The 288,358-nt window shown below is 47.9% G+C and overlaps 1 protein-coding gene across 3 annotated transcripts; it reads left to right on the forward strand.

The window, feature by feature from the left end:
- Positions 1-2,055: 2,055 nt before the first annotated feature.
- Positions 2,056-204,351, forward strand: LOC138521782 (E3 ubiquitin-protein ligase TRIM39-like). Of its 3 annotated transcripts, XM_069634858.1 has the most exons (8): positions 2,056-2,647; positions 51,462-51,554; positions 96,210-96,254; positions 110,691-110,713; positions 111,658-112,244; positions 113,276-113,300; positions 175,144-175,247; positions 203,488-204,351. In XM_069634858.1, exons 1-5 carry the CDS (start codon positions 2,240-2,242, stop codon positions 112,187-112,189), a joined length of 1,101 nt encoding a protein of 366 aa, XP_069490959.1. In that variant the 5' UTR covers positions 2,056-2,239; the 3' UTR covers positions 112,190-112,244; positions 113,276-113,300; positions 175,144-175,247; positions 203,488-204,351. The 3 variants fall into 3 exon arrangements, with proteins under 3 accessions (XP_069490959.1, XP_069490960.1, XP_069490958.1); XM_069634859.1 differs by lacking the exons at positions 175,144-175,247; positions 203,488-204,351 and adding an exon at positions 161,841-162,075; XM_069634857.1 differs by lacking the exon at positions 175,144-175,247 and having other exon boundaries at positions 2,057-2,647.
- Positions 204,352-288,358: the final 84,007 nt, after the last annotated feature.

Consider the following 288,358-nt stretch of genomic DNA (forward strand, 5'->3'; position numbering starts at 1 on the left):
TAGTGTATTTTCACGAGTTACATGAAGTTATTTGGGGCGGCCCATTCTTGAATAGTAAGACCTGAACTTTTTTTAACAGCCACCATAAAACCAGAGGTTGGTCGGCCTTTCGAAGCTGCAATCGCCTTGAGAAATCTGATGTCATGGTCATCCCATATTGGTTTATGGCACAACCAGATTTCTTGCAGTGCAATTATGTCGAAGTCAATTATAAAGTTTTGATTAGTATGAGCAAGATGAGTATGCCCCTGGGTGTTCCAACTGGCTAGTTTGAAAAAATGTTTTTGAGAACTTTCCACAGGTTTCTTGATTGAAACCTCTAGGTCCAGTTATGCATCTTGTGTATTTTGACAAGCACACACGCAATTGTTAGAATATTTATCTTTGGTTATTACTTTGTCAATTTTCGGTAAATCTTGTGAAACTGTGAAGGCAATGGCATGTAATTCGGCTTTGGCTGACCATATCGTATTCAGAACAACCCCTGAAGGTATCCATAGTCGCACCGTCGTAGGATCATATAGGTCAGGAAATTCTACCTGGACTATGTTCCCTGTAGTCACATCTTCTAATCTGGGAATGTCATCGAACATACTTAGAATGGTAGTACGACAAAGTACATTGTCGAAAATGGAGCTGCACGACAGCTCATAATCAATGTATGGTGACTCGCATTCCGATGCTTGTTTTTTTTTCCAAGTCCTTTATTTTTATCTGATTGGTAGCAACTACTGTACTATTTTTTAAGTACCTTCGTTGTGGTTCTTTATTTATAGCATTCTTCAAGCAGGTTTTGTTTTCCAGTTGGGCATTGGCAGAGGAATTCTTTTGGCCCAGTGGATGTACTATACCATCAGCTGTTGCTCGCCATCCTCCATTCTGTGAAGTAGCAGCTGTTGTTTCCACGTCTGCTCGATTGTAAAGCTGAGTAGATTGATCCGACACATAGGCATCAACTGCTTCTCCAATTTCTTTCCTTCGATCTGCCAAAGCCAGCTTCACAAAATCTGCCTATTGCCTAGGTCTGTAACTTTTCTTACCATTGTGACCTAACTGCGCCCAGATACCTCAGTGTCAGGTGCGCTATAGAAATAAAATAAACAAAACTGAATATCTTAAAAGAGAAGAGCACAGCAGGAACGCTGGGCATGGTTTGTCATAAACTGCTAAAAATGCGGATGGGATTAACCTCGAGTTGGCCCTGCGATGGGAGCATGGGCCAGCTCACCTAATCCCTCAAAAAAAAAATCTGTTTTTGGTTATGTATTGTGGCTCATGGTTTGTGCAATAAAGCTTATTGCCTAATATTTTCCACCTTTCCTGGTTTCCCGTGGCGATTATTACAATGCATGTGAGGGGAGGGATGGGAAGGAGGGGCCTCCAGTTACACCAACCGGCTCATTATGTCGCTTCCGTGCACTTTTCCACTTCCAGACTTATTAGTTATGTATGCGCTAGCATGAGCGAGGTTTTCTTTTTTTGTGCCATTAGTTCGTCATATATTCCGGAGGCGCTAATTAACACCCCCAGGTGACAGTCGGTGTCAACTCGCTCAATTGGCCAACCCGTATGTTCCTCTTACGAAACCTACACCCACCCCCTCACATGTACTTGGGGGAAATGGTGGAGGCTTGTTTTATGGTTTCGTTTTAAAGATGATATAATAATGTTAAAGATTTTGTGAAACCAATACAAAATTTAAATAAAAAAATAATGGCGGCAACAGAAGGAGACGCGGGTTTGTGGATTAGCCGTATTTGATAGTATTACCGTTACGTGTCACAAAGATTAATGTCCTGGGTGGGTCGCCTGTAAACCAACATTTGAAATACATTCTGCGTCACTATTTCTGTCAATATCCCTCCAGTGTGGTCTCGAAACAGACCTCCAGCGGACCCTCCCATCTCCCGCGAAAACGTGTAAATATTCGGGCAGATTTCTGGCCGCTCGCCCGCCCCTCCCCCACGGGGCACGCTCTAACAGGGGGCTTCCTCTGCTCAGGTTCCTCTATGATCCCCGTGGGTGTCACCTCAGTGGCGCGCGGCCCGATGCTTCCAATTCAGATGTAAAGCTCCCCAGGTCTGCCTCAGAAGCGCCCACCTCAGCTTGATGGACCTTTTCAACAACCAGTGAAAACCTCCGAATCCCGGGGATCGGAAACGGGCCATAGACACGCCCCTTCACGTGTCCTGCACAGAGAAAGGAAAGTTATCATCTCAATTCTTCACATTGCAGCGCAATGGCGACGGCAGCCCTGCTCCAGAGCCTGACGGAGGAGGCCACCTGCTCCATATGCCTGGAGTATTTCAAAGGGCCGGTGTCTGTGGAATGCGGACATGCCTACTGCCTGACTTGCATCACTCAGTGCTGGGAGGGACTGGAGGCAAACTTCCCCTGCCCCCAGTGCAGAGTAACTTCCCAGAGCAAAACCCTCCGACCCTACAGGCAGCTGGGGAACGTGGCAGAACTAGCAAAACGGCTTCATGTATCCAGCGCGACCCCCCAAGCTGAGAACATGTGCAGAGAACATGATGAGAAACTCAAGCTGTTCTGCGAGGATGACCAGAAGCCCATCTGCCTGGTCTGCAGGGAATCCAAGGATCACAAAAATCACACAGTCCGTCCTGTTTCAGAAGCTGCCCACAAGGTATGTGTGCTGTAGGCGGCAGTGAAATGAGTGGGTTCACCGGGGTGCTCATCATTCCAGACATAAATGGGTAAGAACCTGGGTCACGCAGGAACTGGGTCAGTTAAGATTTAACTGGATAGTGTCAAACCAATCTGAAAGAATTTTCAGAGGAGTCTCGTCATTTAGTATCGTGGTGTGTTTATTACACAGTTCAGCCGACAAGTGTTTCGACCCCCCTGGGTCTTTTCAAGGCTGTGGTATTTGTATAGATAGTGTGCATATTATTTAGACAACACCCGAGTACTGTGAAGCCCAAGATAAGTGTTTAGATAGAAGAAACCAACAGTGATGAGTGTCTGTTGGTTTACAAAGTGACACACACACAGTCACTTTGTAAACCAACAGACACTCATCACTGTTGGTTTCTTCTATCTAAACACTTATCTTGGGCTTCACAGTACTCGGGTGTGGTCTAAATAATATGCACACTATCTATACAAATACCACAGCCTTGAAAAGACTATATATATATATATATATATATATATATAGGTACGTCAGTGTGGGTTTTGTGGAATCATTACAGTATTACATTAATATTAATACCGAAGCAATAGCGTGTGTGGTGACTGTTAGGAACACAGTATACATCAGTGTTTGTGGAACAAGTGAATCAGATGTTGTGATGAGTTGCATGGTTGTATGTAAATATATCAAGAAGGCAGTTTTAAATACAATTCATGTGGACCGACGAGTTGCTCCAAGGGGAAAAAGGACAGGAGGCAAGAAAGAGGTAGTGATAGTTGTGTTTGGTATGCCACCGGGCCGTGTTGGGCCATCAAAACTTGTGTGTCTCAACTGTGTTTAGGGAGCTTTTACCGTGTGTTGGGTGAATGTAATCGTCTATGTGGATTGTGAACTCTGGATTAGTAGCTCATGTTGATTAACAACCGTTAGGGTGAGAACATGCATACATGGTTAGGGGGCATAGGTTGCTAGATTTGCACTGACATGTTGCATGCAAGCGTAAATGTATAACATCTTACCAGTATCTGGCAATAAGTGATTGCATGTTGGATGGCGAATGCCTGTGGACAGTTGAATGTGGTCATAAAGGGGGGACCCGGCTTGGTGGGGTGGGTCTGGTAGCACAGGCATAGACTGTGTGACAAGTTCAGTGCTGGCGGTGATTGGCAGCCAGCCAGTCGATTTTAGGCCTATGTTGTAGCATAGGGCAAATGGTGAGTCCCTAGTTGATGTACGTTACCAGCCGAGTCTTAAGAGCTCATTCTGTTGTATTACCTAGGCTGGAGGCATGTATGCACGACAAGGCAGGGTTCGTCATGGAAATGGACGCATGATGGTACGGCCACTGGTGTGCATAAAGTGGGATATGGTCCCCACGTCCCTGTTGTTACAGGGTAGAATTGTGAGCTGAGATGGAGAGGACTCATTTGTGGTGCCGTGGATTGCCACATATGGCTTGGGGGATGGCAATGAGAGCCCAAGTCCCTGTTTAGAATTTCAGTTTAGTGGCCCAAGGCGGAGTGGGCCTGATATTTTGCGGTGGTAACTAATTAAAGGGTGGGCCTGTACGCTAAATGCTAGTGCGCTTGGCTGCTGCTATGGAAGTTGGAGAGGGGGCCAGTGAGCAAATGTAGGTCATGAAGTGAAACGAGGCCGACGTTGCGCTAGAGGTGGACAGTGCCTGTGTCTCGTTTATGCTAACTAACACTACCTCTTTATAGTCTCCTGTGATTTTTCCTTTGGTGCAACTCGTCCGTCCACATGGATTGTATTTAAAATGCCTTCTTGAGACCTAGGCCTTTCTCCCCGGGCTCTCCCCTGACCAGGTCACTTCTGTTGTTTGGATTCCCCCTCGGGCCCTCTAGGCTTCCGGGCTGTTCTCTTTGCTCTGGTGGGGGCCTTGCGGTTTCTGCAGCTCTCTCCTTGGAGGCTCTCCTCCCGTTCTTCTTCTCTGGGGGGATCTCTCTCTCCTCCTGCCTATTAGTCCAAGAATGTTTTCTCCTTGGGGGGTGGGAGAGAGTTCTCCCTGGGTCCTGCTCCTATCCTGGTCGGGGTTCTTAGTGGTGGCTCTCTCCCCTTTGGCTGTAGCTGTCCCCGCCGCTTCCCCTGTTGGGTGTGTGCTCCTCTTCTCCCTGTTCCCTCCCCTCACCGTATTATGTGCTTAAGGCCAAGGGGTAGGTGCGGGTCACGAGCAGCTCCTGCTGGGGTTCCTCTGGCCGTAGGGGTTCCCGCGACTCACTGTTCTGGGATGGTTGCCCTCTTTCAAGTGTCCCGGTGTCCTCTAGATACCTCTGTGGTCGCCTGGGGGGAACCGCTGCTCTCCCTGCACACACCGCTTCGTAGCTCTTGGGATTCCCGTTGTGTTTTTTGCGACATGGATGTCCTGGATGGCCCCCGACTATGCAGGCTCTCCTCCTTCCGTATCTGTTGCGTGGGGAGGGCACTGAAGCTCGAAAATACAAGTGGAGGCTCTGAGGTTCAGGAGAGCATTGATCACGGTACTCCCCTCTCAGTGGCCATTTTGGAATCTGATTGCCTCGTTTTGACAGTGAACATGGGACAGGGCAGCTCTGGAGGACCGTGCTGTGGTGCCAGGGGTTGGGTGGCGGTGCCCTGGATTGTGGTTGGTGATGCCGAGGGCCCGTACCAACCTGTGAGGTTGCTTGGTCTGTGTGAGGCTCTGTGGTACGCCTTGGAAGCCTGGCTGGATCAATCTTACACCGGGTACGGCTGAAGATCTGCTCGGCCCCCCATTGAAGGTTGAGATTATGACTGATTGTCACCCGCGGGCAAGTTATTAGCTGCATGCCCGCTGTCGGAGGCGCAATTGAACATCTGGGTGGTCTCTGGTGAAGTTTAACACCAGCGGCCAAACTTAGTGGAGGAATTGGCACAATGCAGCAGTTTTGGAGGTTGCTGGCTGTGGAGGGGGAGGACAAGGGCAGGTTGCCGCTGTTGGGATGGGAGGTAACACTCAGACGCCATCCACGAAGGAGGACATTAACGATATATTGCAGGAGGTGAAGTACAGGTCTCAGTTTCGGACCTCGGAAGCAGGGATGAGGTCCTAGAGAACAAGTTCGAAGGTATTGAGAATAATCACCTCCGTGCAGACCTCTTTGAACTGAAGTTTGAGGGGATGTTTTGCTTTTCAGACACGTGTAGGGCCCTCAGAACCACTTACCCTATTACACGGATCAAAACGTTCTTGGACTCAGGGTGGCAATAAACCACACATAGACAAATACTTACAGGCCCTTTATTCACAAACAATATAAACACACAAACACCTAAAACATAAAATATAGTTGGTTATGCATAAACACAGAACGTATACGGGGGCGTGGCCAAGCAGCCATGTCAAAGGACGTGGCTCCGCTGACGATCCGGCAAACATCCGTACAAAACTACATGTACAGCTATCAGCCAGAACTGCAACTTGGAGTAGGGGCATGGGACACCCTGAGGCGTGCCTGGGGAAAATGTCGTGCAGCTTCGTGGGTGACCGAGGAGATTTTTGTCTGAGAACGTCCAGAGACAGACACAACAAAGGAAAAGAAGATGGCCGCTGTCCGCTGGCCACAGAGAACAAAGACACTCGGTACAGCCGCAATGGACTGAACGGGTGCTGCACTACAAAGGAGGCGGAGCACAGCGGAGACCGGGAGCACAAAGTGTGTCCCGCATGCTGGGAAGCCTGACTGGAGACTCCGAATTGGCATATGCATGCACGATATTCTGACGGAAAGAGCTGAATCACAGAGCGGCTGCCGGGACCTGCAAGAACACTGGTGCTCGGACGCTGAGCACCGGATTCGAATTCACGCGATCCGTGCTTCGGGAACGCGGATACAAGTATCCAGCCTCTCTCCTTGCGAGAGGCAGGATACATTTATATGATATAAGTGGGCGTGCAACTGCCAGCTGGAAGTGCCAGCGTAACGAACTGGCAGGCACACAGGAGGTATGCGGGCTGGCCTGGACTGCAGGCAACATAAGTTTGTAGCGCTGGCTGAAAGACACATTGTATATCTACTGCGAATGAGCCACGCTGGGCGAGTGCCAACGAAGCCAGCAAGGATCCCCCCTCTTTGTTCTCATAGTCCTTTCCTGACTGCAGAGGTGTGCAGTAGACACCGTTCAGAACGCTGCCCAGCCACTACATTAGGTGGAGGAGGGGGCCCATACAACAAAGTGGCACACCAGGGCTTGCAGGATAATGGTAGCCTGCCTCTCTGTCTGCTAAGTGACATGTGCCCAAGAAACTAACTTGATTGACGCCTCTGAGAGCGCAAAGGGCATACATAACACCACTGGACCCACAATAGCAGGCTGCTGTGCTGACACAATAAGGGTAATAAGTCATCCTACCCTGGACAGCTGCTGATTGGCACAATAAGAAGAAAGGTGACAGGCACTGGGGGGAATACAGCACACCAAACACGATATGAACTCACCAGTCAGGAAAAATACGTGGGAAGACACGACCCATTCAAAACGTAATACAGCGCACGTTATCATAGATTGCGGCCCTATGAGGACTACGCTCCCGGACCCGGACTGATCTGCTGCCGGCAGAGGTATACTGGGTACAGAACCAGCACGATACAGAGAGGCCGAACTCCAAAGCGCAAGCAGGGTTGCACGATGTCGGTGAAAGGGCTTCGGGCCAAGAGTAAGCAATCCACAATGGAGGTCTTTGCCAAAACGCAACGGACCCCGACTGCTCCAACACAGAGTGCAGCGACTGCTTCACTGGACAGTGCTCCGGAAGGAGAGAATCAACTGGTTCTAGCAGCCATAACAGAACTGAGAACCTCATGGGGAATGACAATGGCGGATCTACGGACAGCCTTGGAGAATAAAATAGACGCAGTGGGAATCAAAGTCACACTACTGCGAGAAGATGTCAGAGCGATGGCTCAAGTGGTCTTGAGAGCGCGGTTAAAACCAATGCAGAAACCAGCACAAATAACGTGAAGGAAATCCACATATTAAAGCAGCAGATGGCCAGTCTGGAGATCCGAGCAGAGGAGGCGGAAGGCAGGGCAAGACGCAACAACATCTGTGTGGTCGGCTTGCCGGAGGGAGAAGAAGGCCAGGACCCCACGGATTATGTGGAGAACATGATCTTGCAAGAGATAAGGGTAGACAAGCTCTCACAAGGGTTTACTGTGGAACGAGCACACCGTGCCCTGATGAGGAAACCACGGCCCGGGGCCCCTCCTTGAACGATATTTGCAAAGATCCGGAACTATAAAGATAGAGAGAAGATCTTGGAGTACTTTCGTAAAGGGGGAACGATAGAAAGAGCATCCACCAACATTACGGCATATCCGGATTACACCATGTTGATGCAGATGCAGCGATACAGCTATGTGGCGGTCAAGAGGAGACTGCGCACGGCTGGGATCAAGTATATGCTTTTGTACCCGGCAAAGCTGAAGGTTTTACACAAAAGCAGAGCGCTCTTTTTCAACACTCCAGAGGAAGCAATGTCTTGGCTGGATTTGCAAGGCTGCCCGGAGCGAGATGGGGAACAGAATCATGAGGAGCGTGACAAGTGAGGGGGAAATATTATGAATGCTGAAGGGATATATGGGGGGGAGCCCCAGTAAGAGACCGTGGAACATTCGAATAGTATTGCTGCACTTTTGGACTCGCTTATGTTGTTGGACTGGAATATAGTGAATGAAGAGCATAAGCATACTGTATAGCGGTAGGCGTAGTTGACTTAAAGAAATCAGGAGCGGAAGAATGGACACAACCTACCCCTAGGAATTAGTAGTAAGACAGCCACTAGGGTGACTTTACCCTGCTGAGCCGCGAGTATGGCTATTGTCAGAAAGGGCTAGATGCGGGGGTGCCTGAGATCCAGGGATGGAGCTGGCCAACAGTTGGGGAGGGGGTTGTTGGGACAGGGAAGGGAGGTGGGTGGGAGGGGGGGGCGTGGGGTTTGGTGTGTTTTTAGTTGGGGGAAGTTTGAGTTGGGGGACAAGCCTATATAGATGGGGGAATACAATTGAGAATGAACCTAGATATGCACTGCACTGGTGGGGGAAGGGGCGGGACTCCAAACGGCCATGGGGGACCTTAGAATAATTACCTGGAATGTCAGGGGGCTCAATAGTTATCTAAAAAGGAACAAGGTTATGTTGCAGGAGACTCATCTGACGCGAGATAGGATGGAGATGATCGGGAAGAAATGGAAGGGGGTTGTGGCGGTTTCTTCATATTCAGCCTATGCTAGGGGAGTACTTATTTGGGTTGCGCCGCATGTCCCCTTTCAGCTGTTACCCACGATTGTTGAGACGGATGGAAGGATGGTCATAATGAGGGGACTGGTGGAAAACGGGGAGCTAAGCATTGTAAATACGTATGCCCCGAATCAGAATACGGCGGCATACTTTAGGACATTGTGCACCAACCTTAGCATGTGTGTGGGAAGTGCAGTGATTTTGGGGGGGAGACTTCAATTGTGTACTAAACCCTAGAGTGGATAGATCGAATGGGAAGATAGATAGACCCACCCCAGCTGCTAAAGCGTTGCAGATATTGCTGACTGACTTTGGGTTCAGAGACGTGTGGAGGACATGACACCCTGTTGTGATCTTGATGGTCGTGTAGATGAAGATACCTTCGTCCCCAAGTACCACACTGGTAAGAATAATATCACTACCAATGCAATTCTTGAGGCCACAGGTGTGGAGTGCCGTCAAGCTGGAACCAGGAACACCGGAAGGACCCCGTGACCACTGTAAGGCAATAAATGATTAGGGCAGGCAGTCACAATGATCACAATACAATATGATGGAAGAAGCTAAAAGGCTTACCCAAATGTGCTGGTCAGGATGCCTCAAAGGGTAGGGGAAAACAGAAGGGTCCTTGTGGGCACTCTTGATGGAGAACACCTGTAGGTCAGGTAGCCAGTGGATGATCTGTAAACAATCCGTTAACAGTCCAGGGTCGAAAGCCAAGAAAACAATTGCCAAGGTCCAATATCCAAAGTTCAAAAAGTTTGTGCAAAGCCAAAGGTCGTGATGCCTGGAGATCAAAGTTCGCCTGAGCCTGAGGAAGAAACCAAAAACAATCCGTGCAACGTTCCGTGGTCAAAGAAATCCGAATCCTAAGCGAGATCCAAAAACGCTGTGCAGCACTCCGAAAAGCAGCTGTGAAGTGTTTGTTCCGCGTTTCCCCTGTTCTTTTGACTGTGTTGAATTGAGCACGTGATAGTCACGAGGGAAACGCGGATCCGTGTCACGTGACCCTCGACGCTGCACGGGGAGTCTGCTGGCGATTGGCCGCCTGTTGCTGGCGTTTGGTCACCTGATCGGAAGCACTCCGTGCGCTGGATCGTAGTCTCCGGGCGCCCGTGGACGGGCGCCGTCCCGAAGAGAAGCGCCATGGCAGGTTCCAATGCAGGAAAGGTCGTAGCCGTCCTTGGTAATTCAGTTGCTGAGTGCGGTGAGTGTTATGGGGAACACGCCAGATGAAGCGTGCATGGTTAGGGGTGGCGGATGTGAATTTGGAAGGCTGTCTGGCAATGGTGTGGCAGGGAGGAGGCGTGACACACCCCCAAGAGAGTTAATACGCAACAATTACACACGAGGCTGGACTATGTCTTTGCCACGCAAGAGGTAGTAACAGAGATCACACAAGCAGAATATAAAGCAAGGGTCCTGTCGGACCACTCGCCCTTGATCCTCACATGGCAATACCGACCCCCGAGAGCGAGGATTCCGCATTGGCGCCTCAGGGCAGAGGCGCTGAGAGACCCCTTTTTTAGGGAAGATATGAGGGAGGAGATCATAAACTATTTTGAGACAAATACTGGCAGTGTGGGCTCGGCGGGCGTGTTGTGGGAAGCCTTTAAGGTTGTGATGAGAGGGGTAGCCATAGCAAAATCTAAATGATTGCAAGGAGGGATCCTGGCTGACCTAAGGGAAACAGAGGGAGAACTGGAAGAGGCACTGAGGGGAGTAAATGACACCAAGGAAGATATGGAACTAATACTCAGGCTACAGCAGAAATGTGCTGAGCACTGGGACCGATTGTGCAACCTCAACTATAAGAAATGTATAGAGAGAAAGCATGTGGGAGGGGACAAGCCAGGAAGGATCTTGGCATGGTTATATAAAAGTGAAACCCCTAGACCCATGATTAGAACAATAACAAGGGAGGATGGTAGTACAGTTGATACCCAAGAGGAAGTTAACCAAGAATTTGCAGACTATTACAGGCTATTATATGGAGATGATGGGGAGAGTGATAGTACGATGATTTAGAAACACTGGAAGATATAGGATTGCCGCAGATCAGTGCTGAAGAAAAGGAGGATCTGGATGCCCCAATTACCTTAGAAGAGCTAGAGGAGGTGGTGAGACAGCTGCCCACCAGTAAGACTCCGGGGGCTGATGGACTCCCAAGTGAATTTTGTAAAGTATTTAAAGGAGAGGTGCTCCCCCCACTGTTAGAAATGCTGAATGAAGCGTACGAGTTGGGTAGACTGCCAGAGTCCCTTACAGAAGCAATTATAATACCGCTCCCTAAGCCTGGGCATAGCTGTGGTTCATATAGACCCCTGTCAATGCTGAATCAAGACAGCAAAATACTGACGTCTGTCTTGGCAAACAGACTGAGAAGGGTTATTGGGAAACTAATACACCCTGATCAGACAGGCTATGTCCCGCATAGGAACATATCTAACAATCATAGGCGACTCCACCGAGTTATCGAGCATGGGATTGAAGACCAGGGCGAAATAGCAATTGTCATTGGATGCAATAAAGGCCTTTGATTCGGTCAAATGGCCATGGCTGCTGGCGGCCTTGGCTGGCTATGGGATGGGGCCTGGATATCTGCGGTTGGCGGAAATACTATATAGCGAACCGCTGGCTAAAGTTAAAACGGGAGCAGTTGCATCGGGAAGATGGCAGCTCCGTAAAGGTACCAGGCAAGGATGTCCGTGGTCCCCAATGCTCTATATACTGGCCCTAGAACCCCTAGTGATATACTTAAGGCAACAATATGATACGATAGGCATCTCTGTGGGAGGGGAACGACATCTGATCTCCCTATATGTGGATGACATGCTGCTGTATCTGCGACACCCGGAGGAAAACCTCCAATACATTCTAGAAGTGATGGACAGATATGCAGGGTTGTCTAGCATAGCGGTGAACCCTCAGAAATCTAGCATGTTACCACTGGGAAGATATAAAGGGCTCCCATTGAAACAGCTACCACTGTTACAGATACCATGGGCGGTTAGCACATTTCGTTATTTGGGGTTAGATTTATACCACACAGTGGAAGATGAACATAGGTGCAACACGGAAGTGGCCATTAAGAAAATTGAAAATTGCATGAGGTTCTGGGTGAAGCTGCCGTTAGCAATGATGGGACGGGGGCAATGCTGAAGATGGTGGTCCTGCGTAGGCTGCTGCACTTTTTTGGGAATATACCGTACTTGATACCCAAGAAGTTCTTCACTCTCCCCCCCCCCCCAGCCCCCCCCGAGCTCGTAATAGTAACATTTCTTCCATTAAACCTGAAAGGATTGCCATGTATCAATGAGGCCTCCGCCCTGGTACCAATCAAGGCGCGGACCTCTTGTAGATTTCCCGATTGCCAAAATAACTTCACATTCACATGAGGCCGTCTGACTAACTTAATTCGGGTAGCTGTTCCCAGAGTTTGACCACAATCCTATTCATACTTTGAATGCGAATATTTGGATTCTGTCTCCAACATCGCACTCACCATTTTCCTCAAATCAGCATAAGTCATCTGGCATTGTGAAGATGTCCGCAGGGACTCTTAATCCGCCTCCTCAGGCGGCGCAGAAGGGACATTGTCCCTACTTGGCTTATGTACATCGTGTCGCTTCACTTGCTTGTACTGCTCTTTACCTTCAAGTCCTCGCTTTTTATACAATTGATTAATTTCTCGTGTCTCAATCGCATCAATGTTTTCCTGTGGCACTGCATCTTTTAGTAGCGCCAAAAACATATCCTTCCTGGATACGTAAGAGTCTCGGCTGTCAAACCTCTTCCCAGGGGTTCGTCTTTCACTTTGTCCCTCTCTTTCTCTCTCTCTCGCGGTTGTTCCTCTGCCTTTTCCCATTCCCCCAGGTCTGCCAACTGTCTGATGGCATCCACTGCTTCATCCGCCATTCTACCAGTCATTCCCACCAACAAAGTCATGATGACCAGCGCTCCTCTTTGCAGCTCTGCTGCGAGCGCATCTGCAAGGTGAGGCCATAACAGCTGATCTCCTTTCTTTCGGATCAGCTGCTACAGAATCGTTGCTTCCCGTGAGCCACGCGGCTCCTAAGATGGCCACCGCCATCCCCATGACGACCGGAGCGTCCCTGCAGCCTGTCAACATCACCGCCGGATCTTGATTTGCTCCCCCGACCTGCCTGCCCCTCCCCTCCTGCTTTAAATGGAGGTGGAGGGTGCCGTGAGGCAAAGCCGGGAGAAGAAGGCCGCCGAAAAAGGCCAGCGCTCCTCTTTGCAGCTCTTCGCTGCTCGCAGCCTGCCGTCTGCCGTGGAACTCTGCTTGAACTACAAGGTAAGGAGTCCCGCACTCCTGAGCAGCACAACACACTCGCCACTAGACTACAGCGTCTACGCGCCTGTACTCTCACAAGCGCTCTGCTCACAACACCCATCCCCACGACCGTACGCAATACGCGCCTGCAATCCAGAACACTGAAATCAGCCACTAACCTAACCATTCCATCCTCATCAGTCTATAAACCCCATAGACTACGCAACACAATTGACCTAAACCCCCACAGTATGCACGGCTCTGACCACAATGCAACTGCAACAAAGGCTAAGACTCCCGAAATTGTGCCCCCCACAGCTTTGAACGTGAATACTGCAATGTGCAATTCTTCTACCACAGCCATGCTGTCCACTGATGCAAATTCTACTCTGCCTATGTCTACGACCCTAGAAAATGTGCCCCCCACAGGTCTGAATGTGAATACTGCAATGTGCAATTCTTCTACCACACCCATGCTGTCCACTGATGCAAATGCTACTCTGCCTATGACTAGGACCTCAGAAAATGTGCCCCCCCCCCTAGGCTCGATTATGCCATCCACTGCCATCAATGTCACCCCTGAACCCCACCTCAAATGTGCCCTCATCAACGCCCGATCCATCAATGGCCATGCCCTAGACATCCACAACCTCATCATCACACTAGATCTAGATCTGCTAATGGTCACTGAGACCTGGCTACACGAAGCCTCAGGCCCCGCTTTGTCCCTTGCACTCCCACCAGGCTATGCCATCACTAGACAAGATCGCCTGACCACAGGGGGCGGTGTTGCTCTCGTAGCCAAAGATTCGATCACCATCAGAAAGGTTGACAAAACCATCAACACCAACAGTGACTACCTTCAATTGAAACTCACTATCACACCACTGCACCATCACCCTACACCTCATCTATCGGCCACCAGGCCCCCTAGGAGACTTCCAGGCCTCCCTCACCCACCTCCTGGCTGACAACCTAAAAAAGTCATCCAAAGCCATTCTCCTTCGGGACATCAACCTTGGCCTGAATGACACCAAAGACCCTGCTGCCAAAACACTTGACACAGCCTTAGCCACTCTAGGATTCACCAACACCATCACAGACCCCACGCACGCCCTAGGCAGATCACTAGACTGGATCGCCCACCACAATTGCCCCCTCACAGTCACAGGCAATACCCCCACCCCATGGTCCGACCACCACACCATTACCTTTAACATCCCCACCACCACAACCGCATCCCGCCCCACCCAGCCCTTACCACCAGCCCTCACAAGAAGTGCCCGCCAACTCACCAAAGAAAGACTCCTACCCTTCCTACAGGGACCTGCCTTCAGACACCCCTTCTCCGATAACCCAGAAACCCTGGCCAAAAACTACGATACTGCCATCACGGCTGCAGTCAATGCTATCGCCCCACTTAAACCACGCAAAACCAAACCCACTAGCCACACCAATGCGTGATACACCCAAGACCTTTTCAAACTGCGCACAAACGAGCAGCACTAGCGCAATGGCAAAAATCTCAAAATGTTAAAGACAAACTTATCTTCAAATCCCTCGCAAATTAATATAAGAAAGTCATCATCAAAGCCAAATCATTTGAAGATAGAATCGCTGAGGCCAAATCGAACACCAAAGACATGTTTGCCATATTTAGAGAACTCGAGACCCCTACATCCACCCACAAAACTTCACCAAAGATAAAGCATGGTGTGATGGCATCCAAACAGCCATGCGTAACAAGATTAGCTCTCTCCAAGCCAAAATTTTGAACACCAAACTAACTCTGCCCGCCCCCCCCCCCCACCTACCTTCTCATTCAAAACCATCCAGGAAAAAGACATGATCAACATCATGAAAAACATAAAACCCTCCAACTGCAAAGGGGACCCCTGTCCCGCCTCCATCATCAAAGACTGCGCAGACACCCTGGCTCCCTTCCTAACAGCCTTCGTCAACGCCTCCTTCACCACAGGGAGAGTCCCCTCATGCCTCAAGGAAGCATGGGTCCGACCTCTCATAAAAAAAAAAAACACAATTGACCCCACCTCCCCCAATAACTACCGCCCCATCACCACAGTCTCATTCCTCCTCAAGATTCTAGACAAAGCAGCCTACCTGCAGATCCAGCACTTCCTCGAAGAACACAACCTCCTAGGACTGAGACAAACCGGCTTTCGCCCTAGACACGGGACAGAGACCGCCCTACTCGACCTCAAAAACCAAATGGATGACGCAAGGGACCAAGGGAAACCTGTCCTGCTCCTTCTCCTCGATCTCTCTGCTGCTTTTGATCTTGTAATTCACGACATCCTCTGCCATCACCTCACCTCCACAGCCAACTTCTCCCAAGAAGCCACCACCTGGATCACCTCCTTCCTCCAAGGCAGGACCATGCAGGTCTTCTCTGACCTAGCCACTGCATCACCCACCATCATGCTATGTGGTGTGCCCCAAGGCTCCTGCCTCTCCCCCACCCTCTACAACTTTACCCGCCCCCCTCTTCCTCATCCTTGACGTCATGGGCATCTCTTACACCAACTACACCGACGACACTCGGATCCTTCTCACATTAACAGGCGACTATGACACTGACTGTGTGACACTCAACAACATATAACACAATCCAAATGTGGATGGCTATCAACGACCTCTGTCTTAACTCTGATAAAACTGAGCTCCTACTCGTAGGATCCCCTGACACCCTCAAGAAACTTGACGCCCAGTTTAGCCACTTTACTATTGACTCAATCAGAATTCCAGTACTAGACACGGTAAAAACACTAGGCGTCTATCTAGACCCCAACCTATCCATGACCAGGCAAGTAAACGCAATCGCCTCCTCTGCTGCTTACCATGCTAAACTCCTCAACGCAATCAGACCTTATCTGTCAAAAGACACATGCACCAACATAGCCAGAGCCATAACTGGCTCGCGGCTAGACTACTGCAATGTTCTTTTCCTAGGGACCTCCAACAAAAACCTTGAGGTTGCAAGTAATCCAGAACAGCGCCCTGCGTGCTGCACAAGGCATTGCCAAGAGAGAGCACATCACTGCCGCCAGAAAAACATCCCATTGGCTCCCCATAAAGGAAAGGATCATATTCAAAGCGCTAAGTATCACCCACAAATGCATCCACCTCTCGGCCCCAGTGTACCTATCCCAGAGAGTCCATCCGGTCTCCTCTATGAGACCCACTAGGACACCATATGCCAATATGCTTTCTGTACCTAGGGTAAAAAGAGCTAGAGCAGGGGGCGCCAGCTTTCCTTACCTTGCTGCCTTACACTGGAACGCCCTTCCCACCTCTCTGCGAGCTGAACCTTCACTGACTGCTTTCCGCACAGCCATGAAAACTTCCTTGTTCACCTAACCAACACCATATCTTCAAGCTCTCATCACTAACATGTATGATGTATTTTGCTGTATGATACCTCCTATCGCTGAACACAGGATCCTGCCTCACTGTAACCCAAGGCACAACCTGTACCCATTGTAACTAAGTGCCTCTACAAGTAACAGCGCCACAATGCCCCTGGGCTGCCTGCGCGCTATATAAATGTAATAAATAAATAAATGACATTCTTACATGCCGCAGGAGCATTTCGAAAGATGGTATTTGTAGCTGAGACTGATAATGCTACTACTCCCATATGTTCAGGGGTCTCAACATGGATAGCCTCTTTCATGGCATGCTCCCTCAGTCTTTGCATACCATTTCTTCTCCTCACTAGGCCAGTCTGATTTGATCATATACTTGCGGTTACACCCTTGGGGCGCTCGCTGTAGTAACAACACTTGCGGTTCTCTCCCGTTAGCATCATGAGGAGGCCCTACACGCAACGCCTCCTGAATGTGTTTCCTGCGACAAAGGCAGAAACCTGGCAGCATCCGTTGCGTCTACCGACAAACAACCTGACCATGCAAGTTAACAGAGACTCACCAGCCCTCTGTTTCAATCGATTTCATTATTTCCCCAACCACCTGCTGGGAATAATCCTTTAACGTTGTCAAGTCCACTAACCCACGTCTGAGATTATTTTGATTTGGATCAGCTCGCCTGCGCATCACTGGTTTAGCTGTCGCCTCCTTTCAACCAGCCAACGTTCCCTGTAAGGAGCGTGCCTGTGCGGCTGCGCACCTTTGATTGGGAATCCGTGCATATTGTTTACTTTGTGCTGCCCTCCAATCATCATTTTTTTTTTTTTTTTGTCGAACAAAATTATTTTTTTTTAAATTCCTGTTGACGGGCTGCATGGCTCAGCCACTCACAAGTTGCTGCAGTCACATCATCGCATGCCTTTAATTTGATTGGCTGTAGCAGCGCTTGGATGCACGTGCTGCACTGCAACAGCCAATCAAACACAGTTGCTTGCACGGTTGCTCCCGACCACTCACTCCAACATTCAAGACCTCGTGCGTGAGGCGTGGCAGCAGGCACCTTGGTAGGAGCGGAGGCGCTCGGTGCAGTCAAATGACTCCAGCATTTCAGGCCTATACGCTGGGCAGTGGGCACTGGTGTGACAGTGGTGAGTAAAACAGACACTGGCAGCTGCTTATTTATGGCAGGGGTCCCTCCGGGGGCAATTCACTAAATAATTATAGCTGCAGCGTTGGTGTGAAATGGCACCTGCCCCTCTGCATGTGACTGGGAGAGGGGCACATCCCATTTCACACCGTTTTCTCTTCTAAGGTCCTGCGCTCATTTGGCTCCTGTATAATGTGGTGCCACGTGTTTCACTGAGTGTCGGTGGGCACCACGGATCTGGCGGCGCATCACTCAGTTGCGCACATGACTGAAAAACAGCCCGCACACAACTATTCTTTGGCGCACACAGTCCAAAAAATTTGAGGGAACATTGGTCTGGACGGTACTTCTGTCTCCGAACCACTTTCGATACTAGTACTATCGAATACATCTCTGTCCCATTGGTCAGTGTCCCAAATCAACCCCTGCGGAGGCAATTACTATTGCTACCTTACGGGTATTCACCCTCCCTCTTCTCTTTCGATATTTGTATCGAGCGACCCTAACAGCAGCTCTCTCGATATTTATCCACTTTACCATGATACAATTTCATTTGGAGCTGCTGCATTAACGCAATCTGTTTCTCGGCAGCCAGCTCCTTTTCCAATCTTAGAACACTCTCCTGCAATTCTACATTCTGTTGATGCACCCTTCTGAATGCATGTAACAGAATCCAACCTCACCTACCTAAAGATGAACACTCTTTTCCTTTTTCTGACGGCACCTGTTGTAGACAGCCCGCCACTTCGGCTGGACTCGCCTCTCTTATACATGTCTCACTCAAACCTGCGCCACACGTCCTGGTCTGCGCCACTTTGTCATATGGACCCTTTATCCACCCTGGGATAGCCACTTCAGGACAGTCTCCGCCTGCGGAGCTTCCTTTTTTCCTGAATAGGGAACTCATGGTGTTAATGAATATTTCACGTCCCTATCAACAATACCTTAAAAGACACCCACTCTCTTCAAATGTATTCACAAAAAATTGCCTTTCTGAGTACAAAGACCCTGCTCACAGCGCCAAATGTTTTGCTCTTCGTACACGTGTAGGGCCCTCAGAACCACTAACCCTATTACACGGATCAAAAAGTTCTTGGACTCAGGGAGGCAATAAACCACACATAGACTAGCATAGTCGCAGAGGAAAGCTTCATCTCAGCCACCACGACACTGCACAGTCCCAAAGCAGGTAGGCAGAGAGATCACACGTGCTAACGGTACAAAGTCCTTTTATCGCGGGATGTTTTTTTGCAGGGTTTTTTTACAGCGAATATTTTAATGATAAAACCCATCGCATTTTTTAGGTGGGGTTAGAAAATTATATATATGGGGTGTGGTTTTCCGTTAAAAAAAATTGCTGTAAAAAACCCTGTGAAAAAACATCCCACAATGAAATGACATGGAACCGTGTTAACGGGGGTCTGGAGCGGAGCGTCCTCCCTCTCAGCGAGACTTCATCACCTAGGGTTCCAATTCTCTCTAACTTTCCATGAGGAATACCTCTACTCTTTCTGGGGAAATCCCCGCCCCTTCATGGTTACCAGACTGCCCCCGGCCGAAGGACAGACAGCAGGCATTAGAAGCAACGTGGAGAAACCCAGCTTCTCTCCCTCACACTCGTTCCCAGCACCCCTTATTACTGCACCTGCACAGCTCTGACTCCCTTCTTGGCTCGTCCTTCAGCAGAAAATGCAACAACTATCCTCCACAGTTGGATAATCTGACATCATTATGTGACCTTGCAACCGTTGCAGAATTCACGTTTGCTTATTGAACCCACAGAAACATAGGCTTTCATTGCAGTAATGGAAGTGAATGTCCAAAATGGCTGCGCACCGGCACCATGTTTTAGCTCATTTTCGCACACGCACTACTGGGGAGGCTGTCGGATCTGGAGACCAGAGATGAGGATTAGCAGCTGAAAATGGACTACTTCGAAAATGGAGAACGCAGGAACAATCTTCAAGGTTTTGGTCTGCAGGAATGGAAGGGAGAGTCAGCAAGTGATGTATTAAAGACGATTAAAGTGAACGCCTTGTTCACGGACAAAGGCGGAATGGAGGTGGATATTGAACTAGCTCACCGTGGAGGCATGGCTATGGATACAGGTCAGAGATCAATGGTTGTGAAGTTCTTGTGGTATACAGAGAAGGCTGCTGTGTTGGGAAAGGCTAAACGTCTACGCAACATACACTATGAGGGGGACAATGTACACATTTATCAAGATCTTTTGAATTTCATGTGGCTAGGCGCAGGGACTGCTGACCTCTCACAACTTGACTTTTCAGAGGAATACGCTACAGGTAGACATTTCCATTCGCCCTGGTGCTCGCAATCAAGGTGGTTGACTATTTCATTACTAAAGGTTCTGAAGTGGTTATGGTCGTACAGCAACTCTCAGAGAGAGAAAACAATGGAGAGGGAGACCTGGTTGATGCAGCGGGACCCGTCCTGAATCAAGATGCACTGGGGGGACTAATACAATGTAAAAGGGTTCCTAGAGGCTGAACATTTCAGAGGCTTGATACTCACTCGCCAGTCAAGTGAAGCGATGGGGTCAAACCTTCAGATGCAATGTTTTTATGGACGCTCAAGCTGTCTAATGTGATGGTGTTCATTCTGGTTACTTGTTAAAATGTGGGGATATGTCATTCCTTGGTAACCCTGCTTTGGATGGGCATCTCATTGGCTGGGAATTTGAGTGGGCAGTGCGGGAAGTGTTGTGGGGTTTTGGGAGGAGGGGAGAGGTAATGCAGCGTAGGGAACTACGGAGGCACAAGATCTGGTGGTTGTATTCACTACAGGCAGAGTAAACTGAGATGCTGGCTACGGTGGCAACGATGGGAAGAAGTAAGGGGGGATGGGCGGATCGCCTGTTTGTTGGGACCCTGAACGTGAAAGGCTTAGACTTTCCAACAAAGCTATTGTTAGCTGCAAGGGAATTTCTACGATCTGGGTTGGATGTGATGATGTTGCAGGTAATGAGGATGAGGAAGGTAAGAAGAGACTTATTCCTTTTGGGATGATTGGGGGGTACATTTTGGGCATCTCGAAGTGAAGAAGGGTGGGGTAGGCATTCTGCTGCATAAGAGGTTAAAGCTGGATAACTTACAGGTATGGAGGCAGCAGAGTGGGAGAATTCTGATGGTATCGGGTATGAGAGTTGGTGCCTGGTTGTCTTTTGTAATGATTTATTTCCCTAACCAAGAGCAGAAATCTTTCCTTGAGACCCTGGCCCAACTAATTACGGAAGTTAAGGAACCCGTCATACTGGGCGGGGATTTTAACATGTGAGCCGACCCTAAGTTGGACCGGAGGGCCCTGGGGGGGTTGATGGAGATCTGATGCAGGGAGACGAGTACTACAAGAATGCTTGGACGTGTATGGATTGCAGGATGTTTGGAGACTGCTCCATCCATGTGATCAGGGGTTTGTGTTGTTTTACTCCACCCCCCCCCCCCTTCTCATGGCACCTGCACACGTATAGACTACATTTGTTTGGGTAGGGAAATGATGGGTAGAGTTGGAACCTGTGACCGTGTGCCCATTAGTTGGTCTGGCCATGATATAGTCTATATGGAATTTTCACTCATGAGGTTGCAATGCCGGAACTCGCTATGGAGGTGCAATGATTAACTGCAGAAGTACGTGAAGTTTCAGGACATGTTGAGGGCGGCTATTAAGGAATACATCAATATAAATGATAGGAGAAGTGGGTATTGTACCATTTGGGAAGCGGCCATGGTGACCTGGCATGGATTACTGATTATGGAAGGTGCAAACAAGAAAAGGGAAAGGAATCTTCTTGAGATTAACCTAACGGGGGAGAGTGGTTCTCTGGAGCAGAGAATACAGGTCGGTGAGGAAGGATTAATAAGGAAGAAAGGGGTAAAGGGGAGGAATTTAAATCCCTTGAGCTGGGTAAGGTGGTGCGACAACTAATTCCTGAGAGACCAGTTTTACGAAAAGGGGGACAAGGCAGATGGGTTCCTAGCGGCACGTATGTTTGCGGGGGCAGTGGGCGGAAAGATGGGATTGAAGGGGTGGATGGGTAGGACGATGCATCCTCTGAGGGGATAGTGGAGTACTTCGCAATATTTTATGACTGGCTTTATGGCTTTGAGAAGCAGGTTGATGACGCACAGATAGACTCATGTTTGCAGAGGCAAAACGCTCTCTGTGTTAAGTGAGGATGAGGTATCGGTTGAAGATGCAACTTTTAGTGGAGAGGAAGTCCTCGGGATTCGAAGGATGCAGGCGGACAAGGCTCCTGGGGACAACTGTTTCCCAACCAGGTTTTCTAAGTCTTTTGCAGGACTTCTGTCCCCGTACCTAGTTAAATTGTTTAACCACATTCTAGATACCTAGAGGGCTCCAGAGTCCTTTTGTCAGGCCCTGATTTCGGTGATTCCTAAGGGTGGGCGGAGGTGGAGGGCCTCAGTTATGTGGATCCTTTCGACCCATATCCCAGCTTTATGTGGACACAAAAACCTTTACTAGGGTGCTGGCCTCTAGACCAGACAATCTGATGTCTTGTCTGGACCACATCGTCAAAGTGGATTTTATCAAGGGGTAGACACCCTGTGGAAGACCTTACATCTGATGGACATGGCCCGTGGGAAGGGGGGGCAATCCAATGATCCTGGCCTTGGATGCAGAGAAGGCCTTTGACTGGGCCTTCCTGTATGCGGTTCTGGGGATATGTGTTCAGGAGGAATATCCTTGACTTTATACGAGCACTGTACTCTGGCCCGTCGGCCAGGGTGGTGGTTAATGGAAGGTATTCCAGGGTGTTTGTTGCATAGAGGGACCAGACCGGGGTGTCCGCTTTCGCCCCTACTTTTTGGTTTATCGATTGAGCCATTGGCCGACAGGCTCAGGAATACCCCTTGGGTGGCAGACAATCAGGCGGTGGATTCCGTGTTCAAACCTGAGATGTATACTGACGATGACTTGTTACATGTACAGAATCTGCGTCCCAGCAACAATGCCAGTGATGAGTCGTTATGGAGATTTGTCCGGGTTCATAATTAACAGGGCCAAGTCCATTCTGTTCCCCATTGGCGATGATGGAGCTATGGACATTGGGATACTCTAACAGCTAGGGTTGGAGGTGAAGTTAGAAACGTTCCGCTATCTCAGGGTCGTCATCATCCATAGGCTGAGTGAACTATGTGAGGCCAACTACCCACCTTTTGCTTTGTACATTGTATGGTGATGTGTTAAATTGGGAAAAGCGTACTATTTTTCTTGGATGGGCTGCCTCAACGCATTGAAAATGAACCTCCTCCCTAGCGTCTTGTATCATTTCTAGATGGTCCAGATAATGGTTCCAGATGCACTATTCAAGGTAGCTAAGGGGCGTATGCTGCGCTTTTTGTGGCAGGAGAAGAAACCGCATGTAGCCCATGACACTCTTGTGCAGTCCAAATATAGGGTGGGTGTGGGGTTCCCAGACCTTCACAAATACTTTAAGGCCTCAAAGCTGAGGGTGCTGGTCCTTCATTTGAGGGACGACAAGGGTAGGCAGTGTGTTTTTCTGGAAAATCTCCCATCTGAGACTTGCTACAGTGGGGGAAGTGGTTGTGGGTCCCTAGAGATAAAATACTGTGTAGGATTCAGGAACATCCGATTTAAGGTGTTATATGGAATATATGGCGTAAAGGACCCAGGATGCAGGGATCACCTCATGGTTATCACCTATGAGTCACCTGTGGGCATCGGGTATAAGGGAGGAGATTCCGTATCTAGACAGATACCAGACTTGGTTTGAGGGAGGGTTAGCCGGAGTGGGACAACTATGGAGGGGATGGAAAATTAATCTCGATTCAGGAATTGGAGGAGGCTTTGCATATAGGGAAACCGTTGATATCTCCTACTTAAAGATCAAAGGGGTCCTCACTGCAGAAAAATGGAAACGGCTTGGTCTGTTCCCTCCCCCTGGTTGATCTCACTGGAATCAAGGGCTACCTTGCCTAAGGAGATGGCCTGTAGCCACATGAACACTTTCTGCACTTTTCCATGCCTGGTCCCAATTGAGTGTTGTTAACAGGGCTGCCGTGGGGAGGGTGGAGGAGGTGGGCGAAATGAAGGAAAATGCAGTGGTTTGCGATATTGCTGATTTGATGTATTTTCTTGTCTTTCCTTGTATGTTCAAAATCAATAACATTTGAATAAAAAAAAAAATCCTGCCTCCTTATGCCCACCCCAAGACCCTAAAATATTTTTTTTTTAAAAAAGATGCACAATCTATTTCTGTGGTAAACCGTCAGGCAGACACTGCAACCATGGAAGGTTTATGGAAGCAGACCTTACTGATCAGATGTGGGAGTATCAGAAACTGTAGAGGAGAATGCCCAGGAAGAGGGCTAGTCGGCTGAGAGATCTTCACTGACTAATATGTCAGACGGGATGCCTTTGAAGCAGTCTTCAACCTTTATATGTCAGGATTTGTAATTCCTGTCTACCGAATGTTGAACAATACAATTTGAAGCCCTACCCTCGATAAGCTTACCTTTTCATGAGGTAATGGGGAAACTTCCTCATTAAGCAATGGAAGGATAGTGGGAAACCATCCTTTCTAGGAGATCTTTCCAAAGTTGTCCCTTGACACAAAATACTAGGAAATATCAAAGTGGATGGCCAATTTAGTGATCTCATTGGTCACAGCAATCACGCACTGTGTGAGGCAACGTCAGCTGATCTGCTTGGTAATAAAGTATATGCAACCCTAAAAAGGACCTATTCAACTTCATTATCCGGTCAGGGGCGCATTCAGGGTTTGCGGCACAGTCCCTCGTGCTGAATTTTCACACTCTGCAGTTGTACCTCCTATCTGGAAGTGATGAGCATCTGGACACTCCTGGAAGTCACAGAGCAAGTCCAGCATCTTTTCAATATAAATTATGATATCCTGAGTGTTGTAGCATCTGTCATTCGTGGCAGTTCCGCAGTATGTTTTGCTCTGCCACTGAACCAGGCGTGAGGAAAGCTTTTGAAACTTTTACGGAAATCTTTGAAGGACAGGAAACGTGCCTGGTTTTACGGAGGTAGAGGCTATTCTCCAGCATGGGGTCTGGCATGGATTCACATGCTCATGAATATTCCCCGTCAGGCTGGGAATCCTCGGTAAAGATAAAACCAGTTTCAGTTTCGTTTCTGAACGGTCTTTCTCCTAATAACCAATCACCGGTCTCTTGGTCATACTGCCCCCAGCCCATGACTGCCCTCTACCTAAGCCCCTTCTCTGGCAGCCATCTTCCGATTTTTACCACACATTCAAGTGTTGGGAGTCCTCGTGCTATAGTTCTCGAGCTTCTACGGCGTGTTGCGTTTTTTAGAGTTTTCTCTATTTTTTTCGGTCAATTGAGCCTCAAGCTCCACCGATTAATCATCCGATTAACGGGGGCCCATTTTCGGAAGCTTCTATGCCCCTCAAGGGCAAATTGTCGTCGAACTTCACTTCTTGGAGGATTCCAGAAGTTTCTTGAGGCCTACCCCGCGTGGACATGACCGAAGACAAAGGAGACTCGACGCCTCTGTTCAGGATCTGCCCAGGATGTGGACTACGGACTGTTTTCCTGGAAGATGGGCTCTCCTTGTGCCTTTACTGCCTACACTCCGACAAATCGCACGTGGAGGAGGCCTGTGCGTTCTGCAGGGACATGTCCGACAGGCACGATGAAGGACCGTCGCAAGCGGCTCGCTTAGTGGCTGGAGACAAAGAACCCGGCAGCAGGTGAGCCCCGGCAACATACTTCTCCCAAGAGAAAATCTGAGCGGTCTTCCAAGACCTTTGAGGGCGCTCCAGCGAAGGGGGCCTAACAGAAAGCAAAGCACAGCAAGTCCACAGGCACCGGGAGTGCCGTTGGTACGGGCTCCTCGGCAGCCAGGCTGCTTCGCCGACGCCGTCAAACACGAGCCAACGCTCCTGCTCAGCGAAGAGAAGGAAGTCGGAGCAACCGGGCAAGCTTCGGGAGAAGGCCTGATCATCTCCGACGGAGAAAGACAAGGGGAAGCGAGTTGCTCACCCCCCACACCCCCCACGGTGAAGGCCTCGGACACGCCTAAGGTCGTGAAGGCCCAGGTTCACCAGGCCAAAGCATCTATTGAGGAGTGGTGGAATCCTTGGTGAAGGCCGCGGATGCGGGTTCCCAGGAGACATCCAAAAAACCGAGTTTCCCTGCCCGCCCGGAGGGAATCAACATTCGTGCCCATTGAGAAGACTCCCGTGAAGATGCTGCTCATCTCCCCGAGACAAATCGCCCTTGGCCGAGAAGAAGGTGGGGGGGGTGCAGTGGTCCAGCTAGACTCTGAGATCTCTTCTGAGGAGGACCTTTCAGGCCTGACAGTGCCTGAGAAGAAAGGCGTCGATGCCGGGCCCTCCGGCAAGGACCCCGACGAGGCAGATGGGGGGGGGGGGGGGAAGAGCGACGAGGGAACTGACGAGGAACAGCAGGGCGGGGAGGAACCGGACCCCACGTCGCAACCGCCTCCACCACCGACGGACAGGTAGGAGGACATCCTACAAGCTCTGCACATCCTGTGCACGGACATGAGGACAAGGCTTCCCACACGGACGGGCGATCCGGCGTCTGGACCGTCGGAGGATCCACCAGCTAAGAGGAGTCCATCCTCCTCCACCATACCACCCCTTCCCTACATCCCCTTTGCAGAGGGACGAGACGGAGTCGGATACTGCGACGACAGGTACGGACGACGACGACGGAACAGATCTCCCGTTGCCGGTACCCAGGCCTTCTCCCCCACACCCCCCCCAATGAAATCGGATCCTTCCACGCCATGATCTCTAGGGCTTCAGAGCTGTTTCAGCTCAACCCCGAGGAAAAGGAAGGCTATGCTCTCGGTCCCGCTGTTGGACGACATCTGGGACGAAGGGCTGTCCCTCCTGAAGAACCCATCCTCGACCCCCGGCATAGAGAGACCAGTACCAGAATAAATACAGGGTTCCAGACTCCGCACCAATGTGCCTCAGAGCACAGCCGTCCCCAGACTCGGTGGTCTCCGCGGCGGCCAGGAAGAAATCTGCAGGGTTGGCGGCATCGACTTCCACTTCCCCACCGGACGGCGAGGGGAAGAAGCTGGACGCCATGGGACGATGGGTCATCTCGTCGCCGGCGACGACCATTAAGGCAGCCAACTCTCTTGCTATCATGGCCCGCTACAATAGGGAGCTCGGGTTTAAAATCGCCCCTCTCCTGGACTTCCTCCCAGACGACAAGAGGGCGGAGGCCCTTGAAATCCTACAAGAAGGCAAGGTGGCTTTGGACCATGCCATCGCGGTGGGCGCGGACATCGCCGACACCGGGTTCCGCCAGATGGGCAACAGCGTTTGCCTTCGCCGGTGTGGTTGGCTCAGGGCCACCAATTTACGTCAGGACGTCCAGGTCGAGGGTACTGGACATGCCCTTCGACGGGGACAACTTGTTCGGCAAGGCGGTGGATGAGTCACTGCAGGCCATCAAGGCAGACACTGAGACGGCCCGTGCCTTGGGCACACTCCAGCAATGACGCCCTTCAGTCACAGGGTGCCTCCAAAGGATTCAGTGGCAGCTCTTCTTCGTACCGTCAAGCGGCCCGTTCTTCGTCCCAGGAGGCCTACAGATGCTGCAGCAAGGCCGTAGGAAATCGTCATCGCCAAGGGGCCCAAGGTGGTACGGCCTCAGCGAAGCAGGACTGAACCGGCCGCGACGTCGTTCCCCCCACCTGAGCACCCCGGTGGGAGGCCGGCTGGTGAACTTCGGCGTGTGGAAGTCCATCTCCACCGTCCGTTGGGTGCTGGATGCCCTGGCCCATGGACACACCCTGGAGTCCCAAAGGAAGTGTCCGTGTTTCGAAAGTTTCTGCGCTTAAAAGCTATCCTGGGCAAGGTACGATGGCTGTTGACCATGGAAGTTGCCAGGGTGAGGTCCATCAAGTCCCTGCTCGCATGATGTCGTCATGCATCTACCTCGTTCGGCTGTGCAGGCTGCGGATGATGCTGCTGTAGGAGTTTCTCGCCGCCCATTGGATGCAAGTGGTGGGAAGCTTCGAGGACAAGATCGCCCTCAACGAGACATTCCGTCGAGCGATTCGGTGGTGGGGTGTCCGCGTGCATCTTGCCGCGGACACAGACTTTCAAACCCTAGCGCATCAGGAGACAGCGACGACGGGCGGCTCCCTGGAGGGATGGGGCGCACATACCGGAAATCTCCATGCAAGAGGCCTGTGGCTCCCAAGGATAAGTCGTTGCTCATCAACGTCCTGGAGCTCCGAGCCGTGTTTTGGGCCCTCAAGTCATTCCTTCTGTCCCTCAAGGGCAAGGTGGTGCGTGTCTTCACCGACAACACCACCACGATGTTCTACATTCGGAAGCAGGGGGGCACCATATCCCCAGCTCTCTCCAAGGAAGCGCAGGACCGATGGCACTGGGCCATCACCCATAGGATGTTCCAGGTACCCTTTCATCTGGCAGGAGTGAAGAACACTGTCGCTGACTCACTCAGCAGGGAGCTGCGCTCTTGCCACGAGTGGGAGCTTCGGCAGGATCAGGTGGACCTACTGTTCGACGATGGGGCAATCCCCAGATCGATCTGTTTGCGTGCTACGGACATAAATGGAAGAGGTTCACAGTCTGGTGCCGTGCACATAAGATAAACCCTCTACGGATTATGGCCCCTCAAGTGCTGCCGTACTTGCTGCCGCTGGCCAAGGCGGGGCTGGCACATGCTTCTATCGAGATCCATCTGGCGGCTATCTACCGCTACACCAGAACTCCGGGGCGGTCGTCGCTGTGGTCGCATCGCCTGGTTAAGGAGTTCATGAAAGGACTTTTCCGCTCGTTCCTGCCGGTATAGGCTCCAGCCCTGGCGTGGGAGCTCAATGTGGTGCTGACTAGGCTCATGTGTCCTCCGTTCGAGCCTCTGCATTCGGCGCCTCAGAAATTCCTATCGTGGAAGACAGCGTTTCTGCTGGACATCACCTCCGCACGATGAGTGGGAGAGATCCAGGACCTCTCCTGTAAGCCTCTGTACTTGACATTCCATGGAACGAGGGTCGTGCTGAGGACGCACCCCTCCTTCATGCCCAAGGTGCCGTCGGACTTCTATCTCAAAGAGCCCTTGGTGTTACCTGTTTTCTTCACGTCGCCGGCTGAGAGGACTTTGCACTCGCTGGATGTGGCTAAAGCGCTGAAGTTCTACGTGGACTGCACAAAGAGATTTCGGAAGCCATCACAGCTGTTTGTGAACTTTGGCCCTGTGAACCAAGGGAAGGCCCTCTCCAAGGCTTCCATTTCCATGTGGCTCTCCGGCTGCATCACACATTGTCATCGATTGGCAAACCGACCGTTGGTAGCCGTCCGAGAGCCCATTCGACCAGATCGTTCCTGTCTGGTGTGCCCCTGCTGGACATTTGCAAGGCTGCTACGTGGAGGTCGATGCACACCTTCAGGAAATTCTACTGCGTAGACCGGGATTCCAGGGAGAAGTCCAGAGTCAGCCAAGCAGTGCTGCGCAACCTGTTCGCTTGAAGGTGAGCCTGGTGAGGAGGTAAAAGGTGCTTAACGTTGAGCCTTGCCACCTCCCGTGGTTGTGCATGTGTGTACTGCTATGTTTTCTTTTATTCAAGAGCAGTGAATCCATGCCAGACCCGATGCTGGAGAAGGAACAAGTTACTTACCTGTAACGGTTGTTCTCCATCATGGGTCTGGCATGGATTCATATGCGAACCCTCCCACCTACCCCTCTGCGGCTCTTCTCTTGGTCCTACTGCCACTTTACGTGCTACCAAATCTGAAGATGGCTGCCAGAGGAGGGGCTTAGGTAGAGGGCAGTCATTGGATGGGGGCAGTATGACCCAGAGACCAGTGATTGGTTATTAGGAGAAAGACATTTCAGAAACGAAACAGAAACTGATTTTTTTTTTTCTTTACCAAGGATTCCCAGCCTGACGACGGGTAATATATATATGTGAATCCATGCCAGATCCATGCTGGAGAACAACAGGTACAGGTAAGTAACTTGTTCCTTTTCAATGATTTGTCTACTAGAAGCTGTTCAGTTCTAGATTCAAGGGTTATATCTACTCCTTTTTCAAGATCCAAAGACGAGAGTGTCGCCCTTTTTCAAGGAGGGCAGACACTGCTCCAAAATAATGGCATCAGAAAATGTATTAAATCAGTCGTCCAAAGGGGTGTACTCTATCGTATTGGCAAGGAAACCATCGGCGGCATTCTGTCCGTTTCTAGACCTAAAGAAATGGATGAAATGCCCCCCTTTCTTGGGCCTCATCACGAGTTTGGCCTGAGCCCTTAAATGCGCCGGTAACGGTATTACCGCTGCATTTAAGGGCTGGCCAAATCACGAGTTGAGCACAAAATGGCATTTTTACCTCCAGCTTTTTGCTGGAGGTAAAAATGACAATTTTCAGCGTTCTTGCTGCCGGCTCAATTACCGGCGGCGGTAATAGCAGTCGTCAAACCCATTGGACCCAATGGGGATTTACTGCCCCCTGCAACTCCTGACCTGGCGCAAAATTGCAAGGGTCCGAATTGCGGATAGCGCTATTAGCATTGGGCGATAATTCTGGGATACCCACAGTAACTCAACAATGGGTAATAACCACTACTTAGCCTGGAGACTGGTTATCGTCAAGTGATCTAGAGCACAGCTACCTGCACATCGCCAACCTAGTGAGCTCTTCACAGGTTCTTGAGATTCATAGTGGAGGAGGGCATTTTTCAGTCTGAAGTCTTCATTTACATTAGCATCAACTCCCCAGATTATCTACAAAGATCCCTGCACTGCTTGTGGGAACATTCCAGTCCGATTCCAGCTATGGAGGTAGCAAGCTTTAATATTGCTAGCGCTTACAGTAGCCTCAAATCTACTAAATTTAACATCAACTTCAAGGAATATTCACAAGGCTTACATTTTGTCCATTTCGCCTTTGGTCCCTTGGATTTACAGAAACCCCAACCAGAGCATGCTATACATGCAGGGGGATATCTTACCTTGCACAGCAACAGTATCCTGAGCCAAAAGAGCCTTATGAACAGTCTTCTGATCCCCCGGGACTCTCCCAATGCTCCACTTTGCCGGTTGGAGTGAGGGAGGGGTGTAGGTTTTGAAATCTATCTGCAGTGGTATGTCTCAGGCATTGTAATGTACTTGTCATTTGTATAGCGCCAATTTTACCATTATTCTAGTCTCAATGCACAGTTACTGGAAACCCCCTTGGTGGACCGAAGTCCAGAGCTTTGGTGGGCATAGAGCACAATTAGGATTTGTGTGTGCATTTGGCCAAAAGAAGACAGCAGGGCTGGCCTGGCGCCAGTAGAAAAGTAACCCATGCGGTCAGGCATGTGCTGAGAGGAGTAGGGGTGGCGTCGGTGCTAGAGACTCGCTATGTCTGCGCTGCATTCTGTTGTCGGAGGTGGCGAGTGGTAGTGTAAGTATGCAGAGAGTTTATGTGAACAGCATGACAGAATTCTGTCGTAGTCCTTGTTATGTGTGGATAGTCATGCCTGTCGCCAGTGCTTGTGGTGTATTGTGACGTTACTGTGCTGCGTAGGCAAACGCGCCCAGTCGTCTTCTACGCGACTCCACACAGAACCCGGAAACCAACACAGACCATCTCACAACACAGCGCGCCACAATTCGGAATATGAAACTGTACTTTAAAATCAAACAGCAACACGGTACATTTGGTAAAGTACATTTATTTGACATTAAATGTTTAGAGAATATCTAGCAATTGCCATATGAACTCCGAAAGCCATTTATTTTCTTTTATCTGTATCCGCAAATCCGTAAAAGTTTATATTGAGTCACGCGCTGTTCCTTTATGGTACACAGGGTGTTGGTTTTCGTTAAAAGAAGCACTTTGGAAGCACAGTGAACCGCAAGGCTGTTCCATCAACTAGGCACTAGTCCATCGTAAAAGGTTGATTATGTTGCTTCTAGCCACTAGTACAGCGTAAGGGCATGTGGGCCCTTGGCGAGCGTCCCATAAAATTGTCAGTGTGCTCCAGTTGTTCACACGAAGCTGCAGGTGTCTGTTGAAAAAACCATCTGCCGGTGTCTCAAACCGATGACAGTAGCAGAATGGGATCAAATACCTGTTATGAAAACAAATTATTTTATTTATTACGGCCGATCAGAAACTATTTGCTTGCAAGGATAGTTCAATGGAGTATGTTCGGCTCTAAAATCAATGCGAAAAGTAACGAAATAAATCGAGGCCAACACACAATGAGAAATGACAGTTTGTCTACATGCGTGTGGAATTATATGATATGGCATTTGTAACGCGCCTATACACAAGTGTTTCAAGGCGCGACGAGGCAGGGGGGGAACAAGGGCAGACAGACAACGATCCTACTAGGTCAGGTGTCTTTCAGATCGCGCAAGGGGACGGGGAGAGGGGGGTAAAAGTGCTGTACATGGTTAGTAGAATACAAGATAAATAATAGGGCCAGCTGGTGGCAAGTGCAAGGTAAATGCCGGGAGAAGGGGCTGAAGGATACAGAGACAGTCCCGTAGTGCAGGTAGGCAGTGCAAGGAAAAGTGGCTGGGCCAAGGACCGAGATCGGTGAGACCTGTGGACCTGCATGCCCATGTGCCCACTACGAACACGTTTTCCTTGCTTTTCCTAGCTCTTCATTCATTTATTCATGCATCCATTCATTAATTCTTCATTCCGGTATAAAAGAGTCTAAAGGTTTACTCACATTATATTTGAAATTTCCATTGTGTCTCTGCGTAATACAGTCTGTAGATCCAACCGTGCTCTTGACAACGATTTTTTGTATACTGAACTAAAATGAAACTCGGTCTAGTTTCTGAATTTTCTGCCTTATCGTCTCTTACGTTATTGCGCACCCCCTTCAAATGAAGTTCTTTCGGCATGGTCCCTGTCTCAAGTTCAAAAAACAATAGAACCTTATACTTCCAGTGCGACTTGTGGGCCTCTTCTGGGCGCGAGCTGAAAATCAAAGCCGCTGTCCAATGGATCACTGCTCTGCACAGAAACGTCCAAAATTCCATATCTGTGCTTCTCTAACACAGCAACAATAAGGCCTTTCACAAAGTCGAACTGCATTTCATCATAGATTGGTTTGATCACCCATTGCTTACTTCGTTTTGAAAACACCTTAGTGTAGCGAGGCATCCTTACTTTACCCCTAGTCCTAGATTGTTCACGTCCGACATTGCTGTTATGGGCCAAGACCGCTAGTATGTTTCATGCTGTCACGATGCCTGCCCCCGGAAAGCCAGACCAGGCCCAGCAACCCCGGAAGCAGGCATCATGCCACTTGAAGCATGCCCAAAAACCCCAGTTAGGGGCTCTTTGGCTACAGTCCTGGCGCCTATGGCGCCAGGCTCATAAGAATAAAGTCAGTCCTGGCGCCATGGGCGCCAGGCTCATTACAGAAATCTTACCTGTTGCAGACCATGCTGCATACCTACCTGATGCAGACCATGCTGCACGAAGCCACAAGCCGAATGAGGCTTAAAGGGACTACTTTACCTCAGGGACTCCTTTCCTCTCGGGTGGGGCTGTGGAAGAATACGTACCTGGGACTTCTTCCAAGGCTATTTAAGCCACACCCAGACAGCCACACGTGCTTCGCGTTATTCTGCTTGCTGCAGCGTAACGCTCACCGTGTCTTCAGCAGCTCCAGTCTTCAGCCAAGCCCGCTTCAGCCCTGGAACAAGAAAAGGAGAAGGAGAAGAGGTCCAGAACAAAACCCTTACCTGAATCCTTGATCCAGCACATCGTCGATCTGGAAGAGAGAAGCCTTCTCAGGTGTATTGCCACGCACCTCGCATAGCCGCGCCGAACTCACCAACCGGGGCTGCATTCCTTTACTCCATCGCGAATCCAGCATCTCCAGGCCATTCTTCAACACCTGGGGGAGACAAGAACAGATAGGTGAGCAAGGGCAATACAAACCACCCCCAAAGACTTACCTGATTACCATAGGGGGGTACTCACCTCATCTCGGGTCGGCGCAGTCAATTCCGCATCACCGCCGCCCCCCGGCCCCTAAGGGGAAAAAACAAGGACAATACATACCCCCAAAGACTTAGGATTTACCACAGGGGGTACTCGCCTCATTTCGGGTCGGTGCAGTTAATTCTGCATCATTGCTGTACCCCGGCCCCAAAGGGGAGAACCACAATAGACTTACCAGGATCTTACCAATTGCCACGTGGAACTCTTCTGGTGGTTTAAATCCGCAACCTGCAAGGAATCTGGCAGAGTGAAGATCAGACTTTTGAACTCTTACGAACAATTGGACTTAGAGTCAATACTGGAACTCACCAATTCCTCCACGCCAGTGAAGTAACTGGTCGTCTACGCGCCCCTGCGCTCGACGCAGGATGGAGAGCTCATCTTTCCAAATCTTCAGGTGAGATTTAGAGGGAACTTCAGGAGTGTTCTGTGGGCAGACAAGGGGAGTGGGAAGGCGGGTTAACGCTCAGATTACGGGAGGTTAATTCCCTTTCTCCATTGCAGAAAGATATTCGTACGAATCCAACAAACGAAGCTAAGTGGGTCTGTCCAGTCTGTCATCTCGACTCTACGTGTTACTCTGGTGGAAGCAACAGCGGGCCGGTCCAGATCGACGCCCCCATGGGAATCAGGTGAGCGTAACACATGCCCCGAAAGCTAAAATGCAAGCGCTTTAGCCTGTACTTTAGGCACATATTGTGGAACACCTCCAAACCTCCTGTGTGACAGAATTCTGTCAGTCCTCTCAAATCTCTTGATAGAGTTTTGTCGAAAACCATCTTCTCAATGGCTTTGTGTGTCGGTGAAGATGGAATCAACCGCTTCTTCTTCCTTGCCTCCTCTGGGGACAAAGGGTCATGTTCACATTGGTTGAAATGTAGGTTTTCTGACCAGCGGTGAACGTTGGTACAGTGGTGCATCAGTGACCGCCATTTTTCAAGTAGTATTTCCACTGACCCTTCACAAGTTTTTGAGCTCCACCAAAGATGGTTGGTGATAGACTGGGACCACTGCAAAATACTTTCAAAACCTTTTTTTTTTCCTGCAGCCGGGATTTTCTCACTGATTGATTTAGCAAGATGCCATGCGTCAAATTGATGATTAATAAGCGGGAACTGCTCTCTCATTGTCTTGGCAATTGAAACGTGTCTGCCCGTGGCTATGAGGTCGATGTGCATTCCCCTTGATTGTAGATATTCCACTGATTTTATAAATCCTAGTTTCTCCATGGCCACTGAGGATTTACATTGTGTTACCTGCACGACCACCGAACTCAGAATTTTCTTACTATCCATGTCCTGAAAGTGGTAGGTGCAGTACTTGGCAGAAAATCCAGGGCTGTCGCACTGTCCATCGCCGGCTAGCCTGAAACGTTTCCCTTCGAATGTACTTGCTAGAGACAATTGTTCAATTTTCCAAGCATCACTAATGGCCGGAAACAGATAATCACGTTGGTATATGTAGTACAGCGATTTAGAAATGAAATGGAGTCCCACAAACTGAAAGAAAGCCTCTAACTTTCTAAAACTGGAGCCACTAAAAAGTGATGCAGCTGCACACAGTAGATTGGCTGCTGGCATTTTCCCCAGCATCGTTTGTGCAGACCATGAGAAACTATGATTTAATCTACGGGTGGCATTTATTTTGACGTTAGTGCCTTTTATTTGACGAGTCCCATTAATCAATGGCTTCCCACATACTTTCCCTCTAACGGAATGCACACATTTCAGCATACTTATAATATCCATCAAACAACTGTCGAATACAATGTATTTGCTCTCTTTCATTAGACTGTCATCCTGCGTCAACGTTGTTTCGGCCTGTGACGTTGCAGAGATTTCAACACATTGGAAAGTAATATCGCTGATATCAAGTTCTGATGCGTCTGGATGCTGCGGCTGGTTCATTCTCTGTCATTTCGACATCTGTTACTTCAACATTGATGGGAGAACACAACAATGTCGACAGGTTTTTGGGTGGCAATTTTTTGGCAGGTGTAGATTGTGTGAATTGATCTGCAACTACTTCAGCGCTATCTTCAATACATTCAATATCATCTTCTTGTGGTGGTGCGGTCGCACTGTAGCAATGGTCCAATGCAACTTTGCTGTATTCTCCAAACACAGTTAATTCATGTTCTGGCCATTGGACATGAGCATCCCGAGCGTGAACACGCCTCGCCTCAATTAATAGTTCCTCCATAGTGTACATGGTCTGGCAAGCAACATCTCTCATTCGCTTCACTGTCTGTGTATGTATAGTTCTGACACCCACGGGTAACTAGAGGAGAGATTGGAAAAGGGATGTTCAGTTTAAACACAAGATAAAGGTAAGTCCAATTGACTGGAAAAAAACATAAAATAGTCCCCAGCACACACATTTTTTTAAAGTTATGAACTGTTTGTAACCTTTTTTTGTTTTTTTTTCTTTGCAACTTTTTTGACTCGTCCTTCAACATCTGCATGCTGTAGCTCCGATTCGTTTCCGCATGTCCTCCCTTCCTCTTGCACTGCAACGACTATATTTTCTGTATCCGCATAGACAGCACGGAATGAGGCTCCATCGTCTCCCTGAAACATAGTACTTTCATTACATTGTATCAAAATATTGTTAGCATAAAACACACGTGAGGACGAACACACAGGTACATCTCAATAGCCAAACACGATTTAAACATTGTGTGCAACAATCAAACGACAAGTATTCGACCTGTGGTGATCTATTTCGATGGAACTGTCAGTATCCATACCTCTGGCTCTGCATGGACTGCCATGAATGGTTGTATTGGAGAGGAGGCATCAGCATCTCCCTGAAACACAGTACTTGCATTAGTATGCTTTTCAATATTGGAAACATAACACACACTTGGGGTCGACGGCACAGGTACATATAAAGTGATAACCACAAATGATGCATTGTCTAAAAGAATCAAGGAAAATCTAAATATGATCACATTTCATCGACTTATTTCTCCGATTTATTTACATCTGCATCATCTAAATGGGATGTTGTGATTGTAGTGGAAGCTCCGTCGTCTCCCTGAAACACAGCACTTGCGTTAATAAGGAAGAAAGTATAGCAAATGGAATCACGTTATATGATCACGCATGATGGAGCTGTCAGTATCCATACCTTGTGCTGCTGAAGAATATCTATGGATGTTGCAAATGTAGTGCGCACTTCCGAAAGCTGTTGCGCCGATTCGTATACGCATGGTCCCGCTTCCACTTCCCCTGGAATTACTTGAATGTCAGACTCCGCATCAAGTGCAGGGGTTGATGCTCCATCAACTGCCTGAAACATAGTACTTGCATTAGTGAGGATTACAATAGTGAAAACATAATACACACCTGGGGTCGACAGCACAGGTACATATCAACGGCTAACCACGAATGAAACATTGTGTAGAATAATCAAACAACAAGAATTCCAGCTCTGATGATGACGCTCGATGGAACTGTCAGTATCCATACCTCCTGCTGGTGAAGAACATCTAGAAATGTTGTAGATGTGGCGGACGCTTCAGCATCTCCCTGAAAGACAGTGCTTGCATTAGTATGGATAACACTAATTATAACTGAAAACAAACACCAGTGGACGATAACTAAGGTGTATATCAATTGGAAAGCACTAACCAAACATTCGGTAAAATAATTACACGATAGAATAAAACTATTACTTGACATGCATAAAACAAGTCTGTAGCGGATTAGCCTAGTAAGATTACCTGATACGCGCTAGAAGTGGTTGATAACTGCGACCACGTCAAGGATGTAGAATGTTCTTGCTTCAGATTCAAGGGATAGTCAAGAAGTTGTAAAGGTAAATTAATGATTGATAATGAAATGGCAATATTAAAAATAGCCATGTAAGGCGACAGAATACTTGAAAAATGCTCAATACAGCACAGTTCCCTGTTCCCATATATATACATTTAGTTTGTGGGTTATGAAATCGAAAAAGAATATATTGATAAATGTCATTATTCAAAAAGCTATACACTCATATCAATATCGAAATTATTACAAGGGATAGAACACCTACAATATCAATTAATCCATTCGGCTACCTACACACTACCGCAAGGCCTAAAGCTAAATCCGGACACTTGACTCACCGGTGGCGGAATGTGGACGAATAGAGTGGGAATAGCATTTTCGAGCAATTTCCGTGTCGTTCGCCGTTTATTCTTCTTTGTTACCCAAGATGTTGTGTACATGTCCAAGGAAAAGTGCCGGCTGCAGATGCGGTATCGATCACCCCTCTTGTCCTGTAAGACTTGTTGGACTCTACTTTCCAGCTCATCCAGTGGATATCCGCAATGTCTGACCCATTCTCTTATTCGATCAACAGTTTTCGGAAATACATGCATTGTAGTGCCTTCAGATTTCGAATTGAGTCTTCGAAGGGCAACCGCTAATCGAACAGGCAGGCATTGTTGATAAATCTAAAAAGTAAAAATCGACATTATTATACAATCTTCATGAATAAAGATTTGATACTAAAGTAAATGAATCATACAATGATCAATGCAGGGTTTGTTTTGGTCGCAGGAACTATTACCAGTTCATTATGTGCGGCTTAGTATTTGCATAAGTTACAGAAATGTATAAATGATGTGACTAAAATCTGAACATGTGACTCGTCCCTTGGATGTTCTGTCTTGCACGAGAAGGGAACATGCTTACATTATAGACTGGACCCCCGAAGGATGCAATTCGATGACAATAGACGCAGATGAAAATAAATAGATCTATTGATAGCATAGCAATGGAAACTCAAGTCAATAGCAATGAGACCAATGAACATAGCACTATTGTGTACTCTAATCGCAAATAGATAGAAATTTAAGAATCTGCAAAATATGACTAGGATACATGGCCTTACCTTGACCAACAAACAGTTGGATTCAGCAAGCAGAGCAGTATGTTGCAGGAGAATAGGTGGGTGGCCACAGGTAGCACATTGATGGGTTTGCTCTAAGCGGTCACAGAAGTTCACGGATAGCACGATGACGAGCAGATTAGCGTAGATCTCAGTGGTTGCCAGGTAGCACGTTCAGGAGTTTACTTGCAAAGCACAAAGATGTTCTCATGAGACATATCAAGTGGCTTATTAAGTATTAGAAACAGGGGTGTGTTTGTGAATGAATGACGTATGTATGTCGTGGTATTACGGGGGCGGCCTGCTTGAAGGGGAGGCCTGGCTTGAGACACGGGGTCTGAGGAGGCCATGTGACTGATGGCCCCTTGGCCTGGGATACCTTTTGAAGTGTACATGTAGTTTGGCACCTTGGCCTTTCGCGCCCCTGACAGCGCCTATCCACTGGCGCGAACCGCCTTTGATAGAGGGTGGGTGGGATGGAGGGGCCTGGGGCGTGCAGATGAGGCACAGGAAGACTGCTGAATGGAGACACACTTATGTGGATTGCAGGGGGGCGGCCTGCTTCAAGGGGAGGCCTGGCTGGAGACACGGGGTCTGAGGAGGCCATGTGACCGATAGCCCCTTGGCGTGGGATACCTTTTGAAATGTACATGTTGTTTGGCACCTTGGCCATTCGCGCCCCAGACAGCCCCACATGCCAGTGCTCATCCACGGGTGCGAACTGCCTTTGATAGTATATCGTTGCTTATCAATAACAAATGCCACATACCGGAGATTCTTGTGAGCACAGACCCACACTTCAACCGGTGTATTATAGTGGTCAAGACCCTTAACCTAAGGCCTGTATAATCCAATGGTAATTGTTATTATAGGTATGTGTCTCTTTTATAGAGACATAACCTACTGAAAGACTTTGAACAAGTGTTATTTAGTGCATGCATTATCGAGAATATTTTATGTTAGCTTGGATAGATAGTGACCACCCTGCTTCACAGCGACCAGACCTTCACCCATTCGGAGCACAGATGTCTGACGTCCATCCTTGAATGGAGACACACTTGATTCATTTAAAAAATCGAAACAACCGTTGTTAAAATATATGTGGTGTTTTATTTTGTATCTTATTTTCATGACACAAAAATACAAGACTTTAAAGATTATACAGGTCAGGTTGCAGCACAGCGAGAGAAAATCCCCTGTACTGACCGCTGTCACTCGGGAACGTTTCTCTTATGGCACGAACGGCACAGGCGGGTATCACTCTTCGAACGCGGTGTCCAAGCCTGCCGTGGAGCCACCATGTAAAGGAAAGATAGGCCACCAGCCTGTACCACCTGTGAAAAGGAATGAAACAAACTGTTTTTAAATGACCAAGATAAGTTTAATAAACGTTTGTTGTCAATGACCATTCTTGTAACTAATGGCATTCTGCACGGACAAATGCTATCTAGACAATGCACACTATTGAACGACTTTCATGCGTTACTATGATATGAATATATAATTTTGGATATAGTAGAAGAACATGAAATAGGAGTGGCATGACAAGCAGAGTATACTTACTCGTTACTCAAATTACGAGGACGAACAGTTGCGCGAAGTTCGTGCATAAGCACCATCATTATTCTCAACACGGCCCGTGTGAGGCAGGCTGCCCTGAAGTCTGGCAGCTCGATGATGCATTGCGGTCGTGGCTCGCCTTCCGAAATGTAGGCCAGGCATCCCGAGTTTTCTCGGCAGCAGCAGTTCTCGTCCTCGGTTGGCATTAGCTTGCACCGATTGCATGTGCTCCAGGTGGAGACGCCGTCCATGCGACTAGGCCCAGGCTCTTCATCTGTTGAATCGTCCTCCCAACTGCCGTCCGAATCCCCATCGTTTTCGCGTGCTTGCCTTTCCAGTAGTTCCTCCTTGGTATACTCGGGCTCGTACATGTAGGGCATTATTGTAGCCATTGGGTGGTAAACAAAGTAAAATAATTTACAGAGATGGTACAGGTGTTCACACGGGCTACAAGCGGCGAAGGTAGCTGACCAGAGCACAGAAACGAGTCACAGAATACTCAAAGTAACACAGAGAGAGGAATGGAATCGAAAATCTGCTGCTGTGTGTTGGGAAACGGTCTGTTTATACTTATTGAGGAAAGAGGCGTCCTGCCATTTCCATGGCGACACGTCATTAGCTGAGGCGCAGCGATTGTTGACACGAGACGTGCTTTGGCGTTGGGAAATGGGCGGTACGAGTCTGCTGATGTCAGGCTCAGGGGCGGGGGATTTGATTTAGTGCCGCAGAAGTAGGTCAGCCAGGGCGATGCGGCAAGTGATAGGATTATCACAAAATGGCATCTCCCTGGTGCCTGTTTTCGCGTGCGTTTAATGGACGAAAACTCGGGTAAGGTCCATAGGAAAGTTTTCTAAAATCGAGCCACTTAGGCTTAAAAAAACATGGCCGACCCGTAGGGACAATAAAAATTTTTACTAGACCATGCCTTTAACTAATCATAACCAGCTACTATTTGTGTGCCAAAGGAATCTGGGAACAGCTATGGAGATTAGGTCTTCACAGTTTTAGTCCCACTGAGGAAGCACCACCTCTCCTCTCCGAAGGTTCAATTGCAGAGGAGATATCTCCACCTACATGGCCTCACTCGTGGTGGATAAGAACATCCTGCGTATTGAAGTATTTCCCACATTCATGACGCTGAATTGGAGCCTCACGTATATGGTTAGTCTGGTGCCTAATAAGGTTACTGCTCAGACTGGAGCTTTTTCCACATTCTGTGCACACACAAGGTTTCTCGCCTGCATGTGTTCTCTGGTGTACAATAAGCCCACGCATCGGATCCTTTAAGAACCAGGGACCTCTGCGGCAAAGCCCACGCAGGCCAAGAGCGCTGTAAAGACTGGAGGGGGGTATCTGTACTTCTGTTCTCTATATGGTTGGGAAAAAGGCACAGAGCAACCCCAGCAAAGGTTCTCTATATGGTTGCTGTGGATGAGCAGCCAAGGCTTAAGCACTCGGGAGGTGATGAAGGCAGGTTCTTAAGTACAGTGAATCCCCAAGCCCCACATAGGAATGTCCACACACTATGTTGGGTGATAACACAGCTTCTTTATATAAAATAAGGTTACTACCAAAATATATACACATAAATAATACTTTGTACTTGGAAATATTATTCAAAAAATGGCAAAATATATACACTCGACGTGGTACCATACAATACTTCAATTCAGTAATAAATGCACCAACTGCAGACAGGTTTAAATATACATGTGAATTAGGAATAAAGGCAGGTTAGTTATGAACAGTGGCAGAATGCTTTCTTTAGACTAGATAGATAATTCTGTGTGAGGATCTCCCCCACCTGGGCAAACTGTAATGGAAAAGTCAGGGAGTAACTTACCTTGTCTTTTACAGCCCAGTCCAATAATGTTCAATAACTGTCTACTTTCTCCTTAAAGGTTCTACCACCCCACAGTAACTGAGGCCACATGAGAGCAGGATCCAAGATGAATCTGGGACCCCTGAGGCTAGAAAATGCTCTTCCTCATCACTATACCTTTGGTACCTTGGCAGGCGAAGTCGCAGAGTTTCTCGATTTCATTTGATGATTCCCTCTAAGGATGGACTTCCTTTGGAAGAAGGAGCCACTTGGATGTTAAGTCTGTGAGAAGAATGGAACCAAAGTCTTTCTGAAGTACAACAGTTTGGCTCTTCGCGGTGCTCTCAGTTGATTGGTGATTTCTCCGACTGTAGAAGTCCTTTGAAGGTGAAACTTGCTGTGGGCTCCTTTTAAAGGCTTGGCAGAAACACTTGTGTACAGGCGCGTAATTGCCATATCAGATGAGGTTAAGACCCCTGGGAACCCTCTCTGACTTCTGGCGGCGACGGGTGCATAGGTCACTTTCGGTGTCAGGTTTTGGATTTACGCGGTTGTCCGACTTTTGGTTCTTCGGTGTTGCAGCCACAGCACGGACCTCTGGACAGCTTCTGGCGACCTGGACTCAACCACTGCAGTGGACCACGGACCCTCACCAAGTCTGGACCCTGAGGACGTCTTTGTTAGCTTCTGGTAGTGGTAAACCCACCAACGGACCTTCCTTCGCACCCAGCAACTTTGGTCAGTGATGATGGCAAGGATGTCCTTTGAAATGTTGTTAAACCTTCGCAGCTCCGGGTGTCCAGCCCTTTGCCAGGGTACTCCCTCTTCTGGGCGGTAGACAGCAACAGCTTCCAGCAGTCACGAAACACACCTCAGACCCCTGGGTGACACCAATGGACTTCTTCGACTCTAGATGTCCGGGTATTCCTCTTCAGGACTCACGAAGACCCTTCTCTGGACGGCAGGACTAGCTTCCAGGGTACTTTGGATGAAGCGCAGCAGCTTTGCACGATGGTTTGCACGATGGTCCCTCGTAGCTAGGAGAGAAGTCTCCTTCGCAGGTCCTCTCTGGATCAGTCCTTGGAAGAACACAGCAGCTTTCGGAATACACTGAAGAAATTGCAGCAGCAGACTTCTTCTTGCTTCATCTTTGACTTCAGCTTCTGAAGAAATTGGTAAATGAGTGGTCCCCAGATATACACATCTGTTCCTCATTCACTCTGGCTGAGCAAGGCTCAGTCAGCTAATCACGCAGAAGGGCATTCATGCAGGCAGGCAGCCAGTCAGGCTCACAGGCATTCATGCTTTTCACTCCACCCAGACACTCGCAACAAGGAATGTGGATTGGGGCAAGCACTCAGCCTTTCAGCAAACTACACTGCATTAATGTGGATTGTGAATGTTAGCAATGTGCCACACTTAGATAGAATTGTGAACATTAGCCTAAGTCACATCTAGATAGAATTGTGAATGTTAGTGAGTATCACATTTAGATAGAAGAGCAAATATTATCATTAACATCAACCTAGAAATTGATCTTGCTGCATTGGTTCATAAATCCATGCAAACACTCTCATCCCATATCATTATGCTTGCACTCTTCTCTACACCATCACACAATTAGAATGCAGCTATACCCTCGATCAATTTGGCCTAGCTGTTCACATACGAACATTACCCCATGAACACCTCATCATTCTAATAAAACGCAGCTATACCCCACGACAAACCGGTCTAGCTGCACCCTACGACAAACCGGCCTAGCTGCACCCATAAGCGTCCTACAGGCCCAACGCAGCCAGAACCTAGTCCTGGTGTCCACCCACCAGACTGCACACATTCAACCGACATCAATACCATCACACCTAATGCTAGGATGCAGCTACCATCAGGCAAATACAACAGCAGCACGCAACCGGTGCACCCTTCGACACCCTACTCTCTCAACTGACCATGACTACGGTCCCCGAGGGCGTTCAACCTACCAGCGCTTTGAGGTCATACCAATGATATATAGAGCGCTATATAAATGCCAAGTACCATAACATGTCAGTTTCGGGCAGGGCTTTCTCAGTCATTGTGTCACACACAGAAACCAGACACCCACCACACAGAATGTGAGTTGGCTCCCAACTCCATTCACAAAGTCCCACCCTAAGGGTGTGCCCACAACACACAGCCCCTGCGAAGGCTCCAGTCAGTGTGACAGGAGGCAGCCCCTGAGCCATATATGATATTTCCAAACGGCTACTCGGGGTGGCGGGGGTCTGGGGGGGAAAGGGAACAGAGGCAGGGCTTCCCAGGAATTTGGGAAACAAATTGTCTGAGATATATTCCATTGCAATATTCCAGGGAGCCTGTAATGGATTCAGTGTTGAACGTTGCAACACCCTATAACTAGCCATTGTAAGGCGATATGGGCGGGAAGCACAACCATTACTGTGCTCCAGAAACCCAGCCACTCTTGCACTTCTACTACTACTACTACTACTACTACTACTACTACTACTACTATTACTATGTAAATAGTGCTAACATAATTAGCCTCTGAATTGAATTGTGCTACCCTCCAAAATCGGCCATTGTGATATGCTTCATAGTTAGCCATTGTACTGAATTGTGGAAGGAAATGTGTTGCACCTACATGTATACTAGGGGGAAGACGTCATGCAGGATTTAGATGTATTTTGCGGGAAATTAAATATGTTGTGCCCAAATCTATTTTGGGAGAAGGAAATGTTTCAATAGACATATTGGGAAGATTAGCAATGCGTCCCAATTGAATAGATTTGTGAAGATTAGCCATGCGTCGCATTTAGATAGAATTGTGAATATTAGCCACCTAGAAGAACTTTGAGAGTACCCAATGTACTAAACACCCGCTCCTGCTCCCCTCCTGCGCACTTCCCTTGTACTATACATGCCCAAGGGCTAGCCAAACTACACACACAAACACACACCCAACATAAATAAGACTTGCATACAACAATCCAAGGCACTGGACCTTACCCCAACGGACACAGCAAGCCAGCGTGGACAACCATAACCTTAAGTACCAGCCTATTTACACATAAAACTCACAAATACACACCCAACATAACAGACATTCATATACAGCAAACAACCCAAGCATTGGGCCTCACCCTTACGGATACAACAAACCAGTGACGCAATCAACCTATCTGCAGCCAAGTCACACAGACGCCATTTTCTCCTGGTTCTGGACCTATCCTATCCCTCTACCCTCACTAACCAACCCTGTCCTCTTTCTTGCAGAGCCACGCAAGCACCTGGAGACTGTGCTAGCGGCACACGGTATAAATCAACATAACATGGTGGACTAGCAGTCGAATGTAGCTGGCCAGATTATTCTAGGCTACAATCAGTTGCTGAAAAGCTCACAGCTGCACCATTTTCAAACCTTGTATCCCACTACCTCCTATTGTACTCACTTGGTCTCTTAGAAAGGCGGGGCCCCTGAGCAGGCCCAGATAGAAGTGACATGTAAGTTCTTTCAACTGGATGTTCCTCCCACGTATTCCACATCTTTGACACTTGTTGTCCAGCTTCAGCTGCTTCAGAAAATAAATTCGGCAGAGGGCGCTGTGCGTCGATGGCGTCGAGTCGATGTCCCTCGAAGGCCTCCGCCGAGGATGATGTCATCGAAGGCATATATAGCACACGCAGCGCCCGTTGGCCTCAGTTCTGTTTTTCCCGCTTTAACATCAGAGATACCCGCAAAACACCGGAGTGACTGTACTCAGCCTTGATGGAACGGAAGCTGTAATAGCACAGGAAATTCTACTGAGGGGTAGGATGGGAGGGCGATGAGGAAAACGTGGGAGGAACATCCAGTCGAAAGAACGTTACCAGGGGTAAGTAACTTGTTCTTCAAATGGATTGTGTCCTCTCACGTATTCCTCATCTTTCACAGACTCCCTCAGCAGTATTTGGTTTGGAGGAGGGAGTAGACTTTGAATTCATATATTTTCATGGACGGAGTGCAGGACTGCCTTTCCAAAAGTACCATCCTGACAGAGTGAAGATTCAAGGCAATAATTATTTGTGAATGTGTGGATGGAAGACCACGTTGCCGCTTCACAAATGTTTTTAATTGGTATGCCCCTTTGCAGGGCTGTAGAGGTAGCCATGCCTCTGGTGCAATGGGCCCTTAAACCTTCATGAGGGTTTCTCCCTGCCAGCCTGTAACATTCTGAGATTGCCAGAATTATCCATCTGGATAAGGTCTGTTTAATAACAGCCTGACCCAGTTTTGTCCTGTATATCCAATGAAAAGTCGGTCATCAATGCGTAGCTTAGACATTCTAGATGTGTAAAAGCTTAACGCTCTCAGAGGGTCTAACCTATGTAGTCTTTCCTCCTCTTTGCCAGGATCAGGTGGGGGATAGAAAGAGGGTAGAGCAATTTTCTGACCTATATGAAATCAGAAATGATTTTGGGCAAAAAAGAAGGTTTGACCCTCAAAACAACTCTATCCTTGTGGAAGATAGTAGAGGGAGGCTTGGATGAAAGTGCCTGCAACTCGCTCACTCTACGGGCTGAACTTATGGTTTTAAAGGTTAACAACCTTTAAGGACATGAGTGTAAGGGTTCAAAGGGTGCACACATTAGGCATTTTAGAACCAGATTAAGGTCCCAAACTGGAACCTGGAAAGGAGATGGATGGGGGGGGGGGAGGGTAGGGGGACACATTGGTGAGCACCTTTATAAATCGTGTCACCAGTGGAATTCTGAAGTAGGAACATTCCTCGCAGCGCTTAAAGATGGACTGTGCCGCCAAGTAGCCTTTAATAGTACCAATCTGGAGCCCCAGATTAGCTAAAGATAGAAGAAAGGAGAAAACATCCAGTGTTTTACATAGACGATCTACATTCTTTTCCCTGCACCAGTTGCAGAATTTATTCCAACAGCAATGGTACAAAGACTTTGTTGCTGGCCTTCTGGCCGAAAGCAAAACCTCCATTACGTCATACGCAAGCTCCCAATCCTTCTCTCAGCCTTTCAGAAATCAAGCGTGAAGGTTGAGTGTTTTGACCTCTGGATGGAGAACCCGGCCCTCCTCTCGCGTGAGAAGGCCCTTTCTTTGCAGAAGACGCATCGGAGGACAGATGGACATGTCCAGAAGGTCCGGGTACCACGTCCTCCTTGCCCAATCTGGGGCAATTCGGATCATGTGTTTCCTGAACCTCCTGATCACATGAGGAATGACGGGGACTGGAGGAAACACATACAGGAGTGGAAACTCTCAGTCCACTACAAACGTGTCTCCTAGAGCTCCTCTTGGAAGAAATTCCCTGGAGCAATACCGTTCGCACTTCCGGTTGACCTCGGTCGCGAACAGATCTACTTGAGGGGTTTCCCAAAGGGTGAAGATCTCTTGGACCTCCTGAGCTAGTTACCACTCGTGGGAGACTGAGCGTCCGCCGCTGTGTTCTACTCTCCGGCTAGGTGAACTGCTGATAGGGAGATTCCTTCTTGAATTGCCCAGTACCAGAGCTGCATTGTCTCTCTGCACAGTGGTAGTGACCATACAGCTCCTCTCTTGTTGAGGTAGTACATGGCCACTGTGTTGTCTGTCATTATCTGGACATTCTTTACCCGTACAGAGGGCATTAAGGCCTTCAGCACCAGTCTGATTGCCCTCAGCTCCAAAAGATTGATATGTAGTTTGGACTCCGATAGACTGCTGACTGTCAGATCATTGGCATGGGCTCCCCACCCCATGAGTGAGGCGTCCGTCACTACTGTTACCTCTGGCCATGGTTGCCAAAAAGGCCCTCCCTTCAGAATATTGTCCTCGCAGGCCCACCACAGAAGATCCTGTGAGACCCTGGTTGGAATCTGAAGTAGATATGACATCTTTCCTGAGAACTGGGACCATTGAGTTCATAGAGCCCATTGAAGGGATCTCATTCTCAGGCGGGCTTCTGGCAGCAGAAAAATGCAAGATGCTATGAGGCCGAGCAACCTCAAAAAATCAAAGGCCGGTAGACTGTGGGCATTCTGAAACTTGGTAACCATCTGAAGAATGTCTTGAGCCCTCACCTCGAGTGGTGAGCTCTTTCACAAGGATGTATCTAGTACAGCTCCGATGTACTGGAGCTTTTGACTTCTTGTAATTCAGGGAGAAGACCAGTTTGTGAAGAGAGTGGCAGGTGACGTTGAGATGATCCCGGGCTTGTTCGGGAGAATGTGCCCTGATCACCCAATCGTCCAGGTAGGGGTAGACGTGAATCCCCCCCTCTCTTGAGACTTGCTGCCACCACCGCCATCAGTTTTGTGAATACCCTCAGGCGGAGGTTAGCCCGAATGGCAGAACTCGAAATTGATAATGAGAACCGCAAACCTCGGGTATTTTCTGTGCTTGAGATGGATTGGCACATGAAAAAAAGCACCCTGAAGGTCCAATGACACCAACCAATCCTGGAGTTGAAGGGCCTGAAGGATCTGAGAAAGTGTGACCATCTTGAACTTGTCCTTCCTGAGGAACTTGTTCAAGTATCTTAAGCCCAAGATGGGTCTCAGTCCTCTGTCCTTCTTGGGTATTAAGGGAAGTACCATCCCTTGTTCCTCTCCGCTACAGGCACTGGTTCTATAGCATCTTTCTCTAGCAGGGTTAACATTTCCTGCACAAGGAGCAGATCCGGAATCCTCAAAGAGTGGCTCCCCGTTGTATTGCTCTGAGTTCTCCTTATGAAAGGAAGGCAGTAACCGTGGGCTACAGTTTCTAGAGCCCAAGCAGCCGAAGTAATGCCTCGCCATTCTTCTAGATGCTGAGACAGTCTGCCCCCCACTGGTGAACTGTGACTCAAGACCTCGGAGAGGTTTTGAGGCTGCTGATTTAGTGGCCGATGGTAAGAAGGCTGCTGCTTGAGCTGGCTTTGCACCTCTACCTCGTCCACCACAAGGACATCTTCTCTAGCCCCTTTGACTGGCCATTCCTTTTGCCCTTCCAGCTCAGGAGTAGTAGCAAAAAGAACTACCCCTCAAAGGTTGTCCACTAGGACGAAAAGGCTGAGGTTGCTTAATAGCGGCGTCTAAAGATTTGGCTGACGCCTTTGAGGTCTGCAACATCTCAAGGCTCTCGTCAGCCTTGTTGCCAAAAAGGTGAGACCCGTCAAATGGTATGTTGAGAAGTCTAGATTGCACATCCGGTGCAAAACCGACTTTCACAACCACGCAAACCTATGCATAATGGTACTGGTAGCCATGGTTCTGCTGATGCTATCAGACGAATCCAAACCTGACTGAAGACACTCGCACATGGCCTCTTTGCCATCTCTAACAATGGCTAAAAATCCGTCTCTTTCATCCCCTTCGGCAATGTGCTCTGCCACCATGGAAATGCAGTCCCATAGAGTGAACGTAAACTTTGCTAGGGCACAAGTGGAGTTGGCAGATTTTGGTGCCATGCTCCCTGCAGGGAATACCTTCCTTGCCCATTAATCTACCCGTTTGGCGTCCCTATCAGGAGGGATGGTAGGGTATGCCACTTGTTTTGATGTTACAGTACCTGTGCGCACCACCAGGCTCTCCGAAGTGGGGGTGTTTTGACAAGTAGTCGGGGGTCACTACTGGAGGAGCGGTACTTGTTAAGTTTTTATCAACTGCCGGATTGGTCTCTGGAGTCTCCCAGTTCCTGGCCACCCCTTTCTGCAAGGCTATATGGAAAGGTAAGATGGGATCTGACTGTGGACCGTTGTCAAGAATGTCAGTAAGGTTGTCCTGTTCATATGGTAATGGAGGCTTACTCCAACCCATGTAATCCACCACCTTTGACATAAGCTGCCTGTAGGATGCATTTGCATGCTCTCCAGCCTCTGGTTTCCCAAACTCTAGTTCAGGTGAGGTATGTAACCCACTTGGAGTCTGCACATTTTCATAAAGGTCCTTCATCCTGGACTCTTGCGCAATTAAACTATCTGGTACATTAGGCGTACCATATTGTAGGCCAAATGGGGTCCCTTCCTCAGACTGCTCCTCTTCTTCACAAATTGAAGTAAGAGTCTTAAAAAAATATTTCTTGGGCAGTGGAACATATGTTTTGTCAGGAATTTTTGGCAGAATTGGCTTTGACGCCGTAGTAGTTGCTACTTTTTTTTATCGGCGCCATTGATTTAGGAGGGGCGCTCAGCGTCGACGGCACAGTTGGTAAAGATGGCGCAGCTGGCGTCTAAGTCTTCGGCGTCTATGTCGAGGGTTTGGCAGGCGTTGGAGGTGTCGATGGCGTGGACGACCTCGACTTGTTCTTATGTCTCGAGTGATCCTTCAATGAAACATCGGATCGAGGCCTTGAAGGCTGACAATGTGGATCAGGCCTTTTTCCCGGGCTCGTAGGAGTGCAAGACTTGGGACGAGACCTTTCCTTTCCGGCTTCTTTCGAAGGCTCGTTGGGAGCATGGCTTTTAGGTTACTTGTTGGGCAAGCAACTCTTTCGGGGTAAGCGTCCGACGATGAAGGTGAACTACGGTGCTTTCTCTTCGACTTCTTAGAGGACGAAGAAGAGTGGTGAGAGCCACTCCTCTACCTGGGATGCTTGGCCTTCTTCCTCCCAGGAGAGACTCCTATCGACTCGTCATTCGAAGGTTTCACGGATCAGGTAGGGGATTTTTTAAGCATTTCAGCCCTTAAGGGTTCCCTCTCGGCCAGAGTGGATTTTTAACAAACACTTCACCAGATGTGTGGCGCACCAAATTTCGTTGAAGCTGCCGTGGTAAAACAGAACTGAGGCCAACGGGCGCTGCGCATGCTATATATTCCTTCGATGACATCATCCTCAAGGGAGACCTTCGAGGGACATTGACTCAACGCCATTGACGCACCGCTCCCTCTTTTTCTGAAGCTGGACAACAAGTGTCAAAGATGAGGAATACGTGGGAGGACACAATCCATTCGAAAGGGAAGCCTCTCTGCACCTACACTATGTATGGCTGAAGCCCCTCTAAAGTAACCTGCCCCACTAAGTAGACTGAATGGCATGTAGAGCCATCCTGACGGCATTATGAACCCTGCAAGAGAATATTCCTATTGTCTGAATTATTATTTTACGAAATGTGTCATCAATGGCTGTCTCAGGGAATGCTGTATGAGTTACTTCCCCAAAGAAGGCGGTGCTGGTCTTGCATCCTAGATAACCCAGTGACCAGCCACTGCATTTACAGCAGGCACAGTGAACGGGCCTGTTTAGGCATTATCCATCCTGTCTACACACTCACAAGGTGGGTCCCAGACAGAACTGGATGTCATTTATGTTTTGGGGTTCTCTGTGAACCTTTATTGAACCAACAATGTTATCATAAAGGTATGAATACAGGGTATATGGCTACATGAATCAATTTATTGGTGGTTACCCAATCTACTGTTATTCTAAACTATTCTGCAACACGTAAAAAAAACTTTTTTTCCCTCCAGGATAAGTTTAAAAAATGTCTACGCACAATGAAGAGGGCGTTGGAGGTTGTTGTTGGGCTGCGGAACAAAAAGGAGGACGTTACAGAGCTGAAGGTAAGGGAGCAGTACTTAGCAGTTCATTAATTAAAAGAATGGATCCTAATGGCAGTCTTTAGTTTTGTGTTTCTAACGGACCATGGAATACGTGTCAGAGGAATCTTGGAGGCTCTGGTTGTGATTTGCACCCATCACCTGCACGTTATGACATGTATTTGTTCAGACTGGTCTTCTGGTAACCTCTCCACACACAGCATGACGTGGAGTGTTTTCTATTTATTTAAAGAATTGGCAGATAACATTGGTGTACAGAAATGCATTTTACAAATGAAATTCAAAATTATACAATTTTATTTTGTAAACTCTATCCAAAATCTCATATGACAATGAAATTGAGCAGTTGTGATTTAATTTGTACTGAAATAAATATTTTCGAACTTCCTATTCCCACTACACCCTACTTACTGCCCCCCCCCCATTTATTCTCTCACCCTCCTTTCAGATCCGCCAGAACGCCTGGGGAACACTCCAGTGGTGACAGTGCGCAATACAAATACCTTTTAACATTAACATTAACACTGCAGACAGTACAAACGTGAGCCATCCGTGATGTCATCTTTGAGGTCATGGGTGTTGGTCCTTGCAGTGCACACTGGTAGCTCGAGTTATGGTTGCGTACCTTACCATAATGTGCACATTTCTGGGGGTTTTCGGTTTTACCTGTAACCAGAACGTCCCTGTCGGAACATTTTTGCAATGAATTTCATAGGTTTTTTAGTAGTGCAACTTAACCATAACGTCCCTTTTAACGTTTTTTGTTAGTGAATTTCATGGGTTTTTAGCAGGGCACTGTAAGGGAAACGTTGCTTAAGCATAGTGTTGGCAGTAAAAGTGATATGTTTGTAGTACCCCACCTTCACCATAATGTCCATTTAGCAATAGTTTTTGTTACTTGTTAGGTTGTAAAGCCCTTTTAAGTACTTGTGGGAGCGCACGTCTATCCGTTTTAGAACTATGTCCATGTTTAGGGCATCTTCTGAGTGCTGGTAAGAGCTCCTATGTCGGCAGCCCTATGGATTGAGATGGTAGGCTACCGAATTTCAACTACTGGCCACGACTAAGTGGGTTGCTCTGCAAACCTACCAATTTGTCGCTGCACCACACCTGCCTGTATGAGGCCCACTGGAAAACTAGGTTCAGCAAACTTGAGTGTACAGTGGGCGTGCTAAATGTCACAATAGTTTGATGAAAATGTTGCTGGCCTTTTCATGACCGGTAAAACATTGTCTCTGCACTGAGCACTATGCCAGAAAACGTGAAGGGTTCCCCTGCGGGTCGTAGAGTTGGAGATAACATTTAACTGCAGGTGTGACATTTTGTAGTGAGTCTGTGAAATGCCAAAGCTGGTGCGGCTTCGTCACTAACATAGTAGTGCATGCTAAGGAAAGTAAGCAAACAGAATCGTCGGAGAGTAAATAATAGCACTGGTGGTTAGAACAGTACTATAGCCGCAGGGTCGCGCTTAATAAATATCTTCCTCCTGCACATACTGAAGCTGCGTTTCTGCTTGCTGTAATCATTGTTGTATTTCACAATTCATTAATCTCCGTGCATGCTAGTCCTACAGCTAATGGCGTACCATGAACCGTCCAGACCACATGTGACGAGAACAGCAATGCAAGCATAAGGGACCAGTTGGCAGGGTACTACCAGTGTGGTAATTTCATGTACAGCATTCTCCACTTAGACTGCGACCGACAACAGGGGCACTAATGTACGGCAGCAGAGCGTTAAAAGACCCTTGTACACCATATGCTGCGCTAATGATCCTTGCCTGCCAAAGGGCATTGTAGTGCGCATGTACTGCAACCCGGTACTCTACAGAGGGAAGCTACTTTAAAGTGCTTGGGAAGAGTCCGTCTGGGAGCATGACAATGAGTGGCGGCTATTTAAGTGAGGGCCACCCAACATTACCCTCTGTGTCACAGGTTTCGTGTTTTCTCACCTGTTTATGTTGCCTTGCAGGATCCTTCGCCGGGGTTTTCTTCCGTGCTGTTCGGGTCTTGTATAAACCCGCTCGGCCATCGTCGGATTCCAGGATTCGTTCAGGTTCTTCGTCCGGGATCAAGGAAACTCCAGGAAGACCAGAAAGGAAGAGTGCACACGGGGGAGGTGTGCGTGGAACGTGGAAAGAACAGGTACAAGGAAAGGGAAGGAGAAGGAGAGGGTCCGGGAATTAGAGCAGCAACTCAGTTCCAGGAGCACAACGCGACGCACGTCTAGCCTCCGCTAACGATGGCGTTGAGACGCGCAGAGCCGCAGGGGCATGGTTAATTTATGGAATGTGCTGCATGGACGTAAAGGTCGATAGACCGCGTTCTGCAAATACGGCCATGTTGGGTGTACTACAGCGAGTAACCCCCGACGTGCCAGGGACCAGGAGGACCAAAAGGGGCGTGATCGATGGATCATGACAGCATGCCCCCTTCTAAAACTCGTTCCACCGGGTTTGCCTCAATGTATTAGATGGAATTTTCTGAGCAATCTGGGGGAGTTTAGGTTTGAGACTGGTTCCCAGGTACGTTCACTGGGTGGATAGCCCTTCCATTCCACCAGGTATTGAAGTTGTCCTCGTCTATATCTGGAGTCACATATTCGAGACACTTCATATTCTAGCTGGTCATTGACAACCACAGAACTGGGTCTAAGATTGGTCCACGTGGTTTGGATGTAAGGCTTCAATAGAGATTTGTGAAAAACTGGATGGATTTTCTTCCAGGAGTCTGGTAGTTTAAGTCGAAAGGCCACAGGGTTAATGACTTCTTTTATAGGAAAGGGCCCATAAGATCGAGGAGCCAACTTATTCGGTCGGAGATGTTGGGGCAGTAGCTTCGAGGATAGCCATACTTTATCCCCAATGGTGTAAGAAGGCCCTGGCCTTCTCCTCGAATCTGCATAGTGCTTAGTTTGGATCTGTGCTCTTTCTAGATGTTCCTTGGCTTCTCTCTGTACATTGATGAGTATTTTCAATCCAGGAATCGACTGTTGGAACTGGTGTAGGATGCGGAAGGACTGAAGGTAGTACCGCAGGGTGGAATCCAAGGCTGCAAAAAAAGGGCTGGTTTTAACAGCCGAATGGTCCGAGTTGTTGTAGGCGAATTCTGCCACTGGTATCAGGAGCGACCAATCGTCCTGGACCTTAGTAGAAAAACAATGAAGGTATTGTTCAAGGGTTTGATTCACTCGTTCTGTGACTCCATTGGTTTGGGGATGATATCCTGAGGAGAGGGCTCATTGGATTCCTAGTATCCTGCAGAGGTGTTTCCAAAATGGAGAGATATACTGTGGTCCTCTGTCCGATATAATCTTGGAAGGAAGTCCATGCAGTCGGAAGATGTGTTCCAGGAAGATTCCAGCAAGTTCTGACGAGGATGGTAACTTATACAGAGGTGTAAAATGGGCCATATGAGTGAACAAGTCAATGGTGACCATGATAGTGGTGTACCCTCTGGAATGGCGGTAATTCTACAACAAAATCTGTAGCGATAACTTCAAAAGGTCTTGTTGGTGGAGTAGGCTGTAATAAGAGTCCTGCTGGTTTCTGTTTGTCATGTTTGTTTTGATTAAAGACGGAACAAGATTGCACGTACAGTTGAACGTCAGCCTTCATTCTGGGCCACCAGAATTGTCTTTGTATTAGACGGAGGGGGTTGGAAATGCCGCGATGACCGGAGTGAGGGGTATCATGGCAGAGGTTTATTATCTTTTGTTGTAGTTTCTGTGTGGGAATGAACAGGTTGTTATTTTTAAACAGGTATCCGTCCTGGGTTCTCAGATCCCATTGAGTCCTTTTTGAAGGGTCCTTCCAGAGTTCCAAAGTCTGAGTTTGCATACAAATGTCTTCCAGGAGATTGTTTGCTTGAGCTACAAATATTGTATGGGGAAACATCTTGGGATATGCCCGATCTCCCGGAGGTTCGTAGTCTGGATGTCGAGAGAGGGCGTCCGCTATTAGATCTTGTGTCCCGGGAACGTGGTGAATCTGGAACTGGTACTGGGCAAAGAAGAAGGCCCAGCGAGCTTGACGGCTGTTCCTACATTCCAAGGCCTGCAGTACTTGTAGGTTTTGATGGTCCATGCGGACCTGGACAGGATGCTTCGCTCTGAGGAGTAGATGGGGAGGGGTTGCCATAATCTATAAAGATGGGGAGGGGTTGCCATAATCTATAAAGACATCCACCATATCAGGCCCACACCCCACACATGGGAAGGGAATGCAGACATACTATCGGTCAAGCTATCCCTCTCTCACAACAACACCATTAACATTCACGTCATCTACCGGCCTCCAGGACTCCCAACCGATTTTCAAGGGCAAATCACGCATATTCTCAGCGAAAACCTAAAAAAATCCACCAAAACCTTACTCCTAGGTGACCTTAACCTAGGCTATAATGACCCAAAGGACAAAACAGCAACCTCCTTCCTCAAGGACCTCTCCAACCTAGACTTCACACAAAAAATCCTGTCACCCACCCACTCCAAAGGCAGAACTCTTGACTGGCTGGCCGACCATAACTGTAACTCCTCTATCACATCCAACACATTCCTCCCTTGGACAGATCACAGCTGCATACAATTCTCTATCCCTACGTTACCTACCAGAAAAACACCAGTACATAAATCCGCCACCCTAGCCAGAAGCTCCAAAAAGTTAACTGCAGACAATCTACTCCCCCTTCTCAACACCCCATGCCTCGCCCCTCCTTTCCCTCAAGATCCTAACATCCTAGCAGACATACTCAAGGATACGCTCACCAATGCTATAAACTCCATCGCTCCTCTAGAAGAGAAAAAAGAAAAAAAATCCTTCCACTCAAACGCATGGTTCACAGAGGACCTCCAAGCTCTGCGTGACAAAAAGCGCCAAGCACTTAAAAACTGGCAGGCCAACCCATGCGACATCACCAAAGACTTATTCAAAGTCACTGCAAAAAAATACAAAACCGCCATCTTCAATGCCAAATCTGAATCATACAACCGTCGAATACTAGACTCAAAGTGCCACTCAAGAGAACTCTTCTCTATATTTAAAGAGCTCACAGTGCCTCCCACTTCCTCTGACGAGATCATCAAGGATGAAGGCTGGTGCAACAGTATCCAAGCCGCCATGCTCAACAAAATAGACCTCTTACAAAACAAAATCCGCGACCACTACAATACCTTGCCAAAACAGAGTCGACACTTAGATTCCCAATCCCATAGCAAAACCACTAACATTCCCAAATTTGCCTTTAAAGAAGTTTCAGAACTAGAAGTCCTGGACATACTGAAACATCTGAAACCATCGACTTGCAAAGCCGATACATGCCCCCCTAAATTAATCAAGGACTGCGCTGAACCACTTGCCCCAATCATTACCGCATTCATTAATGCCTCATTCAAGTCCTGCTCTGTCCCAGACAGTCTTAAAGAAGCCTGGGTGCGCCCACTTCTAAAAAAGCCCACTCTCGACCCCACGATGCCTAACAATTACAGACCTATAACAACTGTCCCCTTCCTTCTCAAGATTCTAGATAAAGTGGCACACAGCCAAATCCAACTATACCTCGAATCTAACTCCATCCTAGGCACCAGACAGTCAGGCTTCCGCAAAGGTCATGGAACAGAGACTGCTTTGCTGGACCTAAAAAACCAAATAACCAAGATATTGGACAAAGGTAAACCCGCCCTTTTACTTCTCCTCGACCTCTCTGCGGCATTCGACCTAGTGGACCACAAGACCCTCACCTCACACCTCTCCCACTCCGCACATTTCTCTGACCAAGCCACCTCCTGGATAACCTCATTTCTTGAAGGGAGGGCCATGAAAGTCTTTTCAAACATTTCGAGCGCAACACCATCCATAATACACTGCGGTGTCCCTCAAGGCTCCTGTACAGCACCTACGCTTTACAATCTATTCACTAAGCCCCTATTCGAGAAACTTGATGCACTTGGGATTGCCTACACCAACTACGCCGACGACACCCAAGTGCTCCTCCCTCTATCAGGCTCATACCACAAAGACGCCCTAGCTCTAAAACTCATATATGCCACCATTCAAGCCTGGATGGCCACTAACGGCCTATGTCTTAACGGGGATAAGACTGAAATCCTTATCCTCGGCCAAAAATCCACACTGGCCAGGCTAGACAGCTGCTATGCCAATTTCAACATCGACAACTGCACTATCCCAGTCCTATCCTCTGTGAAAACGCTAGGGGTCTACATTGATGCAACCCTGTCCATGGACAAACAAGTTAGTGCCATTGTCTCCGCATCTGCACTAAGCACTAAACTCATCAACGCCATTAAACCATTCCTTTCCAAAGAAAACTGCCTTTCAATAGCAAGAGCTACCATAGGCGCTAAACTTGACTATTGCAATGCACTTCTAGCCGGCACCTCTGAAAAAAACCTAAACAAACTCCAGGTCACCCAAAATAACGCTCTAAGAGCAGCATTAAACATCTCCAAAAGGGACCACATCTCACTGGCAAGGCAATCAGTTCACTGGCTCCCTGTCAAAGAACGCATCACCTTCAAGGTACTGACTACTACCCACAAATGTATCCACCACACTGCACCATCATATCTCTCAGACACCATTCTCAGACAGACCTCATCCAGACCTACCAGACTCTGCTACACTAACCAACTCACTGTACCACGCATCCACAAGATTACAGCCGGGGGGCTGGGTTTCCCCTACATAGCACCAAAACTTTGGAATAATCTCCCCCACGCTCTAAGAGCAGAAGGCTCCCTCACAGCGTTTAGAAAAAAACTCAAAACCTCTCTCTTTAACTAAAATTCCTCTACCTACTGCCATTCAGGCACACACTGCTAACTATTGCTACTGCCCAAACTGTATGCATGTATGCCTCTGTATGCTGTAACTAAGACGCGCTTTCCCTGTAACCAGCGCTATTCTGTAACCAGCGCCACGATGCCTCAGGGCTGATTCTGTGCGCTTAACAAATGCGAATAAATAAATAAATAATAAATAAATAAATGATGCCACTCGGTGAAGGCTTGACGGATGGCCAGCAGTTCCTTTTCCAAGACTGAGTAATGGGTTTCACTGGGAGTTAACGTCCGGGAAAGATAAGCAATGGGGTGCTCCATCCTGTCCCCGAATACCTGTTTGAGGACGGCTCCAATAGCGTAACTGGAAGCATCTGTCTCCACTATGAATGGTCGGTTGACATCAGGTTGAGCCAGGATGGGAGCTTGTGTAAACTCAGTCTTCAACCGTTGAAAGGCTTCCTCTTGAGTTGTGGTCCAAACGAAGGGTACATCTTTCTTTAATAGGACAATGATTGGTTGGACTATCTCGGAAAAGGAAGGTATGAATTTCCTGTAGAAATTAGCTAAGCCCAGGAAAGACTGGATTTGTTTCACAGAGGTGGGGCTTGGCCAAGATAATATAGCCTTAACTTTGGATTGATCCATTCCAATGCCTTCTGGACTAAGGACAAATCCTAGGTAGTGTACAGTAGAAACATGGAAGATGCATTTCTCGGGCTTTGCCAGGAGCTTGTTTTCGCATAGTCGTTGTAACACTGCCTGTTCTTCGTGCTTGGAAATGTCCTTCGAAAATATTAGGATATCGTCCAGATAGACAATCACAAAAAGGAATAGCATGTCTGAGAACACCCTATCCATGAAGCGTTGGAAGACCGCCGGGTCATTAGCAAGTCCAAAAGGCATGCCAAGTATTCATAATAACCAAAGGGTGTTCTAAAGGCTGTTTTCCACTCGTCTCCTGCCCTAATGCGAATCAGATGGTAGGCACCCCTGAGATCCAACTTGGTGAAAACAACTGCGCCCCTTACTGCCACCAGAATGTCCGAGATCAAGGGTAACGGATAGCGATCCTTAAGGGTGCATTGATTTAAACCTCAATAGTCCAGACACGGTCTGAGTTCCTTGGTGTCTTTCTTGGGAACAAAAAACAGTGAGGCCCCTGCTGGGGATTTAGAGGGTCGTAGGGTGCCATTTGCAAGATTAGTATCCAGGTATTCTCGAAGGACTTTCTTTTCAGGTTCGGATAAGATGAACATCCTCCCAAAGGGAATTACAGCGCAAGGGTCCGTTTCTATAGCACAGTCTTCTGGTCTATGGGGAGGTAACGCCTGGACAATGGCAGTGGAGAAGACATCAGAGTATTCCTGGTATATCTCCGGATAATGTTTGAGACAGAGATTGTACCTTGGTGATTCGTAGGAGGTCCTTCTGATGGTGTCGGAGTAAGGTCTGACAATAAACAGTGGGACATACAAAATTCTGAGCCCAGGAACAAGGAACCCGCTGCCCAATTGATGTACAGATTGTGTTTTTGAAGCCAGGGCATTCCCAAAACCATTGGGTAGTGGGCCGACTTGATGATGTCAAATTTTATCCTTTCTCGATGGTGGTTTATGGCAAGTTCGACATCCTTGGTCTGAAGGGCTATGGGACCTGAAGAAAGGGGTCTTCCATCAATAGCTTCTACAGGTTGCATGATAGTCCGGGATTCGCAAGGAATATGGTGTTTAAGAACCCATTCTTGGTCTATGAAACTTCCCATAGCTCCACAGTCCACCAGTGCCAGGATGGGATGCGTTTCCTTCTTGGATGGCGATAAGAAGGCCTGTAAAATCACCAAGGAATTTTGTCCAGGAGAGTTCAAGGATGGAATTGATGTGGAGCAGGCATCTCTCTCCCGAACCTGTGCTCCATTTAGGATCGGGAGCTGGCGTTTCCCGAGTACCGTGGGGGGGCTATTGGGCACTCTCTTACTAAATGTTTGCCTGATGCACAATACATACACAACCCGGTATGGATCCTACGCATTCTTTCTTGGGAGGATATGGGTCCACGGAATGCCCCTAGCTGCATAGGTTCAGGCTCGTTACTTGAAGTGGAAATACCTTCGGGGTTCGAGGGTATCCCAATGGGGCTCTTCTGGAGTGGCGACTTGCTTTTCTTTTTCTCTGCCTTTCTCTCCTGAATGCGAAAGTCAATCTGCAGGGCAAGATCCATTAGGGCCTGATAAGAACTTGGGCGCGCCAATCTGGCTAGTTCATCATTGATGTCTTCGTTTAGCCCTCTTCGAAATAGGGTAAAACAAGCTTCAGGGGACCAATCCGCCTCATTAGCCAGCTGTTTGAAGCGGGTGACATACGAAAGCATATCCTGGGTTCCTTGTTGAAAGTCAAGTAGGCGTTCCTGGGCACTATAGACCTGCTCTGGGCGGTCAAACATGGTTTTAAGGGCCTGTATGAAGCCATCATAATCATCCAGGAGAGAATCCCCAGAGTTAGCCAGTGGGGTAGCCCAGGTCAATGCAGTGCCGGAAAGATGCGAAATAATAAAGCCCACCTTAGCCCTGGGCGTAGAAAAATAATAAGGCTTGAAAGTAAAGTGGACCAAACATGAGTCAAGGAATCCACGAAGACTCTTTGCGGAACCATCATATTTATCAACAACGCCGCCCAGTATTACACTCTTTCGTAGCGGATTCACGGGACAACACCAATTGCTTTAAGGCAGCGTTCTCTGCCTTTAAATTTTGCACTTCGGTCGTCAGCTCTTGCATGCCACGCATTAGGTCCTGGATGGCCGCTTCCATGTCTGTGTTGAATTCAGTCAGGTGGCGTCTCAATCTGCCACAGGTTTCGTGTTTTCTCACCTGTTTATGTTGCTTTGCGGGATCCTTTGCCAGGGTTTTTCTTCGTGCTGTTCGGGTCTTGTATAAGCCCGCTCGGCCGTCGTCGGATTCCAGGATTCGTTCAGCTTCTTCGTCCGGGATCAAGGAAACACCAGTAAGGAAGAGTGCACACGGGAGAGGTGTGCATGGAACGCGGAAAGAACAGGTACAAGGAAAGGGAAGGAGAAGGAGAGGGTCCGGGAATTAGAGCAGCAACTCAGTTCCAGGAGCACAACGCGACGCACGTCTAGCCTCAGCTAACGATGGCGTTGAGACGCGCGGAGCCGCAGGGGCGTGGTTAATTTATGGAATGTGCTGCATGGACGTAAACGTCGATAGACCGCGTTCTGCGAATACGGCCATGTTGGGTGTACTACAGCGAGTAACCCCCGACGTGCCAGGGACCAGGAGGACCAAAAGGGGCGTGATCGATGGATCATGACACTATGTGCATGTCCCCTACGATATCCCTGTAGGTGGTGGCCCTTCCGTACCGGCCCTTGCCTTTCGGTCCTTCGGTGGCATGTGTTACAAGACCAAAAGAAATACTAAAAGGAGAAAAGGTAAGTAAAAAAAACTCCTTTCAGAGAGCAACATTGTAAGTGCCAATGAAGGGAGGCAGGGTGCCACGCATCATATACCCTCCACAGATTATTGTCACGCTCACCTGATTCCCACGGAGGTGCAGGTCTGGCTTCGAGTGCTGATGCTTCTTCAATGGTGAAGCGCAGGACTCTGATGATGGACAGGAAGGGCCCCTCTACTCTGGCTTTTCTGGCTCGCAGGAATATTCCCCTGTGCGTGAAAAGGGAGTATTACCTACTGACGGAATAATGCTCAAGCCTCCCACTCCCTTCCAACCCTCCTCGATACCCTTCCACGATTCCCCGTGAAGTCTCACCTTAGGGTCTGGAAGGATGAGTTCTCCATCCTGCTTCTGATGCAGGGGCGCGTTGAAACCCAGTTACTTCACTGGATTGAGGTTTGATGGGAGTTCAAAATAAGCTTGACTATTCAGGTGAGGCGCTGTAAGAGTTCTGTTGCAAGTTCAAAAGTTCAAGCTTAATAATAATGTTCATTGTCTTATTGCAGCAAGCGCTAATGCTTATGTCTTTTTCCCCTTAGGGGCCGGGGTTCGGAATGCCGGAGATATGGCGCCGACCCGAAGTGTAAGTTCTGGATGAGCGTTCAGGTAATGTCTTTGCATTCGCTCATTCAATGTCTTTGTCTTTTTTCCCCATTGGGGCCGGGGTCCGGAATGCCAGGAAGCGGCAGGACCCGAAATGAAATGGGAATGACCCAACAGGTAAGTCTTAGAAGGAAACTGAGCTTTTCCTATTTCCCTTCCTTCTCTCACCTTGTTTTCTTGTCTTTTCTCTCTAGGCTCTGGGAAGTGGGTGCGGATCCGGATGATCGCTGCTGAAGATGGAGGCGCCCAGCAAAGGTGAGTGAAATGCAGCGCTGCAGCGATCGAAGCGAAATGCTTTTAAAATGATGTCTTCCCTTTCAGGATCGTCGGTGTGATGTCCCCGTGATGCAGCTTTAGCAGGTAAGGTCTTCTTTCTCCCCAATTCTCTCTTATCTCCCTTTGCAGGCAACCCAGGATGCTGACAGGCGTGGCTGAAGTTCAGATGCAGGAGCTGACACGGTGAGCGTCCAGCTGCGAGGAGCAGAACAACGCGAAGCCTGAGTTGCTGATCGGGCGTGGTTTAAATAGCTTTGGAAGAAGTTCCAGGCATGTATCCTTCCACCGATCAGGTATGTATCCTTCCCCGACCACACCCAGGTGGAAAGTAGTCCCACAGGTAAAGTAGTTCCATTCAGGCCTCAAGAGGGCCTGGATGTAGCAGCATGGTCTGCATCAGGTAAGTGCACATTAAAACACTTGAACACATGTCTAGCTTTATGAGCCTGGCGCCTAAGGCGCCAGGACAGGGGTCCAACATGAGCCTGGCGCCTAAGGCGCCAGGACTGTGTCCAAAGGGCCCCAGGGGGGGGGGAGAGGAGAAATGATGCCTGCCTCTGGGGTTGCTGGGTCGGACCTGGCTCCTTGGAGGTAGGCATCATGACAATTATGTGCTAAATAGAAGGAACCGTGGTACTGTGGAAAGCACTGCAGTCTAAACGGGAAGAAATTGGTGGCTGTTGAAAGAGATGGTTTTACGTGTTGCAATGCGTTTTCAAGAGCGCAAGTGTGCAATACCTACCACAAACATTATTCTTATACTCCCAAAAAGGGCAGCAAGGCAATTTCTGTAGGCCGTGCAGAAAACGGAAATGCATAAATGTTAAGAGGAACGCTATTTGTGGGGAAAAAATCTTTGTGCTCTGAACCGTCAGATTCCCATTTGTAAAGTACGACATTGGCACAAGTTGTAAAAAGGCACAAATACACTTCATCACAACGTGTCGGGCTTTCTCCATTTCAGGACCAAATGAAAAATAAGGCGCAGACATGGGTATCTGCGTACTGGGATAAAAAATTATGCAGGCGATAGGAAACAGACGCATGCCCTGCCCAAGTGCCTCCTTTATCGCAAACAGCACTGAAAATCATGTTACATGTTGTACAAATTTCACTCCACATTGAACAACAACAATAATATTGTTATGATCGCGCATCACCAAAGTCTCACACAGACAAACCAAAATCAATCACTTAATTGTAGGTACTTCATACACGTACACATCCACATCATACAGTCCACAATTAGCTCCCACTGGACTCTGTTTTCCATTGACTGTGAAGTAATGTATGTAGAACTCCCCCACAGAGCATACGCTGTGGCTCGTGCAACATACAGACATAAGCGCACTCTCTGCATTCTGATTCTGCTCCACAAATATACCGTGTACACAGTCTGTGCTTGCACGCCACACCCAGAAGCCTTATTGACCAATCCTGTGTCCTCCACAGGCCCAAATGTATGGCGGCCATGTGCAAAAGGGGCGTATGTCACACGTGCAACCCTGCAACTGTCACGCTGTCCGCTGACTTTTCCAAGTGTGCGCGCGTGGGAGTCTGGGAGTAAATGTCAACCAGAGTAGGGGATGTCGTTTGTAGTGGTGCCTCTAAAAAGAGCAGTTTTGTATTTTTAATTTTTTTTTTTAAAGGTGCTTCCATAGAAATATTTTATTTTCGGGTTTTTATAAGTGTTTTTGTTTGTTGTACTTCGCCTCACATTCTTACAATAGCGTCTTCAGTGCAGCCTGTAGATTGGAAAACAAAATGTCATTGCCACTGGGCGACAATGAAATGCTACTTCCATTGAGAAGGTGCACATATCAATAACCAATGTTGTAATTCTCACAGGAGTGCATCCGAGCAGCACGCAAGAAGTTACACATGCTTCTGTTGATAAGACGCCTTCTGACCTCTGGCTGCTGACCACATTCATTGGAATAGTTGTATACTGGACTTGGTGGTATACATGAGAAAAGCACCTTCGCAGTGGGAAAAATGCGCTTCACTGCTTTCATCTTTTTGAGTTGACAGTATACACTTGAACATGCTATGGAACCCAAAAGCAGCACTCCATAGTGCAGAACCACAACGTGTACAGTAGCGAAAGTGGCTACTCGTCGACATTCTGGCCCAAAGTACGGACAGCAAAACTGCACCACAAAGTGTCCACTTCATCAAAATTGAAATTGCCATTAAAGCCTCTTTCCACAGCATACTGGAGCAGATCTACCACAAAGGGATCCCCCACTATGAAAAGTGTCTCGCCATCTATGCCAGCCTCACTACAGAGTAATGAAACAAAATATGGCCGCCCTTTCCTGTGACGCACACTCTGACCACCTCGTTGGACAATTTGCACAGTCGCATTGCCATTGGCCAGCATGCAGAGAAACGCAGATTGTGGCACGTGCGCTCTCCATGTAACACTAGCACGTCTGTACAACAGTCCCCTACTTACACACCACACCCAGAAACGGTGCGCAATCCCTCAGCCTGCACTGTCCCATTTCCATGGCCACCGGCCTTGAAAATCCCTGGATGAGGCTTTCGTGCTGCGTGCATGTGTTGGGGAAGAAATGTCAACCAGTGTAAGGGCTTTTGTTTGTAGGGGTGGCTCTGAAAGGAGCCGTTGTGGGGTTTTCTTTTTCTTTTTGTTTTAGTTTTTTATTTTATTTTATTATATTCTCTGCTTCCACACAAAGAACGCGTTTTCGGTTTCATACAGTTGTGTTTTCTTTTTGTCCTCAGAATCTGACAGGAACTTTTTGAGTGCATCTTGGAGATGAGCGAACAAAACAGCATTACCAATGGACGACAACGAAATGCCATTTCATTGGACAAACTCTGCATTTGCAGAACTAATGATGTCATTGTTACAAAAAATGCCACGAGCGGACAAAAAAATCAGACATACTTTTGTTAATCAGACACCGTCCAACTTCTAGCTGGGTACAACAGCCAATATGAGTGGTTCTTACTGTTGTTGTTGGTATGGCGGCCAAAACCACCTGGGCAGCTGGAAAAAGCCTCTTCACTGCATTCGTCAGCCTCTTCAGTCGATGGAGCAAATGTGAACAAGACACGTAACCCAATTGCAACCTGCCACAGTGCATGACGACAACATGAACAGTAGCCAGTTGTCCCCAAAGTGCATGCATATCGGCTAAACGGAGGTCATCGACAGCGCACCATAATGCGTCCACTGCTTCCAAAAGGAAGTTTCTTTCCTGGGCATACTTGTGCACATCTATCACAAAGGCATCACCCAAAGTCAACACAATGCATTTCTCCATGTCAGCCAGCCTCACTACGCAGAGTAATGAATACCAGCATTACCGCCCCTTCCTGTGACCCACATCCTCAGTACCTGATTGGATAATCCCCACAGTGCCATTTCCATTGGCCAGAGATTGTGGCATGTGCCCTTCCCAAGTATCGCGACGCCGTGCCCCAGTGAAGCACGAACACTCCTTCTTCCCTTTCCACTTTCCACCACACCCTTATGTAGTCACACACGCATCCACCAATGCCATCCAAGATGTCGGCATCTAACACTGTCAGTTCTCCACAAGAACTCATATGTACCGTTACAAAATCAGCCTGAAATTGTGCTGTTATTGGAAAGCACGTCCAGTGGAAAATTCACTCAAACATTGCACAATTTGTGCATGCACATTCATCCACATGAGCACCCATCACACAAAAGAAAGGTATGAACATTGTTTTGGCACTATGTTTACAACTCTGTTACAAGTGCCTCTGCGCACAATATCTGCCTCTAGGCGTCCATTACGTGTTTGAAAAGCATACTGGTTTTCCTCCCATCTCTTACCATGAAGTGGCAATTTAATGGTATTTGCATGCAATGTTTTCATTTACCCATATAATAGTATATTCGTGAAACAGGAACTCTCTTCTTTCCTTCCAACAATGCTACAAAATGTGTTCCCCACTAATCCACCTACTACATAAATTGTAAAAACCTGGCACCAAAGCCACCACTGAATGTATCTTACCAACCGAAAGTCAGTTCCCAAAAGGTCCGTGTGTGCACGGCTGTGGTATTTTGTAAGCTGCACTATTGCCACAGCCTCTTTTTAAATCTGCCAGCTTCCACTCTCTGCCCTCAGCAACTCATCCATAAGAGGACTGCACAACTTGTCCTTGGCCTGAACTCCAGGGATCATATCTATGCTGGACTAAAATGTCTGCAATAGCTCCCAGTGACTGCGAAGAATAAAATAAAAGCCCTGCGCATTATGCAGAAGGCCTTCTGCTCCCTGGGACCTAAATACCTTGCACTCTCACTTCCTAAATATCTGCTTGCTCCAGCTCTTTCCTCATCTGCCTCCAACTCCCTCAGAGTCAGTTGCGCTTGCACGCAACCAGTTGGTGGTAGATGTCTTTCTTCTGCTGGGGCCTCCCTCTGGAACAGGCTCTCTGCCTCCCTGGAGCTTGAGGAGAACCATTTTAGGGTCTGAAAGCACCTCAAAACATTTCCATGTGCTTCTTCTTTTCCCCCTCCTCTCCCCTGCTCACTTCCTGCCTAAACATGATTGTGCACTGGTTTCCTACCCAGCCTATAACCTGTGCCTCAGGCCACCTCCCTCCCAACAGTTCCACCCCTGCACTGGCTTTCTGCCAACCCCCGCATTTGGGGACTGTTTTCTGCAACCTTAACAGTTCACCCACCAATTGATGTCTACACTTATCCTTCCAGTTGCCAGCACCGGCCGTAGTTGCATGTATTGCTATTTTTTGTTGTTCCCATGTACTCCACTTTGCCCTCCCCCTTCCCATTCACTTGCACATTCTGTGTCACCTGGCCTTGTGGGATCAATGTCTCTGTGTGACCTCTGTTCCGCCTCCCTTTCCTCGTCGCGCCTTCACATACTTGTTGTAGGCGCTGTACAAATGCCACAGAATACCATATCACAAATATCATATGATAAACACACTGCATTCATAACAGGATGCCTGCCACGTACCTTGTAGTCTGCACAAAATGGTCTTTACACTGTAATGCATGTACTACTAACGTCGGAAATGTGATCCCACAAAAGCAGCACGGAATGTATGTTAGCAACGTTAACCAAGTGCGTGCAGTGCATGCATACAAACAGGATGCCTGCACCCTTACCTTGCACACTTTCACCATAGCCTCCTACATTTCTCTGTAGAAACATACCTTCTGCCACAGTGCTTGATACATGCCACAACCAGCAACCACATTGCGCAATGTCTTAGCCTCCACTGTGTTAATGCCATAGCTGCCATCCTAAAAAGAGCCGGATGTGGCACGTCTAATCCACAAGTACAGCGGAATACGCAGAGTTACCGTGCTAGGAGGGGAAGGGGGGGGGGGAATGTAAAACAGGGTAGGGGATTGTGTCTTTAGTACTGTCTCTAAAAACACGTATTTTTTGGGGGGTTTTTTGTCGTGTTTTTGGTATGTATGTGCGGGCATACATTTTTTTTTGTGTTCTCTCGTTTGCTGTCTCTTTGCTTCTCCTCCTGACATTTCTCTCGACTAAAGATGAACGCTTCTCTTACATTTCTACAGGATTCTCTGCAGAGTGGCAAACAAAACACCATTGACAATGGAGGTAAAAGAAATACCATTTCCTTCGAACCACTGGAAATGTTGCTGGTTATTAATGCTTTCATAGTCGGTGCAGAACATCCCAGCACGGCACATAGTCACGCATGCTTCTGTTTATCCAACATCTCCCGACGTCTGGCTGTGGACAAATTACACCGGCATGGTGCCATGCTTCTCTTGGTGTTATCGATGAGAAAATCACCTTGGCAGTGGGAAACATCTGCATCACCACTGCTATCATCAACTTCTTTAGGTGCGTGCGAGTAAACGTGAGCATGACATGTACCCCAAATGTAGTGCTCCAAAATGTACGACCACCACATCAACAGTACTGACAGAGGCCACACATGTGCAAAGGAAATCCATGCACCCGAAACCCCACTCATATAGTGTGCCCCAAAAAGCCTGCACTCCTTCCAACTGAAAGTCAGTATCCAAGCCTCTTTTTACGGCATACTTGTTCAGATCACGCACAAAGGTATCACCCACTATCAGAACTCAGCGTCTATCCATCTCTGCCAACCTCACTTCATCGAAGTTTGGGTAAATATGTCACCGCCCCTTCCTGCTAACCACACCGTCCACACCTCATTGGAGAATCCCCACAGTTCCATTTGCAAAGGTTCCATGCTCAGAAGGGCAGGATGTGGCACGTGCCCTTTTCCACCTACCGCGCGGGCCACGCCCCAGTAAAGCAGACACAATACTTCTTCCCTTTGCACTGGCAGTTTTCCAACACTCCCTCATTGGCTGCTGTGAAATTTTCAAACACGCATGCACCAATCACATACTGGACCTCTACATTGCACACTATCATTTCTGTACAGCACTCCATATTTACAGTTAAACACTCTCAGTGCATGGTGCCTTTGCTTCCAAAGCCCCTCCACCAGAAACTTCTGCTAAAGGCTGCACTATTTCAGCATCCACAAAGATCCTGATGCGCAACCAGCACACCTTTGGCAGGCACACAACAGTCCACCCTTGCCCACACCCAGCACAACACTATGGATCTGTGCATGCGCCCATGTGGGCAGCTTCCATTATGCACAAACGTAACATACGTAGGTAGCGGCACTTCACCCCAACTCCCCCACACCATTAAACACCCATTCACAAAAACAGATCGAAATTAGCAGAATCCACAAACGTACCACCTCTGCTACCACCCCTACCCACAGCCATTCACAAAGTAGTGTGGCACTGCCAACCTAACCACAACATTTTCAGAACATTTTGCCTATTTCAACAAATCTGCACACAGCATAGTAACCAAGCATATATAAGCTGCACTTCAACCGTACCCTCTTCCATACTGGCAGTATGCAAACACTGCACCCAGTGCCCACACAGCATGAATTTTCACTGCACCATCTCCAACCACACATCAAAAAATGTACCATCTTCTAACAGTGACCTCACCTGCGAAACCAAACGTCCATGCATGGCACCTCACTTCTGTTGCTCAATGGCATCTGAAATGTGCTCCACAACCATTCCTTACAGGTCACCACCCTCTAACTGATGCGAAGTCAAAAATGCATTACTGCCGTGGGTGTCCCCAAGTCCTAGGCTCTTGAGTGCATGGCCTACGGCCTACAACCTTCGGCCATGCACCCAATAGTCTAGACCTTGAACACACCCACTGCAACGTAATGCCACCCTGCATTTCACCATGTAACCAACTACGACAATCCACATGCACACCACTGCTACCAGCACTCCTACCCAACCTGCGCACTGCCATGGAGCTATGCAGCAACAAATTGCAACAGTTAGCATAATGTAGACAGAAAATACTCTCTCCTGCACCCCTGTGCACTTTCATTCACATACTATGGGCGTACCCACTTCCATTCACAAAGTATTGTCATTGCCAACCTACCCACTTCTGTTCGCAACACTGGCCCTACTCCAACCAATCTGCACACAATCCTTCCACAGACCCGCCGCTACTTCATTCGCCCATACATGCCACCATGTGCCCAATTACTGCATTCCATCCGCAGAGCACAGCCGTACCCAACCTATGTCATGTGCAATTAACTCCCCTTCTGAAATTCACCTGCCACCACTCACCACGAAAAGAGGTTGCCGCAAACAGGTTGCGGCAGAAGCTATCGGGCTGTTACGACAGCTGCCTCCAATCACCACACAAAGTACTCGCCTGTCTAGCTACCCGCGAATTGACGCAATACGCACGAATACTGCAGGCACTCCTCCGTCTTCTTCCACATATGTACATATGTCGCATGAACCACTTCTCACTCCCCCACCCGTTCCCTCCCTTCTTGCCGCTAACACATGACGTACGGTACATTTTCCAGACCCTTCTGCTGCCGCACTGCCCTCCGATAACCAGGGCAGCGTTTACCAAAAAAATGTTGACGCACAGCACGCTTCCCTCGAGCCAACCACCGGGCTCGTCCAAAGTTCTCCGACAGCACGTCGTACCGCAAGCCAATGACACTTCTGTCCGCGGAGCGAACAGGGAAATAGGTCAGCGGAGCGGACCCAGATATCACACATTTTTTGGGGCGTGCATTTCAGTCCTTTCCAACAAAAGTACTGGTCCGATTTCCACCAAACGCACAAAAGCACACTTTCCGACCCAAGCCCGCTCCTGCCGCAAATTTGATGAAAATCCGCCCAGCCATTCGACCCGTAGCCATGCGCAAAGTTTTTCCCCATTTAGTCTATGGAAAAAGAAATTGTTTTGGGACCCCCCCTATAACTTTGCCCCCCCCTGCACGAAACATCTCCAAAGTTGGCGAGAAAATTCAAAGTTTGGTAAGGGTTCGTCCAGGGGGAGCGAAGTTATAAGCCGCCGAAAAAGTGCTCTTCCTTTTGAGTTTTGCAATTTAACCATAACTACACGCCCGCTACCACGGGCCGTGTTATATATATATATATATATATATATATATATATATATATATATATATATATAAAATGTTTTGCTTCTTATTCTTTACCGCACACCAGCATCTTGCCTGTGCTTAGACTCTGTTGATAAATAACCTGCTTACCTCTGAAACGTTGATGCTTGGAAGAACACAAATCTCTTCCCAATTCCAGATTGGAGTTCAGGTGGAATTTCAGCTGCTTTTGTAGAAGGTTCACTTCAGGTCGTAGTGCATACTCATTTGCAGTTTGTGCTGGCACTCTCATTGTTGGTCCACACATATCTGGGGCTACTGATGCACTGTTGTAGTAGGAAGGGGCTGTGTAACAAGGTCAGTACCACTTCATGCTTCTGTTTGACTTGAATCTCTTTTTATTGCTTTGTAGTCCTCCTGCATACAACTACCCCATTGCAACTACAAGGTTTTTCCTGTTTTCTTTAGCTTGTGGGGAAGAGGACCAAAAGTGATAAGCACCATGGCCTCACCAAAAAATAAACAAGTCCTGATGGGGGGTGATCGGGGAGATGGAACCTATCTCTCTGTGTTAACATAGGAATAACAAGCTGTCAATATCTAGGCAACCCGATCATTAAAATTGAACTTCAGCATCTCAAGGTTCCAGCAAAGCTTGTACCAAACTCATAAGGTACAGAAATGGATGCTAAATTTACTGAACTAATGAATCCTATGCTGAAGTAGAGCACCAGGTCTCCAGGATTGAAGAGCAAGGAACGCACCTTTCAAAAGATCGTAAAATGGTATTTAAGAGGAACATTAATGATCTCGAGAACCACTAATGGCAAGTGAATGTGAAGATATTTGGACTCGGAGCAAAAGGATGAAACCCTGCTGTACATGATACTACAACTGACATCTTAAAGAAGGCACCAGCTCAACCTCAAGACCTTTTTCTTTACCTCTTCCTTCTTCTCCCTGCTAATGATACAGTAGCGTGACTGATGTGCAGGGCCCTTAAGTATCCTCGGGGCCCCAGCCCCCCGCCTACATTTATCATCCCAGCTGCTGTCTTGTTTACTGCACTTACTCAGGCTCCCACGGGAGGTTGCACTTACGTTCTTCTCTTCTTAAGCATTTCACCCCGACCACTTCTTCATGGACACCACCGCACCTACTCCTTAACCCCATACCCTCTGCACTTGCACGTTCTGAACACTCACAAGGCATAGTAGGTTTGTCTCTCTCCCTGTTATTCTCATTATTTTGTTTGTACTATTAATTCAATTTATCTTTGTTGCAATTCATTGTCTACCTTCCCCTGCCTGCACCCATTGCCCTCTGGGTGCTTTGAAACAGTTTTTGCTAGTTGTATAAGCGCCTAAAAAATGACCAATAAATAACTTGCCATAGGACTCGTCTGCCATAAACCAAAGGGCACATCAAATCTTGCAAAGAAAACATCCAAACTGATGTGGCGGTTGCCTACACTTCTCATGTCTTGGTAACATCTTAGCAACTGGAAGATGTGGGAGCCAATAAACTAATCTGTCATGATCCTTTTTTATCATAACCTATTTTCCAAATCCTAACCTCCACCCCAAGGCTGTTCAAATGCCCACCTAGGGCTGTGGCAGAGAGTAGTGCTATAATCAACCCAAAGCTCTGGAGAGAATTGGATTTCTGTGCTTAGTGCAGGAGAAACCACTATGTCTGGGCCCCTGAAAGGTTTACTATTGGACAGCAATATTGTTGTGCGCCTACCCTGAGAACATCTAGGAACCGATTCTTATTACCGTTGTTTAAGTGATCAAGATTAGACTAACTTCCCAACAGTTTTGCACAAGTATCTCCACATGCTTCATTGAACTGATAAATCGAAGCGCACAAAGAATTTGCTTATGCCTATTTAGAATTTTATGTATATTTAATCTCTTGTAGAGCTAACGTATGAGCGTTAAAAAAAAAAAGTACCCTCCTTGTCGGAAGCGCCTGGTGCTCCCAATGCGGCTAAACGATTGTTTGTGACATGAACAGAGCCTTTGAAAAGTCCTTTCCTTAAGTGCCTAGCTCACGCCGAGCAAGCTGTTCTGCGTGCCTTGCGCTCGTAGCCACAGAGACGAGAGCTGAGCAGGGGAGAGACCTCCCGAGCTACCCTAATTGAGGATTACCGGACCTATGCAAGTTTGTGCGCAGGGGGCACGCATTTGTGACGCTTCGCAATTAAGGGATAAACATTGCCTTTTTGACAGAGAATCATCCCTAACGAGCGCATAGGGAGTGGTTGCCCCTCTAAGAACTCAGACGCCCTTCTGGGCGGAGATATAAGAGGGGCTGCCAGTGTTTATATTATATCAATGCTTACATGGGCTAGTATATTGTGACTGCTGTTGAGCTGTCTGATGGCGGCGGTTGGTGAAACGGGCCTTCTTTGAGTCAACTGCTGCCTTGCGCCCGGTATTTCACAGTAGCCCGAAAAGGCATTGAGGCTCCGGACAATCCTATTGTATCGTGTGGAGCGGTTCATCTTACTGGCGTGTGCAGTAAGAAGCGCCTGTGTTGGATAGCAGCCTAAATCAAAGGCTGTTTGCACTGGTAAGAGTACACGGAGGGAGTGCTGTCTTGCTGACGATCCTGAGGCTTTGATTCTTGGCTCTGTGGAGAAACCTCCAATTTGATTGACAGTAGGAACAAAAGGCCGCCCCTTCATTAGGAAGTGTATTTAAACTTCCTTGCGCGCGCTCTGGCAGAGAGTGTTGTCCTTTTGGCTTGCGAGGATAAGCGGTGACTTACCCGAAGACTCTTCTCGTAATGTACTGTGATCACAAGATTCCCGCCTTGTATAGCTGCTTTGAGTAAGATCGCTATGCCTGTAGAGACCTGCGTCTACCATCTGCGGAGAAAGCCGAATGGCTCCAATAAAAGAAATCGTAGCCAGATTTCAAATGGCTGTCACTTTAACCTCGATGGCGTAACAACCTAAAAAAGATAAAGGGGCTCAAAAGTGGTGCTGGTAACAACCTGTCACGAAGCTCGCTAGTTTGATTCCAAACAGAATTCTGTGTTTAATTATGCCCGTGGGTGTTGGAGTCAATGAATGCAGTTGGAATGTTCACTAAAGGAGACCAATTAAAAAGAAGGCTCATTAGACTTGAGCATGTAAAAAACTCACTTAATTTGTGTGAGTATAAAATCTAACTAATCCATCTAATATCTCTCAATTCTTGTGGGAGATATCATCAAGGTTATGAGGTCCCTCATGACCCGAAAGGTCGACCGGTTTCAATGGCAGTGAAAAGATAAGCCATCTTCATCAGGACCATCATTTTTTAAGAGAAATAGATTTACTTATCCAGCGCGTCTTTACTGGAGATGCCAAAGGCGGGTACAATCGACCATTTTATTTGGCTGTCTTTTTAATTAAAAAGTTGTTTTCACTCAATACATAGTATCTTCCCGGGATATAAAATGCAGCAGCTGACTGAAATTCAAGGCATTGGAGATTCCAGAAACTGGAGATTGGACAGGAATCTCTTCCTGAGCCTATGGAGGCCATGCACAGTAGATCGTTTTGCCTCTATGCTGAACAGCCAACAGGAAAGGCACTTCAGCTGAATGCTGGAGATTTACTTCTGTCCACCATTTCTTTAAGACCACTCGTACGCTGGCCCAAATTGGGAGTCAAAAGGTGTGGCTGGTGTCCATCACTCCATTATGAATGGCACATGTGGTTTCCGGGTCTCCTGGAGCTCCTATTGTGTCCACGTAGCCTCCTGCCTCAGTTTCCCCACCTAATGCGTTATCAGTCATGGAATGTCCACCCAACTGTACTCGATGGTTCTCTGGTACCGGTAGCATGGATGATTTCTTAGTATCTGGCAAAAGCCATGACTTTCAGAACAGGCTGGGTGTTTCATACAGAGTTCCTGGGATCCAGGCACAACAAAATAATACAGTGTATCTTGAATCAGCTGGTGTTTGGATAAGAACCTCTGTCTCAGTGGCAGATATTGTTGAGGTAGAGGTTTTCCTTTTCACTTTTGCCTTGGACTCGTACAATTTGGCTAATTCAGCTGGTCACAGAAGGATTGGGAGTTTACTGGTAGGCAGAAACAATCTGCAGAGAAGATACTTATGTAGGATTTTCTGCTGGTAAAGCCGCCAAGACACTGGAATTTGACTGGTATTTGACTAATGGGGCGTCAACAAAGCCCTTTGTTTTTAATCAGTACTGGACAGATAAACATGATCTGACCAAAAGGCTTTATCGGCATAGCTGGCTTTGTTGTTGTTTTGTTGTTTTCATTTATTTCTTTTTGCTTTTCCGGACACCAAGAAGAGAGGTGAGCGTCCAACCTGTGGACCCTTGAAGCGGGCCCAGGAACCTTTGGTTTGGAATGTTTTTTGCTTCCTTTGCTCTCCCTCCCCAAGAGTGCACAAGGTCCCTGTTAAATGAGTGGAAAAGATAGACACGGTTTATCAAAGCTGAAAGAACAGCTAAGAGTATCAAGGAAGCACAGATTCAGATCTTTGATTGAAACAGAGTGAAGCGAACTGAATACTCTGTAACATTGGCAGCAAAGTGCATGAAATCATGGGAGGCTGTTTTCCCACATCTGGGCAGAAGCCCCAAGTTAACTTTGTACTGAGAAATAAGACATTTAACAACAGAACTTGGGAAGCCCCAACTCTACTAGGGTGGGAAAGGAAGAAGTGTACATTTAAAGCAATCCTGGAGGGCTTTCAACACGTAAAAATCAAAAACTGTTTCCTTATTTATTTTTTACTTTATTGTGATTATGGTTTTAAAAAAAGAAAAAAAACTTTACACAATGTCAAACAATCATATACAACAATTAAAATCAAAGCAATCACTGAAATGAAAAGAATATAAGATCGAACATTATATATACATAGTAAAAGGAATTATATCTAATCGGCAAGTTCGTGTTAGTTGATCAGTGCATATACTAAAAAGTTATTCAAAGCTGACATTGATACATTTTCTCCCCACATTAGTCTACACCAAAACAGAATCACTGAAGCCTTTATCCTTAAAACTAAGCCTACTTTTGGTTAAAAAAAACTTGCAATCCATGACCCAGTGCTCCAGACTTTCCTTCATGTCCATATCCTTACAAAATCTACAGTGTACTAAAGTGCTAGGTGCCTGAGAATTTTTCCAGCATTTTACCCTTTACCTTGAATTGGAATTGGTTTACCGGAAATGTAAATATGTAGCCCAGACTTTACTACACAGGAAACATTGGAGGTACATAGGAATGGTATCTTTTTTATGAATACATTGTGCATATTCCGTATATGAAGAATACTTGCCAATACTGTCCACCGTCACCACCCAGTCAAACTCAAACAATCTTCTTTTAGCAACACCTGGTCTGTATATTCACTCGTCTTCCGAGCTCCCAATAAAAATGTGTGCCTCATGCATCCGGCCCTTGAACGAGTTAATAGACCTGGTAGACTCTTCCATCATAATACTATTCAGGTCCCCATATAATGTGTTTGCCTCTGGATGCTGAACTTTCCTGTATGTCGACATATGTCTACACATTAAACGTGCCTTCAGGGAAATCAAGACATTCATGCCTGAAAACCGAGTTGGGAACTGCCAAAGACAAATTCAATACTTCGTTCCATACCTTCCCTTGGATAGTATTTAACATATTGCCTACATCTAGTAGACATATATCCAGACCATACAATAGAATCGGTTCAATCTTAGCCAGATAGAAGCGTACAGCAGGCATAATAGAATATTCAATGGGGGACTTAATAGCCTCATCTTTCCAGTAAGCGTATCCTTCCACATAGCCATAGCGCTATTATTGCTCAAGAGTATAACCCAAATATTTCATACATGTTACAAGGTCCAGTCTTTCCAGGCCCATTACCCAATGCATAGTCTTGGGTTTGCGGCCCCTAGCAAACGCCACCACTTTCGACTTCGTACCATTTGGCAGCATATTGTTGTCAAGGGCATACTTATAAAAGATATTTAACTTACGTTGTAAGCCCATAGCCATTCGGTCGAAAAGAATAAAGTCCTCTGCAAAAGCTGGCCAATCCAACCTAAGGCTTCCAAGCCTTGCCGACGAGATAGCTGTCCCCTGCAACACCATATCCAGATCACAGACGTACAGATTAAATAGGGTCGGAGCTAATGAACACCCTAGCTTCAATCTTACGTAAGATCTAATGATCGAAGAGAGAGAGCCATCTCTTTTCAGATGTATCCGCAAAGTGATATCTGTGTGCAGAAGAGAGAGCAACTGGACCAATTATTTGGGGATATTCATCCGAAGCACTGCCCACAGCACTGACCTAACCACACAGTCAAACGCGTTCGACATGTCAAGGCAGGCAAAGTAGACCGCCCGACATGGCTATGTTGAACATTGTGGTGTAAATGAGCGAGAATGGTAACACTGAGGGAAGTCCCCAATTGCTTCCTAAACCCCACCTGAAAAAGGGACAGAGTTTGAGACTGATTTATGCTGTAATTAAGGTCCTTAAGGAGCAGTGTATGAAAGACTTTACTGATCACATCGGTTAATGCGATTGGCCTGTAGTTTCTTGGATCCAGGGGATCACCCTTTTTAAAGATTGGTATAATGATGGATTGTAGCCAAGACAAGGGAATTACATGTGTCCTGAATATTTGGTCGAACAACGGTTTAAGGAGAGCTGCACAAACGGGAGGAGAATCTTTCAAAACCGAACGGCGGAATGCCATCGTGGCCAGAAGCCTGTGAAGGTTTAAGATGGTCTATAGCCCAGATTATATTATCTACTTCCCATGAGAAAATACCCCAGCTCATCGGGCCCAGCGAGGGATCTTTGTAGTCCGTTAATGCTTCAGGTAGAAGGTATTATTTCTCCTAGAATTCAACCCAGATTTGCTCTGTAATCTGGGAATCCATAGTAATCCCCTTTGGGCCCAGAGTACTATTAATAGTAGCCTAGAATTTTCCTTCACTACCATTACACAGTTGTTGGAGAATGGACTAATTGTCCTTAATATAAAGGTCCCTCTTAAATGGAATAACTAGATTATTGTGCTTTTGGCACACCCTTTTTCTTTCCTTAGTGTATTCTACAGTCGACCACTTCCGCATTTTTAGCAGAGCCAAATGTTTTCGTTTGAGTCTCTTCGACTCCATAATTATATCATCGCAAATGTGCCTAATCTCACCTCTACACCTTTTGGTTTTCCTGTATGTTAATTTTCTCAGACAATCCATAATAATCTTATAGGGATCAATGTCCCCACCTCCAGAGCACTCGATATCATAGGTTCATAAGAATAATAGTCAGGTGTGCAGTAAACCTAACCATCCCACGATTCCACTTAAGAACACACACCCCTGGCAGGCGAAAGGCAGGCAAGGTCTGGTCTCAAATCATAGTTGCTGAGAACATGTTTAAGGGGGAATGACAATAATGGATGATCCCATAGGCCTCGATTGATATGAGCTAACGGGCCACATTTTGCTCGGAGGCCTTATGATATAAAGAAATAATCTATCCTCGAGGATGTAGCCCTCTACGTCAGTTGTATACCGGGAATTCAGTAGACGACTCAATTTCCAAATACGTCATGGCCCAGTCTCCCAGAAAGTGATCCCAACTAATCCCTCTTAATACCTCACCATGTATACCAGATGGAATAGCCCTACCGTTACTGTAGGTCGATCTCTCTGTACAGTTGGCTTTTAAGTCCCCTCCTATGATAATAAAATTGCCATTTCACCCAATGAACCAATCCTCGAACAGTGTAGCCAAGTTAGCCCGAATAGACTCCAAAGGTACACCACTCGGGTTCCAGTACATATTAAGTAGCAAAATAGAGGGGTGAGAAGGGTAGGGGGTTAGCATCACCGCCAATAGCCATTGTGAGTGGAATATTAGTTCGCATTTCATCCTTAAATTCTGATCAATGGCCACCGCCAGACCCCCCTAGGTCGGCCCAGTTCTCCTTTGACAGCTGGGCTCGTAAAAGTGCCATAACCCTCTAACTCAAAATGGGAAACAGCCATAGCCTTCCGAAACATATAGATTTTATGAACTCCCACCCAGGAGGGGTTCTCCCAGAATCTAGACAGATTCACCCTACCAAAGACATTCCATGTAATAAGCTCCGCTCTAGTGTTGCTAGGATTGCCCCAAACCCTGGCTAATAACCTCAAAGGTTTTGAGTGCAGAACCCACCCAAGACCAGTCCTGTCAGTTGTGGAGAAGACTCGTAATAAGTGTGGTGTGATCGCACACCTTTTGTACAATTAATCACACCCTCACCCAAAACCTTGACACAGGGAGTATGGTGCTTGAAAGGCAGGAATGCCTTAGCATCAGAGACTGTTTTGAGGCCAGACAAATCATACCCCAACAATTTCAAATTCTCCCGCTGATCCCACACCATATTAGATACAATTTCAGAGTGGAAATAGCTCATCATCTGTTAATTATTGACTAGAGGGAGAGAAATCCTGTCTATATAATCAGATGTAATTGACCTCAACTGAGGAATCTGTTTAAAGGTGGCCAGAACTCTGGTCCTATTTAGCCTAGATGAGTCATTACATTGGTTTTTTGACTCGCACCCAAATATCTTTGAAGGGCACTGTACTAGCCCATCCATACACTTATTATTGGTGGCAGTTCGCGTAATCTCCATGCTTTCCTCACAGCCTGTTTTGTCAATAGCCTTAAGAGGACTAGTTAAAGGAACCCCTAAACCCGCCCCTGGAGGATTCAAGCTAGGTCCTATAGGTCCAGTTGCACCCACAACCAATTCTGTGGTCTGGCTTGCCACAGTAACCTGTGCATATGTTCTATTTGTGATCTTCCCAAATTAGGTGATCTTGGTTTGTTTAGTGTGAGGCTGATCCATAGATCTATCAATGGGCCTCCGAGAATCGCACTCCATATCTGCTAAGGGAATTTCATGAGCCCCTGTGCTAGTTTTAGTGTACAAGGACTCTTGATCCTTATCCATGGCCCCATCACCTCTTCCACCAGAACTGCTCGAAGGCTGTTCTCCCGGCCTATCCAAACTAGCTGGATGGCAGATCTTTGCAGAGTGTGCACCATTCCTCTTGAGAGTAGCGTACCCACCCACCCCCACCCCAGAAGGTTCACACTTCACACTTCTGTTTTCTAGGACTCATCACAGGGCCCTGATCGCTCAGCTCTTTCACCTTGGACAATTGGTATATTCCTTTGAGAGGCATTCTGCCCCTTTACCTTAACAGCCGGCATAGGCATATTTTTTGTTTTCTTTTGGTGTTTTTTTAAATTTATTTATTTTGCATTTATTTGCAGCACACATAACACATAGGTATCTAGGCGCTAGTTTCATTGTGGAAGGGCTGGTTATTTATAACACGCTCATGTTTTTTTTTTTTTCTCCAAGCGCGGGTCTGGGATTCGAACCTCTGATTGCTCAGCGTGGTCTTGCCACAGAGCTATCCTCCCTCCCTTCTTTTTCTGTGTGCATTTTTTACCTTTGGCAATGAGGAGGTCACTATTTAATACAGTGGTTGCCTCATGTTCCATATTATCAATCATATCATCAGTCAACACACATATATCCAGGGTCCCCCCTTCCTGATTTTCCAAATGGGCACCTGTCTCTAATAGAGCAGTGGGACTATTGGATGAGTCTGAGAGCACAGAAGTGTTGGGAACGCACAAACCCACATCCTCCACTAGGTTGGTCCAAAGCATATCTACATTGGCCCCCAACACAGCCCTCCCACCTTCCACCGCTACAATTTGCACCATATCCCCTGTAGATAACATGTCATGCAGAGAACATACCCTTTCCTCCAACTTCATCAATTTTTGCATATTCCCCAACACCAAGTCTTTTATGCACCATATATCCTCCTTTGATGACCCAAAGTTGTCCCATTAAGACCCCTCCTATATTTTCTTGGGTATCTGCCAAGATCTTTATCGCAAGGCTCAAACTAATGTGGAGATTAGCTAGCAAAGAAGAAACCAAGTCTTGTGATTGAAAGCCCAAAGGCCCTTTCACATTCACCCGGTCTTCTTTAGCTGGTGTGGAACGATTAGTGCTAGTATAGGCATTATTGAATGCAGTGGCCCTGAGCCTTTCATTTAAACCAGTAGAGGCACCTATATTACTAGGAGCCAAACCTGTCCCTGATTCAATGTTACCAAGTTGTTGACTTCCATTGATGTCAGGATGCTTCTCCAGGCCGGGCATAGTTAGCACAGAAGGGCCTTGTGGCTTATCACTGTTAAAAGCAGTACAGAGGCCCGGAATACATTTCCTTACCTCAGTCTGTACAGCTTTAATTCTAGATCCCTCGAAAGATATGATAAGATGTGATAGTTTATTTATATAGCGCCTATGCACAATGTGTTTCAAAGCGATTCAAGGCAAGGGAGGGAACAAGGGAAAATACAGTGACATTATTACAGGCCATGAACAGAAAGGATGTGAAAATAACTGTCGTACTCGGCCTGACGACATTTCAGATAGTGCAAGAGCGAAGACCTAGCTAAGGAAGGGAGGGGGAGAGTGGGAAGGAAATGGAAACAGACAGGAGACTACCGTACTAGGCCTGACGACATTTCTGGTAGAGCTGGAGAAAACAAAGGGTGGGGGAGAGGGATGTAGAAAGGGGGGGGAGGAACGAAACAAGCAACAATCGTACTAGGCCTGACGACATTTCAGATCGTACTGGATGGGGGAGTGGGGGGCGACAAGTAAGGGGAAGGAGACAGACAAGGTTGCTATCATACTAGGTCCAGGGACAATTCTGAAAGTGCATAGAAGAAAGGGGAGGAGATAGGAAAAGGGGAAAAAGGGAGAGGAGGAGAGAACAGAGAGTAAGCAGTCAAGAGTGGAGAAGCAAGAGGGGAGAGCGAATACAATTGCAGAAGTCAGTAGTAACACATAATGTTTCAAGCCTGGATACAAGATGAAGGGTGTCCCCCGCAGGTTGCATGTCTCAATATCACCACAAAAATATGGCGATTATTTTTGTATTGCAATATTTTTGCGGGGATATTAACACATGGAACCAGATGAAGATGGGAACAGCATGCTTCAGGGCCACCATGAGAAAGGGTGACGCACCGTGAATCAATTAAGTCCATAAAAGTCAAATCCAGCATTGGCCACAAGACGGTGATGGTGAAACCAGAATGGATCCGGACAGAAGTAGGCTGGAGGGGGGAGGGGTAGCAGGGTGGAAGAATCAAGCAAAACAGGCAACACCTGTGTGTGCGAGAAGGGGGGGCACAAGGGAACATCACAGGGGGACCAGAGGGGTGGGGATGGCCTGTGGGGACGGAGGGAGTAAACACATGTTGGTGCATGCTTATCTTCTGTCTGAGCAGGGGTTCGGGCCCTGGATCCTCCTGGTCCGAACAGGAATTGCCCTTTTCTTTGTCTGCCCTACGCTTGGGACACCCGGGCGTGGGATGCAGTTTATCAAGAGTAGGAAGGAAGAGGCAGGGCTAGGAAGGTGGGTGGTGCTTGAGTCAGGTGACCTAGATCCACTTGCACCTGCTCCCCATCTTGTGGGGGTACATTTATCAGCCCAGCAGAATTCCCCTACATCACCAAACTGCATTTCAGCAGTTACCAGCAGAATGGCTGCGCCGGCTCTGTTGAGCACTATTGCCTTGCATCAAAACTGTGATTTGCAGTCACCAAAATAATGGCTGCGATGTCTTTACCAGGCACATATGGGGCGAGATGAAACATAGAACACCCCGAGAATTGCTGCAAGTTATTTTCTTCATTTGCATCAAAAAACAGGAATTCAAAAACAGCCTAGTACAGCGCTGCTATGCTGCCAGCTTAAAAACTTCAAACTAAAGAAAAGGAAATGTTCTGCATTTAAAATGGCTTTGCACTGATGCCATTTCCATTTTTTCCAACATTACACAGTTGGTTCCAATAAGACACATTCATGCCCATTTACCTTCAGGCTATACACGAGCAAAGGAGGGCAGTCCTCCCTGAAAGGCATTATATGTTAAGGAAAATCTTGAAATAGCAGAGAAAGTCACTCCAGGCCACATGGCAAACATCGTAACGCAGGTCAAACTCTTCAGAAAAAGCTCTCTCTCTCCTTTTGCTTAATGTCAGTTTCAGAGAATCCTTGTGTTGGACAGATTTCTGTGTATTAGAAATTGACTAGGGCTATAAATAATCTTCAGAATATACATGCGAGAAAAATCTGCATTCGTAAAGGGACATCCAAGGAATATTACCCCACGTGTAAAATGGTGCTTTTGCTAAGCAAGAAAAGGCCTTTGTGAAAGTGAAATGTTAAAATGATGCCCTGTGCTTGCACAGAAATGTGATGAAAGATGGGAGTTTGATATAAATATATACATGATATTTATTCCCAAAAAGACTTTATTTCTGTTTAAAGAAAGAAAGAAAAATAAATAAATGAAATTACTGTGAAGCCAGCAGAACAGGTTTGGCAGGCCCTGGCTTCAAAGGGCCCTGCCTCCCCTGGGAACAGAATCGCCTTCCCAAGTGGACCAGCCCCCTGGACACATGAAAGGGGCCAAGGTGGAGAATCTAGCAACCTCATCAGACGGAGCAGCAGTGCTCCAGCATGAGACAATTGACTGCCATGGCACACAGGTGTGAATTCCTGGTGACACCTCCCCTCAACTCAAACTGAAGGACTTCAAAGGCGAATCCATGGCACCCTTGGGCTAAGCTGACCAGATCCTGATATTTGGCTGGGGGTTGGAAAGATTGCCCATATTTGGAAAAAAAGCCAGCCCTTTTGATTTCAGAGACTGTTCAGATCATGTAATTTATTTCAGTAATCAAAATACATATTAATGTGAAATGATGACTGTTTAAATGTCACGTTTGCGCCATTAAAATAAGACGTAGGTTTTCCTAGCATGTTGGGGACGGAATCACCAGGAAAATATCATTTCTGCAGAAAGCATACGTGGTACCGCTTTGAAAATTAATGAAAACATGCCCTGTGATAATATGTATATATATCTACAATTGTAGAATTTTAGGTGAAATGTTTTCCATGGAAATGACGAAAGATTGCCAGAATGACTAAACAGCAACGCACAGTTTTGGGATTTGAATGGTATATTCTTTGTAAAATAGGGGATCTGTTTGTCTAATTTTTATAAGGGTGACGTGTATAAAAAGAAGTGTTTTGCTCCATAACTTATTTTGGCAAAAATAACTTTGGTGAAACAAAGGTACATTATAAAACACCCACCCTAAAAATGAGTCGCCTCCTTCAGTCCAATCTGCTTACAGGGAGGAGGCGACTTCCATAGGCTGACCTATCCGATTTAGAGGTATGTCTAGCTTAGTACTGCCCACATAGTAAAAATACTCTGATGTCATCCGGTCTATAAAGGGGGAAGACATTCAAAATTCAGGACACACGGAGAACTTCCAGAAAATCCGACAGACAGACATTCAAGAAAATCCAGCATTAATAAATCAACTTCCAGAGATCCAGATATTCCCCTTCACCCTGCAAGATTCCATATTGCAGAAGCCAAGCCAGAGCTAGCTGACCCTATCCAGGCAGAACCACTGATCCAGAATTAAAACCCTACTAAAATCCCAATAATTCAGGCAGAAAGGGGGAAAAGCTGTGGTACCCTTTTTGGGAGTATCCTGTGACCAGACCAGCTTTTGCCCCGCTACCTGCTTGCCCAGCTGATGCCCCTCGCTATCTCCAGTAACCAGACTAGGCCCAGCTATCCCTTCTAGGAGAGCACGCCGCTGCACAGTGACCAGATCTTGCCTCGCTGCTCAGAAACCCGGTTTGCTGTCCAAGCTACCCCATTCAAGTGATTGTTTTGAGTATTTCCCTTCCCCAGTAACCACAAACTGCATCCCTTGCTTTGTTACCTTGTATTATGTCCAATCCCATAGAGATCCTATAACTGCCCTAGCAAAATCCTCTGTGTACCCTGTTCTTGGGAAAATCTGTAGTGGTCTCCATGTGTTGGCGCTGTTCCTTCCCAATTATTTCAGTCTGTTGTATATGTCCTTAGCACTATTTGGAATAAATTAATTAAATTCCCATCTAAAGAGACACACAGCGTGAAGGGGTTGCAGTTGCAAAGCAACCTGTTTCGCGAGCAGCATTCCTCTTTTCTAGCCACTAAAATATAGTCAACCGATTTTTCCCTGTGCAACTGCTTGCATTTTTAAAAAACGATTTTTCCTTCCCCTTTAAGAATCCCATACTGTCATTCATTCAGAGTTACCCTTTCACTTTCATATCCTACTTGTGAGGCGTCTTTGTACTTTAGCATCAAAACCAAATTCCGATTTGCCTGTTTAGCCCAAATTCCAAACCGTTTTGCTATTTTAAACCTGTGAAATGAGAAATGAATCAATTGCAATTTCTCCACGTATGATTTTGCTGCACTGTGTTTTTCCTTCCAAAGTAGATTTTCTGAACTGTATGCCCGTTGTTAGTACATTGCCTTGTAGCTTGCTAGTTTTCTGACTTCTTTGATACTGCCATACTCATTTTTGCCTTATTCATTCAACCGCACATATAAAACAAATATTTAGTAATTCAGAGTAATATTTTGCTCAATTTCAAGGGTTTTCAATTTGAGCTTTGCCTCCCATTCAGAGGTGGAAGGACGGATTTTCATTCTGTTTGTTGCCTAGTCTACCTGACTCTTTGCTACTCCTTTCTACCAACACACAATTCGGTTAACAGAGGTTTGAGGGGGTGTTGCAGGGGGAAACATTAACTGTGGTGCTATCGGAAAATACCATCCGAAAAGTAATCTTGCCTTTATTCAATTGCTCACTGTATATCTGATGTAACAAGATCACACTAAGTGTATTCTATCAATTTACAGTGTAATTATCACCACACTGGTGATTGCTGCCCTATATTAAATTTGTGTGATTTTCATTGGAATTTAAAAATAAATAAATATTGTATTATTACACACCGTCCTGGTTCATGGTCCATTGCGACCCGGGGTATTTGTAAAGGGGGGTGTGAGACAGGTTGGGTGCCTTCTCAAACTGAATTCGTAATAAATCAAAGTATTTTAATTGTGCGCTGCATCCCCGGCCAGTAGGAGTCCTGGTCTGGAGTGTACTGTGCCTTTAAAATCCTTAACAATCTGCAAAGGAAAAGAGGCTGGAGGGCTCCTTTGACTGCACCCCAAGATAACTTTGTCTGTACCCCAAAGTCCAGCATGGAATGAATTACGGCATCCCTACATAAGACATCATCTCCAGAATGTTTCCCCTTTCCTTTGAGCGATGCCATGTCCTCCTGGATAGAGACCATTTCAAGATCAGTAATGTCTCTAAGTAGGCCTCAATTTGCTGATGAAAGAATATGGAATGAGTCCTCTAATACCTCACTTTCATAACGAGCTTAATTCAGCTCAAGAACTCCACCCACTCCCGAATTATGCATAACCGCAGATAGTATGTGTGGCGCTTGAGTAGTAGGCCCTACAGACTTTGGGTGCACCTTAGTCAAATCGCCAAATACAAAAACAGGCAGGTTAGCGGGGGACATAGTAGGGGTGGAGCATGGCCGATTCGTCAGGTTAATAGTATCCATCCGGATGGTCTGGGGTTTATAAAGTGTCAAAGGGAGAGGGAAACCCAGACAGACGATAATTGTTAATTTTCCCAAAAGGATTGAATATTAAAGTTGTGAAGACATTCTGCAAGAACTGAAAGGCTGAGGACAAGTTGAATACAAGGGGGCCAGACAGAAGTCCATACCGAGGCTATTCTACAAGCATCCCTTTTCTTTTTAGTTAGGCATTTTTCTAAAGTGGTAAGGCCAGTTAGATAATTAGGATTTGGACAGAACACTTTTTGTTGGGACTTGGCGTGCACCCTTAGCAAAAAAAAAAAAACAGGTAGGGAACTTCCCGATATGGCAAGTAGGGGTTTTCTTTGAATTTAAATGAAATTGTTTTTCAACATGTCACCAAGTTGGCCGACTCCTTCTTCTGGTTCACCACACTGCATACACCAGACCGATTCTAGCAACAACAAAAAACACAAGACTGACCTGACTGACCCAGCTTTCTACTGTTGAATTGCTGATGCCCCCTTTCATTGGGAAACGTCTGAAAAACTTCATATAAGGATAACTCTGGGATTTGTGAGGAATCTTCCCCATCAGAGATCTCCTCCCACATGGCCAGAGGACGACAGTCGCTACCTGATCTTGACCTTGGGGTGGTATTATGAGGGATGATCATGTGGTAGGAGGCGGCTATTGGGGGAAGGTGGTGACCCCATCAGGTGAGACGCAGTATTCTTCCCTTCCCAGAGAGGAAGACTCCATAATCCCTACATTCTTGATGACTTGTCACTATAAAATGTTCCCCCTGTTATAAAACCTCTTCCTGCAAAACTCTAGGCAGAGTATCAGTAATACCTCATATGCACATAATATAGACCGAACATCTCCTGTTGCGTGATGTTTTTGTTGCAAACAATCTTACTGATACGCGGAAGAGGAAGGAGGAGTTAATATGGATTGAAGGAAACACCAAGCTGAACATGCAGAGTAGTTGTTGCAATGAAGTCAGAGTACGCGTGACATTTAAAAATGGTTTCTGCAATGCGAGAGAAGGAGAAGGAAACCTAACTGATGGATTAGGCAGCAGCACAGGAATGGACTGCGCTGGAGAAGGCAGGCACTTCCAGACTGCCGCTCGCAGTCATTACCTACCGGCGTGGCGTGAGGTCAAAGGAGACACAGCAGGCATTGTGGGAGAACCGCTGGGGTGCCAGCAGCAAAGATACCGGGATTGCAGAGCTGGCAGGAGAGCTGGGAGAAGGTCTGCCGAGCGGGAAACGCCATCCCAGAGTGAAAGCTTCACCGCAGTAACGTGCCACAGGTTGGGGACGATACCGGACACCTGTGAGTCTGCCCAGACATATTGGGGATACCGGGACGTACCGAGAGGCATGTGAGTGATTTAGGAACTTGTTTTGTATACCGATCAAGTAGAAAACAAAGACCAAGACTACATTTGTTGAATCCTCATGTATGAGATGTCAGAATGGGGAAAGCTGGAGCAAATATCAAATGCAAATGAATACTAATGAAGAAGTTGAAAGACGGAACTTGTCTCCATATGAGATGTCAGTATGAGGAAAATTGGAACAAGTCATACCTCAAGCCAATGAAGTATAGACTCAGTGAAGGAATAAAACTGTGCTATACTAGGAGACAGTACACCAAGAGAAGAAGTCCTGGTGAAAGAAGCACACAGGCAATCCATTCGAAATATGCATAGGAATAAGACGTGGGAAGATACCTGGCAGGAGAGCTGAACCCTTTGTGTCTGCCTTTATCCAACAACTTTGTGTCTGCCTCTCAGTTCTGACCCCTCACAGATTGCATAGAAACGGAAAACCACAGATGAGGCACACCATGGATTCAGACCATCCCAGAGCACAATCACCTTTTGTTTAAACTGGATCGCACCCAAAAACAATGCAACTGAAAACTCATTGCGTTCGCATCCTGTTGGACATATCGGCCACATTTGATACCATCAGTGACAAGATCCCCCTAAAACGTTTGTAAGACATTGGTATTAAAGAAACAGCTCTACACTGCATCACCTCCTTCATCACGGGCCAGTATCATCGGCCCGTACAAACCCCAGGCTTGTCTACTCACATGTGAAGTACCCCCAATCATCCACACTTTCACCTCCTTTTATTCAACATGTAAATAAAATCAGTACTAGATCCTATCAATGGCATAGTTGTAGCGGTTGATGCCATATCCAACGACCCAAATCATCTACAACTTGAACAACCCATCAGCCAATGCATCAAATGCTAAAACTTGCATTGCACATGTGGTCGCTTAAGACCAAAAACAGACTCATCCCCATCAAAACAGAATTTATGCTCTGCTATTGCATGCAACCTTTAACTCCGCCACCATCCATTGGCCCAACCAGTACCATGCGCCACAGTTAGAAATCTTGGAACCACACTGGATATCACCCTCGAACCACAGGTCAAAGCCATCATTAGGAGCTGTTTTTAAAACCTCTGCACTATGCCACATCCTGCCTTACTTCACATTTACCAACAAAACCATGGCTGCATTTTAATTTTTAATGTCCAGACTAGACTGTGCCAACAGCCTGTATCTCAAGACTCCCGTACTACTTGATGAGGAACCATCAAGGAGTCCAAAATGCAGCAGCGAGATTACTCCTCCGAACCAAGATATTTGCACATATCATGGCAGTATTCTGTATGCGCCATTGGCTGCCCATCAAGAAAAGGATTCGTTTTAGAACCCTGTGCATCGCCCATCACTCCTATCATGGAAAGGGCCTGGTAGGAGTGGCCGCACTGGACTCCCGAGAAGCACATGTGGAGCAAGCTACCCCTCCCTCCTACGCCATGTTCAAGGACATGAGGACTTAGGCAAACAAATGTATAACTGCATCACACCTAAGCCTAATTATCTAAGAACAACTTTATTCCAGCTTTTAGCAATAAAAAAAAACAACACATTTTTGCATATACATATACATCAAAAATGTGTGCAAAAATAGCAAAGGTACAACAAGGCATAAAATAAGCAGTGTCATATAGCAATTCGAAATTCTGTAGGTTTGCTAATTAAATTGACACTAAGTGTAGCAAAAATAGTTATTTAAGTTAATTAGCAGACTGTTGACATTTCTCGCAAAGCGCTATTAAAAGCGCGATAAAGGCAAGGAAGGGCGCACAAACAAAATAGGCTGTGGGAATTGTCCAAATCATGAACGTATTTAAGGAAGATCGCTCGTCAAATTGGACATTAGTCCATCCATAATGGTCAAGCATAAGGAGAAAGAGAGGTGATTTTTTGGCCCTGAGGAAGACCTGTAAAAGAGGTCGAAAACACGTGTTGGCAGGAATAAGCTAATCACTGTTAGAAAATAAAAAAGTAAAGAAAAAGATTCCTGATATATATTGTGTGCAATACCCTAGTAGGAATTTGAACGCTGAATATTAGCTCCTGAAGCTAAATTGATGGACTATGTGCAGTGGATAAACCAATACGTTGTTTATTGTATAGCTATTTAAGTTACCCTGCTCAATGAAAGCACAGCTCACCCTGCATTCCTCTCTTGCCATCAGGCCGCTCTCCACCCTTTTTTCCTCTGTTCACGGCAGTAATCATCTCCTCCACTCTAAGTGCCAAAGGCGTGTGTAGGAGTGCTAGTCAAGTTATTTATTTATGTTTTTCTTCTTCAAATAATTGCAAGCCAGAAGTAATCGGATGCCACTTTTATTAAGCCAATTATATCCTGTCTGGCAAAGACAAGTATGTGTTAACTTTATATTTTTTTAAAAGACAGTCATGCAATTCCATTCCTTACATAATGCATAATTGCAGTATTGCCACTGTAAAACATTGCAGTGTTTCCGTGCTTTACAGTAAAGTTTAGGTTAGTATATCTAAATCTCAGTGTCAACTAGATTTCATTTTATTGGGGAAGATGCAACATATATGCGTGTGAACACTTGTGAAAATGTACATGATTACACAGCCAACTACCTTTGTTGGCAAACGTAGTTCTGTGACCTACTGGTTGCATACATCTGCAACTGGTGCTCAACCCAAGAGCTGAGCCCATACTCCTGTACATTCTATCTTATCATACTGCTGCTTTATACCAGCTAACCTGAAAGGGAGATGGCCACAAACTACAATTCGCCATCTAGTTTGTCAATTTCTCTGCCTGCTACGCCATCCACTCTGCTTAGTCTCTTACTTTCTTCCTCTTACACAATGAATACACAAAACTAACTATATATGTACGCAAAGTAGTGATCAATAGTTCCATCCTGTCTGTACATATACAAATCTGCTGCAGTACCATCCACTGCATTTAGCCTTCAGAGCTCACTTTGCTCTATGGTTATGATTGCCTTGTATAGTAGCACAAACATGAGAGATGGCCAAACTGTTTTCAGAGCCTTTTTATCGTATCTATTTGTGTCCAGTCGTGTCCATTCGTGGAGCTAACCTTTTACAGACACTCATCCAGGGCACCACGCAAAGTCTACTCGCCCACTCGAGTAGATTTTATGAAGGGTGATTACCATTTGCAGGGGTGTTTGAAACTTGTTTAATGTTTTCTTTGTTTGCAGTAAATGTCAAATAAAAGTTTCACTGTGCATGGCTGACCTCTGGGTGGCAGCAGCGTGCCAAACATAAAGTTGGTTCTTGGTGACAAGCACCATTTTACAGAAAGCGCTTTTACATTTTCTGTCATCTGTTGCCACGGGTCGAGTGCATTTGTATTAGATCGAGTAGGTAAACTAAGTGACTAGACCTGCAGGTCTAGCGGAATTTTAAAGAATTTGCGCGGTATACAAAAATGCTGTATTTCTGCTTGTTTTATGTCTTGGGTACAAACAACTTCTGGTGACATTAAAAATATTAGTATACCATTGCTAGTCAAATGGGTTTGCTTGCTAATCAAGAAAACTTTAATTAGCAAACTCTGCTAATCAATTTTTTAAAACAAATTTATGCCTTGTTACAAAAGTGTGCGAATGGGGTTAGTATAAAGCGCCAACAACTATAATTCCATAAATGTCACTAATACTTAGTTTACAATAAAGGAGATACGACAAGGCCCCGATTTGATCTAAAGCCTAGCATACAGTACTAATAATGGATTTATGGGTTTTCACAATTGCGGCAAGTCAACAGATCAAATTCACAAACAGGATGTAAACCAGACAATGCAGGTCCATACAGGTAAGTCGACACAATGGGCCTCATCACGAGTTGGGCTGTAGCCCTTAAACTGCGGTGGTAACGGTATTACAGCCGCAGTTAAGGGCTGGCCCTATCACGAGTTGGGTGCTAAATGGACTGTTTTACCTACAGCCTTTCTCTGGAGGTGAAGATCCCGTTTTCGGCTGTATTGCCGCCGGCTGTATTAGCCCGCATAATTAGCGTTGAAAATACCCCATTGAATCCAATGGACCCAATTGGGAATGGGGATTTACCGTTAACACCCAACTCGTGATCCGGCGGTAATACAGCTGGACCGGTCGGTGCTAGGGCTATTACAGTCAGCGGTATTACAGCCGGGAATACAGCCCAACTCGTGAAGAGGCCCAATGTGTTTCAGCCCTTCACAAGGATACAGCTATCCGGCAACGTTCCTCTGAGAATTGTTTGGATAGGCCTTCATCAGGATGAGAGAGATTCATAAACAGGGCTTTATTTGCTATTTTTGCACGCATTTTTTTTACGTATTTTTAAAAATGTGTTGATTTTATTTATTGTTAAAAGCTGGAATAAAGTTGTTTTTAGATAATTAGGGTTAGGTGTGATGCAGTTATAAATTTATCAAAATTACAAGAGTGTGGGAGCCCCTCTACTGAGAAATAACATGGGTCAATACCCTGTTCTATGGAATTTCCTCCACTCAGGAGGGTCTACAACCACGTGTAAGCTCACTGCAACCATCACAGAGGAGAAATATTCATTTGCATGACACATTTGCATATCCGTCTTTGTCCCACCCACAAGGGCAGTCCAGCACCGAAATGCTAGGCAATTCTCCTCTGAACAAGAGTACCATCAGGAACCCCAGACATGGGTTTTGGCCTTTTTGGGCCTCCTCAGTGAGGTGACTCTGAGCCTCTCTAAGGCACAGTGAGCAAGGGGTCCACGTCAGTTATACATTTGTCTGCATAAGTCCTCATGTCCTTGAACATATAGAGGGAGGGGTAGCTTGCTCCACATGTGCATCGGATGTATGCTCTCCCCATTGAAGTGTAGCAGGCCCCCTCCCCGTAAACAAAAATGTGGGGAGGATCCGTTCTGTGAGAAAGCACTGGACTCCCTCCAGACTAATGAGGTCTCTACACCACTGCCCCCCAGCTCCTCTCCACCCACTACAATTTCATCCTTCAACTAACTGTTCATTTTTTTAAAATCCTGCACGCTTACCCTTCACTTACTCCCTTACGATGACCCACCAGTCTACTTGGCACACTTCTACCTACCCATCTATCAACAACCATTTTCAAATTCAATCTACACTTTACAACTCAGTACCTGCCTTTATGGTAAGCCTGCACCCGTTTTAATCCACCACAAAGAACAGAGTTTAGATCTCAGCACACAGGTAACTGTTACTTCTGACCTGCCCTCCTCAACACCATAGGTTTGCCGTATCTGTCTTCCCTCTGTCCGACTTAATCTGTCATGTATCTGGTTTTCCTGTGGTAGTACAAGCCATTTAAGACCCCAAAACACCCCCTTTGAAGTACAGAAGATGCACATAACACCTGTGTAGTGTTTGGGTGTACATGAAACAAATCTGTTTTTTTACATTCATAACTTAAACACCACCTTTGAACATCTGGAACTGTATATGATGCCAGAGGGGAGTTCTAAAAGTGAGAGAACACGTGTAAACTTGTATGCAAGCTATAGATGGGGCGCAATGCTCATTTGACCGAGATTAGTACACCAGTGCTTACAACCATCTAGAGACGTGCTTAGAAGCACATGGAACATCATTGTTCACTGTGTGTAAAGGTAGGGATAGCGCTGAGGCAGGCAGGGACTGTATAAGGTAACGGCAAGCATGTAGAGCTTGAAGTTGGGATTAGACGTATATTGAATGTATGACATGTGGGTACATATTGGTTTACAGTTGCACAATGAAAGGCCTATTTTGAAAAATGCAGTAAAGCACATGTTTGTGTTCATTTGGAAATGCTCTCTGCTCTCCAACTAGCTGGGGCTCTTTTCCTAAACATCCGGGGCGTGAGCTTGGCCTTGAATAGCAAGGCCACACGTGCGGTTAGAAATGTTGCATTGCGTACTTTATAAAAGACCCATGCAAGCCTCTAAAGTGCAGCATGCCAGAACTAACCTATGCAACATCAAATGATGTCCACTTTGGAGCCAAGTATGATTCAACTTGCTTTTATTTTTCAAAGCCTACTGAAACAATAGCAGATTGTCCAGGAAAAGGTAATAATAAACTGTCTAGGGAGCACACAGAAATTTAGATGAGTAAAATGAAGTTTATAACATTTGAGGGAGACTCTGAGAAAAGAACATGACACTAAATCTTTTGACGCATGGCAAAGGGGGATGGTCAGCCTAACTGGTTGTGCAGGAGAATTACAGCCTTGACAAATGATCAAAGCCAAACAGCAGAAAAGGTCTAGACCGGAGCAAGCCCATGTTATCATTATGCAAGATCCTTTCTATTGCAAAAGACTAGAGGCCTAGCACTTGATTCTGGGTATCCTGAATCTGAATTAAGGGCATTGGACTGACGTGTTTGCCTGTGTCCAATGTAGGACAGGTAGCAGCTTTTGAAGGAGTACAGGAAAGATTGTATCTATACATTGTGTTAAAACAGCTTGTTTAATGGGAAGGTCTAGGCCAGAGGTTATCAGAATTAAGAACTAGGCACTGTCACAGATTGAAGATCACACAGACTAGTATGTACTATTAATGAGTTTATGCACAGTGATTTCGAAATACACCTCTCTTGGCAGCAATTACACAGCTGTGCCTCTTTATTATTTTTTATTGACAAGTGAGAATAGAACTTTGCTTTTAAAAATGCCAGTTGGTATGATTTTATTGAGCCTAGAAGCAACAATCAGATCTGTTTAAGTACATTGAAATAATTGGAATTATAAACGGTTAGATTATTGCTTGGTACTTTTGAAACAAATGCATGTTGATTTTAGTGAGAAGTGATGAAAGGTTGAGATCATTGTTTAAAATAACAAAGCTCTGATAAATGTTTAAATGAATTGTGATGATTAAGAACATCTGTGCAAATGCATGGTTAAAACCCTAATGTTTTAATAAACACTTTAAAAATAGAAACCAAGTTGTTGGTCTTGGGACCGTCTGAGTCCAAATAGCGACTTGATAGGACAACAACAACAAATTATTTCGGATTTCTCCATTTACATACAAAACCAATGTTAACAATTGCAGAATTAATGCTTGTTTAAAACCTTTAAAATGTATTAATTATCAGGAAGACATGGTGAGGGTAGTAGGCTAGCTTTGAAAGTCACTCTTTAAAAAGGTCTCATTCAAGCTGTTTGGCTGGCTACATTAGTAGTAAATACTTTAAATAAGCATAGTACACACCTCTGGTCTTGCTGCAGAATACACATTTTCCATATATTTAGGAAATACCTAATTCTGTGAAAGACACAGGCGAAATATTATTTCACCCCTGCAGTCTTGAATGGCAAGTCAGGTCAATAGGAATTTTATCTATAGCAATTGTCTTTGTATGTGCAGTTTGCACTAATCATGTAATGTCCTTGCACTGTGTGGTGTTTTTTCTTTTTTAAACAGAACTCACTATTGTCATATGATAAGGATTCAAGTAATGCAGACAAGATGGACCACTAGAGGAATTACATGTGTTTTGTTGATTTCTTCTGAGAACTAATGACAAGCCAAGGCAGTTAGAAGGTTCTGTTTCAAGAATTGAGCGAGTTTAAGAGCTCTTTGGGTTTTGCATCTGGGTTTTGCATTCAAGAGGTGTACAGTTCACAACGAACAAAGCAGACAAACGCACAATAGGGACCTCATATGGAGTGGTGGTACTTTATAAGTTGTGTCGTGATGTTTTTTCAGTGCTTCAAAATTCCCTGAAGATGACCAGAAATGTAGATTACAGAACATTTTTGATTTTAATTGATGATGCTGGTGTACTCTTTAAAGAGATAGAAGCATAATACTTATGTCTTCGATAGAATAATGACTTTTCTAAATGTTAATATGGAAAATCTGCATTCTACAGAACATTACTTTACCTTTCAGAAAGGGTTTTCCTGTACGTAAAGCTGCCCAATCAACAGTGAGATGAAATGAGCACTTGCATCCTAAGGGGCGTGTCCCAGACTCTTTGGATATTTTCATCACACAAAACTAAGGTCCTTGTTATGTGAACGCTGTTGACGTAAAATGTTTTGTTGCAGGACAACTTCAAGAGGCGGAGAACACGGATTGAACAGGAATTTAAGGTAGGTGCAGCAGTTTTTGCAGACCGAGAAATCCTGTCACCTCCTCAACCTGGAAGAGGAAGAGAAGCAGAGTCTGGAGCACATCTGAGAGGAAGTAATTAAATTAGAAGAGCAGTAAATGTCTCTCTGTGAGACTGAACTGCACTTTAAGAAGGTGGACATGAAGTTACTGAAGGTTAGATGAGTTGAGAGAGCTGTAGACTTAAAAGAGCAGAAATCCACCCTCAGAGACTTGGTTGGAGAGTACAGGAGGAAGTGTCAGCAGCAGGACTTGGCACTCCTGAAGGGGTTAGGGGGGATTACAGTAAGTCTGCAAATGCCAGCAGTTTGATTTAGAAATGATCCAAACTTAGAGAAAGCATGTCTCTGAAATACATATTTCATGTAACATCGATACAAAATGACTGAGGGGGTAGATTAGATGCACTAGAACTCTGCAGCCAGAATCTTTACCAGCAATGAACGAAAGTTTATCCAACCACTGAAGTGGGGCTCAGAGTGTCCAGTATATAGCACACGCATGCACACACACTCTTCCTTGCTCAGAGCCTTGCACAAACCTATTTGGTGGAGTATTTCACCTGCAGATTTGGAAGGGAGCTTCAGCTCCCCACCTTGTCGTCATGGAAGTCTATGGTTTGAAGGGACCTGCACTAACAGAAGAAGGAATTATTCTGCCATTTTAAAACGCAGAAAGTTGGAGACCCTGCTGTCTACATAATAATACAAATGATCCTCTGTGCATGGCTTGCCTCAAGATGTATATGTATGGTAAGGGTTACAATGAAAAGCAAACTGGTGCACTGATCATGTCTATGCAAGCATTTGCTATGGTGAACACAAATCCCCTTCCATTTGAGTTGTTCCAGCTACAAACCCCAAGCAAAAGACTGACAATGCATAGAATAAGAACTGCCACCAGACACTTGGAGAGTTAATGAAGATGTGCCAAGATCTGTTCAGACTTTTATTCATGAATGTCATTTCTGGGGCAAAGACAGAACATTCCCCTTAATGGATCCAGACACTCGGGCAGACCAAGAAACAGGTGACGGTTAATCTACATTTCCAAGAATTTTTCCTAGACTTTATTCTTTATTCTTAGGAAAGGTAAGGGATAAATGCTTAGGTCCAACGTTTTCTTTTCTCATAAAGGTAACGGAATGCTTAAACAGGTGAATGAAAGGGATACACCATACAGTTTCAGTGTCCTCCTATCTAGTAAGTGTTAGGCAAGATTGTATGTAGTAACCCTGTGGGAGACTACACCAGCCTTGTCCTCTTGGCAATAGGTAACCCAACCTTTGGTATAGGCCTGTACTACACATACACAAGTTGGTGGAGTGACCGGGAAGCCAGGCTTATCTGGCACAATGGTAGGAAAAATAAACCACTGCAACCAGCCATTAATTGAAGTGAGAGTAACATAAAAATGTTACATGAGAAGGTAGACAAAAGGGAATACTATGTATCCCCCCAGCACTCCACATAAAATGGTGTCTGCTGGGTTTACAAAGAGAAAAAGGTAAGTAAAGTCAATTTCACTTCACTGCTCTTGGAAACAGTAGTTTATCCAAGAGAAGGTATTTAAACTTTTAGAGAAATCCAAAGGACTTCTCTGTGACACTGCACTGAGGGTGCTGTGTGTCACAATACAAAAAGATGATGCCTTTGGAGTTTGCCAGACTCCAACACCAAAAGAAACCCAAAGTTCAAATCAAAGACAAATACATGAGTGAGAAAAAGGTCTCACTCACTCCAGGATATAAATTAAAGTCCAGCAAAAGAGCTGGGGATCTCTAAGGTAGAAGATAATTAACACAGAAATTAGAATTCTCCCTAATAGCAAGGCTAATGGTATACCTCCTGGTTTTCAGTCTGCCCTTGGTCTTCATGACCTAGTTTTAGGTTTATGGTGCTCAGCACTATTCTCGACACCTAACGCAATCTCAGGTTTATAGCACTCTTGTGCCCTGCTCAGCATACTTGGGTGTCTCACAGATATAGTGCCCAGCTCACTATAGGGATGTAGCTCCCTGCTCACGCTGTCTAGCCAGTGCTAGATATTCTCACCCTCCAGTTAGCAGGGGTAGAGTCTAATTAAAGCCATAGAAATCAAATTTACCTCCAGTTTCTCTCTAATTCGCCAACTTTAGGGGCATTTTGCCTCCTGCTAAAAGTTTAATTTGATTTCATTTTTAAAATGTGTTTTTGCAGCACTGAAAAAAAAACAAGTGTAGTTAAAATACACGATTTTGGTGGGGAAACTCTCCACCATCTCACTCTCCACCTGTGGTGTCCCTCAGGGCTCTATCCTCTCACCTTGTCTTATCAATATCTACCTGGCCCCTCTAGCCCATTTGATCTTTACCTTCTCTCCTAACTTCCAGTGTTATGCGGATGAAACGCAGCTCTCCTTCAAGATTCCCTCTTCTGCCTATTCCCCTTCCTCTCTCATTCCTGACTGCCTGTCTGCTATTCAGGCATAGTGCACTGCTAACGATCTCTGCCTTAATGCCATTAATACAGAGATCCTTCTCATTGGGATTCCCTGCTCCCTTTTTCCCCTCCCACACTCTGGCCGCCCTCCATGGGCCACCTCCCCCCACCTTCTTGTGAGGCCAAATAAATTGGTGTAATCTTCGACTCCTCTTTCTTCTTTCCTCACATCACAGACCTTGCTAAGAAGACCCACTTTCAGCTTCACCTCCGGAGGCATCCTCCCTTTCCTCACCTTCCCCCAGAAACTTAATGTCTCCGGAGCTCTGGTCCTCTCCAGGCTGGACTACTGCAACAGCCTCTTCCTCAATCTGCCTAACTCCTCGCTTTGCCCCCGTCAACTAATCAAGAACAGGACTGCAAGTCTTATCCTTTTCTTCAAGCCCAGGGACCGCATCTCTCCAGCCCTAAAATCTCTCCCCTGGCTCCCGGTTGCTGCGAGGATCAAGTTCAAGACGCTTTGCATCATCCAAAAGGCTTTCTGTGACCTCACCACATCCAACTCTCTCTCACAAAATACCTCCATGCTGAGCCCTTCGGTCGTCTAGCTCTAACTCTCTGCAGATAAGATGTTTTTCCAATTAGTGAAGGGGGTGTAGATCTCTCTCCTCCGCAGGTGCCCCCCTCTGGAATAGCCTCCCTGCCCTTCTGACTTGAGCTGGATCTCCTTAAATTCCGGAAGCTTCTCAAGACCTTCCTTTTTCTCTTCTTCCTTCCCTCTCCCCTCCCCTTCTAATGTCCCCGTCTGCCTCTTGACTGGCTGCCTGGTTCCTTCAGAGATTTACAGGGCACCAGGTCCCCCTAATCCAGTCTACCCTTGCACTTGGTCTCCCCTGAGACCCCCTCGTCCCCCCTCAACCTGCACTTGATCTTACAGGCCCCTTCCACCGCATTAGCCTGGATGGGCCTGTACCCTTGTAGCCCTTCCAACACCTTACCTCACACTTAGCTCGTGGACACTCTGCTTTCCCCTGGCTCTGTCCACCTGGCCTCCCCTGGCACTTGCTTTTTCTCGTGAGCCCTTTTGCCCTGACCAGCACTTCCCCCTCACTCCCCTCCCCTGCACTTCTTTTACTGCACTTGCACGATCCGAATGTGACAAACTTAGTAGGTTCATTTTTGTTTTCCCCATCCTGTCTTGTTGCGCCTCAAAACACTTTGTGTATAGGTCCATTTTAAATACCCAATAAATAAAAATAAAATGTTTCTCTGGGTTTTCAGTGTTCCCAGGCTGAACTCCCTCTTCTTTCAGCTCCTCCCACTTCTGTTCTCTGAGGCATTCCAGCTGTATCTTGTTTTTGGGTTTTGCATGCCCTTGGCTGCTCTTGGGCCATGCCACTCAAGGCTATTTAGCTTCATTTATTTATTTTAATTTATATAGCGCCCAACAAGCCCACAGGCATGACAGCGCTTACAACAGGCCTAACCTAGGAACATAGAGCAAAACAGGCGGTGTAAAGGCAGCGGGACGAGAACTGGACTGTGTTCAGTCCTTGTTTAAAGGTGGAAAGCGCCGCACAAGCTCTTAGGTCCAGAGGCAGAGCATTCCAAATTTTTGAGGCGGCATGCAGGAACGAGCCACGGGCTACACTCAGACCGTGGGGTTTCCAGGAGGCAGGTATTATTGGACCTCAAGTTTCTTCGAATAGGTAGTAAGGAGACACAGTTATAGAGGTATCTCAGGTCCTTGCCATGCTAACACCTGTGTGTGATACACTGTACTCAGAAAATGATTCTGCTACAGACAGGAGGCCAGTGTAGAGCTCTCCTTGCCACAGTCACATGATCAGATCTGCGAAGCCCCTCTACTGCACGGACGGCATTGGTTTGTATTACCTGAATACAGCTAATGTCCCCTTTAGCAATACCTAATAGGAGACTCGGGCAATAGTCCAGTTTGGCCCCTATAATGGCACGTGCAATGGTTGCACGGCTGGTAACATTCAAAAAGAAATGGAGCTGGGTAAGTAGTTTAAAATGGTACGCAGTACTGGAGGGTTACCAGACATTTGGTCGAAAAAAATTGGTCGACCAGACAAATGGTCGTACCAATTTGGTCGAAAACCAAATGGTCGAATTTTTTTATTTTTTTATTTTCACCCCTTTTTTGTTTTTTTTGGGGGGTTCCCCCCAACCCCCTTTTTTTTTCTAAAAACCCCTTTTTTTAAAAAACGAAAACCCGAAAAATATATATAAATAAAAAAAAAATTCGACCATTTGGTTTTTGACCAAATTGCGTCGACCAAATGTCTTTCGACCAGTTTTCAGTCGACCAAATGTCTGGACACCGTACTGGAGACCAGACTGTTTACTTGGGCCTTTATAGGGTATCACTACATATCATCCCCACCAAAAATATCGCTGTATGTATGGTAGTCTGGAACGCCATGGGCAATATTTTTGGGGGGGGATCATTTTTGGGAGCGGGGGCTGTGGCGGTGTCCCCCACAGGTTCCATGCCTTAATATTGCCGCAAAAATATGGCGATATTTATGTATGAAGATATATTTGCGGGGATATTAACCCATGGAACCCTCTATAGTGAGCTCTTTATCAAAGTAGACCCCAAGAGTCTTGACCTTGTACTGAGTGACAATGGTACAATTATTTGTGAAAATGACTAAAAACTTGGCTATTGCGATAAACTATACAACAACTTCCCCTTTGAGCGGACCACTCCAACCTCTTACAATGGCCGCTTCTGCAAACTGTAAACTCATAACAATGGAAAAACAGGATGGATATCCGCAGAAAGAAACAATAATATAGATACACAGTACTGTAAGGAAGGCAAGGTATCAAAGTAAGATAGACAGAAGTGATCACAGTTCAAGGGTGTGTATTGAACTTTTATCGAGGGTGTGAAAAACGCCTATGTAACCCTAAATCTACGATGGGAGCCCGCTACGGCCATCAAATAATAATACAGTCCTAGTGGAGTCCAGTCAAATAAAAAGGGCCTATACTAAAATAAACTATTACCAATCCTTACCGCTACGCTACAAAATAGTGTGGGATAATGTTCACAAAAAGAAAGAAATGCTCACAAAATGATAAGTCAGAATGTTTTAAGCCGATGGCCTCACATCCCCATGTTTTTAGCACAGGACAAGGTGGGTCACTCAAGCACAGTACACTCCTGGGCTTCTTTGGCACAAGGTCACATTTCTTTTCATCAACATCAGGGCCTTCAGTGCCCAAGTCTCTTTTATGCAAAGTCTCGGGAGGATAGCTCAGGGGCAACGTGCTCGCCTTGGAAGCAAGATGACACGGAGCAACACAGGTTTGATCCCCGGGTCCACGCTTAGAAAATTCTGGCTATTAAGCGTGTTATAAATAACCTATCATATCATATGTTTCCTCAAAGGGCCTGATGTACCAAAGTAATAGAGAAAAGTTCCTTTCTCAATATTCACGTCAGGTGATTTTTTTTTTTTTTTTTTTTTTTTATTGAAACGTCAGCCTAAAGTACCATATTGCAAGCAATGTGGCATCAGACTTTTGTTACAAAATAACATCATTCATCGAAATCCGTCCAGCCAGAAGCCAATTCACGTTACTGCATCAGATATTCTGAGTGGGAAGAAAGATTCAATTTCAGAGAATCATTTGCAGATCTTCAAGATTTAAGGCGTCTATGTAGTCTATTACCGCACAGCTTAATTTTATGCTGTGACCGGCTGCTACGTAGGACCACCAGTCTCGGGTGATACAGTCTACTGGGATATATTCTCCTAGATGTTGCATCCTCTTTGAGGTGGTCTTCGTGCATTTGGTGATAAGATGTTCTAAGGATTCTATTTCGCTATGACAGAAGCGAGATAGATTATCCTTTGCTTCTTTAAGGTGACGACCCCACATCATTTCCTTTGTTTTGATTGCGTTTAGTCGAAATCTTAGAAACTGCTCGCGATGGTGACGAGATGGACAGTTCGTTAAGTATCTACTTGTAACATTTAGTTTGTGTTCTCCGATTCCAGAGTCTAGGGTGGTCTTCAACTGCAAACGTCGCTCGTTGTTCTTAATCCAGCACCATTGCTCAAATTTTGTTTTTATGGATTGTGGTCTCGTCAGCAGGTCTTGCAAGGTCAGATCGGCATTAGATAAGGTTGATATCATTATTTGTTTCCACTCGTCTAGCAGTTTCGAGTTTCCTGTAGTTTTTTCCCCAGCAAAGATTTCAAATGCTGGCGCTATGGGGATCAAATTCATTTTGCGTAGTACCGTTAGTGATTTCCACATTACGTGAGTGTGTAGGGAATTTAAGGAAAGTTCATGTCTTATGTGGATCATCGAGATGTATGAAGGAAGCTTCAGGACACGCCGCCAGTAGATCCCTTCTAGCTTTTGCCAAAACAAGGCATCGATGTTCCAACCAGACTCTGAGCCGAAGGTAATTGCAGGAATCACCTTTTGGATGTAGAAGGTCAGGACTGGTGCTAGAGTGAACTTTCCAAAGTTTCTATTCAGCAGCTGTCCTTGAATGCTGTATTGAGTCATTCTGTTGACCATATCGACCTTCCAATGATGTTCATGCACTGAGTTGTTGAATGTTATTCCCAAGTATCTGATCGAATTAACTACATCAAGTCGATTGTCGTCAATTTTCCACACAAAAGCTTTCTGTTTGTCAGTGCGGTGTTGACAGATAATGACAATCTTGGATTTTTCGATGTTCAGCTCCAAGTCATTTTTTTTTTAGATAATCATGAAGATTTGTTAACTGGCGTTGCAGACCTATCTGTGTTTGGTCCAACAAAACCACGTCGTCAGCATAAATTATGCATCCTATTTCATTATTGTTCAATTTCGGTGGAAAACAACGCACGTCTTTACGATATGCTGGGAGGTCAGAAATGAACAAATTGAAAAGTTAAGCTGCTAGTGGGCATCCCTGTTTCACACCTGAGTTTGTTGAAATCGGCTTAGATAGTGAGCCTTGATTGTTTAATCTTATTTTGATGGTAGTCTCTGTGTATAGAGCTCTTATTGGTGCAACCAGGTCGCTCGGACACTTCCAATTTATTAATTTTTGCCATAGTTTACTGCGGTTTACGCTATCAAAAGCACCCCTCAGATCGATGAATGCCAGATATAATCTCGACTTTGCTTTTAGGCTTTCAAGTTTTAATATATTTATTAGCAGCAGGTTTACCTCCACACCTACGCCTTTTGTGAAGCCTGTTTGCCGGATGTCAAAGATTTTGTCTTCTATGGACCATGCTGTTAGCCTTTGTCGTAAAAAAGAGGCGAAGATTTTTCCAATGGTGTCCACCAGGGCAATCGGACGATAGTTGGTTGTATCAGCCCGGTTGCCCTTTTTATAGATTGGCACTATGATCGCCACACGCCAAGAATCTGGTATCGTCATTGATGTGGACAGGCGTGCAAATAATTGTACAATAAAGATAGCCCATTGTTGTTCGTTCTTCTTCAGCATCATGTTGGATACTAGATCTGGGCCTGCTGCATGCAAGCTTTTGAGGGCCCGTATTGCAGCTCTGAAATCTTCCACAGTTATTTGAAGATTCCAAGATGTTAGATCATTTATGGGTATTCTTATGTCTTCATTAGATGGTTTATTGAAGATGTTAGTAAAGTGTTGTTCCCATGTAGCGGCATCAATCGTATTGGATGGTATTTGATGATGTCTCGAATTGCCTGTATTCAGGATTATCCAGATTTCCCGTAAATTCTTCTGAATTAGATGTTTCATCAGATGCTCGGCTTTGTCTTGCTCAATTATTAGTTTCTGAGATTTCAACCAGTTACGGTATGTTTGGCGGCGCACACGTATTGCGGCTTTGATTGTAGTTGTCGCGCTGGCTGAATTACAAGACTTCTTTAGGGCTCTAATGTCACGTCGCATAACCTGTTTAGCTTGAGTCAGGATTGTGGACGAAAGATGTTTGTGAGTTGCACCCATTATACGATTTGCGGCTTTAGTTGTGATAAAGTCCAAAAACAAGGGAGCATAATTCACAGACAGATCGCTGTCCTGACATAATTGCTGGCGTAGTTTTTCGATCTTGAGACTGTCAATTCTAAGACGATTACCGCCGGTATTTACGGAGATTGTAGATTCGTAGGATCTTTATTCGAATGACCATTCTATCATGCAGGCCAGTCTGAGAAGCTTATGATCACTACTTGGCATAGTTCTTATTGACAGTGTCAGAACGCTTTCAAATAGATGTTGAGATACCCAGAAGTAGTCAATTATTGACTGCACATTCTGAGATGACCATGTTGACTGAGGGGGTTGATCCCCTATAGCTTGGCCATTTACCATGAAGCAGTTTCGATTCCGTAGTGCCTGGCTCCACTTAAACTCTCGACTTTTTTCTTCGTCTCGAGTTAATCGTTTAAACGTCTTCGTGACAAGATCGTGTTTAAACCATGAGCAATTTAGATCACCTGCACAAATTATGGATAAGTTCTTATTGACTGTTAGTGATTTGTCAATACAAGATGTTATTGCGTTTATAAAATTTTTGGTGCTGATTTTGTTCGGATTCCAATATCCGTTTAAGACAAGCAAATGTTTCCTTGTGTCTAGATTTTCATCTGTTGTCTGGAGCAGTGCACTTTGCACAAAAGGATTGGGATTAGAGGAATCAACAAGGCGCCACCTGGTGTTTATTTTAATCATCATTAGTAAACCAGAAGAAGGTCGCCCCTTTAAATTTTTGATTGCTGGGTTTAATAATGTCAAGAAGCCATCTCGTGACGGAGGGTCGCATAACCAAGTCTCCTGCAGACAGATGACGAAGACTTTTTCTAAATCAGCGTCAAATTTGTTGAATAGGTGAACAAATCCTCGAGTATTCCAGGAGATGAATTCACGAGTACACTTGTTTCCGGTCCCTGGTGGCTAGCATCGTTCAACATCCTTATTATGGTTAGTGATTTTCGCAGAGTGGTTGTTATTTGATCTTGGGTTCTCCTTAGTGATCGTAGCTCTGCGTAGCTCAGCACATCTTTGCTTTTGCGTTTCTTGAGAAGTTTTTTGTCCGCTTGTCTTCGACCTATCGAATCTTGTGCTCGTAGGTTCCACAGAGATATCGAACCCAAGCGCTAACAATTCATCTAAGGCTTTCACAATTGTGTTTCGAACTGAGACCGAGGTAATATGTAATAGAACCTGGTTGCAGCGTTTTTCTGTTACATACTCAACAATTCGTATGTCTTCAGACAAGATCGTTCGTAGAGATGGAATGCAGGCAAATAATTTCAGTACATTATTGCGATTCAGGTTTAGATCACGATCTTCTCGATTTAGATTTTGTAGTCTCAATTTACAGTTCGTAGGACTTGAGCCGTTTCTTAGGGATGAGGAGGCATGAGAGATGTAGTGAGCTTGCTTCTTTTCTTGGAAGCGTGTGTATTTGGGATTCAGCCGCGACAGCCGATTGGGGGATGGCCGCAAATTCGTCGACCTATTTTTGTGGTTCATGTCTTCGTCCACATCAAGGTTTATTCTGTGTGGCAATTCGTGATGAGCGTCATCAGGCACCACAATAGGGACAATAATGGGGTTTCCAGATACAGCGTCGTCGCAGTAGGTTGAAAGATTGCAGAGATCGATTTCTGCGTCCGATGACTTACTCATATGGCTTTCGCAGTCTGATTCCACTCTTTGTCGTTTGCTCACTGGAGCAGTGAGACGCCCATGACCTCCAGAATCGTTGTCCGCATAAGCAATGTTTTCTTTGCTGGACTTTGGCAATTCTGTTCTGCTAGATGGAGCAGACCTGTTATCTGGCATTGCATTTCTGATGAATTTCTGTGACTTTGCGTTACTAGCGCGTTTTTTGGTAGCATGTATTCCCTTCCCAAAAGCTGATTGTCGACCATGTGTTAGCAAGGCTTTTTGGTCAGAAATCGTGGAGGCCTTTATGGCTTTTGCCACGCCTTCCAAAGATTCCAAAAGAAGTCAAAGGCAATTCAGGTTGCGCACTTATAGCTGAACTGGATACTTGTTCGCTCAGCGTCGGCACGAGAGCAAGCGCAGGCAAGGGCGCAGTCAGATTTCTTTCTCCATTGTTGACAGCCGCAACAATGGAGGTTGTTTCTACAGCTATTGACTTCAAAGATTGAACAGAATCGTTTGTGTTTTGTGGTCGTTTTTGCGGTGGTATTGAAGCCTTGGTTGATCGTGTGGATGCTTGAGGGTTTGTTGAAACGATGTTTGAACTCATCATGGTTGATGAATGTCTCATCCATTTCACAGCTTCAAGTAACCCATCAGATAAGGTGTCGTTTTGGCAATGATGCCGTGCTGCGAGGTCACTCAAACGTTCTTGCCATCGCATCGTATGTTCAGCTTCCTGAGACAATTGTGATTGTAAAAAGTTTGTCACATTGTCAAATTTGTCCATCTTTTCTTTAAGGGATAAGATAAGTGATGTCTGGTCTTTGTAGGCCTCCTGCAGTGACTCGTACATCTTCAGAAACGGAAGCAGGGCTGCAGAAGAAGCTGCTAAAACGTTGTTATAGATCTGCATCGCTGCAGCTGAGGAAAGACTTGGTTTTGAGTCGGTAGTGGTTTTATCCGCCGAAGATGAATGTGAGCAATTTGTGTTTTCTATTTGAGGCTCACTAGAAGACGACGTATTCACTGCTGCAGTGACAGAGATGTTCTGTGGAAGTTGTGAAGGTTTTGGCCGTGGATGCACATTTCTTGGAGTACTAGAGGAGGCCGTGTTGGAGGTGTGAAATCTCATCTTGATATAAGTTATGTTAGTGGTGCTATCGTCTGCACCACCAGTATTTCTTTTGTCGCATGATGTTGTACACATTTGGTTTCTTTTCCCCATCAAACCACGATCAGAAATTTCGCGTGATCTGTGCAAGTAATCACTTGCAGTGTCAAGGTTGCGACTGAGTTGATGAGTTACTTGACCTTGATTAGCATGAAAATTCATAGGCCCGTGTGGGGGCTGAGTGATGCCTGGCATCACCAGTTCCTTTGCTTGTTCTGTCGAAGAGCAATCCGGAAAACTGTGTGACGGCGTTACATTCGTCGTCCTAGAATTGACAGTTAAGAGTTTGAGTTCCAATGAGGCACTCGATTGAGTTTTATGTATATGACGAGATTCAGCTTCAGCGAGCAAGGGATCATTATCCGCAACCACAAGATCTTTAATCAAAGGTATCACAGTTTGCGTTAGCCCATCCAGTGCAGTCGAGTTGTCAATTCCTTCCTCATCTTGCGAGGCTTCCATAATTTCTGCATCTGTAATTTCGAAAGGCGTGAAAAATTCCTCAGTGTTTCCTATTGAGTTTAACGTTGGTTGGAATGTATAATTAGGCTGAAAAGATCGTGAGGAATCTAAAGAAATAGGAGGTAGGTTGGTTGAAGTTAGTAGTGGTCGTTGTAAGGAAACGTCTGAGTGCCTGACAACATTCACAATGGGAGCACTCGCTTTAGATTTATCGGACTCAGACTCAAGCGTAGCCTCCTCTGCATTGGGTTTGGGCGTAATTTGATCCGCCACGGGAACTGTTTGGTTAGTTACACAATCGAACAAAAATACAGATTGCCCACCGACGTTGGAGTTTTTATGAGCAGAAATAGATTGTATGTCAATGCTCGCAAACTCTACAGAAGTCGCGGCGCAATCTTTCTTTGTCCGTTCCGCACTTTTCGCTCTAGCGTTTGTGCACGACGTATTTGCGATCAAAGCTTCAGGGTCAGCGAGGGGAGAGGTGGACACTACGGTCGCAGCGATCTCAAGCGGGGTCACGATAGTAGACATAGGAAACACAAGTGGCTCCGGTGCTGCTAGTTGGTGCTTATCAATCGTTAAGTCTACAGTTTCAGGTGATCCTTTAGCCGCGTGTCTCTTTAAAACAGAGCTTACCTTTGAAGACACGGGAGCAGAGTCCGCCTTCAAGGGTGTCCACGGATTCTGCATCCGACGCTTTTGTATTGTTTTGTGCCTTGTTTGGGGGCCCCCATGGCCAGTTTGAGCGGTCATTTCATAACTTTGTGCACAGTGCTGCCAGACGCGGACTGACGCAGACTGACTCTGCGCACGACTCCGCGCGCGCTCCGCGCTTGATGTGGAGTTATATAGTCGCCGCCCACAGCCAGCAGGTTTAAAGCAGCAGTGCTTGATTTAGAACTTAGGCGAAAAACACATAGCAAAACACTCGGCAAACACTTGGCCGGACACGTAGATGCAGCTCCTCACAACCCAATAAAGTCAAGTGGACTGACGCAGACTGACTCTGCACACGTCAGGTGATTTACTCTTCACACTGGTTCCCCCTCAGCCGAGCTCCGATCCTTCCTTCACCGTTGGCCTCCCTCAGTCGGGTACGGACCAACTTCAATTTGTAAGCATCCCTCAGTCGGGTTCACATTTCCTACAACAATCTTCTTGGGTGCGTTACTGTTCACCCAGGATCCCCCTCTTCCGGGCTCAGACCCCTTTTCTACAATTAGTCCCCCCTCAGCCAGGCTCAGACCAATTTCAGTTTGTCTACAAACAATCAAAGACTTTCGAATGTGCACAGGATTCAACGTAACCTGCTACAGGACCACGTCGATTTCACAGGGAGTTGGGGGGGCACCAAACAGAGACCTTCGACTGAGCACCCACATGGCACCGGACCGCTCTGTATCTGGTGCCTATATTGGTTTCACAGAGTTCAATTGTATAACAGTTCTCTTTCTTCATACAATGTTGCCGCTCGCAACCTTGAACACAACACAGTCCGGCCTGCTATCAGATTCTCTAACTCACTGGCTGTGTTGAACTCGATGGTGTTACTTCACTGTTGGAGTCAACGACGGTACCACAGCAGCAATTGCTTCTCCCCGCCCTGGCTATTAGTGCGAGAGGGCCCTGTGTACCTTTGACACACGCCACAACGTTCACCAGCTGCAACTCCCAGTCTTATGTTTCTTTTCCTTGAGGTTTCTTGACCGTAGCGGTTTTAGGTAATTCCCACTTTGTTGTCCTCTCGGATCTCGCTGCCTTTCTCCTCAGTGTAAACGGCCTTCTAGGAATTGCTGTTTCCTCGTGCATTTTGCCTCTCAGAGTATGCTTTCGTGCTCTGCCTTTTATCCGTGTGGGGAAGTGTGATGGAAGTGAGCTGTGTGTAATTAGCAGTAATTGCCTGACTCTGCCTGACCCTTGTGTTGGGACGTGTCAGGTATAGAGCTTTGGTGTTAGGTCTGTTGTTGCTCACGATGAACTGCCCGTAAGAAAGTGTGTCAGAAAAGGGGCGGGGTTGAGTTTCTAGGTATCCTACCTGGTAGGATAAGGAAAGAGTGTTAAAAGGAAGGGGAGGCCGCGTCTCGCTCTTTGGTGTCCCACTTCCACTCCCTGAAGACCCCTCCTCCAGCTGATCCTCCTGCACTGGTCCACCCCCAGGAACTGGTTCCAATAGCGATGGCCGTGTCCTGGATGACAGATCCCCAGGGACTACCGGGTGAGACACCTTGAGGATTCTCACAGTACCCAGAGACCAATCAAACCAACAAAACACTCAAACACCCATCATTCTCTAGCCAAACTACAAAACCAACAGCATCTGACACCAAACAACTCAAACACTGGACGCCACCCTTCCCGATACAGCAACCCCCAGTGCACAAAACAAAGCACACCCAGAAAGCTCACACGCAGACGCCAGTTTCTCCTGGTTCTGCATGCATCAACACATGAGCCCATCTACCCTATCCCTCTCTCCCTACCAACCAACCCACTTTACCTTACAGAGCCACGTGAGCACCTGGAGACCATGAAAATTACATTGAAGCCCTATAGAAATAAACTTGCCAGGATCTATTTGTGAAAGGTTTACTTGTTAAACTGTGCCACAATAAAAAAAAATGTAATTGTTGTTCACTTGAATGAAACTGTTTTACAACACGTGTATACTGTTAGCTGTATAATGATCGTTTTCCCTTTCTTGTTCCAGGATGTGAAGAGCGCATTAAGCAGGTATGATGGCCCACTTTCACCTGTCAGTATAGACGTCCGGCCACACCTATTCCCATAGGCGGTCTAAATATTCACAGTTCTCTCTCTGCTGACCCTTCTTGTCTCATCCTGATCCCTGTGGGGTGGGAGGGAGTCACTTCATTGCACACCTGGAGATGGGGCTAGGCACTGCTTTGAGGCCACCTGAAATGAAGTGCCCACTCCTCATTATAATTGTCTCAGCAGTTTTTCAAAGTCTTTTTTATAGTTTGCTTTGATAAGCATTTCAGAAGGGGCATAACGTTGAATTATGGTCCTCTTTGGACAGGTATGCCCCATGAGTTTGGCAGGCTACGCCAACATTAGATGCTTCCTGACTAACTCTTGCCCTCTGGTGGTGGGGTCTTTTATTACCCCCACATTAGATGCTTCCTGCTCCCAACATTTAGCCTAGATATTTTCTAATTCTTCTTACAGTGGATACTGCCTGTCCCACCCTTAACCTGGGTGGTTGTGCTTTCTTCTCACAGTAAATGATTCCTGTCCCACACTAATCCTGAACAGTCCCTTATTGCCACCACATTAAATGCTCCCTGCCCCACCATTACCCTGGGATGTCTTGCTTTGTCCTCACGGTACAGGTGTCCTATACCAACCTGAGCAATCCCTTATTACTCCCACATAAAATGCCCTGTGCACCACCCTTTCCCTGGGAGATTTATTTCTTCTCACAGTAGAGGCTGCTGAGTCAACCATTTTGTTTGGATGTCTTGTACTAATCACAAAAGATACATTTTGTCCCACTCATACCTTTGTGGGCAGGGGTCGCTCCTTTTTCACAGCATGTGCCCCCTTGCCCATTCTTACAGATTGCCTCATTTAACTTCCTCGGTATTTGCCCCCTCCCCCACCTGTATTGATTGAGCAGATATGAATGTGATGCATTACTCTGCTCTCCTTTTTAGGTGTGAAAACCTGGGTTTTCAGTCCTCTGATTCAGATGAGGATGGTGATGAGGATGAGGGTGAGGATGCTGATGAGGGCGAGTATGCTGATGAGGAGGAGGCTGATGAGGATGCAGATGGTGAGGAGGATGCAGATGGTGATGAGTATGCTGATGGGGGTGAGTATGCTGATGAGGGTGAGGACGCTGATGTTTCTGATGAGGATTCTGATGAGGGAGAGGATTCTGACGGCAGCGTGCATGCTGATGAGGGCGAGTATGCTGATGAGGATGCTGATGACGGTGAGGATGCTGATGAGGGTGAGTATGTTGACGAGGGTGAGTATGCTGATGAGGATGCGGATCGTGATGAGGATGTAGTTGGTGAGGATGCTGATGACGGTGAGGATGCTGATGAGGGTGAGTATGCTGATGAGGGTGCTGATGAGGGCGAGGATGAGGGTGAGTATGCTGATGAGGAGGAGGAAGAGGAGGAGGATGCTGCTGAAGATGATGAGGATGCTGAAGATGACGAGGAAGAGGTGGAAATGTAGTTGGTGGAGGCAGAGAAAGACGAAGACCTTAAGATGAAGATGATACATACATTGAGTAAGAGTACAATCCTTATATTTGTATTAATGAACATTGTGTACATTGCCATGCTGGTTGGAGCACGACGAAATTCAGTTCACATTTGTGCCGCCTATCGGTAAAGAAAAAGTGATGGAAGCCCTTGACTGTCTCAAACACAATGCAGTAATTAAATGGCGATTACTGCTCAATGGCTAAAAAGCATGTAATTTGCCAACTTAGTAGGTACTCCTTTTATCTATCTCAGAAGGATACCTTCAGTGCACCAGCCATAAACATGTAGTGTTATATTACTGGTAAAACCATCCATTGACTTGGATCAGTAATTAAGAGATCAGTGAGATATCTATCAAAACTATCTAACCAAATTGGCAGAGCTAGCCATTCCAGTCCTGCCAACGCTGGGTGTGCTTGGGGAAAGGGCAAGCATTTGGAGAGAGCTGCTGTTGCTTCTCCATGCGAAGGGTGATATAATTCCCTGCAGCTCCCAGTTGGTCAGATTGTGGCCCACTCTCTAGCAAGAATCCCCATCCACTCCTCCCTGTGCCCAAGCCCTCTGCCCACACTTATCTCCAACTCGCTGCCATGCCACCTACCACAAGAGGCTCTCTCCTAAGCTGCAGCTGTGTCCGTGGTGGCCATATTTAGACTGCACAACCTTCCCTTTCATAGGACGCACATCCCTGCATGCCCTTTCATCAAAGGGATCATGGCAGGGTGTTAATAGCCTTAATACCCACTGGTACGTTTGGGCTTGGGAGTTAATGGCTCAATGCGCTTGCGTTGGTCCTTGCTTTGCTCAGCCCTACCATGACAAGGGCTTGAAGTTTATGGCAAAATCCTCTCGCAAACGCAGGTATTCATGCAAAAGTCCATTTCTGCTTTTCGATAATATGATTATAGACTGTCCAAATGTAGTGAATGCATTCTATTACAGATCATTTCTTATTGATTATAATTATCATATTTGATCTACAACCTTGTTTGCAAATGCTTGTAAAGTGTGGTTGTTAACATTTTGTGTGCTTCTTTCTTTTTGTGTTTTGTAGAGTGTAGATGGGCCAGAGACTGCAGGTAACTAACCACATTCTTTTCTTCCCAATTATTGGATTAGAAATGTTCTTGATCTTCTTGTGTTATGGAATTGTAACCATATTCTAAACGGTTGCAGTCATGGCCATTCAAGTGATTGTGACTTCTCTGGCCCCCTTGCAGCTAGGGCCCACTTGGAATCCATCTGTAGCGCCCACTTGGAATCCATCTGTAGGGCCCACGTGGAATCCATCTGTAGGGCCCACTTGGAATCCCCCTGCTTTGCTGACCATGCTGCTTGTGCTTTACCACTTATCCCTGCTCCTGTGTTGCCTTGCTTTCGCTTCCTCAGCCCTGCTTTGCTGGCTCAGTCTCCCCCCCCACCCACTGCCTGCTACCAGTGTGTTTCATTGAGGCAGAGTTGAGGGTAATTGTGCAGAGTTCCTCCACCTATCTGAGTGGGCAGATAAGAACCCTCATAGACTTGCATAGAGTTGAGTGCAACATACATCCACTAGCGTGAACATGCTGGTCTTTTATTTACACGTTTCTCCACATTGTCTGGCATGGTATAATCTATGTAGTCGGCACTATATTCACAACCGCTATCTGCAACAGGCTGAAAAGGTACATCACATCTATTTATGCTTTTCTTCTCATTACACCATACTATTTTCCAAATTTCTCATATTCTAAGCTAAAGGGAGCACTTTTTGCTCTGGGCACAGCGTGAATGAAGGGTGTAAAAGCCTTGCAAGGCTTTTATACCTTTCATTCACACCATGCCACACCACATTTTCATTCATTTGTATGGCAGAGAGGTGGGGGTGGAACACAACTTGCATTTCCGCCGCCTCCCTAACTCTCCACCATACAAATTCCCAAGCATTTGCGCTGGCATGCATTCGCATTGCAGGCAGTGTTTACAATTTGCTGTGTACGCTGCCTTTTGCCCTGCACATTTGCACTCTGCCATGCAAATGACCAAACTTTGGCGGTAGAGAGCCACCTACGTGTATGTCAACATATAATGGCTCCTCCGTGCGAAATTAGGGTTAATTTAAAATGAGTTCCAAAGTAGGAAAGGTCTGCACTTGTAGACTATGTCCTTGACGCCCATGGGCCCTTCTGCCCTTAGTTGACCATCCAATCCAAACACAGGCGTTTTCTTGAACCACCTTTTGAATGATCTAATTTTACAAGGTGCACAGTCAAGGAAGGGCTGAACGGAAGCATGATTCTAAAAGATTTTGTAGACATGTTTTGGTGATTATCCTATAACCAGGTACATAGTTGTACTGCTTAACAGCTAGAGATGATATTTAGCACTTCTTGTTTATGTGCCCTTGGTGTTCTACCATCGGACAGTTCTGGTTATTTCCCCTTTTGAAAGTGCAGGACATCAAATCGCTTAAACACACCCTACTCCTGTAATGTAACATGAAATGAGGCAACACTGTATGCAGAATCATGTTTCAGAGCATGGATTCACAGAGCAAATATTCTAAAAATGGTCCAGTAGTGTTATCATAACAAACTTTTGCTGTCCTGTTTAAATTGCATATTTAACCAATGTTGGCCCATGGCATGTTAAGGGATTTTTACACATTTGTAATTGGGTGCTTCGACTGCCCGTTTAAAAAAATAAAAATGTATATTGCAATTTGAATTAACACAAAAAGGTGGGGTTCGGATCTCAAGAGCGCTTTCAGGAATGCCAGGCGGGATGCACACAAGACCAGATCCAAAAGGTATAGTTCAAGGCCTTTATTTGCAGCCACAAACCTTTGTTTGAGGATAAACAGAAGGAACAAGTCTCTTCACACTGAGAACATTGGGTGGTCAGGCTTTTGGGTTCCTGCACCCTTCTTCTCCTGGCTAACAAAATCTAGGATGTCTGGGGTCCCAGTCCCCAAGACATATCTACATTAGGGTTGTCTAACTCCAGGGCTTGAGGGCCAGAATCCGGACAGGTTTTTCAGGATATGCCTTATTAATATTCCTGAGAAGAAATGTGCAAACATTTAGAATCCTGGTATGCACATTTTCTCATGAATATTAAGGAGGGGTACCTAGAAAATCCAACATGTTTCCGGATCTCGAGGCCTGGAATGGAAAACCCTGATTTACATGCACAACAGTGCACTAGTCAGCCGCCCATTGTCCTTCACCAGGTTGTGCTACATTAGCAGATTTGTGGTCAGCGTGAGTTGTAGCCACATGTCCTCTGTGGCGTCTACTTCTTATTTTCCTTCCTAGCAACTCTGTAGTTGTATTTTGTATTTATTTGGCATTTATAGAGCGCTTTGTTCCAAAGCGCTGTACTAAACTGTTACAGTACAATACAAATGAAGTTTGATTCAATTTACAAACATTTTGAAGGAGATCATTAGGACTGGAGAAGAGTTATTTAGAGAAGTACAGAAGGAAGAGTAGGAAGTAGTAGAGCAGAGAGGGGAAGGGAGAGAGTTCCAGTGGTAAGCGGCAAGAAGAGGAAATGAACGGAATCGGGAGTGGGCACATGGAGAGCAAGGGACAGATAATAGACAATGAGATTGAGAGCCAAGGGAGCTTGTGACGGCATAGAAAGAGACCAAGGATGACAAATAACTGGGAGCAAGACCATAGAGGGATTTGAAGACAATACAAAGAACATTTTATTTGAGCTCAGAGGAGAAAGACAGCCAGCCAAGCGAAGACAGAGATTGTGAAATGGAGTCACGGGGAGATAGCTGGTAGAGAAGGCGAATGGAAGCATTGAAGATGGAATTAAGAGGGGCCAAGCGAGAAAGAGGAAGACCAAAAAGAATAGTAGAACAGTAGAAAATGCGAGGAAAAAATAACAGATGAGATTAGGAGTTTGGTTGCACCAAACGTCAGAAAAAAACGAGCTTTGCCAATATTAAAGAGATGGAAGCAACAAAGACAGGAGCTAGTAGAAATGTGAAGGGAAAAGGATAAGTCTGTGTCAAGGTAGAGGCCAAAATTATGAGCAGTGTTGGAAAGAGATAAAGAAGGAGGAAAAAGGACAGGAGGGAGGGCAAGGGGGCATAGTGGTGACAGGGAAGAAGAGAGCTTCAGTTTAAGATGAGTTCAAGGTGAAGAAGTGGTCTGACATCCAGGACTTGATTGCAAGCAAGAAGGAAGTTAAATTATTGTGGATAGCCGGTGTAAACGAGGAGAAGGAGAAAAAAGTTGTCATCAGCATAAAGGTGGTGAGAAATCACAAAGTACGAGATCATTTCAGAGGAGAAGTATAAAGAGAGAAAAGAAAGGGGCCAAGAACAGAGCCTTGCGGGACATCATGAAGAAGAACAAGTTACTTACCAACTGTAACGTTCTTTCGACTGGATGTTCCTCCCACGTATTCCTCATCTTGTGATAATTCGTTATCTCCAGCTTCGCTGCTTCGGAAAAAAAAATTCTCGCCAGAGGGCGCTGTGCTCGAGGCCGTGGTGTCGATTGTCCCTCGATGGACTCCGTACTCTGTCGACGTCACCGATGGTATAAATAGCTCAAGCCGTGCCCGTTGCTTCAGTTCTGTTTTTTCAATGAAATATATATATAGGAGGAACACCCAGGCGTGCCCCCTGACCGATACATTCTTCGTGAGAGGAAAGTGTAAGAAAACGTAAAACTGTACTGTGGGGTAGGATGGGAGGGTCGATGGTGAATACGTGGGAGGAACATCCAGTCGAAAGAACGTTACAGTTGGTAAGTAACTTGTTCTTCGAATGGATTGCGTCCTCCCACGTATTCCTCATCTTGTGATAGGCTCCCATAGCAGTATCAATTTTGGAGGCGGTAGTACTAATTTCAGTTTTCGTGGACAGAATGCAGAACTGCCTTGGCAAATAAACCCTCATTAGAGGAGGCAGTATACAAACAATAATGTTTAACAAAAGTATGCATTGTTTTCCAGGTTGCAGCTGCACAAATGTCTGCTGCCGGGACTCCCCTCTTTAGAGCCGCAGAAGTAGCCATTCCCCTTGTAGAATGGGCACGAAGCCCATCTGGTGGTTCTTTTCCTGCTAATCTGTAGCATTCAACTATAGCTAATATGATCCAGCGGGAAATGGTCTGTTGTGTTACAGATACGCCTAATTTATGACCAGTATAACCCACAAGTTGGTCATCTTGTCTCAATTTAGCCATCCTTGAGATGTACAAACTAAGAGCCCTCTTGGGATCTAGTCTGTCTAATCTCTCCTCTTCCTTGCCCAGATAAGGAGGAGGATAAAAAGTTGGTAGTACTATTTTTTGTGACAAATGGAATTCCGAGACTACTTTTGGCAAGAACGAAGGTTTAACTCTTTAAGGACTACCTTATCCTTATGAAAAATAGTATATGGTGGTTTGCATGAGAGAGCCTGAAGTTCGCTAACCCTGCGGGCTGATGATAGGGCCACAAGAAGGACAGTTTTTAAAGTTAAAAGCCTCAATGGACATGAATGCAGAGGGTAAATGGGTATGCAAGTCAAGAATTTTAGTACTAAATTTATATCCCAATTTGGTACATGAAAAGGTACTGGAGGGTATACATTAGTAAGCCCTTTTAAGAATTGAATTATTAACGGTATTTTGAAATATGAAACCTCTTCCGAGGAGCGCTTGAAAATGGACAGCGCAGCAAGGTATCCTTTGATTGTTCCTATCTGGAACCCCAGATTAGCTAGATGTAGCAGAAAAGAAAGCACCATTGAGGTGCCACACTGAAAAGGGTCCACATCCTTGTCTTTGCACCAGTTACTAAACCTGTTCCAGCGACATCAGTACAAAGATTTTGTTGCTGGTCTTCTGGCCGAAAGCAAGATTTCCATTACGTCATCCGGAAGATCCCAAACCTTGTATCTCAACCTCTCAGAAACCATGCGTGAAGGTTGAGTGTCTTGTCCTCTGGATGGAGAACCCGACCTTCATCTTGCGAGAGAAGATCCTCTCTTTGCGGAAGACCTATTAGAGGGCAGATGGACATGTCTAGAACGTCTGGGTACCACGTTCTCCTGGCCCAATCCGGGGCAATTAGGATCATGGTTTTCATGAACTTTCTCAACCTCCTGATTACTTGAGGAATCACGGGGACTGAGGGAAATGCGTACAGCAGTGGAAACTTCCACTCCACTACGAATGCGTCTCCCAGAGCTCCTCTTTGAGGAAATTCCATTGAGCAGTACTGATCGCACTTCCGGTTGATCGCGGTGGCGAACAGATCCACTTGAGGGGTTCCCCAAAGGGCAAAGATCTCCAGTAGGACTTCCTGAGCTAACTCCCACTAGTGAGAGACCGTGCTCTGCCTGCTCAGAGCATCCGCCGCCGTGTTCCTCTCTCTGGCTAGGTGAATTGCTGATAGAGAGATTCCTTCTTGTATTGCCCAGAACCATAGCTGCATTGCCTCTCTGCACAGTGGTAGTGACCCTACTCCTCCTCTTTTGTTGAGGTAGTACATGGCCACCGTGTTGTCCGTCATTATCAGGACATTCTTTCCCTGTACAGAGGGCAGAAAGGCCTTCAGAGCTAGTCTGATTGCCCTCAGCTCCAAAAGGTTGGTGTGTAGTTTGGACTCCGATGGAGACCAACAACCGCTGATTGTCAGATCGTTGGTGTGTGCTCCCCACCCCGTGAGTGAGGCGTCCGTCACTACTGTTATCTCTGGAAGACTCTCCCTTGAGAATGTTGTCGTTGCAAGCCCACCATAGAAGATCAGAGCAAATGCGCTCAGGACTTGCAGAAGATCCGACATATTCCGGGACCACTGTGCCCATTGAAGTGATCTCATTCTCAACCTGGCCTCTGGTACTAGGAAAATGCAGGATGCCATGAGGCCGAGCAACCTGAGAAAATCGAAGGCCGGTAGACGTTGGGCATTCTGGAACTTCGTTACCATCTGCTGGATGTGGAGAGCTCTCACTTCGGGAGGCAAGGCTTTTCCCAAGGAAGTGTCCAAGACTGCTCTGATAAACTGGAGCTTCTGGGATGGTATCATGTGGGACTTCTTGAAATTGAGGGAGAAGCCCAATTTGTGGAGGAAATGGCAGGTGATCGAAAGATGTTCCTGAGCTTGTTCTGGAGAACTTGCTCTGATCAACCAGTCGTCCAGGTAGGGATATATGTGAATACCCCCTCTCCTGAGACTTGCTGCCACAACCGCCAACAGTTTGGTGAAAACCCTCGGGGCGGAGGTCAACCCGAATGGCAGAACTCGAAACTGATAATGACAATTGCCAATCGCGAACCTCAGGTACTTTCTGTGCTTTGGATGGATTGGCACATGAAAGTAAGCATCCTGAAGGTCCAATGATACCAACCAATCTTGGGAGTTGGAGAGCCTGAAGGATCTGAGAAAGAGTCACCATCTTGAACTTGTCCTTCCTGAGGAACTTGTTCAAGTTTCTCAAGTCCAAGATGGGTCTCAGTCCTCTGTCCTTTTTTGGGATGAGAAAATATGGGGAGTACCAACCAATGTTCCTCTACGCTACAGGTACCAGTTCTATGGCACCTTTCTCTAGCAGGGTTAAAATTTCCTGCAACAGGAGCGGATCCGGAATTTTGGCAGAGTTGGCTCCCGGTGGATGATTCTGAGGCCTTTTTAGAAAGGGGGGACAGTAACCTTGGGCTACTGTTTCCAGTGCCCAAGCATCTGAGGTAATGCCCCACCATTCCTTCAGATGTTGAGAGATCCTGCCTCCCACTGGTGTTTTGTGCAACAAGGTCTCAGAGTGATTTGGAGGCGGCTGCAGGAGTGGCTGAGGGTAAAGATGCCGCTCCTGAGGCTGATTTTGCACCTCTTCCACGTGCTCCACGAGGGAAGTTTCTTTTGCCCCTTTGAGAAGCCTGTCCTCTTCCTCTACCAAAAGAGGAGTAGTATCGAAAAGAACGACCCCTCCAGGAAGATGAGCCAGAATAGGGTTTTAGAGGCTGGCGCAAAGAGGCGCTAAGTGCTTTAGCTGCCGCTTTCGAGGTCTGAAGTTTTTCTAGGCTTTCATCAGCCTTTCTGCCAAAGCGCCTCGAGCCATCAAAGGGCATGTTGAGGGGTCTAGCTTGCACGTCTGGTGCAAACCCCGACTTCCTCAACCACGCAAATCTGCATAGCACAACGCTTGCAGCCAACGATCTACTGATGCTATCAGCAGTATCCAGTCCAGACTCGCCTTCCGGAATATGATCAGCCGCCGCCGAAATACAGTCCCACAGGGTATGGGTAAACCTGGCTAGGGTACAGGTGACATTTGCCGACTTAAGTGCCATACTGCCTGACGTGAAAACTTTACGTGCCCAGGCATCCATTTTTTTATCCTCTCTATCTGGAGGGGATAGTTGGATAAGCAGTTTGTTTTGAAGTAGATGCTGCCTGAATGACTAAACTCTCTGGAGTCGGATGTTTATTCAAATATTCAGGATCCGTTCCAGCTGGTCTATATTTTCTTGGAAAAGTGCTATTTGCAGCAGCAATAGTTTCTGGTTTCTCCCAGTTTTTCTCCACAGTCCTTTGAAGGGCCCTGTGAAAAGGGATAACAGGATCTTTCTGAGGTCCCTTGACGATTATATCCGTCATGTCATCTTGTTCAAAAATGGGTGAAGTATTACCCCAACCCATATATTCAACTACCCTGGTCATAAGACCCCTGTTCCCAGCATCTGCATGCTCTGCAGGATCAGGTTTGGCGAACTCTAATTCTGGGGATGTGTCAACTCCACTGGCAGAATGTAGAGTATCACTCAGGTCTCTCATTCTAGATTCCTGGTCAATAAATTCCTCAGGAACTTGTCTTGTACCATAAGTAACTCCCAAAGGAGTAACCTCGTCTTCTTCTGAAGCATACTCTTCATAAATTGCTGACAAAGATTTGAAAAAGTCTGACCTGGACAAAGGAGTGCATCGCCTTTCTTCCTCTTCCATCTGCTTCGAAGGAATTGGCAAATCCTCCGAAGTTGTCGAAGGGGTCTTCGAAGTCTTCGAAGATGACTTCGATAATGCCGTTGAGGATCTTTTCGGCTTTGGAGTCAAAATTATCGACGCCAAAGGCGTCGACGAAGTCGTCGAAGTCTTCTACGATTTGTGTTTCTTGTATGGCACTGGAGAAGTGCTCGACTCTCGAAGAGTCTTTGACGGTTTTACGTTGACTCGAGTTTTTTTTTATTCCTTGACGCTACCGGTCTTTGCCATAGTAGCCTTGGACTTCCCTTTGTCGTCCATTGGAGCGACTTTAGGGGATTGTTTTTTTGAGGGTCTTTCGAGGGGGTCGTGCCGCATTCTCGAAAACCTCCATCTTTTTGCGGAATTCTTCCCACTTACTGGGAGAATCTGATTTAGTCGGACAACGAATTTCTTCGGTCGACTCTGAAGAAGAAGATGATGATGAGGGAGATCTATGTCTCATTTTTTTCGATGATGACGAAGAGTATCTCGATCTACTCCTAGATCGAGATCTCTTTGAGTGCCTATGGTGATCCCATTCCTTAGATTGAGTTGCGTTCTTGTGTCTTTTTGACGTAGCCTTCTTTGAGGCCTCCCTCCCCACCGACAGTTTACCTCTCCTCTCACGAAGAGCTTTCTCGGTCATAGACTGGCAGGACCCGCAGTCGTCGGTTCGGTGACTGGAACCGAGACACCAGAGACAAATCCGGTGGGGACGGTGTTCGACATCTTAGACCCACAATCTGCACACTTCTTGAACCCAGTCCTGGGTGTCGAAGGCGTTGAAGATGACGACATTTTCTTCACAGAAAATAGAAGCGCGCCGTTCTCGATAGCGAAGCGATCGGAAAAACGGAACTGAAGCAACAGGCGCGGCTCGAGCTATTTATACCATCGGTGACGTCGACAGAGTACAGAGTCCATCGAGGAACAATCGACGCCACAGCCTCGAGCACAGCGCCCTCTGCCGAGTATTTTTTTTTTCCAAAGCAGCGAAGCTGGAGATATCGAATTATCACAAGATGAGGAATACGTGGGAGGACACAATCCATTCGAAGAGGAAACATTTCGGATGAGGAACCAGACCAGGAAACGTAAGTATGGTTAGAGAGATAAGAATGAAACCAGGCAAGGACAGAGTTGACCAGCTCAAAAGAAAGGACAGAGAAGATAAGAGCAAAGTGTGGTCAACAGTGTCGGATGCAGCAGACAAATCTAAATATATAAGAAGAGAGAAGAGTGCTGTAAACAGCAGTTTCCGTTGAGTAACAGGGACGGAAGGCAGACTGTAGAGAAGGGAAGATAGCATAGACTAAACGTTTTCGAGGGTATTACCCAAAACACTCTCGGAAAAAAAAGTATGGTAGATTTGATCGAATTTGGGCTGTGCGAAAATTCCATACAGCTGGAAAATGTGATCAAATTCACTGTACGGTACCATTGTTTTGAACAAGGGCACCAGGGGTTGTGGGGGTGTCACCCGGTTCCCTTTTTCGCTACAATGGTACCGAGCGTTGCGGGGGGGGTCCCCTACTTCATGTACAATAGAGTTGTACAAAAAAAGTGGACCCTGTGGTGCTGGTTTGTTTATTTATTTGCATTTGTAAAGCGCCAAACTGCCCTCTGGCATTGTGGCGCTGTTTAGAAGGCTTACTTTGTTACATAAGTGCATTGGAGGCATACATACATACATGTTGCTTAACAGTTCGAATAAGTGCTTAACAAAGGGTGCATAGTTTGGTAGGCAAGTATATGGTGCCAGCCACATCTTACACAGCGGCAGCTAGAGACAGTTGCGAGGTCAAGATTAGTATGCATATACAGGTGCCAACCAGAAATTGCAAGGCGGCAACAACACATATAAACATGGTCATGGTCAATGGGTAAATGCGTAGTGCCTGGCACAGATTACAGAAGAGGTAGGCTTCACAAGAATGCATGGTTGATGTCAACATAGAAAAGGCATGGGGCCAGTACCATATTGTATGGTGGCAAGTGCATGCTAGTACATAAGTTTCAGATCAACGGGCAATAACATGGAGCCAGTCTTAAGGTAAGGCGGGCGGCTACAGACACTGGGGAGGGAGGAGAGGGTGGGTGGTGCAGGTGACCAACAGGGGGTGAGGGGGGGTACATACGCACAGGAAGCAGCGGAGGGGTGGGGGAGATAGACGCACAGGGGCACAACGGGCGACCAACAGGGGGTGGGGGTACACTAAGGCACAACGTGCGACCAACAGGGGGGTGGGGGTACAATGGGGGACAACGGGCGACCAAGAGGGGGGTGGGGGTACAGTGGGGCACAACAGGCGACCAACATGGGGGTGGGGGTACACTAAGGCACAACAGGCGACCTACAGGGGGGTGGGGGTACACTAAGGCACAACGGGCGACCAACAGGGGGGTGGGGGACAACGGCGACCAAGAGGTGGGTGGGGGTACAGTGGGGCACAACGGGCGACCAACATGGGGGTGGGGATACACTAAGGCACAGGCGACCAACAGGGGGGTGGGGGTACACTAAGGCACAACGGGTGACCAACAGGGGTGTGGGGGAAAACAGGCGACCAAGAGGGGAGTGGGGGCACAGTGGTTCCCATCCACGTAAGCGAAGGGAAAAGGCGTTTCAGGGAAATGGGAGAGTCGGCGGCACACAACGAGGTGTGCCGCCAACAGGTAAGTAGGGGGGCAGGGTAACAAAATGCGCCTGAAATCATGTTTGATTTCACCACAGCGCACATTTGAAATTCAGCATTTTCTAATTCGAAATTTTGCGATGCAGTGAAATGATGTAGATCCGTTCTGAGAGGTGGAGAAGAAGAGAGATTGGATGGAAATTAGAAGGAAAAGAGGGGTCAGGAAATGGTTTCTTAAGAATAGGAAGAATAGAAGCATGCTTAAAGCAAGAAGGAAAGATCGGTGTCAGAAGAGAGGTATTAAGGAGAGTGGTAAGATAGGAGAAAAGAGAAGGATAAACTTTGGGTATTAGAGAAGAGGGAATAGGATCAGAAGGTGAACCAGTGGGATGGAAGCAAGTCAGAAGAGAAGAGGTCTCCAAGTTAGTAATGGGGAAAAGGAAGAGAAAACTGTGGTGGAGAAGAAAGAGGAAAAGGGAGAGGGAACAATAGCAGCACCAAGAGAAGCACTTTTAGTATAAAAATACGCTGCAAAGTGAGAAGCAGTGGGAGTAGAATGGAGGAAGTGATCAGGAGTAGGAGGTGTAAATGGATGAGAAAGAGATTGAAAAAGACACCTATGGTGAGCAGACTGGGCATGCAGGAGGCCACAGTAATAATTATACTTGGCTGCAAGAAGAGCCTCATCGTAGAGAGAATGATAGGATGAGAAAGAGAGGGAATCGGACTCTGAGTAGGACTTACACCAGCGATGCTCCAGACGACAAAGAACTTGCCGCATTGAGCAGAGATGGGAAGAGAGCCAGGGTTGAGGAGGTTTGCGAGAGGGAGAGAAAGAGGCCGCAGAGATGATATCAAGGGAGGAGGAAAGAGGAGAGAGATGTTGCAGCATCGTCCGCAGAGGCGCTCATAAATTCAGAATGAGACGGAAGAGCAGAAATGCAGGATGAAACAAATAAGGGAGTATTGAAAGCACAGAGAGAGGTGTTAAGGGAGTTTTCCTAAAATCCACTTGAGGTAAGACTTCATAAAACAATCCTTTGGCATACAGATCCCCAACTCTTAGTGCAAATCTGTAATACCCAAAGGATCTTGGTAGAATGGCAGAACAGCCAGGCTTGTCAAAAAGAAAAAAGCTGGGTAAGCAACCCAGCTAACACCGATGCTCTCACTATTGCTCAAGAACCTGAGCTTTCATTCTTTCCAATGTTAGTTGTTGTTCATCTTCTTGTGTTTAAATAATCATTCTACAGACCTCTTGTAGATTAATTAGTTAATTCACAATTTATTAAATTTAGGTGTATATTCGGTATTCTTCCGTGCGTTTACTCGTGTGCATTGCTAGTAAACCCATACATTCTTAGAACCATCTAATTAGACTGCGTGAGGTAGTGCCTATGCATTTCGTAGTCTAGCTCCTTCCTCAGGGCCTAAACCACTCTATAATTGGAAACCTATTAAAATCAGACAACAGTTGTAATATATGTTCATAGTAGTTTATTAATATGTAATATTCAATCAAAGCTAGAAGTCAACAAATACATACAATGTGTATCATTAGGCACAATGAAAGTATAGATAACAATGCGGAGAAAGGGAACAAAAAGACAAACGTCTCATGCCTATTTACACCTGAACATTCCTGTATTTACCCAGTGTATTGCGTGAATTATAAGAGATAAAGAAAGTACCTGATTGTCCACAGTCTAATGTCTGAAGGAAAGAAAAGAGTTCACAAGAAAAACACATTGCAGGCTTATCATAGGAGGAAGATGTGAGCTGTAGGTAAATACAGGAGTAAGATTTGAGCTTTAGATAAGTACACTGAACCCAGTAAGTACAAAAGTCCAAAGAAACACTTATACATAAAATGTTATATTAAAATATACATTTATTATATTTACACAAGGAAGGTAGATAAACACTGAATTCACTTACCCAACACACATAGGAATTCTTAATACTTTTCAAAGGGCATTTCTTCAATAGTAATTGCTCACGGTACAATTGTACAGAGTTTGACATTAATGACAGTGCTACCGTATTATCAGTAATACTGCACACTCACGTTACTTCACAGATATACGGTAATTGTGTTTAGTTAGCAAAACCACATAAGATAAAGGGCCTTATCACGAGTTGCGTCAAACCCCCCGGCGCTATTAGCGCCGGATCACGGGTTTGGCAGAACGGTAATTCCCCATTCCCCATTGGGCCCAATGGGGACTTTTCGGCGCTACTACAGTCAGCGGTATTACCGCGCAGTAATAGCCCCGAAAATCAGCAAAATCGCGGCAGATTTACCCCCAGCTCATTGCTGTAGCCTCACTCCTACTCCCTCTGGATCCTCTTCTCAGGTGGCCGGCCAGGGAAAGGCCATCGCTTTTGGATCCTGATCCTGGGGGTGGAGAAGCAAGGGAGGATCAACTGGGTGGAGGATCCCTGGGGATTTGCAGTGGCGTGCCCACAGGCCAGACATGGTATCCCCCTCTCCCTATTGAAGACCAACCTAACTCCCCCACCGGCTTTTTGTAGGCTACTGTAAAACCTCTCCCCTCGTTTACCCACATTTGACCTCTGACAGTACTTTAGCGAGGAAGCGGCGACTGAGAGAAATTAACACTCTATCACAGGGACAAGGAAGATGCTTGCAGAGTACTTTGAAGGTCAGGCATGTCCCTTTAATTATGGTCCGGCAAGCCCAATTAAAGGTCCACACCTGCAACCTGTCAAGTTGTTGCAGGTGTATAAAGGGAGACCAAAGGAGCAGTAAAGGGAGCAACAGGGAGGCCTGTGTGGGAGAGACCAGCAGAGGACCCGTATCGTGAGGAGGCAGCCGTGGTGGAACCTTGGAGGAAGCCCAGATGCTGGCTGATTTCCCAGAAGACCTGTGGAGCCCAGGGCAAGTCAGGCTGTTAGGCTGCCACAGGTGTGGGGGCCTTTGTTGTCTGGAGAAAGCAGCTTGAGCTGCTAGCAAGGGAGAAAGAAGAGAGGACGCTGTCTGCGTCCGTGGAGGAGAGCAGAGCTGCCGGCGTGTCCCAGGAAGCACCCGGAGTGCGAGCAAGGTTTGCTGAGACTGGCCCGCTCACCTGTAAAGCAGAATAGAGGCAGCGTAGCCTCCAGACGAGGAACGCAGAGTGGAAGGAAATGTCATTCAAAGCCGGGGACGCTCCTAGGGGCTACGCATGAGTACTGAAGTGCTGTATGACACATACTGAATTCTGAACTGAATGAAAACTTGAAGTAAAGTGAAATTACACATATTAAATAATGAATCGAATGAAGCTTTATGGGCAAAGCTAATAGATGAAAGCTAAAAGGGAAAGTGCCCATTTGAAAGAAACCTGCAAGTGTGAAAGAGTTCGACAGAAAGGTGGAGAATACATAAGGCCACCTCAAAGGGAACTTTATGAATGGATACAGTTTGGCAAGGCCAAAGACTGGCATAAGATGTGTGACACGTAATGGGAAAGCCAATAGGCTAACCAGGAGAAGCCAGGAGAGTGTGTAACTGCACATAAAGCCAAGAGACCCACAAAGAAGCTGAGTGAATGTGAATTTGGACACAGGGGAACATACAGAAGAACCTGTGTGGGCTGAAGTGCCTGGGGTTTCTGGTTGCGTGACCTGTGATGGGTGGACCGTGTGATCTGACAACTGTGCCTAGACCAGGGAGCCCTGAATTGTGAAAGCCAAAGACATTGTGAAATAAACCAAGAAGGAGCACTGCACGTGAGCTGGTGATGCAAGCCAGGAGGACGCTCAGGTTGGCCTGGAGTGAAGTCTTGGGGAAGGGAGCCCAGAGACTTGATGAACTGCAAATGCTGTCTAGAGTAAGGAGCCACAAGACCCCTTTTCTTTTTGAACTGTTATCTTAAACGTGGGGAAGGGAACCCCAGGGATTGTGTGTAACTGTATTGCCTTGTACTTGGGAAAGGTGATCTTGAGACTTTGTGGAACTTTCTTAAACTTGAGGAAGGGGAGCTGAAGAGGAAGCTAAGAGAAGGACGAAGCTCAAAACTTTGTTGATCTCCATTTCTTTTATTATTGACATCCCTTTGTGAGGGCAAGGATAGGCTTTGGACAAAGACAGACTTTTAACTCTTTGACTCAGACTTTCCTTAGTTTAGTTCAGGTAGGGAAATCCCACCTTAGTATACGCCAAGTTAGGCATTCTACCGTCTTAACATTTGATTTAATAAACTATTTTATTTTGAACTTTGAATCTGTTGTCTGTGTCTTGTTTCATGATGCCTTCACCATAGTAAAGGTAAAACACAGAGAACAGAGTTCCAAATGTCAGAGCAAATAAGAATGAATGAGGGGGGAAAAAGGCTCCCCGCAATCAGGATAAAAAAAAAGAAAAAGGTCCAGAAGTCCAGCAAAATGTGCTGGGGGTCTCACTAGTAGAGAGGATGAAGCATAACACCAGCTAAATCTCCCTAACATAAGGTAGAATAGGAGGAGGAACAGTAGAGAAAGAAAGAAGAGTTCATGTATCGGAAGCAACCTCTTTCCCGACCTTTGAGAGAGCACAGAGCAGCGAGGTGTGGATGATATGTGTTTTCCTACGTGGCTTTTGCGTGCAGAGGTGCTTTTCTCTGATCTTAGGCAGCAGGTGAACAGGGTTGCCATGTGGAGGAGAGACGCTGCCGCTGCTGTAGCTGGGAGGCGAGCTAGCGTACCGTGCTGATGATGCCGGCCTTGCCCACGACACCCTCAGATGATATGATGTGGTGATGTACGCACGGAGCTCGCAATCAGTCTTAAGGTGATAGGTCTATTGGATAATAGCCTGCCTGCCTGTGGGGAGTACTTGCTCCCATTCCCACTCATTCCCGCTCCCACTTTGTCTCATAGCTGCTTGTGATAATTAGGCTAGGGCTCGGGCTTGAGTAATGTGGCTTGAGCAAAGTGGGCAAAGTAGAGTGCAAAAACTCCCGCAACCCGTTCTGGTTCTGGTTCAAGTCTGGTGTGCCTGGCCAGGGAGAAGGGAAGTTAAGTTGAGTTAAGTAGAGTCCGCCGTGCTAGTTCAAACAGTTGAGAAATGCTCACTGTGACTAGCCCTCACAGAGCGAGAACACGCCTGCAGGTTAGGCATGAAGTGAGTGTGGCATGCCTTTTATAAAATGCAAAGAGAACAGAACCAATTCTAAATTAAATTCACAGGAAAAGAACATACTGTTATCCCCTCAAAACACAACGGTCTCAAAGATACAAAAAATACATATTTTATTAGAAATACACATCAATTATTATTGTTAAAACAAATAGTGTGTTCATAGAACAACCCTAAAACCAGGTTTATACATGGATGACAATAACGTAAAACATAAAATTGTAAACATAAGACATAGAACATTAACCTAGTATTGCACAACCAACATGAAACATAAAAGAATCCAAAAATGGAAGTAGTTAGTTGTGATATTTAAACACAACCCAACATGTTTCTTGTCCAGTGACCCATTTGGTGTCTGACATTCATATGGGGCAATCTATTCTTCCAAGTTTGAATGTAAAGTCATTCCTGGTCGGGATAAATCTTCATGGGAATCTATGGAAAAACATTCACACTTGAGTATCATAGACATACCGGGGACAAACTTTCCCTTACAGACATTCCAACATTCAAGAAGATCGTCTATATATAACAACTGACACTGTTCCTATAATATCAAACAGCTCTATGTAAAGTCTCAAAACATTGTGATGTGGAGCGATTGGATATACCGATTGGATATACCAGAAGGGAAAGGTAGTGCAGAGGTTTCGAATTTGAACATCCAGCTTGAAGCCCCAAATACTGCAGAGCGGCCAAGGGAGAAGGAGGTGGTGGGGGAGAGGGTGCTCGATTGTGAGCTTCCCTCACATGAGTTTGGGGTGGTGAGGGGGTCCAACGCTATAGGCAGGCTGGTGCCACAAGAGGTGGAAATATGCACACCAGATCAACCTCTAAACGTCAAGTCAGCCGATAATTGAATTGGCTGGAAGTAGGCCGGAAGGCGTACTATTCTTGAACATCACTTCAAGGTCCCATCTGGACCTCGGACCTGAAGAGTGCCACGAGCAACTGCGTAAAAGGCTCTAAAATGGTGGATCAATGCCTGATGTTAAAAAAGCTTCAACTAAAGTAAATGAGACAAGCTGATTCCTGTGAATCAAGACTAAAGATAAAAGATCTTGATGCTTGTGGGAGCGAGGCAATAGGATGCTCGGGAAGCAGTCAGAATGCTGACCTAGCAGCATATTTGGCTAAAGAACTTTCCGATTTATCCATTAAAAATTGCCTGTCAAAAACAGCTTAGTCTGTCTTGCGTTAAAGAGCTGCTGCTTATCCTTAGATCAATCGTTGAAACAAGTGGATCTTACAGTGGAGTCACAAGTAACAGACTTAACGTCCATAGCTCCGCTCACAGGTGAAGCAAGGCAGCCTGTGGAGATGAATTCTGTCTATCAACAAACGGATGTATGGATGGAAGAGGAGGGGAGGAAGGTGGATGGAGCAGGGGAACGGTCTAACCAGGAATTGCCGGGTACGGATCATGAAGTCCACTATGAGAAAGAAAGAGCCACAAGCTGGGCCTCGGCCGGTGCAACCGAAGAATGCCAAGTTTTCGAAGATGGGGAAAATACGGCCTCTACCCCCTCATCAATATCCTCCCATAAATGTTCGAAACCGGGAATGAACAACTGGAATAGAGAAGGCTGCCCACGAACTGAGGATAGGGCTTATCTTCAGCAAGTCATGATGGCTTCACTATCAACATCTTTATTGCCCTTTACTAAGCTCTATTAAGTGCTATCTACTAATCTACAGGATCAAGTGGCTCTGTTTACAGGAATATCTAATAAGTTAGTGGGGCTGGAACTCTTGGTTAATAAGGTGGCTATACGGCTGGATCAAGAAGCGGAAGCTTCTGCTAAGTGACAAAGCCGCCTGTGTGATCTCGCTGAAATAGAAACTTTGGACAAAACCCTGATGATGGAGGTTTTGTTAGCTGACTGTAAGTGGTTGAGGTCCCAGTTTAAACAGCCTCAAATGGTGGAAAGAGGGGTTCTACAGGATGTAGGGTTGGTTAATGAAAAAACAACACCCATAAAGTCTATCTCATTTATTTATTTATTTGAATTTATAAAGCGCCCAGCAGCCCGTAGGCATCATGGCGCTGTTACAGCCTATTCACTTAGTACAGGTACCATAGCAGTTGTAGAGATTTTGGGGAAAAAAAATCTTTACGTAGGCAGTCGTACAGGTTAGGCATTGTAGGGACAGTTAGTTGAATAGATTCGTTTTTAGCACCTTTCTGAAGACTGTGAGAGATTTTTCATGGCGTAGGTTGGGCTGGAGTGCGTTCCAAGCTTTGGGGGCTAGTACGTCAAAGATCGTACCGCCCGCTTTGGCTCTATTGAAAACTGGAACTGATAATAGCTGGGAGTATTGGTCCCGCCTTGGTCTGTGGGCTGGAGCAAGGTGTATTCTTTCAGAGAGGTAGGCAGGGGGTGTCTGGGCAATGCATTTGTGAATGATCATGAGGGCTTTAAATGTTATGCGTTCTTTGATGGGTAGTCAGTGGGCATCTTTTCTTGCCTGTGAGATGTGTTCTCTCCTAGGTATGCTGAGGGCCGCTCTGAGAGCGTTGTTTTGTGCCATTTGCAGTTTGTTAATGTTTTTGGTGGAGGTGCCTAGGAACAGGATGTTGCAGTAGTCAAGTTTTGCGCCAATGGTGGCTCTGGCGATGTTGAGGCAGTTGGTTGGTGATAGGTGTGGTTTTACTGCGTTTATGATTTTTGTAGTGAGTGCAGCTGAGGATGACATGGCGCTGACTTGCCTGTCCATTGATAGGGTGGTGTCAAGGTATACCCCAAGAGTTTTCACTGCAGTGGAAGCTGTGATAACCATATTCTCAATGTTGAAGGAATTATACTTGTCATTCAGTATTTTTAGGGACTCTTTGGGGCCTATCAGTAGGATTTCGGTTTTTTCCCCGTTTAGGCAGAGACCATTGGCTGCCATCCAGTCCTGGATGCGTGCGTAAGTCTTTTGGAGTGTGTTAAGGTCTTGTTCATAGTTCCCAGTAAGGGAAAGGCTATGCCGAATTCTTCTAGGTTGCTGAACAGTGGGAGGGTGAAGAGATTGTATAGAGTGGGGGAGGTACAGGATCCTTGTGGCACTCCACACTCAATGGGGGAAGGGGTGGCTGAGGCATGATCGGAGAAGATCCTCATCGCTCGCCCTTCCAGGAAGGTTATCCAGGCGGTGGCTTCATGGGAGAAGTGGGCGGTGTCCTTGAGATGTTTGCACAGGATCTTATGGTCAACCAAATCAAAGGCCGTCGAGAGATCCAAGAGTAAGAGGAGTGAGGATTTGCCTTTGTCCATGGCTTCAAGTAATTGATTCTTGAGGTCCAAGAGGGCTGATTCTGTGCCATGACGAGGGCGAAAACCGGATTGTCTTTTTCCTGGGATATTGTGGGTTTCTAGGTAAGACTGAATCTGTAGGTATGCAGCCTTATCCAGGATTTTCAACAGGAAGGGCACTGTAGTAATTGGACGGTAGTTGGTGGGGGAGTCTGGGTCAAGGGAGGGTTTCTTTAGTAGTGGGCGCACCCACGCTTCCTTAAGGGTTAGCGGGACGGTACTGTTGGTGAAGGAGGCATTGATAAAGGTAGTGATGAATGGGGCTAAGGCTGTGGCGCAGTCTTTGACGATGTTGGCTGGGCATGTGTCCCCTTTACATAGCGACGGTTTGATGCGCTTCATGATTAGTAGGACTTCTGGGATGGTTACTTCCCTGAATGAAAATGGTGTGGGTTTGTTAGTGCCCTGTTGACGGTCTGTAGCTGGTGGGGTGGGGGATGGCTTATGGGTGGGTAGAGTAACTTTGGGCAGGTTGTCAAATTGGGTCTTAATTTTGTTCTGGAGTGTTTTAATTTTGTTTAGCATGGCGTGGTGGATATTGTTACACCAGGTTTGCTTTTCTCAGTGGGTTGTACGGCAGTGGGGAGGATGGTCAGCTCGTTATAGATTGCAAATAATACTTTGGATTGGGAATTTGATGTGTCGAGTTGTACGTGTCTGCTTTGGCTTTGGAGATGGCATGCTTGTAGAGTCTGGCGGCTGTGTGGTAAGAGTCACTGGTAGTGGTGGAAGGGTTATACTGCCAGGAGGTTAGAGCTACTCTTTTGGCGGTTCGGGCGTCAAGAAGTTCTTGAGTGAACCATGAGTTAGCATGGAGAGTGTGCTTGGCTTTTTTCTTTTCCAATGGATTGATGGTGTCTAGTAGCTCTTTGAGCGTGGTGTCATAAATTTTGACAAGTTCCATGGGATCACTGGAAGTAGGGTGGGCGAGCACAGAGTTTTCAATGAGGGGGAGGATTCTTTCTGTGGTGATTTCTTGGATCTGGCCAGTGTGGCTGGTGCGGGTGGGTTTGGGTTTACTTCTGGCTTAGATGGTATGAAGAAGTGTAATAGGTGGTGGTCCGTCCATGGGAGAGGGGTGTTGGAGCTGAGGTCGACGGCACAATTGTGGTCCGCGATCCAATCAAGTGTGCAACCTTTGGTGTGGGTCGGGTTGTTGATTAGTTGAGTGAAGCCTAGGTCTTGGAGAGCTTTAGCGAGGGCTTTGTCTTTGGGGTCTTGGAAGCCTAGGTTAAGGTCACCTAAGAGAATAGCTCTTGTATTTGTCTTAAGGTTGTCTCCTAGGATGTGGGTGATTTTGGGTTGGAGGTCGTCGGTTTGGTCCGGTTAGTGCTACCCCTCCACCTTTGCTGGAGATTCTGTCTTGGCGCAAGATGAGGTATCCTGGTGGTAGGGTTTGGCAGATGGCTGGACCAGAGGCCTCGTGTAGCCAGGTCTCAGTGATGGCTAGGATGTCTAGATCTAAGTCGGTAATGAGGTTGTGGATCTCTGTGGCATGTGCTGGTAGGGAACGTGCGTTGATAAGAGCACATTGGAATAGGGTGGCCTTATTTGTTTGTGGTTTAGTTTTAGTGGGGATGCTAGTGAGAGTGCACGTTTTGGCGGTGCTGGGTATGGGGGCGGCTGTCGGTAGTGGTGGCTGGTGGGGCTGTTTTATTGGGTATGTTTTGGAGGTGGTTGAGCAATGGGTCGATCTAGAGCCTAGTCTTTGATTTCTCATGTGAAGCTCCATGGGATGCGAGTTAACTAGTGAGCAGTAATGAGGCCTAGGTGCTGTGATATTGTGGGTCTGCTTGGGGGTACGGTGTGCAGGAGTATGTTTTAGTGTAGGAGTGGCTATGTGTAGTGCTGGTAGGAAGGGTGTGGGAGGGTACGTTGTTGGAGAGTGGGAGTGTGAGTGTGGAAGGCATGGTAGGCGCTGGTGCTACTACGTGGATTGGGGTGGTTGGTAGCTAGGACTGTCCCGGGGGGAGCGTGTGGTAGGCCGTGTCACAGTGTTGAGGGGGTGGTCAATGTGTAACCTTATAATGTCTTGTTGTATATGGACGTTATATATTGCGAGGCGACCCCCAGTGCAGTACTCTTTCCGGTAGTGTGCCAAACACTGCCTGAGGGCTACAGTGTTATAGTTAGAAATGTGGTGGGGCTCAGGCTTCAGGCGGTTCAAGAATGGTTCCACGGCATGATTGGGGTGGGTACCCGGGCAGTTGCATTTGATTCTCGCCCACAAGTCCTGCGACAAGCCCAGAAACCCTGCTGGAGGGTGCGCACAATGTAATCACTGGAGTTCAGCAGCCACTGGCGGTATTCAGGGAGATGTTAGACGGTCAGGAGGGCCGAGAATACGAGTCTGCTCCAGAGACCAGGAAGGTAGCGTCGCTGTGACTGAATCCAGCAACTGGTGTGGGATACCAGCTGCATACTGTCGCACGCTTACAGGAGGATCTCTGAATGCATGCAGGGTCGCCAGGTTCCCTCTTCAGGCACTGGGACGGCACTAGGCATGTAAGCTTGCTCAGGCCGTGCCGGCAGAAGTCGCGGGTAGAGCGCACAGGGAGGTGCAGCGCAATGACCCCTCAGTATCACAGCGTTGATTTGCCGCGTTTTTGTGCATATGCTGGGGCAGTGTCCAGACCCCTCCTATAGTTCTCAATTGGGTGGGGGTGGGCAGCGTTCACTCACCTAATGCGTAGTATGTTCCTAGTCGGGGCCTCCCCTCCGGGACAGTTGGCTCTGTGGGCAGCTCTCGTTGTGCGCACAGCTGCACTGTGAATTTGTGCCGAGGGGGGGGGGGGGGTCTGCTTTGCTGCGATAGGGTCCGCGAGGTGCAGAGAGGTCTGAGCTCCAGAGAACTTCTCGTCTGTGTCTGAGGTGGGCCTCAGAGCAGCTGTGGCGGAGCCTGTCTCCGGGGCTCCGTTATTCCTCTCGTTTGTAGGCGAACAGTTTCGCTTTGCCGGTCAGTGCTGGTAGGCGCTTGCTGACGACGGGTCTCCTGCTTCGTTCACCGGGGTGTTCTGTGCAGAGGTCGGGCCGTGGGTGTGCTCCGCCTTCCGTGGCCGGTTCTAACTTGGGCTTTGTGCCCGCGTGGGCTCCACCTGGAGGCCACCACTGTCACACGGCGGTTTGGAGGTTTCCTTCGTCCGATTTCCTCTGGGATTTTTCGTGGGTGGGGGGGAGGGACCTTTAGGGATCGCTGGGTCGCTTTTCACGTGTCGGGGGGGGCCAAAAAGTGGGGGCTCAGGCCACTTTCTGGACCTTAAGGCTGGAGCTCACACGGAGTTCATCGTCCGTGCGCCCATCCACCTCGGACAAGCAGGTCTGACAGAATCCGACTATATCTTCTCAATGTTTAAGCCGCTCAAACCTCCCGATGCGATTAAAGCTCCTACTACTGACCCTTAGAAAAGTATACAGGTGAAGAAAAAATCAAAAAATATGCCAGAGATCACCAATAGGAAATCTAATGGGTCTAGAGCTTTTCTAAGAAATGTTCGCTCGCCACTGCCGATAGATAACAGGCCTACTCCTAAGCGAGCAAGGATAGAATTCATTCTTCCGGTAGCGGAATCTGGTGAAGAGTTGGCAAATGCATTGGAGATTGAGGAAGAGGTGGAAATAGTGGACCTCTCAGAGACTGGCCTAAGTGACCTCATTGAGGAAATGGAGAGAGTACAAGAAGAAGAATTTTGTAAGGATATGAGTAGCTCTTAATGGGCCAAAATTGAGAGCCAATGGATATAGCAACAAAGCCTCAAAATAGGGCAGAACAAAGGCCTAACGCCAAGCAAAAGCAATCGCCAACTAAAAAGAACCCAACAGGGTTTAGAACATTAGAAGAAAAGAGATTTTGGAGCCAGCAAACAAGTAACCTTAAAATATCCCACGGGGAAGAAGTGAGGAAACCGAAAGAGACAGTGGAAGTGCGAGAACAACCGCGAAGGCGGGACAAAAGTAATAAAAGGCCCAGCACTAAGTCTAGCCCACGTGCTAGTGCCAAGGTCTACCTAGAAAGAATTGTTACAGGTCAGATCGAGCCAGTATTAAACAGAAGGACTGTTCTAAGATTGCTTCATTGTATCCTCCCAGCTTGCCACATATCCTCGGGGGACATCCAAATTGTTGAATTTGTGCTTGAAAAAAGGACCAATTGGGTTATATTGCACTTGAATTCACAGACCAAGAAGGATATCCTACTTGCATCCACAGAAACATTTTTGCCTTTGGGTTATGAAGTAAGTGGCTATCAGGTGAGGATTCGAGAACATTGGAGAGGGGCAACGATTCCTAACTAGGGCTGCCCAAAAGCAAGGAGAAAAAGAAGCCAAGAAGACCTTGATGAGGCCAGATGCTAAACTCTCCTCATTCACAAAAAAAGACTTTGTCCCACTGAAGGTTACAGTGTCGAATCAGGGACAGAAACATAGCTGTGGAGGGCAAGAGAGGGTAGACGCCTTTAGAGTGGAGGATAGATCATGGAACTGGCTAGCAGGGGCACTTGGAACCGCAAAGGGGCGAATAGAATCAATGTTCTGTCGAACCACAGCCCTTCAGGATTGCGTCTTGGAACACTAGGGGCTTTCAGGCTCTTTTTATGGAAAGCTCCCACTGTCTAGAAAAATTTGATGTACTTTGTTTCCAAGAGACGTGGCTAAGAGTGATGTCGCTTTGTGAAGGATATATCGCCTACTTGAACCCTTCTCCAAAAGGTCTAACTGGACATCCGTTCTCAGGGCTACTAACCCTCATTAAAATAGAGTCGGGTTGGAATGTAACTAGAGTAGAATTTCCAAACCCCTATGTTCAGATTCTGTCTCTGTCAAAGATGGGGGATGACCAACATAGCCCATTACTAGTAATTAACATATATTGGAGAGTAAATATGTCGAAAGAAACTAAGTTTATAGAGTCAATAGTGAGGGCTGTGGATGTAGCAATGTGAGAATTGGATGATGTTCGGATTGTTATATGTGGAGACCTTAATGAGACTGCTTGACAAAGCGGGTTATCTGCTGAAAGGGGGAGAATGGAGTAAAAGAGTGTGTTAGTGGATGCATAAGATGAGATCAAGAGATATGCATATGCTCAATGCGAAAACTCAGGGTGATATTCCAGGGAGTTCCCCGTGGAAATCTGGGGAACTAAAGTCATGTATCAACTATTGCTTTGTGTCCGCGAATCTAAGGGCAAAGGTAGAGATTTGAGATAATGCAACAGGATTCTAGTGATCATGACCTGATGGCAATCTCGATATCTGAGCTGGAATTGGGAAAGTGTTTGGAGAAAATGGGAGCGGTGGAATTAGAATGGGGAAAGAATCGCTTAAGTTTAAGACCGGTTGATGTGACACAATTAGCTGGTCGATACAGGGCTTTGGTTCAGGAGGATCCTAGTGGAGTATCTTGGAATTTTTAAGCATTATGTGCAGAAAGGCGGGTCCAGAAGCATGTGTACGGTCAGGAATTGGTAAAAAGCAGAAGGCTGGTGAGAATGTCCATTAAAAAGATTTGGAGAGACAAAGAGAATTGTAAGAGTGAAAGAATCTGCAAAGCCAGACAAAAATACCAAAATTGGCGAACTGCCTCCAAAATAATGAGAGCACAGAATGATGCTGAGCACATGCTCAAAGTAGTCTGTGCAAAAAACTCCCGGAATCAATTAATAATGGAGGAACCTTCCAACCAGCTAACTGCATTAGCATGGTGCCGTAAAAGGCTTGGGACTCCCATTATACCTCTCTATTTGCAGTACGGGGGTAAGCAATAAAGGGGGATTTGTCACCCCACATTGGAATTTTGCATTCGATGAGACTGATGCTGTGATTATGATAGGAAATCTAAGTTCATCTCGGGCGGTGGGACCTGACGGCCTCTCCAGTCAAGAACTCAAAAGAAATAAAGGACAGTCGGGAAAGCTTTTGGTGGTTATGTTTGCTCAGATCATGCAGAACAGGGACATTCCATCAACCTGGAGGGAGGCAAACATCGTCCTGATTTTTAAGACAGAGGATAGGGCGGAACCTAAATATTACCGCCTTATTGCGCTCCTGGACTCTGTGGGAAAGCTTTTCGCTACAGTCCTATTGAGGGACCTTAAAGAATGGGCAGAGAGGAGGGCTATCCTACACCCTAGACAAACAGGATTTGTCAGGGGGGTAGGGACTGCCCTTAACCTCTTTATTATCAACATATTTAAAGAGAAGGTATTAGAATAGAAATCCTGCCTTTATTTAGCATTTATGGACCTCGAACAGGCGTTTGACTGGGTAATTAGGGAAAAACCTTGGGCTAAGCTTAGAGCTTGACAATGCCCAGCCGACCTGGTAGAGGCGATGGAGGCCCTTTATACTGATACTTCAGTTAGGATTCGACTATCAACTAAAGGTCATCTGTGGAAAAAAATTCCCACTTATCGAGGCTTAAAACAGGGGTGTGCTTTGGGCACCCTTATTATTCTGCCTCTATATCGTTGATCTGGCTGAGTCTCAAAAAGATGTGATCGATTTTCATCCAAAAATAAATCGTACGGATGTGCCATGGATACTATTTGTGGGCAATTTAGTCTTTCTGTATCTGATGCCCATTGGCCTCCAGAGGAGGATCGACACATTTACCAACTATTTGACTGAAATGGTATGAAGATCAACGTAGCCAAATCCAAAATATTGACCATGAAGTCAGCATATAAAAAAAAGACTAGAGGATGTACATGGAGAGTGGGGGTAAGTCTATTGGAAATAGTAGAATCCATGGTATATCTGGCAGTAGTTATAAATAGGAGCATGAACGAAAAAGGGCAATATATCCATCTAAGGTCCAGGCTAGTGTCCTTAACCAATCAGGGAATTGCCTTCCATCAAAGATTTGGAAAGTTCTCGATGGTTCCTGTTATGTTATGTTATGTTAGTGAGTTTTCTAAAGCGCAAACGTTCGCCCAAGGGCATCTTGGCGCTGAGAGGGAGAAGATGCCATGAAGACAACAGAGAGAAGAGAGGGAGCCCTTCAATAGAAAAGATACGTTTTCATCGCTTTCCTGAAGGCAAGATGGTTGGATAATTTTTGTATAAATGTTAGCAATTCATTCCATGCAATGGCTGCGGCTACAAAGAAAGCCCTGCTTCCTATCCGTGCTCGGCAGTAGGATGGTATGATAAGGAGATCTGAAGTAGCAGAGCGCAGCTGGCGAGTAGGAACGTATCGTGCTAATTTTACTTGCAGAAACTCGGCTCCCAGATTATGCACAGCCCGGTCGACAATGCACATGGCTTCAGACCTAATATGTTGGATCACAGGCAGCCAATGGAGGGACCGTAGGACAGGAGAGAGATATGGGCTCCATAGGGGGTGCCTGAGGCCATCCTCGCAGCCAAATTTTGTAGACGCTGCAGTCTTTGAATAAGCCCCTTCGGTTGAGCCAGATATAAAGAATTACAATAGTCCAAACGTGATAGTATGAGGGCTGCTACCACCGGAGGACGGAAGGACTCAGGAATCAGTTAGAGTACTTTCTTCAGGACTCTGAACTGGAAATTGCCAGCTTGGCAGACCTCCGCGATCTGACTTTCCATAGAAAGAGAAGCCGATAGTTCTCCAGCATGGGGTCTGGCATGGATTCACATGCTCATGAATATTCCCCGTCGTCAGGCTGGGAACCTTCGGTAAAGAAAAATCAGTATCAGTTTCGTTTCTGATCTGTCTTTCGTAGTAGTAACCAATCACTGATCTTTGCGTCATACTGACCACAGCCAATGACTGTCCGCTCCCTAAGCCCCGCCTCTGGCAGCCATCTTCAGATTTTTACTGCACGTTCAAGTGTTGGGATCCTCGTGCTATTGCTCTCAAGCGTTAGTGCTTTTTTCGCGCTTTTTCTTAGGAAAATGTTCTCTTTTTCGGTCAAAAGAGCCTCAAGCTCCACTGTTTCTTTATCCGATCAACGGGGACCCGTGTCGGATTCTTCTACGCCCCTCAAGGGTGAAGATTTCGTCGAGCCACGCTTTTGGAGGACTCCAGAAGTTTCTCAGGCCCTTCTCGAGCATGGCCCAGGAGAAGGGAAGCTCGACGCCCGGAAAGCTGTTCAGGGTCTGCCCTGGATGCCAGCTTCAGAATGTCTTTAAGGAGGACGAACACTCCCTTTGCCTTTACTGCCTGCATGAAGACAAGACGCACGTGGAGAAGGACTGTGCGTTTTGCGGCAATATGTCGGAGCGGACCATGAAGGACCGCCATCAGCGTCTCGCCAACTGGCTGGAAGGAAAGAGCCCGTCAGGCGAGAAGAAGAAGAAGAAGTCCGAGCGGTCTTCTAAGACCTTTGAGGGCGCCCCGGCGACGGGGGTCCAACAGAAGGCCAAGCACCGCGAGTCCGCTGGCACCGGGAGCGCCGAACGGTCGAGCTCTACGGGCGCCAGGCAGGGCGCATCCTCCCCGGCGCCATCAACCACGAGCCAACACTCTGGCTCGGGTAAGAGGAAGGCCGAGCACCCGGCGAAGCTCCTGAAGAGACCCCGGTCGTGCTCTCAGGCCCCATCGGAGGGGGAGCGGGGTGGTGACCCTCCCCCCAAGGAGAAGGCGGTGAGCGCACCTAAGGTGGTGAAAGCCTTGATCCATCCGGCCAAGGCCTCTATCGAGACAGTCGCGCCGGCCCTGGCTCAGCCTGTGGAGGCTACACCAGTGGTGGTGACCTCGGGGCCCAGAATCTCCCTGCCACCGCCGAGGGAGTCCTCTTTCTCCAGCATGGGGTCTGGCATGGATTCACATGCTCATGAATATTCCCCGTCGTCAGGCTGGGAATCCTCGGTAAAGAAAAAACCAGTATCAGTTTCGTTTCTGATCTGTCTTTCGTAGTAATAACCAATCACTGGTCTCTGCGTCATACTGACCACAGCCAATGACTGCCCTCTACCTAAGCACCGCCTCTGGCAGCCATCTTCAGATTTTTACCGCACGTTCATGTGTTGGGATCCTCGTGCTATTGCTCTCGAGCGTTAGTGCTATTTTTTCACGTTTTTTCTCAAAAACTTCGTTTTTTTCGGTCAAAAGAGCCTCAAGCTCCACCGACTCTCCATCCGATCAACGGGGACCCATGTCGGATTCGTCTGCGCCCCTCAAGGGTGAAGATTTCGTCGAGCTACGCTTTTGGAGGACTCCAGAAGCTTCTCAGGCCCGGACATGGCCCAGGAGAAGGGAAGCTCGACGCCCGGAAAGCTGTTCAGGGTCTGCCCTGGATGCCAGCTGCAGAACGTCTTTAAGGAGGACGAACACTCCTTTTGTCTCTACTGCTTACATGAGGACAAGACGCACGTGGAGAAGGACTGTGCGTTTTGCGGCAATATGTCGGAGCGGACCATGAAGGACCGCCATCAACGTCTCGCCAACTGGCTGGAAGGGAAGAGCCCGTCAGGCGAGAAGAAGAGGAAGAAATCCGAGCGGTCTTCTAAGACCTTTGAGGACGCCCCGGCGACGGGGGTCCAACACAAGGCCAAGCACCGCGAGTCCGCTGGCACCGGGAGCGCCGAACGGTCGGGCTCTACGGGCGCCAGGCAGGGCGCACCCTCCCCGGCACCTTCAGCCACTAGCCAACGCTCTGGGTCGGGTAAGAGGAAGGGCGAGCACCCGGCGAAGCTCCTGGAGAGGCCCCGGTCGAGCTCGAAGGCCCCATCGGAGGGGGAGCGAGGCAGTGTCCCCCCCTCAAGGATAAGGCGGTGAGCGCACCTAAGGTGGTGAAGGCCTTAATCCATCCGGCCAAGCCCTCTATCGAAACTGTCGCGGCGGCCCTGGCTCAGCCTGTGGAGGCTACACCAGTGGTGGCGACCTCGGGGCTCTGAGTCTCCCTGCCACCTCGGAGGGAGTCCTCTTTTGTGCCCATCGATAGGACCCCCGTGAAATCCCCGGCGGGGAAGAAAAAGGGGGGGCAGGGCGTCGTCGTAGATTCGGCTTCAACCTCGGAGGAAGAGCTGATCGAGGTCTTAAGCCTTATGGATCCCGACGCAGGTGACGACGACATCGTCGAGGGTGCCGACGGGGCCCCTGATCGCCCGTCGGATTCCCCTCTGCCAGCGCCGCAAGACAACTCGGCGGCCATTTTGTTGGCTATACAGTCCTTATGCTCAGAGATAAGGACCAGACTACCGTTGCCGACGGAGGAACCTCTCCCGTCGGGGGATCCTGAACCGGGACCTTCTGGTGTTCCCCCGCCCAAGAAAAGAAGGATTCACCCTCCACCTCCTTTTCAGCCGTCGCACCCCGTCCAGCCCTCCTCCCCGTCCACCCGAGGGGATGATACGGGGACTGACACGGCAGCGACGGGTACGGACGACGAGGTATACGACGAGGATCTACCGTCGTCACCTCCCACAGGGCTTCTCCGCCCGATGAGATTGGATCGTTCCACTCCATGATCGCCAGGGCATCCGAGCTTTTCCAACTCTGCCCTGAGGAGAAGAAAAAGGAAGGATTCCTTTACCAACGGCGCGAGGCCAAGAGGAAGACGGTCCTCGCGGTGCCTCTACTGGACGACATTTGGGATGAGGGCCTCGCCCTCCTCAAGAACCCTTCCACGACGCCAGCTAGAAGAGACCGGTACGAGAAGAAGTACCGGGTCCCGGACGCGGCCCCCCTGTGCCTCCGGGCGCAGCCTACCCCGGACTCCGTCGTCTCCGCGGCGGCCAGGAAGAAAGCGGGGGGGGGGGTGCGGCCTCCACATCGACTTCCCCACCGGACGGCGAGGGAAAGAAATTGGACGCTATGGGACGCAGGGTCATCTCGTCTGCAGCGACGACGATTAAAGCGGCCAACGCCTTGGCTATCGTGGCCCGCTACGACAGGGAGCTATGGTACAAACTGGCTCCCCTGCTGGACTTCCTACCGGACGACAAGAGGGCGGATGCCCTGGAGATCCTACAGGAAGGTGAGGTGGCGTCGGACCACGCCATCACTATTGCGACGGACATCGCCGACACTGGGTTTCGCCAGTTGGGCAACGGCGTGTGCCTTAGGCGGCGTGGATGGCTCAAGGCTACGGACTTCCGTCAAGACGTACAGACCAGAGTCCTGGACATGCCGTTCGATGGGAACAACCTGTTTGGGAAAACAGTGGACGATTCCCTTCAGGCCATTAAAGCGGACACTGAGACGGCCCGGGCCCTTGGGGTTCTGCAGCAACGACGGACGCCCTTTCGGAGCAGCGGAGGCAAGGGCGCCTCCAAAGGTTCCGGCGGCGGTTTCTCCACCTACCGTCAAGCGGCCCGCTCGTCGTCTCAGGAGGCCTACAGAGGACGAGGCAAGTCTGGCGGACCCCGCCGTCGTCGCCAAGGAGGTCAAGGCGGCAAAGCCTTGTCGAAACAGGATTGAACCGGCCGTGGGGTCGGGCCCCCACCGAAGCACCCCGGTGGGAGGCCGGCTGGCGAGCTTTGTCAGCGTGTGGGAGTCCATCTCCACCGACCATTGGGTGCTGGACGCCTTAGCCCGGGGCCACGCGCTCGAGTTTCAAAGAAGGTGCCCGCGCGTCCCCCCCGTGGCCAGGAAAGAGCATCACGTCCCTCAGCTTCTCCTGGAGGTAAAGGCGATGCTCAGGAAGGGCGCCATCGAACTCGTCCCAAAGAGGCTTCGGGGCTCCGGAGTTTACTCGAGATACTTCCTCGTGAAGAAGAAGACGGGAGGATGGCGCCCCATCCTAGACCTGCGACGTCTGAACAAGTTCATCAAGGCGCAGAAGTTCCGGATGGTCACCCTCCAGCACGTCCTGGGTCAGCTGGAGGAAGGAGACTTCCTGTCGTCGTTGGATTTGGAGGATGCCTACTTCCATATTCCCATCCTGAAGGGGCACCGAAAATTCCTCAGGTTTGTGGTCCAAGGGCGTCACTACCAGTTCAAAGCCCTCCCCTTCGGACTACGGTCGGCACCCAGGGTATTCACCAAGTGCCTTGCACCGGTGGCGGCGCAGCTGCGCCGCGAGGGGATCCACGTCTACCCCTACCTGGACGACTGGCTCATCCGAGCCAAGACGAGGGAGCTCGCCGTGGAGCACACGGCAAGGACCGTCCAACTTCTCACGGACCTGGGATTCTCCGTGAACTACGCCAAGTCCCACCTGGTACCCGCGCAAAACGCACTGTTTCTGGGAGCGAAGCTCGACACAATGTCCCTTCTGGCCTCCCCGTCGGAGGAAAGGACCAGGTCCATCCTGGGCAAGGTACAGCGGATGTTGGTTTCCGACGCGGCCAAGGTGAGGTCCATCAAGTCCCTCCTCCTCGGAATGATGTCTTCTTGCATCTACCTCATTCCCATGTGCAGGCTCCGGATGCGCCCGTTGCAGGAGTTCCTGGACGCGCGCTGGATCCAAACGACGGGCGGCTTCGAGGAGAGGATCACACTCGACGAGAGTTTCCGCCGAGCGGTCCGGTGGTGGGGCACCCGCGCGCATCTGACGGCGGGCATGGACTTCCCGACCCCAGACCACCAGGAGACAGTGACAACGGATGCCTCCCTGGAAGGGTGGGGAGCGCACACCGAAAATCTGCACGCGAGAGGCCTTTGGCTCCCGACGGAGAAGTCCCTCCATATCAACGTCCTGGAGCTCCGTGCAGTGTTCTGGGCCCTCAGGTCCTTCCTTCCTCAAGGGCAAGGTGGTGAGGATCTTCACCGACAACACCACCACCATGTTTTACATCAGGAAACAGGGCGGAACCAGGTCCCCAGCACTGTCCAAGGAGGCGCAGGACCTGTGGCATTGGGCCGTCACCCAAAGGATGTTTCTGGTGCCGTTTCATCTGGCAGGGATAAAAAACACCATCGCCGACTCACTCAGCAAGGAGCTGCGCTCGTGCCACGAGTGGGAACTACGGCAGGATCTAGTGGATCGCCTCTTCCGACGGTGGGGCACACCCCAGATCAACCTGTTCGCGACGGCGACGAACTCCAAGTGCCGGAGGTTCGCCAGCAGGTTTCCCCAGGCGAGGAGCATGGGCGATGCTTTCTCGTTCCCCTGGGAGGGCCTGTTCCTCTACGCGTTCCCTCCTTTGCCACTGCTAATCCGGCTCGTCAACCAGCTCAAGAGGTCACGGTGCAGGATGATCCTCGTCGCACCTGCGTGGCCGAGGCAGATATGGTTCCCGGACCTTCTGGACTTGTCAGCGTCCCCGCCAATCAAGCTGCCGGTGGACGCGGATCTACTCTCCAGGGAAGGAGGCGCCATCCTCCACCACGACCCGAAATCGCTGAACTTGCAGGCCTGGCTCCTGCAGCGCTAGAGTTTGGAGGATACGACATACCGGCCGACTGCAGAGAGGTTCTTGCAAAGGCCAGGGCGTCCTCGACTCTTAAATGCTACGGACACAAATGGAAGAGGTTCTCTGTCTGGTGCCACGCACAGAAGATTAACCCTCTACGGATTACGGCTCCCAAGGTACTGCCGTACCTGCTGACGCTGGCCAAAGCTGGACTGGCACACGCGTCCATCAAGATTCATCTTGCTGCGATCTCCCGATACACCAGAACCACGGGGCGGACGTCCTTGTGGTCTCATCGTCTGGTGAAAGAGTTCATGAAGGGACTGTTCAGATCGTTCCCGCCGGTGAAGGCTCCGTCCCCGGCGTGGGAGCTCAACGTGGTGCTGACCAAGCTCATGGGACCTCCGTTCGAGCCTCTGCACTCGGCCCCGTTGAAGTTTCTGTCGTGGAAAACAGCGTTTCTTGTGGCCATCACCTCCGCACGACGGGTGGGAGAGATCCAGGCCCTTTCCTGCAAGGCCCCGTACTTGACTTTTCACGACACGAGGGTAGTGCTCAGGACGCACCCCTCCTTCATGCCCAAGGTACCGTCAGACTTCCATCTCAACGAACCCTTGGTGCTGCCTGTGTTCTTCCCGTCGCCTTTGTCGCCGGCTGAGAGGACTTTGCACTCGCTGGATGTGGCTAGAGCGCTGAAGTTCTACGTGGACCGCACAAAGTGTTTTCGGAAGACGTCACAACTCTTTGTGAACTTTGGACCTGTCAATCAGGGGAAGGCTCTCTCGAAGGCTTCCATTTCCAGATGGCTCTCCGGCTGTATCATGTACTGTCATCGGTTGGCAAACCGACCGCTGCCTGGCCGTCCGAGAGCCCATTCCACCAGAGCGATCGCAGCTACCACGGCGTTCCTTTCTGGTGTGCCCCTGCTGGACATATGTAGGGCTGCTACGTGGAGGTCGACACACACCTTCACGAAATTCTACTGCGTCGATCGGGATTCCAGGGAGGAGTCCAGGGTCGGCCAAGCAGTGCTGCGCAACCTGTTCGCCTGAGGTGAGCCTGGTGAGGAGGTAAAATGCTTAATGTTGAGTTTGATGTAATGCTTAATGTTGAGCCTTTGCCACCTCCCGTGGTTGTGCATGTGTGTACTGCTATGTATTCTTTATTCATGAGCATGTGAATCCATGCCAGACCCCATGCTGGAGAAGGAACAAGTTACTTACCTGTAACTGTTGTTCTCCAGCATGGGTCTGGCATGGATTCACATGCGAACCCTCCCGCCTACCCCTCTGCGGCTCTTCACTTGGTCATACTGCCACTTCACGTGCTTCCAAATCTGAAGATGGCTGCCAGAGGCGGTGCTTAGGTAGAGGGCAGTCATTGGCTGTGGTCAGTATGACGCAGAGACCAGTGATTGGTTATTACTACGAAAGACAGATCAGAAACGAAACTGATACTGGTTTTTTTTTTTCTTTACAGAGGATTCCCAGCCTGACGACGGGGAATATTCATGAGCATGTGAATCCATGCCAGACCCATGCTGGAAAACAACAGTTACAGGTAAGTAACTTGTTCCTTCATGCCCATCGACAGGACCCCCGTGAAACCTCTGACGGAGAAGAAAAGGGGGGGGGGGGCAGGAGGTTGTCGTGGATTTGGTCTCAACCTCTGAGGAGGAGCTGATCGAAGTCTTAGGCCACGGCGCTGGCGTGGAAGAAGACCATCCTGTCGGGAGGGACCCCGACGTGGGAGACGACGAGAACGTCGAGGGTGCCAACGGGGCTCCTGATCGCCCGTCGGAACCCCCTCAACCAGTGCCGCAAGACAACTCGGCGGCCATTTTGTTGGCTATACAGTCCTTATGCTCGGAGATAAGGACGAGACTGCCGTTGCCACCAACGGAGGAACCGCTCCCGACGGGGGACCCGGAGCCAGGCCCTTCTCGGAGCCCTCCTCTTAAGAGAAGAAGGATTCATCCTCCACCTCCTTTTCAACCTTCGCGCCCTGCTCAGCCCTCCTCCCCGTCCACGACACGTGGGGATGATACGGGGACTGACACGGCCGCGACGGGTACTGACGACGAGGTTTACGACGAGGATCTCCCGTCGTCACCACCCACCCGGGCTTCCTCGCCCGACGAGATTGGATCGTTTCACGCCATGATCGCCAGGGCATCCGAGCTTTTCCAGCTCTGCCCGGAAGAGAAGAAGAAGGAAGGTTTCCTTTATCAACGGCGCGAGACCAAGAGGAAGACGGTCCTCGCTGTACCTCTACTGGACGATATCTGGGATGAGGGTCTCGCCTTCCTCAAGAACCCATCCACAACGCCGGCTAGAAGGGATCGGTACGAGAAGAAGTACCGGGTCCCGGACGCGGCACCCTTGTGCCTTCGGGCACAGCCGACCCCGGACTCGGTCGTCTCCGCGGCAGCCAGGAAGAAAGTGGGGGGGCGCGCGGCCTCTACGTCAACCTCCCCGCCGGACGGCGAGGGAAAGAAATTGGACACGATGGGACTCAGAGTCATCTCATCGGCAGCGACGACGATCAAGGCTACCAACGCCTTGGCTATCATAGCCCGCTACGACAGGGAGTTGTGGTACAAACTCGCCCCCCTGCTGGACTTCCTACCAGACGACCAGACGCCTAAGGCGTGTGCCTTAGGCGGCTGGATGGCTCAAGGCTACTGACTTCCGTCAGGACATGCAGACCAGAGTCTTGGACATGCCGTTCGACGGGAGCAACCTGTTTGGGAAAACAGTGGACGATTCCCTACAAGCCATCAAGGCGGACACGGAGACGGCCCGGGCTCTTGGTGTTCTCCAGCAACGACGGCCGCCCTTTCGGAGCGGCGGAGGCCAACAGGGTGCCTCCAAAGGTGCCAGTGGCGGATTTTCCACCTATCGTCAAGCGGCCCGTTCTTCGTCACAGGAAGCCTACAGGGGACGAGGCAAGTCGGGCGTACCCCGCCGTCGTCGCCAAGGAGGACAAGGCGGCAAAGCCTCGTCGAAGCAGGACTGAACCGGCCGTGGGGTCGGGCCCCCACCGAAGCACCCCGGTGGGAGGCCGGCTGGCGAGCTTTGTCATCGTGTGGGAGTCCATCTCCACCGACCGTTGGGTGCTGGACGCCCGGGCTCAGGGTCACGCTAGAGTTTCTAAAGAGGTGCCCGCGTGTCCCCCCTGTGGCCAGGAAGGAACATCACGTCCCTCAACTTCTCTTGGAAGTAAGGGCGATGCTCAGGAAGGGCGCCATCGAGCTCGTCCCAAAGAGGCTTTGGGGCTCCGGAGTTTACTCAAGATACTTCCTCGTGAAGAAGAAGACGGGAGGATGGCGTCCCATCCTGGACCTACGACGACTGAACAAATTCATCAAGGCACAGAAGTTCAGGATGGTCACCCTCCAACACGTCCTGGGTCAACTGGAGGAGGGCGATTTCCTGTCGTCGTTGGATTTGGAGGATGCCTACTTCCATATCCCCATCCTAAAGGGACACCGAAAGTTTCTCAGATTCGTGGTCCAAGGGCGTCACTACCAGTTCAGAGCCCTTCCCTTCGGATTGAGGTCGGCACCCAGGGTGTTCACCAAGTGCCTCGCACCGGTGGCGGCGCGGCTGCGCCTAGAGGGGATCCACGTCTACCCCTACCTGGACGACTGGCTCATCCGAGCGAAGACGAAGGAGCTCGCCGTGGAGCACACGGCAAGGACCGACCAACTACTCACAGACCTGGGATTCTCCATAAACTATGCCAAGTCCCACCTGGTGCCCGCGCAAGACGCACTGTTTCTGGGAGCGAAGCTCGACACAGTGTCGCTTCTGGCCTCTCCGTCGGAGGAAAGGACGAGGGCCATCTTGGGCAAGGTACAGCGGATGCTGGTTGCGGACGCGGCCAGGGTGAGGTCTATCAAGTCCCTCCTCGGAATGATGTCTTCTTGCATTTATCTCATCCGCCTGTGCAGGCTCCGGATGCGCCCGTTGCAGGAGTTCCTGGACGCGCGCTGGATCCAGACGACAGGCAGCTTTGAGGAGAGGATCACACTCGACGAGAGTTTCCGACGAGCGATCCGGTGGTGGGGCACCCGCGCGCATCTGACGGCGGGCATGGACTTCCAGACCCCTAGCCACCAGAAGACAGTGACCACGGATGCCTCCCTGGAAGGGTGGGGAGCGCACACCGAAAATCTGCACGCGAGAGGCCTTTGGCTTCCGACGGAGAAGTCCCTCCATATCAACGTCCTGGAGCTCCGTGCAGTGTTTTGGGCCCTCAGGTCCTTTCTTCCGTCCCTCAAGGGCAAGGTGGTGAGGATCTTCACCGACAACACCACCACCATGTTCTACATCAGGAAGCAGGGCGGTACCAGATCCCCAGCCCTGTCCAAGGAGGCGCAGGATCTGTGGCATTGGGCCGTCGCCCAAGGGATGTTTCTGGTGCCGTTTCATCTTGCAGGAATAAAAAACACCATCGCCGACTCGCTCAGCAGAGAGCTGCGCTTGTGCCATGAGTGGGAAATACGACAGGATCTAGTGGACCGCCTCTTCCGACGGTAGGGCACACCCCAGATTGATCTGTTCGCGACGGCGACGAACTCCAAGTGCCGGAGGTTCGACAGCAGGTTTCCCCAGCCGAGGAGCATGGGCGATGCTTTCTCGTTCTCCTGGGAGGGCCTGTTTCTATACGCGTTCCCTCCATTGCCGTTGCTGATCCGGCTCATCAACCAGCTCAAGAGGCCACGGTGCAGGATGATCCTCGTCGCACCTGCGTGGCCGAGGCAGATATGGTTCCCGGACCTTCTGGACTTGTCAGCGTCCCCGTCAATCAAGCCGCCAGTGGACGCGGATCTTCTCTCCAGGGAAGGAGGCGCCATCCTCCATCACGACCCGAAGTCGCTGAACTTGCAGGCCTGGCTCCTGCAGCGTTAGAGTTTGGAGGCTACAACATACCGGCCGACTGCAGAGAGGTTCTTGCAAAGGCCAGGGCGTCCTCAACTCTTAAATGCTAAGGACACAAATGGAAGAGGTTCTCTGTCTGGTGCCACGCACAGAAGATTAACCCTCTACGGATTACGGCTCCCCAAGTACTGCCGTACCTACTGACGCTGGCCAAGGCTGGACTGGCGCATGCGTCCATCAAGATTCATCTTGCTGCGATCTCCCGATACACCAGAACCACGGGACGGACGTCTTTGTGGTCTCATCGTCTGGTGAAAGAATTCATGAAGGGACTGTTCAGATCGTTCCCGCCGGTGAAGGCTCCGGCCCCGGCGTGGGAGCTCAACGTGGTGCTGACCAAGCTCATGGGACCTCCGTTCGAGCCTCTGCACTCGGCTCCGTTGAAGTTCTTGTCGTGGAAAACAGCGTTTCTTGTGGCCATCACCTCCGCACGACGGGTGGGAGAGATCCAGGCCCTTTCCTGCAAGCCCCCGTACTTGACTTTTCACGACATGAGGGTAGTGCTCAGGGCGCACCCCTCCTTCATGCCCAAGGTGCCGTCGGACTTCCACCTCAACGAACCCTTGGTGTTGCCTGTTTTCTTCCCGTCGCCTTCGTCGCCGGCTGAAAGGACTTTGCACTTGCTGGATGTGGCTAGAGCGCTGAAGTTCTACGTGGACCGCACAAAGTGTTTTCGGAAGACGTCAACTTTTTATGAACTTTGGACTTGTCAATCAGGGGAAGGCTCTCTCGAAGGCCTCCATTTCCAGATGGCTCTCCGGCTGTATCATGTACTGTCATCGGTTGGCAAACCGACCGCTGCCTGGCCGTCCGAGAGCCCATTCCACCAGAGTGATCGCAGCTACCACGGCGTTCCTATCTGGTGTGCCCTTGCTGGACATCTGCAGGGCTGCTACGTGGGGGTCGACGCACAGCTTCACGAAATTCTACTGCGTCGATCGTGATTCCAGGGAGGAGTCCAGGGTTGGCCAAGCAGTGCTGCGCAACCTGTTCGCCTAAGGTGAGCCTGGTGAGGAGGTAAGAATTGCTTAATGTTGAGTTTTGAATATAATGCTTAATGTTGAGCCTTTGCCACCTCCCGTGGTTGTGCATGTGTGTACTGCTATGTATTCTTTTATTCATGAGCATGTGAATCCATGCCAGACCCCATGCTGGAGAAGGAACAAGTTACTTACCTGTAACTGTTGTTCTCCAGCATGGGTCTGGCATGGATTCACATGCGAACCCTCCCGCCTACCCCTCTGCGGCTCTTCACTTGGTCATACTGCCACTTCACATGCTACCAAATCTGAAGATGGCTGCCAGAGGCGGGGCTTAGGGAGAGGGCAGTCATTGGCTGTGGTCAGTATGACGCAAAGATCAGTGATTGGTTACTACTACGAAAGACAGATCAGAAACGAAACTGATACTGATTTTTCTTTACCGAGGATTCCCAGCCTGACGACGGGGAATATTCATGAGCATGTGAATCCATGCCAGACCCATGCTGGAGAACAACAGTTACAGGTAAGTAACTTGTTCCTTACACTTAGATTTTTTACAGTCCCAGTAGGAATTATTTCCTTCTACAAACAGAAGGTAGCATAGCATCTTATGTATAGGGCAGAGGCTATCCTGCAATTATCATGGAAAATCTGGGAAAAGCTGGAAGGCTGGTTCAGGTGGAGCGTACTGTGTCTTCCAAATGCGCTGCCAATGAGCTTTAATTAGACCAGAATTGAAATTGCAATCTCTCGAATCCATGGTCTTGTGGAAAACACTTGCCTTATATAGAAAATATGTTTGTGAACCATCAGTGATCCCATTCGAAATTCTAGACTTCCAGAAAGAAGGGCAGGATAGGCAACTGACACTGGAGGAGGAAGGTGGAGAGGATCCTGGAACAGATGGCGATAGAAATAGGTGAACTGGTTGCCAATCCGACTAAAGTCAATAAGAAACTACTAGTTATGGATTGAATGAACACTGTAGAGCAATGGGGATTTACCAAATTGAGACGGCCTTCGAATGCAGAAAAAAAGGCTTGAACTCTCTCCCATTGTAGCTACAAAAATTCCCTTCACCGATCTATCGGGATCTTCTTCTTAGATGCCGGTTGAATATTCTAAGTATGGGCAAGGAAAATGCCAGGGATCACAAATGCCCAATGTCGATTTTGTAAGGTGAATGGCTCCATAGAAACACTACTCCATTTGATAACTGCTTGCAATCAATTGGGAGATATGAGAGATACATTTCTGGAGGGGCATGTGGTTGCTGTTGGATCTCTGAGACCTTCTGAATGGTGGAATGGGTTCTTTTGGTGGAAAAGATCCGTTTGGTGATTGCGGTGATGAAGATGGTTGAATCTGTGTTAAACAAAGGGAAGGAATTAGAGGAGGAGGGTGTAAACATGCCTGTTTAGGATTATTTTGAGTTTATTCCCACCTTCTGTATCTGTTTTTTGTCTCGGATGTCCTGATTATTCATTGGGGAGATTCAAAGTGTTATGTGAAAGTTAACTTGATTTTGAAAGGATATTGTATGTTAAAGGTTTTACCGTGTTCTGTTCTAAACCAATAAAACATTTTAATAAAAGATGATGATCAGAAGAATAGATAGGCAAAGCAGTTACAGGAGAGCTCAATAATGAGGAGACTAATAGAAGATCCAGAATGGAGCCGGAAACATGGGACGGAGGAGTGGGAAGAGCAGAGAGGTTGGAAAAATCAAGGGTAGCAAGAAATGGAAGTGAAGAATGAATTGAAGAAAGAAGGAGATTAAAGTCACCCAAGAGTATAAGTGGGGTAGAGGAAGGTAGAACAACAGAGATTAAAGCATCAATATCCTCACAGAAGGTAGCATCCGAACCAGGAGGGTGATAAACAAGTTGAACAGTAAGCAAATACGGTTTCAGAAAGATAGTTAAGTAATATTCAAAAGACGGAAAACTAGTAAGAGAGGGAGAGGTAACAAAAGATGAGGAATAGAGAATGCCTGTACCACCTCCTTGTGATGCAGGACGAGGAGTGTGCACGAAAGCAGCGGCAGAAGTAGAAAGAATCGAGGTATTGGAAGGTGAGAGCCAAGTATCAGTGATACACATGACATGAAGATTTAGACAGAGAAAAATATCAAGCGTGAGGCATCCAACCATCTGTAACCTTGACTGAGCCTTCACTGGCCTTGTTAAATGAATCTTATTCCTCTTTCCACCTCCTTGGCTGGCATTGAGCAGCTCCTCCTCCTCTCCAGAGGCTATCACCTCCTTTGCCATTCTATGACCTCCTCTGTATGTTATCACCTATTCCACTTCCAAGCTACTGCCCTTTCCTGCTGTTGTCAACTCCTCCAAACTACTTCCCCCTCCTGATGTTACCTCCTCCACTAAACTACCGCCTACTTGTGACTCCTCCCCCTTACTTGCAGCACAACCTAATCTGCTCTTCTAATGCCTTCCAACAGTCTCCAACCTCCTGCCACAACTGCCTTTTCCAACAACCTGCACCAACTGACACTGACCTGGCTTTTATAGTTCTTTTCCTCCCTCCTCCGGGATGAGGTTCTGTACCGGAAGTGTATGGGTGGGCCAGAGCAGCAGTTGGCTGCTGGTTCACTGTGCACCTGGGCTACTTTGACCTCAGAGGATGGACCAGGCTGACAACTGGCCAGTGCACAATCTTGGAATTCACTTTCTTCCTTGGGGCTACCTATTTAGAGCCAAGGTCTCCTGTGCTTCCAGTGTGCAAATTAAAGTCAGGAAACACACTGGGTAGGTAAGGTATGAACGTTTGTTTCAGTAAACGCTGTTTATTCGTGAGGAAACGGGAACGTTGTATCCTTAGCAAGGCAATGCTTTCTTGGGAGCTCATTGTTAAAATGGTACTTTGTTGTACAGATGAGGCTGCAGTCACGGGTAGGTTGATAACTTCTTTACTGCAAGTTCTGGTTACAGGTATGTGCATTAGGTTATAAATGCACAGAGACCTCCACCGGCAATGACATTCACAGAACTATTAAAGGAAAACACTATCAGCTTTCTGCATCCAAACATTTCACAGGCCTTCCACAGCTCACAAGCTCACAGCACAGACACGAATGGAGAAGCACAAAGCAACATATCTCCCTTCTTTTAAACCAAAAGCAAATCAAAGCGAAAGCAACAAAGACCAAAGCCTCTGAAACAGACCACTCCATCCCATCACCACAACAAGGAGCGAAGGTCCTACTCAACACAACCCCTCCCCAGCCTTACGCGTGGTACACAACAAAACAAACCCACACTCAAACCACTCTACAGTCCTCGCATGCTGGCCAAACAGCAGAGCAACACACACAGGGAACCAGCCCTAAACACTGCACAGCTTGACTACCCACTTCCAACCAACTCAGCCATCTTCCTTCAACCATTCGCCAGACAACACAGTGGTGCACTAAATAGCGCTCCAGATGACCAACACCACTACCCAACTGCTCAACAGAAACCAACACAACTTGATAGCGCACAACCACACACTGGGTGTTAACAGCCCAAGTTCGCAAAAAATGAGCACTAAAAATGTTTTTTTAAATGTGGGTTAAAACCCCAAGACAACCATGGTGCCGTAGAACTACCCCCCACGGAGCGTACCGGGTGTCTCCCCTTCCCACAGATAGCACGTCACGCAGGCACAGATGGAAATGTTTTGGGTTTCCAACTCCCCCTAACACAACCAAAGCACAACTCTGTGGGCCAATGAAACACTGACCTGGGTGTCCCACACCCCTAAACCAAACAACAAGAACTACATTATGCTAAATCACTGGGGTGTCTAACCGCACTAAAGCTCGAAAACCAAAACACCTTTGGGTTTCCAACACCTCTACCAAATGAGTGTCCACACTCGAGGACGGCCCGTAGCTAGCTCTGAGCCCAATGCAGCGGACGCAACGCTACCACATACACACTAACCTCTGGCCGCCTCAACTTAACCAGTGGTTTGCTAGGCTACCAGCCAAGTTTACAAGACAAACGTGCACCCTCACACAAACAGCATGCAGTAAATAAGATAAATAAAGGTACACAGTAATTGAAGAACCATGTCCTTAAAAAGTGCATGCCCAAATCTTAAGTCTGCAAACATGCTGTTGGTTCCTGCTGAGGCAAAAGTTAACACAAAACACATAATTTGCAATTGCTGCTCTTACTGACAAAACTAAATAGAGGACATGACATGCACAAAACACACTAGCCCAGTACTCCTCACACGACAGTCCTTAAGAAATCTCACACAGGCCTTGCGTCGCGTCCCTAGCATTGCAATGCTACCTACCCCTCCTTGTCTCAAAACATGTGCAGCACCCCATAACAAGCACCACATGTCTGCACTTCCAAATGCATGTAGTAGATGTCATCAGCAGGGGAGACCGCACAGGTCTCTAGGGGAGAGCACACACGTCTCTAATGGCAATGGCAAAGATGCTTCACGTGACAGCCTGCGTCCCAGTTGGCTGACAGTACCTTAAAACAGACTGCATTGCGACTCTAATGGCCCAGATTCTTCACTGCCCCTCTCTCACCACCGCCAGACACCACTTCGGCATGTGCCACTTCACAATTCCTTCTCTTGTTAGCTTTCTTGCTGTGTCATCTCCTGCGCGGAATAATCTTTCTGCTAAGAAGCCAGAACACCAGCGCCTGCCCTGCCAGAACGCGATGCTACACGTCACATCCCTGAGGTCCTTTGTTCTAACCTGTTGCAACGTCATCATGTAGTCTTCGCCACCAGAAGTGGAAGCGCTTCGCTGTTTGCTCACAAGTGCTGCACCGTCCATCGTCCCTCAACAGTGAAGCCTTCATTTCACTGTAAAAGTCAGGAACGGGTGAAAAACAAAAGCAAAACATGTGGGGGTCCATAGAATATAGTGGGGAAAGTTGCTAAAAGAAAAAACGTTCCTAACCGGGCCAATAAAGAACACACTATTGATGAACTGGTCTGGCATATTTGCATACGCTCAATCCCCTCCTCCAGACTGCTCGATCTGCAAAGTAGTACATAAATATCTTCCCATAGTACTAATGGCCCCACTGTGGGCATGACAAACCTGGTTACCCCATCTTGGGAGGATGGCATTCAACCACGCATTACTACTTAGGTAGTACACAACTTACTGTTGGGGAGAATTCTCATTTCTGTGCTAATTCCCTTCAACCTTAGAGACCCCCAGCTGTTTTGCTGGACTTAAGGACTTTGTAATGTGAACCCTGGAGTGAGTGAGCCCCTTTTCTCACTTTCTCATGTATTTTGATCTGATTTAGATTGTGTTTCCTTTGTTTTTGGAGTCTGACAAACTCCAGCTGCATCTACTATTTGTATGGTGACACACAGCACCTTCAGTGCGCAGTGTCACAGAGAAATCCTTTAGATTTCTCTTAAAGTTTAAATACCTTTTCTTGTGAGAACTACTGCTCCCAAGAATAGTAAAGTGAAATTGACTTTACTTACCTTTTCTCTTTGTATGTCCAGCACACACCACCTTATGAGGAGGTTTGGTGGGGGGGGGGGGGGTTAATTAGCCCCTTTTCCTACTTACTTGTGTAACTTTGTTTGTTACCCTCACTACATTAAATCGCTGGTGGCAGAGGTTTAATTTTCCTACCATTCTGTTTTTCTACCACAGGCTGAATCCTCAGCTGCAGTATAGCACCCATGGGTGACCATTTTGTCAAAAGGCCCAGTCTTCTTTTTTTGCCATTTTCTGTGTGCGAGGTCTTTCTTGGGTTTTACTCTGCATGCCAAGACAGGTTTGAGCCCTTTGTTCTTTTTGACTTTGGCAGGCTTCAGTACTGAAACCCGCCTCTGGCTCCAGTGTGTCTGGAAGCACAAGAAGTGAGGGAGATACCGGAAACTCCTCTGTCCTTCGTCTCTAGGGAAACCTGAATGCACCCAGTCCTGTTTGAGTGACAGCTAGGCTGTGTATGAATGGGAGAAACCTGCATAAAAGGCAATGGTTTTGGGACTAGAGGCAGAGTCGTCGACCACTGGGGAAGAACAACCTGACAAACCATGAATGAAGCTTGCTGCATCCTCCTGGACCGTTGATCTGCCCAGTGAAGCCCTGCTGCTGTGCTGAAACTCCTTTTTCTGATCGACAAGAGAAGCTCCGGAAGGGACCACTTCTTCCCTTGGGTTAGTGGGACCAACTAACCCTGAGACGAACTCCACTGGAAGACCTTACCCGACTGGCTGTACTTCTTTGCTGCTGCAGGAACCGAGTACCAGGGGCCGAGAAATCCTTAGTCGAGTGCAACGTCTGTGATCCGGCCAAAAATTCCAGGAGTCTCCCCAGGACCCTCCAGAAGCAGGACAACCAGTGCTTAGTCACCGCACTAGAGTGCAGGACTCAAGGAGTGAAGGAAGCCTAACCTTTGTCCAAGATCTGCGGTGGTGCTATTTACAGAGCGCTGAAACCGTGAAGTGCTGCTGATCCAAAAAGAGCCTGTCGCTGCCGCTGACCTCCGAATTGTTGCTAAAGGAGTCCCCAGACGTCCCCCCCATCTTGTCCCCACGACTGAGGCCCAGGAAAACAGGATCTGCATCACTGTAACGAGACAGAAGCCAGCTGGACCCTCTTCTTCTAACCAAAGGTACTGTTCTGACTTGTGGGTACTTACCTCAGTGTCTGTACCTCGCTCTTCTCAGTTGAGACTTAGAGTAAATGCTTTTTTAAAGTTGATTTCAGCTGCAACCTTCACAAGTGTAACAGCGTGTGACCCTACAGTGATTTTTCTTGAACAAACTCTCTAACTTTGTGCGAGACTTTTTACTATCTAAGAAGTGCCTCCTCTCCATAGACTTTGCTCCAATTGACTTTGGCTGTCCTGGCTCCCTGCAGACTCTTCTATTTCCATTGACTTTGATTCTTACTATCCCTCATAGGTGATACATTGGTTTTTAACTAATATTGCTGGGAAAGGTTTTTATCTAGACTTCATTGGAAGATATGAAGTGCTCACGTGCTTTGAGAACCTGTTTAACCTTTTTCTTTCCTTGAACCTTTCCTTTCTACCAACCTCAGAATTTACAAAGTGTACTAGTGATACAGTAAATGCAATTACTGTCCTAGTTAGTGAAGTCACCTCCAGGGTATAGGAAGTATGTAAGAAGCATCTCTAAAGAGTATCTACTATCTTTGTGTTAATTCTGTGAAAGTATTTAAAGTATATTTGATTGTTGCATACATTGCCCTTTTTAAAGAATGCTTATTTTAAAACGTATGTTAAATAATTATTTTAACTACAAACCTTGAGTGTGAGTGTTATTTGGATACTTGTATTGGTTGATTTCATTGCTACAGCTCACATTTACCCCTCTTGAGATACGTTTGGCTGCTCAGTCACACTACGAACTTGTGTAGTACAGACTAAGACTAATAGGTGCGTAACCTAATAACAAGAGGACAAGTGTTGTGTAGTCTCCCACAGGGTTACTACATCAATTCTTGCCTAACACAGCAACTCGGACAGTTAACACATCCATGCCCACAAACCGAAAACTTGGCAGCATAGCCTAGAATTCGGTCATTTAAAACTTTCAACATGATGCATGGAATTTCTGAGGGGTGTGAAAAACCCAAGGGATTTTTCCCCATCAACCCTCTTGGTATCCTCTCTTGGGGTGGCTAGGGAGGGGTTATTGCTGTTGGGTCCGGACCCAGGGAGTGGACCAGAGAGAGAGGAGTCGTCCTCTTCCCCTAACAGCATTTTTTATAATTTTCCTACCACCCCTCGGAAACACTACAACTCCCATAATTCTGCCTCACTGTTTGTTCCCAACACCACTGAGACGAAGAAGAGGCAAACGGGTGCAGTGAAGATTACCCATAGAAACCAATGTACCATGTATTCCTATGGGCAGTCTTCATCTTGTCCCGTTAGCCAGGTCAGGTAGGGCTGGACAACCACTGACACCTGACTTGTTAATTCTCCCAGCCAGTATAAAAGGTGGAGCACAAAGGCACACTTTGAGCAAGCTGGGAATGCTGGAGGAGGCACAGAGGCCAAAAGGAAGAAACCTGAGCTGGATCTCTCCCTGCAAGGCCTGGAGCAAAGAGTACTACGAAATTACTGGGCCTGAGTGCAGGGGAGGCTGCATTATGGCGAGGGAGCTCTCACTAGCAAAATAAGAACATGGCATTATGGGACTTGCCGTCCAGAGACATTTTCGTGTGGTTAAACTCAGAGCAAAGTGATGCACAAGAAGATCTTCCAGGGCAACATCGAACCAGGTGGAGCAGGGCGACAGGCCGAGGGACGGAACCGAGGTACGGAGAAACCTTTGACACCCTGCGACAGACCATTGCCTCCGAAGGGCCTTGAAGGTTGCGCAAGGAAGCCCAGCCAGAGAGAAGAGATAAACCTCTTTTGTGTTTCAAAGATACTAGCCATCCTCCCGGATGAATGGCAGAGTTGGGGAGGTGCAGCAGCAGTTGTGGTATCAGCCTTGATTTAAGGATCAAAGCCGCGAAAGACAAAAATGAATTAGCACAGCCGGTGAGTTAATGAAAGCAATGAAAGTCTGGCCTGTGTTAATTGAAACTTGACGGCAACAGTATCGGACTAATGAAGGTTGTGCGCGTGCCGATAAGACACGAGAGAAAGCAAAGCATTGTACAGAACTGTAAATTAAAGATACAAAGTAAGAGCGGTCCGGCGAAAGAAGATTGCCCCTTCGAAAATCTCTGTGAAATGTCCGATGCCGTATAAGCGGCGGGAAGAGAAAGAAACCGAGATGCAAGATTTGAACTGTTAGGTTTGATCCCAGCAGAGGGAGACCTGATTGTGAGAGATATCTTTCAACTTTGAAATAAGTACTTTGCTCGAAACTACATTTATCAAGAGGCCTTGCTGTAGGAGAGGAAAAGTGGCGTTTTTGGAAAGAATGTCGAAATGGTCATGCTGAGGTAAGAGCAAAAGCCTCGCAGTTTCGAAAGTCTTCGACAGGGGAAGAAAAGTGAAAGAAGGTTTGAGCCCAACAGGGGAAGTCTACGACGGTGTGATTGAAGCTTGGCCAAGGGAACCCCGACAAATTGTGATTGAAAGGTTTGAGCCCGGCGGAGGGAAACCTGTACTCAATTGTGGTAACCAGAAGGAAACAAACTTTTGTTGAACTGTATTACATGCTAAACGTGACCTGGGCTGGAGTGAGAGGTCCAGCGGGTAATCTAGTGACTTTTCTTGGAAGGCCAAGTGGGCCCTTGTCCACGAAACAAACTGCATCCTTGAATCCGAAGCCAGAGTGTCACAAGGTCCGAGTGTGCCACCTTACCCCGTGCTACAAAATGTGGGGGAGGGAGTTTACTCAGCCATATTGACATTTCTTTTCAACACTGATTTTCCTTTTTTTTTTTTTTGCATTACACATTCCCTTTACACATTTATTGCATTAGAAAGATGGCAGGCATTAGGTTTATTAGTGTAGGCCATTTTATTTTGACTAAGGACTGACTAGGACTGTATTATTTTTGTTTGATGGTTGGGAATACTCCCATCTTAGTTATAGGGCAAGATAGTTTCCAACCCCTTTTAAACCATCAATAAAGATTTTGAAACTTGCAGCTCTTGTGTCAGTGTCTACTTGTGATACCAAGTCTCCCTTACAGAGGCCATAAAACCCAATGGTAGACACTGGTCCTCATTATGACTCTGGTGGTAGCCGTGCCGGAAAAAACAGCACGGCTGCTGCCAGAGTCCTGTTTTTTTTTCAGCGCCTGGCAATGGGGAATCACCGGGGCATTACAGCCCTAGTGGTCCGTCTGACCAGAGAAAGTAACTCCCCATTCCCATTTGAGTCCCATGGGAATGGGGAGGATGGAAGCACCGGCACCGTTAATAACGGTGCCGGTGCTTCCTTCAAAGTCGGCGAGCGGGTGCCGTTCTGGCCACCAGGTCAGACCTGGCGGCCGGGACGGCACCCGCCTTCAGAACTCTTAGTGTGCCGGTCCGGTAACAACGGTGCCGGTAGCTTACCGGCACTGTTGTTACTGAGACCGGCACACTCATAATGAGGCCCACTGTTATTTCAACAAGTGGGAGCATTTTTTGGTACATTGTTTCCAAAAAGCAGTTCATTTTATGGGCTGTACATATGCAGATATTGTAATATACCTATTACACTTATTGGACTTGTGTCTAGTTTTTGACTCACTTAAAGTTAATCTGGCAGCGCTGGCACCCTATACCACATCTCAAAAAATACCCTGGTGGAAAGTCCCAGTAGTCAAAGCTTTCATGGAAGGAGCTAAACATATCCTCCTCCCCCAGTTGCACACCCACCCCCTGGGTAGGACCTCAACATGGTTCTACAAAGGCTCCTTCAAACCTATGCATAAAGCAACGTTAAGAGACTTCACATATAAAGTTGTTGTTTTTTAAATAGCAATCACTTTTATTAAAAGTGTGAGTGAATTAAAGGCTTTCTGTTACAGAACCCATTGTATCCATTCAGAAGCAGAAGGTGGCGGAGTGCAGTCGCAGAGTGGAAGCAGACACTGGCAGACCATACTCTTGGAGAGTCTGTCTTTCTGCTCTATCAAAGAGGCGGTTCCAGCTACCTCTGAAAACCTCTAGGTGGCCGCAGAGCGGGCCGCGGAGTGCAGTCGCAGAGTGGAAGCAGACATTGGCAGACTGGCAGGCCAGGTGGGCCTAGTCTAGACATTAGTCTTGAATCCAACCCGACACCAACCCGGCGAAGTCTACTTGACCTACCAGTCCAAGGTAACACTGGCGACTAGTAAGGGTAGGGGGGACCCTCTCAATTTTGAGCAGGAGGAACTGGCCCTGAAACGAGATTCAAAGTTATCATCATCCATAACCCTACCTCTAGCCAAACTAGGTTTATCAAGAGCCCGATGCGCAGTAGATGAAGAAGTTGCTTTTACCACCACCTAGCGACCCTTCACCATTACCACCAACAATCCTAGACAATTTACCAACATCATCTCCCTCAAGGCGGCTTGGGAACTTTGTAAACGCGGACACAATGGCTATATCGGCTTTATCTACATCTTTGCTGATGTTGAAAGTCAGTGTAGACCAAGAACAGGAGTCCCTAGAGGAGCGAAGGGGGCCTGTACAGCTCGAAGATAAGGACAAAAGTTCCTCTTCCTCTTCCTCCCTCCACCCTTTCACCCAGACACCATATGAACTCATTGCAAATTAGCCCCGCAGCGAACAGCATCTTAGTGCCAAAACCACCTCCACCACCCTGCGCCATCCAAAAGAAAGGCCAAATCCAAAACAAAGCTTCACCCACCTGAAGACGCGGGCTGCTAAACTCTTGGCTGCCAGGGCCGTGGCTGTCGAGAAGGCGGTCTTGGAGGAGGCCATCGGGCCCGGCGGCTTGCCAATGGCGGCTCCTAGTGGTCCGCCGTGCCCGCGGAGAACGAATTTGGATGTGCGGGTGCAGGTCCATCGAGAGTAGCCGGCGCTTGTGGTCGAGGACGCGCTCCGGGCTCCCCAGGCCGCTGTGGCAGCAGGTGGGGTGGTTGGGAGGGGGGCTCAGGAGCAGACAGAGGTGGGCATCGGACCGTGGCTGGACTCGGCTTCGGGGGGGCGGTGATCTCAGGCAGGCATCGCGATGCAGACCCGTCTCCTGTGCTGGAGGCTGACGCTGGCTCAGCTGGCGTCGATGCGAAGGGAGGCGTCTCTGCTTCTCCTCTGGCCACGCCCACTATCAGCGTTGTAGTGTTGCCGTCGGAGCCGAGCGGGAGAGCTTGGGATCTGCTCTCTCCTTGCCCACACCGGCGCAGGCACTGGACCCTGTGAGCTTGCAGCTGCAATCGAGGGATGCTCACACTGAAAGCCTTTCAGAGGAAACAAAAGAACTACATTTTCCTCTGCATATTGAACTTGAAAAAATCCCCTTTGCAAAGTCACAGGAAAGTAACTCACAGCAAATAAAGAAATGACTGAGACGCAAGTGCTTCCCATCTCACAATCTGTAACATCATCTCAGGAATACACCTCAGCTCAGTGCGCACCTAAAGAAGGACCGCAACCATTGAAGAAGAGACCGATAATTTTCGCCAAAGGGAGTCAATACACGGTGAGCAGGCTAACCAGACCTGCCGCAGGTAGAAGCAAACCTCCAAATGCCAATTAAAAAAAATGGGCCCTAAACCTTGGTTGCAACACTCAGTTAAGGCTGATTTAGTAGAACATTTTTTCAAGAAATGTGGCAATCAACAAGACGTTACCTTGGTGGAAATATCAGACGGGGAGCTGTTGGAGAACGCTATTTTGACGGAGAATAACATTCAAACCCTCGATGATGCAAATAAGAAAACTCCGGTCTCTAAAACCATCAATGTTCATGCCGAGCCATCCAACTCCCCTCTCAGGTGGCATTTCAGGAATCCGCCAGCCATAGTTGGAAAAACAGCTCCAAACCCCAGCACAATGCTTCAGAACACATCACCTAAGACCTTGCCACAGAAAAAGGATGAACTACTCAAGGTGACTTCTGGATCGGCTCAATCTCGAGCTGAGGGGTCCCGTGAAACCAGCCATGACTGGACCAGGCCTCATATAACCACGAGGATGGTAATAGAGCCCAAAAATGCAACGAACTTGAAAGCGCCCAAGAAAATGATATGTCTATAGATATAAGAAACATATCTGTGGCCACCCAAGCAGACAGCTTAAGATCACCAGAGACATCCTCAAAATCTAGAAGTAGGACAGAGTCGACTCCAATTCATTCGCAAAACCTCCCTTGTACCACATCTATTCCAACAAGACGTCTAAGCGAACTTCATTACTCAGTCCCTAAGGATTCCCCACAGAAAAAGCCTGACCTTTTGTCCCTAATGGCAACAATAACCATTGCCCTTACGCCATTTTGTAAACTATATGAGTTGCTGAATGACACACTGAGAGACCAAATGTCTATGATGGCATCCATGAACTTGAAAATGACCAACTTGGAAGGTTTCATAATGGCGGGGGAAGGGAACAGGCTGACAGCAAATAACTCTCTGAGACAGTCTATACCACTGGCCTTGGCCCAGGCAAACACAAAAATGATGGAACAGATGGAAATGCTGAGGTCCTCTATTCCTATGTGTTTGAAAGGAGCTCTAGGCAACGAAAAGGACTTGTCCGAGAAGGCTGCACAAGCCTGCATTCCTAGTGGTACTTTGCCACAAGCAGACGAGGACACAACGAGGGAGACGGCAGCACAAGTCTGCGTTCCAACAGATACCTCGTCACAAGATGACGCGGACCCAATGGGGGAGATTATCGCCATAATTGAGGCGGACGAGGAAAAACAGTCCCTCGAGATGAAAGATCTGGACACAGATCCAAAGAACCCGACTCCAACAAACCCTTTTTCGTGCCCAGCTAAGGAACGGAAGGAAAAACAAAAAGAACAACAAAAAGAAAAGGAGAGGAAGCCCTTTCGAACTTCACTTTTGGCATTTTCAATCAGGCAAAAGTGTACTCCGACAAAGCCTCTACTGTCGGTCCGCAGAAAGAGACATGTTCCTCAGAGATCTCGACTAAAGCAGGAAGGTATCCCGGGAGACCGGAAAAAAACAAAGTCTATGAGAAAAAAAACCTACTAATTCAAAAGGAGAAAGAGTCCGTCAAACACGTCTTCCTAAAAATTAAGGAAGGGGGAACCATTAAACCCACAGCGTCTTCGACTGCAAGACAACGATCTATGAGCGAAAACCTAGACTGGAGCACTTATACCATTGAAGAGTCAGACCTGGAATCTAATACAGGTTCGTCCTTAAAAAGGAAATCAGAACTTTTAGATTCGATAAAAAACCAGCAAGAGCCTCCGAAAAAGATTCGAATTTATGACTCAAGCGATGACTCAAGCGATGACTTAAGGAGTGCTAACACTCTACCAACAACGACAGACGCCCGATCCCGACGGGAACAGTTGAGGGCGAAAGGGAGAAGGCGTCTTGGGAGTAGTGACTCCCTAAGGACGGCAAAGAATACCCACGAAAGTACGCTGGGAAATCGTCACGTTCGAGATGATAAAGAAAAACTCAACATTCATCGGCCATCGCCCTCAAAAAAGACATCCCGGACCAAGGGACCTATCAACAATTCCACTAGTGGACGGGATAAAAGGTCTAATTCTGGGGGTGAGGTCTGTATTTCTCGCACACATAGTGACGCTGAAAGATCTGGCCCCTTAAACAAACAAATCACCAGTGGATGTATATTTGAATTAAAAAGAAGGAGGGAAACAGACGACAATCTCATCATGAACAGGACTTCAATTCTCAAGATCTTCAGCAAAATCCCAGGGTTAAGACAAATCCTAAATGCGGACCTGTGGATGGTGGAACCCTGTGGTTCCGGGAGGAAGGACTGCTCGCTGCTACACATCTCATCCAAAGTAATCAGACTTCTATTAGTACACGAGGAAAAGAGTCTATGGGTTCCGGGTTATGCTCTGACAGAACTAAAACCAACTCAAGGGAAATCCAGGTATGAAACAAGCATGGGATCACAAAAATTAAAAGACCAATTCATCCCTATCAAAGAAAAGAAGGAAGTTCATGAAGGTGCAAAAGGGAAAAAAAGAAATGATAGACACTATGAGATCAGAGATTCGAGCGACAGTGAATTAGAAACACCTAGGCTACCAGGAGGAAAAACATTTACCAACTGTCGACATGACAAGATGAACACACGACGGGCAGATCATGAGTCCGTCACTTCATTTCAAGATACAAAAAAAGATGAAACTTGGAGACATAAAGGACCTCGCCCAGAGAACGAAAGAAAACTCCCAACAGTTCCCAGACACACCAGGGACCCGGAAACGAGGTCTACAAGATCCCCAAAAAATTGGACATGGGCAAAAAAAGGTTCCCCGGATTGTAGAAACTAGCCATTATTTGAGAGAACAGACACATTGGACCAGCATGAAGTACGGGGTCTCTCGTCTACGCATGCAAGATGCAGAACAGTTCTCAAAATGGGATGTTGGAATACTAGAGGGTTCTACCATCTTCTAGCGCAAAGCGATGTGAACCTGGGATCATTCGACCTCTTATCCTTGCAGGAAACCTGGATGACCGAGAAACCGGAACTAGACGGATACGAAGTGGTTTTTACTGAAGCAAAAAAAGGCATAAGGGGTCGGCCGTCAGCGGGCCTTCTAATGGCTATACGTTCAGGAGGCAGCCTTGAGGTCCACAAGGTTATACATTCATCGCATTTGAAACAAGCAGTCATCTTGAACTGGTCCCGCCCCCAAGGACATCCGAGGAGGAACGCCATTGAGAAACTCCTCGTAATCAACGCATATTGGAATCCGGCCCTGGTCACAAATGAAGACTTCCTGAACGAGATTGCGGAAATATGGGATACATCGGCGTCAATCCACTAGTGGAAACATGCCATCCTAAACGGTGATTTTAACGCTATCTGCGCAGGAGTGGGAATCTGTAGCAACATAGGACAGTCGGACGGCCCCGGCATAACTAGAGGTATTCTACTAGAATCCTTAATGGCAGACAGAGATATGCACAATTTGCACTGGCTGAGAGGGAAAAACAACATAGAAGTTCCCACATGGCAAAGAGACAGACAGCAGAAGACCATAGATTATATCTATGTATCGAAAGATCTCCTGATGCTCATGAAAACCTCGGTAGTAACGGTAACAGAGCACAGTGACCATAATATGCTGTCTGCCACCTGGCGGGCGCCGCAGGACCCGCAACTATACGCACATTTGGAACTGGAAGTAGGTTGCGGTGGGTCACGACTAAAACTCTCGGAGGGCGCGATCCGGGAAATAGCAACGAAATACAGGAGCATCGAGGTGAGAAGCTCCAGGAAACATACCATGGAAAGGCTGAACTATGCTCCCCTCCTCACAAGATACTTAAAACCTAATAAGGTCAGACGCCAACCCTTCAATCCTATTCACCAACATGATCAAGAAGTGGTAAAAAGGCATAGTATAATCTGACAACTGGAAAGAGTTTCCAAAAAAGCACCTTCGGAAGAAAAAGTAAAGAAATGGAAATATGCAAACAAAGAGTACAGAAATTGGCTGCTCCAACATCGCCACACCCTGTAGCAAAAGGACGCAGAAAAAATGCTAGGCGTTCTACAAGGAAAAAAATCTAAAGACTTCTGGAACCTAATCAAAGGAACTGTAAAGAGCTCAGACAACAAAATTCAAAAGCACATAGCGGAAAATCAATGGTCTATGCACTTTTCCAACCTATACTCCCATCCAACATCAGGAAGAGACTTATTGCCCATTCAATCACCAAAAATGAACAAAGATACGAGCGACTGGAACATCTGCTCCGACGAAGCAACCATCCTGAACATGATCAAGAAGCTCAACAACTCACGGGCACCCGGACCGGGTGGGCTGAGCAATTTAGAGCTAAAAAAACACCCTGAACTATGGGCCAAGATGATAAAAAAAAATCTTTGAAAACTACAACATCAATCGCGCGATACCGCATTCATGGACTAAAGCCATAGTAGTGCCGATCTTTAAGCGGGGGGCACCGGACGATCCCAATCATTATCGGCCCATCGTTCTCCTCAATGTAATCGGCAAGGTCTTCGCTTCTCTAGTGCTAGAGAGCTTTCGAGATTGGCTGGGAAAAGTACAGTACATAGACCAATTCCAAACAGGTTTCACCAAGAACGCAGGAACAGCAGTGAACATCCTGACAATTAACACTTTTAAGTCAAAGGCGTTCCAAAGCGGCACAACTGTCTACATGGCCTTCATCGACCTGGTCCAAGCTTTTGACCAGGCTGATAGGGAACGTCTATGGAATAAACTTCAGACCAGACATTGTCCTGCATCTGTCTTGGAAACAATTCGAGCATTGCATGAAGAGACCTCCATGAGGATTCGTCTAAGCTGTGATGGCGTGTTATCTGATGAAATAAGGACATAAAGAGGCGTCAAACAGGGATGCCCGCTGGCCCCTTCCCTCTACAATGCTTACATAGCTGACTATGAGGAATCTGAAGGAGAAGTCAGATGTTTCCCACCAACATTGGGGGGGGGAAAAACCTCGAGACTCTTAAATGCGGATGATATTATACTCCTGGACCTTACACCAATAGGGCTGCAACGCCAACTGGAGCACCTGGTCGCTTACCTTGAGAACAATAATCTGCGACTAAAAGCAAAGACTAAAATCATGGTGATGGGGAAAGTAAGTCAGGAAAAACACAAAAAAATTAATCTGGAAGCTAGACGACCAAGTGTTGGAGGAGGTTACAGCATTTAAATATCTGGGAGTAATGCTGTCTAACCATCAAAGAGAAGCAGCGATGCAACAATTCCTCTGGGAAAAGCTGAGGTCCCTGACAGCACAAGCAACAGCAATGGACCGAAAGTATGGATGTTTTTCGCATGTTCCAGTTTTGAATTTTTCCAAGGTGAAGGTGGTGCCATCCCTAATGTATGGCGTAGATGCAATGCCGTGTTTGCCGGACGGAATCTGGTTGTCGTTGGAGAGCCATTTCTGGAGATCAATTCTAGGCCTGTCAAAGTCAACACCAATGGCTTTAATCAGGCGTGAACTTTGTCTACCATCGCTTGCAAGTACAAAAGCAAGATCTTCGCTACTCCTTTTCAGAAAACTGCTGTGTACTTCGAAGCCTAAAGCTCTGGAGCTGATAAAGAAGGACCTCGATTCAGATTCCTATAAAATGCTAAATAAATGGAAGGAGGAAAACCTTCGACTTCTCCAAGACCTGGACTGTTCGGAAGACCTCTTGGTACACAATCCTAACAAAGTCACAAAGAAGCTCTATGAAAACGACTGGATTTCCACGTTGGAAACGGCTAGCAGATACCGCCTGACCTCTGCCATTGCGACTCCAGAAATGAAAATTGAAGAGGTAAGAGGCTACTTAAAGAAATGTCCAGATAAACAAGTAAGCAGACAGTTCCTAAGATTCCGACTCAACCAGGTGAGAACAAAGGAAATACAGGCCTTGAGAAATCAATCTGATTCTGCAACCTGCTTAAAAAAAGACACTGTGGAAACCAGCCGCCATCTCCTGTTGGAATGTAGCTCAATAAAAGAGGTCAGGTCAAAACATCTTGCAAGAGCTCTAACAAACTATTCTACCTTAGATGATAACGAACTTTGGGCATTGCTTTCAAGTGGGGAGAACGCCAGCTGTGTGATTGGGGTCACTCAGTTTTTCGGACATTTAGATTTTAACAATGAAGATACATCAAGAGTGATGGACAATTCTTAATTCGATTCAACGGGCTATACCTGATGAAATGGAGGAATACTTTGTCTTGAGCATAGACTTTAAATATGCTCTTTCTAAAAATTGTCATACAATTAAATCAAATTTTTTAAAAAAAGAAGAAGAAGATGGCTTGAAGGACTTAACCTCGCATATCTCCCAAATATATGAAAACATTCTATGTCGACCAATCTATTGAACTACCTTTTTTATTCCCAAATTCTCAACGTAGCAGAGAAAGAGCTTTACACACACTTGATGTCTGTACGGTGATAATGCTCTATGTTAACAGAACTAAAGAGATGAGGAACTCCAGACCATTCTTTGTTTGCTTTGCACAGGGCTGAGAGTGTGGGTGTCCCATACCCCAGGCCACTATTTCTAGGTGGATTGTCAAATGCATTCACTATGTAATTCATTGGCTCAAAAACCTTTACGATTTACACAAGACATCAATCCACAAGTGGCACTGGAGCAACATTACACAAAACAAAAAAAACGAGTGGAATCCACCCTGTTAAACCTGGTGCTCTCTTGTTGCTCCTCTTAGGAGCTAAATTCATTCCTTTAATATACTTTAAGTTCTTATTGGGTTTATTTGCTTTTGCTTAAGCAAGTACTCGATATTGTTAAAAAAACTGATTGCATGGACTCAATGTGAGTTTATTTGTAAAAACAACTGTTTGTTTTAATCACACAATAATGATTTAGGCATTCACAAGATTCTGTTAGTACATATAACGGCTATTGCCAATGCATTTTGGTGCCTTGCACCATCTTCACGGCTACATTGTTCCATTTTACAACCCATAAGTAATTCATCATTAATCAATTATAATCCACGTTTTATACATTCCATAGCATTTCAAAAATTGGGCATATACAATCATTCGACTCACATATATGGTAGAAAAGAAAAGAAAAAAAATAGCGCACTCATGTCAGTTCAATTGTGTGTGTGGGTGTATCCCACGGTAATCCCACATGTTGAAACACTAAAATGCAACAGGTTCTTATATTTGTACCTTAGCCTTTATCTTGATCATCATCCTCGCCTCTAACGTATCACGTACGATGTCAATAGCTGCCTGAAACAGTGTTAAATGGCACGTGTTACTAACCGTGTGCATGCGCAGGGCTCTGTATCTGCAAAAGCTTGACACAGCACAATCCTTACCTGGAGTATCGGTCCGTTTCGATCCTCTGTCAGGCCCCTGCGACAGGAGTGCACGCGACCTGCTCCTTTTGAAGATTGTCATGGTGATCATGGCGACGCCCTCTGGCCAGAAACGGCCGTTGAGGGCGCGCCTCGCGTCCCGCCTCTCCATGGAACCGGGGAGACGGGACGTGCGATCACCATGGTGATTGTAAACTCACTGTGTGTACCTCTAACGCGCTCGTAAAGGCTGGTTGTGTAAAGTATGGGTGGCAGGTCAATATAATGCTCAAGCGTCTAACCGATCCTTACTGTGCAAATAGAGTATAGGATGTTAACAGCTCACACAATTTACCATTCAGGTGCCTATATGTATAGTAGGTTGGCCCGCCCTCGCAGGAGCGGGTTTGAGATGCCTAAGCCACACCATCAGAGACGTGACCATTCTACAGTGAGAATCAGCCCGCAGAGAGCGTGCCAACATTCACGGTCCCCTGTCGAGATAACAGGGATTGATTAACGTACGGTGGTGCCAGTAGGCACCTCCTCCTCAATTCTCATAAATCATAAGATTTATAGTATAAACTCAACGTGAAATTCAACATGAAAGTACAAACCTGTATAATTGCGCTTAGATATAAGCTACTGTAGTGATGCAGCTCACAAATTAAATCTTACAACAAAAGGTTACATCATCAATTGAAGACTCATCGCAAAACACCAACAAAAATAGTCATCATAAATAGCAGGCAAAATTAATCTCCTCATTCAGCCCTTTTGGAAACAAAGTTCCTAATTTGTCAATCCAGAAGGATTCCCTCTGGTCCAATCTGCGTTGGATGTTCATGTGTGGTTCTCTCTTCTTAACCACTTCTAGTATCAGAAATTTAATCTGTGCCAAATTGTGTTTCTTAGCGTCCCAATGGCGTGCCACTGCAGAATTCTTGTTGTGGTTTCGTATGCAGGAACGATGTTCATTCCATCTCAATTTTGCTGGGCATGTGGATTGCCCTACGTAGTACAACCCACAAGGACATTTGATGGAGTAGATTATATTTTTTGTTGCACATGTTCCGAAGCATCAGAGTTTTATTTTTTCTCTGCTGTGTGGGTGACTAACCGTATTTCCTTTCTGCACATATCCACAATTACTGCAACTTAGACATGGAAATGTTCCACTTTGTGTAGTCTCACTGCCCTTCTTTACATTCCTTGTTTTTACTAATGTATCCTTAAGATTTTGACTTCTCTTATAAGCGAAGGTCGGTAATTCCTTGAACAGTGGTTCCACTCATTCATCTAAAGCTAGCATGTTCCAGTTCTTTTGAGTATGCTCTTAATGCGTTTACTTTGTTTTGAATATTTAGATACGAATACCATTGGTGGCTCCTTCTCCGCTTTCTGTTTGGGATGCAGTAAGTGTTCACGTGTTTGATTCTCCAACCTTGCTTTAGCTTCATCGATCTCAGTTTGCGTGTATCCACGATTCAAGAATTTGTCTCCCATGGATAATATGGCATCTTCATAATCTTTGGGGTCACTCACTATTCTTTTTACTCTCAGCATCTGGCTGTACGGTGAATTCCTTATCAGGCTCGGTTGGTGAAAGCTGAGTTTGTGTAGAATGTTGTTTCTATCTGTAGGTTTTTGGTATATGTTAGTCTGGTAGCCGGTAGTGCTGCTCTTGATGTCAACGTCTGCGCGGTGGTTTGATCAAGTCCTTGTGTACCTTAGGTAAGGTGTAAAAATGCAGAATTTTGGGCTGATTTTTTGTTAAGAATTTCCTGGTATGATGGTTTATCAAGCTTAGTTCTTCAGCTTTTGTTAATAATTCATCAAGGTTATGTTTGATTTCATTAGTGGGATCGGCCTCCAATTTAACATATGTCTCGAGATCACTGAGTTGTCTCTTGCACTCGGCATCGTAATCAGTTGTATTCAGTATCACCAAAGCCCCTCCTTTGTCTGCTGACCTTATCGTGAGTTGTTCATCTCCGTATAGCTTCTTTATGAGATGAAGCTCATGTGGTTTCATATTGCCATATCCTCTGGATTTGAAATTTATCTTTTCTAGATCACTGATAGTCTTTTTCTGGAAAATTTCGATGGATGGCACATTTATAGGTGGAATAAAATTTGTTTTTGCTTCTGAATTCTTTGAATCCCTCTTCTGGCATTACTGTTGTCTCAGATTCCTCTAATTCATTAAAGAATACTTTCAACTTCATTTTATCCACTAGCTTGAAAAGTTCTATCCGAGTGCTATTATATGTTGGCACATAGCTTAATCCCTTGTGCAATGTTGTGATTTCCTGTTGCATTAATGTTCTTGAGGATAAGTTCAAAACTAAACTCTTTTCTGCTTGAGTCTCGTCTGGGGTCCTTCTTTTTGTTTTCCTCTTCCCCCTCCTCGTTCTTTTCTTCCTCTTTCTAAAAAAGATGATGTGCTGGGTGAGGAGCTTGATCCTGTATCTGTTTCTGCAGTATCGTTTTCGTGTTCTTCTTCCTGTGGTATATTAGACGTTGGGTTGCTTTCTGAGCCTGAGCTCGATGCTTCGCTGGTATTACTGGATTTAGGTTTGGGTTTGCCTACTGGAGGTCCATATCTGTCCATCCAGGTGTACACCTCTCCATTCAAATAGTCGTACGTGTCCCTACGGAATTTCCTTACTTTCTTTGCCTCCAGTTCAGACTTATACCCTTCCAATTTCTTATTTATGTCATCTAGAATTGTCTGTACTTCTTTATTTAAGGCCTTCTCCAATTCTATAACAACTTCGTATATTAAAGGAAGGAATTTAGCTCCTAAGAGGAGCAACAAGAGAGCACCATGTTTAATAGGGTGGATTCCACTCGTTTTTTTCGTTTTGTGCGTTTTTAAACATAGCCCCAGTGTCAAAGGGCTATATTTGATCCTGTGAGCTCCCGAAATATACCCAAACATAGTGAATTGTAGACATGACTAAAAACTTTTTTTGAATAACAAACAAGTGGTGCCGGCCTTTACTCCAAATCGTATGTTCACTGGAGCAACATTAGCCGTTATTGCTAATATACCACTAGAGGAAATCTGCAAGGCTGCAAATTGGTGCTCAGTCCATACATTTACGCACCACTTTTGTGTCGGCACACAAACAAGAGCACATTCACCGGTAGGCCAAGCAGTTCTTGAACATGTATACTTTACTGTTCTCGCTGCTTGCCCACCACAATTCTCAGGCACTGCTTGCTAATCAATGCATAGCATGTGAGTCTAAGCAGATTCACAACCCCAGAAGACCAATATTACTTACCCAGTAATTCTTTCGTTTGATTGTATCTGCTTAGAATCGAATGCACCCGACCTGCATCCCCGTAAAAAATATCTGCTGCACTCTCAGCTACATGCTTGACACGTGAAGGATTGTAGGTCCTTGTACACATAGGATAGGGCTAGTATAAACTCCCTGTTTTCGAATTTGGAAAACTATGTAATCCTCCGAGCCAACCACTAGATGCAGACTTTGCATGGCATGAGAGTTTAAGCCGATACAATCCACCGAAAGACGATTATTAGGCAAGTCCTATCTGTCTTCCTGCGCAATATAACCATAATGAGGGAAAGCAGGATAAGGAAGCATGTAATAAATGCCTCCCTGAGCCTGTGGATGATGGGCCAGGGGGCACTATGAGGAGTATCCCCTTGTCACCCTTCCCATGGCGATTGATCCTTGCCAATTTGACAGGGAACAATTACACACAACCACTACAGGACAGTCTTTGACAGTAGAACCTTCCCCAGGGGTGCATTGTACGCGGCCTGTACAGGAACACAGGCCTACCCCAAGTGTGAGGGCCTGAAGGTCCATCTAGCCTGAAACTCCATCTAGCCTGTCTAAAAATCCCAGCATGGGGAAAAAGACAACTGACCCTTTTAACAAGAGTCCACCTTTTTTTGATCTGCATGCCCTTTCCCCAGTTCCATTTTTGCAGTGGTCACTGCCCATGGCCTGTGAACCATACGCATAGCTTAGAAACACGCTGATAACATTGTATATGACATCAGTTGATATCAAAAGAAAAGACTTTGGTAAGAGGCATTTTAGTGACGTTAGGTTGCTGGTTAAACAGAACATAACTCCTGAAATTTGGCAGGTGTTTGTACCTACTCAACGTTACCTTTGAGGCCCACTGCATAGTCCACGAGTACACTTCTGAAGGGCCTTCCACCACGCAGCGCTTCAAGTGCATAACCATGGCAGTGGGCACTATACAGATATCAAATAATGTAACTAATAACCTCGCTGATGACTCTGACAGTATTGAATGAGTATTTACAATGAAAAAAAATATTCTACTCCCTGTGACAGGGTCCCATTCGTGACCTTATCCAGAGGCAACATGGACTGCTCCTGACCTGGACTAGATGGCCTACCAGGGTGTCTGCCAGAGGCGAGCCTACCACAGAGGCAGGGTAAGAGTTTGGGAGGAGGAGGTCAGCGGTGGTCAGCGGGGGAGGAGTTCCTGACTAACCCTGATTGTCCCTTGTTGTTTCACTTGTTTACCACTGTCAATCCCACAATATCTACCAACCTCTTTTCTGTCCAGAATGTTTTTTTTCCATTTGCAGGACCGTGAGAACCAGAATCCAATGCAGCGGCAAACAACCTAAACAAACCAATAAAAAGAGATACTGACCAAGAAGCTCTCGTTCACAGTAACTCCCAAATTACCGGCACAAAATGTAGCCTAAAGTGAGACGACCAGCGAATGCCAGCCTGACAGATCGCTCAGGCCGCAAAAACACTGACGAACGAAAAGGGTGTGGCCTAACAGGGTAAACCTGTGTTCTTTTATAGCTCATCCCTGGGGGATACCTTAGGTTTGGAGTGGCAACTAAGAATTGAAACTAGCAGGTAGTATTATCACTCAAAACAATATGTCACAAACATATACATTCACCAGAGGTTTCACTTACAATGCATCAATCAAAAAATTAACCAGGTAAGTAGTTGGATGCAGACAAAATGTATAGAACCAGTACATTCAAAATTCCCTTTTACTTAAGAAATCCAGCCCTGAGATGTATGGCTTCTAGTGCCCTCAAGTCACTGGTTCCATTACAGGTTTCTCCATGCAAGGTATTCTCAACAAGGATTCAGTGGGCTTGTGGTGGTGATTTAAAACAGTGCAAAACTATTTCAAAGTGAAATAAGTATTTGTCCAAAGACCGGTTACTACCCAGTGGTAGGATACTTGGACCAGGTTTGAATACCAAAGATAAGCAGGGGCAATCAGCATGGTCAGATAGGATAGCACAGTGAGTAGAGCGCTCGTTTTTACATACATGCAGAACCTACCGATGCAGGTTCTAATCCCGGCAGGGCCAAACTCAGCCTTTCATCCTTCTGAGGTTGATAAAAGAGCACCACACACTGTGGGTAATAAGCAGCGCTCAGATATCTCAGGGTTCATAGTGCTATATAAATGCTAAATTATTAAGAGGCTTTGCACCCAGTGTTACCCGAAGGTGGACAGTGGGCAGACAGAACAGTTAGCTTTACTTACACCCTCTGACTCCAATTTGTTTCCCAGATGACACTGCATCATACACTAATTGGTGGGGACACAATCTTCCATCCTTTGTTCGAGTGCCGGGTGCCCTGGGGTTGCAGGTTTGAGTGCTTCATCTGGTAGGGCTAACTTTCGGGATGCAATACCAGAACAATGAAGAATGCAGACTCTCGCAGTGCAGACCCTTTCAGGAGGCTTCACGGGATGAAGCCAGTTCCAGCCATTGTCACAGATGCAGCTCCAGTACTCCTTTGATGCTGAGATGCTGAAATTTCAGGAAAAGGTGGCTTATGAAATAAGCTGGCGACCACCAAAGTTCTGAGGCTTAACATGGAACGACGATGGCTGCAGCAAGGTAGCCCACGAGAGAGCTGGTCTGTCCAGGGACACTTTGAAGGGTCTGGGGCATGCAACCTTGAATAGTGGTCGAGACTAGTTGGTCCCGATGAGGCTCTTCGGAGATCAGGCAGAGGAGCAGGGCTTTACTATATTCTCTAACACCTAGGGATGTGGGCTGGGGCCATACAGTCCCAGCCCCCTCCACTTGGCTCAAACACACACACACTCACATGCACACTAGCCCGCAAAAGCAGCAGCTTTCACTGGCCAGTGCAGGGCCTTATATGGGATTTCCAGACTTGAAAGGGCAGGAAGAAGGCCAAACTATAATATGGCAAAAGAACGAGTGAAAAACCGGGTGGCAGGCCATCTTTGGTTGCTAGCCACCTTTAGTAGCAGGTCACGGTAAACGCAAAAGTGCATGAGTAAAAGTATTCAAATATGGTAAAAATGTTACTGATGCCACCAGCTTGTCTTAGGCACCGATAAACAGTAACCAAAAACCCATAAGATGAAAAATTCAATACAGGAATTCCTAAAGAGAAATAAAGTTTCTCATTATTGACAATCTTAGGGAATAGTCAGTTTCCCCATAACAATGAGCCAAAGGTAATGGAAGTGAAGCTGGTGGCTTTACTTCCCTTCAAAAAGTCAGGACAGGTTAAAAAATGAGCAAAAAAAGGATGTTGCATTTCAAATCCATGGAGGGAAGGGTGCACAAGAGAAATTCTTCTTTCCTAACATCAAGAGACCTAGAGGAAGGCTGAAGGTTAAACTGAGTGCTAAGACGTTTGTGGAGCTGTTGGATGTTAGTGGAAGTGAGGTATTGGTTGTGAGAGAGGGCTACCAGGTGTGAAAGATTGAAGCAGTGAGTGGTAGTAGAGAGAGGGTGTAGGGACAGGAAAGAGTGAGAATAGTTAATGGAAGGTGAGACTGGCAGAGAGAGAGGGAGTAAAATGAAGGGAGTAAGAGTGAGTGAAGGAAAGAAGAGATGGGTGTAGATGGGGAAGATGGAAGTGAGCAAGAATTGAAGGGGGGCTGGATGGACTCAGGAGGAGAGAAGTTGGAGACAGTAGAGAGTAGTAGTAGGAAGCGAGGGGAGGAGCGCAACAAGACCGGACAGAGAACGAAGTGGGTGTATAAGAGGGGGAGTGGAGAGGCAGAGGGGGGAGAGCGACAGGAGGGTGGAGGAGAGAAGGGAGTGATGAAAGAGGGGGAAGAACTAAGAAGATCTGAGGTGGGGAAAGAGGAGAGAATAGGAGAACGGAGGAGAAACCTAAGGAGGGCGAAAGCAGGGACAGGAGTGAGGGAGACCCTGCAAGGGTGCAGACACCCTCTTAAAAATCATTGATCTCATTGTTTGGTCATCAGAAGATTAGGACATCCTTAGAGACGTTTTGGAGGGAGTAAGGTAGATAAGGCTTCACCATTAGGATAAGCTATATTTGACAGTAGGGGGTTTCTTATCACCCCATGACAACTCCCCCCTTAGACTGGTGGGTCCAAACAGTTTCAAGGTGACCTGCATTTCAAGCCATCCCAGGATGAGCCGCGACCCTCGCCGGCTGCAAACCGCCAATACAATGGGACCTGTAGCCATTGTGCAGCGCATCCCCTTCCGACGATTGAATGCTCCTGAAACCTTGGTGGACTTCTTCCGGACCTCAAGAGGCAAGATTCCACTCCTTTAAGTCCCCTCACCAGAGTGCTGGAACAAAAAAGCGAGGTGAATCGACCGAGCGGTTGCCGTTCTTCACTGCTGTCTGGCAAAGGGTACCAAAATCACAGAACCGCAAAGGATCCTTTGCTTGGAGTTCCTCCACTCGACTGCTGCTTTGAGATCCATCCCAGGGTCCCTTCTTTCATCTCCACGGCCAAGAATCCAGTGACCGGGTCTTCTGCTGCTCCACCGTGAGGGCTCTCTGTGCTGCTTCATCTTCTTCCCGTTTAAGGTACTGTGAGACACTCAGTAGAACTTATCTAGAGTTGCTTTGCTGCTCTGGCGTTGCTGGAGTGCTGATTCAGGTGTTTGCGAGTTCACCCATACACATTCGCCCAGGTCCAATGCCTGTGTAAGCTCAAGAAGCCTTCTCTGAAGTCCCTGTATCCTTTTTCCAACAGCGTTTGCTACTTGCTACTGAAGATTTCCTCTGGAACTGTTGACTTTCACAGTCTGTGCCTGAATAATTTGCCCTCCAATCTGACCCTGAAAGACTTCATAACTAGATAGGGATGGAGTGCTAAAGCCTGCGACCTCTGTACAAGAATTGCTAAGTAATTACTTACCTTGTGTTGGTGTTTCAGATCTTCTTTCCTGAAACAAAGTATTACAAGTCTATTAAAAAAGTGGTTTTACTTTCCTGTGAACTGCTGAAAGCCATTCTGAAAATGTTTACTACAAAAGTAATTTACTTACTGCATTATCCATTGGTTTGTCATTGTTACTGAACGTATAGTACTTGCCTTACTGAAGAAATATCTGCCTTGGTGTGCATATATAGAACAAACCATTATTTGTGTTCTATAACTTTTAGTGTGTCAGTGTTTCTTGGGACTATGTGCATGCTGCAAGGCCTTTGTACCTTCCTGCAGCCCTTTCTCCCTCCTACAATAGGCATGGCTGCTCGACCATTGCTACCAACATACTTGTGTGGTTCAGGCCTGTACTAAGAGTTGGAGCCCTGTGCCCCAATTGTGAGTCTTCTACAGTCATGCCGCAGGTAGACTAGTAAAACTTCCTAAAACATATATATGCCATATGGGTACTTCCTAAGGGCTTTATTGAAGCACCAGGTCCCATGGAATGGCATTTTGAGACTGACGGTTGTGCTTAATATCTGTGTACAGTATGCATGTAGTGTGCCTCAAAGTACTCTTAACATACTTACTTTTTCATTTTACTTCTACAGAAGCAAATGTGTATTTTGTTATACCTCCGTTCACTACACGTATGTGAAGTTCTTGCACTTTTAATGATGTCAAGTAACATTGACTGACTAGAAACAACAAACTTAACTGGCCTTAAAGTGTTTGCATAGTGTGTACCTATCAATGATATCCTGAATGATGTCAGTTGTGATGTAATTTGTGAATTTATATTTTTCATGAGCAGTTCAGCACAGAGGCTGGGCTTAATTTATTTCCCTTGCGACTATAATGTCCCCCTTAACTCTTTTTCACTGTTATTTCAATGAGTGTGTTTTATGGCAATTTTACCTTTTAATGAATTAATTTCACTATCTCTGTGTATATGTATACATGTCCTATTTCTCTTTGGGTGTCATCTTTCCTTGTTTTTCTCTGTTCAAGCTCTTTCTCATATCTCATCTGCCCCCTGGCCGGTCCCCCATGGAATCCCTCAGGGAGCTTCCCTCTCCCCTCTCCTTTTCGACCTTTACCTATCCCCACTGCCCGGACGCATCTGCTCCCACAACCTCACCTGCTACAACTAAGCCGATGACACACAGATCATTCTCAAGATGCCCAAACCCCATCCTCACCCCAGTCAAATCTTGCATCCTGTCTGACAGACATAGACCTCTGGATGACAAACAACAACCTCCTCCTCAACCCTGGCAAAACAGAAATCCAAATCTGTGGCAAACCACCCTCCTTCCCTAACCCACACCTTGGCTGCCCTGCTTAGGACCCCCACCCACTAACTAATCCTCAGTGAAAAAACCTGTGTTGCAGACCTAATCCTATCTCGCCACATTAATGCTGTCGGTTTATAGTCAAAAAGTCGAAATACAAAAAGTCGAAAGTCATAATGTAGAAAACAAAGTCGAAAAAAAAATCGAATGTCTATTTTTATGTTTTATTTTTTTTACCCCTTTTTTTATTAATGAAACCCAAAAACAACATATAAATAAAAAAATAAAACATTCAACTTATTTTTCGACATTTTGTTTTCTACATTTTTGTTATTCGACTTTATTTTTTCGCCTTTTTGACTGGCCACCATTGCTGTCTCCTGATCTTTCCACTTCCACCTCTGTATGCTCATGCAGATCTTTCCTAATCTCTCCTACCCTCATAGAATAGAATCTCAGCAATCATGGGCATCCTCCTATCCCGCCTAGACTACGCCAATTCCCTCTTTCTAGGCGCCCCTGCTTTTTAACTCCGAAAGCTCCAACGGATCCAAAGCTCTCCAGCAAGGCTCCTCCTTGCTCTCTCCCCTGCTCTCAGGGTGCTATACTGGCTGCCCATCAGCTGCCGGGCCTCTTTCAAAGCTATGTGTATTACCCATCATGCCCTACAGAAGAGGGGCCCTGAATTCCTCCAAAACTAACTTATACGCTACCGCTCCAACCAAATCTTAAGATCAGGTTCTGCACACCTCCTGGTGGTCCCACCGTTCAATTTCTCCAGACTAGGAGTCTCCTCCATCAACGTCCTAGCTCCCACCCTCTGGAACTCCCTTCCCCTCACCTTCTGTCTCATAGAGGACCACCACTTTTTCAGGAAGGCCCTAAAAACTGGCTCCCCTGTGATCTGAATCTCTCTCTCTCTTTCTTTCTCTCTCTCTCTTTCTCTCTCTCTCTTTCTCTCTCTCTCTCTCTCTCTCTCTCACGCACGCACGCATGCACACACACACACACACACACACACACACACACACACCCACCCTCTCCTCCCTCTATTTTATGCCGGGGCCATGTGCCATGCATCCCACACCCTATTCTGTCACTTTGTTTCACTCCACCTTCCTTCCTCTGGACCCTGCCCAATCCTCTCACTTTCTATCCCCGGTACTACTCTTACCCTACCCCCCCCCACCCTACCAGAAGAGACCAGGTATGCCACCTGGTGGAGTCTTGGAGTCGTTCTGCTTCCTATATTGGGAAGACCTTCAAAAGCGGGCTTGGTATTGCACCTGCATGGATTTGAGGGTGGGCAATGTGTCGCACCTGAACAATTCCCTGAGAGCATGCAATGTGCTGCATTCTGTTGGGATTTGGCGTTGGACTAGGTGATGCATACGGACTGTTTAAGTGTGGACAATGTATTACTCTTTAATACTTTCTGTAGAGGGCATTTTCTCTGCACTTGAACTGCCTTGATGGGGGTATTGTGTTGAATGTGGATGGATTGAGAGCGGGCAGCGAAACGCACTTAGAAGATCACTGAGGGGGCCAAAATAATGCACTTTGACCGATTCGTGAAGGTGAGAAATGTGTTGCACCTGGATGGACTCGGGGTGGACTATGTGCTGCTTTGACTGTTTAAGGGTGGGCAATTGACTACTCGTCAGTGCATCGTGAGGGTGGGCCTGGCGATGCGCCCAAACTGCCTAATGGGGGCAATATATGTCAGAGTGGGCAGCGTATCCGCACTTAGATGAGCACTGAGGATGGCCAATATATTGCGCATAGATTGATACCGAGAGTGAGCAGCCTTTCAACTTAGACAGGGTCGCCGGTGATAGCTTTTGTATAGCACTTGGAAGAGCAGCGCAGGTGACCAGGGTGCTGCAATTAGTCAAGTCTATGTGGGTGACCAAGCTATGGTTTCACAGTTGACCAGGGTGCTGCACCTTGTCCATTAGGGCGACCGAGTTACGGGTGGCTAGGCAATTGTAGAATGTACTACACTACATGGAATGCAGGTGGTGGCAGAATGGTGGCTCTATGGTTAAGTGGGGTCTTGAAGGTAACCGCCTAATGATACCCGGAGGCATGCAGAATACAACCACCATACGTTATCAACCCAGATGTATCAGAATTATGTTGAATTGACCAATTCTAGGCTTTCACTTTAACTATAACCAATGTTTTTTACACTTGCACCCCGCACCGTTGGAATTAGCCAAAGATGCAGCCTCACTCTACACCCATCTGCTTTCACATAGAACTTGAATGACACTCTGCACGACACTAAGAACGTAGCTACCTTTCACAACAGAAATGTAAACCATAGCTGCACACATAACTGTCTATCCCCTTACACATACCCCCTGCATATTCCCCTAGTGTACCTCTCTCCATCCATACACATACCAATTTCAACATAGGAGGCTAGCAGGGACTCAGTCGAGCCCTCATAGCCTTAAATGGCCTTTATGCACACAGGTATACTAGCACCGCCTAACTTTCCCAGACTTTGGACTTCGGTCTCTGCAAGGGTGTTCAACCTACAGCGTGTTGGGACCATACCCATGGTGAAAGGCGCTATACAAATGATGAAATTAAATATCTGTCCCTCTCTTTATTGCCATCTCTCTCTAGTTTGCCTCTTTTATGCCATTTCCCTCTCTTCTGCACTCTCCTGCCGGTCTCTGCGCATCTCACTCAATTTGTCTCTCCCCTCCCTCTATCCCACTCCATTCAAGAGTTTGTGGCTGTATTGTGGAGTTGCCTGCGTGGAAGGCATACAAAGGATGCTTTCTCTTACATTTCTGTCTCTCTCCTGGTCTTTCTGAATCTTCTCTCTGCCTCTCTCTCTCTACTGCCTGTTTATTTACATCTCTCACTTTCTTGATTGATTTGATGGATTTATTTATTTATAAAGCGCTTTACACCAAGGCGCTGTACAATGGAACAACAAAATACAGAGTAATAACAAATAACAGTGTGAGCATAGTGGCAACTTTAATCATTCAACAACAAAACAGTGCAAAGAGCAATTTACTGAGAGGGGGAGAAGTGGAGTGCGAACAGGGGAGTGAAGGGAGGGGCGGGGAAGGATTGAGTGAGTAGAAGGAAGGGAGAGAGAGTAAAATAGAAAAGGGGAAGGTGGAAAGGGAGGGGAGGGACTAGAAGAGGGGAAAGATGGGGGAGTAGAGAGGGCAGGGGGGACTTCAAGGTGGGGAATAGAGGAGGAAGGATTTAAGGGAAGTGCGAAATGAGATGAGGGTAGTGGAAGAGCGGATTGAGAGGGGGAGAGAGTTCCAATGCAGAGGAGCAAGAAGTTGGAAAGAGGGGAACCGGGAGGAAGCGCAAGGGGAAGGAGGTACAGAGAGCAGGAAGTGGTCAGCAGACCGAAGGGAGCGAGATGGGGAGTAGAAGGAGAGAAGGGAGGAGAGATAAGGGGGGGCAAGACCGTGAAGGGATTTGAAAACGAGGCAGAGAAAGTGGAATTTTAGTTGTAGGTGGAAAGGTAGCCAGCCTAGTTGAGAGAGCCAAGAGGATATGGAGTCGCGAGAGGTAGGAGACAGAGGGTTCGAATGGCAGAGTGGTATATAGATTTAAGAGGGGCAAGCTGAGATGAGGGAAGACCGAAAATTATAGAGGAGCAGTAGAAGAGGCGGGAAAAGATGAGTGAGGAGATTAGGAGCTTGGTAGCATGGAATGTGAGGGAGGGACGGATTTTGCGAAAATTGTAAAGGTGGTATCTGCAGGAGCGGGAGGTGAGCGAAATGTGTTGAGAGAAGAGTCAAAAAGAACATGAGTGGAGCTAGGGAGATTGGAAGGAGGAAAGTGGATGAACGGGGGAGGAGAGGGGGGAAGAGAGTTAGCGGGGAAGAAAAGGACTTAAGTTTTCTCCGTGTTAAGTGAGAGAAAGCGTGAGGACATCCAGTTCTTGATGGCTGTGAGACAAGAGGAGAGTTTAAGGTGGAGGTCAGGTGTGAAGGAGGAGAAAGAGAGAAAGAGTTGGGTGTCATCCGCATAGAAATGATGGGAGATACCAAAGGAGGAGATGACAGGGGCAATGAGGGAGGTATAGAGAGAGAAGAGGAAAGGGCCAAGTACAGAGCCTTGAGGAACACCGTAAATCAGAGGGAAGGAAGGGGAGGTCTGGCCTCCCCATGAAACAGCAAAGGAACGAGAGGAAAGGTAAGAGGAGAGCCATTTTGGAACAGGGCCTTTGAACCTGAAGGAGGAGAGAGTGTGGAGTAGGAGAGGATGATCGACAGTGTCAAAAGCGGCAGAGAGATCAAGGAGAATAAGTATGGAGGATTGCTTCGCATGGCGAGCAGAGAGGAGTGAGTTGAAAATCGAGGTGAGAGCAGTTTCAGTGGAATGTTTGGGACGGAAGCCAGATTGGAAAGGAGGAAGGAGAGAGGAAGACGAGACAAAGGAAGAGAGCTGAGAGTAGGCAAGGCGTTCCAGGAGTTTAGAAAGGAAAGGCAGAAGAGAGATAGGTCTGTAGCTGGCAGTGAGCAGTGGATCAGCAGAGGGTTTCTTAAGAATAGGAATGATCATTGCATGTTTGAAAGCAGAGGGAAAGATAGATGAGGAGAGGCAGGAGTTGAAAAAAGTGGTATGGTAAGGGATAAGAAGAGGGTACATTTTTGGGATGAGAACGGAAGGGAGAGGGTCAGAGGGGGCGGCTGTGGGGTGGGCTTTGGATAGAAGGGAGGATACTTCGGAAGGGGAAACAGATGAGAAAACAGACACGCTGGAAGAAGGAGGAGAGGGGGAGAAGGGAGGGAGTCAGAGAGGGAGTTAATTTTTTGCCTGACTGTGATGATTTTAGAGGAAAAGTAGTTGGCGAAGTCAGAGGGAGAAAGTGTGGAATTAGATGAGGGGTCAGGAGAGGGAGGAGAGAAGAGGCGGGAAAGAGTTTGAAAAATCCAACGAGGTTGTGAGGCTTGAGACTGTAGAAGGTTAGAGTAGTAGGTGGATTTGGCCGTAGCAAGGCAAGAGTTGTAAAGTGCATGGTAGGAGAAGTAGGAGGTTTGATTAATTAGAGAGGGAGGGAGTTTTGAGCCAAAGTCTTTCAAGGTGCCTGAGAAGGCGCCGCATAGAACGAAGATGGGAGGTAAGCCAGGGTTGAGGAGGTTTCTGAGTGGGGCGGAAGAGAGAAAGGGGATAGAGATGGTCAAGGGCAGTGGAGATGGAAGATGAGAGGGAAGAGAGAGCATCATCAGGAGAGAGTAGTGCAAAGTCATGGTGAGATGGAAGAGATGAAGAGCAGGTGTCAGAGAAGAGGGTAGTGTCGAAATCACGCAGGTCACGATGTGAGTAGATTGGGACTGAGGGATTATTAATAGTGGAAGAAGAGCGAGGAGAAAGGGAGAACGAGAGTAATGCGTGGTCAGAGAGACAGGGAGAGAGGAGACGGGGATGGAGGGATAGGAGGAGTTGAAGATGAGGTCAAGAGTGGAACCAGAGGAGTGAGTAGGGGAAGAAGGAAGGGGGAGAGGAGATAGGAATCAAGGATAGAGAGGAGGGGAGAAGATTGAGGGGGAGAAGGAAGATGGATGTTAAAGTCGCCAAGCACAGTTAGAGGGGAGGGGGAGGGAGAAATAAGTGAGAGGAGATGATCTAGGTCTTCGAAGAAGGAGGAGAGACGGCCAGGGGGACGATAGATGATCAGGAAGGAAATAGGGTGGGGAGAAGAGAATGATTTGTAGAGGAATTCAAAGGAAGGGAAGAGATGGGGATGAGGAGCAGGAGGTGTATTTGGGGTTATACAGGAGAGCGACACCTCCACCGCGGCCAGAGGGGCGTGGAGTATGGAGGAAAGAGGAGGAAGAAGTCGTTAGGGAAGCTGGGACAGAGGTATTGTGAGGGGGAATCCAGGTTTCAGTTAGGCAGAGGAAATGAAGGTTAAGACGAAAGAATAGATCAAGTGTCGCTGCGGTTTTATTACAGATGGATCTGGCGTTCCAGAGAGCAGTATTGATGTGGGCAGCATGGTTGGAAGTGGGAGGATAGAAAAGGTGAGGGCGGTGAGAAAGAGAATGAGGGTGGCTAGGAGAGCGGGGGAGAGGATAGTGGAGGAGGCTAAGCATCAGGAGGAGCGAGGAGAGGAGAAGGGAGAGGTGTAGAGGGCAAGGGGAGAAGGGGGAGAGGCGGAAGGAAGAAATGACGGATCGCATAGGGTCAGGGGTAGTAGGTAATTGGTAAACAAGTTGGGGAGTCCAAATGAAGATGGCACAATGGTGGACTCAAGTCAGTGGTGTGAGACGGCCGGGAAGGGCTAAAGGAATCAGAAGGTGCAAGATCGCTTGACTGAGATTGGAGGAGACCAGGTGTTTGAGGCAGGAAGATGGGGAGGAAGATCTGACTTGTAGCAGGAGGTCACGGGTCTAGTGCTGAGAGTTTACCAGCAGGACCCAATTTGGTCAAAAGGAGTAAGCACTCAAGGGCGTGGTTGTAGAAGAACTCTGTCTGCGGCGAGAAGGAAAGTAGCAGTTTAGGGCCGCTGTACCAGAGTATGAGCCAACATGTTATAAGATGGGAAAAAGGCCGATGCAGAGAGAAGTCCAGCCAACGGCCAGAGATATATAGGAGTAGGTATGCGAGGTGATGATAGGGGAAGACCGGCAGACTGTGGTGGGTGGTATGAGAGCAGAATGAAGGAGGTTACCACAACGCTGGGCCGCAGTTCATACCACCACTCAGGAGGACCTGTAGCTGGATCCAGGTGTAGTTGGAGTTTCGCCAGAGCTCAGTGCAGTGGAAAAGGGACCGTTAAGGAGGCGCCTCAGAATCACAGTGGGGTTGGAAGGTGGAGGACCCAGGAGGAGATGCAGGGGGAGGTCCCAGGGGATCCGAAGACTGATCCACGGAGAATTTCAGAGCTGCAGAAGGGATGCACAGTGCTGCCTTGTCTCAGCCCAAGAATAGGGGCGTCTACAGATGGAGATACCAGGCAGATCCAACTCTGGCACAGTGGGCGAGAGGGGCTGGTGAATGGACGGAATGCACCGAAGCTGCAGAATGGACACACAGATTTGCCTCGAAGATATCCGGACTCTGGAGCCAGCACAGCTGATGGATACAGGTTTGGCCAGATCCTGTGTGGTGCAGAAGAGGCTCACAAAGCGGCGATGTTTGTTAATCACCAGGACTCCTTGTATGGAAGAGGGGGGTCGGGACCCCGTGTGCTGAAGAGGAGCTCGGTGGTCGGGAGAGATCCCAAGTTGGATTATGTGCTGGCTAGGTAGATGGCTGTGACTCAGAGAGGTGCTCCGATGGCTGCAGAGGGCGGAAGGAGGGACAAGGGGATAGTCCCTTGCGTCAGGTGTGCAGTGGTGGCGCTCCGGTGGTTGCAGGGAGAGATGGAGGGTCAATGGCAATGTCCCTGGTGTCAGGTGTGCAGTGGTGAGCGGGGATGACTGCCGCCTTAGAAGAAAGCGAGGCGGGAGGGGTCCTGCAGGGCCAGCCTGACGAAGGGGGAGAAAGCTGAACCGGCGCTCAGGCTGAAGCCGAAGACCCTCGTCGTCTGCTGGGGCTCTGAGTGAGGAAGCAGTGGGCCCAGACCAGAACTGCAGCCGCGCCAAAATTCGTGGCAGCTGCTCTTGGACCTCCAATCAGGGAGAGGAGCTCCGGGGGCAGCACAGGGCGCGTGGAGAACCCGGGAGTTGCCGCCGGTACCTGGTGCGCAGTGGTGGGCGGGGGCGACCGCAGCCTCGGACCCTGCAGAGCCGGTCTGAAGAAGGAGCGGAAGAAGGCCGACGAGGGGCTCAAGTTAGTGCTGATCCAGACGGACCCAGCCCACGTCGTCCACCAGGGCTCCGTGCGTAGAAGAGGAGGGACCGGGCTGCGTGGAGGTTGGTGGAGGGAGAGACCCCGAAGGACGGTCCGATGCTGGCTCCGTGGACGGCCGGTTGCCCAGGTGCTTGCAGGATCCAGGGGTTACCGCTGGCACCGGAGCGCGAGGCTGGAGGGAATGACTGCTGCCCAAAAAGCACAAGAAGTCTTCAAGGCGTGAAGGGTCCCTCAGGGCCGGCCTGGTGGAGGAGCAGGAGGAGGTCGTCCCGAGGATCAAGCCGATTTCAGAGAAAGCGGATCCGATTTTCGCTGGGAATGCAGCCAGAGGATCCCCAGAAGGTAAGAAACAGGAACGGAAGGGGGAAGAATGCAGAAATTGCAATTTAAACTGCTTTATCTGTAAAATAATTCAGCCTGATTGAGGAGACGCAGGCTCAGGCAGCCTTGCTCACGCGCCCCCTGGTGGATCTTTCCTTGCATCTCATCATGGTCATGTCCCTCTCAGTTTTTTATTTATTTTTTAATTTTTTTTCTTATTTGATTTAGTTGAAAAAATCAACTTTTCAAATACAGATTATTTGTATTTCATGAACAAATTAACATTAAAACATAATAAAATCAACAAAATAACAGTAAAAGGAAAAAGAGTAATTACATTTTTGACAATTAATCAAGTTTAAAATCGATTAAACATTTCTTATTAAAAGGGATCTGATACTGCCTACTTGGGCAAGCTCGATGCATTTCATAATTTCCAGTATTTAGCCAAATAACACAAAATCTTCTTCATGAAATATTTTCTGATGATAGAACAGAATCCAAAAATTGAACTATGGCTTTCATTACTACAAATCTCTCAGTCGAAAACAACAGACGCCAAATATTGTCATCACCTGCATCATTATATAAACATAAAAGGTTTTTGAATTATAGTATTCTTTGATCATTCAATTTGGGACATACTAATAGGCGCTGTAGTGTCTCCTTTTCAGTGTTCACGTTACAATAACGACAGAAATTCAAAGAGAGTGATAGAACTTTCCGTCGGGCCAGGATTTCCCTTGTGGGCCAAAGATTTAATCGAAATCGTAAAAATGTGTTCCTTAGAACTGATGATGGGCATTTTGTTAGATAATGCGACATTTGACGCAATCTTTTATAGCCAAATTGATCGGTGTCAAAGTCCTTATATCTCATACAGTTTGACCTATTCTTTATCTAATCCCATTGGTATAGTTTCACCTTAGCACGTGATGGATTTTCTAGCAGTAAAGTTATGGTAACGTCTGCTTCAGCCATGGCATCTACTACACACTTACGCCATTCCATTGGGAAACGATTAGGAGATGAAATAAACTGTTGGGCTATCACACTCAAAAGGTTGTTGGCATCTAAACCCAGTAAACATTTACGAAATAGACTATACATTCTCCAGAGTATGCGTCCTACTAATGATACCAGACCCAGTTCATAGCGAAGAATCGGCATTGGGGTGCAGTTTGGTAATTTTAGAATTGTTTTCCAGAATCGGCCTTCCAAGATATTCCACATTTTTGTTTGTATATTTGACATAGTTTCTGCTCCGTACAACATGACAGGAATAACTTTTTGTTCATAGAACAGTAACACATGTTTGTATGTAAACTTGCCATATTGGAAATTTAGAATCTTTGCCTGTTAAATCAAAACATTCATTTTTGTTTCAAGATTTGATAGATACATCGTATTGGGTATTTTGTTATGGACAGTTAGACCGAGATATTTGTATTAAGAAACAATTTTTAGAGGTTCATTTTGTAAAGTCCATATATAATTACTTCGCTTCAGTTTTCTTGAGTTTCTACAAACTAAAACCTGTGACTTTTCAAGATTGACTATTAGGTTATTTAATTGAACGTAATTATTCAATGCATTCAACAGATTCTGAAGACCTTTTGGAGTTTGTGATATAAGTATCAAGTCATCAGCGTAAAGCATCCAGGCTATACGCTGCCTAATTTAGGAGCATCTGATATGAGATTAAGGAAAAAAGCCCCATGTCTAGTATAAACAGGTTAAATAATATCGAGGCCATTATGCACCCTTGTTTGAGGCCGCGTAAGGTGTAGAATACTGACAATAGTAGTCCTTCGTAGGACAAACTTACTTGCATGGTGGTGCCAGTGTGAAGTTGTTTGATCAAGACCAATAATGATGTGGGACAACCATATGCGTCCAATTTTGCAAATAGCAGATTCCTGTCCACTGAGTCAAAGGCCATACGAAAATCGATAAATGCGAGATATAAGGGTTGATTCCGGTTGGCACTTTGTGATTGAATCATATTAAGGGCAATCATATTAGGAGCTGTTCCCATCCCGCTGACAAAGCCCGATTGAAGGGGATCTCTCTTAAAGTTATTTGCTGACCACTTATTTAACTCTTTTAAAATGATGCGACCAAATATTTTTCCTGGTGCATCCAATAATGATATTTTTTTTTTTATTAAGCATTTAGCGTAAGTAAATACAAACATTTGCTTTAAAAGAAAGAACTTTTTTTACATCTCGATTACAAGGCCAAACCAGCTCCATTGATTTTTCCTTTTATTCTCATGGTATATCAGTCCCTGGATTTCAGTTCTTTCACTGTTTCTCTCTTGTTGGTTTTCTTTTTCCCTCCTTGGTTTGGCCTCGACTTGGACACATTCATTGGGTTATGTTTCTTCCACCATCATGGCATCATTTCTGTTTGTTGACGAGTCACTTATTTATTTTGTAGTTTAATCAACATCATTTGTGGGAATATGCCGAGTCTCTTTTGATTCAGGTTATCATACAAAGCCGACCACCACAAGTCTGAGTCCAGCTCACAAGTCGGAGTTAGTACTGGATGTAGCAGTTGGTCTCTTGTCAATCCTAACTCAGGACAGAACATTACCAAATGTTGTAAGGATTCTTCCTCCTGCTCGCAGAGCCTATATGTGGTGTCACTTACGGTGCCATATTTCTTCAGATTTATTTTTGTTCTTATAATGTTCATTCGAGGGGATTGGGTCCTCCGACGTATTCCATATCTATGACATGTAATCACCACAGCTGTGCTGCTTCGGAAACTTTTTCGGCGTCTGCGTCCTGCGTCGATGACGTCGATGCGCCGTCGTCGAGGACCTCCTCCGACTCCGACTCCTCCGACGCCCGACGTCATCCGATGTGATAAGTAGGATGCACGACGCCCATAGCCTCAGTTCCGTTTTTTCCGCGAACGTGTTGCTTCGTGTTTCTCGGTTCTAAGCCTCGACTCTTTGGAGTTCTGTTCTTTCTGGTTCTTCGACTGCCAGTCGCTCACGTCCAAAGCCTTACGCGAACGTAAGAAGAAGTTGTCGGTAGGTCGGGTGTCCAAGCCCCGGAAGTCGAAGTCGGCGGGGCTTTCGACGGATGATTCAGGGGTGACTCTCCGCGTCATCGTCGGAAGTCTCGTCGGTCTTCTTCTAGGAGTGGGTCTCGCCACTCCTCAGCCTCTTCGAGGCATTCTCGGAAGCGCCGTCACCGGTCGCCTTCCAGATCCTCTTCCGAGGATTCTGCACGGCTCGTCGGTTACCCCACCAGCCGTGCGACGCCGGAGGAATAGGCTTCCTTCGGGAAGAAAATGTTGGCGATTCTTGAGTCGCAGGGTACTCAGCCGTCCGCGCCCCCGAGTGGGGTCGGCCGTGTGAGGTCGAGAGACGCCGCTCGCAAGAGTGGTCGGCACGAGTCACGGGAGCGGTCCCGTTCGGACAAGGAGGCTCGTTCTCGCCGTACCCGTTCCAGGTCCCGGTCCTCGACGCGTTCGAGACCGTGTGCTCCTGTGAAGTCTTCGAGGAAGACATCGACGTCTGAGGCGTCGAGGGCGTCGACAGGCTTTCTCGAGGCTCCGGCTTCGAGGACCTCGTCGAAGCCGTTGACGATCAGGTCGTCGAGGGACACGCTCGGGGCTCCGGCTTCGAGGGCTGTGTCGACGCCGCCGATACTGGAGGCGCTGCATCTGACGTCGACGCCGATTTCCTCGACGTCGACGCCGATCCTCTCGGCGCCGTTGACGGTTTTCTCGGCGTCGGCGCCGATTCGCTCGACGCCATCGACGCCTTTCGTGTCGGAGGTGCCCCGTGTCACGGGTGTACCCCCTAGGAAGGCTCTGGTTAAGAGCAAGCACTCTCGGGTGCCTTTTCGCCACCTGGAATATATTTCGGAGGCGGATGAGGATTCTGATGGCCTGGTTCCTAGTCAGGTGCCAGATGAAATTGTCTCGGGCCATAGTCAGTTTGACGATTTGAGGCAGTCACTGCATGATGCCAGTGGACTGGACACCTCTCCGGAGGTGGAATTTTGTAGGCCTGAGCCTGGCTCCCATGCCGATTCCTCGTACCGGCGCCTTATGGCTAGGGTGTCTGAGTATCTGGGATGGTCTGCTCCCCCAGGGGAGTTTGTGCAGGATGATCTGACGGACATCCTTGATGTTGGTCCCCCAACTGACCCGGTACTGCTGTTCCATATGGCTTTACAGAGAAGGGTGGCGGCGGCTTGGACTGCTCCGGAGAGTCTCCCGGCGGTGGGCAGATCCTTGTCGCGTAAATACCGTCCAGCCAGTAGCGACCCCTGCTACTTGACCAGGCACCCCACTCCGGAAAGTTTGGTGGTGCAGGCGGCCACGGCCCCGGCAAAACAGGCGTCGTACCCTACCATCCCTCCTGATAGGGACGACAAACGTTTTGATGGCTGGGCGAAGAAAGTGTTTTCTTCTGGTGGTATGGCGCTTCAGGCGGCCAACTCCATTTGTGCCTTGTCACGTTTCACGCACACTCTGTGGAACTGTGTTGCGTTAGCGGCTGAACATATTCCCGAAGGGGATGAACGGGATGGTTTCCTTGCTATGGTCCAGGATGGTAGGGATGCCATGTGTGAGTCCGTTCAGTCGGGTCTGGACTTGGCTGAATGCGTCAGTAGGTCCATGGCGGCGAGCACCGTGATACGCAGGTTTGCGTGGTTGCGGAAGTCGGGGTTTGCTCCTGATGTGCAGTCCCGGCTCCTCAACATGCCCTTTGATGGTGAACACCTTTTTGGCAGCAAGGCTGACGAGAGCCTTGAGAGGTTGCAGACCTCAAAAGCTGCAGCGAAGTCGTTGGGCGCTGCAGTTCGCCAACCTCCGCCTTTTCGTCCTAGGGGACAGCAGTGGAGGGGTGGTTCCTTTCGCTATTACTCATCCTTCAGTAAGGCGAGAGGAGCTGGCAGTCAAAGAGGCCAACGCAGGGGTACCAGAGGTGGACGACAGGGTACCCGTGGTGCCAAGGCCGCTCGGGCAGTTGCCTCTTTGCCCTCAGGTAACGCCGCAGCCGCTCCCACTCAGTCGTGAGGCCATGTCCCATGGTTCGCCGGTTGGGGGAAGGCTGGCGCAGCATCTTGTAGAGTGGCAAGCCATTACTTCAGATGTGTGGGTTCTGGAGATCATAACCCACGGCTACTGTCTTCCTTTTCGGCACAGGCCTCGCGACAATCCACCGGGGAACCTCTCTTTGCAGAGTCCGGATCCGCTCCTTGCGCAGGAAATTCAAGCCCTGCTGGAGAAAGGCGCCATAGAACTGGTGCCTGTAGCGGAGAGGAACAAGGGATGGTATTCCCCTTATTTTTTGGTTTCGAAGAAAGACGGGGGATTGAGACCCATCATGGACTTGCGCGATTTGAACAAACTCCTCAGGAAGGACAGTTCAAGATGGTTACTCTCTCTCAAGTCCTCCAGGCCCTTCAGCTTCAGGACTGGTTGGTGTCACTCGACCTCAAGGATGCTTACTTCCATGTGCCGATCCATCCCAAGCACAAGAAGTACCTGAGGTTCGCGGTTGGCGACTCGCACTTTCAGTTTCGGGTCCTGCCGTTCGGATTGACCTCCGCCCCGAGGGTTTTCACCAAGCTCATGGTGGTGGTGGCAGCGCATCTCAGGCAAGGGGGGATTCACGTCTACCCCTACCTGGACGATTGGTTGATCAGGGGGTGCTCTCCCGAGCAAGTCCTGGATCATCTATCGATCGCCTGTCGCTCCCTTCACAGGCTGGGCTTCTCCCTCAATTTAAAGAAGTCCCATTTGACGCCAACACAGCGGCTCCAGTACATCGGAGCAGTGCTCGACACTTCCCTGGGGCAGTGTTTTCCTCCCCAGGTGAGGGCTCTTCACATTCAGCAGATGGTGCACAAGTTTCAGCATGCCCAGACGCTCCCAGCGTTCGAGTTCTTGAGGTTGCTCGGCCTCATGGCATCCTGCATTCTTCTGGTGCCAGAGGCTCGCCTGGGGATCAGATCTTTGCAGTGGGCACTCAAGACGCAATGGTCGCAGTCCTCCGGCAGGATGTCGGACTCGATTCAGGTGCCGTCCTCGGTCGCCCGGGACCTTCTGTGGTGGGCCGTCGAAGGCAACTTGATGAAGGGGGCTCCATTTTGGCTTCCCTGGCCGAAGGTGACGATCGTGACGGATGCATCCCTCACGGGATGGGGAGCTCATGCCAACGGGCTGACAGTCAGCGGTCGTTAGTCTCCGTCGGAGTCCAGACTCCATATCAATCTGTTGGAGCTGAGGGCCGTCAGGCTAGCCCTGAAGGCTTTTCTGCCGTCTGTGCGAGGGAAGAATGTCCTGATCCTGACGGACAACACAGTGGCCATGCACTACCTCAACAAAAAGGGGGGGGCAGGGTCACTTCCTCTGTGCAGAGAGGCGATGCAGCTCGAGTTCTGGGCCATCCAGCAGGAGGTTTCGATCTCGGCAGTTCATCTGGCCGGAGCCGAAAACGTGACGGCGGACGCTCTGAGCAGGCAGAGCGCGATCTCTCACGAGTGGGAGTTGGCTCAGGAGATTCTCCTGGAGATCTTCGCCCTTTGGGGGACCCCTCAAGTGGATCTCTTCGCCTCCAGTGTCAACCGGAAGTGCGAAAGGTTTTGCTCGCGGGAATTTCCTCCAGAAGGAGCCTTAGGAGACGCGTTCGTGGTGGAGTGGTCATTCCCGCTGCTGTACGCGTTTCCTCCAGTCCCCGTCATCCCGCAAGTGCTGCGGAGGTTACGGAAGTTCGGTTCCCGGATGATCCTCATTGCCCCGGCGTGGGCTCGGAGGACGTGGTACCCGGACCTTCTCGACTTATCCATCTGCCCTCCACGTCGTCTTCCCTACCGAGACGATCTGCTCTCACGGGAGGGGGGTAAGGTTCTCCATCCAGAGGTCAGATCCCTCAACCTTCACGCTTGGCTTCTGAAAGGTTGAGGTATAAGGATTGGGACCTCCCTGAGGACGTGATGGAGGTGTTGCTTTCGGCCCGAAGGCCGGCAACAAAGTCTCTGTACCGTTGCCGTTGGCGTAAGTTCTGTGACTGGTGCAGAGTTCAGAATGTGGATCCTTTTGCATGTGACATCCCCATGGTTCTGTCCTTTTTGCTTTCTTTGGCCCACAGGGGCTTGCAAGTAGGTACCGTTAAGGGTTACCTGGCGGCGCTGTCCATCTTTAAGCGCTCGTCTGAAGAGTGTTCTTACTTTAAAATCCCTTTGATTTCACAGTTCCTGAAAGGGCTCACTAATGTGTTCCCTCCATCACCTTTCCTGGTGCCCGGTTGGGATTTAAACCTGGTTCTTAAGTTTCTTATGGGTGCTCCGTTTGAGCCTTTACATTCTTGCCCTTTGAGGCTGTTAACTCTGAAAACTGTGTTTTTAGTTGCGGTTACTTCCGCTCGCAGAGTGAGTGAGTTACAGGCACTTTCAGTTAAGCCTCCCTTCACTGTATTTCACAAGGACAGGGTTGTCCTTAGAGTTCGTCCTTCTTTTCTTCCGAAAGTAGTGACGGAATTTCATTTGGCCCAGAAGGTTGTTCTTCCGGCATTCTATCCTCCTCCGCATCCTGGTAAGGAAGAGGAGAGGCTCCATAGGCTTGATCCTAGGAGAGCTTTAAGCTTTTATGTTTCACGCATGTCCCGGGTCAGAGTGGATGATCAACTCTTTATTGGTTACGCTGGAAAGCGTTTGGGGCAAGCTGTGACGAAACAGACTTTGTCTCGCTGGATTATTTTGGCCATCTCGGAGTGCTACCGTTTGGCGGGTAAGGACCCGCCGGCTGGCTTGCGGGCCCATTCTACCAGGGGTATGGCTGTGTCTACTGCCCTGCAGAGGGGTGTTCCTATTCGCAACATCTGTGATGCAGCCACCTGGGCTTCAGTACATACATTTGTACGTCACTATTCCCTTGATTCCATCCGAGCACAGGATCTGGCCTTTGGCAAGGCGGTCCTTTGCTCTGCTATTTGATTGGCTATTCTACATTTTGATTCTAAATTCTTTCCCTCCTCCTTGCTTTGGTACTGCTTTGGGAGTCTGTCATAGATATGGAATACGTCGGAGGACCCAATCCCCTCGAAGAACAAGTTACTTTCTTACCTGGTAACGTTCTTTCAATGGGATGGTCCGACGACGTATTCCATATCGCTCCCGCCCGGCCTTCCCCGCTGCAGAATTTCTTTTGCGATTGCAGCTTACGTTCCGCAAGGCTTTGTGTCTGACTGGCAGTTGACTTATGTCACACGTTCTGGGGGAAAAAACTACAACTGAGGCTATGGGCGTCGTGCGTCCTACTTATCACATCGGATGACGTCGGACGTCGGAGGAGGTCCTCGACGACGGCGCATCGACGTCATCGACGCAGACGCCGAAAAAGTTTCCGAAGCAGCACAGCTGTGGTGATTACATGTCATAGATATGGAATACGTCGTCGGACCATCCCATCGAAAGAACGTTACCAGGTAAGAAAGTAACTTGTTCATCTGAATCGTAAGATTAGATCTCTGTGAGTAGGATTCACACTCTTTTTCAGGTAGCCGGGCAAGATTTTTGGTACTGAACTGAGACTTTTTGAAAGGGTGTGAAATCTGGAACTACCACGTGCGTTTTCTGTTTGCGCCCAGTCGACTGACAGTAACAGAGTCTTCACCCTCCTGGGGTTGTTACATAGGGTGTCTTCTGTTATATGCAGGTTCTGTAGTAGCTCCTAACATTTTTCTTTCCACACGGTCAGAGGCCAGAATGGAGCTTTTTCGTTTTCTTCCTTTAGGATTGCGTATTGTGGTGGACAGTCTTTTACTAACGTCTTCCTAAAGGTTGACAGTGCCTTCCATGTCATTGAGGCCTGTATGGAATGGAGTCCCAGTTTGTGGCGAATTATGTTCATTGGAACACATTGCGGTAGCCTCAACAATTTTCTCCAAAATCTGGCTTCGACCTTTTCCCAGGTTTCCCACGATATTCTGAGAACAGTGTCACCAGCGTAAGCTATTGATGGAATTACTTTTGCATTATAGAAATCTACTGTTGGTTGAATTGAAAACTTGCCATATCTTCGTTTCAAGATTAGTGCTTGGGCCGTTAACTGGCCCATTTTATGTTGTAGATGTTCTATCCATGGTTGGTCATACCAATCGGCGCTTATTATGGCTCCCAGATATTTTGAGCTTGTTGTTATCGGAATAGGTTGATTGTCAACACACTATTTAAAAGGCTTTTTCACTCTCGATCTCGCTGTTTTTATTATTAGAATTTCTGATTTGTCAGGGTTAATTTTTTGTTTGTTTTCTTTAACAAAGGCATCCAGGGCTTCGAGTTTTTTCTGCAGACCAATAGGGGTCTTATCCAAGATGATCAGATCGTCTGCATACAGTAAGTGGCCTATTGTTGTGGTACCTATTTTAGGAGAACATGCTCTCAATGGTTCAAGCCGGTCCTTTATTTCCAAGATATAGAAATTATAAAAGATGGCTGCCAAGGGGCACCCTTGTTTTAGGTCTCTTTTTGCTGGAATTGCCTTAGTTAGGGTCCCTTTTTGGTTTAACCGAACTTGTATGGAGGTGTCGGTATGCAGGGCTTTAATTGCGGCAACTAGATCTTTCGGGCATCCTTTCTGTTCCATCTTGGCCCACAGAGTTTTTCTATCTACTCTATCGAAGGCGGATGCCATGTCTATACACGCAAGATAGAGCTTCTGGTTTTCACAAATGGTTTTCGCCTTCAGTAAGTTAAGTATGAGTAGATTTAGGCCACAATCAATTTTCTCCACAAACCCTGCTTGCCGGGGATCGTAATTTCCTGACTGTTCAATCCATTCTTTTAGTCTCTTTAGGAGGATGCCGGCCAAGATTTTACCTATTACATCCAATAAGGATATTGGGCGATAGTTCTCAGGCCTAGCTCTATAGCCCTTTTTGTGTGTGGGAATGATTATGGCTTTTGTCCATGTTTCTGGTACTTGTTTGTGGTTAATGATTCTTGTGAACAGAGTGTAGCACATGTCGGCCCATACTTCTGGGGCTTGTTTTAGTATGGCATTTGACAAACCGTCCAGCCCAAGTGCCCGGGAATAATGATATTGGTCAATAACTGGCCGGGTTTGCTCGATCACCCTTTTTGTAAATAGGAATAGTGATTGAGCTTTTCCAGGATTTTGGAATTTTTTGAGAGACTAGTATGGTATCGAACATGGTCATTAGAATGTCAGCCCACATTTCTGGAAACTGTTTCATTATTGAGTTAGACAAACCGTCTGGACCCGGAGCTCTGGAATGACTAATTTTATGTATGTAATACAGTATATCGTCACGATCATAATTTAGAGTGAAGACTGTTTGCTCTGTTTGAGGTTCATGTGTTATTGCTAACTCCGGTAGACTATATAGGTTTTGGTAATACTCAATCCAATCTTGCTCCTTTACTGGATTTGATTGTACTGCAACCTGATTTCCAGCTGTAGCTTGATTTATTAAGCTCCAGATTTGTGAGTAAACTTTACTAGATAGTTTCCTAAGCATATTACTGCCATCTTCCTGATACAGTCTAGACTTCAAACCTTTAATCCAATTCTTATATTTTGTTTTAATTTGGATGAGGGCTTTGGCTCTGCTATCCACCGGTAACTTTAAATCTTCACGCTTTTCATATCTCACAATCGTTTTCATTTTTTTGACTTCATGATTTTAAACATGCAAATGGGGTGTTTGCTTTGACTTTGTCTGTTCTGAATTGGGTTGAAATAACTGCATTAACTCTGGATACACCACACTAGATTTGTGTTCATCATTTTTTGCTTGAAGAACCTCTATAATATACTGATTCTTGAAGGCTTTCAATGTAGGCTCTGACCAGATTAGTCTGTTTTGAGCAGTGTTCACAGTAAAATTTCCTAGATGTGATTTGCGTGCAGCTGTTACCAACAAACTTTTGGGTACCCAAGATAGATTTAACATGTTGTGATCACTTAAATCAGAATTTAAGACTTGAAAAGACGATATTTGTGAAAACAAAACCACATCTACATATATGAAGTCAATAATACCTGTGCAAGACCCTCTATGTCAGGTTGCTTTAGGTGGGATGTCTGACGACAGGGATCCATTAAGCATGAAAAGATTTCTGGATTTAATAAGTTTGTTCCATTTTTGTAATCGCGTTCGTTCAAGATATCTATCTGAATCAAGACAATGTAGATTGAGATCTCCTGCTAATATTATATGACAAAAATTGGTTTCTTGAGCTACTATATCCAGTGCTTCAGTCATGGATTCCAGAAAACTGTCGTCTCTCAACCCATCCGGATTCCAGTACACATTGATTAATGCATATACAGTTTGATTTTTCTGCAATTTAATCATCTGAAAAAATGGATTGGGAGAAAACCATTTTTCAGGATTTACATGTAAAGTCTGTTTGATAGCAATAAGGAGTCCAGAGGTTGGTCTACCATATTTAGCCGATTTGGCTGGAACCAAAACATATCATAGTTGTTCCAGAAGGGTGTTGTCATAAGCCAAGTTTCCTGTTATAATATGATGTCGAATATTATCAATGTGGATTCCTTATTGTTAAATAAATGCTTAAAACCTCTCGAGTTCCAGCTAACTAGAGACACAGAGGCAGAATTTTCCGCTGGTAGCTAATTCTGGGTTACTATTGAACCGCAATGGCCATTAGATGATGTTTGGTGTTTCCCAGCATCATTCAACAGAGTAGTCACTTGAGAGGGCTGAGCAGATACTCCAGTCTCCGAGTTTGCCGGTTTTGGTAATATAACAAAGCCCAATTCAAAGAGTTGGGATCTGACAGCCCAGATGCTATTAAGTACCACTCTAGAGTTCAACCATAAGGTGACCGAAGTTCTTTTCGGTCATTCCGCAAACTCGACTCATTCGATGTCAATTGTACCAATATCATCAAGAGCTGGAATTTCGCTAAAGATTGATAGTACCGAGGTACGGTTTAAATTGTACTGGGTACATGGCAAAGGACGACACATCAAGGTGAGTGAGTGAATTGCTGGTCTTTTAGTTGACTGAGTCTTAGATTTGGGATTTTTCATCACTATGCCTGGATCCTGTCTGACCTGATCATTAAAAGAACCTTTTTCTTGTATAATTTGAGACAGGGTAGTTTTAATTAGTTGTTTTAGATCATGGTCTGTTAAAGGGTGTCCCGTAGGAGCTTTAGAATTTAAGGCACCCACTTCTTTGCCTGGAGCTTGGGTGTAATCTTTCCCGATTGCAGTGGGATTTTGTGAAATGGGAGTGGGTTCTTGATTTGTTTGAACCCTTCGGTGCCCTTGATCATTTATAATGATGTTCGGGTTCAAAATATCTTTGCTATTTGGACAGAATCTAAGAGCTTTTGGTTTGGAAGGGCAGCCATATAAGCATCCACTGCTTGTCTTATTTCACTGCGGCGGGCTGCTACTGTGTCAATATCATTGCTTATTCTTATAGGTCCAATGCCTGAGGGAGTATTGTTATCAGGTGTAGCCGTAGCGGCAGCCACCAGCTCATCCAATGGTCCATATGCTTCAACCTTGTCCTCATTATTTGATGGAAAAAGTTGCTTCTTTAAGAAGGCTTGCAGCATGTATTTTTTTGCTATTGCTTTAGAGGCTGTAGCAGCAGCAGATCAAGGTTGTGACAAATTTTTGATGAATTGTTTCGATTGAGAGGAAGTAATTCTTTTAACATTTTTGATGTTCTGCGTCTTTTTGTCCTGAACTGCTTTCTTTTTGTTTGATTTCAGTTTCGGCCCTAAGAGCTGTGCACTAGGCCCTGAGAATAAGGCATAATTTGTTTTTGTTTTTGTCAGAGGGTGTTTTCTTTAGGGACTTGTGTAATGGGTTGGACCTTTTCACACTGAAGATCAATAATGAGAATTGGTATGAAGGGTATTTTTAGAACATTTGTTTTAGTTTTTTTATTGTTGATTATGTCTTCTTGCATAGTTGGTTGGCTACTTTCTACTGTTTGTGCCTGAGATGAAATTGACATTCCTTCTGAAGGTTTAAATCTTGTTGGGCATGATTGTTGCCAGGCCAATATTTTTTCTAGTTGTTCAGCTTGCAGAGTTATCTTTGCATTTAGGTTCTCAAACAGACTTACCAAAGATTGGATGGCAAGGTTCATTGAAGTAAGCGCTATTTCAATTAGGCCAGTTGATGGATTTATTTGTTCAGTCTCGTTGGAGGATGGAAGAGGAGACTTAGAGGATGGAACGGGGGATTTGGGGAATGGAAGAGGAGGCTTCATTCTCCGGGGAGTTGGGACAGCAAAGGATAATTCCTTAACAGATTGGGAGACACTGGAGTTCGAGAACATGTCTGGTGATTTAGACAAGTTTTCAAGCAGAGTATGAGATGAAAAACATGAGGCATCAAGGTCTAAATCTATAACGACCGGGTCGACTGGAGGTGTCGATCCGGATATGTTTGCAATTCCTACACCAGCACCGGTTAGAACACTACGAAGTAGTTCACTATCGGTGAGCAATACATTTTCTTTAGCAAATATAACAGAGGCAGAATCATTGTCAGTTATTTTCTTGTGTACCTTAACAGAATTCTCCGCAAGCTCATCATTGTTCTGTGCTCCATTTAAGTCCAGTGATTTAGCCATGATGTTGTCTGGCAATGGTACACCAGCAGTCCGCACTGCGGGAGATGCAAAGTCTTTGTCCATTCGATTCGTGCCATGGGTGTTAGGTTCCTGACAAAAGGAACAAATGGCTGTGTTTCTTATTTTCTTTTTCCGTAGGACAGCCTTAGTTTGGGCATTAGTTAGTAAAGGGGTGGAGGAGGAGCGGACTCGTTTTAATGGGTGCTCCGGGGAGGAAAAGACACCAGCAGTAGTATTCTTTTGGATAGCCGTCTGCGCCGGCATACCTGTTTTCAAAGAGGCAACGCTTCGCTTCATTTAAGCGTTTGACTTTGGACACCCCCCACACGTTCAAAGATAGCGGACAGGCACCGGAAAGCACCGCTCGAGGCAAAGGCGCAACAACCGTGGCAAAGCGGGCAAGCGGTACTTTCTCGGTACTTGCTCCGGTGCACGCGCTTCCTGAATTATATAGCCCCACCCACAGAGTTTAGGCAGCAGAGCCTTATGTGCTTGGTAGTCCAGGAAATTAAGAATTGCAGCAAACAAAGCAGCAAGGAAGAAGCGTGTGATGCAAAGTAACGCGGCCAAACGTACTTTCTGGGTACTTGCTCCGGTGTCCCTCTCAGTAGCCCTCTTCATTTGTTTTTCTCTTTTGTCTTTCTCCTCTGTGGAGTCAATGCTTTGACATGACTCCTGCAGATGCCAGTATTGCCAATGTTTTCAGATAAGCTCTTATGTGGGATTGATATCTCGAGTCTCTGAGGGTGTCTTCCACTCCCTCTCTCCCTTGTGCATGCTTCCTTTCTCTGTCTCATACATTTGTCTTTCACTCTGATTTTCTTTCTCTCTTGTAAGCCTCTCATCCGCTCACTTTTTCTCTTTCTCTCCCTGCATCTGTTTATGTTGACATTGCGCCCTTGTTCGACCTCCAGATCTGTTTTTCTTTCTTGCTCTGTCTTTTCTGCCTCTAATGTGCACCCGTCATTTATATCTACCTGCTTTTTTCCTGTCTTTTTATTTCCTTTTCTGTCTTTTTCTCTCTGCATTTATCTCCCCTCGCCCCCACTCTCCTTCCTCTTGTCTTCACTTTATTTTCCTACTCCTCTCCCCATGGCTGGTAGAGCTGGGAGAACCTCTCTGCCTGGGATGAAGTGCACAGATGGATGTGGATAACAGAAGGGGTGTGTGAAAAATTAAGGGCAATTTCCTCAGAGTTCTCCCCTTTAACTCTTGGATTTGGGTCACTTCTGAGCTCAGTTTTATAATCTGGAAACACACGTTCCCCCACAGCTTGGGCAGTGCTCCATTTCTTCAGCCTCTGAGTTTCTTTTCTGCACTCTGTGGTTGACGAGCTGTCAGTGCACTGTTGTTGGTCGAGGTGTTGCTCTTTGCATGATTGCCTTGCTATCAGTTCTCTGTGATTAGGATAGTTGTTATCACTGCTGTGATTGCCTGTTCTCAGACCTGTGCTTCTCTCTGTTTTGCAGGCAAGCCGACTCAGGCCACTGGGTCATTCTGTCTAAGGATGGGGGGAGCAGAAGATCCTTGGAGGCAGTGACTGACAGCACAAAGAGATTCACTGACTTCATATTCATCGCTCTCCTGGGACGAGCGAGGATGAACTCAGGCAGACATTACTGGGAGGATAAGGTGGCGGGAGGCGAGACGGAGATGGGGATGTGTGAGAGTCTTTGAATGTGAAGTTGGATATCACTGCATCCTCCAAGGGTGGATTCTGGATTGTGCGGCAAAGTGGTGGTAAATACTGGGCTCTCACCTCCTCTTCCTCCTGAACCATGTTCACTCCCTCCTCGCCCCCCCAAATCCTTCGGTTTCTTCCTGGACTGGGAAGCAGGCAGGCTCTTGGTGAACAATGTGAAGGACCAGTCTCTGCTCTTCACCTTCTCTGGGACCTCCTTTGCCCATACCCTGAGATCTTTCACGTTTACTACGGAGTGGTGGCGGGGCTATGTGGGTATGAGACAAGACAGAGAGGGTGGAGCCGGGCAACAGGTATGAGGGTTTGGAGTGTGCCCTACATATGTTTGTTGGGGGCCACTGGTAAGGGACCCGCCTGTGTGCAGGCAGAAAACACTGTTTTGTGCTTGGGAAGGTAACAAGGTGTTTTCATTTTTGGCAGGTGGCGGTAAAGGCGCTCACTGCTATTCAATTAGAAGTGAAGTTGGATCAATAATTGTGTATGTCGTTTTTAAGGTTTACTATATTTGTATGATCTTTTAATAACTTTGTGACATGTGTTTGTTTTAACTCTGGACTATTTTTGATGGTCATATTCTGTCTGTCAAAGGTTATGTTTTAACCATATGACAATAAAATAAGTGCAGGTGAAATGTCTTCTTTTTGTGGGGTGGAGGTGCGATTATGATCTTTTTATGTTGGGATGTTTGAATCCAGAGAAGCAGCATGGGTGGGGAGGTTATATACTATTCTGCATTTGAAAAGGAGAGGCACTGTTATTTTGGTTGGGGTATTCTTTTCGGGAGAGGGAGGGGTAAATGGCGTGTATTAGAAAATACCTCATGAAACACTCTTCTGTGTTATTCAGGTGTGGGGGACTGTATACTTTGTTGTAATACCCATTATGTTTTAAAGTGTGGGCACTCCTGTTTTTGGTGGGGTGGCTGGCATCAAGTACTGTGCTGCGTTTCTGTAGGAGGGGGGCACTGTGATGTGTTGTCATGTGTTTTAGGTTGAGGGGTGGTCTGTGTTTTGCAGTTTTCTCTGAATGGAGTGTTGCATATATATCCATTGAGTTTTTCTGAGGCTAGTTTTTTTTTTTTTATTCTCTACATTATCACCACGATGTTATGTAGTCAGGAGGAAACATGCCATGTTTGATATTCCAGGGTACTTTCTTTGTGGTATCATCATGTGTACATATGAGACAGGATTTAGCTATATACAATCACTGGGTGTTAATTCTAATATTACATGCCGCACCTTTTGAATTTAGGCTAGGACCTATTAACGTTAGATACCAGCTATGTAACTGTTGACCTATGATGTTCTTGATATGATATGATATATTTTATTTGTATCGCGCTCATACACAAGTGTTTCAGAGCGCAACAAGGCAAGGAAGGGGAACAAGGGGGGGCAAAACGATGGTCTTTCTTGGCCCAGTGACATTGGTAATGTACAAGAACAGGGGAGAGTGAAGGGGGAAAGTGCAAGGGGGGAGGAGTGGAAAGTGCTGAACACAGGAAAAAAACAACAGGTAGTGCAGCCAGCATGTGACCAGTGCAAGGTTAAAGCGCAGACAAGGGATGTCTAATAAGTGCAGGTAAGGGGACTGTAGGGTTGCAGATACAGACCCAAGTGCAAGGGTTACCAGGAGGCAGTGCTGGTGTGTGGCTGGGTGTGCAGGGACCTGGGCTCGACGGGTGCCCAGTAATGAAGCAGACATATCAGCAGGGGGGAGGAAGAGCGAAGGCAGAAGTAGAGAGGAAGGTCTTGAGATGCTTCCGAAACCGAAGATGGTTCTACTTGAGTTTCAGAGAGGCAGGGAGGCTGTTTCAGAGGGAGGCCCCAGCCGAGTAAAGAGATCAACCCCCAACTCTTTGCTTGGAGAAGCGACTGACCCTGAGGGAGTTGGAGGTGGGGGAGCGAAGAGCTTGAGTAGGAAGGTATTTAAGGAGGGAGAGTTGAAGGTATCGTGGACCCAGGCCCCAGAAAGCCTTGTGGACAGTGCAAAGGGTCTTGAATTTAATCCTTGCAGCCACTGGGATCCATTGAAGAGATTTCAGGGCTGGAGAGATACGATCCCAGGGCTTGAGGCCAAGGACACGTCTTCTAGTCCTGTTCTGGGTGAGTTGCAGATCGCGGAGAGTAGAAGCAGGAAGATTAAGAAGGAGGCAGTTGCAGTAGTCCAGCCTAGAGAGAACCAGAGCTCTAGAAACAGTGAACATTTGGGGGAAGGAGAGGAAAGGAAGAATACCTCAGAGGAGGTGCAGTTGGTAGTTTGACTTCTTAGAGACGTCAGAGATGTGAGGAGAAAAGGAGAGTGTGGAGTCGAAGATGACCCCAAGGTTCTTAGCCTCACAGGTGGGAGCAGGAAGAGGACCAAGGGAGGCCGGCCAGAGAGTGACAGGAAAGGAGGGTGCAGGTGTGCCGATGAGGCGAATCTCTGTCCTACTCGCATTAAGGCAGAGATCATTGGCGTCACACCACTCCTGTATAGCAAACAGACCGCCTGAGATGAGAGAAGAGGAGGTGGCAGAGGGAAACCTGAAAATGAGCTGGGTCTCATCCGCATAGCATTGAAAGTTGGAACAGAGAGCGGCAATGCGTTGGGCGAGAGGTGCCAGGTAGTGGTTGAAGAGCCAGGGAGAGAGGTTAGACCCTTGGGGAAAACCACAAGTAGAGAGTGAGATAGAGGAAAGGAAGGACCCAAGTTGGACCTGGAGGGTCGATCAGAGAGGAAAGAGGTCAGCCAGACCAGGGTCTGATCGGTGATGCCCAGGTTATCACGGAGATGGCTGAGCAGGATGGCCTGGTTGACGGTGTCAAAGGCAGAAGAGAGATTGAGTAGGATGAGGACAGATGGGATGTTAGAGTCAAGGTTGGAGAGCAGGTCTTCACTGATGTTCAGGAGAGCAGTTTCTGTGCTGATGGTCATGGAGACAGCCAACAGAATCAGTGTGAAGATTATGCTCGGAGATGGACAGCTTTTCCAGGAGTTTGCCCAGGAAAGAAGTGATGGAGATCGGGCGATAGCTAGGCATGAGGGGTCGGCTGTGTGTTTCTTGAGAAGAGGGTGCACAAGAGAGTGCTTCAGAGGGGAGGGGAAGGCTCCATAGGCAAAGGAGATTGCAGAAGTCGGCCAGAGCAGGAGCAAGGGTGTCAATATGGTCCTTGATGGTTTTGGACGAGCAGGGAAGAACCTGTTTTGACGAGACTTTCATAGATCAGACTTGTCTGGAAATCTCGTTGGGGGAGAACAGAGGAAAGGAAGAGAAAGAGGGAGAAGGGGCGGCTGCAGGAGGGCCAGAGGTAGCGGAGAGAGAAGGGAGAAGAGGATGAGAGGACGGACAGGATGTCCTGGGTTTTGGAGATGAAATGAGAGGGAAGGGCTGTGCAAAGGGGCTGGGAGGCAACAGCAGAGGTAGAGACTGCAGCAGGGTTGGCCAGCTCCTTGCAGATTTTAAAGAGTTCGGCCGAGTTGTTAGATGCTACAGAAACGCGGGCTTGGATGTGGGCTCTCTTAGTTAGGACAAGGAGCCGGTTTTGCCTTTGGAGCAGGCGGCAGGCCAGTTTGTCAGAGGATGTACAAGAGGCACGCCATTTCCTCTCAGCCACCCTACACTCTCATTTTAGGGTAGCAAGGTTGGAGTCGTACCAAGAGTTGCACTTGGCTTTGGGCTTCAAGCAGATCCTCATGACAGGGGCAAGAACATCAAGCGTATCAGAGGTAGACGAGTAGAGCAAGGAAAGGGCTGCATCGGGATGTGTGTCAGCCAGAGGAGGAGGAGGAGGGGGAGAGAAAGTGGCGGCGAAAGCCTCAACTCACACACGCTTTATGTGTCGGATGACCGAGAAGGTAGGTGGCAGTGTTGGAGTTGGTATGGCCTGAGGGGTAGAGAGGAAGAGATGGGAGGAAAGAAGGAAGTGATCACTCCAGGAGAGAGGGGTGGTCAGAGGGATGGAGAGGGGGAGGTCAGGGGAGATCAAAACATCCAGCGTGTGCCCTGCAGAGTGAGTCGGGCTAGAGGGGAGAATAGAAAGAGAGAGGGAATCTCAGAGGTCACGAACGAGTCCAGAGTAGGAACTGGGAGCATCCAGATGGATGTTTAGGTCCCAGAGAAGGAGGAGTTGAGTGGTTGAGGCCAGGAGGGAGGAGGAGAGGTCAGCCCACTCAGAGAGGAAGGAGGTGTTCTGACCAGGTGGCCGATAGATAGTAGCCACGGTAAAAGAGTGGCCAGGAGAGAGGGAAAGCCTGCAGACAAGGCATTTGAAAGAGGAGTATGCCTGCATAGGAATGACAAAGGCAGGAATCCACTATGGGAAGATCAGGGCTACACCTCCTCCGAAACGCTTTGATCTATGCACGGAAAGTATCTTGTAGCCATCAGGGAGGAGAGTGTCAAAGCTCACTTGATTTTGTAAGATAAATACTCCAGTACTACTTCAGCAGAAATAAATGACCATGATGACCACCGGGGCGGATGGGTGTTAACATGGCATGACTATTTTGCCACAGGACTATAACATTTATTGGTCAACCATTATGGGATGAGAATATGGCATAGGACAAATCTTTTTGCCATAATTACCTCGTTGTGTCTTAGGTTCACTAATCCAGTACATTATCACTTCCTTAACAGGGTGGGAACGTTTTCTCCATGATGTCATTACGCTGATGTTTTATGTACATTATTTTATGCATATATAGAAACGAACGGGTATTCTATGTAGCAGCTACGCTTACCTACATGATTTTGGCACGTTATAAAATACAGAGCATCTTAGCATAGGATACGTTCTTGTGACGACTCGCGTATTTATGAGGGCTTGTAAGCATATGAGATAAAGCTACCAGTGAGATAACTTGCACGTGGTGGCTTTGTAAGTATTAACATTCACAAATGTGTTGCTTTATTCAACGGAAGAGTTTCTGGCTTAGCTGGTTATGTTTTCTATATAGGGGTTGACAGGGAGGTAACCGTGAATCGTGCAGTAGCCGACTGGATGGTGGTAGCTATGTGTGACTAGGTTCACTCTGTGACAGCGCTAAAGATGTTCATGAATCGGTGATAACCTTTTCAAAACGCAGTTGCGGTACATGTGCTGCTATTGGCTACGTTATACAACAAGCAGGTGCGGTACGTTTGCTGCTATTGGCTACGTTATAGAAACACAAGAGATGGCATTTTGTGGGTTGCATGCTGTATTTCAAAGTTTTTTTCTGTTTGTTTTAAACGCTTATATCACTGTAACAAGACTATACTAATCGCAGTGTTCTGTTTATTTATCTTAGGAATGGAAGCTGTCCCTTCCTACTATTTCGCATTCATTTAAGAGACAACCAGGTTGTTAAGCTACATAGACTATATCAGATTTCAAAAAGCATATGCCAGGAATGATGTAATTCTATGGTCTAATGATGATTATTTTCCTTTCTTTTTGAATGTTTGTTTGTCTTAGTTATCGCGTGGCCATATGTGCCACTTTGAAATATTGATTGATGCTTAAAACAATGTGTAAAGGTCTGTGATGAAGGACTTAAGTCCCAAATGCATTGGACATAAACCCATGTTAGTCTCTTCATTCAATACATCTTCATGATCTTATACATGGAATGACTGAAGTTTTTATCATCACTTTTCTCGGAAGAATACCATAACGTAAATTGTTGGCGGGTTCACCTGCGAGGGACAAGTAGGCACCACACGGAACGTGGGTGGTTCAAGCAAGTGGCTTTATTAAGATATGTTTTAAGAAAGGGGTTGGAACAAATGCCTATAGGAGCTAGAGGAACATCTAAAGTAGTAAAGACCACCTTGATCCACACCCTTTACTTAACAGGTCCTTAGTTGCCAGGCTAGTCTCTATGTTAAAATCTAAATGTTCTCTTGTTTGGCAAACCAACAAGTTCAGAATCCTATTCTACAAAGTCCATTGCTAGTCTTAAACACAAAAGAAAGAAGCTTCTCCTCAGATGGATCTTTCAGAGTGTACCCTCCTTGGTCTTTCTGCTTTCACTTTTGCGCTTCAGATCTCTCTTGGGTGCCCAGCTTCTCGAACTTCTCTTCAGGCTTGCCTTTGCCTCTATAACTTCAAACTTTAACGGTCAGTGTCTCTTGCTGTATCATTGGATTTTTCTCCAACCTCTGGTGTTTCCCGCCACCATTTAGGTCCCCTCTGGACCTTTGCATTAATACATGTGTTCCCTTCAGACCTCAGGATGTCAGCATTTACAGTTTCAAGTCTCTTCACAACCTTGCTTCCCAAGACTCTCAATGACATAGGGTTTCCAGCATTCGCTTCAAGAGGTCTCTCACTACAACCTAGTTTCACATAATTCCCTCCTTGGCAAGTCTTTGGACATTGTCTTTCAATAATTCAATTTTGAAGGGATTGTGTCCTCCGATGTATTCCACATCTATGACAGGTAATCACCACAGCTGTGCTGCTTTGGAAAAATTTTCGGAGTCCTATGTCGATACGCTGTCCCTCGAGGGCCTCCGTCGCGAGCCGACGTCACCGGATGTTATAAATTGGATGCACGATGCCCGTAGCCTCAGTTCCGGTTTTTCCACGAACGTGTTCGCTTAGGGAATCTCTGCGCGCCTCGGTTCTTCTCCTGTTGAATCGGTTCTTCGTACTTGGTTTCTTGTGAAATAATGTCTTCGTCTTCTTCTACCCCGAGGTCGGGCTTCAAGAAGTGCCGCGGCTGTGGTTCCAAGATGTCGCTTACGGACCCGCACAACGTCTGCCTGTGGTGCCTCGGCGAGGACCACGCCACCGATGACTGCGATGAATGCCAGTCTTTGACGTCGAAGGCCTTGTGTAACACTCACCTGACTCCCACGGAGGCGCTGGCCTGGTTCGCGCTGCTGTGACCTCTTCTAAGGTGATGCGCAGGGTTCGGAAGACGGACTGGACCGGGCCCCCAAATCTGGCTTGTCTGGCTTGCAGAAGTATCCTTCTGTAGGCGAAAATAGGGGATTAACTGTCTGCGGGGTAATGCAATCAGCCCCCCACTTTCCCCTCTCACCCTCCTCAAAACCCTTCTGTGATTCCTCGTAGCGTCTCACCTTAGGGTCTGTAAGGACGAGCTCTCCATCCTGCTTCTGATGCAGGGGCGCGTTGGTATCCAGTTACTTCACTGGATTTTCGGATTGGTGAGAACCAAACTTGCTTGGCTTCCAGGTAAGTTTTTTTTTTATAAGAGGTTCCCCTTGTGTCTATGCATTAATGTACTAATGCTAGTGTCTTTTTTCCCCATAAGGGCCGGGGTACGGAATGCCGGGGAACAGGCACCGACCCGAGATGAGAGGTGAAATCGTTGTAGAAATCAAGTAAGTCTTTAATGAGCGTTTTTTGGTAATGTCTTTTCATTCGCTCATTAACGCTGATGTCTCTTTTTCCCCTTAGGGGCCGGGGGCCGGAAATGCCAGGATGCGGCGCGGACCCAAAATGAAGAGGGAATGAATCAACGGGTAAGTCTTAACATGGAGATTTAGCTTTCCTTATTCCCTTCTCTCTCTCTCACCTTTTGTTCTGGTCTTTTTCTCCCTTGGCGCTGGGGCGTGACTGCGAATCCGGATGATCGCTGCTGAACATGGAGGCGCCCTGTAAAGGTGAGTGGAATGCGGCGCTGCAGCGATCGACGCGATGAGCTTTTAAATAAAAGTCTTCCTTTTCAGGATTGTCAGTGAGATGTCTCCGGTATGCGGTTTAGCAGGTAAGGACTTTTCCTTCTTCTGTTCTCTTCTTCTCTTCCTTTGCAGGTGATCCAGGATGCTGGCAGGCGTGGCAGAAGTCAGGATGCAGGAGCAGACACAGTGAGCGTCCAGCTGCTAGATGCAGAACAACGCGAAGCACATGTGGCTGTTCGGGTGGGGTTTAAATAGCCTTGGAAGAAGTTCCAGGTATGTATCCTTTCTCCAATCAGGTATGTATCCTTCCCCGACCACGCCCACATGGTAAATTAGTCCCACAGGTAAAGTAGTTCCTTTCAGGCCTCAAGGAGGCCGGGATCCTGCAGCATGGTTTGCATCATGTAAGTGCACCCAAGCACTTCCATAATGATCCTGGCGCCTATGGCGCCAGGACTGATGTCTTTTATGAGCCTGGCGCCATAGGCGCCAGGACACTGTCCAAAGGGCCCCTAAATGGGGTTGCTGGGTCCTTCCTTGGGGACTGGATGTCCGCTTTCGGGGACGCAGGGCTTGAACCGGCTCCCCGGGAGCGGGCATCATGACAGCACCCCCCCCCCCCCCCAAGGCCCCTCCCAAGGTTGTTATCTCTGAGGGTTTTGGTTTGTCTGGGAAGAGTCGGTGGAATTTCCTGACTAATCGAGGTGCATGCACATGGTCGCTGGGTTCCCACGACCTCTCCTGAGGTGTACCCCTTCCAATCAATTAGGTAGAACAGTTTTGACCTAAACATTTTTGAGTCTAAAATGTTCTTCACTTCGAATTCGGGCTCCCCATCTATTAGAATAGGTTCTGAAGGTTTGAGTAGTCGGGTTCTGGGTACCACTGGTTTCAGAAGTGACACATGAAAAACAGGGTGAATTCGCATACTAGCTGGTAAATCAAGTTTAACAGCCACTGGGTTAATTATTGCCGTAATAGAATAAGGTCCCAGATATTTTGGGTTAAAAGTTCGAGGCCCTTTGAGTGGTAAATGTCTGGTAGCTAACCACACTTGATCCCCAATCTGATACGGAGGTGCTTCACTCCGATGTAGATCAGCATTCTCCTTGTATTTTCTCTTGGCTTGTTGTAAATGCGTAGTTGCCTCTTTGAAGGCTTGGGTAATTGTAGAATGCAGATGTTCTGCTGCAGGCATTCCGAGGTTCTGAGGTGAGTCAAGGTTTGAGGGTGATGCCCAAACAAAGTATAAAAAGGACTGTGGCCAGTTCCAGAGTGTACCGAATTATTATATGCGTATTCGGCTATCCAAAGAATGTCTTTCCAGTTGCTTTCAGATTGCTGTAACATACACCGTAAGTATTGCTCAAGGGTCTGATTTGTCCTCTCGGTTTGACCATCGGTCTGAGGGTGGTGACTGGTCGATAATCTTACGTCGATCTGCGCCATTTGACCACATTTGCGCCAGAAGTGGGAAATGAATTGGCTTCCCCGGTCAGAGATTAGTATAGATGGGAATCCATGTAGCCAAACAATATTTTCGAGGAATTCTTTGGCTAGGACAGAAGCTGAAGGTAAACCTTTCAAAGGAATAAAGTGGGCCATTTTGGAAAACAAATCCACAATTACCAGAATAGTATTGTACCCCGAACAAGGAGGCAGGTCCGTAATAAAATCCATTGATAGGGTGTGCCAGGGTGCTGGCGGTATGTCTAGAGGTTGAAGGAGACCGGCTGGTCTTTTCTTTTGACTTTTATTTTGGGCGCAAACACCACAGGACATCACAAAAGATTTAACATCTTTTCGCCAAGAGGGCCACCAAAATTGTCGTTTCACATTTTCCTCTGTCTTGGCAATACCGGGGTGTCCCTCTATTAATGCATCATGATAACCGGAAATAACTAGTTCGTGTAATTCCTTATGTGGCAGGAATAAGCGTCCTTGGAAATAAGGTAAACCATTATCTATGGTAAAGTCTGATCCCTTTTGTATCCAATCCTGTAAGGTTGTAGGGTCCATGAGTTGTTTCACTCTGGCTTGAATGTCTTCAAGCGTCTGTAACGAAGTCATGCCTAGAATCCTCTGTTCGGGAATTATTGGTACTGGTTCTGAGTTTGTATCAGATTCTCCCATTCCAATTCAGGATAAGGCGTCTGCTTTGCCATTCTTGCAGCCAGGTCGATAGGTAATCATGAAATCAAATTCAGCGAAAAACAAAGCCCATCGGAGCTGCTGTGATGACTGAGCCTTGGCGGTTTTCAAATACTGTAAATTCCGGTGATCAGTGATCACTGTGTTGGTATGTCGAGCGCCAAGCAGATAATGCCGCCAGGCTTTAAAAGCGGACTTAATGGCTAACAGTTCTTTGTCCGTGATGGCATAATTAACCTCGGGTGCCGAGAATTTTCTGGACCAAAATGCTACGGGATGCAGTTGGTTGGTTTCGGGATCTCTTTGGGACAGGACAGCTCCCATGGCTAGGCTGGATGCGTCGGTCTCAACGACATAAGGGAGATCTGGTCGCGGGTGTTTCAATATAGGTGCGGAGGTAAACTTAGCTTTTAAATCCTGAAAGGCCTGCTCGGCTTCTTCAGACCATTCAAAACGTTTATTTTTCCTCAAGAGTGCAGTAATGGGTTGTACCACGCGTGAAAATTCCGGGATAAACCTTTGATAGAAATTGGCAAAGCCGAGCATGCTTTGAACCCCTTTTACAGAGCTAGGTGATGGCCATTTGAGGATGGCATCCACTTTTCTTGAGTCCATTCGGACTCCTTTGGGTGTCAGGATGAAACCTAGAAACTCGACTTCTGTGGTATGGAAAACACATTTCTCCAATTTAGCAAATAGTTTGTGTTGGCGCAGTTTTTCAAGTACTGCCCTGACGTGTTTTCTGTGATCAGATTCCGAAGAGGAGTACACCAGAATGTCATCGATATATACGACAACACAAACATCGATGAGTTCCCGAAGGACATCATTCATGAAGTATTGGAAGGCAGCCGGCGCGTTACACAATCCGAAAGGCATCACCTGGTACTCGAATAATCCGTATTTAGTACGGAAGGCAGTTTTCCATTCGTCGCCTTCTTTAACTCGTACCAGATGATAAGCCCTCCGGAGATCTAACCTGGTGTATACGCAAGCGTCCTTCACCTGGTCAAGGAGTTCAGGGATCAGAGGCAGAGGATAACGGTTTTTAACCGTTATCTGGTTCAATGCGCGGTAATCGATACAAGTTCTAAGGTCGCCTTCTTTTTTGGGCACAAGAACAAAGCCGAGGATGCCGGGGACTTTGACGGGCGAATAAAACCATTAGCTAGGTATTGATCCAAATATTGTCTCAAATGCAGATTCTCAGGTTCGGTAAGGGCATGAATCCTGCTACAAGGGGGTTGTGCACCGGGCACCAGATCGATTTGGCAATCGTACGATCTGTGAGGAGGTAACGTGTTGGCCTGTTCCTTTTGGAAGACGTCCTGAAAGTCTTGGTATTCCGGAGGTAGTTGCATGGAGGCAGAGGTTACAGATGCTAGATTAATCTTCAGGTTTTCTGGGTAGCAGGTTTGTGTACAATCCAGGAAGGTTATTCTCTTAGCTCGCCAATCAATTCGAGGATTATGTGTCTCTAACCAAGGGATTCCAAGAATAGCCTGAAACTGTGGAGCCTTTATTACATCAAACACAACACCCTCCCGATGGCCGTCGGGACCAATAAGAGTCACCTCGGTAGTGGAATGTGTTACCAGTCCAGAGGCAATTTCAGTTCCATCGACTGTGGTGATGACATCTTTGCTGGTTTTAGGACGGAGAGGGAGGTTAATCCAAGAGACCAATTCACGATCCACATAGTTTCCAATAGCCCCACTATCGATGTATGCCTTTATTGCATGCAACCGCTTAGGCTGTTCTGGATCTACGAGAACCATTGGCACAATGAAATGCGAGGTCTGAGAGTTAGTTTTCAAGCTCGGCAAGCGGACCCCTACACTTGTCGGGCGGAGTCGTTTCCCGAAACAGAGTCTTCATGGTTTTTATCAGCGGCTCCTACCGTCTTTCGGGGTGGTTTTGCCGGGCAATCTCGTAGAAAGTGTCCAGAATTCCCACAATAAAGACATAATTTTAACTGCTGCCTCCTTTCACGTTCCTGTTGAGTTAAGGGTCCTTTAACCCCTCCAATTTGCATAGGCTCTGAGACATCAACTCCCTTGGGATTAGCATGGGTCTTGACCAACACCCGGGTCTCAAACCTGGACCGATCTGCTTTTCTGTTTTGAAGTCTGTGATCCAATTGGACCACTAAGTCTATATAATCTGTGCATTCTTGGGGCGGATTTACAACTTGGGCCAAGACATCTTTAAGTTCTCCGCGTAGGCCTCGATAAAACAACGTGACTCTTTTATCCTCTGGCCATCCCGTTTCCACAATTAGTCTATTAAAGGTTGCAATATAGGATAGGAGGTCCTGATTGCCCTGTCGCAGGGATAGAAGTTCGTCATCCAGAGCCTGCCCCTGAGAGTGTCGAGCAAATAACCTTTCCATGCTTGCTTGAAACCTTTGAAAATCACGGAGAATCGGGTCATCTTGAGTAACCAGTGGAACTGACCAATCGGCAGCGCAGCCGCTGAGATATGACAATACAAAGGCTACCTTGGTCTGATCATTAGGGAAGGCCCCAGGTCTGCATAGGAAGTGCAAACGACACTGATTCATGAATACGGCGAATCGTTTGGGGTCCCCAGCAAAGCGTTCGGGTGGGGCCAGCGGCAGGTTTCCAGGTAGATTAATCTGCACAGGGTTACTGGAAACCACAGGAGCGGGGTTCCCTCCGGAACCGGGTAGAGGAGTTTGCCCAGCTTGACCTTGCAAAAGCTGTCTGGCCAGGTCTTCAGTTCTTTCCTTTGATATTATTAATTCCCTCCTGAGGGCATTAGTCTCTTGACGAGCGGCATGTACTTCGGCCCGTAATTCCCCCAGTAATTGGGCCAAGTGATCAGTTTCAGAACTTTCCATAGCGCCTGGGTGGGAATTTGTAGGAAGGCTTCGCGTTCTGTAATGCTCACCTGACTCCCACGGAGGCGCTGGCCTGGTTCGCGCTGCTGTGACCTCTTCTAAGGTGATGCGCAGGGTTCGGAAGACGGACTGGACCGGGCCCCCAAATCTGGCTTGTCTGGCTCGCAGAAGTATCCTTCTGTAGGCGAAAATAGGGGATTAACTGTCTGCGGGGTAATGCAATCAGCCTCCCACTTTCCCCTCTCACCCTCCTCGAAACCCTTCTGTGATTCCTCGTAGCGTCTCACCTTAGGGTCTGGAAGGGCGAGCTCTCCATCTTGCTTCTGATGCAGGGGCGCGTTGGCATCCAGTTACTTCACTGGATTTTCGGATTGGTGAAAACCAAACTTGCTTGGCTTCCAGGTAAGTTTTTTTTGATAAGAGGTTCCCCTTGTGACCATGCATTAATGTACTAATGCTAGTGTCTTTTTCCCCATAAGGGCCGGAGTACGGAATGCCGGGGAACAGGCACCGACCCGAGATGAGAGGTGAAATCCTTGTAGAAATCAAGTCTTTAATGAGCGTTTTTTGGTAATGTCTTTTCATTCGCTCATTAACGATGTTAAATGATGTCTCTTTTTCCCCTTAGGGGCCAGGGTCCGGAAATGCCAGGATGCGGCGCGGACCCGAAATGAAGAGGGAATGAATCAACAGGTAAGTCTTAACATGGAGATTTAGCTTTCCTTATTCCATTCTCTCTCTCACCTTTTGTTCTGGTCTTTTTCTCCCTCGGCGCTGGGGCGTGACTGCGAATCCGGATGATCGCTGCTGAACATGGAGGCGCCCTGTAAAGGTGAGTGGAATGCGGCGCTGCAGCGATCGACGCGATGAGCTTTTAAATAAAAGTCTTCCTTTTCAGGATTGTCGGCGAGATGTCTCCGGGATGCGGATTTAGCAGGTAAGGACTTTTCCTTCTTCTGTTCTCTTCTTCCCTTCCTTTGCAGGTGATCCAGGATGCTGGCAGGCGTGGCAGAAGTCAGGATGCAGGAGCAGACACAGTGAGCGTCCAGCTGCTAGATGCAGAACAACGCGAAGCACGTATGGCTGTTCGGGTGGGGTTTAAATAGCCTTGGAAGAAGTTCCAGGTATGTATCCTTCCTCCAATCAGGTATGTATCCTTTCCTGACCACGCCCGGATGGTAAATTAGTCCCACAGGTAAAGTAGTTCCTTTCGATCCTCAAGGAGGACGGGATCCTGCAGCATGGTCTGCATCAGGTAAGTGCACCCAAGCACTTCCATAATGAGCCTGGCGCCATAGGCTCCTCAGGAAGGACAAGTTCAAGATGGTTACTCTCTCTCAAGTCCTCCAGGCCCTTCAACTTCAGAACTGGTTGGTGTCTCTCGACCTCAAGGATGCTTACTTTCATGTGCTGATTCATCCCAAGCACAGGAAGTACCTGAGATTTGCGGTTGGCGACACGCAGTTTCGGGTCCTGCCGTTCGGATTGACCTCCACCCCGAGGGTCTTCACCAAGCTAATGGTGGTGGTGGCAGCGTATCTCAGGAAAGGGGGGATTCACGTCTTTCCCTATCTGGACGATTGGTTAATCAGGGCGCGCTCCCCAGAGCAAGTCCTCGATCATCGGTCCGTCACCTGCCACTCCCTTCACAAGCTGGGCTTCTCCCTCAACTTAAAGAAGTCCCACTTGACACCTACCCAGCGGCTCCAGTACATCGGAGCAGTGCTCGACACATCCCTGGGGCTGTGTTCGCCTCCCCAGGTGAGGGCTCATCACATTCTGCAGATGGTGAAAAAGTTTCACCGTGCCCAGAGTCTCCCAGCCTTCAAGTTCTTGAGGTTGATCGGCCTCATGGCATCCTGCATTCTCCTGGTGCCAGAGCCCAGGCTGCGGATGAGATCTCTGCAGTGGGCTCTCAAGATGCAGTGGTCGCAGTCCTCCGGCAGGATGTCGGATCCCGTTCAGGTGCCACCCTCGGTCACCCAGGATCTTCTGTGGTGGGCTGTCAAAGGCAATCTGATGAAGGGGGCTCCATTTTGGCTACCCTGGCTGGAGGTAACGGTCGTGACGTACGCATCCCTCACGGGATGGCGAGTTCATGCCAACGAGTTGACAGTCAGCGGTCGTTGGTCTCCGTCGGAGTCCAGACTCCATATCAATCTGTTGGAGCTGAGGGCCGTCAGGCTAGCCCTGAAGGCTTTTCTGCCGTCTGTGCGGGGGAAGAATGTCCTGATTCTGATGGACAATACAGTGGCCATGCACTACCTCAACAAAAAGGGGGGGGCAGGGTCTCTCCCACTGTGCAGAGAGGCGATGCAGCTCTGGTTCTGGGCCATCCAGCAGGAAATTTTGATCTCGGCAGTTCATCTGACCGGAGACAAAAACGCGGTGGCAGACGCTCTGAGCAGGCAGAGCACAGTCTCTCACGAGTGGGAGCTGGCTCAGGAAGTTCTTTTGGAGATCTTCGCCCTTTGGGGGACCCCACAAGTGGATCTCTTTGCCACCAGTGTCAACCAGAAGTGCGGACGATTCTGCTCGCGGGAATTTCCTCCAAAAGGAGCCTTAAGGGACGCGTTCGTAGTGGAGTGGTCCTTCCCACTGCTGTACGCGTTTCCTCCAGTCCCCGTCATTCCGCAAGTGTTGCGGAGGTTCGGTTCCCGAATGATCCTCATTGCTCGGGCATGGGCCAGGAGAGCGTGGTACCCGGACCTTCTTGACATGTCCATCTGCCCTCCACGCTGTCTTCCCCATCGAGATGATCTGCTCTCACGGGAGGGGGGTCGGGTTCTCCATCCAGAGGTCAAGTCCCTCAACCTTCATGCTTGGTTTCTGAAAGGTTGAGGTATAAGGATTGGGACCTCCCTGAAGACGTGATGGAGGTGTTGCTTTCGGCCAGAAGGCCAGCAACAAAGTCCCTGTACCGTTGCCATTGGAGAAAGTTCTGCGACTGGTGCAGGGTTAAGAATGTGGATCCTTTTTCATGTGCCATTCCTGTGGTTTTGTCTTTTTTGCTTTCGTTAGCCCACAAGGGCCTGCAAGTGGGTACCATTAAAGGTTACCTGGCGGCGCTGTCCATATTTAAGCACTCATCTGAGGAGTGTTCTTATTTTAAGATTCCTTTGATTTCTCAGTTTCTAAAAGGGATAACTAATGTGTTTCCGCTGTCACCTTTACAGGTGTCCGGTTGGGATCTGAACTTAGTTTTAAAGTTCCTGATGGGAGCTCCGTTTGAGCCCTTACATTCTTGTCCATTGAGACTGTTGTCCTTTAAGACTGTATTTTTAGTTGCGGTTACTTCCGCTCGCAGAGTGAGTGTGTTGCAGGCACTATCTGCCAAGCCACCTTTCACGGTGTTCCATAAGGACAGGGTTGTCCTTGGGGTTCGTCCTTCTTTTCTTCCGAAAGTTGTGTCGGAATTTCATTTGAGCCAGAAGGTAGTTCTTCCGGCGTTCTATCCTCCTCTGCATCCTGGTAAGGAAGAGGAGAGGCTCCATAGGTTGGATCCTAGGAGAGCTTTAAGTTTCTACATCTCACGCATGTCCCGGGTCAGAGTGGACGATCAGCTCTTTGTTGGATACGCTGGAAGGCGTTTGGGTCAAGCTGTTTCTAAGCAGACCTTGTCCAGATGGATCATCTTGACAATCTTTGAATGTTACCGTTTGGCGGGTAAGGACCCTCCGGTAGGCTTACGGGCCCATTCTACTAGGGGTGTGGCGGCCTCTACTGCTCTGCAGAGGGGTGTTCCTATTCGTAACATTTGTGAAGCAGCCACATGGGCCTCTGTCCATACTTTTGTAAAACACTACTCCCTGGATTCTATCCATGGGCAAGATTTGGCCTTTGGCAAGGCGGTCCTCTATTCTGCAATTTGATTGGGCATTCTAAAATTCTAAATTCTTTTCCCACCTCCATACGTTGGTACTGCTTTGGGAGTCTGTCATAGATGTGGAATACGTCGGAGGACACAATCCCTTCAAAGAACAAGTTACTTTCTTACCTGGTAACGTTCTTTCGATGGGATGTTCCTCCGACATATTCCACATCGCACCCTCCCAGCCTGCCCCTCTACAGAATTTCTTATGCGATTGCATCTTACGTTTCCGCAAGGCTTTCTGTAGTCACACTGGCAGAAGATTGGTGCCACACGTTCTGGGAAAAAACTACAACTGAGGCTACGGGCGTTGTGCGTCCTACTTATGACATCCAGTGACGTCGGCTCTCGACGGAGGCCCTCGAGGGACAGTGTATCGACGTCATCGACATAGGGCTCCATTTTCCGAAGCAGCACAGCTGTGGTGATTACCTGTCATATATGTGGAATACGTCGGAGGAACATCCCATCGAAAGAACGTTACCAGATAAGAAAGTAACTTGTTCTTTTGGGTCCTTCCAAGACCACTGGCAGGTTTCAAGCCCTGGTATCAGCGTTTGGGTAGTAAGAAAGTCCTTCAGCAACATTACCACCTTGTATCAAATGGCAGTCACCTTTCTTTGGCAAGAAGTAGCAAGTAACAGTCTACTGTTCCCAGCCTGCTGTAGGCTGCTGCATTGGCTGGGTTAAGGTAAACCCTTGTTTCAACCATTGCAGCAATGTTAGATCACTGTTTTATGTACTTATTGTTTGACACTTTAAAAAAAGTTAAGCGGCACAGATTTGCAAAATCATGCTTTCAGTTCCTTGCTGATGCTCCTTGTGCAGGTTTGTTGTATTCCAGTCCAGCACTTCAGGCTGTAGCCACAAGCAGAATATTTTTTCCCATTCAAACCTAGAGATTCACCCATGCCGCATTTCCCAATAAGCGAATCAGAGTACACATTTGTCCTTGCTCAGGGCTAGTCCCGCTGCCCAGGCACCAAAGTTATATAACAGTTTTTTGTACTTACATTTTGACACTTTAAAAAAAATAAAACACAGGACAGATTTGCAAAACCATGCTTTGCAGTCTTTGCTGATGCTCCTCGCAAATGTTTGCTGCAATTCCATCCAGCACTTCAGGCTGTAGGCACAAGCAGAATTTATTTTCCCATTCAAACCTATCCTGATTTCAAAAAACTTTACCACATAGCTGGTCCCTGGTGGCCAAGCCCATTTTAACTCCATTGTCAGTCCCTCGTGGTTATGGCCAGTAGCCAGGTTGTCCGGGTCATGGCCCGGATAATCTGTCCACTGCCCATGGCCACAGGCTATACTTCAGTCCCCAAAGGTATATCACTATTTTTTGTACCTACATTATGACACTTTTCAAAAAACAAAACACGGACACATCTGCAAAACCATGCTTTCGGGTCCTTGCCAATGCTCCTTGCACGAGTTGGCATCAAATCCGTCCATGTTTTATTTTTTGAAGTGTGTCAAAATGTACATACATAAAATAGTCCTATAACGTAGCCCCCACTTGACAAAATCCATTCAGACTTTGCACAAACATTCAATGTTGGGTCTATAATCTTTCTGCAATCATCTGTGCAGATTTTGTGAAATGGCAACATAGTTATACGCCATCTAAAAATGTTGAGAACCCCCTCTAATTTTGCCCCCTTTTGACAAAATCTCACCAAACGTTGCATAAACATTCAAATCTGGGTCTAAAATCTTTTTGCAAACCTTTGTGCAGATTCGCCAAAGGGCACCAAATTTATAAGCCTTTCAAATATTTTGTGACCCCCCTTCTAATTTTGCCCCCTTTTGGCGAAACAGCATCAAACTTTGCAGACCCATTCAGGGTCAGGTCTAAAATGATATTGCACATTTTCATGCGGTTTCATTAAGCGGCGCCAAAGGTATCAGCCATCCAAAAACTGCTTTTCACTGACCCTGTAATGCAGAAATATGCATGGATGTCCCCGAACATCTCAGATGTTCGCAGACTTCGGAGATGAAAAACAACCCAATTTGGCTTTTTATATCCCATCCTCATCCTAGCATCCCCAGTGTAATGTTGTGTTTCTTAATATGTTTTTACGGTTGACTGATGTCCGCGGGCTATGGCCGCAGTTTGCAAATCCAGCATGTCGTCCGTTTCAAACGTTTTGACGTACCTCACGTTTTTAATTGACCAATCAGCGGGCGTGTATGATGTCCGTGAACGTCACGTGGCTCTCTGATTGGTACAGAAGTGTCTGCGGACACCGAATCAAGAAGTGAGTCTGGACCGGACTCGGTTATCACTAATCTTTTTTTAACTGCTTTTTGGCCTTTTAAAATGAAAACTACTGGACGGATTTACACCAAATTTGCAAAAGGACACTTTCGGGACCAAGCCATCGCTACTTGCAAAAGTTTGGTGCAAATTTGTCCAGTGGTTTGGGCTGTAGACATGAGCACATTTTGTTTTCCATTATATCTATGAGGATTTCAAAGGTTTTGCGACCCCCCCCCCCTCTAACTTTGCCCTTCCTTGATGAAACCACACCAAACTTTGCATAATCATTTGGAGGTGACTCTGCCGAGTTTGGTAATGATTCATCGAACAGCGCCAAAGTTATAAGCTGCCCAAAAAGTGCTCTTCCTATGGGTTGAACATCTTAAACATAACTACTCTTAATTTCGGAGGTTTGTGGAACGGGACAAGCCGTTTCAGCGCGACGAATTGGGCGCGGGATGTTTCGGCGCGGATGTTGTCCGCAGGTCCTGTTTCGGTGCGCCCTTTTGACTGCAGCCAGTAGAGCGTGGGGATCAGTGGGACATTTCGGCATTGAACAGCACATCCTGGTGGGTGGGTGCACTTCTCCTGGAGGGGGCCTGGAATGAAGCATGCAGCGACTGGAAAAAAACATCAATAGAAGAGGTACTCGGTTCAATAAATTGCATTTTCCTTGCAGATCGCCATTAGTTGTAGGACAAGTACATCATACATACTGTTTGTTAGCTACAGCACATATATTTGGGGATGTGTTATATTTATAATGGATTCATGCATTCTATGCCAATTTGGGAACAAGTGTTTGCTGATTTGATCATCTGTGAACCGGTTCCATCCCTATCAGTTTCCGTTGCATTTTGGTGTGTTGTTTTTATGACATTCGCGATGGGTGCTTTTCATTTATAAGCGGTGGCTATGGGCATTAGTGTTATGACATTCGCGATGGGTGCTTTTCATTTATGAGCGGTGGCTATGGGTATTAGTGTAAATAAGACACATTTTGGAGGTTGTTCAAAACTTTGTACTTTAGTGTATTTGTTTAGCTCGAACAGAACTGCAACATGTTGATCCGATGGAGCTAAAGCATTGCCACCCAGCAGTAACAGCATATCCACTGGAGGCGGCAAAACATAACTCGGTGCTCACGAGCAAGTGTAAATAACACTGCAACTAGTTACATAGGCCCTCATTACGACCCTGGCGGAAAGCGACTGACCGGAGCGCCACAGCGTAAATAGCGTTTCCGCCATTGCACGAAGGAGCAAAGTGCGGCCCATTCCGACCCATCGGGCACGAGCACCACGCCACGGCGGAAGTGCAAAGTCCGCGATGGCGGAAATGACCCCAAAACGGCCCACACCGCCGCCGTACGGCGCCCTAGGTGCAATACCGCCACCCCTCTTAGCGGTCACCGCAGTGTGCGCCTACCGGAAAGTACGGTGACCGGAAATATACGGAAACGGAAGCTAAAACATGGGCCCGGAACGGGAAACATCCCGGCGTACACCTATAAAAACACTAAAACCACACAACCACTAAAATCACTACCCTGAAACACACCCCAACCCGTCAACCACCCTAGCGAAACCAAGAAAAATGGGAAAAGTAGCGAAGAAAGCGTGCGACCGCAAGCGGCAGGTCCACTTCTCCCGCGAGGAACTCACCGTGCTAACAGAGACCCTCCAGGAGAATGCTGCCGTCGTCTTCTGCACGCAAATGACCAGGACGGCACTTGCAAACAAGAAGGCCATATGGGCTCTGGTGGCACAGCGGGTAAGTGCGGTGGGGACCGCACCCCGCACCCCACAGCAATGCCGCAAGCGATGGGACGACCTGCGGATACGCGTCCGCAGCATACTCTCTGCCAACCGCAACATTGCCACAGCCACCGGGGGAGGTCCTGAATCACCCATCAAGTTGACCCCCTGGGAAGAAATCTGTGCCTCCACCATCGGAATGGAGAGCATAGAGGGAGTCGGAGGGATGGAGAAAGGAGTGCAGACATCCGAAGATTCAGGTAGGTGGGCCAGATAAAACAATGCCAAATCCACACAGTCCATCCATGTGAAGTACCATGCGTCCACATAGTGCAACAGAAACACATGTCCAGGAGAACGTCCACACACATCGGCCTGATAGCGCACGTTAAAACCCACAATAAATACATAAATAATTAAAAAACCCTAATACACGCACTACACGTGCAGCAGGCACACCCTAACTGCAGGCTGCCAAACAACTGCACCCTCACTCCACACACAAATCAAAGCACCTCCAAGGCCCCGACCCAAATCACCCTCAGGTACCACCCCAAAGCATGTGATACAATGCCATTCCAATTCCCACTGACCCATCAATAACCCTCGCCCTCCTTTACTCCACCACAGGGTCCGATCCAAACGACGAGCATCAGGACACCCCTACCAGCACACCTGCAAAGAGGGCCAAGACCAACGGCCAGAGACCCTCCACCTCAGCTGCACGCATCAAGACACGGCAGCAGCACAAATCAGGTGGCAGCACAGAGGAGGGAACATCAACAGGCACCCCAGCAGCCAGCATGCCCACAACACCACCACCACAGGTCCCCCCAATGGATGCCACAGAAGGCACTGCCTCTGGTGGCAGCAGCACCATAGGTGACACCCCATTGATGGCAGCATGCTCGGACACAGAAAACGGGGATGCCGAAGTCAGATCCATCCATGACCTGTCCCAATCCCCCTGTCTGTCCCATCCCGTACAACATGAGGATACCACGCAGGGGCACCCACAAGACGACGACTGGCCATCCCCCACAAGCCCTGTGGCAAGGCAACATGAGGACAACAGCCCCTCTGTGACACCCCCGCAAATGGCCATGGCCCAGCAGAGGCAACAGTCCCTCGACCAGTTGATCGAACAACAGCAGCAACTGGCCACACTCCTCAAGGACCATGCCGATGAATGTGGGGGCACAAAGGCAGACATAGAAACATCAACTGAGACACTTAGGGCAGAAATGGAGAGAGGTACAGAGACGCTAAGGGCACAAATTGAGAGAAGCACCGAGAGCCTGAGGGGGGAACTGCATGCGACGTCCAAAGACGTATGTGCCGAACTTGCCGCAGTGCGCCGTGTGCTCACTGAGCTCTCGCAAACCCTTAGGGACATGCATGGACGTGAGCAGGCAGACACATCATCCGTTGCAAGTTCCGTCCAGGGCAGCCCCCAACGTAGATCTGGAAGGAACCTGCGCTCCACAGGCAGGGGTGCCCCTGATACCCGCAGAGGGGGCATGCAATAGCGACAGCCCACTGACAATGAGCATCTTTGGACACTGGTGTTCGGGGGGGAGGTAGGAGGGTGGAGGGGGTGTGTTGGGCTCACTTGGGTGGCGGGTCGATAGGGTGTTCAACATGATATCACATATGCCATAAAAAGTGCACGATCAACCAATGAGAAGTGTGGACATTGATCTTTGTGTACTAGGCCATCATAGGCGTACAGTCCATATTGTGCATGTCCCAGACACACGCAGTGCCACGAGTCCCGTGTCCATGTATCAGCCACCAGGCGTGAGTGCTAGAAGCATGCATCAATGAGATGCTGACGAATGTCACGGCCCTCCGGTGCCTCGCAGACTCCATGAGGTGCTGCCACATCCCCACCCTCATCATGACCATCATCAGGTGCTTGCAGTTCTGCGTCAGGGGGCATGGGCACATTTCTACGTACGCACATGTTGTGGAGCATGACACATGCCATGACCATCTTTGCAACCTTCTCATGGCGGTACAGGAGTGCCCCGCCAGACCTGCTGAGGCAGCGGAAACGGCCCTTCAGTAGGCCGAATGCCTGTTCTATGACTACACGGGTACGTGAGTGGGCATGGTTGTAGTCCTCCTCATGCTGGTCCCGTGGGTTCCGGACTGGTGTGAGGAGCCATCTCTTCAGTGGATATCCAGCATCACCTGTATGTGGACGAGAAACGTATGATGTGGAATGCCATTGATACGTACGCACACCCCCCCCCCTTCCTGGCAGGTCATTGCCAATTCACATACCCCACATCATCATGCATGTAATGAGACTCACCGAGTAGCCAGGATCTGTTCCCTGCGTGTCGCTCCATGTAGCGTGGTATTGTAGAGTTCCTCAAGACCATAGAATCATGGGTTGATCCAGGGAATCGGGCACAACAATGTGTAATGATCCTGTTGGAGTCACACACCATTTGTACATTCAGGGAATGAAATTGTTTTCGGTTGCGGTACTGGGCCTCCATGGCATGTGGGACGACCAATTCAACATGGGTGCAGTCGATGGCACCAATGCAACCCGGTATGCCGCCAAGTGCATGGAATCCCACTTTTGTGTTGGTTATTTCCTGCTCCGAGCGTGGTAGAGAGATGTAGTCGTCTGCGTGCTGCAGGAGGGCATCGAGCACTTGCAATAGTGTCCGTGAGAACAGTGGCTGAGAAATGCCATGCAACTGTCCGACTGTGTGCTGGTAGGTGCCTGTGGCCAGGAAGTGGAGTACAGACACCACCTTCAGTAGGGGTGGGATGGCGGTTGGGCTATCTATCATGCTGACAAGGTCAGCCTGTGTCATGTCCACAATGGCGGCTATGGTGTCCCGGTCCAGACGGTAGAGGGTGTGGATCTGCTCATCAGTGAGGTTGAACGGATGTGCTCGGAGGCGTGGGATTGCGGGCTGCCTGCGTGGTGGTAGTGGCTGTGCTGGTGGGCCTTGCTGGCCCTGCCTTGGCCTCCTCCTCCTCCTGCGTCTCCTCCGTGCGGCTGGTTGTAGTTGGTGTTCGTCTTCTTCTTGGAGTCGGAGCACTTGCAGTGCTATCAGGTCCCCCAGGGCCAACATCGCGAGTCCTGCCGGTAGCATTTCGGTGTGGTTGTGGGAGGAGACTGGCTGTGCAATTTATGTGTTTTCAGGCTGTATGGCCTCCACCTGTGGTGATTCATTCCACCTGTGCAAACTGCTCTCCCCTTTGGCCGAGCACGTCCCGCGCACAACGCTGCAATTCGGGGAATTGTATCTTGCTATTGCAATCATGTATTTGTACCCGATGGCCGTGTAAGTTTGGTTGATATGTTCATTCTGCTGTGGTCCCATTGTTTCCCATACTATCTGTGCAGTCGCGAACAGACTTGTGAAGGGTCAGTGGAACGTAGTACTCGAGTAACGGTGGGCCCTCATGCATCACTGTACCGAGTTGCAACGACGGGCGGGGCGTCCCATTCGTGGGTGAAGGCAGTTGCCATTTTCACACACAGCCGCACTCGATGGAATAATTAGTGATTTCAAACGGCCACAGATGCCTTTTCGACGTGATGTTGCAAATGAGGAATTCGAAGGGCGGCGCTTTCGGTTTCCAGCTAGCGGCGAGGAGATGCCCACAGGTCTGACTGCAAATATAACGTTCTATTGTTCTATGTCCTTGAGACAGGGCCCATGGCGAGGGAGCAATGATTGATATGAATAGTTTGGGATGCGCAATAGCTACGTGGGCGATGAGGCCGTCCGTTCCCAAATACATGTTACTTCACAACACTGGAATTACGGGCTGGGGCACTGTGGATTTAGCAGGCTGCATAACGCACAGACTCAATGGATGTTTCTAATGTTATGTGAGTAATTATTCAGGCGTTTTGATCCCGGGATGAGGGAATGATGGATGGATGCATGGGCAGGTGATTTGATACAGAGTTTGCCATGTACAGGGCTTCTTGGGATCTATCCGCCTCCCCTACGCTATGTGATGCAGGGCTGCCATAGTGGGACCATCGTCTATCTGGCCTTGTTGAGCCCTCCCTGTCTCGAGGCGCCCTCAGACACTTGTGTCCATGCACGTTAACATTCCCATCTGATGGAATCTGTTTTGACAGACGCATGCACAGGTACACTCGTTTGTGATGGTGTTTGCACCTCGATATGGATGGTTATGAGTCGCAAGTGGTTTTGGGGTGGTGATGATCCTTTTGAGTGGGCTAGCATGCATATGGCTGTGGATTTCGTGTGATCATTGAAGTGAGTTGTTGGAATGTAGTTCTGATGGCCATTCTGTTCTTTTTCTTTTCTTTTGGTTGACAGGTATCTCCTCCCCTTTTGCCACTGCCATCTGTATGCCACTCCTGCAGATGGATTTTACTCCCGACACCTGCTGCTTCGTGTTAATCAGTGGAGCAGCATTACGATCTTATGGGACGATCGCCAATGGCCCACATGCCCTTACGCAGTACTGGTGGCTCGGAGCAACATTTCGGCCTTTCAGCTGGACTAGTGCCTCCCCATTGGGACGGCCCTGCGGTTCTGTGCGCTTCCATGTTGCTTTTTCGTACGTGAATGTGGCTCTGTGTACCATGGGGGAACAGGGCGACACACAGGTAGTGGCTGGTCATTTCTTGCGGAAGCAGCCCACAATGGTGATTAGTGTTTTGGAGTTCATGGCCTGATGGCTGTATGGGCTTGGTGACTTTGATGTGCATAAAATTTCTATTCTGATTTGGCCCGTGTAGCGTTCTTCTTTGCAAGTGATGTGGCATATGCCTATTTGGGGAGCGATGTATTGTGAGGAGATCTGCATTGGGTTCCAGCTTCGGAGTTTAGTTGCGTGGTACTGTACTGGACGCGTTTGCCTACGAAGCCCGTGAGGTCAGGGATGGGGGCTGCCAATATGACAGTTTGAATGTTGTCATGCTCAGGGGCGGGGGATTGGGTTTTGTGTAACAGATGCCGGTCAGCCAGGTGGACTGGTGGAATGATGTGATTTTCGGAATATTGCTGGTCACAGGTGCCTGTGTTTGCGTGCGTTTCTTGGTGGGGGACTGTGGTCATGTCCATTGGGATGGCTTCTGTATTCGTGCCATCTGTGCCCTGCAGCTCCCATTGGCCCCTCTTGTGTTTCTTTTGTTCGTTGCCATGCATGGGTGACTTGTACATTTCAATGGTTGCATTGTGGCTTCATTGCACCTACGGGGAGTTGTACTTTGTGGGCAGGGAGCGGTGTACAGGCACTCAGTGGGGCCGTTTACGGTTGATTCGCGATGCCGTACTTCTCGCCATGGCGGAATGGTACATTACGCCATGCCTGATGGCGTTAGGTACATGTCCGCTAGGGTCGGAATTGGCGTACCCTTGCGCCATGGTGGTGTTTGCGGTTTGGCATGGCGCGCGCGCGCGTGCTTGGTGCAGTTAGCGTTGGCGTTCACTACGGTGTCGCTAATGGCTTCGTACTTTGCGGTGACGGGTCATAGTCGCACCGAGCGCTATTCGATGGCGGTATTGCATTTCCGCCATCGTTTTTCGATTTCCGCCAGGGTCGTAATGAGGGCCATAGTGTTTCTTGTTTTCTTTCACTTAGCGTTTATCTCAAAGACTGCCTGTTCAACAAAGAATAGAACATTTTTGCAATGAATATAAGTTGTTGACTCTGTTTCTAAGGTAATATGTCATAATGGTTTGTCAACCTTTTTTTTTTATTTCTGCAAAAAAACAAGCCTATGTTGGACTTGTTGCTAGGAGGCAGGGTCGGACTGCGCCATAAAATTGTCTCGGGCACCAATGAAAAAGAGGCCCACAGTTGCAAATGGCTATTCATTCCTTTTGTGACACTGTTTGAAAAGTACCCAAAGGGGAGTTTTTTGATGAAGTGTGATGCAAATTGTGCAGTTGAAAGAATATTTATTCAGCAACACTGGTCAAAACTATTAGTCGCAAAGTGAATCAACTCCTCAAACTGGCCCAATTGGCCAGAAAAGTGGCCCGCTTGACCAAAGGTACTGGCCCACACTAGCAGTTTGTGTTTTTGATTCGGCCACAGGCTTATTGCCCTATATGCCAGTCCGACCCTGCTCTGTATTACAAGGACTCTAAAGTTATTACCCTTTTAATGTTTAGGGGAACCTTCTTTGAATGTTGTCAAACGGCTCCCAAAATCTATTATTTGCCTGGGCCCTACAAATATGCATTTAATAAACGTGGGCATCTGCTTCACAAGCTCATTTTACATGAATTCCTCACAGGGGTTAGGGCAGCCCCCGAGGACCCATTGACACGAGGGCCATTTGCACATAGGCTGCAATGTCAGCCGCGTCCCAACCACCCTCGCGCCAAAAGGCTTGCGTGGAATTGGCTTTCGCACCCCTTTGGCCACACCAAAAGGGGCTCTGCGGCCAAAGTAGCATGCCTAAACAGCCGGCACCGAAACGGCTGTGCCAAAACGGAGTGTACCGCTTGTGGAGCTGCTTAGAATCACATACTCTGTATTTGCCGACATCTAGTGGTAGTCACAGAATATTGCATGACTTTTTTCGATTTTCGAAAAGGAGTGTCGGCTGGGCATGTTTGTAATACTATCCCTTGTGTGACGTGTACTGTACCCATGGTCCTTCACGTGCCGAGGTCCCTCAGATTGTATTTTTCCACCATCGTAGTCTGTCGCTATTTGTGGAGTCCTGACTAATTGACAGACTCGCAAGAGGGGGAACCTCCTGCTGAAGCCCAAAGGTTGCACTCAGTAACCCCCCCCCCCCCTCCACAGACTTCTTCTGTACTTACTGCCCCACGGCTCATCAGATAATATTTACTTGATGACCAGCACCAGCATGGCGATCAGTATTCTCAAGATGACAGTACCCACAGGATCAATACTATGACGACGATGATCCACATATATATGTTTTACCATCACCTGAGGACCAGGATCAGCCCATTGCTGATTCTACAATACATGATCAGTTGCAATATAATGATTTACCCATTAAAGCAGCAGACCATTTGAAAATTGAAACACAGGAAGCACTGCAAGACACTGACTTTGAGGACAATATTTTGGTTGACAAAAAAATTAGTAACTCAGTTTATTTCAATACTGCAATCAGTTCAAAGACACATTCAGCCCTCTTTACTGACTCCCTCCTTAACCAAAGCTGTAAATCCAAGAATAGAACAAATATTTAAACCTGCACCTACAGATCCCCTTTATATTAGGGAATAGAGGCACCTTCTGAAAAGAAGAGTATAAAATGATATACCCTAGGCAGGAACGTTTCTACATCAGCAGCATATCAATCATGCATTTCAAAGAATACAACCGTACTGGACAATTATAACAGTCATCCATGGAACACTGCCCTTAAAGTCCCAAATTCAAAGAACTGTGTCTGAGGGCAAACAGGGTGCCAACTGCATCCTTAAAAACAACTTAGATGCAGCAGATAACGCTGGTAGCATTATTGCTGAAGGGACACTCTTAAAGCATCAATCTTGGTTACGCCAATCTGGCTTTAAGCTAGAAACACAAGCTTCTTTATTAAACGTGCCCATTGAACCCAATGTTTTGTTTGGCAAAGCTGTAGATGATGCTCTTAAAAGTGCCAAAGAAGACCATGAAACCTTAAAAACATTAGGCCAAATATCAAATAAACCCTATGTACAACGGGGGGTGTTCAACATACGCCTTTCCTTTTCAGGCACAGCGTTTCCCATGCTCGCCACAAACATGCTATAATCGGGGCAATTCCTCTTCTTGGTTTGCCTCCCAAAGTCAATCCACCCCTTATTCGACAAGCTTTCCAAGGGGCTACAGAAGAACTTGAGGTAGAGGTACGGCTGCCACTTCCAGAGGCTCAGTGGCCTCTAAGCAATGACCTTTCCGCCCAGGTTTCCTCCCATGTCTCTTGAGTTGGAGGCCGCATTTGTCTATTTGCCCACAAGTAGGTTCTATCATTGGTGGCAAAGGGTTACTCCATCGAGTTTGTAGACAAACCAGTACATCATCCACCGAAACGCAGGAAGATGTCTCCAGAGCAGCAAGAAATACTACAAGCAGAGATCAAGTCTCTCCTACAAAAAGGTGCAATACAGCTGGTTCTATCTCACTAGGTAAACAAGGGTCTCTATTCGGTGTACATCCTAGTACAAAAAAGGATTTAACCATGTGCCCTGTGTTAGACCTGCGTCCAGCTGACACATGTGAAACCACAAATGTTTCGTATGACAACACTTCAAGAAGTAATTCCCCTCTGAAAACAGGGAGATTACAAGGCAACATTGGATATGAAAGATGCATACTTTCATATTTCAGTATTACCAGCACACAGAAAATACCTGTGCTTCCAATAGGAGACACCCACAATCAGTTCAAAGTGCTCCCCTTCAGCATTTCATCAGTGCCAAGGGTGTTCACCAAAGTTCTAGCAGTGGTGTTGTGAAAGCCATCCATGCAAGGGTACCCTTATGTGGAATACTGGCTAATAACAGGAGACACACCTCCAATGTGTCAAAAGAACACTCAAACAACAATCAATCTATTGTTTCAATTGGGGTTGTCGGTGTTACACTCACCTGGTCTCTGTGGGGACGTTGGGGCACGGTTGCAGCCCTCCCTGGAACCGACTCCCCTTGGTCAGTCTTCTTCCCCTACTCCCGTGTTGTGGACTGCACTGGTTGTTGGTACTGCACCTGCAAGAATACGAGAGGCAGTGAGAATGCTGTGATATGGCTGTGGTCTCCCTCGAACTCTTCTTCCCAGAATGTGGTGAGCATGCGCCTACTCATATAGTCTCACCTGTTAAATTATGATGGCAAGCTCTCTGCCCTGCTTCTCACTGCAGGGGTGCTTTTAAATGGATTGAGTTTCTTCACTGGTCCATGTGCCTTGCAGCCCAGACCGGCTGTGGCTGAACCACTTCAAAGGTAAGTATCCTTCAATAATGATTATTGTCTGTGTTCTTTTGTAATATCTTTTCCCTTGATTATTGTCCGTACCTCTTGTAATGTCTTTCCTTCTTCCCAATAGGTGATATGAGGCCCAGCGGAATTGCGGTGCAAGAAGCGAGCCCCAATGGAGAAAAAGAGAGGTCACGATGTCCCAATAGGTGGTAAGTTTGGTTCTTAGGTCAAGCGCAATGATTGGTTTGAGCGCTACCCTTGGCATAATGTCTTTATAATTTTTCTAACCTTGTTTGTCCTTTTCTCTTGCAGGGATGGCCTGGCGAATTCAGACCGGGATGCTGTTATCTGAAGATCTGCCGACGGGTGAATCCGCGATGATGCTGGCCAAAGATGGACTCCCGAGTAAGTGTTGAGGCTGGAAGTCGGGATCAGGTAAGGATGCGCTCTGACTGTGGTTGCTGCTGGAATCAGGAAAGGATGCGCTCCGACTGCGGTTGCTGCTGGAATCCGGTAAGGATGCACTCCGACTGCGGTTGCTGCTGGAATCCGGTAAGGATGCGCTCCGACTGCGGTTGCTGCTGGAATCGGGTAAGGATGCGCTTCAGGCGATGGTTATTGCTGGAATCAGGTAAGATGCGCTTCAGGCAGCTGTGAGCGTTACGCTGCTATAAGCAGACTAACTCGAAGCGCTTGCATGCGGGTGGGGGCAGGCTTAAATAGCCTGGTTCCGGCAACGCCCATTTGTTCTGACTTGTGGCCCCACCCTGCCACTCCCAGAAGATGCTGCACATACAGCCCAATGCACTCCTATGGCCACGCCCGACCTGGAGGCACGCGGAGGCCCTGCAGGGGAGAAAATAGCACGTGCACCAGAATAAAAGTGTGCAGAGCACACTTTCTCATGAGCCTGACGCCAAAGGTGCCAGGACTGGGTCCAACTGGACCCTTTATGTAGTGGAGCTTGTGTTTCTTGCCCTGTGGCCATGGCAGCCGGTCAACGAGAAAATGTCAAGTCTTGTCCCCAGTCAAGTATAGCAATTCCTGGGAGCACTAATATAAACACAAGAGGGCTTAGTCTTTCCCTCAAACGAAAGAGTCCAGAACATGCTGTTTCAAAACCCTCATTATGTTGCCAGTCGTCAGATAACTGTGATGGCTTCTTGCATATACCTAGTTCCACACAAGCGTCTGCCCATGCGTCCTGTGCAAGAATGGCTAGCGAATCAATAGACTCAAGCAAGAGCACAATAGGACAATCTAGTGGTCATTTTGCAGCCCTTAGTACAGGCTCTACACTGGTGGTCCAGAGAAAATATGTTAAAGGGGAAACCCTTTCGCAACCCGCCAGTGCAGGTCACTCTCACAACAGACGCCTCACTCTCAGGGTGGGGAGCATATTACCTAAATCCCATTGTGCACAGCGTGTGTACACATTCAACAGCAAAAATGCACATCAACCTACTAGAATTGCTAGCAGTCTTCAAGGCCCTACAAGCTTTTCAACATCACTTGGCAGACAACGTGTTCTAGTCCTCACAGACCGTGCCACTGCCATGTTCTATCCCAACAAGCAAGATGGGACACACTCTCTAAATCTGTGCAAGTTAGCCCAAAAGATTTGGAACTGGTCTCTCCAACGCAACATTTTCCTACTATCTCAACACGTTCCATTCCAGGGCAACACAATTCACTAGCGGACAATTTAAGAAATCTGGAGCTTCCTGCACAACACAAGTGGCAAATTCACTCAGATATTTTACAGAATGTCTTCGCCCCATGGGGGTAACCAAACTTAGATCTGATTGCAACTCAGCAAAATACACAATGCCCAGACTTCGCATTTCCCCAAACAAGATCCAAGGGGAATGCTGTGTGGATGAACTAGTCAGGAAAATGTGCTTACGCTTCCCTCGCCCCGCAACACCATGCCTCCAATAAACTAGTTCACAAGATTCACCAGGAACAAGTCACTCTAATCCTAATAGCACCAACTTGGGCTCGACAACCATGGTTCTCCAGCATGGGGTCTGGCATGGATTCACATGCTCATGAATATTCCCCGTCGTCAGGCTGGGAATCCTCGGTAAAGAAAAAATCAGTTTCGTTTCTGAACTGTCTTTCTTAGTAGTAACCAATCACTGGTCTCTGGGTCATACTGCCCCAGCCAATGACTGCCCTCTCCCTAAGCCCCTCCCCTGGCAGCCATCCTCAGATTTTTACCGCACGTTCAAGTGTTGGGAGTCCTCGTGCTATAGCTCTTGAGCTTTTGCTGCGTTTTGCGATTTTTTTTTTTTTTAAGGAGTTAATCTCTTTTTTTCAGTCAATCGAGCCTCAAGCTCCACCGTTTCTACTTCCGAACAACGGGGACCCGTTTCGGAATTTTCTATGCCCCTCAAGGGCGAAATTATCGTCGAGTTTTCACTTCTTGGAGGATTCCAGAAGATCTTGAGGCCTACACCGCGTGGACATGGCCCAGGACAAGGGAAACACGACACCCGGATCCAAGCTGTTCAGGAACTGCCCTGGATGCGGACTGCAAAATATCTTCAAGGAGGACGAGCATTCCCGATCCCTCTACTGCCTTCATGAAGACAAAACGCACGTGGAGAAGGACTGTGCGTTTTGCAAGAACATGTCGGAACGGACTATGAAGGATCGGTGGATCCGCCTCACCAACTGGCTGGAAGGAAAGAGCCCAGCAGGTGAGAAGAAGTCAGAGCTGGCTTCTAAGACCTTTAAGGGCGCTCCGGCGACGGGGGCCCAACAAAAGGCAAAGCACTGCGAGTCCGCGGGCACCGGGAGCGCCGATCGGTCGGGCTCCTCGGCTGCCAGGCAGGGCGCACTTTCACCGACGCCATCAACCACGAGCCAACGCTCTGGCTCGGGGAAGAGAAAATCGGAGAACCCGGGTAAGCTTCGGGGGAAGCCCCGGTCGAATCCGACGGAGACAGCCGAGGGGGAGTGAGGTGGCGACCTTCCCCCCAAAGTGAAGGCCTCAGGCGCGCCTGAAGTCGTGAAGGCCCTGATTCACCCGGCTAAGGCCTCTATCGAGGGAGTCGTGGCGGCCCTGGCAAAGCCTGTGGAGGCTACCCCAGTGGAGGCAACCTCGGGGCCCATAGTTTCCCTGCCACCGCAGAGGGAATCCTCTTTTTAGCCCATCGATAAGACCCCCGTGAAAACCCCGGTGGAAAAAGAGGGGGGGTGGTGGCCATCACGGACACGGATACAGCCTCTGAAGAGGAGCTGGCCGGAGTAGTGAAGAGCCTGAACAAGAGGTTCGAGGAGGTCCAGTCCCACGGGAGGGATCCCGAAGAGGTGGACGAAGAAGGCGACGGTGGCGCTGAGGAACCCGTGGAGGCGGAGGATTCCACTCCCCAACCGTCGCGCCCGTCGCAACCGGTGCCTGGGCCACAAGATAACTCGGGGGCCATCTTGATGGCGATCCAGGCTTTGTGTACAGAGATAAGGACAAGGTTGCCCTTACCACCAACGGACGATCCAGCGGAGCCTGGACCGTCGGGAAGCCCTCCGAGCAAGCGGAGGAGAACTCATCCCCCCTCCTTTCCAGCCTTCACGGCCTTCACAGCCCTCTTCTCCTTCCCCGGATCCGAGGGATGACACGGGAACGGAGACGGCCACGACGGGGACGGATGACGACGGTGGCGACGACGGGATGGGCCTCCCATCGCCACCCCCTCGGACCTCCCCGCCCGACGACATTGGATCCTTCCACGCCATGATTGCCAGGGCATCCGAACTCTTCCAGCTCTGCCCTGAGGAACAGAAGAAGGAAGGTTTCCTATATCAACGGCGTGAGGCCAAAAGGAAGACTGTCCTCTCGGTCCCTCTACTGGATGACATTTGGGACGAGGGGCTGTCGCTCTTGAAGAACCCGTCCACGACTCCTGCCAAGAGAGACCGGTACGAGAAGAAGTACCGGGTCCCGGATTCCGCCCCTTTGTGCCTTAGGGCGCAGCCGACCCCGGATTCGGTCTTCTCGGCGGCGACCAAGAAGAAGGCGGCGGGGCGACGGCTTCAACTTCAACCTCCCCGCCAGACGGCGAGGGGAAGAAACTGGACGCCATGGGACGACGGGTGATCTCGTCGGCGGCTACGACAATCAAAGCTGCCAACGCACTAGCGATTGTGGCACGCTACGACAGGGAGCTTTGGTTCAAGATCGCTCCTCTGCTGGACTTCCTCCCAGATGACAAGAGGGCCGAGGCCCTGGGGATCCTGCAGGAAGGGGAGGTGGCGTCGGACCATGCCATAACGGTGGCCACGGACATTACTGACACCGGTTTCCACCAACTGGGCAACAGTGTTTGTCTTTGACGGCGGGGGTGGCTCAAGGCGACCGATTTCCGCCAGGAAGTGCAAACCAGAGTTTTGGACATGCCCTTCGACGGAAACAACCTGTTTGGCAAGACAGTGGATGAGTCACTGCAGGCCATCAAGGCAGACACGGAGACAGCTCGGGCCTTGGGAGTTTTACAGCAACGACGGCCGCCCTTTCGGAACTCCGGAGGCAATCCAAAGGATTCGGCAGCGGCTCTTCTATGTACCGCCAGGCGGCCCGTTCCTCGTCGCAAGAGGCCTACAGAGGACGCGGCAAGTCAGGAGGATCTCGTCGTCGTCGCCAAGAAGGCCAAGGCGGCAAGGCCGCTGCCAAGTAGGACTGAACCATCCATAGCGTCGGGCCCCCACCTGAGCACCCCGGTGGGAGGCCGGCTGGCGAAGTTCGTCAGCGTGTGGGAGTCCATCTCCACCGACCGTTGGGTGCTGGATGCCCTGGCCCACGGGCACACTCTAGAGTTCTTAAAAAAGTGCCCCCGCATTCCACCCGTGGCCAGGAAGGAAAACCACGTCCCTCAACTACTGTTGGAAGTAAGGGCGATGCTGAATAAAGGAGCCATCGAGCTCGTCCCAAAGAGGCTCTGGGGCTCTGGAGTTTACTCACGATACTTCCTCGTAAGAAAGAAGACCGGCGGTTGGCGTCCCATCCTGGACCTGCGTCGCTTAAACAAGTACATCAAGGCCCAGAAGTTCCGGATGGTCACCTTCCAGCACGTGCTGGGACAGCTGGAGGAAGGCGACTTCCTATCGTCGCTGGACTTGGAGGATGCCTATTTTCACATCCCCATTCTAATAGGACATCGAAAGTTTCTCAGATTCGTAGCCCAAGGGCGGCACTTCCAGTTCAAGGCCCTTCCGTTCGGATTAAGGTCGGCACCCAGGGTGTTCACTAAGTGCCTAGCACCAGTGGCGGCGCAGCTGCGCCTGCAGGGGATCCACGTTTACCCCTACCTGGACGATTGGCTCATCCGAGCGAAGACAAGAGAACTTGCCGTCGGACACACAGCGAAGACCGTCCAACTGCTCACGGATCTGGGATTCTCCATCAACTTCTCGAAATCTCACCTGGTTCCGTCGCAGGTCGCACTGTTTCTGGGAGCCAAGCTCGATACAGTAGCGCAGTTGGCCTCTCCGTCGGAAGAAAGGACGAAGGCCATCCTGGGCAAGGTGCAACGTCTGTTGGCCATGGACGTGGCCAGGGTGTGGTCCATCAAGTCCCTTCTCTGCATGATGTCCTCATGCATCTACCTAGTGTGCCTGTGCAGGCTGCGGATATGTCCACTGCAAGAGTTCCTCGACGCCCGTTGGCTGCAAGCGGCGGGCAGCTTCGAAGACAGGATCCCACTCAACAAGACCTTCTGCCAAGCGATCCGGTGGTGGGGCACCCGCGCGCATCTGATGGCGGGCACAGACTTCCAGACCCAGGTACATCAGGAGACGGTGACGACGGATGCCTCCCTGGAGAGATGGGGAGCGCACACCGGAGATCTCCACGCAAGAGGCCTTTGGCTCCCGGAGGAGAGGTCACTACACATCAACGTCCTGGAGCTCCGAGCCGTGTTCTGGGCCCTCAGCTCGTTCCTCCCGTCCCTCAAGGGCAAGGTGGTGAGGATCTTCACCGACAACACCACCACGATGTTCTACATCCGGAAGCAGGGAGGCACCAGATCCCCAGCCCTATCCAAGGAGGCCCAGGATCTGTGGCACTGGGCCGTCTCCCAGGGCATGTTTCTGGTGCCCTTCCACCTGGCAGGTATAAAGAACACCATCGCTGACTCGCTCAGCAGGGAGCTGCGCTTGTGCCACGAGTGGGAACTGCGTCAGGATCAAGTGGATCTACTCTTCCGGCGATGGGGCAATCCCGAGATCGACCTATTCGCGATGGCGACGAACACCAAGTGCCGGAGGTTCGCCAGCAGGTTTCCCCAGCCGGGGAGCATGGGCGATGCCTTCTCTGGGACGGCCTGTTCCTGTATGCGTTCCCACCGTTGCCGTTGCTGCTGCGACTCATCAACCAACTCAGACGGTCCCGGTGCACGATGATCCTCGTCGCACCGGCGTGGCCGAGACAGATCTGGTTCCCGGAACTTCTGGACATGTCAGCGTCCCCCCAGTCAAACTGTCGACGGACGCGGATCTCCTCGCCAGAGAAGGAGGCGCCATCCTCCACCACGACCCGGGGTCGCTGAACTTGCAGGCCTGGCTCCTGCAGCACTAGAGTTTGGAGAGTACGATATCCCGGCGGACTGCAAGGAGGTGCTTGCAAAGGCCAGGGCGTCCTCAACTCTCAAGTGCTATGGACACAAATGGAAGAGGTTCTCTGTCTGGTGCCGGGCACGGAAGATTAACCTGTACAGATTACGGCCCCTCAAGTGCTGCCGTACTTATTGTCGCTGGCCAAGGCGGGGCTGGCCCATGCCTCCATCAAAATCCACCTGGCGGCTATCTCCCGCTATAGAACACAAGTAAGTTCCCAGTTGGGGAACTACCGTCCCCTGCACACTATCAATGGCTGGAGTAGCCCAGTAATTTTAGAATAGTAGAAGTAGGTATTTAGTAAAGGTAAATATTACAATTAAAGTCACTGTCTTCTTTAAGGGTCTATCGGTCAGATATGACCCTGAGTACACCATTCACAAAGTCTTCTTGTTCTTTTTCAAAGATGATTTATTCCAAATATAAGTGCCCAACGCGTTTTGAGATACAATCTCTTCATCAGGGGCTGTGCGCTGAATACATTTTCATTTTCATTTTTCATATATCTACAAATATTCAACAAAAAAGTACAAATTAGACAATGTAAATTAACCCAAAAAAAAGTTGTAGCTTATCGTGTTAATATTCTAACCAAGTTTAAATTGTGCAGTCAGAGAAACAGATGCAATCATCTTCCATAACACCCAATCAGGTTTCTTATTGGTAAAAACAATTAGAGAGACCTAACACATATAGATATTTTTACCATTATTAAGTCAACATTTTCAATTTCAAATATGGTTCATCCTTGTGAGAACAGTAAAGGAATTATTGAAAAAATCAGCCTAAAACCCATGTCAATCAAGATAAACAAACGGGCAGACATTGCTATAAAAAAAAGCGTACCATATGTTGATAAGGAATTATTCCTAAGAAGTAAATAGTAAATGAGCCGTCTGCCAATTGAAATGGCTTGCAAGTAGTCTACCTAAGGAGTGTGAAAGAAAAGAAAGGAAAAGGTACCTCAGATTGAACCAATGTATTGGTATAATAAATGACATCAAATGTCATTTGACATTATAAATGACATCAATCCCCCATCAACAAGGAATTGACTCATTAGAATGGTTCCTGCTCAAACACAGGGAGACTACAATCCATAAGACTTTTGCCATAGAACTTATCACCATCATACTTTTCAACAACTATTTTCGATTTAATGGCAAATACTTCCTACAAACCTCGGGCACATCAATGGGCTCACCAGTAGCCTCATCTTATGCGAACGAGTATCTCAATAACTGCAATGAAAGAATCATCTTCACCCTGGAAATAGGCCAACCGGATATACATTTCCTGGACATCAATATTCAAAAGATAGGATTGATCCTGAACACCAGCATCTATAGGAAACCGACAGATTGCAATAGTACTCTTCACTTTGGAAGCTTTCATCCTTCTCATCTTAAAGAAAACCTTCCCTTTAGCCAGATGCTAAGACATAAGAGGATAACTTCTGATGCCACACGACTACAAAGCGAATATGATGACATGAAGAAAAGGTTCAAAACAAGAGGATTCCCAGATGCCAGCCTGGAAAAGGCTGTAGTCCGAACAGATCAGTTCTCTAGAGCTCAATTGCTTGAGGAAAAACCACAACCAGACTCAACCATACCATGAAGTTTTCTAGTCAAAGCTACCAGATTAAAAAGATCATCACAAAAAACTGGGCTCTCATTAAATCAGACTCCAACCTTTACAGACTTTTTCCAGAACCCCCAATGCTGGCCTACAAAAGGGGTAAGAACTTCAGGGATAGCCTAATCAAAGCAGAAAGGAAGAAAATTTCGAGTCAAACTACATTGGTGAAACAAAAACCGGGCACTTACCCCTGCCTTCAGTGCCAACATTGTCCCAATATCATCAAGAGAGACCACGTTCGCCATCCTAGCAATGGCAAAAAAATCCTTCTTCATGATTTTGCCACATGTGATAGCAAAAGCATCATATATGCCCTCAGATGCCCCTGCGGTAAATATTATGTTGGGAAAACAATCAGAAAGGCCACGGTGGACGGAGCACAAGTCCAAAATTAGAACCAAAAACGAGAAATCTCCAGTGTTCAGACACTTTAAAGAAAATGGTCACAACATTACCCAACTCCGTTGGGTTATATTGGAAACTGTACGCTCACTACCCAGAGGTGGGGACTTTGCCAAAAAACTTTCACAGAGGGAATTATGGTGGATACATAAATTAGACGCAGTCCAACCACATGGTCTCAATGAAGATTTTTATTTAGGACCCTTTCTTTGAATAAGGTTGTTGGTTACATTGGCACATGCTCTTAACTAAAAGTATATGTTTCACACCTTCATTGTTACGCCTCGGCAGGCCCGGAGGAAGGTTATTGCCCTCCGTAAGGGTATGCGTCATATTGCAAACCCATTCTATGCCCACTGGCAACTGCCCTGGAAAATAGTCGCTTCGGCTCACTCCACAGCACTCTGCGGCAAGTTGGACTACGATTCCCAGCCTTCCGCCTCCCGCTGTCAGCTGAGAGGCGATGATGCGTGAACCTCGGTTTCGTCCAGTTCCGCCTTCTCCTTCCCGATTTAAACCTCGGAACCGGGCGAAACGCTGCTTCTGATTAAAGTTGCATCCCGGTATTTAGAAGTTCCGTCTTCAATCCTACTTTACTTACCTGTGTACCAGACCTGTTTCCTTCTTCACGGACTGCTTTTGCCTGCCGCTTTTTGGATAACTACTTACCAGTGTACCAGACCTGTTTCCTCCTTCACGGACTGCTTTGCCTGCTGCTTTTTTGAACCTTGTGATCACGGCATCGGTAAGACTCTTCTTTTCACCACCTGCTAACAAGCATATCTCCTGTACTCATTGTACCTTGCCGCTGAACTATATCACCTGCAATACTCCAACTCAATTTTGTCCCTTATTGTTGCTGTTACCATCCTCTCCACAATCAGACTTCCATTGGACATTCTTCAGTAGTGCACAGGGACGCTTTGCGGATAGTGCACCTACCCGACTCTAGTGCGGCCCTCGTTCCGCCCGGGTTCAGTTCCCTAACTAACCTACCCATTTGCACTTCCGTTTTATGAACTCTTTGGGACAACACAGACTCAACAGCACATCATTGGTAAGGGTTTTCTGTTGTATGATTATCCATATTCCTTAGCTAATCGACCACTTTAGTCAGGATAGGTTGCATTCTCCTCTCTTACTTGTAGGTGGTTCCAATTGCCTTGAAACAAGGGGAGGGCATAGCTCAGGTACTACTAGAAAGAAGTATCGAGGGAAAGGGATCTTTCTTAAATTTCCAATTGCTCACCTCTTGTTTTTCCTTTACAGCTGGGTTCTTGGCGGCGTGTCCTCCCCGCCCTTTTGAGCGATCAGTCCCTCTGCCTGGTCCTACCCAGCAGAGGGTCATATCGTTAAAAAGGTCTTGTGCCCTCACAGAGAGGAGGCTAGGTTGGAGGCCCCGACCTAGCTCTTCAATCAATAGTTCAGTCCTGTGTCTTCCGGCCACCGATTTGGTATACTTCCCGTCCGGTGAGTAACATTCATTAACCAATTGACATGACAGGCCATCAATTAGATTGTACATTCAACGTTAATTTAGCCATTACCTATCTGCATTTCTTGATTATATGCATACTCTATGGTTTTTACTTGTATATTGGCAAGTGCCTGATTAGATTGTGCACTCCGGTTTAGGAGACAGGATCAGTCGGCTCTAAAAAATGATTTTACACATCCTAGGAGCCCTTCAGTGTAATCCTATTACCCCATCCATCTTTTCCTCTTTTAACAGAGACTAACAGCGTTCCCGTTTTCCAGGGTATCCCCATTACCCATCACCTTTAGTTCATCATACGCTCCCCACCCCGGGATTCTCTTGTATATACATCAATAAACACGAGTTCTTCAGTACCTTACATACTGCTTGTGCTTACAGATCTTGTACAACACCCCACTTTGTTTATCCACTGAAATATTAGAAACAGCCTCTACATTTTAAGCCACAGTGTCACCTACGCAGCCTCCTTACGCAGTTTGTTGACATTCGTGACGTCACACGCGTAAACCACGTGATGACGTCACATACATGACGTATATTTATACCGCCATGTTGTCTAGCTCTTTACACGGCTGGAATCGAACTACTCGTACAGCAAGCCATTGTAAGTACCCACAGGCTCTATTTTTCACTTCATTAAGACATACCCTGAGCCCTGAAAATTGACATTGGTTTACTTTTACCCTGTTTTTTGTAAAGAGGAAAACAGACTTTCTGCCTACACGCTTTAGCAAGACACTCACGGCCGTTTTTTCCACACTTAGTCTGGGAACCTGGCCTTATACCATACTCTAGTAAGTATGCTAACCTCTTGCTCCTTGTCATTTATTATACCAATACATTGGTTCAATCTGAGGTACCTTTTCCTTTCTTTTCTTTCACACTCCTTAGGTAGACTACTTGCAAGCCATTTCAATTGGCAGACGGCTCATTTACTATTTACTTCTTAGGAATAATTCCTTATCAACATTTGGTACGCCTTTTTTATAACAATGTCTGCCCGTTTGTTTATCTCGATTGACATGGGTTTTAGGCTGATTTTTGTCAATAATTCCTTTACTGTTCTCACAAGGATGAACCATATTTGAAATTGAAAATGTTGACTTAATAATGGTAAAAATATCTATATGTGTTAGGTCTCTCTAATTGTTTTTACCAATAAGAAACCTGATTGGGTGTTATGGAAGATGATTGCATCTGTTTCTCTGACTGCACAATTTGAACTTGGTTAGAATATTAACACGATAAGCTACAACCTTTCTTTGGGTTAATTCACATTGGGCCTCATTACGACCCAGGTGGTAAGTTCCCTACTTTACCACCATGGTGTAAACTCTGTTTACACCATGGTGGATGGCGGATTTACCGCCCCATTCCAAGGTGAGTGGAGCGGTAAATCCCCAATCCCCATTTACCCTTCCCCATTCCCATTTTTGCCCCATAGGGCATAATGGGAGTGGGGAAGGCGCTAATTACGGCACCGTAAATTACGGTGCCGTAATTAGCGCCAAGGACGCTTAGTGCCTTGGTACTTAATGCCTTCTAAAAGCAGGCGTTAAGGTGGAAATCAGGCGTTAAGGGTTAACGGCGCCGATGGCGCCGTTAAATCCTTAACGCCTGGGTTGGAATGACATCAATTGTCTAATTTGTACTTTTTTGTTGAATATTTGTAGATATATGAAAAATGAAAATTAAAATGTATTCAGCGCACAGCCCCTGATGAAGAGATTGTATCTCAAAACGCGTTGGGCACTTATATTTGGAATAAATCATCTTTGAAAAAGAACAAAAAGACTTTGTGAATGGTGTACTCAGGGTCATATCTGACCGATAGACCCTTAAAGAAGACAGTGACTTTAATTGTAATATTTACCTTTACTAAATACCTACTTCTACTATTCTAAAATTACTGGGCTACTCCAGCCATTGATGGTGTGCAGGGGACGGGAGTTCCCCAACTGGGAACTTATTTGTGTTTTATTGTATTGACAACCCATATGCCAGGGCTGTTTCTTTTCTCCTCTGCACCTCAAACCAGTCTTACATTGATCTAAATTCATTTTTACCAAAATAACACCACACATTTGGAGTGCATGGTGTCCAAATTCGATAGGTTGGCTATCTCCTGCTATACCAGAACTCCGGGGCGCTCATCCCTGTGGTCCCATCGCCTGGTGAAGGAGCTCATGAAGGGACTGTTCCGATCGTTCCCGCCGGTGAAGGCTCCGGCCCCGGCGTGGGAGCTCAACGTGGTGCTGACCAGGCTCATGGGCCCGCCATTCGAGCTTCTGCATTCGGCGCCGTTGAAGTTCCTGTCGTGGAAAACAGCATTTCTTGTGGCCATCACCTCCGCACGACGAGTGGGAGAGATCCAGGCCCTCTCCTGCAAGCCTCCTTACCTGACTTTCCACGAGACGAGGGTGGTGCTGAGGACGCATCCCTCCTTCATGCGCAAGGTGCCGTCGGACTTCCATCTCAACGAGCCCTTGGTGTTACCTGTTTTCTTCCCATCGCCTTCGTCGCCGGCCGAGAGGACTTTGCACTCGCTGGATGTAGCTAGAGCGCTGAAGTTCTACGTGGACCGCACAAAGAGTTTTCGGAAGACATCACAGCTGTTTGAACTTTGGACCTGTGAACCAAGGGAAGGCCCTCTCGAAGGCTTCCATTTCCAGATGGCTCCCCGGCTGCATCATGCACTGTCACCGGTTGGCAAACCGACCGTTGCCCGACCGTCCGAGAGCCCATTCAACCAGAGCGATCGCTGCTACCACAGCGTTCCTATCTGGTGTGCCCCTGCTGGACATCTGCAGGGCTGCTACGTGGAGGTCGACGCACACCTTCACGAGATTCTACTGCGTCGACCGGGATTCCAGGGAGGAGTCCAGAGTCGGCCAAGCAGTGCTGCGCAACCTGTTCGCCTGAAGGTGGGCATGGTGAGGAGGTAAGAGATGCTTAATGTTGAGTTGATAAATGCTTAATGTTGAGCCTTGCACCTCCCGTGGTTGTGCATGTGTGCACTGCTATGTATTCTTGTATTCATGAGCATATGAATCCATGCCAGACCCCATGCTGGAGAAGGAACAAGTTACTTACCTGTAACTGTTGTTCTCCATCATGGGTCTGGCATGGATTCACATGCGAACCCTCCCTCCTACCCCTATGCGGCTCTTCACTTGGTCCTACTGCCACTTTACGTGCTACCAAATCTGAGGATGGCTGCCAGGGGAGGGGCTTAGGGAGAGGGCAGTCATTGGCTGGGGGCAGTATGACCCAGAGACCAGTGATTGGTTACTACTAAGAAAGACAGTTCAGAAACTAAACTGATAATGATTTTTTCTTTACCGAGGATTCCCAGCCTGACGACGGGGAATATTCATGAGCATGTGAATCCATGCCAGACCCATGCTGGAGAACAACAGTTACAGGTAAGTAACTTGTTACTTTCCACACCTACTCAAACTGTGTGCAAACCACTCAAACTTCCGTGCCCATACAATATGCTGTCCCTACATCGGGACAACATTCCATCCATTTCCTCAAACTCTGAACTTGGCAGCTTGGCTCCTGAAGTCATAGAGTTTGTATGTTTAAACCGTCCACAATGATTTATGGACATCCTAAAAGAGGCACAAAATCCCAACACAAGACACTGCTATTTTAACAAATGGAAACTATTTGTCATTTGGTGCAAATCAAGCAACATCAATTCAATTGACTGTTCCCCTTCACATGGTACACTATCTGCTTTACCTTTTAGACACAGGGTTATTCTTTAATTCCCCTAAAGTACATTTGGAAGCTTTCTCTGCATACACCACCTCGCAGAACAAAGTGTCATGGTGAAAGGTTCCTGTAATCATAGTTTTTATGGAAGGAGAAATAGGTTATACCCTCCAATTTCAAATCCACCTCATGGGTGGGAACTGAATGTTGTGCTGTCAAAACTGATGGGCCCACCTTTTGAACCAATGCACAAAGCTAGTCTTAGACAATTAACATATAAGACTGCTTTTCTTCTAGCCATCACACCAATAAGACAAGTCAGTGAACTACAAGCCCTCTCAAGATCCCGTCATTACTATTCACAAAGACAAAGTGGTCTCGGAAAACATCCTTGCTTTTAACCTAAATTCATCTCAAAGTTCCATGTTAACCAATCCATTGAACTTCCAGCTTGTTTCCACAACCCAACCTATTCTGCAGAAAGAAGTCTCCATACTTTTGCTGCAAGAGGAGCGATCATGTACTACCTAGACAAAACTAAACCACTGCGGAAAATGTATCAACTCTTTGTTTCCAACTGGCAGGGAAGGAAATCCTGTCTCTAAGTCCACAGTCTCAAAATTGAAAGTCAAATCCATCCAAGTTTGCTATTCACCATCTAAAAAATCCTTACCTTTCACACAAAGAGCCCACTCTGCTCGAGGTACAGGGGCCACTCTAACTATCATTGCAAATGTTCCATTACATGCAATTTCCAAAGCAGCTACTTGGAGTTCCATTCACACATGTACACAACACTACTGCTTAGATACACTCAAAAGCTGACTCCCAGGTGGATCAAGCAGTATTAAGACATCTATTTCCTGCTATACCTTCAAACATCCCACCTCCTTCTCCAGGTACTGCTTGCTAATCTATGCACAGCATGTGATTCTAAGCAGAGCCACAAGCGTCAGAAGGCATACATTACTGATCATAATCTTATTTATTTTTTCTCAACCAAATCTTTATTGTCAAAGATTAACACAAGGGCAAAAACAGTTGTTCGTAGGCATGACAGTCATAATCCTTATAAATGTCTTATTTGTGCATTCATATCAATTTGTATATCAACCAAGTAAACATAGTATACATTTATAACTTTGTATGTGCAACCCCAAGTATACCTATAATCACCCCCTCCCACTTCCCCCAAAACCTTGTCGCCCGAGTGTTCATAGGTGCAACCATACTACCTGTGCACAATTTGCTCCAAATGAGCTTACCAACAACCTATTTTCCCCAACCATAACTGCTTCAGTCCCCCCGTCTTAACCTTCCCCCCACCCCCTACTAGTCTAGAGATGTCAGTCTCCCAAACCCTCCCCGGCTCATTTCTCCCTCTGATAGCATCCCAAGTGCCCTCAGTCTCTTCTGGATGTTAGGCGAGTATAGTCCTTAAGTGCATAAGTAAGAAAGGGCGATCAAACTTTGCTAAACCTCCCCATTGTACCCCGTACTGTCGCTGTCATTTTTTTCCAAAACCACCATATTACCTAAAACCATTGTATAATTGACGGCGGCCCCTTCTGGTTCCATCTCGGGAGGATAGCTTAGGGGCAACGTGCTAGCCTTGGAAGCAAGACCACATCGAGCAACACAGCTTGGATCCCTGGGTCGCGCTTAGAAACCTCTGGGTATTAAGCGTGTTATAAATAACCTATCATATAATTTTTGTATTTTTTTTTTATTATTTAATTGTAATATAACCAAATGTAGGTTTTTTTCCCACATAGTAAAAAAAAACAAAGCAATGTCACATGTCATTCAATGTATTCATGTGCCAACAAAACAGTATGATAAATTAAGGGGCCGATTCATGGAACAAACGTGCGCCGAAAATCTACGCGCAAGCAGGCGCAAGCAGGCGCAAGCGGAAAAAAAGAGGCGCACACGTGCGATTCATGGAAGTCCCTGCGCGTGTCTTCCTCGGGATGTGCGCCAAACCCGTGCATGGCGCACACGTCACTGCAACATCCCAAAAGACGTGCGCGACGCGCACAGTGAAAGCGCACAACCTCTGCGCATACACTAGAAAGTGGGCGGAACACGGGGCGTAACGCGCGGAATGGGGAACAACTTGCGAAAACAAGGGCGTAACTGGGGATGTACTGCAGGGAAGCAGAGGGAACGCCCACACGCACCCGAACCACACGTATTCATGGAACCGAATAGGGCAAAGCCACGCACAGCGAAAGACACGCACAAGCCGATACACGTCCGCCACACGAAAGCAGGCGGTAGCGTCCCTGCGCATTACAAAAGTGGCAACATACAGCAATAGTGCCTGTGCGAGCGGGGCACGTGTATTTTGGGGTTGCGCGGGAAGTACACACGCGATTGAGCGGGGTACGTGTATTTCAGGGGTTCGCGTTCTCACGTGATCGGGCCTGGGGGAGCGGGCTATGTGTATTTCAGGGGTTCGCGTGAAGTTTCCCACGCGATCGGGCCTGGGGGAGCGGGCTACGTGTATTTCAGGGGTTCGCGTGAAGTTTTACACGCGAATAGTCTGGGCGCGTGTATTACAGGGGTTCGCGTGAAGTTTTCCACGCGAATAGCCTGGGCGCGTGTATTTCAGGGGTTCGCGTGAAGTTTTACACGCGAATAGCCTGGGCGCGTGTATTTCAGGGGTGCGCGGGAAGTATTACACGCGAATAGCCTGGGCGCGTGTATTTCAGGGGTGCGCGGGAAGTTTTACACGCGAATAGCCTGGCGCCGTGTATTTCAGGGGTGCGCGGGAAGTTTTACATGCGAATAGCCTGGGCGCGTGTATTTCAGGGGTACGCGTGAAGTTTTACACGCGAATAGCCTGGGCGCGTGTATTTCAGGGGTGCGCGGGAAGTTTTACACGCGAATAGCCTGGGCGCGTGTATTTCAGGGGTACGCGTGAAGTTTTACACGCGAATAGCCTGGGCGCGTGTATTTCAGGGGTTCGCGTGAAGTTTTCCACGCGAATAGCCTGGGCGCGGGGAACGCGGGAAGTATTACACGCGATTTCAGCAGGGTACGTGTATTTCAGGGGTTCGCGTGAAGTTTCTCACGCGATCGGGCCTGGGGGAGCGGGGTACCACTCACCATCTGCCTTGCGTGTAGTAGAACGCGTAGCCAACACCCGCTGTGAAGTAATAGCGTGTGAACCCCAACGGATGGAAAACACACGCACCGCACGAAAAGCACGTACAAAACATAAAGGCACGCGGGATCTCCAAGCCCTGCCAGGGCAACGCCCGTGCGCAAAACGTCACAGACGCGCTTACGCTGTAGGGCCTTTGGTCCAATGAAATCGTGTACGCGTGCTGACGCGCTTACACGCTAAGGGCCTTTCCTCGAATTACACGCTGACGTGCAGATTTTTCACGTGCCAAATCACTCCGTATCAAGCTGGCCACGCGAAAACACACGGAAGACCACGCTCCTGCCCAGAAGGCCGAATCACTGCCCCCCAGTGCCCCGAGCAGCTTCCCACGTGCCATCTACTGCTGCCTGCCTGCCTGCTGCCACCGTGCCCTGCCATTTGGTGCCTGCACATCAGCCATCTGCAGGGGTCCAGTTGCTGTGTCCACCCCTGCTGGTACAGAAGACTCCCAACTCGAATAACATCGCTCCACAGCCCAGCCCCAGGACCCAGTTGCCCACCCACTCCTGCCCCTGGGGTTGCCATGTCGGGCACATCCACATCTGACCCCAGTGGCAACCCTCGGCCAGAGGGGCAGAGGGGCACCAGCTTCACTGCCACCGAAGTTGGTGTCCTGGTGAAGCAAGTCCTGGGGCAGTATGATGCCCTCTTCGGATCGTCCCGCGCCAACAGGGAAGGACGGGATAGGATCTGGGCCGACTGTGTGGTTGCCATCAACGCGGAGGGGGTGGCAACCCGCACCATCCAGAAGGTCAAGAAGCGCTGGGAGGACTTGAGGTCCAGGACTCTCATGAAGGCCCGGCGCCTCGTGGAGGGGGGCCGGGGCCGCATGAGTTCCATCCAGTTGAGGGTCCTGGAACGCGCACACCCAGCGCTCCACGCCCAGGTCCTTGAGAGGGAGACCTGTCTGGAGTTGAGCGGTAAGTGGCCAAGCATTGCTGTGTGAGACAGGGCATGTTGCAGTGTGCTGGTTGTCTGATACTTGCCTGCATGTGTGACATAGGCCATGTATGCATGTATGTGTGCAGGGACATCATGGGAATGCATGTGCGACCTGTAATGTGTGAACCGCACGGTTGTTGCATGTGTTTGAATGCGACATGGGGAGCCCTGTGCAGATTGCACACATGAGAGCATGGCAGTCTCTGTTCCTGGACATGGGTGGGGGCGAGGGATGGGTGCTGATGCCAGATACATATGTGGTATCCATGTCTGTGTGCCTGACCTGCGTGTCTGTGACTTGTGAGTGCCATGGATGCATGACACATGTCTGTGACAATGTACAGATTCAATGATGCAGCCTAGTCATCCTTGTATGCACTGTGATTGGGGTGTACGGGGCCAGATGGATGTGACTGAGGTGAAGTGTGTGCATGTGATAGGCATGACCCATGATGCATGTGAGTCCCATTACATTGTATGATTCGAGAGTCCATTGGACATGCATTGAAATGTCCATGGCACGCACCATGACTGTCACTGTGTGTGTTTTGCCTGGACTGACACATGTGTTGTGGTGTGACATGATGGAAGTGTACTTTGACAGTGGCACTCATCTGCTATTGCTTCCTGTCTAGGGGACCATTGTACAGTACCCTGATGCTTGTGTTCTATGTCTCCCTCTACGCAGCGGCTAGTGAAGGAGAGGGCGGAGACGGCGCTGTGGAGCAAGGCGGCGGGGATGCCCCCACGGCTGCAGCGGAAGGGGTGGGTGAGCCCCCACAGGGGCCTGCTACGGCGGTAGACGGCGAGGAGCCATCCAGGTTGGTGGTTTCCACAGAGGAGGAGGAGGCCGCCACTGAGGCGCACATGGGGCCTGGTGGGGGCATCCCTGCTGGTGCAAGTGGTGCAGTCCAGGGGCAGGAGACAGCACAGGTCACCGTGGAGGGGCCTGTGCATGTCGCTTTCCCTGAACCTGTGGGTGCACCACCTTGCACCAGCAGGGATGCCCCGTCCCAGGCCCGTCCGCAGGTAGAGGGGATGTCCATGTCATCTGACTCCCCTCCACCTGCGGACGAGGGGACCCCTGGCCGTGTGGAGAAGGTCCTGATTGGGGTCGCGATGCGCACGGCTGTGATTCGTGATGCCGTGCGTGCTTTCCAGGAGGAGCACGCACGTCATCACGAAGAGCACCGTGCCGACGTGGCCCAATTGGGATCGGCCATGTTCGGGGGTTTCCTGCATGTGTCGGCCAATCTGGCGGCCCTCTCCTCCTCTGTGGAGACTATACGCCAGTCGTTCTCCTTGCCGTCTTCCGGCCCAGATGCCACCAGGGCCCCCTGTGGACCTGCCCTGACCAATGCAGCCAGCTCGGTGGGGATCCCATCCCTGCCACAGTCGGGAGTCAGAGGTCCAGCAGGGGTGGACAACACAGCAACTGGACCCCAGCAGATGGAGGATGTGACGGCATCATCGGGCAGGGCACGTGCACGACGGCGTCGGTGGTTTCCATCATCCTGGATGCCGTCGTGCTGGCAGAGGCAGTGGCGTCGGAGGCAGCAGCAGGCTCGACGTGGGAGGCATCATGGCTCGGGGCCATCAAGATCAGAGGGGCAGGCATCGGCCGGAGGGCAGGAGAACCCTGGGATGGTAGTGTCTTCCGTGTAGGAGCAGTTGGTCCAGCGGATAGGTGCGGAGCGGCAGCGGGCGGAAGAGGAGCGGCTCACCATGGTCAGGGCGGAGTTCTCCATGCGTCGGGCGTTGAGGCGGGCTGAGTGCCTCGAGGAAGCTCGCAGGGAGTTTGAGCTGGACATGGGGTTATCCCTGCGAGACCTCGGGGCCAGGACAGAGTCCCGCCTCCAGGACATCGACATGGAGTTCGATGATGCCCTGGCCGGCAACATCACAGAGTGAGCCGCAGGACTTGCCCGCTGCCATTGTATATAGTTATATAGTTAGTGGTAGGTTTCCTTTGAATTTTTTTTTTTTTTATTTGGTTGCGATTGGACAATGCGCCACTTTTTTGTATATAGTTCAGTTTTCAGTTAGTTGACATAGTTGGGTTTCATTTGGTTGGGCTCATGGACCCGGGATTGTCTTGTATATAGTTCTTCAATGGATTTTTGGATTTATTGGATTTTTTTCATGGACATTCAACTTCTTTTTGTTGTTTTGCTTTGTGGTTTTTCTTATTTCATTTCCATTCTTGTTGATTTTCAATACATTTTTATTTTCATCCTTCAATGTGTCGTATCATCTCATTACTTTCATGCATGTCATGTTGGGTTTTTTAACATTCACTTGCAGCCATTGTGTGTGGCAGACATGTGTTCATTTGCATTATTTACATTGGGTGTGTAACATGTAATTGCCTTTGATATGTGGGTGGATGTGATAGTTGGTTGGGCCTTTTGGCAGGGGAGGATGGCCATTACGGACATGATTGGGGATTGTTGGGACCCAGGTGCAGGGGGGCATGGATGGGACATGGGTGGGGGCCTGCTGGCAGGTGCCCCACAGTGCTGGGGGGTGGGGGTGGTGGGGGACATGAGTTGGACATGGGTGGGGGCCTGCTGGCAGGTGCCCCACAGTGCTGGGGGGTGGGGGTGGTGGGGGACATGAGTTGGACATGGGTGGGGGCCTGCTGGCAGGTGCCCCACAGTGCTGGGGGGTGGGGGTGGTGGGGGACATGAGTTGGACATGGGTGGGGGCCTGCTGGCAGGTGCCCCACAGGGCTGGGGGGTGGGGGTGGTGGGGGACATGAGTTGGACATGGGTGGGGGCCTGCTGGCAGGTGCCCCACAGTGCTGGGGGGTGGGGGTGGTGGGGAACATGAGTTGGACATGGGTGGGGGCCTGCTGGCAGGTGCCCCACAGTGCTGGGGGGTGGGGGTGGTGGGGGACATGAGTTGGACATGGGTGGGGGCCTGCTGGCAGGTGCCCCACAGTGCTGGGGGGTGGGGGTGGTGGGGGACATGAGTTGGTGTTCATTAGTTCAAGGAGACATGTGGCTTTGCTGGGGGGCATGCCCATGTTGGGTGGGCTGCCTGCGGGACATGACCAGGGATGCAGGGTAGTCCCCTGTGGTGTGGGCTGCCTGCAGGGGCCGTGGAGGGTGTACAGGGAACACCTGCGAGGACCCACACTGTCAAATCACATGTAGGACTCCCCGGCACCCCTGAAATACACGTACCCTGCTGAAATCGCGTGTGGAACTTCCCGCACACCCCTGAAATACACGCGCCCAGGCTATTCGCGTGTGGAACTTCACGCGCACCCCTGAAATACACGCGCCCAGGCTATTCGCGTGTGGAACTTCCCGCGCACCCCTGAAATACACGCGCCCAGGCTATTCGCGTGTGGAACTTCCCGCGCACCCCTGAAATACACGCGCCCAGGCTATTCGCGTGTGGAACTTCACGCCACCCCTGAAATACACGCGCCCAGGCTATTCGCGTGTGGAACTTCCCGCGCACCCCTGAAATACACGCGCCCAGGCTATTCGCGTGTGGAACTTCCCGCGCACCCCTGAAATACACGCGCCCAGGCTATTCGCGTGTGGAACTTCACGCGCACCCCTGAAATACACGCGCCCAGGCTATTTGCGTGAGAAACTTCACGCGAACCCCTGAAATACACGTAGCCCGCTCCCCCAGGCCCGATCGCGTGAGAAAGTTCACGCGAACCCCTGAAATACACGTAGCCCGCTCCCCCAGGCCCGATCGCGTGAGAAACTTCACGCGAACCCCTGAAATACACGTAGCACGCTCCCCCAGGCCCGATCGTGCTTGCCGTGCTGGTACAGGGTTAGCGCAGCCCTTTGCGCTGGATTGGGGATTTTGATGGCTTTTCCCTGCACGGAAGGCGTTCTTGGGGGCGTAACTGGCGCTGCTGCAATGTCGCTGCGCCACTGTGCGCCACGGCTGGTTTTGGTGGCTGGAATCCATGAATACGCTGTGCGCGGAAATGGGTTTTGGCGCACGCGGCTGGCGCAGGGATTCGCACGCGCACACTGTGCGCCAGCCGCGTGCGCCACTTGTGCGCTGAATTCTATGAATTACCCCCAAAATCTTTAAAAAAAAGAAACACTGAAAAAAATATTTAACAACTTATTAGCCAGTCCTAAACATCTAGTACATCATTTACAGGAGGAGAAATTGTTATGGGACTAAAAACAACGTATGCCCATTTTTGTGAGACATGGGTCAACCATACTTCTGTAGAATAAATCCCAGATCTTGTAATACTCTTATGACATTCAGTGACAATTTGATCTTGTGTCCGGCAATCATTCTTTCCCAGAACATATTAGATGAAAGGCGATCACATGTCACAACAAAATTCCCAAGGTACTTTTCCCTGATTTTCCACGTTCCCCGGCAGAACCTTAATACATGTTCAATTGTCTGGTATTTAGGGTCTCTACATTCCGGGCATAAGGTTTGCGACATCTCCCCTTGGCCCCACCGACAAAGAACAGAGCCCGTCCTAACCAAGTTTAAGCGTATTCTAAGAAAGTTCTGTCTAAATTTTGCATCGGGGAACTCCTCAGGTACTTTGGGAGATAACCCTGTTTTTTATCGTACTTAGAGAATGAGGCAGCAATAGACGAATCTCTCATCTGATCAGTTGTCATAATCCAGTCTGAGATCATCAAGGCTTTTTTGACCTTCATCGGATTAGTGACCAATGTAAACTCATCGCTACCACAATAAGTGAGAGTTTCCTTAACTAAATTTCTAAGGTCACTGAGAGTCGGAGAGGAGTCTGAGTTTAAATGGACCAAAAGATCTCCAAATAACGTGTTTACCATCGGATCCACTATTAGTCTATATAGTGAGACTAATTTCTAGTTTTTTTGGGATCTAAGAGATTTTAAGCCCAATTCATACCTCAGGATTACCATTTGTAGACTTTTAGGCAAGCCCAAGACCTGCTTCCAAATACCTCTTATTTCTTGCCAGTCCATCGACCATGTCAGTGGCGTAGCCTCTAAACCATAGAGGAGGACTGGTACCACCTTTGCAGAGTAGAAGGGAGAATAGAGAATTTGCAGTATGTACCAAGTATCTTTTTCATCTGTGATGTTAACTGATTACACTTTGCTAGTATCTCTGCTTGCGTTTGCCCGATCTTCGGGGCAGCATACAAAATGTATCCATGGTGCACTGTCTCTTCAACCACAGAAATAAACTGTCCTATTGTCCATGGAAATCTTCCTCCCCTAGATCCTTTTTCTCCAAAAATAACAATCTTCGATTTCTCAGGGTTGACAGCTAAATAATTTTTTCGCATGTAAATATCTAAGGCTTTTAGAATTCTTTGCAGACCCACTGGTGTCCTGTCAAGCAAGACAATGTTGTCTGGATACATGAGCCACTTGATTGCCGTTGTGCCTATTTTAGCACTAACCAGTGACGATGAATCTACCTCTTGTCCAAAGTCTGAGAGATAAAAATGAAAGAGGAATGGGGCGGCCATGCAACCTTGTCTCACCCCTCTACTCACCGCGATATGTTGTGACAAGTGGCCTTCTGAATTTAACCTTACTCTAACCGTATTTCCCTCATGCAGACTAGCAAGAATGTTAACAAGTGGTTTCGGAGCGCCCCTCTTCACCAACTTTGACCAAAGCCTATCTCTATTTACAAAATCAAAAGCACTTGAGAGATCTATAAAGGCCCCATAGAGCTGTGATTGTTTTTCATTAGAGATGCCAGTACTATGCCATTTAGTGATGTCGAATGGCCTAGTCTAAAGCCTGTTGGTTGTTTTGGCAATATGTTACCCTCCTTTGCCCACTTTTCCAACTCTCTCAATATTAGACTGGTAAATAATTTACTCTCCACTCTAATAGCGTGATCGGTCGGTAACTGGCCAGGTTTTTACGGTCCCCCCTCTTAAAAATGGGGACTATAATTGCTGATCTCCACAAGGGAGGAATTGATCTTCTTTCTACCACTCCTCTATATAGTATACATAGGATATGTGCCCACATTTCTGCGTTACCCTTAAGCACTTGGTACGTCAGGCCGCTAGGCCCAGCCGATCTTGATGAGGAAGATTCCTTGATGAACTCATGGGTGGCTTCTTTACTGATATTTAATGACTGGTTGCCCTCCACACAGAAGGTAGATGCTCCTTGTGGCCCTAGATATTTTCCCCCTAAATAGCTAACCCAGTCTGGCTCTGACACACTATTTGTTTGAACGGCCTTTTGGTCAGTAGTTAAGGTGTTAATCAGTGCCTAGAAATTGCGAGTAGAGTTGTTACTTAATGTCCTCAGCATTGATTCCCAATCATTCTGTAAGCAGGTTGCTTTATGGTGTTTGGACCATTTTTTGTAATTATTTTTAATTACATTAATCTTATCTGCCAGTTTTGTTTTGTTTGATTCCTCTCGCCTTGCATCTTTTATTAAGCTGCGTTTTTCCCGTTTTTTATGTGGCTTCATCAAACACATGTTTACTTCCTTGCCGTCGACCAAGCCGTATGCTCTGTGGATAATCCACGGGCCATAGAAATTTATGGAAGATATGGGGTTTACAATTTGTTTCCAAATCTTTATATGTCATCTTCTTACAAAGCCAATCAAATTCACCATTTAAGCACTCTACATCTCGCTGATATTTCGCTAACCGATTTTTTTTGGGTATTAACAATGACAATATCACGCCATGAATCTATTGTCTTATCGATGTTCCAAATTATTATTGCTTCGAGGCGTTTATGATCGCTTGTGCCCCCTTCTTTAATGGAGAAATAGGTGCATCTTTCAAAGAATTCACTGGATAGAAAAATATAATCTAAAGTTGATTTAGATGCTCCCCGTACCCATGTAGTGGCTGGTGGGACATCCCCCTCTATTGAACCATTTGCAATTTTAAGTTTCCATTCTTCAAAGAAGTTCAACCACCTTCTACCATTAGTTGTTACTGCTTTCCCTTCTGTTTCAGAGACGCTTTGTTTAATTTGGACACATTGAGAGTTTAACAGGGTAATTCATGGAAATTCGCACAAAAGTGGCGCAGGCGGCTGGCGCACAGTGTTCCCGTGCGATAGACAGCCGCATGCGATAAAATCCATTTCAGCGCACAGCATATTCATTGATTTTAGCCTCCAAAACCAGCCGTGGCACAGAGTGGCACAGCGACCCTGCAGCAGCGCCAGTTACGCCCCCAAGAACGCCCTCGCGCAAGGAAAAGGCATCAAAATCCCCAATGCAGCGCAAAGGTCTGCGCCAACCCAAAACCAGTTTACCGGACTGCCAAACAGCAAACGCCAAGCGGGGAACGTGTATTACGGGTTTCGCGGTAACTTCCACACGCGAAAGGGCCTGTGCGAGCGGGGTACGTGTATAACTGGGGTTCGCGGGAAGTTTCACACGCGATTGTCCTGGGTACGTGTATTCCAGGGGTGCGCGGGAAGTTACACACGCGAATGGGCTGGGTACGTGTATTTCAGGGGTGCGCGGGAAGTTTCACACGCGATAGGCCCTGTGCGAGTGGTGTACGTGTATTCCTGGGGTTCGCGTGAAGTTTCACACGCGAATGGGCTGGGTACGTGTATTCCAGGGGTGCGCGGGATGTGCCACACGCGAATGGGCTGGGTACGTGTATTTCAGGTGTGCGCGGGAAGTTTCACACGCGATCGGGCCTGGGGGAGCAGTGTACGTGTATTTCAGGGGTGCGCGGGAAGTTCTACACGCGATTGGCCTGGGTACGTGTATTTCAGGGGTGCGCGGGGACTCCTACACGTGAATTGGCAGTGTGGGTCCTCCCAGGTGTCCCCTCTACCCCCTCCAAGGGCCCTGCAGGAAGCCCACACCACAGGGGACTACCCTGCACCCCTGGTCATGTCCCGCAGGCAGCCCATCCACCATGTGCATGCCCCCCAGCCAAGCCACATGTCACCTTGCAATATGAACACCAACTCATGTCTCCCAGCACCCCCACCCCCCAGCAGTGCGGGGCACCTGCCAGCAGGCCCCCACTCATGTACCCCCCCAACACGACAACATGACCCACAATCATGGCCCTCATGTCCACCCAAATCCAACCGCACGCCACCCCTGGCCAAGTCTAACATAACCCACATTGAAATGGCCATTACATGAAACAACCCAAATGGCATGTATGTATATCAACACATGTCTGTCACACACACACAATGGGGGCCAGTGAATGTGAAAAGCCACATCGTGACATGCATGAAACCAATGAGAGAATACCACACATTGAACTAAGGAAAAATATGTATTGAACAAAAAAGGCAGTGAAACAAATAAAAACACCAAACAATGGACATAAGGAATGAAATGCTGAATGACAGAAGATTATAAAAAAATGAAATCTGAATCCAAAAAAGAACACAAAACAAAATGACTCCAAACTCTCACTGCAACAAAGCAAATCCAAACTGCAAGAAAAAAGTAAAATCCATAGCTCCATGGTCAAATAAATTTCCAAATGCCGAAAAATACACAGTCCAACTATTTACAAGGATGAAATCCTGGGTCCATGAGCCCAACAGTTGAAATGAAACCTACCAAAATGCACTAACTAATGAAGAACTATATACAAAAATGTGGGGCATTGTCCAAGCACCCCAAAATAAATGAAAACCAAAAAGAAACCTAACACTAACTAACTAACTCACTAACTAACTATATACAATGGCGGCGGGCATGTCCAACGGCTCACTGGTTGATGTCATGGGCCAGGGCATCATCGAACTCCTGTTCAATGGCTTGGAGGCGGGCATGTTCACTGGCCCCGAGGTCTCGCAGGGATAATGCAGTGTCCAGCTCCAACTCCCTGCGAATACCCTCGAGGCACTCAGCCCGCCTCAGCGCCCTCCGCATGGAGTTCTCCGCCCTGACCATTGTGAGCCGTTCCTCCTCCGCCCGCCGCCGCTCCGCACCTATCTGCTCGTCCAACCGCTCCCACACGGAAGACACTCCCATTCCAGGGTTCTCCTGCCCTCCGGCCGATGCATGCCCCTCTGATGTTGATGGCCCCGAGCCATGATGCCTCCCACGTCGAGCCTGCCGCTGCCTCCGACGCCACTGCCTCTGCCAGTACGACGGCATCCAGGCTGATGGAATCCACCGATGCCGTTGTGCACGTGCCCTGCCAGATGATGCCGTCACATCCTCCATCTGCTGGGGTCCAGTTGCTGGGTGGCCCTCTGCCCCTGCTGGACCTCCGACTCCCGACTGTGGCAGGGATGGGATCCCCACCGAGCTGGCTGCGTTGGTAGGGGCAGGTCCACAGGGGGCCCTGGTGGCATCTGGGCCGGAAGAAGGCATGGAGAACGACTGGCGCACAGCCTCCACAGAGGAGGAGAGGGTCGCCAGAGTGGCCGACACATGTACAAAACCCCCGACCATGGTCGCTCCCAACTGGGCCACGTTGGCACAGTGCTCTTCGTGATGACGTGCGTGCTCCCCCCGGGAAGCACGCACCTCATCACGAATGACACCCGTGCGCAACGAGACACCAATCAGGACCTTCTCCATACGGCTGGGGGTCCCCTCGTCCGCAGGTAGAGGAGTGTCAGATGACATGGACATCCCCCCTACCTGCGGACGGGCCTGGGATGGGGCATCCCTGCTGGTGCATGGTGGTGCAGTCACAGTGTCAGGGACAGTGACATGCACAGGCCCCTCCGCGGCGACCTGTGCTGCCTCCTGCCCCTGGCCCTGGACTGCACCACTTGCACCAGCAGGGATGCCCCCACCAAGCCCCATGCGCGGCACAGTAGCGGCCTCCTCCTCCTCTGTGGAAACCACCAACCTGGATGGCTCCACACCGTCTTCCGCCGTTGCAAGCCCCTGTGGGGGCTCACCCACCCCTTCCGCTGCAGCCGTGGGGGCATCCCCGCCGCTTGGCTCCACAGCGCCGTCTCCGCCCTCTTCTTCACTTGCCGCTGTGTAGAGGGAGACATAGAACACAAGCATCAGGGTACTGTACAATGGTCCCCTAGACAGGAAGCAATAGCAGATGAGTGGCACTGTCAAACATCACTTCCATCATGTCCCTTCACAACACATGGGTCAGTGCAGGCAAAACACATGCAGTAACAGGCATGGCACATGCTATGGACATTAGCATACATGTCCAAGGGACTCTTGAAACATACAATGTTGGTTTGAAACTCACATGCATCATGGGTCATGCCTATCACATGCACACACTTCACCGTAGTTTCATCCATCTGGACTCGTACACCCCAGACACAGTGGATACAAGGATGACTAGGCTGCATCAGTGAATCTGAACATTGTCACAGACATGTGTCATGCATCCATGCCATTTACAGGTCACAGACACACAGACATGGACACCATAAATGTACATGGCATCAGCACCCATCCCTCACCCCCACCCATGTCCAGGAACATAGACTGGCATGCTTTCATGTGTCCATTCCGCATAGATCTCCCCATGTTGCATTTGAACACATGCACCAATCATGTGGTTCACACATTACTGGCCTCACATGCATGGCCATGATGTCCCTGCACACACACATACGTGCATGGCCTATGTCACACATACAGGCAAGTATCAGACAACCAGCACACTGCAACATGCCCTATCTCACACAGCAATGCTTGGCCACTTACCGCTCAACTCCGGACGGGTCTGCCCCTCAAGGATCTGGGTGTGGAGCGCTGGGCATACGCGTTCCAGGACCCTCAGCTGGATGGTACTCATGGTGCCCCGGCCCCCCTCCACGAGGTGCCGGGCCTTCATGAGGGTCCTGGACCTCAAGTCCTCCCAGCGCTTCTTCACTTGCTTGATGGTGCGGGTTGCCACCCCCTCCGCGTTGATGGCAACCACAAAGTCATCCCAGATCCTGTCCTGTCCATCCTTGTTGGCGCGTGATGATCCGAATAGGGCATCATAATGCCCCAGGACTTGCTCCACCAGGACACCAACTTTGGTGGCAGTGAAGCTGGTGGCCCTCTGCCCCTCTGGCTGGGGGTCGCCAGTGGTCTCGGATGGTGTTTGCCCCGACATGGCGACCCCCGAGGCAGGCGTGGGTGGGCAACTGGGTCCTGGGGCTGGGCTGTGGAGCAATGGTATCCCAGTCGGGAGTCTTCTGTTCCAGCAGGGGTGGACACAGCAACTGGACCCCTGCAGATGGCTGATGTGCAGGCACCAAATGGCAGGGCACGGTGGCAGCAGGCAGGCAGCAGCAGATGGCTCGTGGGAGGCTGCTCGGTGCTCTGGGGGGCAGTAATTCGGCCTTTTGGGCAGGAGCGTGGTCTTCCGTGTGCTTACGCGTGGCCAGCTTGATACGGAGTGATTTGGCACGTGAAAATTCTGCATGTCAGCGTGTAATTCGAGGAAAGGCCCTCAGCGCGTAAGCGCGTCAGCACGCATACGCGATTTCATTGGACCATAGGCCCTTAGCGCGTAAGCGCGTCTGTGACGTATCGCGCACGGGCGTTGCCCTGGCAGGGCCTGAAGATCCCACGTGGATTTCCATTGCTCTGTACGTGCTTTTCGTGGGGTGTGGTGCGTGTGTTTTGCAGGCGTTGGGGTTCACACGCTATTACTTCACAGCGGGTGGGTGTTGGCTACGCATTCTTCTACACGCAAGGCAGACGGTGAGTGGTACCCTGCTCCCCCAGGCCCGATCGTGTGTAAAACCACCCGCGAGCTCCTGAAATACACGTACCCCGCTCACCCAGGCCCGATCGCGTGTAAAACCACCCGCGAGCCCCTGAAATACACGTACCCCGCTCCCCCAGGCCCGATCGCGTGTGAAAACACCTGCACACCCCTGAAATACACGTACCCCGCTCACCCAGGCCCGATCGCGTGTAAAACCACCCGCGAGCCCCTGAAATACACATACCCCGCTCCCCCAGGCCCGATCGCGTGTGAAAACACCTGCGCACCCCTGAAATACACGTACCCCGCTCACCCAGGCCCGATCGCGTGTGAAAACACCTGCGCATCCCTGAAATACACGTACCCCGCTCACCCAGGCCCGATCGCGTGTGAAAACACCTGCGCACCCCTGAAATACACGTACCCCGCTCACCCAGGCCCGATCACGTATGAAAACACCTGCGCACCCCTGAAATACACGTACCCCGCTCCCCAAGGCACGATCGCGTGTAAAACCACCCGCGAGCCCCGAAATACACGCACACGCTATTATTCACACAGCGGGTGTCCGTGTTTGTCGCGTACCCCTTTGCACGTCATTTGTCCTAGAGGGCCACAGTATGGGACATTCATCAGAGCTGTGTATACGTGCTTTTTGTTAGCGCACATTTTGGTGCACATTTTTTTCATGCGCAGGGATGCTACCGCCTGCTTTCGTGTGGCGGACGTGTATGGGCCTGTGCGCGTCTTTGCCCGTGCAGGGTTTGCCCTATTCGATTCCATGAATACGTGTTGTAGACGAACGTGTGGGCGTTCCGCGCACTTGCCTCCTGTACTTTCCCCGTGACGCCCACATTTTCACGAGTTGTTCCCCATTCCGCGTGTAACGCCCCGTGTTCCGCCTACTTTTGTTATGTGTGCCGCGCTATGTGCGCTTTCGCTGTGGCCTTAGCGCACGCCGTTAGATGACCTGTGCGCCGGCGTGCGCCGCGCACTTTTTCAGTGCACATCCCACATTTTACTCGCACACGGACTTCCATGAATAGATGTGCGCTGGTTTCCCTGCGATATTCGCACTTGCACTGCGATTTTTCAAGTAGCACTGCGAATCGCACGTTTTCGCACGCGTGCGCCGATTTTTTCAGCGCACATTCATTCCATGAATCGGCCTGTAAGTCTCCTGCTATCACTATCGATGCCTCTGGTTGGGATAGCTTAATTTTCAGTTAAAACAGTTGTTACTGACTCTAAAAATTCCCCCCGTTTTTCTCGAGCGAGATTCCAGTATAGGTTGACCACTATAATCTTTTTCTGACCGTCGCTTAAGGGATTGACCGGTTTTGCTACAAGAATTCCTTCCTCGTTACAAAGGATGTTTGTTATTTCATGAAACATGGGCCATCTACAAGCTATTAAAAGACCCCCCCAGTTCTTCCCTTGACCCTGGTAATGGCTGGTTGTGATATAAGATGAAGTCCCTCCAATTCTGGCGTGTTTACTAGCCACGTTTCTTGTAGCAATACCAGGTAATTTGCCCCAAACAGCAATGTTCTCATTTCATTGTTCCTAAATGAACTGGAACCCTGCGTATTCCAACTGGCTATTCTGATTTTTTCCCAACTAAAGAGAGGTCTGCCCCACTCCAGGTTTCTGGCAAACTTGCATTATAATTTTAGGTAACATAGGCCAAAGTATTGGGGGAGCACCACCCTGTAATTCCACACCTTTAGTCATTAGTAACTTGTCCTGTGTGTGTATTGCTATGTTGGGTACCCCTTCTTTCTTACTAGGGGACCCACCACTCCCCTCACACGTGGCATGATCTCATACACTTCTAGGCTTTGTTGGCGCAGCTTATCTTCAACATTAAGAAGCGCCTTCACCCCTATCTTGGAGGCAAAGCCTACCTCCGCCAGACATGTTGAGTGAGGTTCTGGAAATTGTACATACTCAATATCTTTTGTTGAAAATAAGAACAAGTCTGGTATCTTTCTAAACATTGATCAATGGTTTCTTAGTTTGCTTATTTTTTTCGCTTCTAAACCAGAGTCTGGGTACAGCATATGGTGTTAAGTCAACTAGACTGTCCCCATGACTTGTAGTATTGTGTCCCACCCCAATACTATGATGTACAGAATCTTTCTCTGTTGTGGGGGTGTCGATGATCTTGTTTTCTTGATTAGCTGATGGTTGATCTTGGTTCGTAATTTTAGCTTGACTTTGTTGCTTCTCATCATTACCCTTGCTGTAGTCCCTCTGAGTGTCCATATCAACAGCAGCTGTTAACTTTTCCCCCCTGGTTATAGTGAATATCGGGGCTATTTTTAGACCAGGAGTATTTTGAGTGCTGATTTTGGTGACGGGTTTTGGCCGTGGCAAAAAAATCGGTGCCCAGTTAAGCAATTTCCCTGTTGTCTTTGATCGTTCTACCTCTTGTAGATGCAGGGATCCTGCCCCCTTGCTCTGTCCCAGCACAGAGTCTGTCTGTACTCCTATAGTTGCTTTGGACACCCTCCTTTCATCTGATACAGGTAATTCGGTTTCTTTCCCAGTTTTTTGTGTTTTATCTCTTGTTACCAATCCCGAAGCAGGGGGTTCTGTTAGTCTTCCCTCACTTTCTGCTTCTTTACTTTCTTTGGTCTTTTTACCTCATTGTACACTCGGCCCTTTAACAGTTATTAACATTAGATTTCTTGACTTTTTTTCCCCTTCATATTTTTGGTCTTCTTCTCATGTGTATCCAGTATCTTAGATGTTAATGATGTGTTATTTTGTTTCCTACGGCTGGCCCTTCTCCGACGCCTGTAAGACTGTTGTGAGCTTTCTTTCCATGAAGTTATAGTTTCAGTCTCTTCCTGATCAGGTATCTCAATTATTTCCTCCATTATTCTGGATGTAAGTTCTGACGTCTGTTCAGCAACCTGTGCCAACCGGCAGAACTCTTCCAAAACAGATTCGGAAAGAGGTGTACCGTCTGCTATTTGAGCTTATTTTGGCAATTCTTCGTCAGTTGTTAACCTCATTTCCTCATACTTTGCTTTCTCAGTAGTTTGTATCTGTGTTAAGTTGAATAACAGTTTTGTAGTCTCCTTTCCTTCTACCCACAATGCGTTCAACTTTTCTTTCACCCCAGCCAACTCTCCACTCTGAGTTGTCAATCCCTCTTTCAGTATCATTAAGGTGGGTATGACTGAGGAGTTTATTGCATTGCTGAGACCCACAATAGAGAATTCAAACAGCTCTATGACCTTAGTCATTTCCATAAGACGTCCTGTGTGTGTTGGAATGTCCTCCTTCATTAGTTCATAAACTATGACTAGTGAGTTGAGGATGAAATTTAAAGCTGGAAGGGTAGAGTCACACCCCCTTGTATCTTGACTCGGGCTACTCAGCACAATATTATTTATGCTTCCATGACGACTCTGCTTGGATTCGGCTGATACCACTTGCTCCCTCCTGATCTCCTCTGTTGAGTTCAGCACATTCACAGAATTCAGAGGGTTATTCATGGAGATGGGGGAGAGATTGGATGCCCGTGAAAGATCCAAGCCCAAAGCCGCTGATCCCGACAGTCTGGTCTCTACTGTATTGTCTAAAGCGCGTTATTGGGCCCCCCTGCATACTTGTTAAGAGGGCACTCGTGCTCTTGTGTCTCCTTTTCAGGAAGAACCGATCAATTGTACCTTTAATATTAGAAGCTGTCAATGTGAAGTCTTTTCCTCTTAAAAAAAAAGGGATTCGTTATCGCTCCTGCCCCTTCCATTGTGGCTATTTCTGATTGTACTGCAGTCGCATGATGGACTTGAGCGGTAACTTGGACTACCCCACCCTTGGGAATAGTATCTCTTAATGGCCGATGTTCTGCCTCCTTCCGCTGTATGGATTTTTCCATGTACGAGCTGTCCCATTCCGGGACCCCGAGATCATCTATGGGTGGTCCACTCCTCAATTTATACCGAGTGGACATTATTGTGGAACTCAATCCTTGTTTTCAAAAACGTAAAAAGATGTCTCAAGTAACTCGGGTAACTCGGAAAAAGAGAATCCAGCGGAAACCGCGTGTCACACCTAATCTTTATCACGTGTATAGCTTTTTAAGAGAAGTTAGGCATATACTGTGCTTGTTGTTAGCAGTATTAATGGGATCAAAGTGGAGCCTGCCCCATCAGTCTCCCAGCCGTCTTCCGAAGTCCTCGTATACTGTGTACACGGCCAGTCTAATTGCAGCAATGTCTGATCACAGCTGTGTGGAAGCAGCCTTCCTGGCTCCCGCCCACGACGGACCCCGAAAGACCACTTGTCCTCCCACTTCTCCGCGCTGGGAATGGCGTTTTGTAAGGTTTCCACAAAACAGTAGAACGCTGACTCCTCCTCTGGGTAGTAGACACAGTGAACAGACTCACAGCTTCATAGTCTGCCACCGAAAGACCACTTGTCCTGCCACTTCTCATATTATATCAGTGTTTCACTATGCAGCGTCAAGCACTCATTAATAGGTTTTCCCATAGCGTTCTTGCCCGCCCTCCCAGCCGAAGATCCCCACTCAGCGGTATGTTCAGAAGCGCCACGGCCCCATCTACTTCTATCTGGAATCCCAATATCCCACCCATCCTTGACTTCACTTCCTGCCATAAATGTTTGAGCTGCAGACACCCCCACCAAATATGCTCGTAGTTCCCTCCTCTCCACACACCCTCAGCACAGTGAAGAATATGAGCTGTACATCCTGTGGAGTTTCTCAGGGGTGTGGTGCCACCTGTGTAATAACTTGTATTGCAGCACGCGGTGCTGCACCGAGTTGTATGGGCTATACCATCCCTTTAACGCATATCCCCATTCCTTATCCGCAAATTCCCTCCACAATCCAGCATCCCACTTATTCCTCACTACCCAATTCTCCCGTCCCTCCTTTTCCTGTACTCACACAAACACTTCATGCTCCCTCATTTCAGAAACAAAACAATCTGAGGGACCTCGACACGTGAAGGACCATGGGTACAGTACACGTCACACAAGGGATAGTATGACAAGCACGTCCAGTCGACGTCCCTTTTCAAATTTGACAAGTTATGCAATACTCTTCAACTACCACTAGACTAGATGTCAGCCTATGCACAGCATGTGAATCTAAGCAGATCCACAAGCCTCAGAAATATACATATTGAATTAGAATGATGTTTGTTCCTACTCTGTTCTCAATCGTTAAAAAAGGAAAATAAAAATACTATGCCAAACTACCGTTCCGAAACCCGACTAATCGGTAATATTAAGTGGCTCTGTTGACCCTAAGAACCTTGTTCTTTCGTATGAGGCAAGACACCCTATACCTCATACCCCAAGCAATGCATTAATAGTGCTCTGTGCCTTTCCATGTTGAAGTTGAGGCCATGGATTTTGTAAAAAAAAATGAGGGGGTAAGTTCGTCATGCTTTACAATTGATAGTGTAGAGTACCAGGAAAGTGAACAGAGAGCTTAAGGTAGTATGCAGGCAATGCCTATAACAAGGTAATAGCACGAGGTTTGCCTAGGTTGGTTGACAGATCAGGATGATTTGCTGGCAACTTGAGTAACGTTGAGAAGGTAGCTCAAAGTGAAGTAGGGTGCTGCACTCTGAACTGCCTGACGAGGTGGGGGCCCAACCAGGTAACTGATGTTGCGAAACCTCCAAGTTTTGCCGAGATGGCAGTCCATGGTGAGGCGTCAGTGAGTACAGAAGAAACCAGACTGGCTCTGTGAAGAAGGATGAACACCTGGGTGCTGCCGGGTGAGGGGCCATCTTTCAGTTACAGGTGTGGCACCTGAGGAGTGAAGCCACATGCGTGAGAGGTAAAGCCACAGACGTGGTGGCAAGAGACGGTCTGAAATGCCCTGAGAGAGAGTTTTGAGAGCAGAAGGTGCTCCAGGAGGAGATACAATTCAGCCTAGAGGCTTCAGGAGGAGGAGGTAAAATCCAGTCCAGAAGGAGCAGAAAGCAGAAGAGCACAATGAAGGTGCAGGAGGTCTTCTAGTACACTTCAGCTCGTCGCCATTCTGAAGAGATGCAACTTTAAACTAGACCTGAAACAAAACATGTTTATCCATACCGTTATAAAAGAAGTGATAACATGTTTACTTGTCAGGGTTACCAAGCTTTTCATGTCCATATAAGGATTTGGCATCATAACATGTTTATGTGAGGCATTTAAAAGATATACAGAAATATGTTTCACACAACAGTAATCAATGCCCAAATAAGGCAAACTTATGATATTTACAAACATGTGAAAGAAGTATATAACAGTACTACATTACATATTGGTTTAGAAAAAGAAATATAAACAAAATAATTGAGCTGTCTGTTGACATTGTAATAGGTCCAAGTCAATTTGGCATGGGAGGTTGCTCGTATCTTTGTTTCAGGACCTTCATGTTTTTCCATGCCATTAAATCATAATTGTGAAGGACCTCATGTTGCGTGACTTTAGGCACAGCCCATGGCTGCAGGGGTGATTTTTAGATTAACTCATTCCTTAAAACAAAGAACTGTTTCTTAAAACCTAAACATTTTCTGTCAAGTGGACGTGTACTGTTCAAATGTAAAATTCCTATTGAGTAAGTAGTGGTTTGGACCACACAGGGGTAGGGGAGGAAAACTGTTGATATTTCTGAACTGGACACTTTGAACTTCATGGAAGCAATTAGCGGCACGTCAATCTTTTGACAATTTGCCCACAACCAGAAGTGGTGATGCAACTATTACAGCTGATGGGTTGCTTAGGATTAAAAAGAAGGGATTCAGAGCAGAGCTTCACGGCCACCTGCTAAAAGAATATTTGTGTGCTAATATCATCCCTTTAGGTCTACAAATACAGACCGCACCAGTCCTGTTCCTTGAGGATGATGAATATAAAGCAGGATTTAGCCAGATAGCTGCGAAGTATAGCCAAGATTTTATGTTTAAGACAATAAATACGGCCGAACGACTAGCGGGCAAAGTTAAACAAGAATTGGATCTGCATGAACACGCCTTTCTACATAACACCTTAATCACTGATGCCAAAGGGAAACTGGAGGCAGTGAATAAGGATATGGAGGAATTTAAGGACACTAACCATACAAAACAATCAAATAAACTGAAAAGGGACATCAGTTTATTCTCTAAAGAAAAAACATATCCGTATTTAGCAGTAAACTATATCCCTCCACCAAATCCATATTTCAATCAAGGCAATAGGCAGTATAAGAAAAAATGGGTAACGTTCTCTGACACAAGTAGCTCATCAGCTGATGACACCCCCAATTCTGGCTCTGCAGAGCAAGCAGCCAGTGCTAATCAGCCTTTTTTTAGGCCAAGGTCAGCAATGAGGCCGCCGTCCATCCTCGAGGAGTGTTGCAAAATGACGCAGAGGACACCAGATTATTTATAACACCAGGAACAGGGGCTTTCCCTGGTGAGACTCTGTATATTTAATTTGTCCGACATACAGCTAACGAAGATCGAAATTAATGTCTTTTCTAAAGGTCTTAGTTTTGTCCCGACCCAGGACATTAACCGTAACCAGCTCGAATTAGAACTCTGTGAATGTTTTTGGAGAGTGCTTTTGAGAGCTTTCTTTGATGCACAAGATAGTGATTTGGAGGAGGCCAACACAGACTTTATATCGAAGTCTACATTTACCCCAAATGACGGCGAGATTCCTGCCGAGATGATCACCTTTGAGAAGATGGTGTTAATAGATCTATCATCCATCTTCGAATCATGCAATGATCGTGGCCAATTGAATTATATGACCACTCTGGAATACTGTGCTTTAAGGGGTCTTTCTTCTAATACCCAGATAGTTATAAAACTGCTGATAAAGGTGGTGGCATTGTGATAATGTGTAAGCAGAAATACATCAGGATGGTCTCAATTCTACTAGAAAACTCTGAACACTGAAATAATCCAGACGGATCCCACAGACCACCTAATGGGGCAGCTGCAAGAGCTGCGTATAAGTGCTATTGAAACTGGCTTCCTTAATAAAAATGAAGCAATGTTCCTTACACCATGGGAATGCAGGGTGCCTGTAATCTATGCACTACCCAAAGTGCATAAGGACTGTAATGACCCGCCGGGCCGGCCAGTTGGATCACTCTGTGGGTCCTGCCTCGAAGCGAGTGGTCAATAAATTGACAACATTTTGCAGCCTCTAGCTTCAGCTAGACACTCGTACATTAAAGATACACCGGATGTGAGCAATCTGGTTGAAGGTCTGTCCTACCAATTCAGACACCACTCTATAGGTGACAAAGGATATAACCTCTCTTTACACCAATATCCCTCAAAGGGAGGTGATTGGAATTATTGAGAGCCTTCTGGAGGCAAGGCCTATACTTCAGTGTACCGACAATCATGGACCTTTTGGAAGTGACCCTTTGCAATAATGTTTTTGCATTTCAAGATGACCTATTTTTACAGACAAAACAGTCCGCCATGGGGACAGTCTGGCAACATCTATCAAAATAACCTGTGCTGCACCAAAATAAATCAGTGGGTGCAGTACAAAGATGATATTTTCTTCATCTGGACAGGACCTCAGGAACAATTAACTGAATTATTGAATCAGCTGAATCTTTGGAATTGTAATCTTTAGTTTACATCACATGTGGACCAAAAGTCAATTCCACTTTTGGACCTCACCATTGCCCATCACAAGGGTCACCTCTTTACAAATGTATACAGGAAAAGCACGGAGCACAATACACTGTAAATGTATTCAAGTCAACACCCAAAGGTGCTAAGGGACAACCTGCCCTATGGCCAATTCCTTTGCTTACGTAGGAATTGCACTTATAAGGATGACTTAGAGAATCAGGCATCTATCCTGGCAGATAAATTGCTAGAAAGGGGTTTCAAACGCAAGACCATAAAACATGCTGCAAAGTGCACAAAGTTCACCAACAGGGATGCCCTTTTGACTGAGGGCAGACCGACATCAAATACTGATCGGTTGGTTTGTGCGACCACCTTTGGGAACCACATGAACAAAGTAAAGAAACAAGTGAAAAAAATACTGGGGTCTGATAACAGCAACAGGCTGTACCAATGGTCCCCTATTTTTCGCACTATGAAAGGGTAAACGCATCAATGACCGACTGGTCCACTCTAGGCTCAAACCAGAACAGATGTCTCTAGTTCAGAATACACTACAAGCATCCTGGGATGTAGCACGAGACCCCGTCAGGCCACCACTCTTGCAGCAATTGTATGTTGTCTCGCTAGCAGGACCACTGAATTCAAAATGTTATCTGCGGTTTGCTTTACATTGGAATGACGACTAGAAAGGTTTTGGTCCGAATAAATGAGCGCCGGAACAGGATATGGAACTGAACTATTTCAACCCCTCTGGTACAGCATTTCCAGATGACAAATCATGGACAAATTACTTCAGTTGGCAGGTCTTGGACCAAGTTGAAGCCAATAGGCTGCAATACTCCACAACTGCACAGCTATACAAAATGGAGCAGGATTGGATATTCAGATTGAGAACGCATGAAGTTGTACTTAATGACGATCTACACTGGGCAACTATTATGGGTTAACGGATGCTGGTAAACTCACTAACTTTGGCAATGGCCTGCCCCTTGTTTGTCAATGAACCGAATTCTCACCTGTGCCACTTATCATTACTACTTAGACCTATCTTTAGGTGGCCTACTCGCTACCCTGGACTTATCATGCAGTGTAATATGTATAATTAAATGCAAATACACTGTGGTAGGCTTAACATCCCTGCAGACTACATAGTCCCTTTCATGTTCACACAGAGAGATCATGTAGTATAATGAGTACAAGTTTATTGACTTCTGGACGATGTGGCCTGTTCTCCTGTGCAGCTGTCATTGCCACATGGGGCCAATAAATTGAATTGGGATGATGTTTGTTCCAACTCTGTTCTGCCTCGTTAAGAAAGGAAAATAAAAATACTCTGCCACAATACTGTTTCTGAAACCTGACTAATCAGTAATAGAAAGTGGCTCTGTTGACCCTAAGAACCTTGATCTTTCTTATGAGGCAAGACACAAAGCCAGTTGGCGGTGACTCGTTTTTCCACTATCATACAATGAATCCCAGCCAGCGTGTGACATGGCACGTAACCTAGATGCCTTTTTTTACGTTGTTGATACTGTATAAACAAAACGTCAGTTTGCACGGAAACGCAAGATGAAGCAGAGGACCGGCCCTGCAAGAGACGCAAGCCGGATGAGGAGCGTGCTGCAAATCAAGGTAAACAACATGCTTGCGACCGCATTTCACCGCTTGAGGTTAAGTCTCAATCCTATCAGCTGGTTTATTGTAACGCGAGTGCCCAGCTCAGTGTACTTAGGCCCTCAGTACAAGTTTGGTTGTCCGGTAATAGCATGCCGTTAGCACGGTGTATGGCACTATTACTGGATTGGACAATTCTGATCAATTTGCCAGTAACACCGGCAGCGGTAACAGCACAGCCCGTGCTTCTGGTTCCGGAAACACCAGCATCGCGGCCCAGGCAGTAAATGGTCCTAGATGGGGTCAAATAGGCCACAGGTGCACTAATTTCCCCCAGGTGCACCCAATACAACCAGAAAAGCCCCACCCCCAGAACACTCCACAGACACAACCATGCTGCCTTTCAGTGGTAGCAATGGACGTGGAGGCGCTGCACGCTGTAGTGCAGCGGAATGAGCTGGAGCAGCACTAATGGCAGCAGGAGGCCAGGGAGAGGAGGAGGGGGAGGATGATGGCTGGGATGCAAGTGGCGAGGTGGAGGCAAGCAGTCATACCCTGCAGAAGGGCCACACCTTGGGCTCTGACAGATGGGCAGATCCATACCCTGTACTGGCTAAACATGGAGACAATTCAAGAACTAATGACCCTAATCCAGGGCGACATAGGGAGCAGGATTGGTCCTGCACTTCCTAGCCACAGGCACATTCCAGTTCTCTGTGGGCCAGCTGCATGGCATATCGCAGCCCACCTTCTCCAGAGTTCTGGTGCAGATATTGGAGGCCCCCCTGCAACATGTGGAACAGCACATCGCCCTCCCAACCACCCTGGCCCGCTTCTGAGCACTTCCAGGCATGCATTGGACTGCACACTTGTTGAGCTGGTGCTCTCACGCCACAGAGAAGGTGTACAGGAACTGCAGGCCGCACCATTCCCTCAATGTACAGATGATGCGTGATGCTGACCCCACCATCACGCAACACTGTGCCCGGTTTCCAGGGTCATCCCACGATTCCATGGTTCTGCAGAACAGCACCCTGCCAGCATACATGGCGCAGCACAGCAGACAAAGAACCTGGATGTTGGGTGAGTACATAGACAAGTGCACACACATTTCTGCATGGGTCACAGGCTAAAGGGGGGATGACACAAATGCCGGTCCCATGACAACAATGCATCAGAGGGTACAACCAGTGCATGGCCAAAAGTCAGTCGACAAAGCACGGGTGTATCCCCAGAGTGTTGTCAGTCAGCGGCAAGTACATACCTGAACCCTGAAGAAGTAAACATTTATACATTCAATGGAAACGTCAAAGAGCCTCATGCAGTGCATCATTGCCACCTGTGTGAATGCCAGTGCACAATTGTGACTGCTATCTGACAAGCACAGGAGTGCAAGTCAGTGGGATATTATGGGAGATGGACAACGTGTCCATGGAATGCTGTTGCCAGCTACTGTGATGCAAAGAAGTAATGTGTATACTGTGCCTACTGTGCATGTGAGACCTCCTGCTGCGTTGATGCATGTCAGAGTATGTCCAGAGCGCAGTGTGAGGGTCGTCTAATGTGTGCAGACACTGTTGGGGCGGTGGCATGGCAATTACCACACCATGGGGAGATGCACGCATGGCCTGTTGGTGCCTAGTGTAGTCCCACCCACATCGTGCCCCCCAGGGAATACAACACATCTCGGTAAAGATGACACACATTTGCCGTCACATGGTGCCTCACAGTGCATGACTCACATACTTGCTATGGTCCGGGATGCATGAAGTAGCATGGTATACAATTACTTGCCATGAGAACGTCAGTCCTGCCACATGCATGCCAGGGCTCACCTTGTGTCCCCCCTTGCATTCCGGATATCCACTACTGCCCTGGCTAAGGACCCCGCTGAGAGATCCACAGTCGCCGGAGGGCATGGCGTACAATCGTGCCCACGTGCGAACAAGGGCAACCATTGAGCAGACGTTTGAGCTCCTAAAAGGGCATGTTTCAGATGCCTACTCCGGTCAGGGGGTGCACTTATGTACAGGCCAGAGAAGGTGGGGCAGATATTTCTGGCCTGTGCAATGTTGCATAATATCTGCATTAGACAAAACATAACCCCTGGCCCCAGACCTGTACATGCCACCACCAGAGAGCAGAGGTAATAATGATGGCGAGGCAGCACCAGCCAGACACAGGCACGTGTACATGGACGCCAGGGACGGGTGTATTGTCCAACAAGAAATCATAGATAACTTCTTCTGAGGCCCCCCCTCACTGTGCACCACTCATGATAAGTCACTGTATTCGATGCGCTCACTCAGTAAAATTCAAACACGTGAATCACGACTGCCCACTCATTGTTACAAGTGACTAAATATTTATTGAATGATTCTACAATCTACAGATCAAACCCCCTCCCCACACAAGCACCAACCCCTCCCCACACACCCACCACCCCTTCTCCACACACCCGAACAATGAAGTGTCACATGTCCAAGTCCACAGTCACACTCTCTGGGCCTTTGCCTGGAAGGACCCTTGCCATGGGCAGGTGTACACATATGTGTTGGTGAATGGCGCCAAGGGCTGCTCTGCACCGAGCTCGCAGGGGTGGCTGTGCTGGAGGTGCGGTCTGAGCCCTGAGCACCTATGCACTCATGGTTTGCCCGCAGGGAAAGTGCCACTGACTCCGCAAGAGCTGACACCCCCTCATTGCCCGCACGGACCCTCTGAGCCAGGAGTATGGGGCAGAAGTAGTATGGCCCAGTGCACGGGCACAGCGCGGGCCAGTTGCCTATATTGACTCTCGTATTAGGCGGGCCTTTGCCAGGTACTGGCATTGGATTTTGGCCATCTCATTATGGCGGGCCTCCATCTGGCAAAGGCGCTCGTCCATCTCTCGGATGGACGGCATTGGTGGTCATGGTGGGCTGTGGAGGGACTGAAGTTGGGGGAGGGATAGGTGGTGCATTGTGGTGTTTCATCAGTAGCTTGCCCTCCATCTGTTGCCTCATCGAAGGTGGTGCTGTGGTATGTGGGGGCCTGATGGGTGCTCTATATGAGTGCCAATGGTGTGCCACTGCCTGGGCCTGTGGGCTAGGCTAATGTCCCTGTGCAGTTGGCTGGCCTTGAGGAGATGGCTGCTATTCCTGGGCAGCAGGGTTGGCCTGTGGAGCAGGTGTAGCCATGGATGTGGGTCGTTGAGCAGCCCAACTGTGTCTCGCGCGGATTTTGGATGGACCAGCTGTCGCTATCAGTGGATAAGCCTGTTAGGGTGAGAAGACGAAGTGGTTAGATACCTGTGTGTGACATCGATGCACTTGCATTGTGCTAGTTAAACATTGCATGTTGCGTGGCCTGGTCAAAATGTGTGGGGTTGGATTGTGCAGTGATGCGTGTGTGCATGCATGCATGTATGGTGTCAGTCCATTTTGGTTGGACTCGTGGCATGATGGGTTGTTGCGTGTGCATTGGGGATGTACTAATTGTCCAGTCATGCCGTGGTGCCCATGTCAAGTGCTAATGTGCATGGATGCTTGTTGTGTACAATGCCATTGCATGGCTTACATTGGCCGAACCCCTGTCATCTATGTGTACACAGTGACTTTAGATGTTGATGCCACACCTACTACCACTTTCATTGGGCACATTCGCTGTTCTGTTGTGTGTGCATTATTTGCGTGGTGCGGGGCATTCTGGTGTGGGTTAATGTACTCATTGGCGTCCCCTTGGTTCCCTGCACTGATCTCTGCACTTTGTGAGGAACCAGAGGGTGTCTCACCCGCTAGTCCCTGGGGATCTCTCTCTCAGGTGGCCAGGGCACGGCCATAGCCTTTGGATTTAGACCCTGGGGGTGGACCAGTGCGGGAGGATCCCCTGGGTGGGGGGTCTTCAGGGAGTGGGGGTGAGGCAGCCGATGGTGAGACGCGGTATTCCCCCCTTTTTTGTTCACCCAACCCATCCTATTTTTTAGGATACTCTGAGATCACAACCCCCCTTTTACACAAACACTGGGCAGAGGAAGAGGGTGAGTGAGAGTAACAAGACAAACTCTCATATATCATACTGTAAATGTCCCGTTAATCAGGTCAGGGGAAGTCAGGCACTTGATTTCAAGTGCATACACCTGATACCAATTAACTCCTCACACGGATAAAAGGCAACACTTAAAGACACACTCTGAGCAAGGCAGAACACGAGTATGAGCAGGACTTCTGGGGTGACGGCAGGCCTACTGGAGCAGAGCGGCGGACGAGGGGATGAGAGCAGCGGGTCGAAAAGCCCAAGAGTTCCCTACTGGAGGTTGTTGCCTCCGACAGGCCGCGAAAGACCATGAAGAAGGGCAGATCCTGCAAGTGAAGACTGCTTTGTGTTTCAAGGACGCCAGCGACCCTCACGGATTAACGGCAGAGTTGGAGAGGCGAGGCCAAGTCTGTGGTACTAACCTTGACACGTGGGACCGGATAACATAGAACCAAGAAAGAAACGCACACAGCCGGTGAGTTGGCAAGTGACCTGAGAGACCGGTGTGTGTTGAAGAAAGTTTGAAGTCGCAACATTATATCGCAAGTGGCGGCTGCACGTGAGCACATTTTTTATTTATTGCATTTATAAAGTGTACACAAGCCCCCATGCATATGGGCGCTACAATCCAGTTACATGAAGCCCATAGTTTGGGGAAGTCCTTAGATCAAGATTAGACAGTGGTACATATGGATAGGTAGGGTACATAAGAATAGGTATTTAAACATACAGGTACAAATATGACAATGTTCGCTCATAGGTCACAGAGACAAGTACAAATACAACGCCTATACTACTGATATGGGTGGTGATGGCAGGACGATAGTCATCTAATTCGGGCGAACAGCCAAGTTTTCTGGGCTTTCTGAAGGGCCCAGTAAGAAAGTTCTGCTCTTAGGGGCTGAAGGAGGGTGTTCCAATGTTTTGCAGCGAGGACTGGGAAACCTGAGCCTCCTGCTCTGGTTCGCTTGAATTTTGGTTGGACCAGCCTCTGGGTGTAAGGTGTTCTGGTAGGCCTACCTGTTTGATGGAGAACAATTTTTTGAGATAGGTATGGTAGGGCCACTTTTGATATGCACCTGTTGGTAATGGTGAGTGTCTGAAAGAGGATTCTTTGCTGTATTGGAAGCCAGTGTACTGCTTTCCTGCCCTCAGATATATGGTGATGTCTAGGTAGGTTTAATGCTGCTCGCAGGGCATTATTTCGAATCGTTCGGAGCTTGTGTATTTTTTGTGAGGATGTGCCTGCGAAATAGGACATTGCAGTAGTCCAATTCTTTGCCCATCACCGCTTGTGCAATAGTTAAGCAGTTATCTTCAGATAGCTGTAGTCTGGCTGCGATGAGAAGTTTAGTGGCATATGCTGCAAATGAGGACATGGCATTTACTTGATGTGAGAGGGAGAGGGTAGCGTCTAAGTAAACCCCAAGAGTCTTCCCCACCAGTGATACTGTGATCATTATGCCTTCTATGTTGAATGCAGTGTAATCTGCGTCCAGTTTGTTTAGGATTGAGTGGGGACTGACTAGAAGTAGTCTGTCTTTTCATCATTGAGGCAAAGGCCGTGGGTTGCCATCCATGCCTGGATGGGGGTGTATGTGGTGTTTAGCAGGGCAGAATCTTGAGTGTAGTTACCTGATAGTGGGAGGAGGATTTGTGTATCATCTGCGTAATTTGTGTAAATAATACCCTGAGCATCTAGGAGGACGAAGAGAGGCTTAGTAAAGATATTATAGAGCGTGGGAGAGACACAAGAGCCTTTGGGTACACCACAGTTGATGGGAGCTGGTGCTGCGCTAGCTTGGTCAGAGAATACCTTCATAACTCAACCTTCTAGGAAGGAGTTGATCCAGGCTGCTACTTCATGAGAGAAGGCGGCTGCAGAGGTGAAATGGTGACATAGGATACTGCGATCTACCAGGTCGAAGGCTGCGAAAAGGTCTAAAAGGAGCAGCGGTTCCATTTTCCCTTGTCTCTAATGTCGTCGATTTGGTTTTTCAGATCAAGTAGTGCTGACTCAGTACTACGGCTCGGGTGAAATCCAGATTGTCAGACACCTAGGATTTGGTTAGATTCTATATGGCGTTGAATATGGCTATAGGCAGCTCTGTCCAGGATTTTGAGGAGGAACGGGACAGTGGTGATGGTTCTATAGTTCTCTGGGATGGCAGGGACTAGGGAAGTTTTTTTTTTTGTAACGGTGGACCCAGGCTTCTTTCAGCAGGGATGGGACTACTCAAGTCGTGAATGAAGCATGGATGAATGTTGTGATGAAAGGGGCCAGTACTTCTGCGCAGTCTTTAATGAGTGGGGCTTGTCAAGCATCTCCTTTGCATCTCGAGGGCTTAAAGCTTTTCAGGATATGTAGTGTGTCTACAGTGGTTATATTATTAAATGTAAACTGAGGAGTGCTGGATGTCCCACCATTGATGCTCTGATTGTTAGGGGTGTTTTGTGGAGAAATGTTCATGGTGGCTTGCTTGGCGGCTATTGTTGTCTGTAGCATGTACATTATTTTGCAACATGGCATTTTGTACACTGGTACACCAGACAAGGTCGTTGTTCTCGGGTGAGGTTTGAGGGATGGGAGATTCCAGTTCTCTGAGGATGTTGAATAGCTCTCGTGTGTTAGAATTGGCATTGGTTATCCTAGAGTTATACATGAAGGCTTTAGCTGCAGTGATGGCCTGTTTGGCCATAGTGTTGAGTTCCTGTTTAAGGGTGTCTGTAGGGTGGTTTTTACAGCATGTTTCTGCTGTTCTTTTCTTGGACCTAAGGTCAGCAAGCTCTTGGGAGTACCATGCGTTAACGTGTGCGGAGGGTTTGGCTCTGTTGTGGGTTAATGGGGCGATGACGTTAACAGCATCAGTTAGTGTGTTGATGTAGAGCTCAGCTAAGACTTGAGGGTCTGATATGCAGGTGGATTCCAATTTGAGTGGGTCCAGGAAGGGTAGAATGTTTTCTCTAGTCAGTTTTCTTGAATTAAGGGCCATGAAGGGTGGTAATCGTTTGGCGAGATGTTTTGGAGGTTTCGTTACTCCGGATGGCAAAGGTGATTGTATGGTGGTCAGACCATGGGCATGAAGAGTTATTTTGTATGGTGATATTGCAGTTGAGGTCAACTATCCAGTCAAGCATTCGTCCTTTAATGTGCATGGGGCTGTTGATTAGTTGAGAGAAGCTTAGGGAGAGCAGTCAATTGGCGAGAGAAGAAGCTGATGGGTGGTTATGGTCGTTGAGCCCAAGATTGAAGTCCCCTATGAGTGTTACTTGTGAGGAGAGCTTGGGGTTGTGACTTAGTGTCTAGAGGAGGTCTTCTTCGAAGGTGTCCGTGTCACTCGGAGGTCGATAGATGATGTGGATCGTAATGGTGTTGGTTGGGGTAGTTGTTCGTTTTAGTGATAGGATGCCACAGGCTTTGTTAAGTAAAGTGTTCAGCTGCCTGATGGGCAGGTGTTTTTTTAGCTATAAAGGTGGTCCCTCCACTTCTGGTGAATAGTCTGTCACTTCTAAAAATAGTGTAGTCAGGGGGAATGGCCAGTGCTAGAGCCGGGCCTGAGGCTGCATGGAGCCAGGTTTCTGTGATGGCTGTACCATCTAGGTTGTTGGCTGTTAGGAGGTCGTGGATATCTAGAGTGTGGCCAGTGAGTGAGCGTGCATTGATCAGGTTGAGGGTACTTTTGTGGGTGTTGTCACACTTAAGATTAGGGATATGAGGAGTGGGAGGTGCTCTAGTACGTGCGTGAGAGTGAGCTAGGCTAGGGCATGAACTAGCAGTAGGTATGGCACAAGGAGCAACGATTGGTGTAATGCTAAGGCATGGGCTAGTGGCAGGTACACAGGATACAGCAGTAGGTGCAAGACTATGGCAATGGCTAGCAACAGGTACACAAGGTTCAACAGTAGGTGCCAGGATAAATGGGGGCTAGCGGCAGGTACACAGGGTTCAGCAGTATGTGCAAGGCTATGGCAAGGGCTAGCAACAGGTACAACAGTAGGTGCAAGGCTATGGCAAGGGCTAGTAGCAGGTACAAAAGGTACAACAGTAGGTGCAAGGTTAAGGCATGGGCTGGTGGCAGGTCCGTAGGGTACAATAGTAGGTGCAAGGCTAAGGCATGGGCTAGCAACAGGTACATCAGTAGGTGCAAGGCTATGACAAGGGTTAGCAACAGGTACACAAGGTATAACAGCAGGTGCAAGGCTAAGGCATGGGCTAGCAACAGGTACAACAGTAGGTGCATTTAGAACATCATTGTTATGCAGGTTGACATTGGATACCTTTTTGGTGCTGGCTGTCATGGATTCTGGACATGCAGAGGTACCTTGAATGATGAGCGGGGTAGCATAACTGGTCGACGTGGTGGCAGGTGGTAGAAGTGGAGTGGTGGGGGCTGTGCAAGGCAGCGAGGCAAAGTTAGGAGAGGTGGATAAATGCAGTGAGGGTTTAGTGCCAGTGGAGCTGGTCGATATGGTTCCTTGTTACTGTCATCCGCAATCGCCACCGCGGTTGGCGGCTCCTTCCACATTGGAGACTGCGAAACGGCAGATAGGCATTGCAGTCCATTCTTTGTTTCTGGTATAGGCCCATTGGCCGGGGCGCACGGCTGCCGGGAGTTAAATTCTCCTTCCTCCCGGCAGTCGCTGCGTTTCTACCTCGCTGGTTCTCGCTCCAGCTCCCCTGGTTCCTTCGCTCTGTTTTTGTGGCTCCAGTTATCCGCTGCCCGCTTCGGCTCTGCTGCGGATCTTGGTGCCGGCTGGTTTTTTCGCTCTCCTAGCAAATCGCCTTACATACCTTTCTTCTGTCTCTCTGCCTTCTCCTCTGGCAGTGGTTCTTCCCTCTTCCTTTTTCTCTAGCTGATCTTCGGCGATCTCAGTGTTTTCCCTTGCCCCCCTCGGTTGCTGCTTCGGCGGCGGGTCCTGTTTTTCTCCTTTACCGCTACCCTCTCCGTTAGCGGTCCTCCAGTTTTTCCCTTTTCACTTCTTCTTTCTCTCTGGGCCATGTTCTCGGGGCCTGGTGGTTCGGCAGTCCCCTTTCCTCCACGGCTGCCGGTTCCCTACCTCATAGGGATTCCTCTACTCGACTGCAGTTATCTCCTCAGCTACTGGAGTGTGTTCCTCGTCATCCTTCCGGCGGATTTTGGCACTTCTTCATACCGGCAAGTTCTGCCTTGGTGTGACGCTCACCTGATTCCCACGGAGGCGCCGACCTGTTCTGGACTGCTATGACCTCTTCTAAGGTGATGCGCAGGACTCGGAAGACGGACTGGACCGGACCCCCAAACCTCGCCTGTCTGGCCCGTAGAAGAATCCTTCTGTAGATGGAAAAGGGGATTAACTGTCTGCTGGATAATGTGTCGGATTCCCCCCCTTCCCCCTCTCACACTCCTCGAACCCCCTCCGCGATTCCCCGTAGAGTCTCACCTTAGAGTCTGAAAGGACGAGCTCTCCATCCTGCTTCCGATGCAGGGGCGCGTTGATTTTCAGTTACTTCACTGGATCTCGGGTTTGGTGAGTATTCAACTCCGCTTGACTTTTCCGATATGAGGCCGTAAGTATTCAGTTGCAAAAGTTCAAGCCTTAATTGTCCGTTGTCCTTTTCTCTATTTCAGATGCAGGATGAAGAATCCACGTAGAGGAATGGATTCACCAAAGGTAAACTCTGGTGAGTCTTTTTGATGGATGGTTCCCTCAGTGATCTTGCTTTCACCCACTAATGCGTGTGTCTTTTTCCCCTTAGGGGCCGGGGTACGGAAGTGCCAAAGAAGCGGCGCCGACCCGAGGTGAGGAAAGATTGTCCCAACAATAATCAGGTAAGTCTTAAGGTGGAAGAATCAGGCCTTCCTCAATCTGTTCCTTCGTTCACCTTTGTTTTGTCTCTTTTTCTCCTTAGGCGCTGAAAGGCGGCGGATGGTGCCAATGGTCGCTGAAGAGCCCGAGGGCACCTCATGAAGGTGAGTGGAACGCGGCGCTGCAGCGAGCGATGCGATGCGCTTCTAAAAATAATGTCTTTTCTCAGGATCGTCGGAGTGATGGTTCAAGTTCAATTATTCACCTTTCTCTCCTTTCCTTCCTTTTCAGGTGTTCCAGGTTGCAGGCGGGCGTGGCTAGAGCCAGGATGCAGGAGCAGACACGGTGAGCGTCCAGCTGCTAGATGCAGAACAACGCGAAGCGTGAGCTGCTGTCTGGGCGTGGTTTAAATAGCCCCCAAAGTAGTTCCAGGTAAGTATTCTTCCTCAGCCACGCCCGAGTGGTAAAATAGTCCCATAGGTAAAATAGTCCCTTTCAGACCTCAAGGAGGTCTGGATCCGGCAGCATTGTCTGCATCAGGTAAGTCTATCCAAGCACTCCCATAATGAGCCTGGCGCCTATGGTGCCAGGACTGATGCCTTCTATGAGCCTGGCGCCAAAGGCGCCAGGACAATGTCCAAAGAGCCCCTATAAGGGGTTGCTGGGTCCCTCACTCCCTGGGGACATGATGTCTGCTTTCGGGGACGCTGGGCCTTAATTGGCTTCCCGGGAGTAGGCATCATGACAGCACTCTCCCCAAGGCCCCTCCCAAGATTGTTCCCTCCGGGGGTTTTGGTTTGTTTGGGAAGATCCGGTGGAATTTCTTAATTAATCGAGGTGCATGTACATGGTCACTGGCTTCCCACGACCTCTCCTGAGGCCCGTATCCCTTCCAATCGATTAGATAGAAAAGTTTTGACCTTAACATCTTTGAATCTAAAATGTTCTTCACCTCGAATTCAGGTTCTCCATCTATTTGAATGGGTTCTGGAGGCTTGATTAGTCTGGTTCCAGGTTGCACTGGTTTCAAAAGTGACACATGAAAAACGGGGTGAATTCGCATGTTAGCTGGGAAATCAAGTTTGACGGCCGCTGGATTGATTATGGCCGTAATGGAGTAAGGCCCCAGATATTATGGATTAAAAGTTCGAGGTCCCTTGATCGATAAGTGCCTGGTAGCCAGCCATACTTGGTCCCCAATCTGGTACTGAGGTGCTTCACTCCCATGCAGGTCAGCATTCTTCTTGTATTTTCTCTTGGCTTGTTGTAAATGTGTAGTTGCTTCTTTGAAGGCTTGGGTAATTGTAGAATGCAGATGGTCCACTGCGGGCATTCCGAGGCCTTGAGGCGAGTCGAGGTCTGAGGTTCGAGGGTGATGCCCATATAAAGTATAAAAAGGACTTTGCCCAGTTCCAGAGTGTACCGAATTATTATAAGCATATTCGGCTATCCAAAGAATGTCTTTCCAGTTACTTTCAGATTGCTGCAACATACACCGTAAATATTGCTCAAGGGTCTGATTCGTCCTCTCTGTTTGACCATCGGTCTGAGGGTGGTGACTAGTCGATAATCTTACATCGATTTGTGCCAATTGACAACATCTATGCCAAAAGTGGGAAATGAATTGGCTTCCCCGGTCTGAGATTAGTACAGACGGGAATCCATGTAAACGAACAATATTTTCAAGGAATTCTTTGGCTAAAACTGAAGCTGAAGGTAAACCTTTCAATGGAATGAAGTGGGCCATTTTGGAAAATAAATCCACAATAACAAGAATAGTGTTATATCCTGAACAAGGAGGTAAGTCCGTAATAAAATCCAATGACAGGGTGTGCCAAGGTGCTGGTGGAATGTCTAAAGGTTGAAGGAGACCGGCTGGTCTTTTCTTTTGGCCTTTATTTTGGGCGCAAACACCACAGGACATCACAAATGATTTAACATCTTTTCGCCAAGAAGGCCACCAGAATTGTCGTTTCACCTTTTCTTCCGTCTTGGCAATACCGGGGTGCCCCTCTATTAGTGTATCATGATAACGAGAAATAACGAGCTCTTGTAATTCCTTGTGTGGCAGAAATAAGCGCCCTTGGAAATAAGGTAAATCATTATTTATAGTAAAGTCAGATCCCTTTTGTACCCAATCCTGTAAGGCTGTAGGGTCCAGGAGTTGTTTAACTCTAGCTTGAATGTCTTCAAGCGTTTGTAAAGAAGTCATGCCCAAAATTCTCTGTTCGGGAATTATCGGTACAGGTTCTGAGTTAGTATCAGTTTCTCCCATTCCTATTCGGGATAGAGCGTCCGCTTTGCCATTCTTACACCCAGGACGGTAGGTGATTACAAAATCGAATTCCGCAAAAAACAAAGCCCAACGGAGCTGTCGAGATGACTGAGCCTTGGCGGTCTTTAAATACTGTAAGTTCCGGTGGTCGGTGATCACCGTGATGGTATGTCTAGCGCCAAGTAGATGATGCCGCCAGGCTTTAAAGGCGGATTTAATGGCTAACAGTTCTTTGTCAGTGATTGCGTAGTTAACCTCGGGTGCCGAGAATTTTCTGGACCAAAATGCAACGGGATGCAGTTGGTTAGTTTCGGGATCTCTTTGAGACAGGACAGCTCCCATGGCTAGGCTGGATGCGTCAGTTTCGACGACATAAGGGAGATCTGGGTGCTTCAATACAGGTGCGGAGGTAAATTTAGCTTTTAGTTCCTGAAAGGCCTGCTCGGCTTCTTCAGACCATTCGAAACGTTTATTTTTCCTTAAGAGCGCAGTGATGGGTTGAACCACACGAGAAAATTCCGGGATAAACCTGCGATAAAAATTGGCAAAGCCAAGCATGCTTTGAACACCTTTCACGGAGCTAGGCGATGGCCATTTGAGGATAGCATCCACTTTTCGTGAGTCCATGCGGACTCCTTTAGGTGTCAGGATGAAACCAAGAAACTCGACTTCTGTGGCATGGAAAACACATTTTTCAAGTTTAGCAAATAGTTTGTGTTGGCGCAATTTCTCGAGAACTGCCCTGACATGTTTTCTATGATCAGATTCCGAAGAGGAGTACACAAGAATGTCATCGATATATACGACAACACAGACGTTGATGAGTTCCCGAAAGACATCGTTCATGAAGTATTGGAAGGCAGCCGGTGCATTGCACAATCCGAAAGGCATCACCTGGTACTCGAATAGCCCATATTTGGTGCGGAAGGCAGTTTTCCATTCATCGCCTTCCCTTATGAGCACCAGATGGTAGGCCCCCCGGAGATCTAACTTGGTGTATATGCAGGCATCCTTCACCTGGTCAAGGAGTTCAGGGATCATGGGCAAAGGGTATCGGTTTTTAACAGTTATCTGGTTCAATGCGCGGTAGTCAATACAAGTTCTGAGGTCGCCTTCTTTTTTAGGCACGAAGAATAAAGCCGAGGATGCAGGAGACTTAGACGGGCGAATAAAACCATTGGCTAGGTACTGATCTAGATATTGTCATAAATGAAGATTCTCGGGTTCGGTAAGGGCATAGATCCTGCTGCAAGGGCGTTGTGCACCGGGCAATAGATCGATCTGGCAATCGTACGACCTGTGAGGCGGTAGAGAGTTGGCCTGTTCCCTTTGGAAGACGTCTTGAAATTCTTGGTATTCTGGCGGTATTTGCAAAATGACAGGGGTTACTGTAGCTAGGCCAATATTTGGATTTCTTGCATAACAGGTTTGTGCACAATCTGGAAAGGTTATCCTCTTTGCTCGCCAGTCAATTCGAGGATTATGTGTTTCCAACCAAGGGATTCCTAGAATTACTTGAAATTGCGGAGCCTTGATTACATCAAACACAATTGCCTCCCGATGTCCGTCTTAACCCAACAATGTCACTTCAGTAGTGGAGTGTGTTACCGGCCCAGAGGCGATTTCGGTTCTATCCACTGTGGTGATGACATCCTTACTGGTTTTAGGGCAAAGAGGGAGGTTGATCCTGGAAGCCAATTCACGATCCACATAGTTTCCTATAGCCCCACTATCGATGTATGCCTTAATGGCATGTAACCGCCAGGCTGCTTCGGATTTACGAGGACCATTGGCATGATGAAATGCGAGGTCAGAGAGTTAGTTTTTAAGCTCGGCAAGCGGACCCCTACGCTTGTCGGGCATGGTCGTTTCCCGACTCAGATTCCATCAGGTTCTTATCAGCGACTCCTACCGCCTTCTTAGACGGTTTTATAGGGCAATCTCGTAAAAAGTGTCCAGAAGCCCCACAATAAAGGCATAATTGCATTTGCCGTCTTCGTTCACGCTGTTTTTGAGTTAAAGGTCCTTTAACCCCTCCAATTTGCATAGGTTCAGTAACATCGGCACCCTTGGGGTTAACATGGGTTTTGACCAAAACCCGGGTCTCAAACTTGGACCGATCTGCCTTTCTGTTTTGAAGTCTGTGATCTAATTGGACCACCAAGTCTATATATTCAGAGCAGTCTTGGGGTGGATTTACGACCTGGGCCAGGACATCCTTAAGTTCTCCACGTAGACCTCGATGGAATAACGTGATTCTTTTATCCTCCGGCCATCCAGTCTCCACAATTAACCTATTGAAGGTCGCGATATAGGCTAAGAGGTCCAGGTTACCCTGTCGTAGGGATAGAAGCTCGTTGTCCAGGGCCTGTCCCTGAGAATGCCGCGCAAAAAGTCTTTCCATGCTTGTCTGGAAGGCTTGAAAGTTCCGAAGAATTGGGTCATCTTGAGTAACCAGTGGAACTGACAAATCCGCAGCACTGCCGCTGAGATATGATAGAACAAAAGCGACCTTGGTTTGGTCGTTAGGGAAGGCCCCAGGTCTGCAGAGGAAGTGCAATCGGCATTGATTCATGAATATGGCGAACCTTTTGGGGTCCCCGGCAAAACGTTCCGGTGGGGCCAGTGGCGTATTTCCAGGTAGATTAATTTGCACAGGGTTATTTGAAACCACTGGGGCGGAATTACCCCCAGAACCTGGTAAAGGAGTTTGACCAGCCTGACCTTGTAATAGCTGTCTGGCAAGATCATCAGTTTGTTCTTTAGATACAATTAACTCTCTCCTGAGGGCATTCGTCTCCTGGCGAGCGGAATGAACTTCAGCCCGTAATTCCCCCAATAGCTGGGCCAGCTGGTCTGTCTCGGAAGTCTCCATAGCGCCCGAGTGGGAAATTGTAGGTAGGCTTTGCGTTCTGTGACGCTCACCTGATTCCCACGGAGGCGCCGACCTGTTCTGGACTGCTATGACCTCTTCTAAGGTGAAGCGCAGGACTCGGAAGACGGACTGGACCGGACCCCCAAACCTCGCCTGTCTGGCCCGTAGAAGAATCCTTCTGTAGATGGAAAAGGGGATTAACTGTCTGCTGGATAATGTGTCGGATTCCCCCCTTCCCCCTCTCACACTCCTCGAACCCCCTCTGCGATTCCCCGTAGAGTCTCACCTTAGAGTCTGAAAGGACAAGCTCTCCATCCTGCTTCCGATGCAGGGGCGCGTTGATTTCCAGTTACTTCACTGGATCTCGGGTTTGGTGAGTATTCAACTCCGCTT

Source organism: Ambystoma mexicanum, chromosome 13, assembly GCF_040938575.1.
Source record: "Ambystoma mexicanum isolate Mex_15411 chromosome 13, UKY_AmexF1_1, whole genome shotgun sequence".
Taxonomy (NCBI): Eukaryota; Metazoa; Chordata; class Amphibia; order Caudata; family Ambystomatidae; genus Ambystoma; species Ambystoma mexicanum.

Bases quoted from the DNA above. Each gene is read 5' to 3' on its own strand.
- LOC138521782 (XM_069634858.1), top strand. From the start codon at position 2,240: ATGGCGACGGCAGCCCTGCTCCAGAGCCTGACGGAGGAGGCCACCTGC. The intron at 2,648-51,461 runs GTATGTGTGCTG...TTTTCCCTCCAG, and splicing joins TTTCAGAAGCTGCCCACAAG to GATAAGTTTAAAAAATGTCT. The intron at 110,714-111,657 runs GTATGATGGCCC...TCTCCTTTTTAG, and splicing joins GTGAAGAGCGCATTAAGCAG to GTGTGAAAACCTGGGTTTTC.